General features: G+C 49.9%; 16 protein-coding genes and 1 pseudogene across 26 annotated transcripts; 10 read left to right on the top strand and 7 right to left on the bottom strand.

Annotated features, from left to right (window-relative positions):
- Positions 1 to 128,247: 128,247 nt before the first annotated feature.
- On the bottom strand, positions 128,248 to 147,649 carry LOC126050559 (potassium channel subfamily K member 16-like). Of its 6 annotated transcripts, none has more exons than XR_007509587.1 (6): positions 147,304 to 147,649; positions 144,400 to 144,520; positions 142,151 to 142,317; positions 140,402 to 140,570; positions 135,744 to 136,602; positions 128,248 to 129,824 (listed from the first exon to the last, which is right to left on the bottom strand). XR_007509587.1 is itself a non-coding variant. In XM_049828563.1 (6 exons), exons 1-6 carry the CDS (start codon positions 147,496 to 147,498, stop codon positions 129,810 to 129,812), a joined length of 828 nt encoding a protein of 275 aa, XP_049684520.1. In that variant the 5' UTR covers positions 147,499 to 147,649; the 3' UTR covers positions 128,248 to 129,809. The 6 variants fall into 6 exon arrangements, 3 of the variants coding, with proteins under 3 accessions (XP_049684520.1, XP_049684519.1, XP_049684518.1); XR_007509589.1 differs by having other exon boundaries at positions 136,112 to 136,602; XM_049828563.1 differs by having other exon boundaries at positions 136,442 to 136,602.
- A 5,659-nt stretch (positions 147,650 to 153,308) lies between these two features.
- On the top strand, positions 153,309 to 222,854 carry LOC126050458 (inositol 1,4,5-trisphosphate receptor-interacting protein-like 1). Of its 2 annotated transcripts, none has more exons than XR_007509558.1 (2): positions 153,309 to 153,363; positions 172,742 to 173,267. XR_007509558.1 is itself a non-coding variant. In XM_049828328.1 (2 exons), the coding sequence occupies exon 2, from the start codon at positions 220,974 to 220,976 to the stop codon at positions 222,852 to 222,854; it is 1,881 nt and encodes a 626-aa protein (XP_049684285.1). In that variant the 5' UTR covers positions 153,309 to 153,363; positions 220,526 to 220,973. The 2 variants fall into 2 exon arrangements, 1 of the variants encoding a protein (XP_049684285.1); XM_049828328.1 differs by lacking the exon at positions 172,742 to 173,267 and adding an exon at positions 220,526 to 222,854.
- Positions 159,092 to 221,058, bottom strand: LOC126050456 (inositol 1,4,5-trisphosphate receptor-interacting protein-like 1). 4 transcript variants are annotated; one of them, XM_049828325.1, is made up of 2 exons: positions 220,995 to 221,058; positions 159,092 to 161,267 (listed from the first exon to the last, which is right to left on the bottom strand). In XM_049828325.1, exon 2 carries the CDS (start codon positions 161,229 to 161,231, stop codon positions 159,318 to 159,320), a length of 1,914 nt encoding a protein of 637 aa, XP_049684282.1. In that variant the 5' UTR covers positions 161,232 to 161,267; positions 220,995 to 221,058; the 3' UTR covers positions 159,092 to 159,317. The 4 variants fall into 4 exon arrangements, with proteins under 4 accessions (XP_049684282.1, XP_049684280.1, XP_049684281.1 ...); XM_049828323.1 differs by lacking the exon at positions 220,995 to 221,058 and adding an exon at positions 197,110 to 197,173; XM_049828324.1 differs by lacking the exon at positions 220,995 to 221,058 and adding an exon at positions 173,211 to 173,274.
- On the bottom strand, positions 161,440 to 162,681 carry LOC126050465 (uncharacterized). The gene has a single exon (XM_049828339.1). It carries the CDS (start codon positions 162,679 to 162,681, stop codon positions 161,440 to 161,442), a length of 1,242 nt encoding a protein of 413 aa, XP_049684296.1.
- LOC126050457 (inositol 1,4,5-trisphosphate receptor-interacting protein-like 1) lies at positions 162,727 to 236,579 on the bottom strand. 2 transcript variants are annotated; one of them, XM_049828326.1, is made up of 3 exons: positions 218,434 to 218,746; positions 213,978 to 215,410; positions 162,727 to 164,866 (listed from the first exon to the last, which is right to left on the bottom strand). In XM_049828326.1, the coding sequence occupies exon 3, from the start codon at positions 164,614 to 164,616 to the stop codon at positions 162,727 to 162,729; it is 1,890 nt and encodes a 629-aa protein (XP_049684283.1). In that variant the 5' UTR covers positions 164,617 to 164,866; positions 213,978 to 215,410; positions 218,434 to 218,746. The 2 variants fall into 2 exon arrangements, with proteins under 2 accessions (XP_049684283.1, XP_049684284.1); XM_049828327.1 differs by lacking the exons at positions 213,978 to 215,410; positions 218,434 to 218,746 and adding an exon at positions 236,063 to 236,579.
- LOC126050464 (inositol 1,4,5-trisphosphate receptor-interacting protein-like 1) lies at positions 173,557 to 175,015 on the top strand. Its single transcript, XM_049828337.1, has one exon. The coding sequence runs from the start codon at positions 173,559 to 173,561 to the stop codon at positions 175,005 to 175,007; it is 1,449 nt and encodes a 482-aa protein (XP_049684294.1). The 5' UTR covers positions 173,557 to 173,558; the 3' UTR covers positions 175,008 to 175,015.
- LOC126050459 (inositol 1,4,5-trisphosphate receptor-interacting protein-like 1) lies at positions 186,403 to 188,145 on the bottom strand. Its single transcript, XM_049828332.1, has one exon. The coding sequence runs from the start codon at positions 188,143 to 188,145 to the stop codon at positions 186,595 to 186,597; it is 1,551 nt and encodes a 516-aa protein (XP_049684289.1). The 3' UTR covers positions 186,403 to 186,594.
- Positions 197,456 to 199,455, top strand: LOC126050463 (inositol 1,4,5-trisphosphate receptor-interacting protein-like 1). Its single transcript, XM_049828336.1, has one exon. It carries the CDS (start codon positions 197,458 to 197,460, stop codon positions 198,904 to 198,906), a length of 1,449 nt encoding a protein of 482 aa, XP_049684293.1. The 5' UTR covers positions 197,456 to 197,457; the 3' UTR covers positions 198,907 to 199,455.
- Positions 210,147 to 212,039, bottom strand: LOC126050460 (inositol 1,4,5-trisphosphate receptor-interacting protein-like 1). The gene has a single exon (XM_049828333.1). It carries the CDS (start codon positions 212,037 to 212,039, stop codon positions 210,495 to 210,497), a length of 1,545 nt encoding a protein of 514 aa, XP_049684290.1. The 3' UTR covers positions 210,147 to 210,494.
- LOC126050462 (inositol 1,4,5-trisphosphate receptor-interacting protein-like 1) lies at positions 232,600 to 234,124 on the bottom strand. The gene has a single exon (XM_049828335.1). It carries the CDS (start codon positions 234,112 to 234,114, stop codon positions 232,600 to 232,602), a length of 1,515 nt encoding a protein of 504 aa, XP_049684292.1. The 5' UTR covers positions 234,115 to 234,124.
- Positions 236,580 to 241,844: 5,265 nt separating the features above from the next.
- Positions 241,845 to 243,365, top strand: LOC126050461 (inositol 1,4,5-trisphosphate receptor-interacting protein-like 1). Its single transcript, XM_049828334.1, has one exon. The coding sequence runs from the start codon at positions 241,845 to 241,847 to the stop codon at positions 243,363 to 243,365; it is 1,521 nt and encodes a 506-aa protein (XP_049684291.1).
- Positions 243,366 to 243,713: 348 nt separating this feature from the next.
- LOC126050454 (inositol 1,4,5-trisphosphate receptor-interacting protein-like 1) lies at positions 243,714 to 244,652 on the top strand. The gene has a single exon (XM_049828319.1). It carries the CDS (start codon positions 243,714 to 243,716, stop codon positions 244,650 to 244,652), a length of 939 nt encoding a protein of 312 aa, XP_049684276.1.
- A 264-nt stretch (positions 244,653 to 244,916) lies between these two features.
- Positions 244,917 to 246,243, top strand: LOC126050453 (inositol 1,4,5-trisphosphate receptor-interacting protein-like 1). Its single transcript, XM_049828318.1, has one exon. It carries the CDS (start codon positions 245,230 to 245,232, stop codon positions 246,241 to 246,243), a length of 1,014 nt encoding a protein of 337 aa, XP_049684275.1. The 5' UTR covers positions 244,917 to 245,229.
- Positions 246,244 to 246,480: 237 nt separating this feature from the next.
- Positions 246,481 to 247,816, top strand: LOC126050452 (inositol 1,4,5-trisphosphate receptor-interacting protein-like 1). Its single transcript, XM_049828317.1, has 3 exons — positions 246,481 to 246,542; positions 246,612 to 246,666; positions 246,806 to 247,816. The coding sequence occupies exons 1-3, from the start codon at positions 246,481 to 246,483 to the stop codon at positions 247,814 to 247,816; spliced, it is 1,128 nt and encodes a 375-aa protein (XP_049684274.1).
- Positions 247,817 to 248,086: 270 nt separating this feature from the next.
- On the top strand, positions 248,087 to 249,407 carry LOC126050451 (inositol 1,4,5-trisphosphate receptor-interacting protein-like 1). The gene has a single exon (XM_049828316.1). The coding sequence runs from the start codon at positions 248,394 to 248,396 to the stop codon at positions 249,405 to 249,407; it is 1,014 nt and encodes a 337-aa protein (XP_049684273.1). The 5' UTR covers positions 248,087 to 248,393.
- Positions 249,408 to 249,644: 237 nt separating this feature from the next.
- LOC126050450 (inositol 1,4,5-trisphosphate receptor-interacting protein-like 1) lies at positions 249,645 to 250,980 on the top strand. Its single transcript, XM_049828315.1, has 3 exons — positions 249,645 to 249,706; positions 249,776 to 249,830; positions 249,970 to 250,980. Exons 1-3 carry the CDS (start codon positions 249,645 to 249,647, stop codon positions 250,978 to 250,980), a joined length of 1,128 nt encoding a protein of 375 aa, XP_049684272.1.
- A 268-nt stretch (positions 250,981 to 251,248) lies between these two features.
- On the top strand, positions 251,249 to 252,808 carry LOC126050449 (inositol 1,4,5-trisphosphate receptor-interacting protein-like 1; annotated as a pseudogene).
- Positions 252,809 to 280,928: the final 28,120 nt, after the last annotated feature.

Raw genomic sequence — 280,928 nt, 5'->3', positions numbered from 1 at the left:
GACCAGTGGGACCCCTCTGAGAGCTGATATAACTCCCAAGGATGGGAGAACGCCAACCCAGCAAGGGCCCAGGCACCCGTCCTGAGTTAATGAGCTGAGGTGGCTTGGGAAAGAATCTGGTGAGCATCAGACCTGGGGGAGGGAGGAATGGGGTGGCCAGCTGGAAACCGGGGGAGATGTAGGAGGGTCCCTAAGGCTTTCCTTGGCAAAAGTCAGCGGCAAAAATTACTTGCCCAAGACCACAGAAACCTGTGATGTGACAGAGCTTTTACCTCTGCTTTTTCTTCTCTGAGCTGCATTCATTTTAGGAGGAATTAATGTCAGAAAACAGCATTGTCTGTCATCTTTGTCTATTCCTACACCAGTAGGTCTGTTGCGGTTATGCTGTGCAGTTATTCGGATAGTTTGGGTGAGCGGCCCGGGCGGGCTGTGCTCCTCTGTGAAGCTGTACAGCTCATCCCAGCAGTGCCTGCTGCCAGCTCTGCGCAGAGGTGCTGGCAGAGCTCTTGTGAAGCACTTCGGGATGGAAATCACAATCTATAATTGTAACACATCAGCCTTCTTAAACACAGAGAACAAAAAAAGAAAAGCAAAAAGAGAAATCTTTTCTTCCTCCTGGGAGGAGCTCTTATCTGATTCCTGAAGATTGTTTTAGTGTCTGTGCTATTTTTGTAGCTCAAGTGCAGTCTGCAAAAGAGCAAGCAATGCTGAGAACCTCCGAGAAATTCATTACGAAAGTAGGAGGCCAAAAGTTGAGCAGGATGTGGAAAGCAAACAACCGCATGCTTTGCTGCCTCCGAATTTGATCTCCCTCTCTGAAGTCCTACCAGCTGTACGGCTCCTGAGCTCAGAGACAGCTGGGCTGGAGCAAACAGCCTTGACACAGGGGTCTGCTAGGCAAGATAAAGTTACCTGAGCATCTTTGCCCCATTGCTGTCTAACGTGTCACATTTGGAGTTCGCTATCGATTTCTAGGGCTTGGGATCCTTATGGCCACCAACCTGTTAGTCAGAATTAACTCCTGAGCTTTCGGGAAGTGATGGTGCTGAGCTGCAGAGTTCAACTCGTCACCGCTTTGCTGCTCTTGCTCTCCAGGTTGGCCATCTGTATGCAGCTGCCCACCGCTCCGCTGAAATGTCAGCGGGAAATAACTCACAGAAAAGGACCCCTCTTTGCTGCTTTTCCAAAATGGTGAGGGATGCTGCAATAAATGGGGGATACTGGGCTGTTTCACTCCTCCTTACTCAGAAAAAAGGGCGAGAGCTGCCAATTTGTTTTTTCACACAGCATCTGAGAATCTTGTGTTTGAAAATCTTGCAGAAGGTGGGGTTTTTTTCTTTTTTTCTTCTTCTTCTTTTTTTTTTTTTTTTGTAATATGCAATCCAACGCACTGATCTCTTGATGTATGGCTGCTGACAGGTGCCCATCTGGTCCCCTGGAAGCCCGTCTTTCATGCCTCTTCTCCTCTAGCGTGTGAGATGGGGTGAAGCAGCGTCAGGCTGGCGTGTGTGCTCGTGGCACAGCAGAGCAGCTCTGCCGGGTGTCTGCAGTTGAATGGGACATGGGATGCAAGATTGCATCTCTCCACAGACGGTTGTCATGCAACCGAGTCTGCTCATCCTTGCCGGTGTCAAAAATGTTGCTGCCTGCATTGCCTGTGCACGCAGGGAAGGGGGACAAGAAAAATGACACTGCCACAAAGGCAATCGTGTTCATTGTACACGTGGATGCTGTGACCCTGTCTTTGTTGGGAACGGGAGATCCGTGGGCTGCCAGCCGGGAAGAGGTTAAATTTTGATAGCGTTTCTATTAAGCCAGGAAAAGTTTGACCTCTGCCTGTTCCTTACTTCTAACTGAATTTGGGAGATTACTACAAAGACTGTGTAGGCGTGTTCCCAGTAATTAGTTTCCAAAAGATGGAAATATCATCTTCTTCAACCTTCAGTGGTTTTAGCAGCAGGAGCTGGAGCTCCGTGTTCTTGGCGCAGGGGCCACGGTTCAGCCTGAAAGCCCCCAGCTCCTGCACCCTGGTTTTCTCCTCTCGCCGGCTCCGCAGCCTCCTCGCCGATGGCAGGGCAGCGTTTGCGCTTATTACGGCAGCGTGGAAGCCGGGGGCAGGAGGCAAGTCTTGCTGCATCTTGCTTTCCCGCTGAAAGTGATTTATGGCATTTTGGGGGTCACGGAAAAGCCAAAGGGTGCGCACGCACTTTCCCTCCCTCTTTCTCTCTGTGTATATATAAATATATCCGAATGCTGCTACTGCTGGCTTCTGAGTGTATTAATATTTGTTTAGCCCTGGATTCATCCCACCCTAAATTTGCCTGAGGTGCCTGACGCTGAAGCACAGGCATCCTCGGGCTCCCTCTGTTGTCGCTGGAACGAAGCACCTGCAGAAGGTGACCCAGCTCTCAGGTGAGCTCTTCGGTTAATTTGCTTCTGGCTTATTCCGTGCCCATAAAACTCCCGCAGGCAGCTGGGAAAGGTCTGTACCCACGTGTCCTGCGTGGCTGGGACCCTTGGCCGGGCTCCGCTGTGCCCGGCGCTGCACAGACATGGGGCAAGAAAGTGGCCCTGCCCGAGGGAGCTTGGGATCTGGTGGTGCATCTACCCAGACAGGTACAAAACCAGTAGCATCAGGTCAGGTTAGGGTAGAAGCAGAGGACCTCATGCTCGTCCGGACCATCCGGAGAAGACCGAGCTCCTGAAAGGACCTGCCCCATACCCCCAAGCCCTGTGAGACCCCCTTGCCCGTTGCTTCACAGTAAAGGAGAGTTGGAGGAAGGGTAGGGAGATGCCTTTGCAGAAGGCTTTGGGGTGATACCTCTGCAATGGGAAGCTGTCAGCCCAAGTCCAGTGAGCTGGTGGTGGGCCCATCTTGCAGCTGCTCAGGGAGGGGAGCTGGCATCTCAAGAGTGAGGAGAAATGAAAGAGCGAGGAGAGATGAGAGATAGGGCAGGGCACACCTTGAGATGAAAGACGTGTGGTTTGTGTTTGAGGAGTAGTGACGTTCTGCGGAGAGGAGGATTTATTTCTTCATTAACTTGGTGCCTGAACAAGTTTATCTTGAAGCACTGAACAAGTGTCATTAATGCTTCCTTTGAGCAAACAAGGCTCTTTGATAATGCCTACCCTCTTTTGACCTTTATTTTAATTTTGAATGCTAGTAATTAACACCGATCATTCATTCAAAAATTAAACTGGTTGTTCCTGCTAAATGCAAAGCAAATGCTTTGTGGTCAGGAGCAAAATGGGGGCAGGGTTTTGCAGGGAAACTCCAAGGTTGCACGACACCCTACGCAAACCAGGGACTGTTGTTTTCAAACAGGGGAATTTCCCCTCTGGTCCTTGGGGAGTAGCTGAGAATAACACTTCCCATAGGAAAGGAGGGAGAGCTCTCAGCCGCTGGCCTGTGGAGGCAACGCCAGGAGTCAGGACCATCTAACCCCCGTTTTTTAAGTTTTCTTCTGAAGTGTCTGGTTTTCACCTCCCTTGGCAAGTGCGTTTGGTGGCTGCTGAAGAGCACGGTTTTGCTCTGCTACCAACCTCCTCCCCTTCATTGCTTGGAGTGCTGACTAAGGATGCGCTGCCTCTTGTCAAGGGGAATGATCCTCCATGCTCAGAGGAAGGTAGCAAGGTTCATCTGCCCTGTGCACCGATCTCAGCCGGCTCTCCAGAGCAAACCTGCCCACCATCCCCACTGAAAATCTTCAGACTTGTGCTGGGAGGTTGCCTTCACCCAATCTGAAATACAAGCAGAGAGGGGGGGCTCAGTTGGTGCCAGAGGGTCTCTGTGGCCAGAAGACCTGGGCTGGGTTTTGGGGAGGAAGAAGGAGTTTTAGCGAGGGGAGACCAGGGGCCAGGGTTTCCTTTCTCTGCACAAGTCCTACCCTGGTGTTTTATTACTTGGAGAACTAATGGAGAGTGAGGGCTCTTCATGTGAGAAGAGCTCCCTGGTGCACCTGTAATGGGGCTGCTGGCGGTGTGAAGGAGGAACTGGGCTTTTGCCCACATTTCCTACACAGGCTTAGGGGACAAAACAGGATTCTGGGCTCCAGCTTGAAACCCTCCCTGTTTCATATGAGTGTGAGTAACCACTGTGGCTAGGCAGACTGCGGCAAGGAGACAGAGGCTGGGGATTTGGAGGTCCAATTCTGCTCTTGGGTGTAGCAGCGCAATCCTTGGTGCGTTACAGCTGGTGGGTCAGTTGGGTGGTATCTGCAGACAGGGCTGAAGCCCCAGTGTAAGCCTCTTAGGGGACTGGAAACAACTCTACCAGGGCTTTATTTTCCCTTCTGAGGAATGGGGCTACTGGACTTTCCTGCAGAGAGTGCTGGACCTCCACCACCAAAGTGCTTTTTATCTCAGGTCTGAGAGGGCTGTGTGGGCTCATCCCAGCCCTCCATGAAGCATGTGTGCCCACAGCTCTCTCCCAAAATGCTTAGCAATTTTACCAGCTTTGGCCTATTTCCTGGAAAAAAAGAAGCAAATGCAGCTGAAAGCTTAGCAGCATCGGCGGCACTATTGAATGACAGGACCCGTCTATTTTGGTCTAATAATGACTGCACTATCTAGCAGCCTGCCATCATTGTGGTCCCATGATATTTCTAGCACAAGCAAGGAAAGATAAAGCATCCACTGGCAATGAATGTTGAGCCTGTAACAGCTTCCAGAGCAGGCCAGCAGATATAAATATGACTTCCTAGTTTCCACACACCAGCAGCTCGGCACAGCTAAAGAAAACCTCTTTTCTAGCCCCCATGAGAGTTTTTAGCACCCATGGAGCAAAATGTTTCGCACAACTCCATGTCTGCTAGAAAATCAGCCTGCCTTTTGCCACACCACCTCAGCCTGTAAGTCCTGTGAGTCTGATTTCAAGCAGCATAGTAAAGGAAGATAGTTTAAACATTTCATTCAAGAGCTCGACCACATCAGAGGGCAGTGAATGAATCACGTACATTCTTTTATCTGATGGTGTGTTTGTGTAAAAGGAGCGACATGCAGTGAGGAACTTGCTGTTGCAGGGAATTTGTGTTTACATAAATCTCCAGCCCACAGAATTTTTTTTTTTGCTCAGCCATTCCCTGTATGTAAAATCCTCATTGGGAGCTATTTAAAAACCATCGGCATTCAAATAGTTTACAAACTGAAGCTGGGAAGGGGGAGGAAATGCATGACTGCAAAGGGATGCAGTGTTCACGGAGCTGATCTTATAGCTCTGCAAGAGGTTTTCCATAAGTGTTTTGGTTTTATATTTTTTTTACTGCAGAAAGGAGGGTGTATGTTAAAAGTCCATGAAGATACCCATACCTAAGGACATCAATAATATATTATCTCTACTCTTGGCAAGAATTAATCAATTTATTATGGATCAAGAAAATGCTTCTGGCCTTGAACTGTGCAAGGGTTCTGAAGCAGAGAGGGCCCCAGATCTGCAATGACACTTAAGTACCCCCAAAGTCCTTGAGATCAGGCTCTGAAATCCCATTGATCTATGTAATTTGGCTGACTCCTGATCCCCCCCCTGGTGTCTTGCTCCAAACATCTCCCATTAAAAGAACTCCTGTACACTCCATTTTGGAGGTTCTTAGGCACCGGATGACACTCTTGCCAAGCCAAGCACTGCAAAGTTGGGGAATACCAGAAGCAACTTTGCTCAGGCAGCCCTAATTTCCTTTCCCTGCTCATGCTTTTCCCCTAGGTCTGCCTGGGGCAACCTGTCTCCAGCTCAGGTCCTGCCATTGCATCCTACCCAAATCCAGGTTTTCCTTTCCTCCATATGCTTATGCTTTCCTAAGCAAAGTTAAAAAGGGAAAAAAGACCTCATCAAATTTGGCAGAAGGCTCATTCCTGCTACAGAGACTCACTCATTTCCCACCCCTTGCTTCCTGCAGCAGGGAAGTCCAACGAAAAGGCCATCAGGGTGCTTTAAGGTGGGTTAAATCAGGCAGTTTTGCCAACCCTGTGTATGAAGCAGGTGAATCATTGTCTGCAATAACCAACAGTTTTCACCCCCGCCTCAAGGAGATGCCACGTGCAGGGAGCACCATCCAGGGCACATGATAACAGGGTTTGTGACTTGGAGGTGTCCGGCAGCCTTACGGACCAGCAGCCTAATGCCACGGCTCTATGCTTTGCATGGATGAAATCGGCGATGCTAAATCTGTGCCCTGGCACACTCACATGTCCTGGTTCTCCTGCCGTGGCACAGATGCAATGGGCACAGCAATACACTCGTCTCCCTAATTACCCTCATTTCCCTCATGTATGTTTTGTATCTCATTCCCATTAAATGCAGGAGTGGCAGAGCACGTGCCGTATCTGCAGCAGGAGGCCAACAGTAACATCTAGGATGGGCATGGGAGTCTCCTCTGCCTCTGTTGCCCCTGAGAACCAGCAGATTGCTCCCAGGGTTTTTTCCTTCCTCACCTATGCTGCAACCAGGGGCAGAAGCCATGTGCAAAGTTTGTGGCTATGAATGTTCTTGGTGAGCACCGTGGTCTAGTATCTGACCACAAAGGGTGTGCGAAGTGGCAATGGCAGGAATCCAGAGCCCCCAGTGTGGCTGCAACCCTGCGTCACGGGAAAGCTTTTCTCTGGGCAGCCCCTTGCCTCCCAGCTGATCACTAACCACCACTTAACAACACTTTTCCTCCTAACGAACACAACAGCAGTGGGAAGCCTCCGGTCCTGGGGCCTGCCTCCTTCGCGGCTGAGGCTGACAGCGTGGCTACAACAGTTGGTCTAGAAAATCCCCTTTGGTGGAGCAACTCTCCTCCCCACAACTTGCTTGGATGCTTTTGCAGCAGGGAGCCTCTGCTCCTGCATTACCAAAGGGGGACAACGCCAGTCCCATGCCCCTTTTCCGGTGGTGTCCCATGCACTTCACTTGGAGGGTAGTCCTGCCACAAGGAGCAGTTCCTTTCCCAAGCCTTATGCCAGGTTCAGCCTAGTTCTGGGAAAACCCTTTGGCTCACACATCCCTAAGTGCTGGCCCGGAGCCTTTGTTTGCAGGATGCTGAATACATCTGGTGCTGCGTGCGTGGGTTTCGATTATGGTGGTGATATTTTATCATCAGCTACTTAACCCTACTTTAGACTAGCATGTTGTACTGCCCCGGGTTACTCTGTTCACTGGGATTGCTGCAGGGAATAACAGCTTGTGCACGCAGACATCATTAAAGGCAAGCTCGTGTGTGCAGCAATATGCAATAGCTGCGTTGCACTAATAGATTGTATCTATTACTCACATTACAGTGGTGCTTGAGCTTCCAGCTGGGTTTGGTGTGCCTGGTGCCATACAGGTACTTGGGAAAGAAATTTTGACGTGACGTAAGCAGTAGGTAGTTTGGAATGGGGTTTTGTGAGGGGTTTGTGGCGTGGGTGTCCGTGAGCTAATCACTGCCCTACAGAGGTTTGGTTTGAGGTTTTTCTGTGCCTGGAAGGAGGTTACTCAAATGCCGATGAATGCTTGAGCTGGCAGCAGGATGGAGTCTCTGTCTGCTCCCGTTGCAGGGGTCCTGACTCTCCTCGACGGGCTGGGAAGGAGGGAGAGAGCAGAGATGCAAAGGGGACTTGCTGTGCTGGGAAGAGGTCTTTTTGGTGGTGAGGCAGTATGGTGACTTGTTAGGCAGAACAGCTCAGTCAGTGCATCTCAAGCTTCACCCCTTTGAGGCTGGGCTGTAGGTTTGAAAGGAAATTAGGTAGAAGGAGGTAGCAGGGAACTCCCCCAGCAGTGGTGCAAAGGAGGTGGCGACAAGAGCAGGAGCAGTGAGGAGAAAAGAGGGAAGTAGTGAAAACGAAAAGGTTAAGCTAGGTTATTCCTGTGGATAGTTTTGGGGCGCTTGTTTTCATGAGGATCCAACCAGAGACGTGCCTCGGCAGATGCTCTGCGCTGTGCTCTCTGGCCTCTCTGCTGGCTGCAGCCGTCTCAGCAGTATCTCCTGCAAGCTGTAGAGAAAAGAATCCATTTCATCCCGAGTAACAGGTGATTCATCTCTCAACCAGGCTCCTTGCGTCTCCCAGACACCCCACCGGGACTGTGGATTCAGCAAGACCGGGGGTCAGCCCAGCCTCCTCCGAAGTCAAATCTTTGGGTCGCCGCATCCAGCCGGGAACACAAGAAGTGTTGCAACAGCCTGAGAGCAATTAAGGGTGAGGACGCCAAGGAATGTGCTCAACACTGGATTGCTCTATGCTGGGGCAGGGGAGGCGTTTATAAAAAAAAACCAGCTTGGATGAGAGCCCTTTGCTTGAAACAGGAGGGGAAGGAAGCCTTGGAATATTGAAGAATGTAGATTTTCTACTTGCCTCGCAAAACAAAACAGCCCTCTCCCACAGTGTTTCCACAGCTACGCAGATATAAACATACAAATTCCAAGGTTACTTCTGATGGATTTCTTTAGTGCTCAGAACAGGCTCTTTCTGGAGTCAAAGCACTACCAGGAAAGGCTGGTTCCAGCAGGAGTGCCCTAACAGTGCTATTTATTGAGGCAAGGCCTTTATTTTGCGATGAGCTGTACTGAGCTGGAAAACATGGGGGCTTGTGATTTCAGGGACTAATCTGCTTGTTCAAATTATGGCGGGGAAAGCAGATATTCAGGGTGATTTTAATGGCTGGAGCAGCTGGGTCGTAAATAACCCATGTAGAACTGAGTCTAATTTTTCCCTGAACAGGATGCTCCTGCAGTTGTGACAATTAATCACAGTGATCAGTGTTTCTGTACAAGCATTTCCAGAGAAATTGAAACGATGGGTTCTTGCTCTTTCAAGGGGTTGAATCAAAAATTCAGTCTGGAGGCTTAACACTTAGTCAATACTTCTCCAGAAACAGAGGATACTGAAAGAGAGAAATTACAATGTGGGAAATGTCTCCTCCTCCTCCTCCTCCGAAGGCCGCAGCTGGGATTTCTTGGAAATACCTTTGCAGTTGCTATGGCATTTTTAGTGCCTATAAAGGATCTTCCAGGTGATGTTCTTTGGCATTAGAAGTACTAAGTACAAAGGGAAGCAGGTTAATTGGATTTCTTTGAAAGACGAAACACAAGAGGACCCGGGCTGATAAGGAATTGTAATATTTCCACAAAGGTTGCCAGGTGAGCATCTCAAGACTCACTTACACCAGGGATGCTATTGTGCACTGCTGCCTGAGCACTGAGTTCTCAATTTGCTGTTGGCAGGTAGACAGAGAAGAAGAAAATGCTGCAGAAGTGGCTGTTTTTCTCTGCCTAACTCCATGAAAACTATCTCAGAAGGGGCTGGTGGACCATCCCAAGGATGGCTGCATAGCAGGCCTGAGGCCGAGCATGAGCAGACAGGGATGCCACGCACTAGGTGTAAGGGGTTGGCTGTAGGGACAGATTCACACCTTTATGTGCTCATCATTGTAACGAGCTGGTCAGTGCTGCTGGACTATGTGCTGCTTGGCAGACAGCAATCCAGGTCAATGCTGCCTGGATTAACACTGTCCGCTTGGTGTTTCAACGTCCTGGACCACCAGACCAGACTGCTCAAGCTGTGCTGCTCCAGTCCTCGACCTTGCACAGACACGTGCCCTGGGCTCTGCACTGAGCCCTAGGATCTTCTGTGCCGCCACCAGTGTGGGGTTTGCATAGGTCTGTTGGGATCTGGGGTGGTCTGGAGTGGAACTGACTGTGGGGTGTCTTGTTCTGCTGGCTGTTTTTGGGATACTCCTTCTCCTGAGTGCATTGAGGCTGTGTGGCTTTCAGGTGTGAGCTGCCTTGGCACAGTGGTCTGGCTATCAGCAGGGACTGGTGATACTGGGGAGGAAAGCAGTGCAGAGGCATCATTGCTGCAAGTGCTATCTTGGGATCTGGGAAAAATTCTACTGCTTTTGTCCATGCTTCTCTTATCTGAACCATCCTGTGTGATCGTGGAGCAGTTCCTGGAGTCCTGACTTTTCTGATGAGGGGAGGCTGCAGATCCAGGCTATGAGGGAGCAAAGATGCCACCCTTGGTCTTGGGATCAATCCTGAAGTCTGCTCCTGGCTGGAGAAGAGGCTGCTTTGCTTTGGGTGAGTTGGTTGCAGTCTTTGCTGTGGCCTCCTCCTCTGTCAAACACTGGCCTGCTCGGGGAGCACCACTGCATGTCAAGGGGCTGGGCTGGAGGAAGGCTTGGACCTTTACGTGGGAGTTTTCCCATCCTGCCCACCCACTGCGGTCTGTCAGTTTAATTTTGTCAGGCAGTGATCGCCTCCCTCCAGGACTGATCATATCACACAACCATGTGTCACCCAGGCAGGTTAGCTTAGGATTTATTATCGTGCTGGTCTCTCCAAGAGGCCGTATTTTACAAGCCTGAGTCAGGGGAGGGGGGGGGGGGGGGAGAAATTTCTCTTCTCCCTACTTGTGAGCCCACCCACAGGAGCCCGCAGCAAGGCAGGGGTAGGGAAACTGGATCCCATGCTGAAGGCACCTCCTCGGCTGGGTTCCCATCCTCAGATCTGGCATGGGAATCTGAGGAAAGGAAATTTGTGCCTGAGGTGCCTGCACTGTCCCGAACCTCGGGGCCACATCGGCACCCTCACCTGCCGTCAGACCCTGCTTTTGAAGGGAATAGGTGTGCAGTCCTTGTGGGCATCTACTGAGGTTGCAGATGTGGGATTTTGGCCTGTCAACTTCTGAGAAGCAGAAGAAATGTTGTTAATGGCACAAGAAACAGGGAGCTCCCAATACCATTTACCCCGTGCTATGTCCCTCCTGCTGCTCTGGGATGCAGCAGATGAAGTAATGTGTGCCTGGATAATCCTGGGTATGAAGCAGACCAATGTGGGTGAATTAGCATGTGGAGTGAAGAAAGCAGTAAATAATCCCTATACAAAAAATGTGTTTGGCTTTTTTTTCTTTACATGCCAAAGTTTTTCTTTAGAAGCCCAATAATCATGTCCACGCTTGGGATTTTCCATCCTGTCGAGAGCTATCAGGTTTGATTAGCACATTAAGTGCCTGCTGAAATTAAAATTATCTACAGTTAAAAGGTGACCTGAATGATGGCATAAGATACAAACATTCTAAGCAAAATCATCTTTGTGAATGAAATGAGATGGAGAAAGGTCTTGTTTTTCTCCCAGGAGCATGTGCAGGACTCTGCTCATATTTCTTGCTTCTTTCGCCTGCTGTCGTTTGTCTTCCTGTGGTGACCCTCACATCGCTTGGTTGCCGCCGGACTCCTGATGGACATTTTCACAGCCATTAATTGAATATTGACATGTGACAAATGCTCCACAGTGAAGCTGTCCTGCCTTGACCCTCCACCTGACTTAAAGGAGAGAAGCACAAGACATGAAATATCTCATTACCAGAGCAAAGGTAATCCTTCACGCTGGCCGAGAGGACTCTTGTGAGCAGCCTGCCGGGCTCCCACGTGAGGGCCAGGTCCTCCACCACCGCTGGAGATGTGGGAGGCCCTTTTGTGGCTTCTCTGGAGGTGAAAACATCAAGAAGGGACAATTATGTCCAATTGCTCCAGCCCGCGTTGGGCCCGTGGGCAACATTGCTGAGCTGGCAGTGAGCAGCAGGTCGTGTCACTGCTTGCTCTTTGCTGGCCTCAGTTTTAACTTGTTCAATCCTCATGGCCGCAAGCAAGATGAGAGGGTTTTGCGGGCACGGTGCACGCCAGAGCTGCACCGCCTCTGCCCAGCCCCACCGAGGCCGGTCCACTTCTTCATGATTGCCACCGTTCAATTTCTGTAGCTCCAGATTTCCAGTTTGAATGTCTTCAGCCCAAACCTGCAGCCGTGTGACATCATTCTGCCTCTGCCGGTTGGGAGAGGCTCCAATACTGCAAAATGTATCTTCTTGCAATACTCAGGGGCCTCAATATTGGCAGCTTTGAACTTTCTGTCGCATTAGCCGAGCAGATTGACTTTCTAACCTCTCACTGAAGACCAGCTTTCCCCCTTTATCAGAGCTCTTCCCTGAAGCATTTGTAGCTTTTCAACTTTCTTTCTGAAGTGAGAACCCCAGGCATGGATGTGTTTTTCCAGCGGCAAGTAGAGAAGGGGCTGTTCTCCCTCTTGGCACCCCACGTGTATCCACGCTCCAGGACTCTCTTTGCTCTCTGGACTTCAGCAACAGGAGCTCAGGGGACACCACCAGTCACCAGCCAGGCCCATGTCTAGTGGTTCAGTAGAAATTAAACACTATTGTATTAGGTCTTGCTGGGCGTTAAGGCAACCCACCAGAACTATTTAGTTTTGATGGGTCTGGGGCTATGTTTTTTTCTGGTGATGATGTTCAAAGAAACAGTCCTCCAATCTGTAGATATTGCCTCTATTCCTTAGTTGTTGATCCTGACTTTGAGCTGAGCCACATTAAAATAAAAACCTCCTACTGACTTCAGTAGGAGGAGAGCCCAGCTGACACGTTTGTATCCGACAATGCTGTGGTAGGCTTGGCCATGCTGCGTTACATTACTGACCTTAAAGTGTCTGTCTTGGCTTATGGGCAATGATATAGACTGAGTCTAGTCTGAAACTTGATTAATGAGAACATACACTACAGGAAAATGGCTTCAGCATTTGCAAGAAGACAGACAGCCTCAGGCATTTTGTGGCTTTTGACAGCTGGGAGCCATGAATGTCTGTTGTCTTTTTAAAAAAAAAATAAAAAAATCCGTAGAATGAACACATTCAGCAAATGGAAAAAAAAAAAAAAAAAGGAAAGAAAACATTACTCCCAGCTGGGGTGAGAAAAATCAAGTCTATCAGCGAGATTCTCTCAGGGGCTAAAAGGCAGCTTCCTGGGTTTTGATGTTGGTGGGTTCATTCCCTGCATTCCTCCTTTCTTTCTTTAGATAGGTGGTTAAGTTCTTCTTTTTTGGGGGTCTTTGTTCAGGAAAGACAATTGAGCTATGCTGCGGATGGAGAATTTGCAGCCAAATTCCCCTGTGAGCACAGTGCATGGATGGGGGTGCTTGCAGTGAGCAGAACACTCTCTGGCAAGGTGTGAGATTCCCCTTTGAGATCCAGAGGAACCATGGTGGGACAAAGCAGGAATTTGCAAGTACTGGCTCAGATTCACTGTGTGGGATGGGAGGATGACTTCTGACTTCCATCAGAAGGAGGGATCCATGGTATTTGTCCCTCAGCATCGTTGCTAGTGGCTGCCAACACAGCCAGACAGATGTTGCTGCGCCGGTTGCATCAGTTTCCTGGTCTTTGCAGTCAGGAATGCAAGGAAAATAATTTATGGAATGAAAATATAGTTCTGGAGAATATGACACAGCCCATGGTGAAGGGATTGTGCAGGTTGGAGCTGGCCAACAGATCGTGTATTTGGCGTGTCTGCTTTAAAATTAATCATGTGTTTGAGTGATATTCTGATTGGGGATCCTTTCCTGAGTTTGGGACGTAAAATGCAACTTTAGGGAAGACTTCCTTAATCCAACAAATAAATCTGTTGCAGACGTATGAGTGTTTTCTGTTGTTTTTCATGGAGCTCTTTATAGCTTTCAGATGGGACACTCCCAGCTTCCTCCAGAAATTTCACTTGCAGTGAGTTCAACTTTTGGTCAGCACTGAAAATCCATGAAGAATATCAAGATGTTCAGGGCCCCAGGTACAAAAGCCAAGAAGGACTAGCGATACTTAGTAGTGATTACATTTGTTTCCTTTCCATAGGAAAGGATTGATTTCTGTGTTAAAAGGAGTGCATTTCTTACAGAGCAGGCAGCATGACGGATGACCGTATTAATAATATGGGATTTCTTCTCTAAGATGTGGGAATGGCCTAGAGACTCTCCCCCTCCTCTTCCCTTACAAAAGGGGAAACGGAGGCTGATTTATAAAGATAGACTGCAGTGTGTGATGGCTGGCAGAACACAAGACTGATCACTCCATGCATGGATATTATATTATTAGGTCTCAATAATGAGTCCCCGAGGTCCCTTATGTCCCAGCGTGGGGACAGGTCCCTCTGCTGCTGTGATTTGCTGTGTCTCCCACAGCCACCGGTTCTGCTGTCAGCCGGACACCCCTCCTGAAGATCTTTCTAGTGCCTCCCATTGACTTTGAAGAGCAGATGCCTGTTTTCTCCAAGGTCTGTGGGACGTGCGTGTGGGTTTGAGGGGAGCGATCCCTTGACTGTGACAGCATTTGTAGCAGCGAAGCCTTTGCCGACTGCCCAGCTGTAGTGCAAGAAAAGTGGGGCCAGAGGCTTTGCACTGTGAGCAGGAGGCAGAGGAGAGCTGGCAGGGCTGCGAGTGGGAGGCTGAGACCGTAATTTTCTTCCTCTGATCTGCCTTGGCTTGTAAATAGGTAATTCCAGCATGCGAGAGTGGTCTGCACATAGGATACATCAGCTGTATGCTGGTTCCCCCAGGAGCGGGTTCAAAGTAAAGGCAATGCTTCATCAGAAAGCTAATTGAGGAACTGGGTCTGAAGTCTGGTTGCAGAACAACCTGTGTTCTTCATCCTATTTGATTTCAATTCGGCTTGCCTGGGAAACTCAGATCTGTGCATCTGCATGCCAGCTATGTTTGCTTCCCTGTGGCACCGCACAGCTTACTGCAAATTATCGAGATGATGCTCAAGGCTGCACTTTCTTGTTATCCTTTGGTTGCTCATATTTAATATTTGTAATAACCTGTGTCGTGTTTCCTGCAGTTGTAGCTGTGCGTTTCACCAGCAAAAGCCAATGTTGTTTAAAGGTGAATTTTTTTTCCATTCTGGGAGGGAGATTTTGCTGCTTATATATCAATATGATGGCTTGCAGTGTTCTGGCAAGCTGGAGAAAGGAGATAAGAATGAAAGAAATGCTACATTTCATGACCCAGTGGCTTATGCTCTGTGTGCTTCACTGTGGACATTTAACAATCACGAGAGAAGGTCTTCTATGCCCCTTAAAATATCCACATCTTTAACGTAAATGAATCAGAACCATTTTTTCATGGTTGGGTCATGCGACTCCAGAGTCAGAGGGGATAACAGTGGGTATATTGTATGTATTGATGAAAAGAGAGAGCCCCGACACTGGAGCAGACACTTAGTACAGAGAGATATAATAAGGAGACGGCTAACTAGCCTCATGTGTTTTATTTCTGTGTTACACTTGGTTTCTTTTCTGAATGCCCCTGAAATGAGAGGTGACATGTGCAGGTCAGTAGGGTGCTGAGCCCAGGGGTGGGAGCTGGATCCCTTCTCAGCGCTGCAGCTACCTTGCTGGGTGCTTTTAGGTACATCTCTTCCCCTCTTTTTTCCATCCAAGCTTTTCTCTCTCACCCAGCCATATCGTAAGTGCTCTGGGGCAGGGATCGTCTGTCCCTCTGCAGTTACTCAGTGCCTGGGATCGTGGGGTTTTACTCTCCTCTCTGTTATTTCTGTAATATAATCGTTATGGGAGTCCTGACTCATGCAAGCACATGAATCAGGGGGGTGGAGGGGGTTCTGACTGGTGTATCTGCCTAAGGAGAGAGAGGACGGGGCTCGCAGGTGTCCTTCCTTACAAACCCGAGGCTGCCTCCCCTCCCCAGGCCAGGTTCACTGCTTGCTTGGCACGAATGGGCAGGTTGGGTTAGATTTTGATAGCTTCTCCGTGTGGTCAGGATCTACCCCTCTGACAGGCTCTGGCAGACATCAGCTTGCCATGTGCACCAGAGACGCCGTCTCAGTACTCAGTGCTACGGAGCAAACCCCGAATTGCAGCAGAGGGAAGGAGCCCACGAGCCCCATTGCTCCTGGGTGGAGGTGACACTTGCAGGACTTCTGCCCCAACCACAGCACCGCCCTTTTGCCTGACCGGGGAGATGCCATAAGGAATGGAAATAACAGTAATAAAAATAGGAAATTCGGACAAATGCCATTCTTGGAGGAGCGAGTAGTGGACCCCACTGGTTTAGACAAGGAGGCTGCTGCCTTGCTTTGTATCCCATCCCACACCCTAAAGGGCTGCTGATCTCTTGCAGTTCCCTGTGTGGCTTTCTGGGCTTTCAGGAGCTTGCTACGTCCCTTAAAAAGAGCAAAGCATTTTTGCTCAAGGTCATGCTTTCAGTGCGACAGCAGGAGAAGCTGTGTAAATGAAAGGTTTGCATAAAAAAATGGGAAAGGTAGAGCCAGCCTGGAAAGGACTTTTTTGTCCTGGGCAGCTCACTTGCATATCACAAAGGAGACTTGTCTGTGTCTGTGGTGATGAGTGTGGCAGGGCCAAATCCATGGGACATCTGGGGCCAGCTCTTTATGCCAGTGATAGGTAAGAGTCTCTGAAGTATGCTGATGATATTATGAAGCTGCGTGTGAATTTTCATTATGCCCTCCATGGATTTCATGCTATCAGTGTGCATGGCTGAGATGCACGTGCAGCCCTCCAGCATACTGATGAGCCCATGACATTAGTATTCAGCGCCAAAAGCCGGAGCTGTTAGACGAGGAATAATAGTGTGAAGGGGAGAACTGATAAATGATTAGGCTGTATTACAATATTGGCAGTGCTGACCCAGCTCCCTCGCAAAGGAGATTTACCAAGTACCAATTTAGAGCCTTAGCACTGTAAATAAGTGACTGTGGAAGATACGTGTGTTTTGGGTGCGGGGTTTGTCACCGGGGAATTTGCAGAGAGGGGAACAAATGATTGACAAGGGGCTAGAAAAATCACCAAGTCACAGGTTCCTCTGTGTGTCTGCATGCACGTGGTTTCTATTAGCAGGGCATGCAAGCACCCACCCCTACTCAGCACAGTACTTGGCACAAAATTAACTTAAAATTAGGCTCAGGTTTAGGTGCTTTTGTTGAACTGGGTCCTAACTACATGATCGCATGTAGCACTTTGGGCTAAGAGTGCAAGGGGACTGCTGGCAGCTTGATGCATTCCAGATGTTTCAACTGGAGGTGAAATTGCCCCTTTGCCCTCTGAATTTGGGTTAAATCACTGGGGTCGGGATTGCCCAAGGTGTTTGATATAGGGGCAGGTGCAGCATACAGACTGAAGGTTACTGTGCAGGAGTGCCCTGCAGCTGTGGGAGCCACAGACAGAATTCATGGGTAAATTAATTTAAACAGGTGAATGACTTTGCTCTGGCGTGTTTTGTTTAACCTTCGCTGCAGTCAATGGTTTATCTAGACCTGTGGATAAACAAAAGAAAAGCCCAGAGCCTAAACCAATGTGATGATTTTTGTCTAGTTTTCAAACAGAGCTGATTTATAGTGGGCACAAAAATATGAGTGAGTGGTTATGCTTTTTAAAAGTAAATTAAAGACAACATTTGGAATGAATGGTGCACATGACCTAGCCAACTTTTTCTAAGCACTTGTTATGAGAACAATAGTGAGGAACAGCCTCTGTTTTTATGATTAGCTGAAAATGGTTGTGAATGTTTCCTTGACACCAGAGGCAAACGTGAAGCATCATGAATTAATATTTGCAAGGTGGCATTTTGAGGTCTCTGAGCTCAGCAGACCCGTAATAAAACAAGAGGCAGTGATCATTACTTTTGTTTGCAAAGCTCAGGGTAGGTAGTGGCTGGGGAGCAATCTCTAAAATTATCTAGTTGCAATAGATGTAATTGGGGAGCCGGCAGGGGGTTTCCAATAGACTGGATTCACACCCTCTTGGTGAAGCAGGAGATAGAGAGAGGCTCACCAGTGATATCTATCACATGCAGCAGACATCTTTGACAGTGATCTGCACTGCGGCAATTTTCCCTTGGCCAGGCGATTATTTCTTGTCAGCTCCAGCTGTTACCTGGAGGACCCCAGTTATCAATTACTTGAGGGCGTTCTCCCCAGCATCGAGTATTTTATTTAGCTCCCTGACAAATCATTCATGTAGACCATCTGAGCCTCGGAGACCAACCTCTAGTGGGTGTTACTGAGCCATGGCCAACACCAAGTCGTCTACCATGGCTTCCCAAGAGGCAGGAGATTCCCTTGGATCACCTTCCCCTTTGCGAGGGTTCTGGAAGGAGCCCTCACACCCCTGCCCGCTGCAGGATGCTCCCGGCTGCCTCGTCTGTCTCTGTTTTCAGAGCCTCCGTGCGAGTGCCAGGCGGGAGGAGGAGAATGTGACTGTCCCACCGCCCCAAACAGATGGTGTGGCAGAGCTCTGCCCCGGCCTCCGACAGCAAACACCAAGCCCCATTGTTTCCAGGGCCCCGAGAAAATAGATGGGTGACACACAGGCAGCTGCAGAAAATGTTCTCCAGACTGTGCTTGTGCAATGGATTAAAAAAAGAAAGAAAGAAAGGAAAAAAAAGAAAAAAAGAAAAAAAAGACCAGTTATTCATTTCTGTTTAATGATGAACAGTTCCTGCGGGGAGCACTGAGCCACCAGAGGAGACAGTCTGGAAGCAGTAGATGCCCATTGCAGCAAGATCTCTTGGTTTGCCTTATTTTTAACCCACGGTCCGCAGGAGCTCAGCGCCTCCCTGTTCAGAGCTGCCTGCTCCTAATCAGTGTTCTTGGGCATAAAGGCAGAAAAAAGGACCAATGCCACCAGGTGAACCCATTCCCACCTCATCCTTGCAGAGGAGGTGCGAGCAAGAAGCTTGTTGATCTGTAAGCCTGAAAGACGATGACTTTTTGAGCAATGCCACCACCCACAGCCCTTGTGTGCAGCTTCAGTTGAAGCAGTTGGAGGAGACACGAGGCTGGTGCTGAGCACAGCCGCTTGGTACCCACCTCCTCTTGGATTAGGCCATCAGGGTGGCAAACACCAGATCTTCAAACTATTTAAACCATCCTGCCTTGTTGTGGATGCAGTGGTTTTGGGGATGATGGTACAAATTGCTCTGCCCACATGATGGATGCAGAACAAGTCAGTGCCTGGGACCAGGTCCGAGGAGCAGACACCTGAAAGCGGCAAGTCTAGATGGGAGGATTTCCAGTTTGCTTCAGATACTGCAGTCAGCTCGTGTGCATTTGGCTCTTTCTCAGTCCAATACAGCCCTTGAGAGCAGAGCGAAAAGATCCAACAGAGTGAAAATCTTTGAAATAGGGGGTAAAGAGCAAAAACACAGCCTAGGGAGCCTGCATGAAAAAAAACCAAACAGAAGGCAGAGAGGAAATGGGAAGCAGTGGACAGTATGTTACACAACATACAAGCCAACAAGCAATATCTGCAGGTCATCCATTCCTCTGAGCCTCAGAGAGGACGTAGGTCCTTGGGTTAAATTACAGCAGTGCCTCTCCCCCAGCCTCTATTATTTTGCTTCCAAATGCCCAGCAACAACAGTGACAAAAGTAGTTTGCAAAGTCTGACAAAAATTTTGATTTCCCAAAGTTTTGCCAAACCTTGTTTCAAGTGTAAAGTGCTCTGGCTGTTCCTCCTCAACTCAGCACTACTTTCCAGCTGCTCCATCCCTCCCTGCTCCGACGGAGAGGTAGAAATGTTCGGTATTAACCAGCACGCCGCCAGCCCTTCAAAGCCGTCTTCCTAGCTGTGCCCCTCGATTATTATTTTTATTCCTTTTCCTCAATGTGTTGCCTTTAAAGTGAGATTTTCTTTGGTTTGTAATATTTCACACTTAATATTTCCTTTGGGGCTGGAGGGCTGTGGAAAGGGAGCCGTGGGGGAGTGCTGACAGCAGTCTCTGAAGGGATGTTGTCAGCCTTTTTGGGCAGCCATGCAGCATGCAGTGAGTGCATCGGGCTCCCACCCTGGCACAGGGATGTCGCATGGAACAGATTCAGCTCCTTTGGTCATTCTTCATTTTGCAGATGACAGACTAAATTGTCTACAGTGAAGCAATTATCTTAATAAAGATAATTTCAGCTTCGCTGGGGTGATTGAAAAGAACTCACAGAAAACAAGAATGCTTAGCGGTGACTAATCTTTGCAGTTCGTATTTATTTACTCACTGAGCATCGAGATGGGAGTTGCAAAGCAGAAAGCTCTGAGGTGCTGTGGGTAAATCAGGGGAATAAACAGATATCTTCCCTGCTTTGAATTGCAGCTGATTATCCAGCTTGTTGCTATGTCTGCTCCCCCTGCACATTTTTTCTTATTTTCTTTTTTTTTTTTTTTTTCCTTGGGATTTTGCTGACAGAGGAAACTACTGTCAGGCCACCTTGGATTTCATACAGCCACGCTGGCTTGTGCAGCAGTAATACAGATGGAGAGGACAGTTTTGCTGCTGCGCCGAGTGGGCTGGCCGGGTTTGGCAGCGCTGGAGATCTAATGAGACACTCTCAGCATAATCCCAGACCTAATGAAAGGCAGATGATCTGCCTCAGAGTGTGTAGTCTTTGATGCTAACGAGGCCAGGTATTAGAAGCTGTTGTACGGCGTGAGGCACCGCTGCAGCGATCGCCTGGTTTGCTGCCATCGCTGTGTTTTGGGTTCATTTCTGCCAAGGACACCTCTGTGTGTCCTGCAGAGGATGAATAGCTTCATGAAAGCTTCTTGTCAGCTTTCCCCATGACTTGCTTGGATTTAGCCCAATTCCTTCTCCTGAGAAGGACATGAGGTGGAGAGAGAAGTATCTCCCGCATTCTTGCTGCAGCAGACATGAAGAACAGGAGACAGGTCTAGAGGCAGGGTCCTGCCTGCTCCCAGCCAAGCCTGAAATTCCTCAGATGCATACAGAGAAGTGAAGATGTGACTTAAAAGGGAGTGACAAATGTACAACCCTGAGGTCTTCATTGGCATCTGCCAGGCTTGTTCTTTCTTTCCTCTTCTTGGTATCACGGTAGTGTTCAAAGTCCAGACCTGGGAGATGATGTGTCCTGCATTGCTCAGACAAATTAAACCAACAGCTCTGCCCCAAAGAGCCTACATCTTGGCTCGGATAGAGGAGCTGTGCTTGTATGCAAGGTTTTTTGGACGTGGGACACCAAAGGGGAAGAAACTTCTTCAAATTATGCAGGCAGCTATGTGAGTAATGAACCTAAAGTCTGCTCAACAGCCTGGCATCCTTTACTGTAACAGCCTGCAAATCATTACTGATATTTTTAGGTCCCTGATGAATCTAACAACCTGGCTGGGGTGCCTAAGTCACTACTGAAAATGGGAATTTGTTTTTTTTTAGTCACACCAACAAGATTCATTTTACCTAACGTACTCAGGTAATGGCCAAGCATTTAGCTGAAGCAACTGCTCAGAGCTGACTGTGTGGCTGGTGGAGAGGGACATATAGCTAGAAGGTGATTTTCCTCTTTCCAGGATGGGTGCCCAGGTTAGGATAGTCACATTACCTGCTAGAGAGGCTTGTCTCTGCCCTTTGATTACCTAGGAGCCTCGAAGACTTCGGTCATCTCTCAGTTGGGTGTCTAGCGTAAGCATGCAGCTTGTAGGTGGATAAAATTAGATAAAATGAATCTTCCACATAGACACTGCTACAAGTTTTACCCTGTGTTTTTAAATAGTTTTGTATAAATAACACTGGGGAATGACACAACCCAGGTCTGCAAGGCATTAGCGCTCTCCGGCATGCTGTACATTTCACACTGAATGCTGTTAGCAGCAGAGAAAAGGCCAAGCCAGACCTTCAGATCCAAGCATGCTCAAGGTTTGGAAAAATCTGGAACTGGAGGAGGATCTGAAGTTTTCTTCTGGCCCCTATCTTTACAAGGAGCCAAACCACCCTGTCCAGCGTTGCTGAGCCTTCCAATAGTTCCCTAATTATTTCAATCCAGCTGCTGCAGCCCTGGTTCCACCTCGGCTCCGGACAAGCTCCAGATGAGTCATTCTGATCTCTTGCTGCTCTGTGAACATGCAACACACAGCAGTTGTCCAGGGCTTTCCTAGACCTTAGCTTCTGTAGGCTCTGTAGAGCCACCTTGGATTAAACAGAGAACTATGTGGCCTCAGGTATAGATCTGGATTGCGTTTACAAAATGGACATCGTGCAAAATGTCCATAGAAAGATACAAGCCAGCAGAATGGCTCTAGCAACGTTAGCATCTTCTGTGGGAGACACTGCATGTAGGGAATGGCCACCTGATCAGATGCTGCTGTCTTGCTATGCCTTCACTAGTCACCACCCTTCAGGGCATGCTTCACCTGTCCCACGCACAAGTAAAACACTTACATTTAATCTGCTGTCATGAATTCGGTTTTTTTTGCAGGCGCTTGGCCGCAGGGCAGTATCTTCTGTGGCTGCTTCTGCTGAGCCAGCAGAGCTGACCTTAACTATGCCCTTGGAGGATCCAAGTGCTGCCCACTTTATCCCCAACTGTTTGTATGTACCATGAACCCTGGGGACAGTGCATGGAAATTTTCACCTGGAAATCCACATGCCAAACCTGGTAAGCAGTATCTCTCATGCAGGTTGTTCTGCTGGTGTCGCCACTCTTTCCGTGGGCACGGTTTTGCATCACTATGAAAATCTTTCTTTCCCCATTTTTCCCGGTGTTACGTTCAGCTTCTCGGTTTGCTTAGCTGCTGCGAGGGGTCTTGCCCCACAAACCATGAGAGATTGCAGAAGCCCTGAGTGTTGCTTGTGGCTGAGCCATCCCATGTGGCAAGACAACAATGCAAAAGTGCAGGTGGTTTTGCATTTTGTATTGGTATTAGTAAATCCTGGCTGGGGAATCTCATATTTTTTCCAAGTACTACAGGCTGACAGGAGGTGGGAAAGGCCTGGAGGGGAGGAAAAAATGTGAGTGCCTCCTTGTGAAAGGTCTGCAAGGATTGAGGGGGGAATAGCCGGGGAAGGCGAGTGGCTGTGGTGCAGCTGGAGTCTGCCCGGGTGAGGAGACAGGACAGGTTTGCTAATTTATTGGGGTCTGAGTGCAAGGTTTGCAACACTGGTGCTGTGCCATAGGCAAGAAACCTCACAGCCCTGGGCTGCTGTGCTGGCAGGTGTGTAGGATAACACCTACACACATAAACGCACGCTCACCCACACATACATACACTTCTTCAGCAAGGCTGTACAGCTCATTTGAGCTCTAGTGTAGGAGCACAGAGGATTTCCCTTTTTAGAGTCATGGGGTAAAGGACTTTATGGCGTAACATGACTGTCCCAGGAAGTAGAGGAGATAACATAAGAGTGAATTTGCCATCTGTCCCTGGAATTATGAAACACAACCCTAACTGTGCCTGTAACTTTAGACAGCTCAAATAGACCAAGGAAATTACAATGTGCTTTAAATCTAGGGCTGGTGCTGTGTTTCTCTGTGTATAACCAGGCTCGAATCCTTCTTGTTGCTGTTTTCCTTTAATATTTCTTGCAATAGGACTGTTCCTCTTAATGTGCCTAATGTAAAACACGCTTGTTTGCTGACTGTGGCACAAGTCTCTGGCTCAGGCTACCCTGCACGTCGCCGTGGAGTCTGATGCTGGGGAGGGTAATGACTCTGGGAAGTTTGACACTGAAACGACATACTGGGAGTATTTACTGGGCAGGGTAAGGGAGATGAATTATTTTGTTGTAAGTGATTAGATCTGAGCTGGCTCAAAATGCAGAATAATGCTTGCTATTAGACTGGATGCTGGAGGATGCTAATTTTTAGGGAACAAAAGTGGATCCTTTCCTAGATGGCTGCATTTGCAGACCATATTTGTGTTCCCTTTCAAAAAAGTCAAAGCAAGTCTGCCCTGTGCTGAAAGCCCAGGCCAGTGACTCTCCCAAACATAGGCTCGCAACCCCAAGCGGGATTTGTAGAATGTACAAGGGAGCACAACAGGATCCCACTGGCAGGAGGGGGCTCCCCCCTGGAAGCGGGATGCAAGCTGGAGGCCGGGTCCCCAGGGCAGAGGTTGGCCCTGGGAAGGGCGAGCAGCCGTTTCCAGACGGGGTGGAATGAACTCATCCATCATTGTCATTTTTTTAATTGTTTTCCGTGTTGTACTGCTGATTTTTTAATAGGGCATGATCTGAAACATGCTGCTTTGCTGTGGGTGGCATGTGTCCCTGGTCCCCAAGTGTCTCCGTGCAGACTGATGGGGGGGACAGTGTGGGGACAGGCTGCCTTGTAAGGCCATGTCAGAAATCTCCACCCCTCACTAGTGCTGAGAGAGAGAAATGTCCCCTGTTCCTGATGGGCAATGAATTGCAATGAAGGGACACGTCCCCTTAGGCTGTGGTTTCACAACTACATTAACACTCTCGTAAAGGTGTTCACTTCTGACCCTTTTGTCATGCGTTGTGGAGATCATCCAGGTGACAAAACCCTCTTAATTTTTTTTTTTTTTTTTCCTCCTAAGTGAAGCTTTCCCCCCATACCACATCCATTCCCTGAGCAGAACTGCATGACCAGATGCCCTGCAGTGGGCAGAGCTGGTGGGCAGGGGATGGGGCACTCAGCTGAAGCAACCCTGTCACCGCATGTGAGACCACAGCTTCAATGCCCTTCTTTCCTTCCAATCTACAGCAGAGCTGGGTGATTCTTAGCCATCCCTGTACAGAGCTTGGAGGTCTCCAGGGCTTGGATTTGCAATCAGTGGAGCTGGATGCAGCCACGATCTGAATGACGAGAGTTCTGCATGACTGTGTGGACACCTGCAGCATCCCACCAAAACGAAGGTGAGCTTAGGACACCTGCAGCATCCCACCAAAACGAAGGTAAGCTTGAGATTCACACAAGACTTTCGGTTAACACGGCACCTTTTTACTTCCCTTTGTTTTCAGACTTCTGAGGTTCAGGTTTTCTGATTTTCTTTCCAACAATGTGCTTCTCTTGACAACTCATGTAACTCCAGGATTCAGAGATTTAGGATACACACTGAATCCCTCTCCCTGCCCAAACTGGGTCTGACGAGGCAAGACAGCGACTGGCAAGGACAGGACACAAGCAGAAATCCCCAGCCTCAGAGATACCGCTGAGGCTAATTCACTTTGCAGCCAGGGTAGGAGACGGTAAGAGCTCATTTGCCCAGTGGGTCCCCTTCTTTACGCTTTATCAGAGCGGCTGCCATCAGCCAAAACACACACAGGGATTTCCAGGGACTAATCAACGCTTCGCAATCCCCTCAGCTCCGTAGCCAGCACGACGTGTGCCGCTGGCAGGCTGCGATGCGCAGCGGGTGTATTTGTGTGTGTCCCAGCCCCAGCAGGCAGCTGACTTCAAAGAACCCACGAAGCTTATGCAGGTCAGCAAGGAGCCAACGTGCTGCTATCCCAGCACGCTCTTATTAGGGGAACTGATACCCTGTTAATTATATCCTCGTCTTGTCAGCCTGTCTCTGCTCCCACACCCTTCCCCTCCTGCCAGGCATTTCCGATCGGCAAGGAGACTCGGTCCTTTGCTCCTTGCTCATCAAATCTTCACCTCCTTGTTAACCGCCCGACAGCTTGTCTCTTTGCTCCCTAGCTCCTTGTCCCTTTCCTGTCTGTCTGTCTGTCTGTCTCTGGTGGCCTCGGAGGTCTCCTCTCCCCTCTGAGAGGCACCCAGTGGGTGTCGGGGTGCCGCTGCCCTGCGTGCAGACCTGGTGTGCAGCGTGCGGCCGCTCTCTCCTGCTTAATCCCGCTTTGCTCCTACTTCTGAAGGTTGTGATTGAAGAAAGATTGGCCAGAGGAGCTCTTATTTTGCTCAGATCATATAACTGTAGGGCGGAGGGGGGAGGCGGCAGGGAAGTTTTTGAGCACGTAAGCCTTTCCTTAGGTCTAAACCAGAAACACTGACCTCTAAGCTGTGTAGCGGGTTGTGGAGGCCACTGGATTTCACTTCACGCGATGGGAAAAGATTGGGGCTGGGAGCTGTGCGGGGAGCAGGTCCTGGAGCAATTGCACACCAACACGGTCTTCCACCCGCACAGCTGGGAGCGGCAGAGCGGGTGTCCTCGTGTCCCTTTTCTCCAGCAGTATCTGCAAGCCAGAGAGCACCCGGCACCCCCCGAGCAGTCGCAAGAAATACCAACACAGATGCACAGGGGCCAACGTGCTCTGATGGGAAGATCTGCCTGACCTGAGACGTTTGAGGCTCGTCGGGAGAGCCCTGGAAGCTGTGCTGCTGGCTTTGGTGGGTTGTTGGATGGTGCTCCAGCCCCAGGGATCTAAATGTCCCCCAAATGTGCCCTTATCTGGTGCAGCAGGAGTAAAGAGAAAGCAAGCTGCTATCTTTCTGATCCCTGCTGGGATGACTCCCCTCGTTTTTTGCTTTGATATTCTCGTGCTGGAACAGCGCTGGCTTCTCTGGGCCTGCTTTTTGCACAGCCTGGCTGAGACTTAAGCCCTGTGTTTCCCAGAAAGGGTTGGGGAATCTTATCAATCCGCTATTATTATTTTCTTTTTCCTTCCCCTTTGAATTCCAGTCAGCTGCTGACTGTGAAAACACAACAAGAGGCTCAAATCAGTCAGCCCTCGGCATATTCAAATTGGCACCAGTTTGTTTGTTTTGGGGCTAAAGCCAGAGTGAGAAAGCCGCGGCTTTGAGATGCTATTGGAATCACCTGGGAAAATACAAACGCCTTTCATCTCGCCTCGGTCTCCCGTGGTCAGGAGGGCTCTCTGCCCCCAGCTGAGCTCCCAGCCCCCTTCTCCTTTTTATCAGCAGCGGGACCCTCGCTGTGGCTGGGGACAGGCACTTAGCGGTGGCCATACGACATGGAGTGAAAGTCCCGAGGGAACAGATGTTTCTCTTTCAAGGAGCGTGGGGGCGTTGGACAAGGTATCAAATACCTTTCAGGCTTTCAAAATCGATGCTGGAAGCTGCTTCTCTTGATCATGGTGGCGAGCTGCCGGTAACACCTAACCCCTGGCAATGGTCCAAAAGAGGGACCTGAATGCTGCAATGCAGGGTCTTTTTGTTAATTTTTTTTTTTTTTTCCCCCCCTGCAGAAATGACATGTCCACAGACACAGAGGTGCTGGGTAGACCTCCTCAGGCACTTCTATTTTAGGCTCGTGAAAATTTGCATGCATCTTTCTGAGCCCAGAAAAACAATGATTCTCTCCCCCTCGTAAGAGCTGAGAGCTGAACCCCCCACAGTGGAAATAGCTCCACTGTGTCTGCACACCAGCCCCAGTGTCACCATTGTTTGATTTTCTTCCACCCCCCCAGGTCCCTTGCTAGAAGATGGTGGGAACAATTATTTGCATGAAGCTTAGGGGATCACATCAGCCATTTCTCGCTCAATGCTGTCCTTTCTGCATACAGCAACAAATGCTTCTCCTGCTCCCCCAAGTCCTCAGCTTTGTCAGATTCCTTCACCTTCTTTCACCTTTTTCCTCTTTGTCCTTTGTTTCATTCAGGATTGTATCAGTTTTCAGGACACAGATCTGCTGCAGACCAGGGATTTGCCCTCACTGGATCCTTATAGTCTGCATATACCGCCGTTACCAAGTGATTGCTATAAATTCAGTCCAGCAGCCCCAGATTTGAAAAAGGAGGTTTCAGCTGGAGAGCAACATCCCAGATTCTCCCTCTACACATTTATCAAATTGAGGGATGAAATGGCCCCTCTGAAGAGGGCACCGAATGTTTATACAAACCCCGCTGCCCAGCTGCAAGCTCGGCTCTTTCATCTGCAGCTCTGGTGTTGCAGCCTGGAAGGTGCGATCCCACAGGATGCTGGGCAGCTCCCGGCAGCGATGCTCCGGCAGTGCTGTCAGCAATCCGCGGCTCCTTACCTTCAAAGGCACCATCACTTGAGCTGTGAAATGGGGAGCTGGATCTGACCATGGGTTTGAACACCTCGGAAATGAGGGTGTTTGTCAGCAGGTTCTGGGCTGCGTTTCCAGTTAAGGAGATTGGTCCCCAGGTTCTGCTTCTCCCACTTAGCCAAAACCTGGTTACAGGTAACTTGTTTTCTTGCCACTTTTTTCATCATTCCTGATCCTGTTCCCTACAGGCCTTAAATGCCTGGTACAAGTGTCTCATAAGTTACACTTATGACTGAGACCAAAATGTGTTTAATCTGTTTGCTGGCAACTGGATTTAGGATTGCTTTGCTTTGCTTTGCTTTTTATCTTCCTTCTGCATTAACTCCAGTGGAAGTGTTTGCAAACCCCATTGCATAGACAGTCAGATTTTGCTGTGTGAGTGACTCACAGTTTAAGGACTGGTATTTACCCAGCAGCAGATAGCAGCACTGCCAGCGCTTCCCACCCAGCCATGGAGCACACTGACCGGTGCTGGTGCTCTGGGCTGGCTTTAGAAGAACGAAGCTGTGGGCTAACCCAGCAGGTCTGGATGGGAAGGTGCAGGATTTGGCCGTGGTGTTTAGCAGTCGTCTGTAGAGCAGTACAGCTTTTAGCTGGAGATCCATTTGGTTTCAAAACACTTGTCTGAGGAAGAAGGCTAAGAGGACAGAGGTACCGAAAGAATCAGCCTCAGAGATGCATTTGGAGTCATCTTCATCTGGTTGAAAACTATGTTTCACAGTAATTTAGCCCACATGGGTCAGCACCTTGGTGGAGGCGTTCGGATCTCTTGCAGGTACATACCGAGCCCTGGTGGCAGTGGAAGCAGTCCCTTGTGCCATGCTGTGGGATAGGGCCCCCGACCCAGGTGCTGCGACACTGCAGGGCTGCAGACAGAACCAGCAAAGCTCTTTTCTGGATGCAGGTGGTTGTGAGAGCAGTAGTCCACCCCAGAGAGGGGCCGGGGTGCCCTTGGGCTCCCCATCCCAGCAGCTCCCTCCTTTTCCCATTGTGACCCTGCATCTCCCATCCCAGCTGCTCTGGTTGGGAGCGTCGGATGGGCTCCTGCTTGGAGCACGCTGCCTTTTTATTCAGGTGAATCTACAGAGGAAATCCAGCAGTCTTGAATTTCCTCACCCTGCTCAGGGATGCTTTTCCCTTCCCCACTGCCTTTAGCCCAAACCAGTGCTTGAAGTGCTTGTTTTGGGAAAGCACAGGGCATAAAGCATACAAGCAACTACCTGCAGCTGCAGGGAAGGTCATAAAAATGGGGATTACACCCTTTCCACACAGCAGCCTGCTTCCTCCCTCTACGGGCTGCAAAGCCCTCCGAGGAGGCTGCAAAGACACATATGTATTCCTGGGAAAGTGAAGGCATGTTAAATTAACATGGAAACTCAAAAGCAAGGCTGGCTCTTGCTGGTGGAGCCAGGCTGGGAAGCAAATGCCGAGTTATGTCCTTCTGCCGGACTGGCTGAGCAGGGTCGAGATGAGCTGGCAGGGGCAGGTTGTTTGCTTGGATACAAAGCTCTGCAGAGGATCTCAGAATACTGACCTGATCATGGTCTGGGTGTAAAAAGGTCATGAATGGAGCCACATCTAGCTCGTACAATTGCTATAAAAGCTCAACGTTTTAAAAGTATTGAGCTATGCATTTTAGATTCCCTTTATTTTACCATCTTTGGGTTTTCAGGCTTTGGTTCCCAATTTTATAGGTACGGAGCAAGCTGAGGTACAAAGCAGAATGATTTAAAGGTAAAAACCCAAGCAAGTGGATTACATTTTGGCGCTGTTTAATTGGTCTGTAATGCAATAAATGCTGTCTTTTAAGCAACATTTGCTTTCGGTTGCCACAAGAAAAACCTAGCTCAGGGGGTGAAGACCAATTTGGAGATGATCTGGGATCTCTCTATCTTATGCACTATCATCACAGCCCTTGTAGCAGAGGTGAAATGCCTCCCAAGGACTCCCAGTGCATGGCAAGGCTGCTGTCCCCAGGAAAGGGTGAGGAACTGGGCACTGACAGGGGGACTTGCCCCAGACCACCAAATAAATGCGTAAACAAATCTGATGGGACCTTTCCTTGGGGAGCAGAAACCCCATGTTTGCAATATAACCCAGTGCCACCCAGTTGGGAAAATGGCCTGTCGGGAGAAAACAGCCCAGAGTTTCTGCTCATGTCCAGCCTTTGGTGGTGGATTATTTTGCTGTGCAGGAGAAATGATTGACTGTGAGCTTTTTGAGAGCAAGGACCTGTCAGGATCTCCAGACTCCAAGGTGGGAGTGTGGCCCAGGGTGCTGGGCTCTCTTTGAGATCTGCAACATGCACTCTGTAGCAAAGCTTAAAATGCCTTTTCACCATCACCTGCAGCTTTTTCTTCTATCAGATTTTGCTCCTTGTCTGAGAGACAGTCTCTGAACCACACCAAGGCACCATGATGATGTAGTGGTAGCTACATGGTTGTGTTAAATCTGTTTTTTATAATGGTATTTGTTCCTCCAGCAGTTCATCCCTGAATTCAAACCAGGCAAGGCTTTCTCTGCATAATAACTACACGACTGGCGGCCTCTGTTCAACAATTTATTTGCTCCTGGTGGGGCAATGGGGCACGTGGCTGGTACAAGAAATGCTACCTTTGGGCAATACTTTGAAGTAGAGCTGTAGGAACGATTTTACAGCAAATTCCCTATTTTGCAGTCAGTTTCCTGGATTTTTTTGCCTTCCCTGGTAATTACCAGATCCCTGTGTCATCATATCTGTTTCAGTGGTTTTCGAAGCAGTCGTGCCTTCTTCTCCAGTTAATGGCAGAGCAGTGTTCTCTTAGACATGGCCAATTCTAGAGGAAGAGCTCATTTTTTTTTTTGCCAAGGAGCTGTGCCTCCTCGTCCACATGTCAAAGGCACTCAGTGGCTTGCAGACCAAACACCATTACACAGGCATTACTGCCCTTTGTGCCACTGAGGGACTTTGCAGGGGGCTTATCCCAGCCACTCTGCCTGGTGTGCAATTGACCCCGCTAATGCAGGGCAAGATTAAGGGTCTCAAAGCCTGCCTCAAGTCCTTGAAGAGCTCTCTGAATTCCCATCCTGTCCGCAGGGCACTGCTGGCTCCCTACGAAATGCCCAGTCCCGCGTAGCTTTTTGTTGTCCTCAAGCCCCACTGACAGCATCCTAACCATGCCCTGTGCATGTGAGTTTGCTGCTGGTGAGCTTGCTTGGAGGGAAAAAGCCCTTCAGGATAAGACTTGTGTTTCCCACCAGCCTCTTCCGGAAATCAGTACGAAGCAAAAAAGACAGCGGGATGATCCAGCCGGTCTTTCATCCCTAACGAGAGGCTCCTAATGAGAGCCTCCTCCTTCTGCCATGGAGCTGTGCCATTGTCCCTCTCTATATTGTTGCAGTAAAGCAATGGAGGAGGGGGGAAAGGATCATTTAGCACGTGAAAGGCACCTCTTGTATGGGGCTACATGCATGGCACAGTTCAGCTGGGGTGAGCAACCGGCTCCTGCCAAGCCGTGATGTATGAGGCAGAAAGGTCAAAAGTTCTCCTTTACAATTGGCAAGAAAGGAGAAGGCAGGCGATGGTCACTTAATTTGTGGGTTTTTCCCTCTACTTGTCAAGAGGAGTTTGGGCTGCTGTGATGGATGAGTCATCAATTAAAGTCGGACGCTTGGTCTTTTGTCTTGGTTCCTAAAGGGCCCAATTGAAGCCCCGGCCAAGTCGATGGGAGTCCATCCACTGATGCCAGTGGGTCCTGGATTGGGACTACGAAGGCTGTGGAGCAACTGGGTTGAACAGCCTGCCTTTCTCCGTGCTCAGTGTTGTGCTTCTCGGTTCCCCAGTTGCTGCTGTTATCAGGCAGAACATTTCCAGAACTGAGTCTGGCTAACATTTGCCACCGATTCCTTACATTTCCTTTCCTGGTCCCTCTCCACGCAGCTGCTCTGATGTGCAGCAGGAGCAAGCAGCAAGCTGTGTAATGCAGCAGCTCCTTGCTCACGCCTTCCTGCTTCTCCGACCACATATACTGTTAATATTTCCTCTAAGGCACTCGACTCCCCTGATAACACTGCTATATCAACAAAAAGCCTTTAAACATTTTCCCGGGGAAAGGAACATTTCCACAGTTTTATTGCAGTATATATGGCCCCTAATGGCTTGATCCTGTGGGACCTGCTTTGCAACCGGCTCGCACAGTCCTACACAAGCACAGGCTGTCTGGCACCCCCCTTCACTGGGACGTATTGTCCCGTGGTGTTCATTGCACACACTGGCCTAGGAAAAACTAAGTCAGATGGTCATGAAGACTCAGTTTGGACATGAAGTCAGTGCTGACAGCGAGGGATGGCTCAGCGTCTCTGCTTATGCCTGGCAGGGAGTCCTTGCTCTTAGATGCTTCTAACGGTTTCTTTCCATGTGGGAATGAGACCTCAGTGTGTGCACCAGACAATTCCTCCTCCTGTGGCCCAGTGCCCAGGTATGCAAGCTGGAGAGATGCTCCAATGTGCTCTGCCCTCTGATCAGATCTGTGCAATGTGGGACCTGGAACCACAAATGTGTGGAGGTCACCACCTCCACAGCCTGGACTTATCTTCACTCGAGGCCTGGGCCAGGCACAGACTTTCTGCGTTTAGTATAGAGGAAAGAGGAGATAACATGAACGTTCTCCATTGTTCTCCTGTGTCAGCCCCAGCTGGGGTGAACGTGCTTCCAGCCACATAACATGGGCATGGCCAAGTGGTTCCCTCCATGGAAGGGTATAATTAGGAAACGGAACACATTTTCCACCATCACAGGTCTTCGTTGGCCTGAGTAAAAAAATCTCCCTTTAAAATAGTTGTACAGGCTGTTTTCTTTATGTCGCTCAGGCTGTGTGAAGTTTGCCTCTCCTCAGTCTGGATGGAGAGGTTGAGGACTATGGGATCTTCCCACAGCACTGCCTGGAAAACCTTCATTGTCTAGTCAAAGTCTGCAGACACTGTCACAGGCCTGAGTGCTCACAGACTGGATGGTTTTTATTGGCCTGGGATGAACAGACACTAATCTTGTCTCTGCTACATGTCTTCTTGGAGAGTTACTCCACTCTTTGGTCTTTGCTGTCCCTCATCAGGAGCTGGCATAAAGTGCTATGAAAACCTGTTTCTTATGGGAATGGAATAGAAGCTGGTTTTGTATTTTTCAGTCAGCCCTTTTTCTTACAGTGACACTCATGGGGAGGACACAGCTGTGACTTCCATTGAGCAGGTAGTGTGGCATTTTGATTTGCAGTGAGTGAAAGCATTTTGGAACTCACCAATTAAAATGGTTTAGATAATAAGTAAATACATATAATAAATATTAAAAAGAATTGGAAAGTCCGTGGAGACATGTTGCTTCTAAGGCCAAGCTGACATTTGTAGTCCTCATGTCTATGCCATGGTTGTTTCTGGAATACTGCAGCTCCATAAGAATATTCTAATACCAGTAAATGTATGTGCATGTGTATTTTATGTAAGGGCCTGGATGGAGTCCCAGAGCTATATTTTCCAGGGTCCTGTTTCTTAACGCCTGGGACCATGTTCAAGAGGTCAGAGGAGCCCAGATCTCCTGATCAGAACATGGCCAGAAGAGTCCTGGAAGACTCTCTAGCCTTAGGGACTGTTCAAGTTATGAGTGTTGTTTTTGGATGATGGCAAAGGTTTAATAAATGCTGCAGCTGTAGAAAGCACCCTCACTGGAGAGTATAACTCTCCCTGTCAATATATGATTTACATTTCCAGCCTTCATGTATCCAGCCTGCATGACTCAGTCAATGGGGTGGGCAGATCCAGCGCTTACTTTGGCAGAATAGTTCCTCAAGTCTTGTTTAATTAGAACTCAGACCAGCTTCCTGGAGATTGTGGGAACCTCATTAGCAGCACAAATAGAAACTCGAAGAGGCCAACTCAGTGGGAAAAGATTGCTTGCTAAGAACTTTACTTACCAAAAACTTAACCTCTTCAAGAGTCCTGCCTTTTAGGTACAGCAGAAAGATTTATAGCTGAAATACAAGGCCTCTTACAATCCACCAAATTGGAGGTTTTTTTTCAATGTGAATTAAAACCTCTCAAAATAGTAGACAAAATCTGTTTGGCTCAGCAGTCTACAGTTGTTCTTAATGTGTCCTCTCTTGGATAGGTTTTAATTCTTGCTGTCTATCTTGATGCTCTTCCACCATTTGGAGATACTGAATGCTGATTTGCTGTCCTCATCCTTGTCTCACTTGGCAATGTTACCGTATATTTTAATATGTCAGTCTATAACAAGTCCAGTTTTTTTAATATTTAAGATGTAATAACAGGATTTTAGACACCTAGCTCACATAAAGACACCTAAATTTAGTTCACTCAATCTCAGATGACATCCCACCTATTGTGTCTTGAGAAGGTTTTAGAGAGGTCTCCCTATGAATGCTAAGGTGACATGCACTGTCTGCCTGTCTGCTTCAGGATGGGCATGGAAGAGAGCTGTAAAATACAATTAGAGTGCTTGAATTGTTCAGTAAATACATGAACTTGCGTGTGTTTGTGAGAACTGGATGGATTCTCAGGGCTATGTTTTGCAGTCATTCTGTTCTCTTTAATTTTGGAACTACGCCGAAGAGGCTAAAGGGACCCAGATCTGCTGATCAGAACAAGCCCAGAAAAGTCCTGGAAGAACTGCTGATTGTTCATTTCCTATCCCCATCCTAGCCTCATGCTGGCAACGTTGCCATATATTTCAGAAGAGAAATATGTGTCGGTCTATTAAAAAAGTCCTTTTTTTTTCTACCCTAAAGACATGATTATCCTCCTGCTTCTTTGGCCTCATCAGATATGGAGGGGGAAAAACAGGATGCCTGTATCTACCTACCACTACAGCGTTGTTTACAAAGTCATGAGGATGAATGAGGTCGGTGGGTTTTTTTTGGTGGTGTTTTTTTTTGTTTTTTTTTGTTGTTGTTAATTAAATGCATCCCACCAAATCAGGAAAGAAATCAAATCTCCAGTTAAAATAAAGGAAGATCAAATAAACATACTGTATGTTTTGAAAGACAACATTGTCAGTGAGAGGGGGACAGATCAGGGAAGGAAGACTAAGCAGTCTTTCTAGAGGAAAAACCTTTTCATAGGCAATACTTGCAAGACATGAAAAAGGCTTTCTGCTGCAATTTTCTCTTCTGGAATTATCCCAGGCTGAAAGACCTTTGGTCTCATGTTGATGAAAGACAAAACACAGGGGCAAGATTTCTCAATTCCCTGTCATTATTGTGCTGGAGAAATAATCCCGGTTTGCTGAGTTGTTTTGAATCTTTCCTACTGCTGCCAATAAATGTAACTTATTGCAATGATTACAAAAAAATTTCCCCAGACCAAATATCCACTACAAAGAAAGTGGTTTGCAAAAATAAAAGAGAGAGAGACTTGCTGCCTTGATTACAGCAAACCACTAAATGCTTAGAAGAAAGATGGAGCACATTGTACTTTTTGGTGCTTCCCACAGTCTCTGCTGCCTTCAGGTAGGGACAGATCTTGCCTTCTCTGTAACGAGATGACCAAACAAACTGCTTCTGTTTTCCTGTGCTTATACTCTTGGATTTTCCCCCAAAATCTACAGGATGCCTTTTGGGCATCTGCACCAATGCCAATGGACTGATGCACGTCCCAGTCCGCCTATCCCACTGGTGTCACTGGACCGTGTTTGCTGCTTTGTAATTGCTGTGGTCTTACTCTAGCTCCCATGGTCTTACTCTAGCTCCCGCTGGCTTGGATTTTGCTTAAGCTTGATCTGCCAAATGGAATCGGTGGTGCAGCTTCACCAGCTGGGTAAGTTCCTCCATCTCAGTGGCGTCAAGGCCGTGCCAGGGATGTGTTTCTAAGTGCCCCTTACCCTGATGCTTCTGTGTGTGGTTTCATTCCTGTAAGGGTGCATTTGCAGGTGTGACGCACTTGTTCTTTACCCTGCCTATCTCCTCATGGTAAGGGAGCATTGCCTCCTCCCAGCTCCTCCAAGTCCCTCCTTTGGTGTCTTCTATGGACCCAAACTAGTCTAGGCCTTCAGCACTCTACCTAGAAGGCAGTTTTCAGGAATGCTACCCAAAAACGGAGCTTCTCCCTAGGTTTTAGCCACACACACCCCCCCCCCCCCCGGGGGCAGCTTGTGGCTGGGGGACAAAACAGAAGGGAAAACCCAGAAAGATTTGAGAGAAGTAGATGTGCTGCTTTGCTGCTGTGCATGGGGGATGCTGTGCAGATGTGAGCTGCCTGAGGTCACGGGTTAACAGAGAGAAATGCTGCCTGTGGAGGTGTCAGACCGGCTGAAAACTCACCCTGGGAGCTTGATGTTGGGGAGGCAAGGAGGAGCTGGGGAGGGCTATTGCTGGCTTTTCTGATGTTTTGAGTGGGAGCCCTGATGCTCACTGGATACAACTAGGACCTTTATTTATATTAATAAACATTCAGCATTGATTTGTGTGTTTGTGTACACACACCTCAATATTTAACTAGCCAGGCGTGTGCTTCAGAGCTGAGTGTTCACACTTCTTTTATTTGATTTTTATCACTATCTTGAGCATAGAATTTTCCGCACAATTAATTGAAGTGACATATGCTTGCCAGCAGCCAAGTCTTAATCCCATCCTTCCCTTTCACCATGTTTCTGATTATGCTGATGGCAAATCCTCCTCGTTTGACTCAGCTTTGCACTCATAGTGGATGTAACAGGAGCCAAATCTTCTCTTAGAAGCACAGAGATATTTGCCGAATGTCCTGCGGGGTCTCAAGTTTTTGCAGTAATAAACAAGTGCTTTGTTGGCTTCTGAGACTGATGCGAGCAGTTATCAAAAACTGCAAGCAGTAACCAGCTCCTAAATCACATGTCTGGTAATCCAGAGCCATTATTAGTGATAAGCACACTTTGGTAGGGTCTAATGTTCTTGAAAGTCGCCCTGCCTCATGCTACAGCAATTTGACAAAAGACAGTCTTGCCTGACATCGCCTGTGGGGGTATAAGGCCAGGGACAATCCCCCCACAGCACTCACATCCATTCTGAGCTACAAGTTGTGCAGGAGACCCAAATCCCAAGCAATGACACGATTAATAGAGGAAATCCAAATCCAGAACCCGCCCTGCATTGCTGCAGAGAGCACAGAAATGTGATTTCAAATCCCTGGAAAGGGACTGAATGCAAATGCTGTCAATGCCCCTGCATCAGGATGTACAGACAGGTGCAGCCCGCTGTGAGCATCCTTTGTGAGTCATGGCAGAAAGTGATTTATGCGAAGCACAAAACACTTTGCTGATCTTCCCAACCAAAGTCCCCAGAGCTCTAATCATTGCACTGATGGTGGAGGTGAAAAGACAGCACTTTTTACTGTGTGAGAAGCTTTGATTTCCTGTGAATCACTTCCTACTATAAATCAGCTATAGGCAGCTGCATCCACTTGCTCCTCAGGATAGAAAAATATACCCTGCTGCTAGACAGCAACACAGGCGCCAAAAACATCACGGGATCAAAGGGCACTGCGATTTATCCCAAGCAGAATCTAAACAAGCCTGTCAGCTTGCCTGGACCATTTGTTTATTTTAGCTGTGGACATCCATGTTCACCCAGCACTGAGGGATGGATTTATCATTAGCATCATTTGTCCCATGTCTGAGCTCGCTCTAAATGTCCCTTTCATTCAGCATCCTGATGGCTGGTACCAAATCTGCATAAGGAGCATTTTCCAAGGGCTCAGGACTGCAAGAGGAAATGCAGGACTCATCTGTGCTGGGGACTGTCTGGACTTCTTAGAGAGGGAAGTGTTAATGTTTCAGCTGCTCTTCCATCTTTTCCTGACAAAGCCCAAGCAAGAGTGGTTGCCCAAAAAAGTTATTGTCCAGAAACATCAATAGCTGGGGTTGGTCTCGGTGTGGGAAAAATATTTTGTTTCTTTTCTCCCCATTCAGGCTGCTCTGGAGGGAACTGTTTTGCAGTCTGTCCTCCTGTTTCCTGGTCAAGAGAGCTCTGTGCCTTCTCTGAATCCCTCCCTGAACTTCCCAGAACTACAGAGGTTTTCTCTGGAAGCACAGGACGATTGCTGTACTTGTCTGGAGAACGTAAAACATCCTTCTGGGTTCCCAGGAGCAGACCTGCCAAGTCAAGTGATGTTTTGGGTTTCTTTCCCCCCCCTACTATGTAAACTCTACAGAGGGCACGGGAGGTTTGGCCTGTTTCTCTGGGAGATTCAAGTGACAGCTGTTTTTTCTGATGTTATCTCTTTGGCACTGAGAGCAAGGATGTTTCAAAGGACAGAGGAATGGGGTTGGGCTGTGAGAAAAAAATAGGTTTAGCATCACAGTGTCTCCTTGTCTCCTGCAGTCACCACTGCTCTCTTGCACAGTGTTGCTCTTTCATCACCAGGACTGTGTGAAGAAAACAGCCTGGAGCTTCTGGGCATGGATAACACAACAACCAGCAAATTAGGCGACCCTAATTACACCAACCCTTCTTTCTTGCAGGGTGGTGGTATATGCAGAGTAGAGCAAAACGAGTGTTTGTCAAAACCTGGGGCTAGCTGGCGTTCAGTGCTGCTGTGTGGGTCCAGGTATTCACAGAGCCTGGCTCTGTGATTGCAGGCAGCGTTTCAAAGCTCTCTGGTATCTGGGGGCTTCTGAAAATACCACCAAAAGTGCCTACGTTAATTGACCTCTGTATGAATGGGAAGCCTGTTTAAAAATCCCCGTGGCAGTCTTGCAGAAAAACATCCCTCCACTTTGAAGCAGAAGGGCTGAAAGGACACTCTCTCTCGCACCTCCAACAGAGCGTGCCTGTGCGCACGGAGGAGCGCGGCAGGACCGCGGCGGTGGCACGGGTGCAGGCCATGGTCACACCGAACTACTGGCTCCTGGCGCCCGGGCTGAGTGTGGCGACGTGGTGTCCCATGTCTTTCTGTGTGACTGTGTGTAAATGTCATCTGCATCTGTCAGGGACACCTGTCATGGGTGGCTGGGAGGAGGAATGGACATCCATTGTGGATGGATGGAGAGGAGGACATCCGTCGGACATGGAGGGATGCTGATCCGTCATGGAGGGATGGATACCCAAAGGAGCTGATTCCAAAGGCTCCATTGACCAGCCATCATCTACCTTCTACCTTGCTACATAGACCTAATTTCTATTGGAGTTAGGTGTTGTGAGACACCTGTTGCCTTTAAAATTCTAGATCCTATAGCTAGCGGAAGGGACATACCTGGATCTCAGGAGATCTACCACACAGGTGGATGATGTGTTTCCCAACCGTTTCTCATCCAGCCCTCCTTCACTTCTTTCTTATTCTCTTCTCTCAGGAAAGATGTGAGGCTGTGAGAGTAAGAGAGCTGATGAATGGCACTGGCAAGGGGAGATAGAGGAAAGAAATGAATGGCATGGGAATCTCTTCTGGACATGTTTTTAAAGCTGTAACCCCGATGCCTTAATCCATCTGGTCTGTGACATTCAACGCATCTTTTTTAGTTTGATAAAGGAATGTGGGACTAGGCAAGAGGTAGTTAGTTAAGATAATAACAATCACCCGGGTTCCTTGGCAAACCAGGCCTGTTCACACAGTGTGCATTTGACCACCCTCATTCCAGATCCAGAGAGAAGCAGAAGTCACTCATTCTAAATAGGTCGTCACCTCCTGGAGGCACCGTGGTCATGCTCCAGGACTTGGGGATGGTGACAGAGATTGCCCTGCAGCACAGAAGGGCTTGACCAGGCTGTGGAGTAGAAACCACAGCTCCTTTTTCACTGCCCTGCAGAGCCAGCTTGGGCTTTTGGTCCTTGGAGAAAGGAGGCACAAAAGTGACTTGGGGACTGGAGAAGATGCTTTGCACCATGAGGCTTAGAGAGCTCTGTTTTCTTCACAGAAAGGACGTGGTGAGGTGACCTTATTATTCCTGGAGCATCTCCCTGGAGAGAAATCTCTGGGTACCTTGCAGGAAGGATAGAGCAAGGACCTGTGGCTGACGGCAGACAGACACAAGCCAAAATTAAGCAGCCCATTTATCACAGTAGAGTGATTAGCCACTGGAACAACCAATGAAGGAAATGATCGACTCTTTTTCTCTTGAAGCCTGATTTCCTGGCAAACACAAGGGATTGGACTCACAGTGAGAGCAGGAGGAAATGTAAGAGTCAGATGCTGCCAGGTGATCCGATGGTATCCTGGCCTTAGGCTCTCGGAATGGGTGATGTGAATAGAATTTCATCACCTTCATATGCTTGGATGAACAGTGTTTATGCTTTTAACCTGGTGTGCTCAAAATTTTAAATAACGATGCAGTAATAGTGGCACATTGGCATCTTTCCATGTAATACTCATATTGTTAAGCCAGCTCTTTGAAAATTCAGCAAACGCATCTATTTCTAATAGGCGTGCGATGTATGACATTTGCAAATGTTCTCACAGCTGGGCCATCAAAGAAAGCTTGCTGTAGTGCTAACAGAATATTTTATCAATAGCTTCTATCTGAGCTTCTGGTGTTGGTGTGAAATAGCCACTATGACCAACAGTAAACAATTTCCAATTCCTAAAGCACAGACCTGGAAGAGTGGGGCTGGGCTTGCTTTTAACTTGCTCTGATTGCATCCACTGCAGGCTGCAAGGGTGCATAATGCTTCTCTGCATCCGAGCATGGGCAACATTTAGAGAAACAGAGGTGTAAAATTCAATCTCGCGCTGTTGAGGCAGAACAATAACATTACAAATTCCTACTGTGGGGTGGGCTTAGAGTTAGGCATTGAATACAAATAAAACCCTGTGTGCTGATGCAGTGCACCAGTATTTTTCGGCGAGATGGTATTGAAGAGTGGTTATACTGAACAGCACTTTGCTGATTCCCACCTGAAATCCCAGGACCTCTAGTCTTTTCACTGAGCACAACAGAGAAGAAAACAGCAATGTTGGGACCCTACTGGGAGGTGGGATCACTTGTTCCTGCTCTCCATCAGACATGGCTGCACCCTAGGGCTCAGAGAAGATCTCCTCTCCACCGAAGGACCTGTTCTGCTCAGCAGGTTGCATGGTGAGCTCTTGGGTGGTGGTGGTGAAGAGGCAATGACTGTGTTGGACTCACTGGTCTGCAGAAGTGCTATGGCCTCTCCCTGGAGCCACCACCTTGCCTGGGGCTGGTACCAGTGGGAGGAATCAAGGTCCCTAACTGCCATCCACAAATGATATCTAAGAAGGGGAGCAGAGCCCTTGGCTTGCTCTCAGGGAGGACAGTTCTTAATTTTTGTCTGAGGCTGTATTTTGTCTGCCGTACTGCAATCCCCATTACTGCCTCTGCCTCTGCTTGCCCTTCAGGGTAGTAGGATCTGCCCTGATTGACAGTCAAACCCTTTGCAATGGGGCACTGGGATCAATCAGTGAGCCACAGTGCAGGAATTAAGATACTTGCACATCTGGGCACCGCATTTTCTTTCTTCTGCAATGCCAATATATGGGGTTCCCTGCACACTGTAGCCTGCTGTCAAGGTGTTTGTATGGCAGAGTGGTGGAAACTTCGCAGTGGAGAGTGTGTGAACTGGTATGTGTGTGTTAATGTCCTGGTTATGGCTGGGATAGAGTAAATTTTCTTTCTAGAACCTGGTATAGTGTTATGTCTTGGATTTAGCGTGAGAATAATGTTGATAACACACTGATGTTTTCAGTTGTTGCTAAGTAGCGTTTAGACTAAGTCAAGGATTTTTCAGCTTCTCATGCCCAGCCAGCAAGAAGGCTGGAGGGGCACAAGGAGTTGGGAGGGGACACAGCCAGGGCAGCTGACCCAAACTGGCCAAAGGGGTATTCCATACTGTGTGATGTCATGCCCAGTATATAAACTGGGGGGAGTTGGCCACGGGTGGGTGGATCGCTGCTCGGGGACTAACTGGGCATTGGTTGGCAAGTGGTGAGCAATTGCATTGTGCATCACTTGTTTTGTATATTCCAATCCTTTTATTATTATTATTGTTATTGTTGTTGTTGTTATTGTTATTATCATCTCCCTTTCTGTCCCGTTAAACTGTCTTTATCTCAACCCACATGTTTTACTATCTTTTCCAATGCTCTCCCCCATCCCACTGGGTCTGGGGAGTGAGCAAGCATCTGCATGGTGCTTAGTTGCTGGCTGGGTTAAACCATAGCATTATAACGTGGCATAATGCCAGTAGGCAGCACTTGAGGGGCCCCTGAGAGGTCACTGGGGCTGAAAAAGGACAGCAATTATCATTCTGTAGAAAACTGCCACATTTTTCTCAAGGTGAGGACCTCTGAAGGAACCCTACCCACATCACTTGCTGGTTTCCTAAGCTATCTGTTTCAGATGCCTCAGAAGGGGTTCACAGATTCCCCCCAAAGTCTCAGAACTTTTTTCCTCCAAAACCTACTTTCTTGCCTGTGTCTCCAGCACCTGATAAGTAACGTGTTGGTGAGGCAACACTTAAACCTGTGTAACTGGGGTTGTCCTCTCCTTAACTTAGTCCGAGATAACATGATTTTAAAAACAGGAGAAAATCCATTAAAAACAAAACTGGAAAGAGGATAACAAAGAGGCAGAACAAACTTTTACTGAAATTTTAGTGGAGTTCATGCACATTGACCATTTCCAATTTTTTTTTCAGATGGACTCCCAGGTCTTAGCTCTCTGTTTGTGTATATGTAGAACATAAAAACAAACCAAGCCCCATTCCTACACGGGGAGACTGGTATGAGCAGGGACCTCTCCCCCATTTCTGGGAAAAAGAATGAGGTCCCGTGGGGTAGGCGTGGGGCTGTAATTAGCTCTCCAGCTGCTAGCAGGATGCATTTGATGGTTCATCAAGCAATGGGAGGCTGACCCCTCTCCCTACCATAAAATGTTAAATATTTTTCAATGTGTACTGATTTGGTCTTGCTCTGATCCTGACTCTGATAAGTTTTGTGCATGGTGGTTCAGCTGTTTAAGGCAAGAGGGTCTATTCTGCGTCCTCTGTAGATGGCCACAGGGCAGGGAAAACAAATGCCAAATGTGCTATCACTGGGGAGAGGAACAGTTGATGCATCTCGATCTTTATTTCTGTATTTGATTCTTCTAATCAAGTTTCATTGCTCCACATCCATAAAAATTACTGCTGAATCCAGTGACGAATCAAAATTTTCCTTTGTAATAGCAGCCAAGAGCTTCTTAACAGGTTGATGGATACTTGGAGGGCCATGGACAGTGCTGTTGGAACGAGCCTGAGAAAGTAAATCCCACCAGTCATGTCTATGGTGCTAAGATAACACAGAACATTTTTTAAAATGCTGGTGATATTCACAGTCTGAATGCACCTTTATGTACCATGGGCTTGTTCATTAATTGTGTCCCTGCAGTGATCACAAGGGTGAGGTGTATTGTGCGCTATTTATCTACAATTTTTCTCATGCTGAAGAGACCCCGTCACGGGCTGCTCCAAATGAAAGGATATTTGTGTGCCAGAAAACAGTCCCATCATAGCTCAAGACAAGAGCCCTCAGATGATGACAGAGTGAGGAGTGCAATGAAATAATGAGAAAGTATTGAACGGCCAGAGGTCTTAGCACATGACTAGCCTTATTCATGCCTTTTTGTAGGCATCTTGGTAAGGGACAGTCTCAGAAGGGAGCTGACACTGCTCACAGTGTAATTCTGGGGAGCACAAGGAGTGACTAAAAAGTTGGGGAAAAAGAGAGTGTGATCTGAGTCATAAGGCCAAGGGAGGAAAAACTTGAAAATGAAGAGCACAGTGGGCTGTTTCAAAGTGACTGAGAGGACACAGCTGGAAAACTGGTCCTGTGAAATGGCACGGCAGGGAATCAGCCCTGGAGATGGAGACTGCAGGGTGAGAGCTGGACTGGAGTGAATCTAGGGTGGAAACTGGAGGACAGGGACTCTGGCAGTGATTGTGGCTGAAGATCAAGTGAGAGATGAAAGAGAGATGGCAACTGAAGAGGCAAGAAGAGATGCAAGGTGGAGCACAAAGGGAAGGAGATAAAGAGCCTGGCACCCACACCTTAGTGAGGTCTGAGAAGAAATGGGTATAGAGGCAGTGTCAGAGCTCTGGGATCAAGGACTGGGAGAGAGCAAGATAGGAAGAAATCTTAAGCAGCTGCACAGGGCTTGATGCATCTGACTTTCTCTGAACTTGAAGCCACACAGTCCCTAGGAATTAAACAGGAGGATGCTTGGACAACTGGGTGCTGCAGGTCTACATCGGGGCTCCCATAGGTCATTGCTAGCCCATAGAAACATGCTGAGCTGGAAGGTCCCATCTGGCCCTTTTGCTGCCGATAGACTGGGTGGGAAAGAGGATGGCACGTCTTTTCAGGTGCCAGGAGAGAGGTGATGTTGTAACAGGCTCTAGCTGTCCCCACAAATTTGCCACAGAAATCAGCCAAAGCCCTGCTCCTGCTTTTACAGCTGCCACCTGTACCAGAATGAGAGGTGACAGAAAAGTGCCCCAGCCAGTCACTCCACTGCAGAGGGGCAAGTGCTTGGCTCCATCAGTGGGACCTACCATGAGGAGTCCCCAGGCCAAAAGCACATGGGCTAATGCTGCAGAGATCCTGCATCTGTGTGTCTGTGGGTGTCCCCATGTCAGCGTGCAAATATTTTTGGCACAAGCGATCCTTCCCTTCCCCTCTGTCTTCTCCCCTGCGTGCTCCAGTCTCCCACCCAGTGCAGAAGTGAGGAAGAGGAGCCAACACTGAGTCAGAGTTGGGAAGGGAAGAGGAAACCTGGGGATCGAGCTGTTGGCCTCAGAGCCATGGGGAGGATTCCTACAGTTCAGCTGATCTGTGCATCCATCCTCCCTCTTCCCTTTTCTAAGCCCTGAACGCTGCAGCTGGCAGGGACTGGCGTGCAAACTCAGAACCACGTGTGTCATCCGTGCCCCCGTCCCTGTCCGGGCCATCTGTGGTCCGTGCCTCGTGCCAGCAGCTCGAGCACCCCATGGAGGGGATGGAGCCAGGGCTGCGGAGGGGCACGCGTAAGGCAGAGCCGTGCCTTGCCTTCTCCCTGCTCGCCGCTTCCGTCCCCCACGTGCCGTTGGGATGCTGCTGAATGCTGCTGAGGCAATGACTGGCTCCTCTCCAATCTGTCACATTTTGGAGGAGGGTTTGCTGAGGAGGGACATGGCAGTAGGGAGAGGAGGATTGTTTCTTTCTGGTCCGGAGGACCCATGGGCATTTTTATTCTAAGAAGTCTGGGCCTGACCTGCCCCTGTCTCTCTTGTCATGAGATGAGTTCCTTTTCCCCTGTGTCTGTTGTCCTTTGCTCCCACTCTGTTCTTCTGGGGGTGGGGGATGAGGGGAGGATTTATCTCACCAAAATCAGAGAAAAATAAATTCTAGGGGGGAAAAAACCTAAGAAAACCAAACCACAAAACTTTCTTTCTCTTTCTGGATCCTCCACAAATTCTCCTTCTTCCCAGCCAATACAAAGAAAACACCCTCTAAGCTTCCTCTCGGCAAGCAGAGCTATACGCCCCCATTAAACAAACAAGCACTCGACGGCTGTGCAGCTTGGTGGGTCCGCGGGGTTATTTCTCTGAGGCCAACTTCTGAGTTGCTCAGTCTCACCTCATCCCCTGCTCTGAGCATTTTCTGTCGCATGCATGACCTTGGCTGTGGTTGATCCTGCTGGCTTGCTCAACCCATCACGCTGACAGGCAGACACCGGTGCCGCTGTGAGCACCGTGCCACTGTACGTGATCCCGGTCCACCAGCCACATGCTGATGTTGTGGGACTTGCAATAGGGAGTGAAGGGCATTAGGTCATGAAGGGGCTCTGGGGCAGGCTGTGCTGATACGAGCAAGGGGCAATACCAGAAATGCACGCTCCTCGCTCTTCCCATTGCTTGCATGAGTCCTCTCAGCATTGCCCTGCCTTTCTCCCTGTTCCCACATCACCCTGGAGTCAGGCTTCCAATGCAGAAATGCATCCAGGCTTTTGTCTAGTATCTTAAAACCTGATCCAGCTGGCAATGAGATTTGTTGAACAAATAGTGGTATGGAAACTGTGAAAGATGAGCTCCCCTCAAAAAATCTCTCTCAGCCCAACCAGAAAACCCAGTTCTTGAACCCCTTTCAACTTCCAGAAACCTCTTTGTAGCAGGAGAGGCAACAGCTATTCTGCTCCTCAGTTATCCAGAAAATACAGCAAAATGTGACTCCTAAGAAGGCAGGTTCAGTAACCTTGCAGGTTACTTGCAGCTGTCACCTTGCTCTGTCCCCTGCAAGAGCCCCAGCTACCACCCAGACCCAGAGTGGGGTGCCTGGGTACCACCTTCTCGAGGCCGCTGCAGCTTTCTCTGACTCCCATTGCAGTTTTGTGTCTGTCTAATCCACTCCCTCGTGTTTCCAAAGCTCTGAGGCAGACAGCAGTAGTGCACAGGTCAAACCATGATCTTAACGCCCTTCCCTGGCGTCTCTTCAAGTGACAGGAACATCTTCTTCTTTCCCCCTCCTTTTCTTTTTTTTTTTTTTTTTGCCCGGGACTGCAAGTGCAACTCTCCTGACACAAACTGCATTCCTGCTTAATCAGCTAAAGGAGCGATATTGTGCGAGAGCCCCCCGACAGGCTGCTCTGCAACAGGAATCAATCAGATCCCATCTCTTGAGCCCTGTAGCCTGGTAACACTCTGACTCTTGTGACCAGCCGCCCTTGCTCAGCAATGATGGGAATTTCCTCGAGTCTTTTATGGACTCGTTCCTGCAACGCAGCTCTTCAGCTGGCGAGGAGATCTTGCAGCAATGTGCCGAGCGGTGAGGAGGGGGACGGGCGGTTTCATCACTTTTTCCATTATAAAATACCTTTCCCTCTTCCCCTGCTCTTCCCTTTTCCCCAAAGGATCACCGCAAATTGACATGGAGTTGCAATGGGCTATTCGGAGGCTTGATCTCATCCCTGTTTGAAGAGAAACCCAGCGGGTTATTTTTAACATTTATACACGTCTGAAAAATGTGAATGTGGTCTGTTGTGCTGTGAGCCATGAGCACTCCAGAGACCCAGGGCTGAAAAGAGAAACAGCTTTTAAATATTAAGTGGGAGGCACTTGACTGACCCCTTCTAGATAGATATGTGCTTGCTACATCATGTCTTCAGCTGGGACCAGGGCCAAGCTGGGGCCTCTGTGTCCTCCAGCATTGCTGGTTTTGGTCCTTGCTGGCCCCCAAGGAAGAAGAGATGAGGATGTCCTCTGCCTCCAGGACACCCTCAACACCTTCCCTGGCATGGCCAGGTCGCAGCCTGAAACGCCAGCGGTGGTGCAGGAGGGGCTGCACACCTCGGGAGCTGGTGGGCTGCTGGCTGGGACACAGCCCTGGCGTGAAGGGGTGCTGATGCCTGTGGGAGCTTTGCAAGGTTGGGGGGATCGGTGGCTAGAGCAGAAGTGGTGGCTGCGATGTAACTACTTGTGTGCATGTTTCCAGAGGGGACTGTAGGATTTGCAGAAGCAAATGAGTGATTATTTGTTTGCTTCTTTTGATTAGACTCGCTTGTGATTGCAAGCCAAAATTAATAACTCGGTGGAGACAAACAAGCACTTTGGACCTAGCAGGGCTGTGTGGATTACCCTGTTCTTCCCTCCCTCTTCTCCCCTTGGTATAAACCCTAATCTGGAGCTTTGGGGAACAGTGTCTGGTTCATCCCCACGATCTCTTGCTAGTGCTGCCCCGTCCCTAACCCATAGTGGTGGGGGGGTCCTTTCTCCTCCTGCAAGTAGCACAAGGTCCCTCAAGAAGAGGGCATGGGAGCAGCCAGGGTCTATTGATGTGGGTGGGCAAAGCTCTCTGCTTTCTCCACTACAGCTTGCAGAGTCCCATCGGGTCTCTGTGGTGTCAAAAGCCCAGGTGAGCCCAAAGTCACAATGGCAGCATTTGCACTGCACTGAGATGTGTGCCACAGCTGGAATCTGGCCAGCCAGAGGGCTGATGAATCAGTTATGCAACTTGCTGTCTAGGCTCTTCTGGTGTTTAGTTATGTGGACTAGAAAGGTACTCTTAAAAAATAAGATTCTGCTCTTATCACATGGGAGTCCTTTGCATGAGCCTTTAGTATCTGAGGTAGTGGTTTATACAGCCAAAAAGTGATCGACTAATCCAACATAGTTTCTAACGTCTTGTATGACATCCAGTCTTGGTTTAAATAACGCCGCTGATGGAAAATCCCTTGCAGCCCTGGGGATGCAGTCCCACCATTGAAAACAAAACTGTGCCTCATTTCTAGTTGCAAATCATTGTCAGCTGAACACAGCCTTGGCTGAAATCCAGCCCTGATTGTATTTACAGCTATTCAGTTGGAACACTGTGGCATGAATTTACCTTATCTCACTGGAGGATACTCATTACAGACTGGCTCCATCATTGCCGTGACCGCAATCAGCGCAGCCGTGTGTGCTGGGGCAGGCACAGCGGAGGACTCCTGCTTGCTTACATACCTCTCCTGTTGCCAGAGAAAATACTTCACCTTTTCCCAGTATTGTGTGCTACATCCTATTGGGTGAGAATGACCCTTTTTGGGGAAGGCACAATACCCCCAGATGAGGAGAAGCTCTTCTTCTCCCAGGGTGATGGTTGCTGTTCCCATAAGAGGCAGATGGCTCGGAGGAGTGAAGGGGTTTTGGGCTTCGTGGGGTGCGTTTGGGATGTGGTCAGCAGACGTCTTGCTGGTCCCAGTCCTTGGCAGTGACAGGGCTGCCTGCATGGGGTCTGCAGTTGAAGTCTGCGGTCTGCAGCAAAGAGCCCGTGCGTGCCTCTTGCACTTGGAAAGAGGATTCTGTTAGTGGAAGTGTTAGAGGTCTGGGACTGCAAGTGCCCAGAAATGCTGATGGAGAGAGTCACATTTGGTAATGTCAGGGAAACGGCTGCTTGCGGGGGAGCCTGGCTAGGGATTGAGGTTTTCTTGCGGCTAGAAAGTGGGGGAGCCGTGGTGGGGTCAGAAGAACAGCGGGAGAGCGGAGCTGGTGGAGAAGGACCGTAGGTTGCTCGCGGTGATGTGTGTCTGCTGCGTGGTGTGCAGCCCTCCTGGCCTCACACAATGATCCCATCCTTGCCTCAGAGAGCTTGGCAACGCTGCAGATGTAAGGGAATATCTGTCGTGCCAGGTGCTATCATGGAGGCCAACGCTAAGAGTGGTTAAAATAGAAATGGTAATATGCAAGAGAAAGGACTTATCTGACTTAGTGACACACAAGCTATAAATCACCAAGCTTTTTGGAGGTAAGATAACAGCTATTAAGTGAGGAAGGATCTTCTTTATTAGGTGAACTATTTTTTAATTATTTATTACCCAGCTAATCTTTAATTACTAATCTTTTCTCTGCAATGGCTGTTTGGGTCAGATGGAGGACACTGGTGACAGCTTCTGCTGGATCAAGGCTGTTTCCTCTGGTTTTGCACAGACCTTCTGAATTGTGACTGCATTTGAAAACTGCATGCCTATGAGTGGCTGATGGAGAAAAAATGTAATTTTCTAAGCCATAGCTGAGCTGCAGCAGTTGCCCATGCACATTCCCCTGGTGTGTGGTAAGCATAAGCTGTGATGACCTGAGATTTATGTCAATGTAAAGGGATGCATCTTTCCTGGTATCGCTGCCAGCTAAAGGGATGCTCTGCTCCACTGCTGTGCAGTGATTTGTGAAGCTGAGGCTTAAGAATGGGGCTGGATACATCTGGGAAAAGAAAATGTCCGTTGTTCACTTGTTGCCTGCCTAGAGGAAGTCTTCTGCAGATAAAATGGGTCTGCTGCAATTGATTTTGGATGCCTGTGTTTCTGGGGACTTCACCTTTCCTTGATCTAAGTGTCACTCTTTCATTTTCCAGCTACATCACTTTGCAGTGCAGTCAGCGCTATAAGCTGCAGTTACAATGGAAGAGCTGGCTTTTGAAGGGTTGAGATGCCCCAATGTGCTTTCTGATATGAAAGAAAATTCCTGCAGAGGTCAGGTCTCCAGTGTGGATAAATTAGGAGGAACTGAAATGGAGAAAAAAGCTCTAAAACCTTCAAACTAGAGAAATGTCACTGTGGCTAGATAGGGGCAATAGAACACTGTGGCAGGACATCTTCCTCTGGAAAACAACACTCCAGTCTCCAGTATATACAGCTGTGATGTGAGGGACACGCAGACAGTGCAATAGAATCTGTAGCCTGCTCTCAGGACAAAATACCACTTTCTGTATTGTGGGTTGGAACTGCTCTTTCCTGGAGCTTCTCCCTCTTTGGAAAGCCTGCAGTAGTTCTCAGCAGCTGCACCTTCAAACAGAAAATACTCCAGTATCCAAGGAGAGGTTGCATAAAGGTGTGGACACTTGCAGGTGTTTTTGTGGACAATTGCGGGTGTTTTCTCACTGTTGGTCCCACACTCACGTCAAGCTCTGAGTGAGGTCCTCTGTGCGGATGTAGGCTCCCTTAAGTGGTGAGATGAAAGGGGGTTGACTGACATACTTCAAATGTTTATAATGAATGCCTATGTCAGCATATAAGATTTTTTTTCCCTCTACTGCAGGATGCTGCACACCAAAATAGAACATATGGTAAATGGACTGGAAGAATTAACTTTTGTCTTCTGACTGCTAGAGATCTGTGCTATTTTGGGGCTTGACTTGAACTCAACCTGCCATAGACATGGGGGACATCTGTTACGGTCTGGCAAAAGCCAGTGGAGTTATGCTAATGTAAACCCCAAACTTCTGCATGTGTGGCCCAATTTGGCTGAAGCTGCAAGCAAAGCAAATTACTTCTTTCCTCGTACAAGAATGAAAAGCCCTTGTTCCCGTTGCAGGAAGCCCATATGATGGAGCTCTGCTTGACACATCTGGAAGCCTGGGCTGGGTGCATCTGTAGGAAAAAGGAGTTGTTTTGGGTCGGAGGGATGTCTGTGCCCTCACGCTGCTCGCAAGGAAGGGGCCTGGGCTCCAGCAGAGTTTGATTTCAGCAAACTGAACCTGCTGGTGGACTGGCCGGTTGGCAGGAGCAGCGTTAGCAGAGCTGAGATACATAAAGCGTGAGGTTGGCTTGTTTAGGATGGGATCAGTCTTGTGGAAATTGTTAGTGCTGTTACCTTTATTTATCTCTCAGCTGTATTCAAGCTGGCTTGTCTTCAGCATTCAACAGCAGCTCTCAGAAATCTGCCTTTTGTGAAGGTTGGTACTGAGCTATTGAAGCAGCTGTATGTATGCACATCTGTCTAGTTTGGGGAGGGAATGTGGAAAGGACTCCCGTGGTACCCATTCAGAGAAAATATTTACTCACTTCTGAAGACAGCATCCTTTTCTCGATCCAGCTTTGGGACACAATGCGCACAGCTTCCCAATAAAGATCCCTGCAAGCTAATTTTCAAAGAAATGCAGGAGCAGGGCTGTTATGGTGGAACCAAGTACAGTTAAAAATAAATAAAATATTTTTAATCTCACTTTAAGAAGGAGTATCTCAATGGGACCAAACCCAGCTTGCATGTCCTTACACCAAATGTAAAAGCACAAAGGCAGATCAAATGCAAAATAGCATCCCCTTCCCTTCCACTCCTGCACACATCTGCCAGTGGTTTCTGACGTGTTCTGGTGTGAGGACAGACTTTGGAAAATCTGGGCGAGCTCCCCAAAGGGCAGGGTGTTAGCACATGTCTGTATATGTTAGTATGAAAATGGAAAGTACAAGCGGGGAGGGCAAGAGGTGCCGTGGTGATGCCTTAACTCCTTGCTTCATAGTGGAGGGGGTGGGTTGGTGAAAACTCCCCCAGGGGAGTTCATGGATAAAGTACTGAGCCCTAAAAAAAGAACATCTGAAACAAGTCTGCCAGGGTGCCCTTCCCCTGCCCGTCCCTGCAGCATGCATAGTGCTTTGCGAACCCTCTCACTGCCGCTATCAACACATTAGTGCCCACAGCTTCTGTGGCCGACCACAGCACATGCCTGCTGCCTGCCAGCAAGCGGCAGCCCCACAGCTTTGACAAGTCTCGGTGTAATTCCATGAAATTTTCTTTTTAGGTGTTTTTTTTTCTCAGGGTGAGGCTGGGAGTTGTACCAAGGGAAAAAGAAACAGCAAATATTCTCCAGGAGTTCTGGCCACAGCACAACGGCCAGCGCGTTGCAGCGGCTCTGTGCAGTCCTCCGGCAGCGTCAGTGGATAAGCTGCACGGGGAGTATTTTAAATGCATGTAGGAGCTCAAATTCCTTTTCACACTGGCTAGTTAATTTGAAATCTGGCATATACTTGGGTTAAGGTTTAACCCTTCAGTCTCTGACCCTGGCTGAACGGTTCACAGCACTGGAGATGTGCAGCTCCCTTATAAAAGGAAAGAGTTGATGCCCATGGTAGCTAGTGCTGTGTGCAGGAATGCGTCTCCCATCCCTCCGTTGGAGTGCTCCATAGGATGGATCATCTCAGCTGCAGGGAAATGTTGGGCTGAGAGGGACTGGTGAGTGCCCTCACCTCTTTGACAGTGGCCCAATTATTGGCTTGGCACGCAAGTAGACAGCTGAACTTGGGCTTCCCCACCCAGTGCAGCAGAGATCAAATCCATAGCTCTGAAGGCTCGGTCTCTGCCCTGTGTCTTCATTCACACCAAATGGTTTAGCTAAGATGTCCTGAACAATTTTGCATGCTCAGCAGGAAAAGTGAGGGGGTGAACATGGAGAATTTCAGCTCAAATGGGGTTTTGTTGCTGCCTCTTGGCTTGTGTTGACTTCAGCTCCCACCATTTCCCTGTCTCCTCCTGAATTATAACTTGTCATGGCATTGCATGGAACTAACTCAATTACTCATGATGATTTTTCCATGATGTTAAAGCCTGGATCATAGTCACAGACCCTCATTTTTTCTGTAAAATCCATGACCTGGGGGCGTCATAAAATGGGATACAGGATTCATACATGTGAGACAGGTAAAGCGTGTCTCCTGGAGGGGCCACTCAACCCCCACATAACTTGCGTTAAGTTCTGCATCCAGGCAGTGCAGTGGGAAGAGTAACGTTGAAGTCGGTGCAGATCTTGCTGCTCACATATGATGTCTACCAGCTGTTTGCAATCATTGTTTTTCTAAGTCTTGCTGGTCTCTATACTTTGATTTCAAAGCTCAAAAGGTGCTTCTCAGACTTTACCATATCTGTAATGTCATATGTCAATACTGAGCCTACAGAGGACAGATTTTTATTTTTTTTTTGGTAACAAAATACTCCTTTAACAGTGAACATTGGCTTTCTGAACACCAATTCAAACCGTGTATGAATGGTGTCCCAATTTAGACACAATTCTGCGTCTCCAAAGCCTTCTGGGATGATGTTGCTGGAAAAATATTCCTGTGGCCACTGTTGTGCCAATGTTTTAATCCATCTTTTAATAAACTGTAACTGAAGAACAGAGTGTGGAATTCATCAAATGGTGTGTTGTACCTCACTGGGGAGCAGGGTGTTAGAGCCAAAACTGAAGGCAGCTGTTGCAACTGCTGCCTGTAATTCAGCCTCACCAAAATATTGACTATTGTTACTTGTGCCCCAACATGGAAAGCATTTAGTTTAATACCGGTATTGGCAACACTGTCATTGTTGAAGTTAGGACTCCAGAGTCAGTTGAGCGAGCTCAGCCCCCGCGGATCTGGGGGGAGGTGGGAGAAGATGGCTGGAAAGCACTCCCTCGATATACACAGCAGCTTTTGAAACGCCATGCAATCCGTGTTGATCATCTGTTCCTCATAGAAAAAGGGGAAGAGTTATTATGAGAGAATAATTAAACCAGCTGAAAAGTGTTGGCAGACTGCAACCTCCCTGCACAGACCACACAACAGCTTGCTGCGATCAGCAGAAAGGGCCGAGAAGCCCTGGGGGAGAAGCAGGAGGGATGCTGGCATGATCCTGCAAGACCCTTCTCTCACCCCGCACCAAAGCACAAACCCAACTGGGGCTGTGCCGATGCTCGTCACCACTGAGGTGATGTCCAGCAATAGTGATGTTTAATTCAGGCTTCCAAGTTGCTTCCTCTGGACACTAGGTCCAATGAGGAAAATTCTGATTTGGTATTAGGGAACATTTTTCACCATGAGGGTGATCAAGCATCAAAACAGGCATCAATTTCAGTCCTTGGAGATATGAAAAACTCAACTAGAAAAATGCCCTGAGCAACCTGCTCTAAGCTGGCTTTGCCCTGAACAGGGTCTTGGAACAGACACCTCCAGAAGTCCCCTCCAACCTCAATTATTCTACCATTCCTGTGCTTCCACCAGCTGGACGGGACACAAAATGGCCACAGACACTTCCAGAAAAGGTCTGGCCAAGTGTCTCATCTTTATTTTGTGTAAGAGACAGAGGGATCCTCTTGTTTAAATATCGGCCTGGTGGGGACTGTGGAAGTTACCCACTGGTCACTGGGCTTGTGTTGAGAACTAGTGTTTGGCCATTGCCCACCTCCAGAAAAGACCTTTTCTCCACTTGAAGACTCCCAAGAGATTCACGTCTTTCCTTGGTGGCCGACTCAAATGGTTAATTGCCTTCATTCTTTGAAACAACTCTCTTTTTTTTTTAAAATCAGAATTGCATCTGAATTCTAGCTGTTGTTTCAGGTTTTTCGCTTTACCTGACAATTTATTATAGGATAGGCTACTAAAAAACCCTCTTCTCCTTCTCAGAAAGGTGAACTCCATTAAGTCTCAGTGTGATATCTTTAGCTTGTGACAGAAGAGTAATTCGTTTCACTTCTCTTTTATCGGTGGGGGACCAGAAGTATATGAACTGCTGTTGCATGGTAATGTCTCTCCCAGCAGCCCCTTGATTTGCTCTTAGCTCTTAATCTCTGCAATGAAATTGTGTCTGAAATCTGTTTGTGTGTTTATTGGTGTTTGCTTCCTCCTCTGTGCTGAAGCAGCCTAAGGCTGTGATCCCAGGTCTTCTGCCTGTGCCTGTGCTCCAGGCACCAACATGTGAAGGGCTGAGATGGAAAAGAAAGGGATGCTCCAAGGAGATTGTTGTTCTTGGGAGTGAAACCAGCCTTGTGGCATCTCTCATTGTGGTGTGTCCCAGGGTCAAGTTCTGCCACGTGTGGTCTGGGCAGGGATTGTCTCACCTGGGTCTTCCCCAGATGTCTCAGGGACCAGCAGTTTGGCCATGGCAGGGTTCACTGCAGCCCCACTGCTCATCTCACTTCAGGGTCAAGGCTTGACATCCCCTGGGCTGTGGTGGTGGTGTAAATGCACTCTGGATAAATCCTAGCTTACAGCAGGGAACACAGCAAAAAAATCAGCTGTCTTCCTGTCCCACAAATGAGGGCCCCAGAAGTACTCTTGGGAGCTGGTAGTCAAAGAACAGCTTGATGGTAGGGTTGCAAGCTGGTCTGTGAACCAGTTGCAAGGCAAGACTGTAGGAAATGACTGGTACCTCTGTTCTGACTAAAATGCATGCAGAGACATCACGGTCTCCATTTTGCAGCTAGAGAAACACAGGCTCAGCTTACCCAGTTGTCTTACCTACAACTGACAGGATGAAATGTTGACCAAGGCAGAATTTTGCTCGTCTTTCCACACCTTGTGGTCTGTGTGGTCTGGGAAGGAAGCCGAGGTTGCTAGGGTGAAAAACCATAGTCGTTATTTCACAGTTGTCCAAATGCCCCTTACCCTGGTGCTAATCAGTGGTCCTGACAGTGTCTGTGCCTGGAAAATGCAGATGAGAGCCCTTGCTGTGCACCCTCTGGTGTCAGAGCAGGTCTCCTCACCATGCATCACTGTGTGACCTCGGAGGATAGATTTGACTTTAAATGTGTCCCTGTAGATATATGAAGATGAAAGTGGTGGCTGAAGGAGGTGAGTCTTGCAGGGGAAGCAATCCTCCCTCCTTCTGTGATAAAAGGAAATATTGAGCCTCTTTCACTTACATATGAAGTGTTTTGTAAGTGCCATGGCACAGCTGGAATTTGTTCCCACAGTGGTATTTCCTGTCCTATAGCCTTGTTGGTAAAGAAAATGTTCATACCAGCATTCGTGGTGCTGGTGTAACTGAGACAAGGATCAGGCTGCAGCCACTGACCCCAGTGCTGCCTTCCCCTCCCCTCTGCAAAGCCCTCGGACTGATGCAGCAGAACTCAGAGACCAAATACTTCTCCAATCACAGGTGGGAAAATAGGAGACCAGGACACGGTCAGGCTCTTTAAGAAGATTTTTCAGCTGTTGAAGTGTTTGTATCTACTAGAAGACCTGTCTTCCATTCCCCTCATTCCCCAAAAGATTTTGATAATAGCGTAAGAGCCTCTTATCCTCATTTTATACTGAGCTGTACACTGACGATAGCTTGGGCTTAGAACTGTGAAATCAGAAGTAAATGTTTCCTGGAAAGCTGGCAAAAGAGATGAACTCTAAGGTTTAGTTCTTGCTGGCTTCCAGGTATGTTTCCAGGCTCTGGACAGCCAATATGAGACAAAAAAACCAACATACTGTGGTCATGCCCTAAATATTTGAACAGGAGTCTTGTGTCTATACTGGCCTGAGTTTCAGCTCTTGGACTCCCCTTTTCAAGTTCAGCCTGCTTGGAAGCAGTGGTGATATCTGCTTTGGTGGGCTTGCTCCATGCACGGTGGCTGGTGATTTCCTTCTGCTCCTCTCCCTCTCCTGCCAGGCTAATGAATGTTTTATACCTTCCACTGCTGTACTATTTCCAGCCAACAAAGACTGTCTATCAAGAGAATGCAGAGAGCAGTCTCTGCAGAAATATAAATGACATATCTCTTTTTCTTGATCATCTCACACTGAGCTATTTCCAGCCATTGTTTTAAGGATTCTGATTAAATTCTTCATGAAACTCCTTATTATATGGCCTATGTGCAAATAGCTGTTTGTGCTGTGTTGCCAGCGTACCACTGATGTATGGACCTCAGAGCTGGCAATGCCTCCAGCAAACTCCAGCTCTGGGAAGTCTGGGAGCATCACCTCCAGTTTCGTTTCTCATTTTTGCTGGTAAGTAGTAAATGACCTATTTCACCTTCCCAGACCTCCTGTGTTCCTTCATGAAATTGTGAGCTTTGGAAACAAATAACTTCAGCACTTAGTTCACACAGAAGAGGTGGGCAAAGGGAAGGTAGCCAAGAGCATCTCCCTTGGGACCTGCAGTCAAAGGAGAGAGTTGAGGGAGCTGCCCAGAAAGCAGAAGGGAGGACTAGCGTATTACAGAGATTTTATTTCAGGACTGACTTTTGTGTAAATATGCATGACAGGGACCGTTGGGTCCTAGGTACTTCCTCTGCCCATGGATCATGATGATGAGTGCCAGCACATTGCCCTTAAGCACTTGGCCAGCAGTTCCAAAATGAGAGCAATGACATTTGTGAAGCTTGTGACTTGGAGAAAGGCTGTCTGTGGTAATGGAAAGTGGGTTGAGCACTACTTGGTATTAGAAGAAAAACATAGTATTAGATACTGAGTTTAAAGGAGACCAATGGTAGAGCTCTGCAGTTGGAGAAGCTTCTGTGCAGTCAGAAAGTTTATAAAATGAAGAGCTCTTTCACCTAGTTGAGTGCCTTTTGCATCCCCCAGATCTCCCAGCTTTATAAAAATTCTCTGGATATCAAACAAGAGAGAAGATATTTAAGTCAACTAGCATTTCAGAAGTCCCTAAATTTCCTGGATTGAATCTTTTCTTGTTTGCTGTACGATGTTAGGCCCAAGCATTTTCCAGTTTCCTAGAAAAAGTCATCATCTCACCTGCTATACTGTTAAACCAGCACTTTTTACTCAGCAACTTAAACCATCTTACTTTTTCTCACTGGAATGAGCTTCCAGTAAACATATCTTGCTCTCCTGCTCCTAAATGTCTCTTCCAAATCCTCTCTGCTGTCACGCTTAAGCAGCTTGTTGATAATTTTGTGACTTCCCATGGAGAAAGGGACGGGTGTCTGAATGCTGTGCAACAAAAGCTCTAATTTTATCTGGCAGGTATGGAGCATGCTGCGGTTTTCATTTAACCTTGCAAGAGAATGACCTGCATGAATAATGGATTCAAGGGAAAGTTTTGAAAATGGAAAGAACAGAGGTTGCCATGCTCTGGCTTCATGTTGGGGCCATCTGGTTTCTGTGGCTAATATGAGATGCTATTGCTGGTAACAAAAGCACAGAGCGGGGGTGGGACTGCAAAACCTCATGAGTGCCTGCCTTGTGTCAGCGAGTTTGTCTGGCAGCCGGTGTTGGGCAGGTAGCAAAAATGAGGACGATGTCTCACATAGGCAGGTAACCCTTTCACTCTATGCTCAGCGTCAGCCCAGCCAGCTGGGGAAGGTGCACTCATACACCCACCTCCTTTGGTTGCTCTGGCAGTATGAAAAGGCCATACAACTCATGGACGTGACCACGAGACGTGGCCATGCTGTGGGCTGGTTTTTCCCTGTGTTGCAGAGCAGACACCAGAAAGAGCCTCCTTTTTGAGGCTAAAACAGATGTGCTGGGCTACCAGAGCTGACACCGCAGACTTTGTACAGATCAGCAGACTTTGCTGGTTCTCAAGCCACAGCTGAGCTCAGTTGCCCATGCTTGTGCCATGACATACCTGTATTTGCATCTGCTTGCCTCTTGCTCTTTAATGCAGTGCTGGCCATCTGCTTGCTACTCCTTGGATCGAGTCCAGCAGCCCTGGATGCTGCCTCCTTCCCTCCCCTCAGAGCAAGAAGAGAAATCCCTGTGTTCAGGTAGTAATTGTGGTGGGCATTTGTGAATGCCCATTCCCCATTGCAGATTTTTCTTGATGCGGAATTGAGAGGAAGAATTTAGTCTCTTCTCATTGCTGCCTAGAGAAAGCTCACCATAAAAAAAAAAAAAAAAGAAAAAGAAAAAGAAAGAAAGAAAGAAAAAGAGAGAGAGAAAAAAAATGGCACTCTGTGGCTGCCTCTTTGCTTCTTTTACTTATTTTTTATTTTGAAGATTTAGTTGGAAACAGGAGGTTCTTTTAATACACTTAGCACTTAACTGGTGCCTGCCAGTTACAACTCTCCAAAGCCGGCAGTCATTTTCCAAAACAAAAGCTCTTACCTTTTCCCTTATGGCTCTTCCCTGTTACGGTCAATAAAAAATGAAATTGTAGGAAAGCTTTCTCATCTTCCACACTGTGTTTGTTTTACATTTATATATAAGCTTATACAAACACATGCACTCAGAAACCCCCTAACGAAGCTATTACCTGCATCTCTGGACTTTTAATCTTACAGCTACTGTGTAATTTGTAGCTGAGTATTATTTTATAAGCCCCAAATCCCAGTGTATTGACTCTAATGTCATAAACCTACCTATATTTCAGGTCATCGAGTGAAAAGCTACCAGCTTGTTACCCAACGACAACATTTTTATTCTGTGCTGCTTCCCATCTGTTAATATCTGTTGTGAACTGACTGCCATAATAAACAAACTGTGCATTTTCTTAGGCCTGGTTTTATCTGCACCTCCCAGGGGATTTGAAGGAAGGATCGTGTACTGTAGGCACTCATGGGCGATGGAGAGAAGTGCTCCCTGGGCTGGGATCCCCAAGGTGGATAGCAACTGGAAAATTCCTCAAGTCTCCGGTAGTTTCCAAAGGGGTGGCTGCTGCCCAGAGCTGACATACCACAGCTGAGAAAACGCTGCTCCAAAAAGCTTGCCAGGATCCACTTAATTTTGGGGCACTGTTGGATGCAAACACATCTCTGATTTATGCTTGGTGAAAAATATTTGACTCCCAATGGGATGCAAGAGGATGAGCCATGCGTGACCCTGCTTCTCACGGGACACGGGCACCCAGCACTCAACCCAGCCCTGCATTCGAGGCGCAGCACTCGCCCAGTGCAATTCTTATTGCATAAATGATACTCATTGCATATGGTCAGGCAGACAGCATGGCTCCAGACTGCAAATCTCTTCCAGGAGTCAAGCTCCCAGCCTTGTAAACATGGAATCCGTCAAGCCGGAGGATCTAAGACCTCCAGGCCATTATTAGCCAATATGAAGCTTATAAAAGACTCTATAAACCAACCCATGATAAATAATTTCACAAGTAAGGCTGTGGCGGTGTAGAGCTTGTTTGGAGTTTGAAAGCTGCTGTAATGTGCTGCCAGGAGGATTAAATGCTATCACTGTGTTTCAGGCGTTTTACAGTGTGCCGGGTGGTTACATGCGGTTTTTGTTCATCTGTTTGGTGAGGAGTTAGTGTAAGAAGCGGGGAGAGCAGAGGAGGTCCCACAAGTGCACAGCGTAAGGGGGAGCAGACTCTGGGGGCCAGGGGCTCACCAGTGCTGTGGGACAACCTTGCAGAAAGTGACCCGGGCATGTTGTAATATCTATTTTATACATTATCTTTTGGCCAAAGCTCTTTGGAGACCTTTGTCATTGCATCAGGCGAAGGATTACCTGTGGGATAAACTGTCATGGTGAGCTGGGGGAAACTTGCAGCTGAGACCCGGAGAAGTGCTGGCTGGTGGGTGGCTCCATCCTCCTCCTCCTTTCCCCAGTATGTGCAGAGTGATGCAGACCTTCATGCAAGGTTTTAACCCGCAGCCTGCGGCTTCTAGTGATCGGGGGAGACTGAATACAGCTTGATGAGAAGGAGCTTAGCCCCAGCACTGGCAGCACACCTACATGCGCACAGGTTAGCTGCAAAGATGGCAGTGGCTTGAGTGGCATGCCCTGAGGTTTCACTGCAACAGGCTTCTGGCAGCTGGAGTGTGAGTTGGGTCCTAGGGGGAATAAGGACAAGTTGTACTCCTTCTCTGACCCATCTCTCTTGGCTTTCTGGTTGCAGTGTTTTGCTGTGCTGCCTCCAAGGCAGTAAGTTATTGCCTTCCAGAAGAATCCTCAAAACAGTGTGAATCATTTTCGTACGATGTATGTTTTGTTTCCATGGTTATTAGAGCCAGGTTCGCTTACATTCATCCTTCCTTGGCTCAAAATGTTTCAGTTGTCTTTTCAACTTGTGTATTTGTCTGGGCTCCTGCTACTGCTCCAAGATAAGAAACGTTTTTAAAGGAAAATGTAACCAAGAGGTATGAAGCTCCCGGTTTAGAAGCCGAGGGGTATAAAATCAACATGACATTCTTCAGAAAATGAGTGGATATTTGAGTCAGCCATAGTCCAGCTTATCATCTGAAGCTGTTGCCCTGGGCAATTGGATAAATCTTTTTACCCATTGAAAATGCCACTTTGGTTGGTTGGTTTGTTTCAAACACCCAACTCCGTGGGAGAAGACTCCACTTGAAAAGCAGGAGTGGCAGATTCTGACCTACAGCTGGTGCAGAAGAGTAGGAGGTAATCAGGGAGAAGGCTATTTCTCTTGTTGAATAAAACCATTGCTTATTTTACAGCTCTGCTTGGGCCTGTTCCAGATCCATTAAAATAAATGGAAAATCTTCACTTGCAAAAATGGGAGCTGGCCCCAGCTCCAGGGATTAAATAGCATACAGGGTCTCAGGTGGATCTTCACATAGGAACAAATCATGTTCCTGTTGAGCCAGTCCCCGCTGAATTTATTTTACATTCTTGTCATCTGTTGACCTTGTGGGTTTTATGTGTTGCCTTGTGCTGCATTGCTCGTGATCAGCTACAGTGGTCACAGTGGATCTCATCCAGCCATTAGCAACTGAGCTGTAGCTGCACCCCCAAGTAGGTGCTGAGCTCTTGGAGCACCAGCTGCAACACCCATGGGGATGTGTGTGAGCCCTGCTCCAGAAATGGGGAGGGTGACCTCGTAGTTCAGACTAGCATAAAATGCCAACGTCTTGATGGGGTGATGCCTTTTTGTGTGTTGCAGAAGATCCTGGTTGGTTACAACCGCTTCTCTGCGAGCAGCTCGCTGTGACCCACTGAGAGCTGGCACCAGAGAGGGATCCAGGTTTTTGCCTTTGGTTTTCTGCCTTTGCTGGGCCTTGCGCTCTCCTGGTGTAACACCTGGGAGGCTTTACATAAACAGCAAATATCAAAGAGAGACGTCAGAGATACAGGAGAATATAGCTGGGAAGTGGCTTCTGTCGAGTGGAGCTGTAAAAGCAGCAGCTCAGATTAGAGAAAATAGATTTAAGTGCTTCTTGCTTTTCCCAAGGGAAGTCCTTTCTGCAGGTTCTTCTTCCTTCCTGCTTCCCCATGTTTTCTTGCCCTTTATAGTCTTTTTCTTTTTTCCTTCAGTTGGGAAGGGTTTCTTCCCCTTGACCCACTACAACCAGCAGAGCCAAGATGAATTTTTCATTGTTCATCTTTCACTACTGCAGGGCTGAGGCTGGGGGCCAAGCATGCTCCGGAGATCAGGAGAGCCTTCCCAAAGGCTCTGCCTCAAAGCACATAGTGACTTCAGTGCCACAGGAGGCATTTCCCCTTAGTCCCAAATATCTCTCATTTCCAGCCTCTTGGGAGGAGCCCAGAAGAGCCCCAGGTCATCCTTCTGGCCGTAGCAATCTTCATGACCTGCTACGCCACACAGTGAGCAATCAACAGCTCTGCACACATGGTTGGTGCACAGGAGGAAGGTCCTTGGAGAGATGTAAATACTGGTGACATCGGTTAGAAAACAGCTGTGTGGCAAGCGTGGGTAGTTAAGGAGGTTTTCCATAAAGCAAACCTCACAGCGCCCATAGAAGAGCATCAGCAGAAGATGCAAAGGAGCTGCTTCAAGTCAGGGAAATCTCTGGTGGTTGGTGCTCCAGGGAGAATTCCCAGAGCATCTGGTGGCACGAGGAAGGGTGAGCACCCTTGCCTGGACAGCAAGGGGTCATGAGAAGAGAAGAAAAACATCAGGATGTTATATTAAAAGCACATCTGTGCACAGTCTGGAATGGTAAATACATTTTCAGACTCCCCTCATAAAGCTGCAGTGTTTAAAAGTGCTGATAAAGTGCATTCCAATGTCCTTAAAGTATTGCAGCGCGCCACACACACTACGCAGTGTTTATATGAGAGACGGCCAGCGCTGCGAAGAACAGCGAGATGAATGGGCTTGTATGTGTGAAGGGGAAGGATTTGTGGATCGTCACCAGAAAACGGGGTCCAGCTGGCTAGTGCTGTCCTGGCCCTCAAAATCTTGGGGGTCTCAGTCACACTGTGCCCAATCCGGCTGTGAAGCTGCTGGCACAGCAGGGAGGGATGGAGCAGCACTCAGCATCCTTCCCTGCTGCCTCATTTTGTATGGGACACTGCGGTCCGTAACAGCAACCTCTCTTTTTAAGAGAGGTGTTCACAAATTTTTGTGGCTGGTGCTGCTCTCCCTCCTGTGCTAGGTTTTTTCTGTGGGTTTATTAACCCTCTTTGTGCCACTGAATTTCTGTCAGGCTCCCCTTCCTATTTCTCCAGGCTGCCTCTCCTTGTGCAGTCATGAGCCTTGGATGGAGGGGTGTTGCTGTCGGAGGAGCTATTTTCTCTCCCTTGGCCCGCAGAGGAGCATCCATTCTTCCCACCATATAAGAAAAGTTCCCTATTAAGACTGTTCCTCAGAATAAGAGAGTCCTTTTACAGCAGTTTGAAAAAGTGGTTTGAAAACCCTATTTGCAGCACAAAGAGTGAGGTGAAGATGGATGCTTTGGAAAGCAGCTGTGGAGTTGGTCCAACACCTCTCTGAGGCTGGGCCACGCTCTGGCTTTAGCAGAAGCTGTGATTTATTACAAACCTCAACAATTTGCAATACGAGGGCTGGGAAAGGGCTGCTGAGGAGTTTATCACTTTAGAAAATATTTCAGATTTGAAATGCCTTGGACCACGCAGTGTTGCAAAGCATTTCTTGTTGCTGTTGTGCTGTGATGCCTAGTTAAGCATCTTTACATTGAATTGATTAAAAATGACTGGAGCTGGAGGGACAGAAAGCAATAGAGCTGGGGAAGGAGCTGAATTCAAGAAGGTGATCATGTTGGCAAGAGGGAGAGGAGAAAGTGCCAGGCGTGAGGGCAGCACGAGGGATGGCCAAGGCTGGAGAGGGGGAAGGCTGCAGAGGAAATGGTGTAATGTCTTGGTGCTGCCTGAGCGGTGGTGTGGCAAGGAGTGAGAGAGGTGGTGAAGGCAGAGTTGAGAGGCAAATAGAAGCCAAGAAGGGAGAAGTTTCAGACACAGAAGACAGCGGGGACACAGCAGTTTCTTGTGACACAAGCTGCAAAAATGGCAGGCAAAACATTAAATGTCAGCGTGCTTATGATGCCCAATTTCCCAGGTCTGATGTAAGTGAATATAACTCCCCAGGGGCTTGTAACTCTTCATGTCTTGTACCTCTGGAGCATACTTTCCTGGCTGCTGACATCTGTCATGCCACCTCACGCTCATGGTGCCACCCCACCACCTGCCCAAATTCACTAACACTTCTGCTCCTATGAAATGTATGAATCATAACTTCCACGCCACGGCTTTCTGCAAGATGGTGTTTCCAGAAATAGCATCCTGCAAGCCAAGAGACGTGATATTGCCCTTATGGTGGTGGAGGCCCAAAGAGAGGGAGCACGGAGAGAGTGTAAAGAAAACAATCCACCCAATGGCTTGGTGGGAGGAAAGAAAGTACCATGCAGGATCCAGCCCTTCATTGGGATTTTTCTGAGTTCGTAAATTGAAACTATCAGAATTTCAGTGCATGATGAGATTTGGAAATGGATCCTCTATTGGTGGAATAATCATTGCACTACAAAAACATATCCACTGACACTTTAACCTAAGCTAATGAGGAAGTGTTGTACCTGAAACACTGTTTGATATTTTAATGTAACTTGCAGTGTTTCCTAGTACAGAGCTTTCCTCCTGGTGTAGATTTCCCCTTAGACTTTCCAATAAGTACAGTGTTCTTTTAATCAACTCTAACTCAATCACATATTTTATAGATGCATTTGTTATTTGAAATTATGTGAGGAGCAACTTCTGAGGTGTGGAAGAGCCGTCACAACTGTGCAGCTAGTGGCATTTTTGTAATCTATTCTTGGTGCTCTCACTTCTTTCTTATCCACATGCTGTTGTTTATACTCCCTGGCCAGGTCCTCTAACACTTTGCAAGCTATTTCCCTGTGAAATGAACTTAGCTGAGTCCTAATGCACACTCTCATTTTTCGTTAATCAGTCTCACAGGTACCCATTAGAAGCAGAGCTATGTTTATATGAATATTGTCACGTATTAAAAAGGTCAGGGCCTTAGAGTAAAATTTGAGCTGAGGTGAAATCAAAATAGTATACATGTCTAATCAGCTGCAATGGATGTTTTGCATAAAATTGGTTCTGAAGGTACTGTTTCCGTGCTGCTTTATCGTGAAAAAGATGCTTTTTCACTGCATGCAAAAAGTGTTATTTAGAGAAGTTTTTCTGATTTCCATAGGGTAAATACTTATTTAGGGTCTCTCATTTCACTAATTATATCCACTTTTCTAAGCAAGTCTTCACCTGATATATTGCAGCAACACAGAAAAATACGTAACATCATTGTGGCCTCCGACTAGGATTTTGCTGTCGAAACTTGCTCTTCTCCTGACATATAAATGCTGGTTTGGTATAGTACCATCAGGGATGGATTTAGCACATCAAATTCACCTGCCAAAACAATGAGGGGAAAAAAAAGAGGTAGGAAAAAATGGAAAAGAGGTATGAAAGGCAAGATTATTTTTATTTTAATAGCTGCTATTTAACTCTCCTCACTCCCCTCTACTTTGTGTTCTGCTAGCTTAAAAGCTGTATTATGCGAAATTAGCCAGTAAAAGTTCCACATTTGCCAGATGTTCAGCTGAGTAAAACTTGCAGTAAAGATTTTTGGAGGGTCACTCATTTACCCTCTCATGTCTCCTTCAGCCTTTCCCCTGCCATCTAAATTAAAGTCTTGGCTTGGTGCGTCTTCTGATCAAATGCTAGCCACAATTTCTGTAACTTAATTTTGACTGATGCATAGAGGAATGAAAGAACTGACCAGCCAGGGCGGCAGCAGCATTAGAAGTCACTCTCATTTAATTCCTGCCAGATATTAATTAGTAGACTACCATCACATTCATTTCATAAAATGGACTCATAATAAACTGTGAGAGCATCTCTTTCGTGAAGGTTTGTGGACAGATTGAAATGCTGGGAATTTCTGCAACCATTGCAAGTCTTTAGGAGCAATGGGGAAACAGGGAAAGAGGCTGATAAAAACTCTTCTGGCTGTCGCTACCAGGGATGTTTTGGCTGGCAGGGAAGCAGGGGGGATCTGAAGAAGCTGGGTAGGAGGCTCTGCTGGGAGTTTCTTTCCTGCATGAAGCACAGAGGTCTGGCTTTTGCGGTTTCGGTGTGAAATTAATTCACTTTTTCACAGCACATAGGTGACTTCAGAAGCCAGAGATGTAGCTTTGCCTTTTCCTCTGATGATTTCCGTGCTGTGCAGTGTCATTTCCAATGAGGCTGACCAAAGTTAGGATTACAGGTCCCCACTTAAACGCTTCCTGTATGGATTCAGAAATGCTGCTGCTTTGATTTTGACTTTTGCAAGAGAAATAATTTCCCATGTCCAGGAAGGGGTTCAGATGCCTAAGGTAGGGGGAATTGGCTCACATGAAGGTGAGAGGGTGGACTAAGCACGGAGTCACTTAAGAACCCAAGTCCAGCTTCCTAAAGTTGGTCTCTCTCCTGTGAGCACCCAAATAATTGCACAGCTCTGATCCTTAGGCTTCCAGATGACTACCTCCCATTGACCTCAGCAAGGCAGAGACATGCAGGTGACTGTGGGGTGCGAGCAGTGCAAGTCATGTACCTTTACACTCTTATTTTGTAATGAAATCTCAAATGACAACCAAAGTCACTGCAGACTTCCCAGATGCAATCAGAGCCCCAGATAGTACATACGGGTGCTACTGGGGATAACGTCAGAGCTGCCTTATTTGGAGAAGCCTTCCTTGTTTTCTTGCTTAAGCCTAATGATTTTGTGGGGGAGTGAGTATTCGTTCCATCTGAAGCTCCATCGCAGTGTGCTGTCAGACACAGCTTTGACCATCTGACTTAAAAGGGCCTGGAAGACAGACTGAAAATGCCCAGGAGGAAATAACTGTTCCCCAGCATTACAGATGCCAAAGCAAAGTGTTAGCTCTACATGTGATAAAACCTGCTGCTTCCATGCCATAATCTGCTGCTAATAGAATTGGGGAGAATATGCAAATTGTGTTCTCATCAAACGTTTAGAAATAAAAATATAATAACTCTGAAACCGGAGGAGACTTTCCAGATTATTCATCTTGTAGTGTTTGGTTCCTAAAAACTGCGAATGCCCATACTTTCTTGAGTACTAGGCAGTGGGCCATATTCCTAACTGGTATCAATCAGCAACAGCTCCATTCATTCGGATGGACCAGATTTAGCCCATCTGGACATTAATTTGTCTTTCTGACAAGATTTGAACGCTCATTTTGACATGTTCAGGAGTTGAGCCTGCCAGCAGTTGTTTCTTTCCTTGGCAAACCTCTCCAGTGCTAGCAGAAGCACATTTTTTCCCTTTACGGCATGCACAGGCACTGCAAGAAGGGCTTAGCTGCTGGTTGTAATGATCTCATATATTTTGGAAGCTCACCCTTTTACAAGGGTTGAGCCTGGGGTGCGGACAGATGGGGTCTGCCCACCTCTCCTTTGGATGCTTGAGGGATCTCCCAGGTCTTTCCCTACAGTGTCATTTTGAGCCACGTCTCTTTTATTTGTCTTTTTCACTCCTCCTTATTACCTGCTCTTCACCCTGGGGCTCCTCAGGGCTTTCTTTCTATAAATTCGATTTGGAAGCAGAAATTGGAAATAGAAATCAGTGGTTCTGCAATTACAAGGAAGGAATGTGTCCCAAAGGCTAGGTGGATGTGGTTTGACTCAAGCTCTTGATACAGAATTGGAAATTAAAACCATTCTCCCCTGATGTCCCTTTGCAGGAGATGTCTACAAGGAAAAGACTACCTGGCCCTCTTCCTGGAGGTAAGGCTCATCAGCAAAGCAGCACACGTGCTGATGGTCTGGAAAAAATAAGCAGGCATTGCTTGCAAGGTGATAGTGTATTTTCATCGAGAAAATTTAAACAAATATAGTTCTGTTCAATAGCCATATTTTAAATGGAAGGGAGTGAAGTTTTCTGTGTAATGAGATTGAGGCCGATATTAAAGATAACCTTAAATGTGGCCTGAAAGCAAATCAAATCCCTTGCCCCAGTTGTGAGTAAGGCAGCAAAGTGAATGTTAAGGCAAAACCAGGTGGGAGAGTGATAATGAGGCTGTGGGTGCAGAAATTACCGCATTCATGAGAGGAGCCAATTTCAGACTTGAGTGCACTCAGGCTGATGGTGAGGGGATAGAAACAAGGTAGAAAATCTCCAGACCAGAGCACGGAAAATGCTGCGTTGCACATCCAGTAGCGACGGTGGCTCTTGAGTGTATCAAACTGGGGGAAGCAGGTGACGACTGAAGGTAATAGGAAAGACAGATCTATATGCAAGAAGGAGAGAGGGAAGGGCTGGAGCTCATCAGTCTGACCCCAATTATATGGATATAAATGAACATTCAGGGAGAAAAATAAAGCATGGAGGTAAATAGGAAATTGAAGAGAATGCAGCCTGGATCTAGGAAAGGCAGATTGTGTTGTATAAATCTGATATCTTTGATAAAATAATGGATTTTTCTAGACAGAGATTAGATCTATGGCATTTCCTAGCTGGATTCAGTGAAGCAATTGATATAGTGCCTTGTGAAAAATGACTAGGTGAGCTGACAGGGGGAGAATAATACAAGAATTGGAGACGAAGGCATATTAAAATGTCTAAAAGAGAGAACTAGTGGATTTTGCTAAAAGGAGAATTTGGCAGGGGGGGTAGGAAGAAATTGATGGGAAAGTTGCTCAAGAGTTGGCCTTGAAACGAGCTCTAATTAGTTGTCAGTGAGCTTGTGACACTTTGGGCAGCATGAGCTGGGGAAATGACCCTGACACAACAGCCTGGAGTATCTGCTGAGAAGAAGTGGGTGTCCTTGGAGAGGGAAGGAAGAGTGCTGGGGTGTGACAGCATGGGTGCAGAGCCATGGCAGTTCACATGGTCAGGGACCAGCTCGCTAGTTAGGATAGACAAGGGGAAAAGAGATGCCTGTGGGTACTGGTAGTTAATACAGTCCTGAAATATTAGGAAGTCTGGTGTGAAAACCAGGTGGCTGGAGCTCTAGGGATCATAAGGGCAGAGAAAAATGGAAGAGCTGGGTTTGCTTGGCTTGGAGCAGAGTTCAGACTGAGCGCATGGTGGGAAACAAAACCAGGGGCATGAAAGGGATGACAGTGTTAATGAAGGGCAAGGGTGCCTACCTGGTCCACAGTACCTTGACTCTTGCTATTTCGAATGGGACAATTGCACTTGGGGCAATGCAAAAAGCAATGAAGCAAACCAGCTGGGGAACCTGTGGTCCAGAGAAGACTGAAATGTCCAGGTTGTCTTCAAGTATCAAAAGTTGTTGCAAAAAGGAAGGAAAAAAACTAGGCCTAACCTGCAGCAATGGAAATCTAGACTAAATGCTAGTCACAACTTTTAATGTAAGGGTCACAAAATGGTGTGGTAGAACAGCGAGGAGGCTGTGGGATGTCCATCACTCGGGATTCTTGGGACCTGTTTACACCATGTCAGAGAAGGCCTTAAGGCAGTTCGGTGTTGCCAAAAAGGGGCTGGGGAGATGTGTACTCACTCCACAAGCATATCTAGGCTTGAACACCAGCATGAGGGGGGAATATTAAAACTAATGGACATAACAAACAAGCAGACACAAATAGGCCACCAGTAAGTTAGGCTGACCATTAGGAGATGATTTTTAACCTTTGGAGAACTGAAACTATTGTCTATCAGAACAGAATACCTGGGCTGGTTTTAGGTGGACCTTTTCCATGGGGTTATGTTGTGTGACTTGCTACAGCAACAGACAGTGAATGCGGTGGCTTGGCGGGAGCTGGTGCACCCTGCTTGCACCATTGCCTCCAGCAGCCCTATTGTCAGGGCTAGATGTAGATGCCAATAAGACTATCTGAATAGTCTTGAGTTTTGTGCCACCTCTTGGAAGGCTTGAGCTGTAAGAAGTCAACCTTGTCCTTTGGAAACAGTGCCCTGAGGGCTTTCCCCATGATCCAAGCGTGGAAGGCAATGAATTCAGCTGCCAGCCCCGGTTCTGTTGTAGAGATTTCCTTACATCAAAGATGTTTCTTCCAGTAGTTCTGCCTTTCCTGAGATGAATAGAATAAATTAAAAGAGAATTTTTAAACAGCCCTTTAAAAAAACTTTGTGTTTTTTGGTTTGTTGTTTTGGAGTTTTTAAATTTTTTTTTCCAAGTCCTTGATGTAGCACAAAAGTAATGTATGATGTTGGGCACATTGGGGAAAACTACTCCCATGGTTCTCATTGCCTCTCAGGAAGTCTGGATTGATGATTCCTGCCGTTGCAGAGAATGCTTCCAGGCTATGAGTGCATATTTTCCTCTCAGATTTAACAGTATTATTTTACACTTACATGACACTTTTCATCCTGGAGGATGCTGGAACACTTCACCAACTACGTACAGAACTTCTGAAGAGGTAAAAACCAGTAGGCACTCTTGAGAGCTCATCTTGATTGTGTGCTGGTCCCACAGATCCTGACTGAGATCCCTCCGGTGCAGTGCGCTCTCTGGATGTAGTGTCACTTGCTAAGGACTGAACCCTGGTGCAGTAAATGCTGTGTTATAATAAAAGGGAAGCTTTAAAATATTGCAGGTGATCACTAGTGATCATTATCATTATCAAATGAGATTTTCAAAATTATGATGATCATTATAACTACCAGAGAAGATTTATGGTGATGATGTTCCCTCTAGCCTGTGAGAGGTGAGTGTCTCAGTTTAAGGCTTGTGGGCTCTGAGCTCCTTGAAGTATCCTTCTTTCTTAATGCTTATAGTTAAATCCACACCTAAGCATGTGCTGTAATCTATTGCAGTAGCCTCTTCTCTCCCCCTTGGGTATTCCCATGCTCAGTTATACCTCTGCCACCAAAGACAGAACTTCCTTAATCTTTCTTCCTTCTTCATTAAATTCACAGCTTTGGTAATTTGCAGATGTTGTGGAATCTGGCCCTGTTTTCCACCCTGCAGACTTGCAAGGCAGCAACATCATTTAAGCGCCATATGGTTCTCGACAAAGTCAGGTTTCACATCCAACCTAAACAGTTTAATATTATCAAAAGCCCAAGCTCACTGCAGCAATAACAACCCCTGCTTCCTCCCCCTGCATTGTATAACAAGAAGAAGAAAGCTCTCAAACTGAGCAAGCTGCTGTGATCTTGAACAGGGGCTGCAGGGCTGGGGAAAAGACTTTGTAGCACCCTCGTTATGTTCATAGGACAACGAGCGTCCACCTGGACCACAAAGGAAGTGCAAACCCAGGTCTGTTTTCAATTAGGATGCCTTAAAAACACAGACCAGGTTTAGTTCCTATTGTTGCCATATATAATTAATTTATTTGATGTTTAAGTTTTAATGAGGGAATGCTACATGCCTCCAAGCTGCAGAACACTCAGTTGTCTCTATTGTTTAATGTATATTTGGCTTTTTCTCTTTTAGGGGCTTGGATTCCAGTCCCCACCAAATTTGATGCACGCAAATATTTTCTGGCAGAGTTTAATGTATTCAGCATGAGGAGGGGAGGACGGGCTGGGTGGGGACAGGGGAGCTGAGCTCAGTATTCATTCCTCAAGTCGCACTGGTGGTACAGGGATGAGAAAAGACTAAGTCTTCAACTTCCTCACTTAATAGACTGAGAGGTCTCTGTAGATGATGAGTAATGCTGCACGGAGCAGATGCCAAAATGGAACAGGAGCTCTGAGACAGGTTTTGTTGCAGTACCTTGTAGCAATCAGAAATGATTATCCTCGTTGTGCTATGATGCTATCAGTTGGCTGAGGACTTTACACTGAGTCACAGCAATCAGTATCCCAAATGGTTACAGACATCTGCGTTGCATCACAATAACAGCAATTACATTGCTATGCTTGCATCCCATGGGACCTCCATCGAAATCCATACCATGAGTGCTCTCACTATCCCCTCAGCCTTTGGTGCAGACAATGACAGGGCTTGCCCAGCCCAGGAGCTGAGTGTCCGAGTGATGTGCCAGCTTTTTGGTACAAAATACAGCCTGGAGAAGGGATGGGAGAGAGACATGTAGGCCTGTAAGGTAGCATGCTTAGGAAGGCTTTTCCATTTACCTGTTGGGAATATAGCTTTCTCCTATTTATAGCAGAATAAGATAAAGGAATAATGGTGGTTTGATGTAAAAAAAAAGTCATTTACAGATTAATTAGCATTTTAAAGAGCCACGGGGGCTTTTCAGGAGAAAGGTCGATGGCGCTACCAAATGAGGACATTTAGACACAAGTGATGATCTACAAGTCTTTTCTTGGTAACTTACTGGAGGGTGAACATGTTGTTAGAGTTGTTAGCAGTGGGGTGTCTGTTATCTGGGACTAAATAAATCATCTCTGCAAGCTGATGCTTCTAGTGAAGTGACAAAAGCACCCAGATGTAGCATTTCCTACCAAGCTGCAACATAGGATTTGCTGGGGAGAGGCAGTGCTGGGATGAGATACAGCTCCCTAGCAAGAAAAGGATTATCCCTGCAGATTACAAGCAGGTCAATTAAAAAAATAGTCCTTCCCTACAAGGGGTTTAACCCTGATGTAGCAGGACAGGTACCAAGAGGTAAGATGCAGGGGATGCTTTCCTTTCATATTCTCTTTGTTGGAGTACGTGGATTGAATACAGGGCTTGTGATCTCAGAATTTGCATGTTGACATTGGAAAGAGCTCCCTGAGGAAATGGTGGAGAACTTCTGCATGGAGAGCTTTCGGGGAAGATGTGAAGTCAAAAAGGATTGCTACTGCCTGTGAAAAGTCAACTCATTCATAACAAAAGGCAAAACCCAGCCTCCGGGATGCAGAAGTCAATCAAGGAAAAAAAAATCTCAATTCTGCTTGCTCGGCATGCAGATTTGTTTATTTTCTGCTGTGGAAAAAGGGCTAATGAATGTTACTTTAAATGCAGCTAATTAGGTGTGGGCTTTTGAAAAAATCATATTACGCCTTGCTGAAATCTTCATACTGCCGACAATAAATCTGGTTGGATTATATCAGGAATATGTTGCTAACACATGGGTTACCAGCAATGTTTTTGTTAGTTGTAGCTATTTGTCTGGAAAGCAGAAGGGCCCCTGTACCCTGAAAACAACCACCTTCCTGTAACCCCAGCTGAACAGATCTGCTACTGATGTGTACCAGCACCCCTGAAGCCCTAGAAAATGCAGTATCAGATGATTAAAAGGAGTTGCTTGCCACACTGGATCTTGCCTCCCCCTCTGACTGTGGCAGCTAGAAAGAGGCAAGCACAGGTTAACGGTGTTTTTGTGCTCGGGTGTGTTTGTGATAAAAGTGGAAACCTGCGAAGTCCAGTTGAGCTGGAGGATAGTCCTGCTAAATGCTTTGGTTCAAAATCACCAGGCGTGAGTGCACGGAGGGCCACATACTGCATCTTCTCAGCTGGGCAAAAAAAGTCCATTAAAGGGAATAGGAGCAGCGACCATAATGGGGGATTCAGGATCTGGCCTGCAGGGCTGAAGGCTGAAAAAAGTGCTCTACCCAGTGTGGTTCATGGCCACGGCAGCAGCTGCCAGAGGGGCAGAGAGGATGACGTCTGTCACTAGACGCCCTATGTGTGGCCTCGTTGGGAGAGGGATGAACATTTTATGCTTCCCAGCTCTTGCAAGGAGACCTGCGGTCATGCAGGGGGCTGTATGCAGAAGTATTTTTAGGAATAGCTGTGAAGGTCACAGTACCATGGGTCCATGGGTCCATGGGACCAGGACACCATTCCCATTTTCCTGCTAATTCAAGTAATGTTTGCACTTTGACATTGCTGATATGTCTTTGGATTCATCCTCCTGCAAAATACAAGGATTCTTCTCAATTTTTAAGGGCTTTTTGTTTTTCAGCAGAAGTGAGTTCTCTGGGTCTGGCTTGGGAATCTGAGCTCCAGAAAAACAACCACCAATAAAAGCTGCTGCTCTTGTATGAGTTGTCTGAGTTGTCTGGGCTTCTTTGCCCTTGGAGCTTCTGGTCCTTCTTTCTTGGGGGAGATAGGGCTGGGTGGTTACTAGATATCTGAGCGACTCTTGAAGTCATACCTCATCCATCCAAGTCCTGTGCCTATTGTATCTGTAATAGTGAGCAAGACAGAGATTGCAGTTTCTCCAGATGCTTGGAAGTTAGGGAATGACAGCTGAGGTTTCCATTTTAACCTTTCTACTCCTCTGCGGAAGTGTGCAATTTTACTGATTTCTATCATGGGCTAAATAAGGTGGTTTGGCCCCCAGCTTATGCACAGACTTGACTAAATCAGCTTCATTCAGATTTTTCTCCCTAAACCCGCCATTGCCTAAATAAAGCCAATGACCTTCACCAGGACCTGCAGCTCCAAAAGTTAAAATACAGAAAATCTGCATGTCTGGAAAGACTTATTTATGGGGAACTGCGGCTCTCCCACCCCAATAAAAGCTTTTCAACTGTCTGGCATAGCTGTAACAAGATTAAAGCTTGTGAACACGGCGTTGTCTCGCTAACCTTCCTGACGTTTTGCTGGCTCTGCCAGTGTTCGCAGCGTGGTGCACATTTTGTCGGTGCTCTGGTCTGACGGTGGTGGTAGCAGATGGTATTTGTTTAATTCTGCTTGTTCCCAGGGTGCGTGTGGGCGGCTCTTTGCTGCCCAGGTGGAGGGAGGCACGGCGGGAGCTGGGACACCCTGCAAGGATGTGACATGATGGGGAGGGAGACCTGCAGACCCCCGTGTTTTAACCTCTCTTCTGCCTAGTCTTCTCTACTTTAAAAGTGTAGTTCAAGCTTTGCTCTGATAAAGCAATGAGGCTTAGAAATACAAAGCTTTTTGGAAGGCAAAGGCTGGTCCAACAGAGGAACGGGGTGAAGGGGGTGCAGCAGGGGCTCGCAGAAGGCAGTGGCGATGCTCAGGGGAACAGTAGCTTGCAGAACTGGCTGCCAATGTGAAGGACCTGTTCTCACCTGGATTTTAACCTTTAAATATGTTATAAAATGCTCAGCCCTAGCTTATTTTTAGAAGCCCTGGCAATCCCAAGCCAACTGAACCGTTTTGCTTCACTGGCCCCGGCACTGTTGTGGTGCAGTGGGTCGCAACTCGGAGAGGACATCCCACCTATAAATGCGCAGGGGAGCATGCCAGGAGGGGAGAGGTTGTGTGTTTGTGTATGTATGAGTGTGTATGGTGCATGAGGGTGGGTGTGAGAGAGAGGGACGGTGCTGGAGGGGGAAAGGTGACTCTCTGCTTCATCCTTCCTGATTGCATCTATGATTTCCATTAATGGGAATGTAAGTCATTTCATTACATGGTTTGTTTAATCTAAACTTCACATTTAGCCCCCCTGGAGACAGGGTGAGTGCATGGTTTGTTTTCCCTGTTTCATCCCACTGTGATGCCGGAGCCCTTCTCAGAGATAATGGAGGGGCTGCTCGCCTGCCGGAGTGGCTTGCCGGCTCTTCCCAGTGGAGCGGAGCCAGGAGATGTGACTGGGGGCAGCAGTCCTCTTCCAGCTTCTAAAATCCTTCTAGCACATGCTGCACCTCCTGCATCAGCCCTCAGCTGCTACCAGCAATGCCACACATGCCCAGCTTGGCTGTCCCTTCCCTGGACATAGGGGAAAGCCAGGAGGGTGGGAGGCCAGGTTCCTAAATGATAAGGAGGTGAAGGAATGATATGGGAAGGCATGAAATGCAGCCTAAACACACTAAAATGCATCCCATGGGAGCCAAAGCTGAACTGGGACTGGCCCTTCTCTGCACTGGTGACAGAAACACTGGCTGGGATGAGGCTTCCCACATTGCCCAAAAACTATGCAGAAAGTGATTTTGTCCCAGCGGAAAATCTGCTGGGGCTTGTAAAATGAGGAAAACTCCTTTGGGTAAGCATAGCTTGATCTAAATCTCAGCTTCAGACATGCCAGCTTCTTTCTAAACATGGAGCGATGTGGCTTTTTTACTTTTAGATTTCTCTTTCCCGGTTTGGATTGGGATCACATGTTGCAGTACCCAAAATTAGAGCTAGAATGGGGACCCTTGCATATTCACTTCTTGCTGAAATCAGGCCCCGTTGAGGGTCTTTAGCATTTTACTGATAATGCTCCTTTGCCAGCAGAACTAGGCACAGGGCCTAAACATGCCCTTATTAAACTCACTGGAAGTTTTGATGTGGATTTCAATGGCACCAGCGTTTTTTCCCAAAGGGACCCTGATTTTGGGTTTTTTTTCCTCTACGGCTCAATCTTACAACTGGTTTCTGCTGACTTTTGCTGATTTCCTTTGCAGGACCAGTAGCCCTAGCAATGGGCAAATAAACAGAAATGGTCCCCAAACCTTGCTGCCAATAGGGACAGTTAAAGAATCAGTTTAGTGCCTACATCTGGAATTTCTTTTACAGTAAATTGACTGGGATGAGGAAGATTTAGATACCAGCAAATTCCAGTTTGATTGTTAACAGGTGCAAATGCAAATAAGGAAAGCATCGCACCTGGACTTTGGCTCTGATTTTGCCTTCCCAAATCTTCCAACAGAAATTCCTCATTAGAGTTTTTTGTCCCATAGAAGAAAATTAGAAAATTACTGACTTTCAAGTTGGTTTTCTTGCTTGCTTTCAAAATGAAAGCATCGGTTGGAAACATGTGTGCATGCAAGTCTGCTTGGAAGCAGGGCTGCCCCCCTCTAACCCAGCTCTTTTTTTTTAATTCCTTGAAGGTGCCGAAAGACCCCCCAAGAGCTTTTGATCTTTGAAGCTGTTTTATTACAACACAAAAATTATAAGCACAAGAAAAAAATATTTATTTAAAGAAGGGAAAACACTGAACTCCTGGGTGAGATGGATAAATTAAAAGCTGGAAAATTAATCTCCAACCTGCCCTGTGAGTTCTGGCAGGATGAATGTTCTCGTCCTGCTGGTCACTGTGTGTATCCAGACAAACCCACCCTGGACCAAAGTGTCTTTTTTACCTAACCTTCCCTAGGTTTGGACCTGGGTAAGCAAGGAGGCTCTGAATGCTTTTGGTGGATTCAGTCTCACTGATTAAAAGCATAAGACCTGTTACAAACTGCCACACAGTGAAAGCTTGGGAAAAGGGTGGGATGGAGATCTGTGAAGCCATGCAGGGTGTGGAGCACAGCCCTTGCCTATGCACCGTCCCTCCTACAGGACAGCCCAGCAGATGTCCAGGAGGATGTCAGTGAGGTGGAAAACCACAAGGAAGTATTTCTTTACAGGGTGCATCAGGAGGCGCACCCTAAAACTGTAGAAGCCAAAGATTATAAGTGGGTTTAAAGTGGATAGACTCATTTATGGGAGACAGAACCACCTGTGGTCATCATCGGGTCCAGGTACAAACAGGAGTTTGGGAGATGGCCACCTGCTCAGCAGCAGACAGCTCCTCGAGATGCACTGAGATATCCTGGGGAAGGGCCCTTTGCCTGTCCCTCATTTCTTATATGCTTCCCCACACGTCCTCACTTCCCTTGGGATCCCTTATCCTCCCTCCATGGGGACAAATAGGCATCTCTGTGAGTTCATCGTCCTCCTCCCCTAATTTGATGTCCCTCTTTGAAGTATCACCACTGACAGAACTGGTTGTTCCTATGTTCTCTATGTCATTGCAGAAAAAAATCCCTCTTTGCCAAGGACGGCCCCTGGTATTTCGTCTTGCTCGGGGCAACAGATGAGAGAATTTCCTCTTTCATGGGTTAGCTCAGATGCAGAGCCCACGGTGTTCTCTGGCAGATTATTAGAGCATTAACCATGCTCATTTAATGGTATTGAGATGCAGATAAGATGTAATGTATTATGTATTGTATTCCCTTCTCAGTGTGGCTGAACATGTTTTTTAATGTCAAGGGCAGGTGTTTTTGTGTGATACCTGCTTAGTGGTATTTATGGTGATATTTATTCCAGGGCAGCAGTTAATGTCATTGTCCTATGTTTCGTTATACTCTGAGATTAAACTGCATGTCTGGCGCATCATTTATTCAATTATTAAAACATCTTAATGAAGGTTAACAACACAGTGCAGCACGGTTTTGCAGAACCGGCACCCATAAATCCGTCAGGCATTACGTTGGGAAAGGCGACTGAACTACATCTCCCGAAGTGCAGATGGGGCAGATTAGAAGTGCACACAAAATAGTGCCAGAAACACAGCTCTGAACACAATCCTTCTGGGAACCAGAGCTGGAAAAATGGAGAAAAGGGCTATAATGGGTCTTCCCAGTTTCAGCTGCCAGGAAGCACTGAGCAGTATCATTGCGTTTTGGGTTTCTCTATTGCTGATCCTGGGTGAACTCTTCTGTGCTTTGAAAGACCATTTCCAGAGCAGATCTTTCTCTGAACATGGCTGGTTAGGCTCTCCAGGGCTTTACGGGGACACCGGGGCTTTGCATAGCTATGGGGAACCCTTTTTGTGGCCCTGTAGACAGAGGAGGAGTCCTGCCTCTGCGGGGTCTTGGAGGTGGTGAAGGTGGTGTGGGCTGGGCACTGGGGCTGTTGCTAACGACCGGTACAGCTATCCTGCAGCCACCATGGAGGGGCTCAGGGCTGCATAAACGATGTTTGAATCTCTTATTCAACTTGGGAAAAGGCTCCCAGCGCCGCAGAAAAGCCCCGGGAAGCACCATTGCCACAGCAAATACTGGGATAGCGTTCAAGTTTTTTTTGTTCCCTTGGCAAATATGAGTGAAACCTGGAAAAATGCTAGAGGACTTCATTGTCATTTTATATGATATTGTTAAGGAATGAGTTAAACTTCCAAATGAGTCTGGAGTCAGGGAAATTCTATAGCTGCCTGTGAGTTATCTACAGCTGACCTGCCACCTAACGCCTTGATCACAGGCTAAAGGGCTTGCTGGTTCAGTTTTACTTCATCAAAACAAGGATGATAGTTGTGTTTCGCACCAAATATCCATGGCCATTACAAAATGCTTAAAAGATACTTTTTCCCTCCAGCCTTGGGTGAGAGCCATTGGATTCACGTGTTGTGCAGGAAGTAAACAGAAGTCCTTCTTGCTCAGCAGTCTTGATATGCTTGCCAATTGCAGCTACATTTATTGCCCAATGGTACAATACTTAACTGAATTGTTACCTTGTTAATTTTTTAATCAAGTCATTATGATCTATTAATGACTTTGGAGCAGTAAAGGTTTTCCAGCCCAGGATATGCCAATATCCTGGGGAATGACTGCTGTATGAGCCGGTCTGAATGATCCTCAGTAAATCAAGTAATGCTACTGTACACTGTAGTTTGCACAGAGAGGGTTATTTAAGATTATACAGATGTCTAAGACATGGAAGCCAAAGTCAGCAGCAAAGGTATTTCCTGTCTTCTTCCAGAGGTATTCCTGTGCCCTGTGCTCGTTCCGTTAGATTTAATTGTTTCATTCATTTCTCTTGAGATGAAATGATTTGTCCCAAAGCTCAAGTGTTCATAATGTCCTTATGCAGTTCAATAGCCATTCATTGATCCACTTCATAGTCCTGCAAGCATTACCGTTACCTGCTAGTTCAGTGGTGGCCCTGCTGACATCAAGACTCCCCTCCCCAGAGGTAATTAATCACTCATTGCCTCATTCTCTCCAGTTCATTTACACACTGCAGCGGCAGAGCCCAAAAAAGGGTCATGCAAAGAGAAAACACTCCTGAGTATAATGTTGGTACGGTTGTGAGGACACTGTTGCACTTATTTCTTCACTGCACATCTGCAGATTGCTGGCTTTCCAATGACGCTGTCCCAGCTCAGATTGATGGAGAGGAAGACAGAGTCCTTCACCAGAAACTCACTCATCTTTCACTGTGTTCAGTCAGGTTTGGAAACCCATAAAATAGACCTTCCAAGCATATAAAGATCACCAGGGTAGAACGTTTACCCGGATTTAATGGGGAGGTAACATGAGTGTCGTTGATGCAAAGGAAAGCTCTCCATCATCCCAGTTTAAGTCCCAAAGGCAATGCTCCATGACACTTCAAAAATATAAAGAGTGTAGTAAGAATAAATATAATATATGAGCTTTGCCAATGCAAATGAAAAGCAATTATCCCAAATCGCAGTCTTAATTTATAAGCAGTCAGTATAATTTGAGAAACTGAAATCTGATGTTGCTAAATCAAATTCCTGTAATTCCACTGGGCATTAAGCACATAATAAGATTACACTGTGCACTGAGCATGTCCTTGTTAAATCTGCTGGCTACTGCATTTTTATTGCTCTCCTGGGGGTTTATTGAGTTTACACTTCCAGTAAAAGGTAATGTTTTCACAGTGTCTTTGGTACACTGGCCACACAAGGCTGTCTGCAGCAGGCAAAATTGTTAAGCCATATAATTTGCTTACATCCCTTGGCGGCTCAATTGGAAAAAAAGGCAATTAAAAGACACCATGCAGTTGTATATAACCAAATTAAAAATAATAATAATGAATCTACTGTACTGTAATCAGTAGGGAAAGGAAGCCATGCATAATGGTGAGGTTTAGCTGTGAGACAGCTAAATTGATGAGCTCTCCTGTTTAGATTTGTTTTTTAATGCCTGAATAGTGGTGCTAATATGATGATATCTGAGATTATATACAAAAGTGACCTTGAGACTAGCTGCTCTCCAAACAAGGAAGAATAGGATTTCCTTGCAACAGGCTGGCTGTAGTCTTGGAAAATGGATGAGAAGGCAGGGGATAAAGAGAGGACAACAGGTAACTTGGATATTGGCCAGTGAAAGTCCCTGGGAGAAGCACAGTGTTTCCTAAGAAAGACCCAGAGATGAAATATGCCATTTTAGAAGGAGGCAGAAAGCTAAGAAGCAGCAAATTCCCTCCCAACAAACCAAAGCAAGACAAAATGAATACAGCAGACATCAAAGAGCTGCTGTTGGCGGTGCATCCTGATGTGCACACCTATGAGCACTTAGCATGGGCATCCTCGCAGGACCATCTCAGCCTCCACCTACAGATGTGCTCTCCTAGTCTTTGATTCCCTCCTACTTGTTAACAGTGTTTGGTTTAAACTTTTGGGAGTAAAAGTCTCCTTGAAAATGCTTATCACTAATCAGGGTAATGCCGGATAAGCTTGATAGACATCTTAATTTACGTTTTAAATCTTTGCCATTGTGGCTGGGACAATTCCTGTGGCTGTGAATAGGCAGTGTAAAATTGTGGGCTTGGATCTGTCCTAAGAAGTAACATCATTTTATTCACTGGGAGCTTATAGCGTTGCGGAATGATCCTGTAATATTTAAATCTCAGTGATTTTGTAGGGTCATCTTTTTTCCCGCTAGTAAGTTCACTTTCCAGAACACTTTTACAGCCAAGGTTTCAAGAACACCTCCAAGTCTGCATCTGGATACCTTCCACTTATAGCTGAATTTTGTCAGAAAAGAACAGGCCAAGTACGCATTCATCTCTGAGAATCAAGATAATTCTGCTAAGCAGGGTTTGTGATAGCACCATGAGAACAGTGGACCCTGCAGCCACTTACAGAGCCCCAAACTCTTGCTTAAGACCAGATCTGAATTAGAAAGAGAGGCTTTCTCTGGCATGCTCTTGCAGTTTCCAGCAGCTGACTCTTAGAAGATTTCTTGCCTTGCTTGGGAAAAAAAGAACTATATATTTATATATGATTTCTGATGTGTATAGAAAGATTCCTGGACCGACCTTTTCCTGCATCACTTTTTGTGTTCTACACCCGCAGATACAGCGTTACAGAGCCAAACACATGTGAGGTCAAAGTCTTACTTGTGGGGCGTTCTGCAGCTCACGCCAACTTGTGTGGAAAAAGTGGTGGAGGGTCACTTATCATGCACTGAATGCTGCAGCTCTCTGCAGGGACTCACTTTGCTCTGGATTTAATGCTTTGCAACCTGGAGGGTTTTAATGTGTCTAAAACCACAGGTCCTCTAGCCAGTCGCCAGCTATTCCTGATATTTGAGTGTCAAGGCCACAGTCTGCTTCAAAACTGCCTGGGCAATTCCAGAGGTTTCTGCTTGAAATGGTTGCAAACAGCCTGGTTTCTCAGGGCTACACCCCGAGAAAGATGCACCAAGACTTTGACTGAATTATTCCATTATTTGAGATTTATTGCTGGCAGTGGACAAGTTCCTTTAGGAAGGCCTTAACATGAGCTGACAGCAATTCACCATAAGTTTGGTATGTTTTTACCTCAGGGAACTCTAAACCAGCCAGCCTTCCCATGACGAAATATCACAGAGGTCACGGAACAATTAGGATTAGGGTTACAAATGTGTTTAGCAGTGTCAGGAGAATTATGTCTTCTAGCCCTGTCAGATGGGCATCTTAAGACATCTACTTTGGAAGACTTACTGGGAGAAGGAAGAGCTTGAACCATAAACCTCATGAATGCTGTGTGTGCCATGCAGGCTGCCCCTTAAGTGTTGATAAAATACTGGCATTGCCAGGATGGAGTAGAACTAGCTTTTCACTCTCTTTTCCACTACAAAGACTGCGAGGTATCTGAGGAAGCTAGGAGAAACTCAGAGCAAGCAAAAGGAGTTGCACCTTCCCATGATAGGCTGTTGCCTGTGGAACAACCACAGCCCCTTGACCAAGTGTGGATACAGATGCTAAAAAATTGACAGGGGCTCCAGGGAACGCTAAACAAGTTCATGCAAGAGAGATCCACCCAGGGTTGCTAACTGCAGAGGAACCACATCTGTCTCGGGAAACTCTTGTGCTGAAAATGGCTCGAAGCTGGGGAAAAACCAGTAACTGCTTCCCTGAGCTTAGACTCTTTCCTAGCCATCCCCTCTTGGGCTAGGCTGATCTGTGTTCTGATGGCTATGGCCCCTTTGATGGTTTGTTGTGCTCCAACCTCCCTCCCACATTTGGGCTTCGGGGACAGAAAACAGCCCCCATAGTGCCCTCCTTTTCTTCCCCCACCTCCCACCCCGACATGCTGCATTTGACGTGTGGGATCAGAAGTACGCAACCCTGTTGCATGACCTTGTGCATGGCACTTGTCTCATCAGGAAAGAAGGTGCAAGGTGTGTGCTCAGATAACACTGCCAGAAATTATCCCAGAGGGAAGGTAGTTTTTATTGATGACCCCAGTTCATCACACTAGCCATAACTCTGTTAACTCCTGCTCAGGGGCAGTGCTTTTCCTTTGAAAGAAAGAGATGTAGCCTTTCATGAGGACAACACTTGTGTCTGTTCCGTTGAAGAAAGACGAGGGTCTTGCATGTCTTTCTGTGCTGTAATCAATTTATTGCTTTAGGGGATCCAGAGCTCTCCAGGAAAGTGTCATGGATTGTGTCATGGTGCACGCTACTTGCATGGAGACCTTTGATTCAGCTGGCAGACATAAAAAGAAGACAAAATGTGTTTAGCCAAAATGCTCTGTAATGACTGCATGTGTGCAGCTGCAAAAAGAGCAAAAGCAATTGAGCCAAGAGTGGAAATTATTAGCAGCAGGGTCTGCATTCATGTGTGCTTCATATTTTATTCCCGATTTATAATTTCTTTACCAGCTGTACAATGTAGCTTGTTATGTTCCCACCTAACTGTTGTCCACCCTGCTGCCTTCCCAGGGTTCTCCTGAGACCATGGCTGATGACCTGCTCTTGACATTGACCTCCACTGCCCGAGAGTCGGGGAGGTGCTCTTGAGTATGCTCCAGGCATAAACATTTGGGGTGATGTAGTGGAGTAAGAACTTCCCCTGTATACCTTACCCTGGGTCTGGAGAACCTGGAAACAGACTGGGAGCTCAGGAACAGGGGCTGAGGCCAGAAAACCAAAGCCATCAAGGGAAAGCTGTTTCAAGCTGCAAACCAACATGTACAATCCAGCCAGTAAATCCGCCCTCAAGGCTTGACAAAATTGTCCTGACAAGATAGATGTTCTCGGTCTATGTTTTTCTCCTCCTCTCATCATCAGGGGAGCTGAGAGCTTACTGACAGTGCTAATGTCCACCATTTGCTGGTTTATTACCTCTTTCACCCTCTCCTGCCTGAGAAGGGCTGGATGTGGGGTACAGGGTTTGGGTTTTGGCTGCTTGCTGTGCACTGCACGTGTTGGGGAAAGACAGGCAGTGCTCAGGGCAGCTGGCATGGAAATGGTTAAAGCTGCTGAGGACACAGACGCTTCTTTGCAGCTCAAGTAAGTTTTACAGAAACCCCAAGAGCCGACTGGCCTGCAGAGGGACGAGGCAATACTCGCATAAATACGTCCCTAGATTAAGTGGTTCTGCAGTCTGCTCTCCACTTGCTGCAGATAGCGTGACATTACTCCAGAAGGAGAGTGAGCCGAAGAAGCAGATCCTTGCTGCTTCCTAGTCTTCAGTAGGTTTTTGCTGTATTTGTATAAGCAGCTTTAATGACTGAGCTAATGTTCAGATCCTGCTAGGCCAGTCTGGCCACGCTTGGTCCCAGGTTTTGGGTCTCCAGTGGGTACACTGGTCAGAAATACTGGCCTAAGACGGAGGCAGAGCTGCTCCTGTTGGCTTGCAGAGTCTCTGTAGGATAAAAGGGGGAAAGAAGGATGTCTTTTCTGGCTGCTTAAATCACAGGCTTTCTGGTGGGCAAAGGACATGTCAAAACTCCTAGCTTTACAGCAGTGAGGAGGCCAATGGATTGCAACAAACTGGAAGTTTGAGACCAAGTGCTGTCTTGTAATGAACTGTTTTTCCAGAAAGTTGCTCTGCAGACCGGCTGGAGTCTGCACACAAACCTGCCTACATCTCTGCCTGGGCTGCTTTAGCTCAGAGTTCAGAAGTTAAACAGAATCGTTTCCTCGGAGGGGATGAAATCCTGGTCCTGCTCACCCTGAAGCCAAAGCTCTTTTTACTGTTACCAGTGAGCCCCTGCTGGAGCTCTGCACATTTATCACAGCATTTTGCAGCATCCCTCCTGCTCCTGGCCAGGCTCTGCTCCCTCCTCCCAGGGTACGGGGACAAAAACCAGTGCCCAGAGCTAAACTGGTACAATCTCCTGGTGGCAACTGCTGAGAAGGTGGGACCCCCACCTCAGATGTGTGATTTGGGGAGCTTGTCCCAGCCAGGCACTGCCACTGGAAAGTGTGGCTTTTCCCTTAAAGGCAGCACCTCAGCAGGAACCTTCAGGGCTCCCCTATATATATAACTGAAGCCCTGGGGTAATTTGTGAGTTTTGCACCCAGACGAGCAGGCACTGCTGACCCGGCAGCTATGAGCACAGTCGCAGCTGGATTCAGGCTGTGCTTTGCTGGGGGCCAGCAGGGCAGAAGACACAGGGTGTTTTCAGTGTTTTCACTGTTTTCTGCTTCTGTCTCTGCTCCTGCAAACTGTGGAGCTGCTGCCTTTCACACTGAGCTCTAGTGTTTAGGATGGTGTGATTTCTTTGGAAGTTGTGAGTTTTTGTTGTAAGTCTTTCCTCTCTGCCTCCCTTGTGATGGCAGAGGGATGCTTGCAAATATAGCACAGGTTCATTTTAAAGGTTGGAGCGGCAAAGTGCAGGAGTACGTTGTATAAAGAATGAGAAACAGATCCCCGCCGTACTATTCATTTGCCTCATAAGACATGAGGCTTTTTACATTATTTTTAAAAATTCTTGGGGGGATGCTTATGCCTTACAAGTTATAAAATCCTGAGCCTGCCGTTGCTAGATTAGCTCTCCGAGTTAGACAAGAGAGGGGATGCTGCTTTTACAGGCGTCCCAGGAGTCTTACGCACCTACCTTCAACACCAGGAGCACGTGGGAGTGAAATCCCCCACAGATGAATGTATCTCCTGAAAACCTCTGCTTCTGTCTCGCGTTTCGCACATGATTCTTCCTGGATACTTACCTTGCCCTTTGCGGAGGTGTTGGTTTGATTTCCTCCCACAGAGAAATTCCACCCCCCCCAGCCATTGATGCAGCCTGTCAGGCCATTGCCTTTCAACCTGGGTGGATGGTTTTCAGGCCAATAGATCCTGCTTGAATTTGAGGCTTTGTCCAGGCTCTCCTATGTTTCACTGCTAGTAAATGTGAGGAGGAGAAGGAGGGTAATGTCTGGTATACCAATTACTAGTGCTCTAAATAACTGCTAGGGGAAGGATGTGCCTTCAGCATCAGGTGTCTGTGGGCTGTGTCTCTCCTGCTTGAGCCCAGCTGTACGCCAGTGCTTCTCTTCAATAACAAGGGAAATTTTTCCCTTTGGCTGTTTGCAGATCTCTTGAATTTGCACATATGAACCCTCGTGGGCCCAACATTTGCAGCTTTGGTTCCTGCCCTGAGGGTAGGACCTGGCAGAGAGTCCTGGAGCTGCCCCATTTCCTTCCAGTCCTATAACTCAGAGCAGGACACATAAAGATTTCCGTACGCAGGAGACGGGGAACACGTGCAGCCTCCTTCAGAGGGAAGGATGCAGTTTAGGAGCCATGGGCTACCTTGTCTATCAATAATCCTCTGTGTTATAGAGGAGTTATTTGGATTCGGATACAATTTAATGCAATCTCAGGTCTTCTGTGCTTTCTGTTCTCCATTTTCTCCTGCATTTCTCCATGCTAGGTTTGGGGCAGAGCCTTTGCATGGTCCCAGGGGTCTGGGCTGGTGTAAAGGCTCCTGCCTGCAGCTGAGCATGGGGTGCTTCCAGTCGCTCTCACACACTCTCCGTTTTTCCAGCTCTACAGCTCTTTCACTGGGGCCTGCCCAGGTTTGGTCCCCTTCCAGTCCGTTTGCACCACTAAGCATCAACGAACACCACGAACTGCCGACTCCTGGGGGCGAGTCCTCAGCAGCTGGGGGTGAGGTGTGAAAATGGGGAAAACCTGGCAGCTGCTAGAAGTCACGCTACTTCCACTGTGTTTTCAGAGCAACCTGATGGTGCTTAGCAATAAATGCAATTGACAGAGGAGCTGCCAGGTTTCAGCAAGCTGCTCCCTGTCTAAGCTGGGCTGTGCTCATTCCTGCTGAATCCTAAGGCTGGTGCCACAGACAGGGAGGCAAAACAGCACCCAGGGAGATAAAACTGGTGGAAATGGGGCAAAGTGCAGCTGCAAAGAGTGGCTGGTTTTGGTTTGGGCCTCCTTAATGGTCCCATGGCCTCCTTTGAGTTTTGCTGTGATTAATTTTATCCTCATGCTTGGCACTGACTGTAGCTCCTGAGTCATTTGGGGGTCTCTCGGGACTGTTGCTGCGAGCTCCTGTCCCACAGGGGACTCAGGCTGTGTGTCCCTTAGGTACACTGAGACTGTGGCTCTGCTGGTGTCCTGTCTCCCTGGAAGGAGATGATAAATGAGTGGGCAATGTCCACGTGGCCAAGGTGGTAGAACCCAATGAGCTTCCATTTGGTTTCTGCTGAGAGCCATGTTCTCCCTTTCTACACACTGTAACGTGGAAAGGATGTGGACTGTAGCAGGAAGATGGATCTTGGAGCATATGTAAGTCCAACAGCCTACTTCTGGGCATGCTTGCAGCTTGCTCAGCCTTTGGGCACAGACTCAAGCACCTCTGCCAGGAGGATGTACACATGTGCTTCACTGTATACGGGAAAACAGCGTAGACATCTCAAAGCTGCCATGCAGAGGTGAACACTGCTGCATAACCCCATGCAAATACCTTACCAGTACAAATTACCTTAAACACTTTGGGCAGTCAATCTCCATGGACAATTAACTGGTCTGCACTCAATTTCTCTATAAATACACTACCAAAGGAGTAGAGGTGAAGCTGGTGGGGAGCAGATTGACCTAAAATTTAAATGCATGGAAAGACAACACCTTGCCTTTTTCCAGAAGATGATGAGTTGGGTACTGCATTGGAGACCCCAGAGGTGCTGAATACCTTCTCCAGATGTCTCTTAAGAATAGGAGACAAATTTATCTTCTGCTCTCTCTCAGTCTTTGCAAGACATGCACTCCAATTATCATTGCTTTTAAAGACTTAGGATCACTCTTTCCAGGTAGTATACTTTTTTTTTTTTTGAACCAAGTGACAGCATAAATACTTCTGCAAATTTGAACTGGAATTTCATGCAGACTTAGCCATGTATCTCAAGATCCAGCCTCCCCGTGCCACAGGAGACTGATCCACAGGATCTAACACTGTCTCACTCCAAACCCTGGAGCTGAGGAAGAACTTGTAAGGGGGACAGTGAAGCACTTCTGTTTTGCCTGTAGAAATCCCTGTTGCTGGCAGTTTGGAAGAACAGATCTCTGCTGGGAAGGGATGAACCAGAGGTGCATTGGGGCGAAGGCACAGTCAGGACCAGCCTGCTGTGATGCTCCTTGCAGCCTCCCAGGTGTGTGACTGTCCCGAAACATCAGTTGCTCCCCTCTCCCCACACATCCAGCCCCCAAAATGTCCTGGTCTGCAGAAGAGTGAGCTGGAATAAACCACCAAGCACGCACAAAATGGTCCTGTTTTCTCAGCAGGATCGTCCACAGGTTCCTGGCTGGGATCTAACACCAGAGCTGCTGCCGTGCTGTTCTATCGGCAGGACAGCTGCTATTGATTTTTATTTCATGCCCATTGATAGAGATGGTGCAGGTGGGAAACTCTGAAAGGAGACATAAATAATAAACTAAGAAAAGCTGTAGTGGTGGAGTGAACAAAAAGCAGTCTGGCATTTACTGGAAAGCATAGTTTAGCGGGTAATTTTTCAACTCAAAGACAGTTTTGCTACAGAAAATGCTGGACCTGCTTTTGCTGTTAGTTATGCAAGTGGAATTTGGAAGCAGTCCTGGGCCAGTGGAGAAAGTGGGGTCAGCCCTGCTGCTTTTCTTGTGCCTTTTTTCATGCCACAGCAACAGTGCATGTCAGGCAGGAATGGTCTGCTGTCACTCAAATACCTGGGTTAACGATGGCTCTGCTGATCAATTAGCAACCTCAACCAACTGTTTAGCAATTAGTTTTTTTAAAATCAAGATTATTATTTTGGGGGGGGGAGGGGATGAACTAAGTTTTCTTTCTTGTTCACTGTTCAGGTAGATTTATTGAGTGCAGGATGGTTTGAAGGGGAGGGAGGCCCGAGTGAGGGTTCTTTTAACACAATATGAGTTCATCATATAAGGCAAAAGGCTTGCCAGCTGTCCCGGACCAAAATTATATGCTCCTTCTCTCCTGTCCAGCACCTTTTATTTGGGAAATACTGTAAAATGCTGTGCAAGATCAAGGTCACGTGCCAGGGGATGGGCAGGAAAAAGGGACATGTTTCCGAGACAGATGAATCCAGCATGTCCATCTGCGCGTGCTCTGGGTCATGTTGCTGGTGTTCACCAAAGCTGCAGGTCCTGTCCTGGGCCCCACCAGAAAAGCCACAAACTGTAGGTGAGACCTTTGGTTTCCTCAAGAGGATCCATTTGGGATCAACACAGCGTTCCCCACGTGTGCTCACAGCTGCACCACGCTGGGAACCGCTCACCCGCAGTTTCCACAGTTACCCATTGATAGCCTTTCTCTTTGGTGGAGAACAAAAAAGGAAGTTATGTCTAGAGCTAAGCTGTGGACAGAGTGAGGACAGGACCTGAAAACCTCTTGGGCAAGAGTGGTAGAAAACCAGGAGTGAATGGGAGGGAGAACTGGAACTGGGAAACCCGCAGCGTCTCCCTGCCAGTGTGCTGGACTTTGGATCAGGTCGTGTTTACACATCAAACAGAGTTCAGTCTCACCCAGCGCCCTGTGCTGAAACCAGGACAGGATCCAATGGTCTCTCCCCACCGGCACAGACGATGTGGCTTGGGGAGAGGCTGCCCAGACCTCCTGCCCTCGCAAAGCTGCCTGCGGCATCAGGAATCCCCTGTCCCTGCCGGTTCGCTTTCCCGACAAGGAACATTTATCAGTCAATTTGCCCGTGGTGCAGATGCCTGTCTGGAACCGTAATGACATTTACCAAAAGGGGCTAGAAATTGTCACTGGGGGACTGCAAATAATGAAGCCAATGCCTTTTATTGACACACGTGGAAGCTGTTTAATTTGGGATGTTGGCGGTCAGAAAATAGAGCTCTTTTGTGGCGGTTTTCTCAGTGAAGCAATATTGTACTTAATTTCAAGGTTCGTGCTTGCATTTAAAAGTGAGATATTTTCAGCTTTTAGGTTTGGAGTTTCTTCATAGCAATAACCTATCAATTCAACATGCATCTAAGGGTCTGATCTGTCTCTGTTTGCAAACTACAATGTTTTCTGCCAAGGATTTCTTGCTAAGAAAGAACACGAGCATTTTAATTTTTTTTCCCCCTTCTTAATGCAGTTCTAAGCCAAGCACTCGAGCCTGGACCTTTAGGTGCCTTTCAGCCCCCAACTTCTGATTTAGGCATTTTGCTTCCCATTTAGGATATGAAACTTGGTCTACCCGCGATTTCTTATGTGCTTAAAAGCAGGCATGCTCTTTGCCACCTTGTTGTGCAGTCAGCCAAGAGGACCAAGATCCCCCAGAGAGGGTGATACCTAAAGCTGACCATCACAGGTTTAAAGACCAGGAAAACAGCTTCTCTTAGGAGAGGATGCAGGCGCAGACCTCCTTGTACTGCTGAGCTATGCTGGCTGTGTTTAACTCACACAAGAGCCAAGGGAGTCCCCAGCACCCCCAAAACTGGGTGATAAAACTGGATGGTGCGCAGCAGAGGTTTGCACAGGTCAGCTTTGCTCCCAGCTCTGGCTCCCACCAGGGCTGAGAGGTGTCACTTTGCATCCACATCTTCCCATTGAGAAATGAAAAAAAAAAAAAAAAAAAGATTATTTTTGCATGTGTAATATGGAGGGGAGGGAGAACAGGGGGATACTGATATTTTTGGAAGGGGGATCTTGCCCAAACTTCTCTGCTGCTGGGCAAAGCAGCCTACCCGGGCTGGCCTGGCAGCGGCTCTGCACAGCGGAGCAGCTCACAGCCCCGGCAGAGCCACCTCTGGGATTAAAGCCCTCGCAAAAGGCTTTAATAGCAATCTCCTCTCCCAAAGATATGTATGCATTAGGGCTTATCTCACTGCTTCATTAAGGAATAGGACCAGGGGCAACCTTGGGGGTCACCAAATCCTGTCTCCTGCCGTTGCAGGTAGACGTGCCGTCTAATCCCTTTATTATTGTATAAGGGCAGAGGCGAACATCAGCAGGGACCTGAGCTCGTGCAGCCTGTCAGCCCTGGAAATGTCGCTGGGAAAGGCCCACAGTCCTTTTACTTGACATCTGCCGGGGTTACATCCATCTCAGGGCACGTCTGCTGGGATGGGGCAGCCCGGGAGGAGGCAGCCTGGCTTATTAATTTTAAGTGTGCTTGAGATGCTTTAGTATGAAAAAGCTATCATCATGAAAGCGCTCAGCACCATGTAATCAGTACTCGGCTATACAAAGAGAGCTCTGTTGTGCTCAGGCTTCTCCAAAGGCCAGTTACAATCTACATTATTTATGTGGAAAAGTGTTATTAGCTGAGTTTCCTTTATTTTCTTTTTTTTTTCATGGAAGGATTTTAAGGGAGTTCTTTGTAAGGAGTGCTCAGAGGCTCTGGGACTTTCTCTCTCTCTCTGTTTCCTGGTGGGACCAGATTTTTTATTTATTTAATTTTTTTTTACTGAATATTTCAAATACCAGGAAGCGATATAATGTTAAAGCCAAGCCAGTCAATGCATAATTGTGGCACCAGTCTAGCCGGTGTGAAGAACTATATTTTCTGTGTAATTACGAGAGCCTGGGAACTTTAAGAGTTTACCTTTAACAGCCTCCATAAGAACATGGGCACACTTTAATGCTTGGAATAGGCAATTAAAATAAAAAATGGCTGACACCCTCGATGGCACAGGATGGGGTTTATAATGAATTATACCTAGAAATAGATATTGGCAAAAAGGACCTCCGTAATTATTTAAAAAGAAAGAGGAAGAGCTTGTGGCTAGATAGTGCATTGCGAAAATTGGTGTGGGTTTTCTCAGCCACTGCAGTAGCTGTGCCTGTGCCCTGGGTTTGTGGAGCGGAGAGGTTTCAGTGAGTTTCCCCTGCTCGTGCCAGCCTGGGCAGGAGTGCTCCTGCCTGGCAGCTGGTTGTCCTGGCAGCAAGTTATTGCAGACGAAAGGTGGAGAATGGGCCAACCTGCCAGTTTTGGGGTAATCCAGAGCAAGTCCAGGGCTGATCCGCTCAGACTCAGCAACCCCTTAAAGCATGTTTTTGCACTGGCACTGAATTACCTGCAAACCGTGTTTTATGGAAGTGGGCCATGAGGAACCATGGGTGCTCCCACAGAAGCCATGACAGAAAGAAAGTACCTGCTTAGGTCTGCTCTGGACAGCACGGGACTTAATGCATAAGTGCATTAACTCATTAGCGCCTTGATTCATCAGACAATTGGAATAAATGATGGTAAGAATTGGCATTGGATTTACCAGGGGACTAGTGCAGCCCTGTCACGGCAGAATGGTGGTGCTTTGCATCTCAAGGTGCAACCCAGCATCCTGCTGAACAGGACCCCGCACCAGGTCCAGGCTGGCTCTGGCCCGTTCTGGCTCTGGCCCATTCTCTGCAACCCTGGCATACAGCAGGATTTTTTTTCTGCTGTGATTTTTACCCCTCGTTTTCTGCAAATATTTACAGCATTAATTCCAAATTAGCCTTTCTGTCTTTTGTCATGCATAGAATGAGCTGCTCATTGAATATTCAGAATTTTAAGCAAAAAGCTGTGTCCAGTATTTGCTGTAAATATGTATAAATGCTTATTGGATCTTTCCCAGTAGCACCTGTTTCTTCTGATGAGGCCTATGATATGGAAGAAAAATGCAAACAGGAGCCTTCTAAATGAAATGGCAAATTTAGCCCGTGTAACGTACAGAATACTAATGAGCAATCTGACAGAGCCGCTGTGCGTTCATGCATTACCGGCACTGAACAATGACCTTGCTCAAATGTGCGAGAGAAGGGAGTCCTTGCACTCAAGAACAAATAGATGACTCTGATTAAACTACAGCCACCTCACCTCTCCAGGGACCTTCATAGCCAAGCACGGCAAGATTAAAGAGCTTACGCTTCCAGCAAACACCTGAATTCAGCTCACGCTCTGCAGTAATTTTGCACCAAGCCCTCCCTTTCCCCGCAACCCCCTTTGAACCCCACCATTGCCTTCATTGTCATAGTACTCTGGGTGAGCTCTCGTATTAATAAAAATACCAGATTGGCACTCTGTTCCCTCCTGCAGCCTCAAGCTGGTCAATTATTCTGCTTTAATTACCCCCTTAAACATGCTTCTTATAGGCGTGGGCCTTTGCTGTGTTTACGGCTAATAAAGTAATGAAATGATGCAGTGATAAATTACTTTTCTGTTTAAGGTGGGGATGGGACATGACAAGTGCAGGTGGGGATTCAGAGAAGTTTAGTGCATAGCTGCGCTTCTGAGAAACATTTTTTTCCCCCTGGAATGTCTTTGTCTCTCCTTTGGTTTTGCAGCAATTTTGATGTTTTAGCATAAGTTTGTCTTTTATTATGCGACAGAATATGAAAATGCTGAAAGTGTCTTTGTTCAGCAGGTTAATTTTCTCGCTGATGATTAAAAGGAGACAATCATTTAAGACAGCAGAATAAAATCGCACTTGGGAATTTCACTAGACCAAGAAATAGAGTGGAGAATTTTTAATAAGGGGCTGTCTAATCTGGATTTCTTTCTTTTTAACTAGAACATGGAAACTACTTTCCATTATGTAAGATCAATAATAGCATTTAAAAAAATCTCATTTTCATATTTAATAATTTGCTTAATATTGGTGCTGGATCTTTCTGCAATTCCACTATGACCCCAAAATCCAATGCAGGGACGTTTTCTGCAGTGGCTTCCTACGGAAAACCAGCAATTACGTCTTCTAGCAATGATCGCCGTTGCTCTGTACTGGGGAGAACAAAAAAGATGAAAAGCAGAGGAGATGCTGGCATGATGGAGGGTGGGGTATGCAATGGGGTCTGAGTCTTACGTGGACTTTGAGCATCTGCAAAGTGACAGGTACCTCAGGGCCAGGGAGGGGATTTCTCTCCACATGCCACCAGCAAACCACTTTGTGCAATGTCCGCAGTCCAGGGCTCACCGCTGGAGCTGGCACAGCTCGAGGGACTCCTGCTCTTACCCTGAGGTCCCTCCACCTTGTTGCCGGTCACCTTTTAATTCAAGCCAATATTCAGACTAGCAATCTTGCTGCATGTGAAAAATAACTCCCAAAACATGGTTTGCTGGGGCCAAATGATCAAAAGCTTTATGTAATATATTACAGAAGTGTTTTTTTTATTATTTCTGACCTCCTTCTCTACATTCTTGGGTGCAGCCAGACCCTGTTTCTACGAGTTTAGTTTTTAGTGGTTTTATGGATCTTTTCTCCACAGTGCCAAGGGCCAGAAGCATTTCTCCCCTGGAAAAAAACAACATTCACTGTGCTCCGGTGGCTGCGACTCCTGCCCGTGCTCGTGAACATCCATAAGACCTGAGATAAAACAGGTAGGGAGCCTCTTGGATGGTTTTATGGGGAGGACTGAGGAAATTCAGGGGCAGAACCCTGTGGAGGCCTTTCTCCTCTGAGTCTCCAGGTGCTGTTCTGGTCCTGCAGCCCATACTTTGCTGGGTGATGTCCTCAGCTCCTGATGGCAGCCTGAAGCCCTCCAGCCCCGATCAGCCCCCAGTGTCCCGTGGCTGGAGCTTGTCATGCTTTACTGGGTTTGGTATGGGATGGATGGATGGACGTCATCAGTGCTGGTGGTGTGTGCCAGCCATTGGAGGAATTAACCCCTCGCAGCCACGCTCTGCAGCTCCCTCCATGCACAGTTGGAAACCCGCTTAGAAAACTTGTTAAAAGTAAGTGAAAGCCAGGCTACCCTGGAGCAAAGAGAGCTCGCTCAGAACCAACATTTGATTTGCAACCCCTCCCTCCCCCGAGCATTGCTCAAAGTAGCCCTGTGTTATAGGTAAGGATGTGGCTGAGCAGCTATTGAAAATATGTAAAGCTGTAGAAAATAAATGAGCTAGATCTGCAATAACTCTCAGTGCTGCTGCTGGCCTCTTGAAACAGCCATTTCATCACTACACACCGCCGCACGTCTCCTTACATTTACATACACAGTACACAGCTTTTCATGGTGCGCAGGGAGCGGTTGAGGTGAAAAAGAAGCCCTGGGCGGCCAGAATGTGAAGTGCACATGGCTTGCAGCGAAGGTGAGGTATGTGAAATGGGGGGGGAAATCGTTTCTGAAAACCTCGCCTTGAAAGCATGGGCAGGGCATCTAAGCAGATTATGGCAGCAGGGAGAGGTAGTCCCGTGCCCACCGCGGTCCCATCCCCTTTCACGTGGGCCTCTGTGGGATCCCCCTGCACACGGCTGCGTGCAATGCCTAAGTCCATCCCTATGATCGTGCGATGCGTAAATGCATTCCTATACTTCGATCACTTTGTGCTCACTTAGCTTGCTGGTCTTGCCAGACAGATGGACAAACAACTGGGCAACAAGAAGGAGAGAGGAAAGACACGTCTTCACGGCATTTCAGCAAGTACCTGTGCACAGCCCCGCGCCATGTCTCTGCGGTCCTACCATAATTAACTGAAACGAATGTCTTTCAGCACTGTTGCCCTGGTGCCGTCAACCACTGCTCCAGGAGAGCGCTTTGAAGCTGAGCAACCTCTCTGTGTGCCCAGGAGCTCACAGATGCCTCTTCATGGGATGGCCGTTAGAAGGAGCCTTCAAGAAAGGGGAAATGTCTTTACTGAACACACTTTTGCTTTCTCTCTACCAGGCTTTTCCTACTCTGTGGTGGTTTGGGGTGGGTTTTTTCTCCTCTTACTGGTAGCCCACTTCATAGAATCATAGAATACCTCAAGCTGGAAGGGTCCCCTAAGGATCACCAAGTCCAACTGCCTGCTCCTCACAGGACTACCTAAAACTAAACCATATGACTAAGAGTGTCGTCCAGACACTCCCTGATTTCTGACAGGCTTGGTGCTATGACCACTTCCCTGGGCAGCCTGTTCCAGTGATCGACCATCCTCTCAGTGAAGAACCTTTTCCTAATGTCCACTCTGTCCACTTGTCCCCTTCTCTCCGCACTGACTTCGGATGGTGGTGTTTTCTCTCCTTCCAGCTCTATGCAGTTTGAGCCCTGGTAACTTTTCTCTACCTGGCCCCACAACAGCACCTCAAACCTTTTTCTTTCCCCATTAGGAGTTAGGAAATTCAGGTTTTTTCCTGCCTGCTTCCCTCCTCACCTCCCTTTTGCACTCTGCAGGGTTTCCATATGTTCAGCTCCAGGGTCTCAGCTCAGCTTGGCCCATAGGCACAAGAGCTTCCCATCATGTGAGTTGCAGATATGCACGGTGACCTTCAGACAAAGGTGTGATGAATCCTCCAGCCTGCATCCTCCGTGCTTGGGAGGCTTTGAAGGGGGCAGACGCTGAACAGGCACTGGGCTGCCAGCCAGCCTGCACTTGACCATGTTAAACGTTGCAAGGCAAAGGTCGTGACGGATCACAATTCTGACTGTGAGAAGACGCCACTTTTCCCACAATAATAATGTCTCCTGCTGGATAGTGCAAAATAATCTTGTCTGACAGTATGTGTTGTCCTGGGTCCACCCCATGAGATCGGCCCATGGTGGTTATTGATCCTACAGTGCAAGGGCAATCAAGAGGGAGGCAAGAGAGCTGAAGAGTCATTGCCTGGAAAACTAGAGAAGGCCACATGGTGGGGCATGAGCAGGGAACTGGGGAATAGTCATTTGCCTCCACTCTTCCCCAGATTCCAAAGAAATGTCCTAAACTTTCGGAGGGTGGACAGAGGCAGGAGTATGAGGTGGGCAGATCGGCCCTTCTGGCCCTGTCTGGTTCAGGACACAAGGTCCAGGTCTGAAGGCACCTCGATGCCCTTTCCTTGGAGGAGGAACTCTCTTAACCAAGGCCACACATAACTCCTCATGACTTCATAAGGATTTTTGGCATCTCCTGAAATGGCAATGCAAAGCCCATTGCCTGTCCCTGCTGCTGTACTCTGTCACACACATCATTGTCTCTGTTCAGTCCCCCAGCACGCCCCAGGATTCCCTCTCCTCTCAGTGACACATCACCAGTCTTGTCTGCAAGCATCTGCATCAGTTCAAACGCTCATTTCGCGTCAGTCATGCCTAAATCCTCTGAGATCTCTCCCTGCCTTTCTCAAACATGACAAATGTACAAGTGGCAAAGCCACCTCCAGCTTCCTGTGCCACTTCCTTGCAGAAAATCCTTGCTCAGACAAGAAGGCAAACCTGCATGGTAAAGCTCTTTCCAGCTCATTGGTGATGTTCTGCAGGACAGGAGAAACTTCTCCATCAGCGGAAAAGGTAAAAGCTATCAAGCCCAGTGGGTGCAGAAATGATCTCTTATCTGGGGAGGTATGGACCCCAGTTGCAGGCTGTAACTGCAGCTGTTACACAGCTGTATCGGGTTGGATGAAAAGAACACAGAGCTGTAGAAAAAATACACCTTGATTTACCTTCAGCCATAGCCAGCAGCAGATGTCTGGTGAAAAGTAGCAGGACAAAACTTGCATATAGTGATAACTCTCCAATAGACTCTTCCACTGCTCTGCAATGCAGAGAGTTCACAGGTCAAAGTTGGTATCTTTGTCTTCAACAGACCTTGAGGGGCTTTTCTCCTATGAATATGGCTCAAATGTTGCTTAAGCAAAGGAAACTCGCAGCCATCGCTCTGCCCCAGGGTAAGGAGCACCACGGTTAAACACAAAATGCATGACAAAGCAACTCTTTTTTTGTGGGGCTATTTGTTGCTGCTGTTTTTATCTGCCACTGATAATTTCACGAGTTGACCCTCAGCTTTTGCAATATGTGGGGTAGTGAGTAAAACCTACCCATTCACCTCCCTTGGGTCATTCATGAGCTTCGGTTTCTCCCTTTTCTCCTTTTCTGGGGTTAACGGGCTGTGTCTGTCTCCTGGTACTGAGCAGCTTCTGTACCCCTGAACCTGTTGATCACCCTCCTCTCTTCCGTATCTGGTTCACTATCACCTTGCTGAGGTGGCGAAAGGCAAACAAATACAATATTCAAGGTGGGGGCTTGTCATAGTCTTATGTAGCTGTCTAGAGAGGATTTCTGGCTTATTCTCTATTCCTGATCAAATATTTCTCAGTTGTCCTTGCCAGGGGTTTTCTGACAGTTACCAACCTCGGTGCTGATGTTTCCATCACGCTGCCTGCTGCAGTTGCCCATTTCCTTTTGCGGTGTCTCTGACACACTAGTTGAATGCTTTATCTTTTCAGCAGAGCTTTCCCCCACAGTCAGTTCCCTGAAATCAGCTGCTGAGTAGTAGCTCTTAGCTGGAGTAGGCAACTGGATCAGTTTAGGTGATGCGCCCATCTCCAAGCATCACTGGCAAAGACTCTAGGAGATGCGTGGGCAAAGTCTTGGTAGTGTCAGTGTGAAGTGCCTAGAGCACTGGGCTAACTGCCTGAAAAGTCAACTGCGTGTATTGTCCAAAGGCTTTGCAGAAAATTAGTTGAAGATGTAGACAAATGGACAATACCATAACTAATACGAGGTTATGTTGGCTCCTGTAGAACTAACTGAAAATGTTGCCAGCTGGATACAAGAAAGGAAAAGTAATACTGAATAATTTATTTTTAAATAAAACACACATATGTTGCAAAGTGACTGGATTAAAGCTTTTGGGACTTGGGGAATTTTGTGGAATGCGTGTGAAATTCAAAATGTGTAGTGTGCTGAGTTGAAGATTAGGCTGTTTCCAACTTTGATATTTCCTAGCTCTCCCTCACCTGCCTTCCAATGGCCCTGGGCAGTTTAAGCTGTGTTATCAGATGTGCGCTGGACATGTCTGATGAATGCCAAGATCCCACAGTATGAGCAGACAGATACTGCTCTGATCTGAATTGCTGCAGACTTTGAACAGGCTGTGTCTAAGCTGAAAGTGGGTGGTCTGAGTTGTCTGCAGACAGTCTAACTTGAGAGGGATCTTATTCCTGGAGCATATCTAACACCATATATCAAAAGTTACTTTGATTCTTATCAATATTCTGGAGGCAAAACTTCAAAATATGCCATTAAAACAAAGAGGCATGACTGATCTTTGTAAGAACTCTTGGGAATTTATTGTTCTCCTCAAGTCAAACAACCTAGGAACAGAAAATATATTTTCTGAGTAGATATCCAGTTAAAGCAACTTCCTCTGTAAAAAAATCCTTTGGAAAGTCTATTTCTTCAGACCTTCCTGACGTTGCTCTGGTTGCACTAAGCAGTGTCCTTAAAGCAGATCTCACAGTACAGTTGAAAATTACCTCCAGCAAGAGACAATTTCTTCAGTAAACATTCAGCAAACACCCTATTAAAGAAAGGATCCTCATTCCTCAAATGACACGCAAGCTAAAAAAAAGGGCTTGTGCCGTCTTTGTTTCTTGATGATGTACATTCTGAGCCCAAGGGGATTTTCCAGAAAGAGTGGAGGGCACGGATGGTCAGAGGGAAGACATGCAGCTATGTAAACCCACAAAGATTGCTGTTATTTTATGCTCATTTATATTAGCTGAATATAGTATGACTTCCTGCTCCACCTACATTAGAGATTCATGTTATGTTTGTAGTACTCTGTTGCTTGAATATCTCTGTTAAAAAGGATAGTTTTACTACACAAGAAAGGGCAAGGAAAGGGAAAACTTCACTGGGAGTTCTGTGCTCTCCTTAACTCTTACTTCTTTTGCTTAGGTCAAATTAATACATTATTTGGAGTTGGAAATCTCTTGATGAAAATGCAAGAGCCAGTAGGTTAAAGACACTATTATTTAAACTTTTTGTTTGTTTGTTTCATTGGAAGGAGAGGTGTAATTGATGGTGGTAAAGAAAACCCCTACAACCTCTTCCAGAACTCACCACTTGTGTTTCAAAAAACCAGGGCACAGACTGGACATCCACATCCCTTTCTGGGTCAGTCTTAAAATATCGGTTGGCCAAAGTCTCCACAACTGCTTTGGAAAGCAACCAACAACTCCTTGATTTCAGCTGTATCAGTTGGTATTTACTCGTGTGTGGCAGAGGGCAAAATGTTATTCAGTTCACTTTTTAACCCTGTGTGTGCTTTTAAGATACAATGCTTAAATGATTTTAAGCAGTCTTGTGTTGGAGACAGGCTTCTTAAAAAAAAGTCTCTCCTTGTGTAATTACGCATAACAAAGCATAATGTAACTTTGCAAACAGCAAGCTCTTTGTTTTTTTCCAATTTCACATTAATTTTATTGGCCCTAAATCCAGGGCTGTGTTTTTGTATTTGGGCTTTTACCAGGAGTAGAATATCTCCTGTAAAAATGTTGTTATACTTGCTGGCATTATAAGTGTTTCCTCCTCCATAGTTTTGCTGTGAAAGAGCTGGTGGATTTATATGAGCTGAACACACTTTCCTAGTGATACATTTTTTCTGGTGATAGTATTTCCTAGAGGGTGCAGGCTTGTCTCTTTGGTTTACACTGTTTTCTGCCAGTGGGGAAAAGCATATACATCTGTGTCGGTCGACTTATACAAAGAACAGCTGTTTTAGCCCCTGTAGAGATATTTTCCCCTTGAAGAGGATTGTTTGGTCTTGCCTTTACTGCTAAATTTTTTAAATCTTTTTTTTCAACCCCAGGGGAATCAGTGCTCATCCAATATCCTGAGGTAAAAACACAAATGAGACAGTAAAACTAAAGCACCCCGTGAGATAAATTTGCAGAGGTCAACTTCAAGCGGGAACACAGGATTGACCTTGGTGAGTTTACCCACAGTAAAACTCAAGTCCTCCGTCTTGGCTGTGTTGTTTACCTCAAGAGAGCTGCTGGCCGTTAGTTACCTTCCAGTAAAAAGAAATATAACTGTTTTTCAGTAGTGAAGACAAGTCTTTGGAAATCTGACAAAACCTCAGCCTTCGGGTGTATTGTCAGAATTTAAAATAAAGTGGAGATTCTGCTGCCTTTAACTCCTAAGAGCAGCTTCAACAGAAATGTATTTGGGAGAGCATGTGCTGGCTGAGCAAGCCCTCCCTGGCCAAAACTGCTGCTTCCCTGCCCCACTTTGCCGCGCTGCCTTGTGCAAGTTCCCAGGCGGACCTGAACCTGGAGCTAGAGGTCTTTAAGTCCACTGCCAGACTATTGAATCCTCATGCATCCAGAAGGACGTACCTGCTAAAATGAGTCAGTCTGGAGGGTGTTATTCTGGTAGTAGGATGAGAGTTAGAGAGGAGCTAGATAAGGCATTTAGAGACCCAAAGGTGATGGTCCTTTGGGTTTGGGAAAAGAGCTGCAGGACTTAGCCAGGCTTCACCTGGGTGAAACTTAGACCAGTTATTCTGCAAACAAAGTAGAGAATGGTCGCCTTTTTTTTTTTTTTTTCCTGGCTCTGGAGTTGCTAAAAGTGGCACTGCTGATGGTTTTGCATTATTCTGAGCGGCTTCATTTTAAAGCATGTGTACATGGCGTTTTTCTGCTTTCCTTTGAATTCAGTGGGGTGGGACGGGTCGGTGGGACCAGTGCTGAGTCGCTGACGGGGCTGTTAGCACATCTGCGAGTGCTGGCTGTGGTGCACGGAGGGAGGATGGAAAGCAAGTGCAGATGGAGATTACTTTAAACAAAAAAAGCAGAGTGGAGACAGGCCAGAAACCACACTGCAAGGGTCCTTGGGGAGCGGTAATAATTCCTCTCACTGGCCAAAGGCTACTTCCTCCTGGTCTGTGCAAACAACCCCACTGCATTAACGGGGTCCTCAGGCATCTGAGGAGAAGTGGGATTTGGCACTGGTCATGCTGAGCTAGAGAGCAGGTCTAGAAAGGAGACCTGTCCTCTGCAAACAGGGGTTTACGCAAGCCCCGGCTGCTTTTTTTTGCAAATCCCCGGTGGGGCTGCAGCTCTCGGCACCACGTCCAGGAGTTAGAAACTGGGCTGAACCCTGAGGTATTTGACTCTGACATTAAGCATGATAGGAAGGCAGGCTCTTAGCCATGGAAGAGCTCCCTCCTTCCCAGCTGGTCGCCCTGCCAGTGTGAAAATTAAGAACTGCTCAGCTATTGTGGTTTGCAATGCTAATACGTCAAGCCTGAGGAAGGGTTTGTTCCTGAAAAAAATGAACTTTTCGAAAGTGAACTTTTGAAAGAATGGGCTTTTTCAAATTGTATCAGTTGCTTCCTATAAACCTTGCCTGGAAAGAGTAACTGTTCCCCAAGGGAGCTGAGGATTTGAGATGGTCCTGACCTCTCCCCACGTGTAATGTGCATGTAAGAAGGGCTTTCACCTGGTGTTGTTTGTTTAAATTGATTTCTGGTGACGGCACAGTTACGTATGACCTTTGGGTACAGGGTTGATAAGGAAGAAGCAATTAAAACAAAACCCTGAAAGGAGATACGGAGACCCATCAGGAAGCCAGGGATGCAGATGAAAGAGCATTGGTCCCACAGCTCTGAAAAAAACCCAGGGGAGAGAGTCCTGTGGGCTGCAAGATGGCTGGAAGAGGCTAGTACTTCTGGGCAGAGATGTGTGAGTCAGTCCAGTGATTACAACTGCATTTTTTTGGTAAAAGTGCAATTGTATCAATATATCTACCTGCATTGCCAGTTTTGTTTTCTTAACAGAAACAACCCAGGGACCTCAAATATGATCAGATGAGAATGGCCTGTAGTGATTTATTGATGATTTTGAGGTGGGGAGTTTCAACAGATGGGAAGCTGGCAGAAGGCAGGCAACATGCCCAAGGCCAACTAGGAAATCTGTGGCAGAGAGGCTGCTCATGGATATCTTAAGCTCCAAGTGAATGTCCTAACTGCTAAAACATCCTTTTGCTTTGACAAGAAGTCTTGAGTTCCCGTTCCTTCTGTACTAGGGCTGCTGCAAGAGCCAAACAGTTCAGCTTCATCCATTCCTTATTACAGTTTTGTAATTTATTTTACATAGTTTGCTATCTCATTGTGGTGTGAACCATCCTTGAGGTCTCTCTTTAAGTGCTGTCCCCTGGGATTTCAGTTCAGACCTTTCCCCTCCCAGGTGCCATTCCTCACCTAGTCACAAGCCCAGGGTACTAACCCCCTTCTGTTACCCCTGCTGTGAATTTGGTGGGTTTTGAGCTTGTCAAAAGGTTTTTAATTGAAGCCTAGGGCATCAACTGATGAAAAGTGACTCAGAAAACACTATGGCTCATAATTCTTCTACGTTCTGTGTCCTGGCCAGGTGAGAGATAAGGGTGAGCTGATCTGCCAGCCAGCCACGGGCTAACAGGAACAAATAGAGACATTCCTCCTCTCTTTCCCTCTTCAGAGGTGTTTGGTTGGGTTTCCCTTCTTTTTGTGCGGGCGATGAATTTTGCTTTGTCTGTTCAGTGAGAAACAAATCAGTAGGAGCGTTATCTCGGAGGCATCTACCCCTCTTTTGAATATGATTAAAATTGGCAAGCTCGTTCAAAAGCTTGAGGGTGGAGAGGAACCAGCAGGCTGTATCCTCATGTAAACCTTGCTTCCTGAGGTAAAAATGGGTCCTACACATTCTGCACAAACTTAACCTTCTCTTGCAGTGTATCAGGCAGCTAGCTGCTTGCAGCCAGTAACGAAATCATCTGTTCATGACCTGCCCTGACTATGTTGAAGGGAATCCTCCTTCACTCTCCATCTCTTTTTGCCACCACCCACCACCCTCACCACCACCCAGCCAAACCTGCTCTGCCTTCCAGGGTCTTGGAGGTTTGAGGACTCCTTTGATCCAAGGCTTAGCTCTGCGAAGAATAACTTGCTCCACCTGGGATGTGTCCAGCCATTGTTATCTTCATACCTTTGAAGCTGCCTCTCTGCAGCGCACGTCTCTGTACCGTTGTTTTTAATCCTCCAAGTCCTCTTAACAGCCCCTTCACAGCTGCCTTTGCCTTCACCCCAGGCACTTGGCAGCGCAAACCAAACAGGGAAGTGGAGCTGCCCATAATGTTAATAAGATATTCCCCCTCCATCCCATGGACTGGAGACACTGGCTCTGGGAGGAGGACTTGGTGGCTGTGATGAGGGCTGCTTTCGTTTGCCCAGCATCCCACCAGCGAATTGCAGCAGTCTGCCGTGACCCCAAGGCTAAGAGCAGCACGGTGGTACGAAACCAGTACGGCTATCACGCTGATTGGAGATGAGCCTAGGTGAAAACCCCTGCTTCAAATAGCTGAGCTTTGGAGAGAAGTTTTAACTCCACACCAAGAACTGATTAGTAAGAGGGGTTTTTTTTTTCCTGAATTCATTTATCCTCTGCTCATCGCCAGGGTACCTGGGCCTCTAGCAGCGATAAAAAAAAGCAATACCTGCCAAATGTTGAGGTAGTCAAAAGCTGATCAGGATGTTGTGAATGTTGAACCTGAGTATTTCATTATCCACCCAACATCAGTACTGGGACAGTCTTTGCAGGAGGACAATCATTATAGAGGATTACAGTTAATTTTGAGGGCTAGGTGAAATCTCAAAGTGCATGGTGTTTAGCTGGGAATAAGTAAATGAATTTTTCATTCAGTTTGGCCTTTGCTCAGGACAAGTGGTTGAGTCTCCCCTCCCTGACCTCACTTATTGAAAACGTATCTTTGTTTAAAGCCGTAGGGAGTTCATTAGAGTTGTCTGTCTCTGAGCGACTAAAGATTAAGGTGTGCATACATTAGCCGAAGCAAAATACATCAGGCCAAAGAAAGAAAATAAAATAGGCTGTATTTACTACAGCTGAGTACAATTGTGTGCTGCCACACACCAGTGAATATGGCCCTGGATATCTCGCATCTGATTCTGCACAGAAATAATTCAGGAATGAATATGGGATCTATTTGTATGTCAGCCTGTAGGACTCTAAGTGTGACTCCCGGCGGAGGTTACTTGGAATGGAGCCCACGAAGCCCCACTGAGATTCCCATTGAGATACATATAGACCATTGTGTATTGCACATTAATGCAGAGTAATTATGTCGTACTGGAAACCTTTCAAGTCAGCATTCATCATTCAGAAATCGTCTTAAACCAGTTTGTGCTGCTCTTGTGCTTGAAAGTGAATTGTGCGAAATTGGCAGCCATAACCACCACTGCAACAGAGCGTATAAAAGCCCTTTCATTGTGGACTTAGTGGTTTTACTGTAACTTCCCTGTCTCTTCAATGAGCACCATAATTCACTGCAAAAATCTATAAATCCTGGAACATCCTGAGCCTTTGGCTTGCTAAGCATGAGTGACTCCAGCCTGAGCTGTGGTGGGATCGTTGCTCCACGTCCCAAGGATACCATCAGCAGGCAGAGAGCGAGCCTTGACAGAGAGTCCCATGAAAGCTGGTCCAGGTTGCACTTTCCAGGTGGTACGGCTGTGTTTGCTGGGTGGGAGTAGGGTGGTAGGAGGAACATTATCCTCAGCAGCAGTTCTCTAGTTGAGCTAATATAGAGTCGAGCAGGCATTTGCAAATATCATGCTGGGCAAAATCTCCAGGGCCTCTGTCACAGCTGCAACATGAGAGAAATGATAATGAATATCTTGTCTGTTCTGTGGCCATTTGGGCAGTTCTTGATTTTGTGGCAGGATTACAGTATGCAAAGAGCAAGCCTCCAGCCTCATGCACTGAATTAGGTGGTAAAAATAATTGTGAAGCAATTTGTGGCTCAGTTTCATTACGCTGTTTTTTTCTTTCTTTAGGAGCTGCAGTGTGCTGCAGACATGTGAGAATAGGCTCAAGACTCCTTTGGAAAAAGGCTATAAATAAAGAACATTGAAGATTTTGGTTGGTGAAGATCTTCCAGCAAAATCAGTTTTGAAATCCAGCTCTGTAACGTTTCAACGTCCAGCATGCCAAGGAAGAAATATGCATCCATGTTGCTAGTGGTGGGAAGGAATAAAACAAAGGTAAACCCCTTTGAAACTTACCGATAAAGCACTGTCCCCACTAAATTCAATGCTAAAACCTTCATGGATCTCATTACAGCCAGATTTTCACTAGGCTCCAATTTTAGTGGCGCTGCTCACATGCTTACAGCAAGTGTCTTAATAAGCTTTCGCAAACTTGGAGCCTTAACTCATGGTCCTAGCTGCTGGAGGTGGGAAAGATATATTAGTCCAGCTTTTTGCCATGTGGAAGACTGCTCTCTACATGACATTAATTGCTCTCTGCCTAGCTTAATAAGAGTCTGCTTTCAGCAGCTGAATATAACCATGTAATCGGAAGAATTTCTGTTTATTGTTAAAATGTTTTCATGCCTAGAAAATGAGGACTTCTGGAATGTGTCTGATGGCAACATGACATGGGCGTTAGGAGTGAGCGCAAATGTCTGGAGTGCTGAACTGTGATTTGCTCCGCAGCCACCCCATGCCCTGCTCTACGATCAGCTGCAGCCAATGTAGAATTTAATTTCAGATTAAGGAGCCTAAGGCAGCAAGGACTTTTCATTGTAAGTGAGGAAATAGCGTGCCAGTTATGCTGCCTGCTTGCATGTGCTTTGTGTGCGTGAGCACACAAGCATAACCGGCGATCCACCACGATCGGAAATGATGAGCAGCTGGGACGTGTCCTGAGCACATGCACGACTCCTGGAGTGAGGGTGAGCTGTCAGACATGTTACTGCTTTCCCACAGCAGAGATGGCACGGAAACAGCATCGGTAACATCCTTCTTCCCAGGATAATCCCATGCCAGCCGTCCACACCACCCCCCGCAGCTACTGCCACGGCATGCCGTGCAAGGAAGGAGAGGACAGGCCAGCCTTTGGGGTGCCAGCTTGCACTTTAGGATGCTGTCACCTTTGCCCATGTCTCTGGCAATCAGCATCCCCTCTGGTCCTCTTCACCCCAGGAGGTTGTCCCATGCGTTTTGCATGGGGAGAGGGCTTCAGGGCAGGGGGAAGTCCTTCTAGAGAGGGACTTTCTCCAGGAACCATCTCCCAGGTGCCCTCACCTCTTGCAAGAGCTGTGCTGGAGAAAGCTGGGCTTAACAAAAGACACCCTCCCTCCAAAAAAAATCTCAAACTACTGCTGATGGTTTTCAATTGGGCAGCACCTTCTCAGCTAAATTAATTGGTACTTGGCTCGTTCATGCTGTCTGAACACTCCACCACCCCGAGCCTCTAACGAGGGTCCACCAGGTCTCACCTGGATCTAATTAGTGCTGGAAGAAAATGAAGAAAATACATTTGAGAAGCTGTGTCAGAAACAGGCATTTTTCAAAGGCTCTTTTGCCTACGGGTGTTCAATGAAGACAGCCACCGCGCTGGAAGAGCAGGCTGTGTGTCAGGGGACACATCTGCAGCGTGTCCCCGCTCTATGCGTCGTGGCGAATGGTTCCTATAGCACTCAGAGGTCGAGCCGTGGCGGTGGCAGGGACATGCGTACCACAGGCATCCCGTGTGCCGGCTGGCCTTGACTTTACCTATTTATTTTTCAGTAAGTGCATCTGAGCCAGGAAAGTTACTGTTTTGGCTGCTTCTCCCTTCACCCGTGAGTGTTTTTTTCATCTCCAGGCAGCCACCTGTGTACGGAGCACAAGGGACTCAGTAAGGAGCGAAAAGCACTGATTTTTTTTTTTTTTCCATTGCATCCTGCACGTTTCCAAAGGGAGACCTCTCCCCTCTGCCAAGGTTCAATGCAGCTCTTATGCACTGGATCCACAAAAAAGCAGTAAATACAGCACAGAAGCATGCTTTGTGTGCTCTCCTGCCCAAGAAAACTGTTGTAGAGCAACTAGAGTTTCAAAGCTTCCTCCGATAGGACGTTTCATTCCCCGCGGGATTTTGGGCACCGTGAAGCCTAGCTAACTCAGCAAATGTGTTTACTTTTGTGAACCGGAGAGCCACAAGGCAGGAATTCACAGCAACCCGAACTTCTTAGCACAGAACCAATAACATTATGAGCACCTCAGGGCAGCTGTGAACAAGGGCTTCTTTTATAGGTGGGAAAGTGTAATACAAAGTGATGCTCGGCCACAGGAAAAGGGAAAATCGCCCAGGTAAATGTGCAGTGGGAACTGCAAACTGGATTCTTTCTGAAAAGTTTAATAATTCTGTGTTATTCCGTGAAAGCTTTACGGTATTTTGAGTAATACCCCCCTCCCCCATCCCTCCATGTTAAAGTAATTAGATTGCAAAATGCAATGGCTGTAGAATGTATCTATGGCTTTTGTAATTTAATAGAGTTTTTTTGGTTTGTTTCTCTACCCCCATGATGAGTCTAATCGAAATCCAAATGAAATCAGAGGATAAAATAAATGGTGACAAGCTGGGTGCTCCCTCTGGGTCTGCGGCCCCACTGACACACATATTTTGTTCAAAAACTTCTAGGAAACGTGAAGCCAAATTAGAAAAGTCTTAATATGCCAAGATGCTGCAGGAGATATTTGGCTTTTCCTCAGGAACTGGTTCTCCAGATCAGTTCTTTAAGTGTAAGTATTTTCCCTTCTAGCCAGCCTAGCACAGTGGCATTGCTAAATGAAATTACACAGGATCACCAGCGCAAGGAAAAGAAAAAGAAAACCTACCATTCCCCAAATAAAGGCCTGTAGTGTATCGCCTTGTCAGACTGGAAGGAAATTCCAGTTTATCAGGGAAATAGCAGTGTTAGGCTATTTTCTCAGGATTAAGCAACACCAGTGCTACCTTGAATTTAATTAAAGATACATGTAATTGCTTTATATTTTTTTCTAGCTGTTCGACCAGAGAGGAATTTGGATGTAAAGTCAGGTGCTTCCAAGAATGCTGAGAGACACGGGCAAAAGTCCTGGTACTACTTCCATCCCCGCAGAAAGGCTAAAAGTGGAGGTCACATCCCGAAGGGCCGGTGCTGAGTTATCAGGAGGGGGAGCTCTGCCCACGCAACTCAGCTGCAAGCCTTCTCCGCTTGCTCCCAGATTTCTGCCCACAACTTCAGTTCAGATTTCTGCCCACATCTTCAGTTCCCCTCAGGTCTGTATCGGCTTGTGCATTAGCATCCATCCCCATCTCACTCTGCTCTATGTACCTGCAGTAAAGATCTCTGCATCGCTACCGTCTGGTCAGGGAAATGAGATCCCCCCCCTCTCTATGGGACTTGGTGCCTGGGAGGGGGTCCCGTTCCCTGTCACAGCACAAACCATCAGTCCCTGTGGCCCTCTCTGTGTTTATGGTGTACTGGGGAAGCTTTTCATAAGCACTTGCATCTGTAATGCTGAATGAGATGTGTCTTGCAGAACGCTTTTGACTAAATAAATGAAATCCAGTTATTTAAATTAATGTAAAAAGACTGCAATGCACGTAAGAGTATTTTTTAAATGCACATCATAAAGAGATACTACAGAAAAAGCAGATACTGAGGACTAGCTATCAGCTGCTGAGACCCAGCTGATCAATAGATATCAAACCTCATGACAGAGCAGAACAGGGCAGAAACTCATGAATAGGGATTTTCACCATCATACCAATTCCTGCAGTACCTGACGGCTTCCCAGTCTCCTAATTAATTTAGCCTCATGACCTCCTGAGGTCTCAGGTGCTCTGAAGTGGACCAAAGGCACAGCCTAACATGCCAGTTTGGTTTTAGGCTTGAAGCTTCTTCCTTTGCTTAGATCCCTTTAAATCTGACCCCCAGTGTTTGAGGAGGACACTGTAGCACCAAGACATTGTTTGTCTCTGTCTGCATCTGTGTTAGGGGAAAATGAGGCACTTTGGGGATTTTGTTGACATTCCTTTGCAGCAGGAGATTTGAGAAACCTCAACAGCCCAATATGTGTAGGTGACTGTGCTTCATTTCTTCTGCCAGTGCTTCTTGTTTTCAGGGCCGCACTGATTGGGCACTTTCTTGATGGAAAAACCATACCAAAATTTGTCCCAACCTGAAACGGTGACACCTTCCCAAAGTGGGCTCCTCTAGGACCCGTCCCTGCTGCTGTACAATTACCTGCCTGAGAAAATGAATACAAAAGGGAACCGTGCCAGGATTAGTTTGAGCCCATCCTCCTTACGAATATACATATGTATCTCAGAGTGTATATTGTAAAGAGAAAATATCACAAGGTTCAAACCCTCAAAGGCTGGGTTGCAGGGAGGATGCCAGGGGAGGATGGATCCAGCCCTGTCCCAGACAATCCCAGTCCTGTCTGAGACCGCTGTGCCCAGATGTGCTTCACTCCTCATGCAAGCTGATGTGTGAATTAAACGGAGAGGGATGAGATAGATTCATCTCATAAAACCACTGGCTCTGAAATGAAGCCCAGCAGGTGAGGTGATTGTGAAAAGGAGTTTAAAATATGTTGCCTGTCCCTGCTCTAAAATATACTTTCAGTTGCAAAGTGTTTAGTTTACTCAATCCCTTTCTAGACCACAACCTGGCTCGCGTTTCCCTGTGCCGGGTTTTTCCTTTCCAAGTGATTCGGTCATTGTTTCCACTCCAGAAGTTTCTCTGATGGGGAGAACTTTCCCTTTCTGAAGCATTTTTGCTCTCTGCAGATTAAGCGCGGTCCCAGCCCCTTGTAAATTGGAGGTCTGTGCATTGAACAATGAACACTCCTAACCAAGATTTAATAAAAATTGAAAGAGGTCACAGTTGTAAGCAAAAGCAGCTGGAACCAGAAGGCTTCCCTGCATCTCTAAATGCTCTCTTAATGCTGAGGAGTGTTGCAAAAGACGAGGCTCTTTTTTGGAAATCAGCACCAGCATTTCTCTACTTCTGGTTGCTGTCAAGAATATTCCTCTAAGCACAGGAGTGAGGCCAATCCCAGCCCTTAGTTGCTGCTGCAAGTGCTGAGCTTGGTGTAAGAGCCTGTGACCACTGCTGGGGCTTACCTGGCCATCCAGTAGCGGTGATAGATGTTCACAGGGTTGCAGCATCCCCTGGGAAGCTTTTAAAAATCCAGTGTAAAATATTGTCAAAATACAAAGCAAAGAGGCTTATTTGGCATGGAGCATCAATTTCCCTCCCCACAGCTGGTTTCATGTGGTAGTCTGAAATATTACTTGTAATATTATGAGATCCAAAGTGATCTTCAAATTGTTGATGCCCCTTTAAAATGACTTTCAAAAATCCTTTTAAAGTAGATGTCAGAATTTTAATACCGCCCGCAGAGTTCAGCATGTATCAATGTCACTGTTCCCGCACAGCTGTAAAAAACCCTCTCCATCTGGACTTTAAAAGATTTGACTTTAAAAAGGCAAAACAGCAAACCCCCGATCATTAACCAGGAACTGTTTGCAATAGAGATCTATGAAATTAAAGAGCCCTCATGTTAAATTACTTCCATCCAATATGTACAACACATTAGATTTGTTACACTTTGGGAAATCGTGATATTACTTCTGCTATTACTAGGCAGAAATATAAAAATTCCTAATAAAAGAACACACACGCATGAAAAATCAGCTTCTTGTGGCATTTCTCTTTGAAGTTACTCTGGCTCCACACCAGTGAGCAGTCACAGACCGATCTGCAGCCGCCGTACATGCTCGATGTGTTGCTGGACCCTGTCTGCTAACAGAGACGGCTGGACTTGTTGCCAAAATTTGAATCCATTCCTCCTCTCTCTTGTGCTACTATGATCAGTATGGAATTTTGCAGGCCAAAAAGGACTTTTTAATTTATTTTTTTTTTAAAAATTCTATTTCTTGCTTTTCAGGAAATGCAAATTTTTGCTGTCTTAAGTGCAACAGGTGACTGCATCGGGATAGCTGCTGTTCAGGACCAAGGGATACTGTGTGTCTGTGAGGGGAAAGTCACCCTCTGGCACCTTTTCCAGCAGCAGTCCTACATCCTGACCTCCAAGCCTGATCTCTCTAGCTAATAGTTTGTCCTGGTTTTGATAGCCATCTGCCTCTTGTTTTCTGAGGGTTATCCAAGGATACGAAGCAGGAGGACTTATCCTAAGTGCTGATAGTATCAAAGACGTGTGGGTTCTCTGAGGCATGAGTTGTGAGCATGAGAAACAGTCGATTTAAATCAGACGTGCAAAACTGTTGAGAAAAGTGGTAAGCCCCAGTGAAACCTTGTCTCCTCCTTGTCCTCCCACATCCCAGCACGTGCGGGCTCTGCCCCTGTTGGAAAATTGTACAAATAGCCAGGAACCCAGCCGGTGTGAAGGAGGGGAGAGGGTAAGTCTGCAGGATCACGAAGAAGAAAATGAGGCGGAGCTGATTTTTTTTGATGTCTTCCACAGGCTGACCTTTGTATTTGTCTTCAGTGGAGACATAATCTCATTTATCAGCTTCTTGCAAATTCCTTGTGAGATGTACGCAGAGAGGATGCCCAAGACTCCGATGGATGGAGGGAGAGAAGGAGGGAGGGATGGATGGACACAAGTAGACGCACAACACATCCTCTCCTCTCTATTCTCCTGCTTCTCCAATTTTTCTATACAAAGATGCATGCCCCATCATTTATCACTTCCTTCAATCCTGACAGCTGATGAGAAAGTGTTGTTTAGGACTCAAGGTCTTTAGTTTTCTAATCAAATAATTTAAATGTATGAGTTGACACAATAGACAAAGAGCCATAAGTCCCACTGCTTTCTATTATGTGTGATTCTCCTTCGAGCAAATATATAATCACAGCCCTAAGTTATAATAATTATGTAATATTTCTTGATAGGAGCAATTGGAATCTATTGTGTAGAGAAGTAATTACAGCCTACTTTAGTTCCTTTGTTTCTGAGTGGGTGGCATTTATGGGCAAAAAATTATGCATGCTCAAAAATCTTCATAAAATATTGGGTTCTCAGAAAGTCTTCGACCTCCTCAAATGTATGGGATTTTTAAGGGATAATAACTTCTCTTTATTTTCTGCAATGCAAAAATGTTTATTCAATTAACCAAGAAACATTTAGTTCCAAGGATGATAGAACATCAAGGCAAATGTTTTCCTTACAAAAAAAGGAGAGTTTATAAATTTACACATTCAAATAGGCTTGATGGGTGTGTGCACATGTTCCCCCTCACACACACAGAAGATATGAGCTGCTTTTAAGCTGACACTTTAAATATTGATTTTTATCCTGTAGCAATTTCATGTTGGGGGGTTCTTTTTTGTAATTAAATTGTTGAGAAAACCTTCACAGTAGTGACAGTGCAAAAATTGGCTTAAAGGAATAAATTAACATTAATAGCACAAAAGAAGGAGTGTTAAGCAGACTGCTACAACACTATCTAATTTGCTTTTCCGATCACATCAGTTAAGGTCTGGAAATAACCAGACGCATTAACATTTATCTAGAAATGATAAAAGTTACCATCCTGTCAGATATTCAGTCGGTTTATTAATTACCAGTAGAAACTTGAGATGGGATGTGTGTTGGTTCAACTACTTAACTGCTCACTGGAGAATGTTTTTAAAGGGATTTCCTGTAGAGGAATAAGAGAAGTTTGGGAAATATTTTTGAAGCTTGAAAACAAAAATGTTAAGTTTCAGTTCCTGCCATGATCTTTAGAAGTCTTTCATCAAGTGTTTAGGGGACTGGTAAAGGATGCAGGAAGTGGCCTGAAGAGGAGAAAAGATCATAAAAACACAAATATTTATCCTGGAGGCATGGGGTGGCTTTTTATATGTAGCAAGCTAAGGAGGTCCTCTTATAGCATGGTGTACTCAATCAATCCTGCACCCGTTACGGTCATGCTGGGTGCCAAAATTAGTGTTGAGGAAGCTGGAACTGGTGTTTTCCATGTCAAAGGTGGCACTTGCATCATCTTCAACCCTGGCAATGTCTTTTCTCACTAAAACTTAGTGTTGACTCTGGAGATCAGATGAGACATCTCCCAGCCCGGGCCATGTGGTGACAGGGATTTCTTTGGGTCTGTGCTTTCTGCTTGGATTTCGTTTGCTCAAATAAAACATCCCATCTTTGGTGTTTTCCTAAATGTTACCTTGCTTCTTCTTCTGTGATATTACTCTTCTAAAGGATGATTTTCCCTAGAACTGCCCCAGTATACATTTCTGAAGCAAATTGCATTTCTTGGGGTTTGGGGCATGCAAGAGGATGGATTTGGGATATCACCATGGCAGCTCCTCCATCTCTGTGCCCATTGTTGGGATCAAAGCGAGAAGGGGCTAGTGGGACACAAATGGTCAGTTCTCGGGTACCTCTCTCTGCCATCCTGTGGTCTGCACCAAGGGCAGTCTTGCTGAAAACATTTTCCAGGGGTTTGTGGGGGCATCACCTCAGAAAAGGGATTATTTGGTGCTAATCTTCAATTCCTACCCTTAATTTCAGTGAGAGTAAAGCACAAGAACCCAGCTGGGACTCCCTGTTATTACTAATATTTAGTCATCAGCACTGGCTGAGAAACTGGCCCATGGCTTCATTTTCTCCTGAATGACCCAGAGGCTTAAAAACACCAGCTGCAAAGACACCTTCAGAGCCATCACTTGGCTAATAGCTCTTCCACACAGGTCTGCATATTTCATCTGTCTGCTTGCCATGGAAAGCTTTGCAAGTGGCTTCTAAGATTAAAAAAATAGTGTTATTTTCCTCCCGTTGCACATAGACCCAGATACTTTTGTTCCTTTTGACCTGATTCCCTGCCTCCTGATCAACAAGACAACATTTTAGCCAGTGACCCTTATCAAAATGTTTTCCCAGCCACTAGAGATTCTCTAATTTACTCTAACAATTACCCTGGTAAGTGCAGAAATAGGCAGCGTGGTCCCAGCCCTGTGTAGTGCAGATGCACGGGCCGTAACTCCATGCTTCCATCTGGGTCAAGCTTTGCTGGATATAGACCTATCTGCGGGCCTCCAAAGTGGAAGCCTTTTCTCTGTGGCTAAGTTGCACTGAAGACTTTGTCAACATGTAAATTTTATTCTGGATGCCTGCTGCTTAAAAAAGCGATGGCACAGTAGCAAAGCCCACCCTCTTTCACATATTTTGACTAATTGCCTCAAAACATCCTGTGTTAGATTCAGGCTGTGTTTTACACCCACATCATCACCATATTCTTGTACATTTTATTTCACTGGCTTTCTGAAGCAAAGCTGTGAGGTGCCAAACTCCTCGGGGATAAATTAGAGGTCAGAGTCTGCATTGCTGCTCCCAAGTGGCATGGACAAGGAGAAAGCCCTAACTGTTCCCTGTCCTACAGGACAGCTCCTGTGTAGCTGTGAAAAACTTCATTTGCCAAGAGGATAAAGAAACTTCACACTCAATTTGATGGGAAACATAACTGATAGGTGCGGGAGGTGGTTGAAAATCCCCCCTAAAGCTCTTTGTGCAGTGTTTGGAGGTTGGGTGCTGTCCTGCACATGCCTGGCCATGAAGCCTAGTTTTTCCCCAGACTTGATTCTCACCTGAAGGGAGACTTTCAGGAACAGACACTTTAGGGAAGTGCCAACTACATAGCTGCTGCTTACCTTATTGATGCTTCGTATTGAGATTCAAATTCTTTTTGAAAGATTGCAATTTAAGCATCAGTTTTATTGTAGCTGCAAAGATTTCTTAATAACTTCCTGTCAAGTACAAAATGCAAGCTAATTTCTGATCCTAAAGAAGTGCTGTGACAAAGGCAGTTTTAATGACAACGTTTGATACAGCCAAGCCCCAAACCAGTCTGCTCCTGGAGGTCAGTATGTACAGCTCATGCTCCCATAACTGCTGCCCTGATGTCCTTCACTCCCTAAAAGTAGCACTGTAATTCCCACTCGATGGGATAAATTCAAGCCAAGTTAAGAAAGAATTTCTTTCTCCCTGAATCTTAGAGTGATAGATTTGGCCTATTTGTTTCAGAAAGTGAAAATGTGATCCCATCCCAGGTGACAGCTTTTAGGAATATGCCTGATAGCTCCATGATGTGACTTGCTTCAACAATTCCCGTTTCTCCACGTGCACACTTGCCTCTCCCTGCTGCAGTATTAACCAATAACACCTTCATTTCCATAGCGCATACGCCAAGATGGCAAGACGCTGTCCGAGAAGCCAAACATCTCTTATGATTCATAAAAGAGTTAACAGGCAATCCTGCACCTCGCAGGGAGACCTTTGTTACACATTTTTAATGGCCTGGGCTCTTGGTAGGTGAAAGGAAAGTTCCAAGCAATAATTCAGGTTTAAAATACTGTCTCAGTGCCAAGTAATCAAACTAGTTTTAAGTGAAGCAATTAGCAAGCATTAGAAAGGCAGCTATTTCCTGCTTGAAGGTGGTAAACTCTGTGTCTCTTATTATGATTTCTCTGGGGATGTGAGTAATGGGCTATGGGTTTTTTTTGGGGGAGGGGGTCGCATGTGTGGAAATACTGGCAATGTCCTAACTCCTTGCCAATTTACTAGATACGAATGACGATGAGGGTGGAACAAAGTCCTTACTCTTTTCTGGTAGCTTGAGCAATAGCTGTGCCAAAGTCAAAGAGGTGGTTTTCTCATTAGCTGCTTAAATACAGCTTTTTCGTTGTCGGTTCAGGCTCATTGCCTCACCAGATCACCATCTTTGGGACCAGGCTAGCGCTGGTGGCTGGAATGAGCAGATTGGGTAAAACCTGGTCATTCTGCTGTATTTGCTAGATTTTGTTGCGGGGTTGATGAAACAGGCGGGGACCACATCTCCCTGAAGGAAAGGTTTCTCTTTGAAACCTCCTTGATTTTCTGTGCAAGGGAGCTCTCAGAGCCTGAATTTCCAAGGTCTGCAGAAGTGGGGTGGCTCCTGGTGGGTACAGCTGTGTCAGCAGTCTGTTATAACCTAAGTGGGTGCTTTTGGAGCCAATCTGCCACTCGTCCTAATTTCTTGCACTTTACTTTGTACCGGAGAGCCACCCTAGAGAGCTGGACCAGGTCTCTCCTCCATCTCCATTAGTGCCTTTCCTCCACCACAGCTTTTTAAACTGGCATCTACATTTAAGGCTCCTCAAAATAATAAGAAATTGCCCTGTTTGCCCTGCTGGGCTTTGAAAAAGGCCTTGGGGGCTCCAACCGAATGGACATACAGGCAAATAAAGGTGAGAAGTGAAGCTGACACCTTGCAAAAAAGCCTGAGGTGCAGGAATGTATCCCCAAAGGCTCAGCTTTGCACGGGAGCAAACTTCTGCCCCAAAGGGAAACAAACCTCTGTGGGAAACGTGAGGTCCAGAAACAGATACTCTGTGGCTGTTTCATTGCAATTTGTTCTTCTTGTTTCAACTTCGGGGGAAAACCCCACCTTTTCTAAGTGAAAAGTGTGAATCTTAGGAAATATTAGAACTGGTTTGCTTCCTATGGTTTATGTTCCTTCCCCACCAAATTCAGGCAGGATGGCAACAGGCTGGAAAGCCTGAAAACAAAATTCTCCAACAGCATTTCAGATTTGTGCAAGCATGTGCCCTTATCTAGTACCGAGCCTGATGAGACTAGTTTTATTTTAACAAACCTGGATCATAAATTTGATCAGATGGCAGTTTGTGCTAGCACCAGCTGAAACCTGTACTGGTAGAATTATTGCTGAGTATAAGCAAAAAAGGAAAGCGCACAAAAACCCTGGAATCTTACCTCAGCTTAAAGAAACGATGGGAAGTTTAACAGAAAATGTGGAATTATATCCTTAAAAGTCTTAGATTTTCAGGACCACAGGAAGCAGAGGGGGAAGGTGTCCCCTCCATGCCCCAGATTCTCAATTTGTTCTTAATTCTTTCACTGAAAATATAGGACAACTCAGGCTTTTCTGACAGGGCGTCTATATACTGAAGGTAACCACAACTGTGCTTAAACTAATGGATTTTCTGTCTGAGTGCTGGCATGAAGAGCAGAGAAGAGGAAAAAACAGTGTCCCCAACATGTAGGACCTCAACCCAGATAGGTATTGGCAAAAGAAACTCCTGTTTTGGATAAGAGGGAAGCTGTCTCCTTTCCAGCTGACAACTCAGCTGATGAGTCTATCGGCTCATCAAAAAGCCTCTTGCCTGCTCTTTAGTTATGATTATCACGGCATCTGTGCAAAATTTGGTGTTTTTCACAGCTTTGATTTTCACACTCCAGTTTTTCTGGTGGAGGCATGAATGCCTTTACAGCAATGTAAGCACCTTCCCAGTAGGCTTGAATTCATAGACAAACAGGCCACAGGTTGAAAACTGTTAGACGGCAGCTGATAGCTAGATGCAATATTTTCCATCAGAAGACCCAGCATTTGCTTTTTTTTAGAGCTTTTCCAGCTCAGCCTGCTTCAGATGGGAATTTTGCTGTGTGTCTCTGGACAGGTCAGACTCCTCAGAGATGGGCACTAATTACGTGCTGCTGGTCGCTTCGGTCCCCAGCTTGCAACCTGCTTCTGTCAGACACAAGGGTGAAGCTCTCATGATTGCAGATGCAGTCAAAGGGGACCCGTACTGTGACCAAGTAAAGTGCTATGAAATAACTACTCTGAAAAATCAAGCCTTTTGCTTTCTCAAATTAGCAGATGCTTTTAACAATGTTGACCTTTCTATCTCTGCAATTCCATTCCCCGTCTCCGAAAATCGGAATAATAGTGTAATTTTGTGGCACAGGGCTCTGCTGAAGATACATCCATTAGTGCTGGTGAGGTTTTCAGTCTCCAAGAGAGAGCACTTCATGGCAAAGCTCAGTCCAGGATTTGAAAGATATGCAAGTGAATGAGGACGAGAGGCTGTGTGATGAACAGGGAGAGAAATATGCAGCAACTGCCTCATTTAGGGATGTGGATCATTATGTACGGAGTAAAGCAGGGTCTGGTGGAGGGCAGAGGAATAGGTCTATGGTCGTGTCTTTCTAGACCACATTATAATATATGCAGAGGAGACTGAATCAAAGTGGATGGCGCTCTGTGTGTCTGTGTGCACACATGCACGCATATACATGTATAGGATCTAATCTTAAATTAACAGCTAGGGTGAGGCAGTCATTTTTAACGGTGAGATTCACGGGAATGAGCGTGAAGTTGAGGATGACTGTGAAATGTATATTTATAAAAAAAAAATAAATAATAAGGGAATTTTCTAATCCTGCTATGGAAAGTTCCTCTGCTGCTATGAAAGCCCTCAGAAGAACAAAAAAATAACCCATGGTAGCAATGAAATCTTCGGGCATCACATTGTGGTGCAGGGCAGGCTCCCAGGCATTTCAGGATGATGATAACCAGGATTGCTAAGGCAGACCTCAAAGGCTCAGGACTTTACCAGGCACCAAGATCCTTCCAGGGTATCCACCCGCTTGTCTGGACCAGGAGACCCTCTTGTGCTGGCTGTGCACTGCTGTCTGCCTGTGTCTGGGGTCTCCACGGGTTCCTGTTCACCTCTGCCCCTGCCTGATCAGTGGTGTCCTGGCTGCCCTTTAGCTGGGACCTGCTCAATGTTAAGGTGATATTTGTTGTTTCTGCAGCCAGATCTCTTCAGGGCTGGGATTTGAAAGGCAGAGAAATGGCTGTGCGGCGCAGCTGGTGGGGTGGTAACCTCTGGCCAGCTGGATGGGGCAGCTGGGGCTGAGAGAGGGTTATAAACCTCTGATTGGGGTGGGGGGAATGGTCACTGCAGGAGTTGGGATGTGTAACGTGGCCGCTCCTGCAATATGTAATTGCTTCTGCATCAGACTTTGGAGGTGAAACAGCAAGATTTGCTTCTCACAGCTTACGTCTTGCTAGCAACGCTCTCCAAACTCTCCTCCCTGCCTCCCTCCGCAAACAAATGTCTCTTTATATGTTATTGTTTCCAATCTGAGCATCTAAACTTATTTGAATAGCCTGCTCAAGTTTCCTCATTTGAAGATTGAATCCTCTATATGAATCCTCTATATCCTCTGTTTACTCCATTTTCTTTCAGGCAGGCCTGATCACTGCTTGAAATATTCCCATTACATCCAACGGATCAAGATTTTTCACAGTGGAAGACGGTACCTTCACCCAGAGTGTATCCACCTGACTTCAGCCGTGCTGCATTATTAGCTTGGGAAGCTATGACTTTGAAGGCTTTATATTTAATTTATTTCAACATTCCAGCCATAGAGATGTTTGCTCTGATTAGACCCAGTAAATTACCCTCCACAGATGAATTATCAGAGGATTTTCTTCTATTTTTTTCTGCCCATTCTCAAACTACTCAGAATGAGCCTGGGTACGTAGCTCTGTGTGTCTGGAGAGCTTAAATGACTCTTTTTCCATACCACAGGTCTCTAAACAGTTTACAGTGAGTTTTCCTGAATGACTGCTCCTCATGTATGTGCCATTTATGGTGTCACCCAGTGGCTAATTTGATTATCAAAACATTTCAATAATTAACTAAATCACAAATTATTTGCAGTTTTGGCCAGTGATTAGCAAATAGGTAGCAGATCCATGGGTATTTCTATACCTGCACCCCAAATAAGGCATAAGCAGCCAGTCTTTTGGCATTCTGGGAAGGGGAGGATCTTTCTTACTAATTTAGGAAAGGAGACATGCAAATAATGAAAGAACAGAAAGTGTGAATGAAAGTCCACAAATGCTGCCTTTCTAGAATTAAGTATCTTGATTTATATAGTCTGCTATTGCAGTGACCATGGCTTCTCTAGGTGAATAACTGCTTGTAGAAATGTTTGGTATTCTGATAATAGAAAAATGGGAATTTGGTCTTGGTGTGTGAACTTCAGACACACTGACCAGCCAGGAGAAGAGCTGAACCAAATCTTTAACATTTTCTGGTTCCATATGAGCAAGAGGTGTGCTTTGTCTGCAACATTTTTCCACCAGAGATATAGCAAGTACTTGCAAGCAATTGAGTTACAGGAGCTTAACTCTTTATCACTTTTGCCCCAGCAAGAAGCCTTGTGCAACTCTGAGCCAAATGCAAATGTAAAGTAAAGCATATTAGCTCCAGTCACCCTGCAGGGACATTTTGTTTTGCATTTGCAGGAGGCTAAAAGTCTGCACATGGGTAGTCACCATAGCTTACTTTGTTAGCAGTAACTTTTGCTGAGCTTCCCTAATTTGGTCACCTGCAGCTACATGAATATATCCCTAGGGAAGAGATGGTTATATCAGCATTTAGAAGAGGGCTTTTTCCAGAATGACTCATCCTAAAGACTAAAAATAAGGATAGATGCTCGCTTCTGAAGGTTTTTTTTTCTTCCTGGGGAACATCTTTTCTCTGAGCAGGAGCTGTAGCATGTGCAGAGGCCAGGTTTACGCCAGTGTGCTCATGATTCCCAGCAGAGAGTCAAAAAGCCTGTTAGGACAAGCGTTCAGCCTGCAAGATCCAGGGCTGTGCGACCTTACCTATCACCTGCTGAGCTTCCTGCAGGCTCTTCAACTTCACCTCACATCTGGAACAGTGATGAATATTGCCTGCTCCCCTGCACCTCTGTCCTGGCGTGCTTCCAGCACTGGGCTTGGGGACTCCATCGGGAGCTTATTGCATTCACAGAATAAGCTTTCATTACAAAAAGCATTATTTGCTAGTATCTCTGCAGCTACATGAGAAGGTTTTCCTCCACAAACTCATTTTCTAGTTTGGATGAGGCTGGAAATGATGGGAGTTGGTGGCTCTGGGTACCGTGACATTTGTTTCCTTGCAGTGATTGGGATAACGCTTCCCAACTCTGGGGGAAGGAGGGCTGGATTTTTTTGGTTTTATACTGAGGACTGGAAATGGTGATTTAATCCTTGAACTGTGTAAATAAAAACCTAAATGCAGAATTACTGGAAAAGGCATGGGGGCTACTTTAGTCAGGAAATAGCTTCATCAAATGTTTTTTGGATCAAAACTGCTCAAAGTGTATTTTACACTTGCCATATTAAAAAAAAAAAAAAAAAAGTGTTGCAATAAATGAGGATACATAGTTATTTGAACTCTAGCATAAAATGCTAACATAACATTCTCTTGCACCATTAGCTCTGTTTCTTTGGGGTATGTATAGCTACAGGCAATTCAGAGCTTTGGCAGGTCAGGGTAACATTTGCTTAAAACATGTTTAAGCCTGGGCTCCAGTGACCTCACTAACCAAATAGATGAAGCTAAAAATAAACGTGAGATGTTGTAGACACACAGGAGCCCCTGTTCCCCCAACTGTTTGCAAAAGGAAGAGACTGATTCTCCTGGTTTCAGCTTGTCATTGGAGATAAGAGCTCGCATCAGACAGTTTGGGTGGGGGGTCCTTTGGTCTCATTTTCTCAGACAGCAAATACTGCATAAAGATCCTCCAGAAATCCCTCCTGCTCTCTGCATTCCCATTCCTCAAATATTTCAGGCCCTTACATTTTTATGGCTAGATAATGAGGCCAGACCAAATCTGTCATTTGATCTCTCTGCTAATGTAGCAGACACAGTTTTCCAATCCCAGCTTAAGCCAATTTTACTTAATTGTGACCTCTGCCGCTGATGAGAACTGAAACAAAACTTCTTTAGTTCAGGTCCTAGGCTTTGGACAATATGTAACTGCTACTCTCTACAAGTCCATTTGAAAATCCATATAACTAGCCAGTCAAGATGCTGAATTCAGAGTAACAATAAATTATCTTAAATAAATAATTAGCCTCGATCGCAGAAGTGGAATTTCATATTCACAAACAATTTGAGAATCAGATGAAGCTGGTACAGAAAGATTACAATAGACAACAGGCAGTTGTCAGTTTTCCTCTGTAACATGGACACAAAATGGTTTCAACAAAGGTTTGGATGTGCTGTGCTATGGGATATGACAATGCTCCTCCACAGGTCTGGATGAACCTGATTCTGCTGAAGCTACAGGAAGCAGAAGTGGGTGATGGCAGCTGGTTGTGAAGGTGAGAAGCCTTCGTCTTGACATTGCTCTGATTGCCAGAGCTGACTGCTTTTGTCTTCACCCCAAAATGAGACTGTGAGGCACGTTTCTGTAGGCTAGCGGAGCGCTGGGAGACTTTATACTGGCTGCTGCAGGCAGACTCAGGCCACCCGCAGCACCAAAGGTGCAACTGGGGCACCTAAAGAGACTGAATTTCCCCTAAGAAAGTCTCATATGCAACCAGCCGCACCGTAACAGTTAATGTTGGCGTGGGTGTCCACAGACGTGGTGATCTCTGCAACGTGCCATGTTGCGGGAACAGGATGTACCCTTTGTTCCTTCCCCTCTTAATTAGATGTGGTCTTTTAATAACGAGGCTGTCAGATGAAAAGGAATCTCAGGTCCCGTGGGCTGGGCAGGGAGATTGGCCATCCCCACTGCAGCACTGTTCCCCAGACTGAGGCGATTTCCTCTTTTTCATATTTGGAAGGGGCTTGGGGGGGGGCAGAGTTCTTTAGGGGATATTTTAAATGATTTTTCCTGCTGGCAGAAGGGGACGAAAGGCTTCCAGAATGAGACCTGACCTTCTGCATCCCGCAGCACCGGCTCCCAAAGAGGCCCATCGAATTCCTCCCTAATGAGGAAGAACTTTGTTTTTGCACTGTGGCCGAGTTCACCGAGAATAGCCCCATTTTCCTGCTGATCAGCTGGAAAACTTCCTCTCTCAGGGTTTGCATGGGCTTCTCTGGCCGACAGCTCATCCTGTCCCCCGTGTGTGGGGAGCCCACCACACGCTGGCCTTCGGGAGTTTCTGCCCAGGAGCCACTCGGTCTCTTCAGCACTTCTTCCTCAGGTGACCCCAAGGTCCTCCACAGCCAGCAGTCAATTCGGGGAGGTCCAGGAGCTCTGACTAAACCCCAAAGCCCCTGGGTAAATCCGATCTGCCTCTAATATTTCTTAAAAGAGCCTCACAGCACCAGCCGGTCCCGGTAGTGGGAGAGTTTGGGATGTGCAGACAGCTCTTTTCCTCCAGGAAAGGCAGAGATGTGTCCTCCACTGCTTGTTCCCTGTCCTGTGCCCCAGTCCCCCCTTTATACAGACAATTCCCTTTGCTCTCCACTGTACCCAACCTCCCCTCATCCCTCCATCCCTCTTTCCTTGCCCCGGAGCTAGTAGCTGTTGAGGAAGATGAAGGAAAGCTGCACGTTGCAGCAGGAGGGATAAACACAATTTCCCTTCCTTGCTCCATGCTGAAATGCAATTTTGTTCATTTTCACCCTCTGCTCTCCTATGATCATCTCTGATGAACTTTACAGGCTGACCCCCATGTCAGCTCAGCAATGTGCAAATTTGTAATACAGGTATGTAAAGAAAACCCCCAAACATGTCCCTTTTTGTAAAAAAAAAAAAAAAGACTAGCAGGAATGTGCCAGCTGCAACAGCTGCATCAAGGGGAAGGGGAGCTGGGGTGTGAAGGATGAAGAGAATTTCCACCAGGGATACTCTGGGATGCAGGGAAGGTGAAAAGGGAGAAGAAAGGGTGGAGGACACTTGACAAAAGGGAGATGGGAGAGGGGTTCGGTCTCCCATTTGCTCCCTACCGGTGGGGCTTGGCGAGGACAGGCTGGAGTTTGACATTTGCACTTCAACTTTGCTTCCTTGGCCTCGAGTCCCATTTCTCCTTTTGGCCAAATCACTGAGTCCGGCTGCATCTCATCTGCAAGAGAGTATTCACTGCGTGGACTGTCCACAAACAACTGCATTCACAGCCCTGAAGGGCTTGAGCACAGCAGCACCAGGGACTGTGTGCACAGCCGAGATCCACCATACACCCTTTTCTTTGCCCTGCCCACGAATAACCGTGTTTGCTATATCGCAACACCTCTGAGGGGGCTGACACGTTTCACCAAGCAGGTACAAATAATTGCTTTACGCTGCACAAAGGCAGCCGAGGGCCAGAGACTGGCTGTTAAAATGTTTGCGGTGACACTGTGCCGGGCTCTGTGACAGGAATTCACCTTTGTGTAATTAATTCTGAGGCTCTGTCACTGAATCTAGTTCTCCTCAGATAAAGCTGGTGTTAAATAGGCTCAAAAACTTGCCGTGTCAGTCCGCTTTGTACTTGAGAGGAGACATGTACCTCGGGGTAGGGGGAAGGGAGGGAAGGCAAATATGCTGATGACTGAGAGACACTAAGATATGCTGGTAATGGGGCCAGCCAAGAGCCACAGAGAGAATAAATAAACATAATTTGGTAGTGACAGTCTGTCTGGCATTGTACTGTGGTCTGCTAAGATTTCTTTTTTAAAGGATGCAGTAATTTAGTGAAAGCAATATGGTGAAAGGGCACTGGTATTATCGATTAGCTTTGATCCATAAATTGCTGCTGAGCTCCCTGAAAATGCCTGAGATAAGGACAACCATGCAGGATAGACTGGGGCCAGATCCGGACTGATGCACAGGTCTCGATGGTGCTAGCACCACAAAATGTGACATCAAAGCCAACGTGAGTGGGAATGAAGGGGCTTTTACTAGTCTGTGGTGGGTCTTGGCTGGGTATAAAGCTAATGAAACCGGACCTACGCAAGACCTTCAGGTCCTTGTACAGTTTAGGGAGACTGCGTTGGGCCACAGTGACGGGGAAGCCTGTTTGAAGGTGTCTCTCAGGATGTGTGTGAATTAAGCCCTGTGGAGATGGCTTGCCGAGCTGGGAGATGGAGGGGAAGCAGAGACAACCCAAACCAGTGACTAGCAGGGCTTGATACAGTATGTCCCATCATGAACCATCATGAGTTCTGGATTCCTCCAGTCTCCCAATGCACCCTTTCTATCACACATTTTCTCTTGGTTTTAGGTGAGTTACCACACCCATAAGTGGGTTGCAGCCCCTTAGGCTATAGGAAATACCCTTATCCCTTGAGATGCTCCCTCTATGGGAGGTTTCTTTGCAAGCTTATGTTGGGCAGTGTTATCAGAAATGCTTATTCCCACGGACAAATTTGAGCATTTGAGCCCTGTTTGGAGGAAATTTGAACAGATTGCTTTCTGAGCAGTGAAACAGCTACATTTCATAGGGACCTAGCCCTTAAGTGACGTAAAATATTCATTGCCTCTGTGCAATGCTTGCTGGCCTGACTTCCCAAAACATTGTCATGTCTCAGCATTGCAAGGATTATTGCATATATCTGAGTGCACAGCTCAGATCCCTCAGACACAGATTTCCTATAGCTGTTACGTTACTGGCACCATGAGCAGGGCTGGTAGCAAAGAGTAGACTCATGCAAGGATCTTTTTATGCAGGGTCAGGCTTCCACAGAGCCTGGAACTGGCAAATGCATTGCAAGTTGCCAGCAAATCTTTGCTGCCTTTGTCTGATGATCCTCCAGACAAGCACATTCTCAGCCTCTGGTGATTCAAGGCCAACATTTTATTGCATCGGGGATCAGCTGTGGTCAGATTTGGCAAAGCCAATGACATCTTGCCAGCTGTAAGATGCATACTCCAAGGCTGGAGCTTCTTCAAAGAAGCTCTGTAAGGAAGAGTATCCCCTTCTGATGGTTTGATTGTAGAAGGAAAGCAGCTTATTTTAAGCATCTTGTCTTGCAATGACCTCCAGAATGCTCCAAGGCTGATCAGAGAAGTCATAGGCTTTTCTTTGGATCATCACTGCTTCCTCATGGGTCTTTATGGATAGCACACTTGCTAAGCTCTTTCTCACAGCACCAGGTCCTTTTGCAGATGGAGCTGAAGCTCTCTTGACTCATCCTCCCACTGAAGTCTGTACCCACCCGGCTCCAAGTCAGTGACACGTTGCCCATCCAAACTGCCGCTGTTTCTTCAGGATCAGGCCATGCGTGCTGGTCTTCAAGGGCCTGGATCCAAACCCTAGAAGTGTCCATGGAGAAATTCCTGTTTGTTTCAGCTTTGGACCTGGTGCCAAGTTCTCAGCACTGTGCTGAGTATGAGCCAGGATCCTGCTGGAGGCAATATCTGATGCAGCACCATGTCACTGCTTTGGATTCCCTGTCTTCAGGTTTTAAAACCCAGAATAAGTGTTTCACTGATCTCCCTATGGTTATTCAAGAACACAAGATGGGAATACACTTCCTTGAATCATCAAGGCTAATCCCCTCCTCCTTCTGGCAACCATGCCACTCAAATCTTTGCATAAACCTAAGTTTTGGTGGTAATTAAACTGTTTGGCCCTTTAAACCATGGCTAGTCTCTCATATATGTTGCATCCTTTTTCTGCCCAATATGCAAGTGTGTTGTAGAGTCTTTTCTAGCAGAGCTTGGCTGCTGTCATTATCAGCTCACACCTTCTACTCCCACCCCATCTGTGCCTGGCGCTATTTTCATGCATAATACATCGATCATCTGCAGCCTGGTGGGGGGGAAATCATCACTTCAAGTCACTTGTCTGAATTCAAGCCACATCTGAGCTGTATCCTTTGCTGAATCCCATATCTATAGTCTGATATGGGGGGTGGGGAACCAGCCAGAAGATCTCAGGCTCCTCCTGTCTGCAAGGACTCCAAAGCAAATACTGCTTGCATTTAAAAGCCTTTGAGAGATTTATGGGCCACAGTCAAAGCTGGTGGAAATCCATGCAGGTCTGCAGCACCCTTGCAGCAATGCCAGCTGACACTAGGCAAAGGATAAGGGCTGTGTGTGTTTGGATATCTTGGCTTTCTGCAATGCAAAGGATCAGGCTCTCCTCTTTTGCAGATTGTCTGCGACCCCATGAATGTTTATTGATTTTCAAGCATGCTACTCTTAATTTGCGCCAGTGTTGCTGGGAAGAGCACTGGTGCTTCATTTTGGAATACAGATCTTCAAAGAGTAATGTACACTTAACAAACTTGATTTTGAAGTCTCTCAGGAAGGCTTTGAAAACAAAGGCTCAAATTCCAGAGTGAGTAGAAAGTCCTTGGTTCCTAGCGGTGAAAGCTTCCTACCAGAATTATTCCCAGAGGCAGTATAGACTTTGCATTTTGCCTCATCTAAATGCATTAGGAGGAGTATTAAATTTCACATGTGCTGCATGTTGATGTAATTCTCCTGACATGTCTGTTTGCACCATTATGAAATAAGGGATTTCCTTTCCTTTTCTTTCCACATTTGCCCTGCTCTCTAGGGATCTCAAGGATATGATCCATTGGCATACGAGGATTATGCCTTTTACACAGAGGACTTAAAAAAAGCTTCGTCATTGTGCTAACAGAGGTCTCAGGACAACATCCCACATTAGCAGTGCTTGACTTAACTGACAGCCTATGGCTGGAAGAGATCCATTAATCTTCTGTGTCATGATCCCTCCAGGCACTCCCAGCCCTGCTCAGACTATGTGCAGCTCTGTTCTTAGGATGAACACTTAGGTGCAGGAGGATCTTGAGGGTCTTTTTATGTAAAAACGACACCTCTGTGCCCTACAAGAGTTGGGGAATCTGGCATCTCCTTCATTAATTTTTCTTTGATCTGGTGTTAAGGGGGAGTACGTGTTTAAATAAACAGCCCCTGGATCTTCCCCCAGTTATCTGCAGGTGCAAGGTTAGGCTGGAGGATGCTCTCTGCCCCCCTGCGTACCTCTCTGCAGCCTGCAGAAGGGTGGTCAGCAGTCTCCGTTGGGTCTCGCACCTCTGCTGGCCCAATGCTTGGCGTCAGGGGCCGTGCTGCTGTACGTGTGCCTTTATTCTGCACCACACTGTAACAGGGACAATGCCAATGCCTGCTTTGAGCAGAATTTGGGGCCTTCCCAATAAATTTTCAATGCATTTAATTCTTGTGGGCTGTAAGGAGAGGGCAGAGTTAAGGGGAAGAAAAGGTAGAGATGGGATTTTTTTTAAGCCTTTTTTTTTTTCCTAATAGGCAAATTTATGTTGCTAAAAGAGTGGCATAAAATGAACTTAACAGGCCAAGGGTAATAGAGGAGAGAACCAATTTCTTCATCACTTAACATCAACCTTACTACATAAACTTGAAGGCATGCTGCCTTACATCACTGGGGGATCCGACCGATGTTTATGTTCTCAGATCCCTTATCCAGGGCTGATTGCTGTGTTTCTCAGCTCATCAGCTGCGTGGCACACAGGAATGTGTACTGGAAGAGATGAATATGCATATGGTTAGAAAAAAGTACTGGAGGACATGCCTTGCTTTTACCTTCATGTAAAGTTGTCAGCAAAGAGACTGTTATTCTTAAGAACAAAAGTTATTTATACTTGTGTGTGTGTATATATATATATATATATATATATCTGATGAGCACCTACATGCACGGAGGCACACGTGGTCTACATCAGTACAACGTGCATGTAAAACGCTTGCATGCACAGCTACAAACCGCATCCCTTGGTTTTGTCTGTGAACCGAGCACTTTTTCCAGGTGAAATGGAAACCCTCCTGTCTGTCTGTCTGTCCCAGGCAGGAGAGCAGGACTGCAGGAGAGTGTTTCTGGAAGTCAAAGCCTGCAAGTGGGGTTTTTCTGCACCGTTTGCGCTGTGTGTCTCTCTTGCTTGGGTTGGTGCTGACATCTGGAGGCTGTGCCGTGGCAGTGTGTGTGCACAGTTATTTCTACATGGCTTTTTGCTCATCTTCATGGTTGCATTTTGTAAGAAGCACCTTTTGGCTATCCTGCTATGCCGGGGTGATTTGACCCTGGGGCATGCTTAATTGTCTGGATATATTTGCTGAAATCCTGTTGGTGATTTGGGTAGCATTTAGCATGTTCACTCTGGTTCCCTCTGTTAGTGACATCTGCTCATGACGTGGTCAGTAGACATGAACCCAAACTCAAATAAGACAGGTCTGGATACAAGACAAGCCGTGATCTGACCAAGTTTAAAAGTCAGGGAAAACTGAATTAGGTTTTCAGATGATGGCAAATAGAGTTACTGTCTCAGCTGATGGACATCTGGAGCATCGCTGCTGTTCATGAGGTCTGGGTTAACCTACGGTGCAGGCTGTCTTACACTGCTGACCCCAAAAATAAGCCCCATCCATAATTCCATGGGAAAGAGTGGTCTGCCTGTCCTTCTCCGTGCCACCTCTCCTCACCATGCTGTCACCACGTATGACGGATGGCCCTGGTGCTGGAGTGACTACATTTTCGTAACTCACTTCTCTGCTTTTTGGCATCTGTGAGGCAAGTAAAGGCTTTGGGGTTTTTAGCATGAGGTTGCCATTCTCTGCTTTTGTCTATGAGCCATATTAACTGAGAAAACTGTGTGCCAAAGCAAGGCTCTTTATATGGAAATTTCTAGTCCTGCTTTTAACTTCCCAGAAGTGTAGCTGAAAGGCACCCTGGCTGCTGCACCAAAGCCCTACCCACTTTGGTATGACTTATTACTGTTTATTACTACAAATACCAGCATGCAAATTGTCATGCACCAGCAATCATGCTTCTCCCTTAACATTTGCATCCTAAGAGGATGTTTTCCACCTTCGCTAGTCGGTTTGCCAAGGCAGGCTGAGCCCCTGCAGAAGGCTGCAAGATGATGACTGGGAAGTGTTGTTACCAAACCCCAACCCTACAAATGAACCACATTTGAGCAAAGAACCTGGGCAGCTTGTATTCAGGCTTTTGCTCAGAGACCTATTGCAAGCAAGGAATAGAGTTTTACAGTCACTGCTGAGAAATCCACTTTTTGGTTTTCTCCTGGCAATTCATGGCTATTTGGCATCACCAAATTGTGCTACCACTGCTGATATTACACGTAACCTTTAAGCACTTTGTAGACCTTGCTTCTGGACTATGTTTCTCTAGAAGCTGCCCAAGCATTTCTGGGACTGTAGTGAGCTCTGCTGCACCCATTCTTCATCCCATCACCGACTTGAGGGCTGTAAGGAAGAAAGAAATAAGGAAGGAAAGGAAGAAAGGGGGAAAAAAATCTATTAAGAAAACATTTATGTATTGGAATTTTATACTGGCAATTGGGAAACTGGCCAAGGTTCTGCAGTGATGGGCCTTTAATCTTTAGTTGATATATATATACTTTTGGGCAATATACATGCCCTGACCCCAGCATTTCTGTTGCAACAGACTTGCACAATAGAAATGCTGTATAGCTTCTGCACGTTTTGTGAAGAGGCAGACTGCTTGAATAGGGAGAATTGGCATCTAGCAATTGGAAGATGCCTATACTGGGCTTCTTGCATCTTTCTTGTTCTGAGCCAGTGTGTATTGTATTTTGAGATGAATGCCTGGACTTTTGAAGCTGAGAATAGACAGATCTCTGCTTGGGTTTCATCCCTGGTTTCTAGCAAATGTCTAAAGCCATTTTAAATTTAAGGCCTTAACCTTGTTTTTAAAGCACTCAGTGAGTCATTTAAATGAATGGAACTGTGAATTCTGGGGGATTTGCAGCAAAAATTCTGACTTATGTTTCTTTCTGGTTGTAATGCATGATTTTCTCCATGCCTTGCTATGATGAACAAACATCTTTTACTTTGAGAAGCTGGATTCACCTCAAGCCACATTTGTTCTTTGAGAATATTAGCATCCTTCTGGCTAATCCCTCTCAAGGAAGCCATTAACTTAAATTGTAAGTTGTACCTCTCTTCATTTTTCAATGACGCATGCTTGTTACTATTATTGTTCTGCTTATCAGTTTATCTCTCTTTCTGGGGATGTATTATTTCATGCTTCGGCATCTCACCACAGAAGTACAGCTATGGTTTCCAACCACATATGTGAGAATAATTGAAAGAGAAATTTGGAAAGTCTTTATTCAGATACATGTCTCCTAAATCATGTTGAACCAGTAATTAAATGGATTCAATAATTGCCCTAACTTTAACTCAGCAAAATGAGCCTTTCCAAACCTCTGGTAGAGAATTATCCTAATCAAGTCCAGAACCCCTCATGATAGAAAATGCTGAATTTTCTAAGCAGATTTGGAGCTGTTTGAGTTCATGTCCTGAGGTGGAGTTGGGGCTGGCTACGGGGATGCAAAAGCATGGACAAGGCTCTCTGGAGGGCAGCGTTTTTTCTTTCCCCCAGCTTTTTAGCCCCAGAAGAACAAAATATTGACTTTTCTAGCATGGAACCAACAATATTGCCCCATGCTGGTCTTCAGCCACAAGTGCCAGGGATCCCAGGGATCCCCTTTCCTTACAGTGTGAGAGCTGGTATAAAACCTCACAGGAAATCTTCAAGACCACTTTGAATCCTGCTGGAAGGGTACAGGGGGACTTGGCTGACACCAAAATCTGATTTTTTTGTTTCTTCGGGTGCGATTGTGAGGGATGGAGAAAGGGCCTTTGGAGAGCAATTAGTTATGTTTGTTAAACCAGTTCTGAGCTGGGTCCAGTGCCTTTTGGTCACAAGTCAGGCAAGAAAGCACATGTCCAAGTGTGACAGAGTGGAAAACAGCATGTGTGTGGCCCACGTTTAGTAATTTCTGTAAAAAAATTATCCCCCTGGCTATATGATGTTACTTTAGCCAAGCTGTTCCATTGCTTTGACTAGTCTCTCCGCTTCCAGAAGAAAACTAATCTCTCCAAATGAACTGGCTATTAATTGAAGGAGACCTCGAAAGATCCCTAAACAATCCCATACATTAATTAAAGACAGATCAAAGTGCAGTTTCTCCTATTCTCTCTGGAGGCAATTGAATTTCTGAGGGGCTTCTTTCTGAGGGAAAGATAATTCCTCATGGCATTTCCTCGGTTTCAAGTGCAGAAATGCACACTGTTTGCTAGCTGGCAGCAAAGACGTGGGTGATGTATGAGGAGCAGCCCAGACTGAATGCAGGAACATGCTGCTGCCATTTAATCCAAGATAATATGTTTCATGATCATACTCCTGGAGTTCTTCAGCAACTGGTTTAACGTATGGGAAAGTATTTGGCTTGCTTTGGAAATGTTTCCCATTTGAAAACAAGCTGTAGTGGGAGAGCTGGCAGTTGCACACGAGGCTGCTCTGTGAAAATTGGATTTCCCTGAGTGGCACAGCGGGGCTGGGTCACAGTCAGGGTTTTTAAACAGCTCGCGGGAAAGGCTCCAGACTGTGCAGATCTGCTGACGGAGAACCCCTCCGCCTGGTCTCCGGAGGATTGCTGCTGCCTCGTCACTTGGCAGAAAAGGGATTTCAGAATGGATTTTACTCCTGTTTTCTGTCCCTTGGGCAAGGGGAACGTGCAGAAGAAGAGCCGGAGCCTGGCTTACACTCATGAATTAAAAGTCTTGGGACCATTTTAATCTCCAGCTGTGGAGGAGAAGCTCTGTTCTAACTTTGCTCTCAATTCAAGATTATTTTTCTTAACCTCAACAACTACAGAACCACTAGCTAATGTATTAGTAAGCAATACCAGGGCACCTGGTCCTGGTTGAGAGAGCACCAGACTAGGTGTTTGCCTAAGGTCTCATGCATGAGCTCAGGTGATACACTTAATTTTCTCTGGGGCCCCTACTATCTGCAGAGAAAGCAACAGCTTCCCCTTTCAGGGGTGAAGCGAGGACAAGATCTGCTGCAGTTGTGCGGTGCTCAGAGGACGATAATGTTGGGAGAGGCTGCTTGCTCCAACCCCAGAGAGATTTGTTACTGTGCCGAAGCCCTTCAGCTTTATTGTTCAGTGTAAGCATGAGGAACAATATGGCATCCAAAAAAGTTCCTCTCCCACCCTGGCTTGCAGCTTTCCTGGGCTTTTCCCTTGCCTTTCCCAGCAGAGAGGACCACACACCCTTTGGTGCTGGCTCTTTCTTCCACATATCTGCAGCCTCTATCTCCACCCCTCCTGCTGCCTGAGGCACCGCCTGCCCTCGAGGCCGCTGCAGAGTGGGCCAGCTCATCCTGGCCCCAAAGCCTGCACCCAAACCTGCCGTTTTGCAGATTATTTTTTTTCTGGAACAATCCCTTTCCCTGTGTGACAGAGGGTGTGAATGTGTGCCTCGGTCCCGCAGCAGACGTTGTGCAGGGGAAGCTGGTGCACGGGACACGATAGGAGCATACCCCGTCGTCAGCACTGTGCGCGCTGCCAGCGAGGGTCCTTCGCTTGATGGTTTGCTGACAGAAAGCTGTCGCATCCCCAGCTGACCTCCACAAAGCTGTTTCAGTGTGGGTACAAAGCAGGATCCCTGGCTGGACTAGTTCAGGGTGCCCATTCCCGTCTCTTTCTTGAGAATGAGGCATGTTTTAGCCCTTAGCTAGCTCGTAGGAACTGCATAAAAATCCAGGATGGCTTCCTCTGGTTCACACTGACAAATCTGTTGCCCTGGGACTTGCACTGGCCAGGGTTGTACCAGCTACATCAGCTGAACCGCACAGTGGGAGGCAGAGTAAAACTGCCTGAACTTGGCAGAAATGCAAAGGGTGTCTGCTGCACACAGCCACGAGAGGGCACGAGAAGCAAAGCTGAGACCCTTCTTCAAAAGTCCTCCCTGCAGGTATGAGGATTTATGAATGGCTAGTCTTCTTTCTTAGGGCAGTTATCTGAATTTCTCCTGAGAGCTTTTATGTTCTTTATGCTTGTGGATGTGTTTTCTCTGTTCCCAGGCTGGCATCTACAGCTGGAGGGACACCTCAATTCTTGGTGCCTGAAGGAGGACAACCCCATGACGGCTGTTCCTGGCTCCCGTTTCCCACATACCCGGGCCCTGGGTGAGTTGTTCAGTACCTCTGTGCCTTGTCTGGAGCAAGCACAGCCTTACAAGGGGAGTGTGGCAAGAGGGGATGAGTTAAAAGGTGAATTGCCTGCACCCTATGACAATAGCAGCACAGGGCAGACTGATTTTTGGCCACGGGCCGTGTTTGGTTTTCATGGCTCATTGTTAAACACCCACCAGTGTGAAGGATACAGAATTTCTCCTATTCTGTTCAAAGAGCCGATGCCTGGCTCTGTGCTTGTGATTACAGTCAGAGTCCATGGGCCATCTCTCTTGCTCTTCCTGAAATGTCTAAACAAGCATCCTCGATTGCTCTGTGTTGGAATAAGACATTACCAGCTTGTTTCAGGGCTGCGTTGCGTTATTTGTCGTGACAGGGAGCAAGCAGGACAGTGGGAACAAGTTAAAGAAAACCCTTCAGCAGTGTGTTGACTTCAAGATGTTCCTTGGAGGCTCTTCTTCAATAGAGACAGCAAATAGACGTGGGTTGTGCTGGCCCAGAAGCCCTGCCTACCACCTTGGGGCTGGGGGGCATCAAACACCAGGAACTGACCTGGAAGGAACTATGACAGACTGTGCAAAATGGCCTTCGCACCCCAAGGCAGGACCATCTCTCCCTAAACCAGCCCTGACAGTACCTCTATTAGGCTGCGGATGGGGTTAATTGTCCTTGTAGGAAGGGATGGGAAAAAAACAGAAAAGAAAAAATCATGCCTGGAAAATAATAATGTGAGTCAATGCTTGGTGAGAGGGGAACACAGAGAGGTGAAGAGATCCCTGCCCAGGAGCATCCAGCTGCTTTCTCTGCATAGCTATGGTGTCACCTTGTGATAGCAACAGGGTCGTGGCTTGCACAAGGACTGCTGTGTCCTACGATACCCCTGCCACCTTGCCCCAGTTTTGGTCAGTTCTTGTTCCTGCTGCCTCAGAAAGGTTTACTGGGAGTGAGACATATTAGGTGAGAAGTCAGCCTTGAGGGCAACACTGGAAAATAATTTGGGGAGAGAAAGAAAGGACATATTTGGTCAGGTCTACATGCCAGGTCTTGAACCAGCAGAGCTGTTTTGGCAAGAAGTGTGGTTTTGTTTGACTGAAATAGTTATGAATTCAAGGCTGATTGCATCTTTATGGCCTAGATTTGCTTTATAGCTGTAATCTATTTTCCCTTTCATACAGGAATAGCTCTGGCAAGGGCTGGTCTTGCTGTAACTAACACCCAGAGGGTGAGCCGAGAACAATTATTCACTGTCTGACAAAATAGGACCTTGAGGATATCATGAAAACCTGTCAAGTGACACGTTCAGCACCATCGAAGGGAGATACTTTGGTTACTGGACCTATGGACTACCTTGGGTGGGTCCTGGGGGTGCTGATGTGGGTTCAGCATTTGGGCAAGTTCACGGACTTTGAAGTACAGAGACACCACCTCTTGTTTGGGCAGCCTTTGAGCCACCAGCTACTGGAAGAGGGATTGCACCCCGTCACAGGGGCATGGCAGAGCTGCCTCATTCTTATGCTCTTTGGAGGCATACGCTAGTAGGCATGGTCTGAGACAGGATGTTGGACTGGACTGACTTTTAACGTAACCATATACACCCTTGGGACTTTTCACCTCTATGACTGTGTCTACAACAGCTGCTTTGCCAGCACTTCAGGGTAGGATTTTCATGTACTCTTGACACACACAAGGCACCTGATGAATGGATTGAGCCTTTAAAGGCCAGGATCTTCTCCCAGGGATGGCCTGCATGCCAGGCAGTACATCTGAAACACCATGCCCAAATTTGACATCCTTTTTTTACCTGGTTGAAGGTAAGGCTGCACTGTTTAGACAACACTTGCTCTTGGAAAGCTACCTTAGCACAACACAATAAAATCCTTTTAAAATGACTTTATAGCTCTTATGGAATACAAACATAGCAGCAAGGCTCTGATGCAGTGAGGGCTGCTCCATTCAAACCAGTCTCTGTTCTTATAAAGTGCTGACAGAATAAAATTATTATAAAATTTGAATTAAAGACATGGGTTTATATGTTCTTTATAAACACCATCAGAAAGGTTGTTCAAAGCCACAGGGAAAAAAGGTGAAATTGCCTTTATTCATCTTAGTATAAAACAGGAAGAGGTAGAATTAATCATTTCTAACACACTAACCTTTTTCTAACCTTGTCCATTAGATGTTTCTAGTGTCTGAACTGAGCCCAGGTCTTGTCCTTCAAACATGTCTTTCAGATCATAATAGCTTATCCAATATGATGGCTCAAATCAGGCATCTGTTAAGTTATATACCCTTATTTCTTCTTCCAAAGGTGCTATGCAATGCCTCATAAAAGCTTGTGCATGTCAGTTCCTGGAAGAGACATGATTTCTTGCAAGCAGCAAAATCCAAATAGAACCAGCAAGCTCTACCGGTCCCCTCCTCTGCATTTTTTCAGAAGCACTTTAAAAATGCCTTGCAAAACAAGTGCACTTTTCAGGTTGTTAGCACAACCTAGCTGCAAATTGAGGAGCAAATTTCTTACCATTAAGTTTGGGTTTTGTGTAACTGTGAGTCCTGAGTTCTGAAAGGTCATATCTCAGCAAAAGGTAGGAGAAATTTTATTTCCATGGGAATTTCTTCAGAATAATTCACTAGCAACTCTCCAATGAAGAATTCAATTCTCATATGTTATGGCAATAGTCTTGCTGTAAGAAAAATCATTTTTTTCATTTTTTGTGTGTTCAGAATCTGCTTCTAATGACTCAATTTTCTCTGCATCCCCTCCAGCACGTGGTGGCAGTAGCTCTTCTTCTGGAATAAATTGAGCAGGCCAGTATCTTCTTTGTTGGCTTGCTTCATTGCCCTTACTCACCTTTCCAATTTGATGGAGATCCTTGACAATTATTTTTTCAGTATCTTCTAGTACTGTTGTCAATAAATTAAATAGGAGAGCAATCCAGGCAAGGCCGAAAAGAATCCAAATGGCCACCAGCGTTCGGTAGTAGGAAAAGTAAATCCTGTCAGGCTGTTTACCTGCAGACAAGGGGAGAGAAAGAAAAAAATTAACAAGTTAAAATTGCTTTGCCTGTGTAAAGTGGGCCAGCCTAATGGATTCATCAATGTATTTTACATTGAGTACTTTAAGGTGACTTTTCCATTGTAGTGGAGTCTCTCACCTCCCCAGCATTAGGTTAAGGTTGGGCAAGTGTCTTGTTGCAATAAACTGATAGAGGCTAGCACAACCGTCAAAAAGATATGGCCTGTCAAAAAGATATACCGGGATTGAGATGTACTAGTAGCAGAGTGGGATATTTTTTTACCCTTACAACATACCAATTCCAATTCAACCTCTGCATCTACAGGTAAATGCAATGATGTGGGAAGTAGTGTAAAATTGTGTTGTATTACCTTGAAAATATTCCCAAACTCGCAGAGCACAGTGGGCCACTATAACCACACAACTATTACTACCTAGATTATTGTAATTCTGTGTACTGCTATCAAGTGTGATTATAAACTAATAAATATTTGCTTTAAATTATAGGTACCCTTGATCATACAAAGAGAGTAGCTGCAATTCCTACTTTACTTTTGAATGGCTTCGGGAGCTTCCTCCATTAAAAAACTAGGTGACTGATGAGAACTCACTGACACATGCCAAGAACACAACTTACTGTGTTGGCAAGCAGTGGACCAAAGCTTATTTCATGCAGTCCAAACCTCTTAGCAACAGCCAGTATCGCACACCTGCTTTTCTGCATGGGTCATTTCATTTGTTTCTTCAGACGTCAGCAATCCACCACCAACATACAGAAAGCATTTTCTCCTGCCGCACTTAGTCCCACACAATGTTGTCATCATGATACAGCTGATATGGCCCTGGCATCTGCAGGAAAACTTGGTGATGCTGCTTATTGAGTGCTATAAGTCACTGTCAAGGGTGACTCCACATAGTAGATAAGACAGCAATGTGCCCGGACAGGGAGACCACAAACCTGGTGGATCATTTCCCCTTGTGAAGCTGCCCAGAAGGAGCCATGATGCTGGCAACTCTTTTCAAGTCCTGCAGTGCTCTGTACTTCACAGATCGATGTGCAGGATTTTTGTACTTTGTCATGCAAGAGCTCTGGAAATGGGGCAGGATTGGGCTGGTTTGTCCTCATGGATAGATATCCAACAGCTGTTTCTTTTTCTTCTGCTGGAGTTCACTTGGCAGAGGGGATTCCAGCCTTGCTAGAAAGCATCTCCTTTTGTGCTCTTATCTGCAGTTCATGATGTGGGGTTAGCAAAGCAACTAGTAATATCTTTGTATTGTTAACTCAAAACTGGACTTCAGCAGGGCATAAATTCAGTTTACAGCCCAAGGGGAGTTTCACCCTAGAAGTATCACCCATGGGTATGTGTACTACAAGCAGTTAAATCCAGACTCTGCCATCTTCCTACGATGTCTCCCTACCCAAAACAGGCTTTATCTCATGCTTGAAGTGCAACAGCTATAAACTAGTTTTGAATTACTAAAATGCAAATAAAGTCACACCTGTTCTGTTGCACTTGGCTAGCACAAATCCATTTGTCATCTGTACTCAATTCTAAATGCATAATACTCAGAGCAGTCATTGATTCCGCTTGTTTCATTGTGATGGTGTGAGGGATTAAACATGGTCACTTTATCACCTTTGTTTAAGGCCAATTGAGATAAATCATAGAACCACAGAATGGTTTGGGTTGGAAGGGACCTTAAAGAGTTCCAACCCCCTTGCCATGGGCAGGGACACCTTCCACTAGCCCAGGTTGCTCAAAGCCCCATCCAGCCTGGCCTTGAACACTCCCAGGGATGGGGCATCCACAACTTCTCCGGGCAGAACCTCTGTTCCAGTGCCTCACCACCCTCACAGTGAAGAACTTCTTCCTTACATCTAATCTAAATCTACCCTCTTTCAGTTTAAAGCCATTATTCCTTGTCCTATCAATAAACACTGCAGGGAGAAATACTTCAGCTCCAGTTAAGTCATCCTAAAGAAGATGAAATCACAAAGCCAGAAGGGCTATCTAGTTGTTATTTTTTACTGTATTTGTAAAATAATATGGCTGCAGAGGAGGAAGGTGCTATGGAGGTAGTAGTTTTAAGGCTGTGACTTGCTGTCATTATTGTAAAACACACTTGTAATTTGGACAAGGGAAGAGAATACACCAGTTTGATGTTCACTTTTTCTCCTGCATGACAACACCCACTTTGCACCTTCCTGTATTCCACATCACTGAAGTTTGAGGTGCTCAGTATCACACAGGCCAGGGTTATCAGTCCTGCAGATGGTTAGGAAAGAAATGCTTGTGCCCTGTTGTCCTCCACTGCAGTGACAAAGATTGGCCCTGGCTGGAGTGAGCAAAGAGGCCACTGTTGTGTAATAGATTCCTTGCTGATGCCCGAGTTCTGTGTTGTGTTCACAGCAATACTGCCTAACCACTGTTGGAGACAAAGAATCTTTCTCTTGACTATGTGAAAAGGGGAATTTCAGGGGACACTAGTTTCCTGTGCTTTGTAGCAAGAGGGAACAGTTAGCTGGCTGGGATCACCTGGGGAAATGTGGTCTCATCAACTCATTGCCATTGCATGAATTAACCATCAGCTAGGCTACAAGATCATTGCAATCACTAAACTCATGCAAGCAAGCAAGAAGTCAACTGGATCATCAAAGCACTACCCAGCCTCTTTAGCTGACTCAGAGAAATTAAGGTCAGCAGGGAACATCAGTGTCTGGAAAAGTCTGTGGGCTCCCTCTGCCAAAGTCCTGAGCCTGATGTAAGAAATCTTTCAAACACGCAGCAAGGCTGCCAGCCAGTCTCCAAGGCCCCTCTTGCATCTCTGCAAGGCTTGAGAGCCTAGGGTTTGACGTGTGGTGGATGTCTGTCCATCAGAAAGGGACATGAGGCTTCCAGATTCTCTGTAGGGACAGCACTGGTGCTCAAGTATTAGCTTCAGAGCTTCATTCTCATATCCCCACTGAAGAGAAGTTCAGGCTGGCAAGATGCTGGCCATCTTGCTGTAGAGAAATCTTTGATTTTCCATGGAGTCCAGGTGTTTGATTGCTTCTTCTGTGAACACTGATTTGGCTCCTGGTCATCATTTTGGAGCTTCTGCAGAAGCTTATTCTATGGAGAGTGTATTTTGGTCAGCAGAACCACAGAAGTGCTTTGGGAAGCACACTAGCATGCTGGAGTGTAGCTTAAACAGTCTCTTCAGGGGAAATCCTAAGCTCTGGCTTGTGAAGACAGAGAGCCCCCAGTGATGCATAGCAGACTAAAGAAGGCCACTTTTGCAGTGATTTATATGTTTAAGCCCCACTTCTCACAGAGTGATTAGATTTCCCCACCTTCCCATGACTGGGATTTCCACCTTTCAGTCTGTTGTGTAAAATCATGGCTTCTGCAATATGAGCACTTATTTCTTTACGCTTTGAAACATAAGTCTTAGATGGCTAAAGCAGGGATACCTGTCTTACTTTGTATGACTGTTGCAAACTGTTCCCTTTTGGTATATGCAAATTCCTAGGCTCCTTGAATTCTCCCCCCACACTTCCTCTTCCCTCCCCCAAATACTTGGCTTCTCTGCAACCCGAAGCACCACATTTCATTATATTTAGACAACTTTGTCAGCACGCGCAATCCCAGAGAAATGCATATTTCCTCCAGAACTGTACAGGGCAAAGACTAGCCAACGACTCAGACAGAAGATTTGTCTCTGCAGTACATTGGTGGCCTATGCAGTCAACCCATGGTAATTACAGTCATAACCCTGGTGCTTTGCTGCGTCTCCTCTCTGAAATAACCTTACCTACTACATAATCTCCAAAGCCAATGGTGCTGAGGGTGATAAATGCAAAGTAAATTCCTTCGCTGTAGGACCAGCCCTCTGTTATCTGGAAGAAGAGTGATGGCAAGCACAGAAAAACTAGGATCCCCGTTGCCAGGAAGAATAAAAGGGTCAGAAATTTGATCTTCTTCTGGAAAAGGAAGAAACCAATTAAATTATAATCATGATTTGACACACTAGCAGGCCATATATAGCGGTGGCTGTTCAAAATGCGTGGCTATCTAGGAATACCTACTAGGACTACAGGAACTGAAGCATTTGTATTTGAGTGCTCTTTCTCTAAAAGTACCGTAGCCTTGCTCTGAAGCAGAAGAAAGCCATGTATTATGAGTGTTGTATGGCCCTGGGAGAGGTAGTCTTTTATCTGATTGTATCATCCTCCAATGACCATGAGTATAGGAGGAATTCCTATCCAATGACTTTTACTGGAGTCAGACTATTTCCACTTTTCAGCAGACTTCAATTTTAGTTTTTAGGTATTCAGGTGTGGCACCTAAAGAACATTCAAATTTGCCTGGGAAAATAGACCTAAAAAAAAAAAAAAGACACCATTTCTGACAGTACTATCTCCAAGAGTCTTGACTGCTGACTTTATTACTCATTGCATCAGTGCCAGAAATTGGCTCCTATCCAGTGGATATCTTACTACAAGAAGACCTTTAACAAATGAGCTCCTGATGAAGAAGTGCCTGGACAGTGACTTTTGAACCATCCTACTTCTCAGCAGTCATGAAGAAGCCTTGACTGGAAAAAAAGGCTTGTTATATATTAAGATTTATCAGCCAGACACACATATAGTTTATGTATAGAATTTTATAAGTCCAGATTGTCTAGAAATTAATGGCAACTGTTGGATAATTTTTCACGCCTTCACACATTGTGCATGTGCTTGAGTCTATATCTGATCAAGCCTTAGGTTCTATTTAAGTTCCCCAGACATGGGGACAGATTTAGCAATTTGAAAAGGGTTATCTGTAGCGTTCATACCTTGTCCTGAAAGAGAATTACGGTAGGAGACACAGAAAAGCTATTCTCACTTCCTCACTAGTGGTGAGAGAAGGGGAGGAGCTGCAAATAACTTGGGGTATAACCAGGCAAGACACATCTTTCTCTAGCCCTTTACAGGGGCTTCCTCACCTTTCAGCAACTGGGATCAAATGGACAACTTCAGCCTGATGTTTCTTTTCTGTCAAATTCAAGGGAGGAGAGGGATGGAAGGACTGCATAATGAATAAGGAAGGGTGACACACTAGGCATTGAGTCAATATCCATTGAAACCCCTACAGCTCACCTGCTTTTTACAGCTTTTTACAGCTCACCTGCTTTTTCCTGCCTCAAGATGAGATGCTTAATCATCTCTCTCTTTACTGGTTATAAAGGGAGACAGACACTTCCCTAGAGTGTTAGCTCCTGAGATAAGTGTCTAGAGAAGCAGGATGAGGCACCCACTCTCTCCATTGATTGCTGAAGGGGGCTGGATGTCTGCCATTTAGATGGGTAGACAAAATGCTTCCCTTTCTCTGAATATATCCTCTATGGTTGCCTTGTTTGTTTAGCTCTGCAAGTGAAGAATGTCTCTTTCCCTCTCCCAGCACAATGTTTAACACAGCATGAGAACGAATATAATAGAGGATAATGCCAGCATATATCTTGAGAAAAAAAACTTAGAATTGAGCGTATAAATGTGCCTGAGTAAGTAAAACTAATTACCTTTCTCATTCCTTTTTCGTACAGGAATTTCCCCAGCTTTTTACACAGCAGTGAGAGCATCTTACCAACACGGTGCAGAAAAACAATATTCAGAGGGATTCCAAACAGAGCAAAAAAGACACAGAAGATCTGGCCCCCAGCAGTTTTAGGATGTAGCGTGCCATAACCTATGAAAAAACTGGGTCAGAGGAGATATTCCAGAGAACTGGAGCAGTCCACAGTCACATGCACATCTACCCCAGCCTGGCCTGCCTTTGACCCCAAAAGATGTGGCTAGGACTTCTCAGTTCACATGCACACTTTTTTCTCTGAAAAAGGCAGTAAGCAAAGTGATCTACCCTCCATGTTTTGGGAGATGCAGAGAGCGCTGTGTGCTCCCAATCCAGCCTTAGTGGGAATGGAAGCACAATCTAAAAGCAGTTATGGAAAACATGCTCTGTCCTGTGACAAATACATGGGAAGACAGAAACCAGAAGTCTGGGGACCTGGAAGACATCAAGGCTAGAGTCCCAGGCTGTTTGTCATGTCAGAATCACATATAGCCATCTTCTCTTGTTGATCTGCCTGTGTGTTAATGACCTCCCTGGCTAACTGCCAGTAAGTTGGTATGTCCAGATACTGGCTCCAATCCTGGAGGTAGTGCAGTGTGCATTGGAATAGATGGTGCTAATTACTCCAGACCTTACTGGTGGCTGATTTATTCAAGCCAGAGAGATATTTGTCTTAAAGTCCTACTAAAAGAGTATTTATCTAAGTAGTGGAACAACGGCTGCAGAAATCCAAACATGTCCTTTAATGGACTGGAGAATGTTCCTTTTAGATCCCATGAGTTACACCCCTGAGTGCAAGAGTCCTGTACTTTGTGTATGTCCTTACTCTATCAGTGACCTTGAGAAAAGGCACTTTCCCAAGCACTGTTCATCTCAAGGCATTCATTACTTGGAAAATGCAATGTTTTCTTTGGGGGGAAAGACAAATAAAACAACTGTTGAGTGATTTATTGGCTACTAGGCCCCCAAATGCTTGGGCTGTCTTGTGCTCCCTGTTGCAGAAATATTCCATTTTCAAACAAATGGACAGACAAAACCTGGTGAAGATGGGTGGAAGTACCTGGTATGCCTTCACAACAGACCTCTGCAGCTTCGCTGCAGAGAAACAGGCAAAGCTGTGCTTTTCCTGGGACAGCCTGTCTGCCTCGCTAGGGAAAGAAATTTGATGGGAAGCGACTGATTTGTTTGGCATAGAAATGCTGTAATTAAAACAATACAGCAATACAGGTGGTGGCAAGGAATGGATTGGCTAGTATCAGGGTGCTGACGAACCAGGGAAGCTTTATCGATATGTGAATGTTGTTGTAACCATGGAACATTTGTCATTGATGTGATGGGTCAGAAGCCTTTCTTTCTTCTACAGTGGGAGGTCTCCACATGGGTTCATGCAACACCTACACACCTGCCATGATGCTGGGACACCACTGCGTCCCTTGTGGCCTGTCACACTCATGGATCAGTGGAATAGTTGTGTCTAGGGTGTAGTGGGAGTAAGGCCTCAGCTTCACTCTGCAAAAACATAGATTTGACTTTCACTGCATGAAAGCAAATCATGAAAGCAGGAGCCAACAGTGTGGATTTTATGCTTAAATTTGGGAGGCCTGCACTTTTTTGAAGGCATATTTGAGAGCAAGGAAGAGGCAGGTAGCGGCAGGCAGCCCCCGAAAAGGTCAGAACAGCTTGAAGCAGCAGCGTAAAAGTCTCAGCATTTACCTTACCCCCTTCCCATTTTTTCCTCCTGGCATATTACTAATTCAGTATGTGCACTAATGGCTCAGCACAGGTTATTGAGACAGTGTCCATGCCCCAGCAGAGTTAATTTCTTTCCTACCATTCTTTTATGCTTTACAGCAGTCTCAGATTTAAAGCCTGTTTGACCCTAGAATAAAGACCAGGAAAGTGAAATTTATCTCCTACCCACAACTGGCAGCAGAGTGAACATTTTAACAGATGGCTCAAAAAGAAGAAACAAGTCAGAAATAATATGAAAGGCCACTGGTATTTCACAAGCCAAAATAATGCACAAAGAGCTGTGCGGTGGTGAAGTCTCAGGACCAAGACCATTGCTGCTTACCATCCATGATGATAAAGGGCTGGAGTTTTTATCCTTGGAAGTATTATCCATTCAGGTCCTAATAATCAGATATAATAAGCATCACACACACACAAACACACATACATGGAAAGCATTAGACCTACCTATTGTGGAGACAACTGTGCCTGCAAAGAAGAAGGAGTTACTGAAATCCCAGTTGCTGTCTTCAGTCTGCGATTCATTTCCAACAGGGTATACTCCATTCTGAATGGCTTCAGTCAGGTTCTGGGAGGGAAAGCAAAGTTTGATATCAACATGGCTGGTTTTCTCAAGTGCTTGCTGCAAGAGTACTACAGATTTGGCCAACTACTGCTCCTTTCCTGTGAATACCACTCACCTGTCCTCAGCAATACTCTGACACTATTCACACCTTTACCTCCAAGGTTGGGTAGCAGCCAGCTCATGTTTTTGAGTGTTAGACCTTTGCCCTGTTTATGCTGACTGCTCTAGTGAGTGTTAGAACATGTTTCTTTTAGCATGATCAAGGACTTTCTTTTAGGCTAAGTACTTTGGAAATAATGGTCCTATAGATGACTAGGACATGGCAGAGCAAGATAGCCCACCGGCTTAAGTGATGAAGTGGCTGGTTGCTGGTTTTGAGTTCGCCCTTGAGACAGCAGTGGTGGATCCAGGATCTGATCAATCACCTGTATTCAGGCACACTGAGCAGTGACGCTGATCCCTCCCAGAAGGGCACCAGTGAGTTATAGCAGGGTACGTGTGACTACACAGAGAATTTCATTTTAAGGCTGTATTCTGATTAGTGTCACAGATTTAAATTCAGAGAAAGTCCATTGATTTGCAAAGCATTACACTTGGTGCGACCATGTGAGAGACTGAAACAGTTAATGTCTCAAGCATTGTGGTGGAGCAAGCTCTGCATAACAATGAACAGTGAACCACAGGTGCACCAGGTATGGCCAAAGATCAAACAATGGTTATGCCTGCAGGGAAGGAGAAGTTACTCCCCAAAGGACCCCCAAGCCCACCGACCCACTTCCCAAAGGTTCTGAAAGCACAAACTGCACATGACACCTAATTAGCCTAATGAGTTCGAGTGCCCGCCCGAAAGAGGGGCAAGGAGATGGTAAAAGGACACAAACTGAAGCCCCATGCACGCACTCTCTGGAACTGGACCTCTAGGCTGGACCCAGGACCAGTGAAATCTTGCTTTTCTTTTCCTCTTTCTCTCTCTGTCTGTCTTTCTCTCTCCTTTTCCATAGTCCCTACATCTCATTGCTTTACACATAAACCCATTCATCAAGTCTGGGACTAGGAGCTGATCCAGCCACCCCCAGGCTCTTCTCTGAGAAGGAGTCTAGAAAGCAAGAGGGTCCGCTCTGAACCTTGTGACTCAACAGGAGGGCTCTCCTTCTTCCCCGAATTCATGTATGTGGTTACTACGGGTTACACGGTTTACTGAGGTAGTTTCATGCCAACGCCTGTTGAGAGAAACCCCACCACCATTATGCATGCCAACTTCAGGCTGCTTCTGCCATGAATAAAATGTTTAACTGATCGTTTGGTGTCATCTCACCTTAATTTAGCCTGAGGGAATTCCAAACTCACCACAACCCCTCCCTGGTCTGTCCAGCTCAGGCCATGACAGACCACAATCAGAATTCAGCCTGACTTACACACTCTTCTCCAAACTGCATGCGTGAACACACATGCACATATTTATATTGAGGCCTTTGAGATGAGGTTAGATGAACATCTGTCAGAGATGGTTTGCCTTGAGTTGAGACTGCCACAGGGGTTTGATGAGATGTTTCTCCTAAGCCCCTCCAACCTTATCATCTATCATCTCATGCATTTTCAGACTATTCCCTTCTTCCTTGGTTTTAACTCTAAGTGCGTGCCTTGTTGGTTTTTTTTTAAGTTAAAAAAAAAATAAAAATTAAAAAACCCAAACAGTATCCAGCTGTCCCTGCCTTTAGCAAACAGAGAACATTGGACTGGACATCTGGAAGGCAGGCTGGTTTGTACGGAAACAGCCTAGATAAAATCCAGGGCTCAGCCCTGCCAGAGGCAAGACACAAGCTGGAATAAACTGCACCAGAAAAGTCTTCCCCCTACTCCTTCCTCCCTCACTATATTTTTTGCTGCTGTCCCAGAAAATCAAAGCTAACAGAAATCATTCCACAGCCCTTGCACAAAGATTTCATTTTCTTGAAAAGTTCCTCTTTTTTTCCTCCTTCCCAAAAAAATTCAAGATGATGAGGGTGCGTGCATATGTGAACTGAGGGCTGGATTGCTGGTTGTTTATCAGAAATACCAGCTGTTCCCCTCCTTTCCTCATCATGTGAACTGGCCTGTTAAGAGCTTCGTTAGTTTCCCATGTGGAGATGCTTACAGCAAGGCTATTTGCCCTCCCCATTTTCTTCTGCACTGTAGCAGATAGACCTAGGAAATATCGCAGATGAAGAGACAACCATACTCATTCTCAGCTTCCTGTGCTGTGACCAGAAACACCTTTCCCTTGGCCAGGCTACCTGTTTCACTTCTACAGCATCTTCAAAAAGTAAACCTCGACTATGCCACCCTCCTTGTAGTGATCTGAGCTTCTTTTTTTTTCACCCAACAGATTACTTCAGACGTTGCTGTATTGTTGCTCTGTGCTATCTATGATGCTGTTGTAAGTGGCAACCACACCCATTCATTTCAGACAACCTCATTTTTACTACCATGCTATCCATTGTAGATGAGCACAGCCCCACTGAAAGTCCAATTAGCAGGAGGCAAGACCCCACAAACTCCAGACATGGTGGAATGGGGACTGTTAATAGTTAGCACACAAGGTTTTGTCAAGTTACACAAGCTGTATTTACCATCAGTGTGACCTGCCTGCTCAGACCAGAGAGTGAGCTTGGGGTTTGCTAAAATCATCCAAATGATCAAATCAGTAGGAAAGCAGTGAAAGCTCTCTCTGTAGCAAGGCTGAGTAGGAAACAACATCTCACAGGGAAACAGGAGAGAGAAAGGGCTTCTGCAGGACTGGGACTTACCTTCATAAACTGCTCCATCTCCGCCACGGTGAGGTGGGTGAAGCTCTGCAGAAAAGCTTCCTTCATCTGGGCAGCTGCTATTTTCTCCTGCTTCTCAGCAGTCCTCTCCAGTGCCTGGAACACAGCTGCACCCACCAGCAGGTAGACAAAGTAGCCGGCCACCAGCAAACCCGTCTGCAGCTTGCCACTGCACATGGCCTTCAGTGGGACACAGCAAGGGATAGGGAAATGAAAGGTGGTGACTGGTAAATCCCTCGCACTCCTGGGAAGCCTCCCGCAGGCAGGAAGAGCCCTCCCAGCTCCAGTTTCCACTGAGATCCTGTGCTGACAGGGACAGCGAGCTGTCAAATACGTTCATGGGGAAGTTGGGAAAAACCCAAAACACCAACGCCCCTCCCACCCCCAAACTTTCCACTCTCTGGGTTGCATGCTGTTTAGGGATTTCCTCTTGTCTGTGAAACTCTGCCTTGCTGAGTTCTCAGGAAAAGTGGGTCAGGATGTGAAGAGCTGGCAGGTGGCCATCTCTGCTCAAGAGGCTCTGGGGACAGGTGAGGATAGCCTGCAAAGGGCCCACGGGGGAGTTTGCTTGGAAAAACATTATTTTCCCTCCTCTGCCTCCTGCAAACTCTGAGAACTGGACTCCAGAGCAAGCCCTGATGACCCCAGAAGACCCTTCTTGCCCTGTGCTCAGGCACAGCTTCAGGAAAACACAGTGGGGCTGCTCTAATGGGCTTTGCTTGTCTGCTTGCAGTGCAGGGCAGGGTCATGCAGCCCGGCACGGCTACAACAGCTTGTAGAAAAACCTTGGACGTAGAGGCAAATGGCTGCAGGTTGCGTATGTACCAGGCCTGGACATGTTCTTCTGCCAACGTTTCCTATGCAGTGCATACGACAGAGGACATTACAGTGTTGCTGGGTGCACAATTAGATGGATTAAAAAATGGTTATGCCATCAGATTCATAGAATCATTTAGGTTGGAAGAGACCCTTAAGGTCATCGAGTCCAACCACAAACCTCATACTGCCAACTCCACCACTAAACCACGTCCCTAAGCACCACGTCTACACATTTTTTAAATACCTCAAGGCATGGTGACACAACCACTTCCCTGGGCAGCCTGTTCCAGTGCTTGATAACCTTTTCAATAAAGAAATTTTTCCTAATATTCAATCTAAACCTCCCTAGAACAACTTGAGGCCATTTCCTCTCATCCTATCGCGTGGTACTTGAGAAAAGAGAGTGACCCCCACCTCACTACAGCCTCCTTTCTGGTAGTTGTAGAGAGTGATAAGGTCTCCCCTCCTCAGCCCCCTGTTCTCCAGACTAACCAACCCCAGTTCCCTCAGGTGCTCCTCATAAGACTTGTTCTCTAGACCCTTCACCAGCTTCACTGCTCTTCTTTGGACGTACTGCAGCTCCTCAATGTCTTTCCTCTGGTGAGGGGCCAAAGTAAATAGAGCCTAGGAATTCATTAAGACATGCAGACCCTTGGGGTCATCCACTGCTCCTGCCAGTGACAGACAGGCAGGGCATGTGTTGTGGGTTAACTTTGGCGGGCAGATAAGCACCACACAGTTGCTCACTCACTTCTCACCCCACCCGCATGGGACAGGGGAAGAGGAAAGGAAGAATAAAACCAAGGAAACTTGGGGGTCAAGATAACCCCCCAACAACGGAGACTGTTTAATAAGTGAAGGATAAGTGGGAGAGGGAAGAAAACAAAACAAAACAAGTGATGCAAAAGCAATCACTCACCACTTTCTGTGGATAGACAAGTGCTCAGCCAGCTCCCAAGCAAAAGAGGCCAATTCCCCTAAAGCCCCCTCTTTTCCCTTTTATTGCTGAGCATGACATTATATGGTATGGAATATCTCTTTGGTTATTTCAGATAATCTGCCTGGTTCTGTCCACTCCCAGCATATTACATACCCCCCAATCTATTCACTAGGGTGGCAGAGTGAGAAACAGAGAAAGCCTTGATGCTGTGCAAACACTGCTCAGCAAAAGCTAGAACATTAATGTGTTACCAGTACTGTTTTCATCAAAAATCTAAAACACAGCAGCATATGAGCTGCTATGAAGAAAATTAACTCTATCCTAGCCAGGCCCAGTACAGCATGTCTGATGAAAACACTGTGCCAACCTCTTGGTATGCCCTAAAAATCTGAAAAGAACCTCAAAACCTACAGGTTTGATCCTAAAGGGTGTACAGGCTGACAGACCTCTAACATTCCTAGGGATTTCGCCTGGATCATATCTCTGGACCCCAGCAAACAAAGCATCTGTGTATTGATTCCAATGGGACTTCTCTATAATGAAGGCTTTTATGACAACACAGGATCACAGGATAACTCAGGTGGGAAGAGACTTCAGGAGGTTTCTAATCCAAATTCTTGCTCAAAGCAAGATCAGCTCTGAGGTCAAACCAGGTTGCTCAGGGGTTTATCCAGCTAGGTTTTAGAAAACCTCCAAGGATGCAATTGCGCAGCATCTCAAACCCTCAGGTTCTTTTCCACAGAGATGATCCCCAGTTAGTCTTCAAACTGTATCCTTGCAAGGCATTCTGCTTTCCTAGGGGCATGACTCTGCATTGGTCCTTGTTGAATTTCATAAAGTTACTGTTGGCGCATTCCTCCAGTCGTAGCAGGTGACAAGCCCTGCCCGCAAGCACATTGCGTGGTCCTCTCAATTTGCTGCTACCTGCAATTTTGATGAGAGTGAATTCCATCACCTCCTCCAGGTCACTGATAAAGATGATTAACAGGACAGACCTCAGGATAGACCCCAGGACAGACCCCTGTAGTACTCTCCTACACCAGACAAAGTATAACCAATTAACCAGTAATCTCTGAATATCTTTAATATTTTTATCAATGATCTGGATGATGGGTTCAAGTGTCTGCTCAGTAAGTTTGCACATGATACCAAGTTGGGCGGGAGTGTTGATCTGCCTGAGGGTAGAAAACCTCGACAGAGGGATCTGGACAGGCTGGATCGATGGGCTGAGGCCAACTGTATGGGATTCAACAAGTCTAAGTGCCGGGTCCTGCGCTTGGTTTTTAACAGCCCCACACAATGCTATAGGCTTGGGGAAGAGTGGCTGGAAAGCTGCCTGGCGGAAAAGGACCTGGGGGTGTCGGTCGACGGCCGGCAGGTGGCCCAGGTGGCCAAGAGGGCCAGGAGCATCCTGGCTTGTATCAGAAATAGTGTGGCCGGCAGGACTAGGGAAGTGATTCCCCACCCCCGGACTCGGCACTGGTGAGACCGCACCACAAATAGCGTCCTTGTTTTGGGCCCCTCACCAGAGGAAAGATGTTGAGGTGCTGGAGCATGTCCAAAGAAGAGACATGTAAAAGTTTCACGTAAACATGGTGCTTCGGGACATGGTTTAGTGGTGGAGTTGGAATGTTAGGTTAACAGTTGGACTCGATGATCTTAAACGTTTTTTCCAACCTAAATGATTCTATAATTCTGTGTTACCTACAGTAATGTAGGCTCTACTGATTTCAGAAGAATGCTTCCCGTGCGTGGGGTACTCACTTATGTAAGTGTCAGAGCTTGTTCCCATGAGCTTCAATGAGAATTTGGCTGCCATTGAGAAGAATTTGTAGGGTGGGAGAGCAAAGTCGTCGAATGAAGGTATTGACTTTGGAACAGAGACCGGACAGATTGGAGCTTGGCTGTACCACGGACATTCTTAAGACTCAGAATAACTTGCTTGACCTTAGATTTTCCAGCATTTTCATTTGCTTTGTGCACAATTTCTTTGTTATTTCAGCAGATGCACTGCTTTAATCGTGAGAAAACAGTGAAGCAAATCAGCCTTTGAAGAAGCATTTAAAATGTGCCACCTATTCTGCTCTTCAAGCTTTTAGGTTTGTATTGAGTTTGATCATACAAGAAAAGGCAGAGACTCTGGAATTAGCTTTGCAGAACTGGTGTAAACAAGAAGTGGCAAACGGCTTCACTCTGTCAAGTGCAGGTTGTCCTTTCACACATAAATCTGTTTGACCTCAGAGGAAAACAGGAAAACTATGAATGAAGGTAAGTAGCTTTGCATACGCTTAAAGTTTAAAGATTTTCTTTAGAGTTACTGGAAAAGGGGTTGTAGAAACAGGATGTGTCATGCTTCCTCTCACTTCTTTTGAAGCTACAGGGTGTCGAAGGTGTGTTTCCTCCTCACATTTAAACTATTTCTATACAAATAATGGCACCTATGGCTTCACTGTTTTGTGTCTCTCAGACTCCCAGCCCTGTAAGACAAGAGAAATCCCTTTACACGTACAAATATAGCATTTCCTTGTCTGCACAGCAGACATTGAAGACAATACGGGTGGATTCTTTCCTCAATGCATCTGAGGGGAAAATAGATGGAAAACCCACGAAACCCAGGGAGGATGGTGACAATTTTGATATTGACTTCAGTTGCAGTGTTTTGATCAGGGTGGGTAAGGTGCCAGGAAACCTCATCTTTCTGTATTGGTTTTGTCTGGCAAGGTTTTGGTAGTGGGGGGGGGGTTACAGGGGTGGCTTCTGTAAGAAGCTGCTGGAAGCTTCCCCTGTGTTCGAGAGAGAGCGAGCCTATACCAGCCGGCTCTGAGATGCACCCGCCGCTGGCCAAAGCCGAGCCTATCAGTGATAGTGGTAACGCCTCTGTGATAACATCTTTAAGAAGGAAAAAAAAGTTGGGACGCGAGAAAACAGCCGCCGGAGTGAGGAGTGAGAACATGTAAGAGAAACAAGCCTGCGGACACCAAGGTCAGTGCAGAAGGAGGGGGAGGAGATGCTCCAGGCACCGGAGCGAAGATTCCCCTGCAGCCCGTGGTGAAGACCCTGGTGAGGCAGGCTGTCCCCCTGCAGCCCAGGGAGGTCCACGGTGGAGCAGATCTCCACCTGTAGCCCGTGGAGGACCCCACGCCGGAGCAGGTGGGTTCCCGAAGGAGGCTGTGACCCCGTGGGAACCCTGCGCTGGAGCAGGTTCCTGGCAGGACCTGCGGATCTGTGGAGAGAGGAGCCCATGGAGCAGGTTTTCTGGCAGGACTTGTGACCCCGTGGGGGACCCGCGCTGGAGCAGTGTGCTCCTGAAGGACTGCACACCGTGGAATGGACCCATGCTGGAGCAGTTCGTGAAGAACTGCAGCCCGTGGGAATGGCCCACGTTGGAGGAGTTCGTGGAGGACTGTCTCCCGTGGGTGGGACCCCACGCTGGAGCAGGGGAAGAGTGTGATCAGCCCTCGCCCTGAGGAGGTGAAGCGCCAGAAAATAATGTGTGATGACCATAAACCCCATCCCTGTCCCCCTTTGCCGCTGGGGGGGCTTGGTGGTGAAATCCGGGAGTGAAGTTGTGCCCGGGAAGAGGGGAGGGGTGGTGGGAAGGTGTTCTGTGATTTTGTTTTATTTCTCATTACCTTACTCTGGTGATTTGTAATAAATTGAGTTAATTTTCCCAAATTGAGTCTGTTTTGCCCGTGACGGTAATAGTGAATGATCTCTCCTGTCCTTATCTCGACCCGCAAGCCTTTTGTTATATTTTCTCTCCCCTGTCTAGCTGAGGATGGGGGAGTGATAAAACGGCTTTCGTGGGCACCTGGTGTTCAGCCAGGGTCAACCCATCACACTTTCTCACGATGTCTCCTCTGAAGCGTGTCTATACGAAGCTGGGTTTCCCTCTAGCCCCATCTCCAAGGTGGCAGGTTTAATGTTTGCGCATGCATGTCCAGAAGCCCTTGACTGCAAGGAAGCATTCAGAAGATTGGTGACCTTTGTTTTCCTCTGGCGCTGGAAGAGGGAATACACACCATCTTTTCACAATCTGTTTCTTTATACCTGCCTGCGAGTCTTTAATAACCACTACAGATTCTTCCGACATGAGAGGAGCGTCCCATCACACAGCATCTTGTTCTTACTCGGGTTGACACTTGCAGAGGGAAAGAGGAAGAGAAAGCACAGTATCTGTTCACTACCGGGATCTTCACAAATAAGTTGCTTTGGGGAAGAAGAGAAGGAGGAGCCCATATTCACGCAGTGGAGTGCTCTACTTGAAGCCATTCCTCATAAAGGTAAGAATAATTTCTGTTAGCCGTGACTGTGCTCTTCTCCTTATTTTGCCTAGATTAAAAGCTGCAGACCATGCTCTTAGTGGAGGCTGCTGGAGCTGTGCACTTGTTGTAGCTACTGAATGAGAGTCACTGAGGGAAGGGGGATCTGGGCTGAGCCAAAGCACTGTCATTGACTCCTTCCCACCCAGGGGTCTGGACGCTGGGCTAGCCTGCCACCACTCACCCCAGTCATGAAAACTGAGCACTTCCTAAGTGCTGGGAGCTTCTGTAGGTACAACATCCTTATCTGAGGGCTGATGCTGACACCTCACACCTGCTTCATAACCACAGGGATAACCTGTCTAGACTGCTGGGAAGGTAAATTCAGATAGTGTCTCTGATGAACCAGCCACCATTATCCCTGGGCACTGGGTGATCATGAATACATCCCGCCTAGATGCAAGTTAATACAACCCGCCTAGATGCTAGCTAATCAAAACAAATTGCTGGTGAGGGCAGCTCTTCTTTCATGTTCCTCAAGACCTTGGGCCATCTGGACTGGCAGACCTATTCAATGCTGCTCATTCCTCAAGAAGGAGCTGAAGAAGCAAACATAAGGTCTCGCCACTGCAGTTGTCAGTTGTGGGAAACCAACAGAGCCAGCTATCAGGCAGTAACACTTCTCCATAACTCATAAATTGACAGGAGGACTTCTGTTGGCCCAGTTCAACCTCCCCTTGGGACTGCCCCACTGCCACCTAATCTGTAGGTGGCAGTTACAGCAACAACAGGATCTATAAGGGTGCAGGAGGCTGTGAGTGGGCTGGGGTATAGTTTTCTGGCAAGGACTGGCAGCAGAACCTAGGAATCATGGCACTGCGGACACTTGTGCCAGGGTGCTGGGAGGACTGGGACCTCCCTCAGGGCCTGGGAGTCGGGAGTTGAGTGTGCTAACAGCATCCCTCCGTCTCTGACACTCCAGTGTCCCGTCCCCCTCTCCCCCCATGCACTCCCCCAACAGGAGGGGAAGTGGGACAACATCCATGAACACCCCAAAACTCAGGAGAAATGGGGAATCCTCCTGAGCACCCCGAATTGGGTGGGAAAGTGGTAACCTGCTCTGGGCCCCCCAAATTAGGAGAGGGAAATGACCACCCCACCCCCCCCACCCCCAGCACCCAATATGGGAGGAACGGGAACACAAATTCCCACAGACTGTGGGGAAAATTAGGACACCCCTTGAGTGGAAATGGGGGACCCTCCAATTTTTGGGGGGCAGAAATAGAGAACCTCACTGGAGCCCCTAAAAGGGGGGCAGAATTAGGATGCCCCCAAACCCCCTCCAGGGCTGGCCAGTGACCCCCAAAAGCCCCTCCCAGGGACCCTCCAGTCTGGGTCAGAGGTATAACAAGAACCCCCAAACCCCCTCAGAAACACCCCTAAGCAGCTCAGAGGTATAATGAGAATGCCCAAATGTCCCCAGGGACCTCCCCTGCCCATACAGCCCAGGGGTATAACGGGGAGCCCCAACACCACCCACCCCCGGACCTCCACCATGCAGCCCAAGGCTTATCACAGGGACCTCCAACCCCCCCCAGGGAACTGGCATGCAGGCCAGGGGTATGACAGGGACAGCCCACCCCCAGAACACTCACTCCACTGTGGGCCTGGGGTACAATGGGGACGCCGTCTCCTGGGGACCCTCCCCTGTGTCTGGGGGGTGCAATGGAGACTCCTGCTGCCCACCCCCCCCACCTGTGGCCAGGCCCTCGGTGATTGCGAGCTGGAGGACAGTGTCATCACGGATGGGCCACTTGGGGGGCTTGAGGGTGATGGCCGCCAACCCCCCCAGCTCAGCCAGCTCAGCGTGGATCCGGAGTCCTGAGGTGCAGTACTCCCAGCGGCCCCCCCCAGTACCCAAGCGCATCCCCCACCCCACTCAGCACCATGGCTGCTTCGTAGGCTTCCACCGAGGGCACCCTGGGACAAACAGTGGGGTTTCAGGGGGTGCCAGCAGTGGGGGGGATGGCGATGGGGATGAGTGATGAGGGACTCCAGGGCCTCTCTTCCTAGGGGGTAGCAGGGAGGCGAAAGGGGCACCCTGAGAGGACTGGGGGACACCCACGAGGGAGACAGGGGACACCCAAAGAGACCTGAGGGGTGCCGCAAAGGGGCATGGAGGCACGTGGGAGGCATCCAAAGGGGCACACAGGCACATGGGAGGCACCCAAAAGGTCGGGGGGGAACCCAAAGGGGACACCCAGGGGGGACAAAGGCCTCTGAAGGATTTGGGGCACAGAGGGATGGGTTTTAGCAAGCCCCAGGGGAAGGCAGTGACAGGGAGAAAAGGAGCATCTCCAAGGAAAAATGTTTCTGCCAAATATTTTCCCATATTTATCTCACTGGCTTGGGGCAAAAAACGTGGCCCCAAGCCATCGTTTGGGGTGAAATCCCCCAAAACTGCTATTGCCTGGGTCCCGCCAGGATGGGGCAGTGATAAGCAGCCCTGCTTTGACAGCTGGGGTCAGCTCTGACCTAAAACTGCTGGGTTTTGCTATTCAAAAATAGTAAAATGAATGTTTGGTGGTGGGCAGCAAGCGGTTAAAAGATCATCCTTAAATTTCAGAGCTTTAGTTACGAGTCAAGCAGCAAAGCCTCAGCACAGGCCCCGTGCCGGTCCCAGAGAGGTGCAACTCTCGGCTCCCCAGCACCAGGTTTTCATCTTTCTTTTTGGCCCAAATTATGCCAAACAAAAAGTAACAATTTTTCGGACGTATTTTTGCTTGGACATACAGAAATTGAGGTTTCATCCTGCCACGCTCCAAAGATGTGTTCAGGCCCTAAACGGGAAGCTATGGACCGTGTGGTCCAGGGCCAGGAAAGGGGCAGGGTCCCCCCAGACCCTGTGGGTCAGGTCTAGGACAGGGGCAGGACATCTGCAAGCCCTGGAGGTCATGGACCAGACAGGGACAGGCACCCCAAACCCCATGGGTCAGGGCCAGGACCACTGCAAGCCTTGAGGCTGGGTAGCTGAAAGGGCAGGATCAGGCCCCTTGCTTGTTAAAATTCTGGTGATGTCACGTGTAGCTGAGTGACCCTGGCCTGTGCAGGTGCTTGGGATGTCCTGTGTGGCTGAGTAGCTGTTTCTGGCAGGGTCAGGCCCCTGACTTCTGCAGGTGCTTTTGATGTTTGTGACTGTTCCTTCAGCTCCTGCTTCAGTTTTGGCTAACGCAGCTCATGCTGAGGCCTCGCGGATGCTGGCAGCAGCAACACTAGGTCAGAGCAAGAGCACCCTGTAGGCAGGACAGGTTGCCAGAAAGAGCTAAAAAGGTGTGCTGGCTTTACGTGGCAAGGGTTTGGTAGCAGGAGGGTTACAGGGGTGGCTTTTGTGAGAAGCTGCTTCCCCCATGTCCAACGGAGCCAACGCCAGCCGGCTCCAAGATGGACCCGCTGCTGGCCAAGGCCAAGCCCATCAGCGATAGTGGTAGCGTCTCTGGGACAACATATTTAAGAAGGGGGGGAAAACTGCTGTGCAACAGCAGGTGGCAGAGAGGAGTAAGAATATGTGAGGGAAACAACCCTGCAGACACCAAGGCCAGAGGAGAAGGAGGGGGAGGAGGTGCTCCAGGCGCTGGAGCAGAGATCCCTCTGCAGCCCGTGGTGGTCCACGGTGGAGAGGATATCCACCTGCAGCCCATGGACGACCCCACGCCGGAGCAGGTGGGTGCCCGAAGGAGGCTGTGACCCCGCGGGGGACCCACACTGGAGCAGCCTGTGCCTGAAGGACTGCACCCTGTGGAAGGAACCCACGCTGCAGCAGTTCGTGGGGAACTGCAGCCCATGGGAAGGACCCACGCTGGACACATTCATGGAGGACTGTCTCCCGTAGAAGGGACCCCACGCTGGAGCAGGGGAAGAGTGATGACTGCTGCCCCTGAGAAGGAAGGAGCGCCATAGGCAACGTGCGATGAACTGCACCCAACCACGATTCCCCGTCACCCTGCGCCGCTGGGAGGGAAGGAGGGAGAGAATTTGGGAGTGAAACTGTGACTGGGAAGAAGGGAGGGGCAGGAGGACGGTGTTTTAAAATTTGGTTTTATTTCTCATTACCCTAATCAGTTAGCAATCAATTACATTAATTTACCCAGGTCAAGTCTGTTTTGCCCGTGATGGTAATTGCTGAGTAAATTCCCATCAACCAAGACCCCCCGGATCCCTTTCCAGAGCCCATACCTTCCCGTCGGCCGCCTAAGTTCCCAAAGGAGACTCCTGGTCAGCCGAGCCACCCTTCTGCCCCTCTTGCTTGACTTGCGACGCATTGCAATTGCCCGCTCCTGTGCCCTTAAGAAGCGGCTCTTAAAAAGTGACCGGCATGTACGGGCAACGATACCCTCGAAAGCAGATTCCCAGGGGACCTTGCTAACGAGCTCCTTGAGCAGCCTAAAGTCTGCTCTCCCAGAAGCCAGGGGAGTAGCTCTGCGGACAGGGTTTCCCACATCGCCAACGATTTTAAACTCGACCGTTTTCTGATCGCTATGGCCAAGACAGCCACCAATCATCACTTCACCCACAAGACCCTCTCTATGTACGAACAACAGGCCTAGGAGGGCACCCTTCCTAGTCGGCTCCCGTAGTACCCGTATCAAAGAGTTGTCTTCAACGTGGGCTTCAGGAATTTCCCGGGCCTCTTCATGTCTGCTCTGTGACAGCCCCAGTTCGCAGCTGGGCAGCTGAAGCCGCCCATAAGGACGACACAGGGCGACTGATCCAGAGATTTCCCGTGATTCCTTATAGATTCATACGTTGGCGTCCTCATCCTGGCTGGGTGATCCATAGCAGACTCCTGCAAGGACGTCCGCTTTCTTAGCTTTTCCCCGAATCTTTACGCAGAGGCTCTCAGCCATGTCGTCCCCAGCCGCAAGCGCTGTACAGTCCGACCCCTCCTTTACATACAGTGCTGCCCCTCCGCCTTGCCTGCCCTGCCTCTCTCTCCCGAAGAGCCTGGAAGGGTCCGTCACTGCACTCCAGTCACAGGACTCTTCCCAGCAAGTGTCCCTTAGGCCAGCGATGTCGTTGCTCTGGGACCGAGCCGAGGCCTCTAGCTCCTCCTGCCTCTTCCTCGCACCGCGCGCTTAAGCCTACAAACGTTTCCAATGCGCTCCCGTGTCCTCGGCACATCGTGGAGCAGAGCGAAAGCTCTGCGCACTGTTCCTCCAACATTGTCGCGCCATCCCCAGCTTATCACTAGCAGGACTGATTTTACCCCTTCCCCCCTCCAAACCTAGTTTAAAGCTCTTTCAGTCAGCCCCGCACACGAAAAAGCAACACCGGCTAACAGTGAGGGCCGTACGAGGCTCAGGAGTTTCCTGGTAACGCCTTCAACCCGAGCCGCAGGGAGGCAGAAGGCTTCCCCAAAAGGCAGGTCTGCTCGGCAGACCAGGGCAGGAGTGAATGAATTCTTTACGTTGCTTTGCCTGGGCGTGTACCTTGTGCTTTACCTACTGCACTGTCCTCTCTCAAGCCGCAAGCTTTCCCACTTTTACCCTTCCGATTCTCTCCACCGTGCCCCTGCGGGCAAGGCACTGAGTAGCTGCGTGATGATGCCAAGCTGCCTGCTGGCATTAACCCGCAGCACCCGGGAAGCCAAAGCCCAGTGACTCGCTGAGACCGGAGCCCACTGCACCAGCTCTTCTGCAAGATGCTCCCCGACACCGTGGCAGCTGAGCTGCCAGCACCCTGTGCCCGCACTCCCCGACCCAGAGACGCACGGACACTCACGGACACAGCCTTTGTCCAAACAAGAGATTTATTGACACCTTTGCGCACGGTGGATCTCCCGGAGGGAATGGACTCTCTCAGAGGGGGAAGCCCTATTTTCCCTGCGGTATGAGGTGGTAGTCTGGTATGAGGTGGTAGTCTGCCATCAGCCATGAGTCCAGCAAACACAGCTCCGTGCGTGAAGATCTCTTTCAGTGTTAGTAGAACAGCAGCCTTATGAGCTGATGTTGCAGCTCATCGAACTGACGCATTGCCTCGTTGTGGGCGGCCGGATCCTGCACCAGGTGCTGGAAGAGATTGAGTGGTTCGGCCCTTTGGAAGTCTCGGGGCAAGATTATCTCCTCAGGCACCCTCTCGTTGCCGAAGAAGAAGTGGTCGAGGCGTTCCTCCTCCAGGCAGCAGCCCAGGTATCGCATGATATCCTCCATCCGCCAAAGGAAATGCCTCCTGCGCCAGCCTGACAGGGGTATGATGGTCAGGAGGTGCATCACAACTGTCTTCAAGGTATAGGTGGAAAAGCCTGTGCCCACCAGGATGTGGGCACAGGCCTGCAGGCATCTGAGGTGGAAGCTGTCATGCGGGACCTGCCTGGCCATATGCCTGAAGAACTTCGCCTCTGCCACAGCGTAGCTCTCTGGCCACGTCGTGCTAGGGTTGAAGATGGCCTCCGTATTCTGGCTGCTCACAAAGATGTCCGAATTGCCTTGCTGCACCCCAAATACTATCTCAATGAAGAGCGTTCTTCTGGAGGTGTTTTTCAGCTGCAGCTTGCAGGAGCGGCTGGAGGGCAGCACCGTCATATTGTAGTGATGTGGCAGAGCCAGCAGCGCCCAGGATGACCTCATGAAATTCTGGAACCAGCAGGCAGTTTTCTGCACATCTAGGTAGGAGCCAGTGCAGAGGGTGTGTAGGAGGCTGGGATCCTGATCCCTCCTAAGCTCCTCCTCGGGGTGGTGGAGGAAGCACAGCATCTCTCCTGCCAGCTGCTCCCTCCTGCAGGTGCACTCCAGCTCCACGCGGACATGGAAGTTCCTCGCTGGTGACTCCCCCCTGTTGCCCAACTCCAGGTGGAAGGCGTGCCCACGGGGGGGCTTCAGGGGCACGAGCAGGCAGTAGACAGCATCATCCTCCTGGGGACTCCAGCCTTCGAAGGTGCTGCCCACTTTGATGGCTGGTTGCAGCACTGGAAAGAAACTATTTGTCAAGTGCTCTTGGAAGACATGGAGGAGGTTGCCCGCCAGATGCTCCACTATTTGGCTCCTGTAGGCTAGGTTCTGCACTGGCCACTGTATGCGCTTTGCTAAAATCCTGCCCAGATTGCTCTCGTAATCAGAATCTTCTTCTTCTCTGTCTTCCTCCTCCTGCTCCTCTTCGTGCTCCTGCTCTTCCTGATCGTCCTGCTCACCGTTGCTGCTGGAGCTCTCCTCATCACTGCTGCCGTCCACCTCATGGCTCCTTTTCCTCAGCCACCAGCAGAGCCCGAAGAGCAGGAGCAGGACTCCAGCAACGGCCCAGAACTGCCACTGCTGCAAGGCACCAAAGAGCAGGGCTCCCCAGGCAAAGCCGCTCTGCTCCTGGGTTCCCTGCTCAAGCTGCTGCAGCATCTGAGTCATCTTCCAGCTCAGGTACTCCTCACGCTGCCGCATGTGCTCGCGTGTCTCTTCATCCAGCTCATCACCGACCACATGAGCATTCCAGAGGATGCTTTCAACAACCAGAGTGAAGAATTGTATCACAGCCATGGCCTGCAGGAGGAGGGAGAGAAGGGGTTCAGTGGGGCTGGGAGGGAGGGAGCTGGCGCCGGGGGGAGCAGGGCCGGGAGCCGCAGGGAGCTGGGGGCAGGTAGGAGAGGGGGCGAGGCAGCTGGGAGGCAGCAAGGCCTGCGCCCAGCCCCGGTGGCGGCGGCACCGTGCCCTGCCCGAGGTGCTCCCGCCAGCAGCTGGGCCCTCGATGCAGGCTGAGAACCCGGCCCTCGTCCAGCCCAGCCTCCCCCCGCCTGCGCACTCACCGCTCGCCCAGGCTGTACTGGCGCAGCGCTGCCGGCTGGTGCCTTTTATACCCCCCCGCCATTGTGACGCGTCCCCTCTGATGTCACAGGTGCCGGAGCGCATCACAGGCACGCCCGCCGGCCAGCCCCGGCCTTCGGCCTCACCCCGGCTCAGCGACTGTGCCCGCACTCCCCGACCCAGAGACGCACGGACACTCACGGACACAGCCTTTGTCCAAACAAGAGATTTATTGACACCTTTGCGCATGGTGGATCTCCCGGAAAGAATGGACTCTCTGGACACGTCCTGTGCTGGTAACACTGGTCTCCGCCTACTCGATGCTCAGGAAGGTGTCCAAGCCATCTTGCTGCACCATAAATGTCATCACAATCAGCAGGGGACTATTGGAAGTGTTCGTCAGCCGGAGCTTGCAGGAGTGCCTGGAGGGCAGCACGGTTAAGCGGTGGTGTCTCGACTGAGGCAAAAGCTGCCAGGATGCTTTTACCAAGATTTGGAACCAGCGGGTGGTTTTCTCCATGTCTAGGTAGGGGCCAGTGCAGAGTGTGTCTAGGAGGCTGGCACTCTGATTTTTCCTCAGCTCCTCCTTGGGGTGTTGCAGGAAGCAGAGCATGTCCTCCACCAGCTGTTCCCTTGTGCAGATGCACTCCAGCTGCACGCGGACCCTGGAGTTCCTCGCTGGCCTCTCCCCCCTATTGCCCAACTCCAGGTGGAAGGCGTGCCCACGGGGGGGCTTCAGGGGCACGAGCAGGTTGTAGGCAGCATCATCCTTAGAGAGACTCCAACCTTCTAAGGTGCTTCTGAAAACGACAGCTGGCTTCACTTGTGGCATAAAACTATTCCTGGAAAGTGTTCGGCACATACGGAGAAGTTCATCCATCATCTTATCCACCATCATGAATGATTCTGCCAGGTCCAGGAGGCGCTTGACCGAAATTCTGCCCGCATCTACTGCAACACTGGAATTTACTTTTTGCTTCTTCTTAGCCGCCTTCTTCCTGCAGCTGGCCTTCTTGCTACTGCTGGCTGGCTGACGGCTCCTTTTCCTGAGCCACCAGCAGAGCCCGAAGAGCAGGAGCAGGACTCCAGCAACGGCCCAGAACTGCCACTGCTGCAAGGCACCAAAGAGCAGGGCTCCCCAGGCAAAGCCGCTCTGCTCCTGGGTTCCCTGCTCCAGCTCCTGCAGCATCTGAGTCATCTTCCAGCTAAGATACTCATTATGCTGCTGTGATGCCAAGCTGCCTGCTGGCATTAACCTGCAGCAGCCGGGAAGCCAAAGCCCAGTGACTCGCTGAGACCGGAGCCCACTGCACCAGCTCTTCTGCAAGATGCTCCCCGACGCCGTGTCAGCTGAGCTGTCAGCACCCTGTGCCCGCACTCCCCGACCCAGAGACGCACGGACACTCACGGACACAGCCTTTGTCCAAACAAGAGATTTATTGACACCTTTGCGCACGGTGGATCTCCCGGGGGGAATGGACTCTCTCAGAGGGGGAAGGCCTCTTTTTCCCTGCGGTATGAGGTGGTAGTCTGGTATGAGGTGGTAGTCTGCCATCAGCCATGAGTCCAGCAAACACAGCTCCGTGCTTGAAGATCTCTTTCAGTGTCCGTGGAACAGAAGACTTATGAACCGTTCTCGCAGATCCCTATACTCACGCATTGCCTCGTTGTGGGTGGCCGGATCCTGCACCAGGTGCTGGAAGAGGTTGAGTGGTTCGGCCCTTTGGAAGTCTCGGGGCAAGATTATCTCCTCAGGCACCCTCTCGTTGCCGAAGAAGAAGTGGTCGAGGCGTTTCTCCTCCAGGCAGCGGCGCAGGTATCGCATGATATCCTCCATCCGCCGCACGAAATGCCTCCTGCGCCAGCCTGACAGGGGTATGGTGGTCAGGAGGTGCATCACAACTGTCTTCAAGGTATAGGTGGAAAAGCCTATGCCCTCCAGCATGCGGGCGTAGGCCTGCAGGCATCTGAGGTGGAAGCTGTCATGCGGGACCTGCCTGGCCATATGCCTGAAAAACTTCGCCTCTGCCACAGCGTAGCTCTCTGGCCACGTCATGCTAGGGTTGAAGATGGCCTCCGTATTCTGGCTGCTCACAAAGATGTCCGAATTGCCTTGCTGCACCCCAAACATCATCTCAATAATGTGGGTTTTGTTGTTGTGTTCTGTCACCTGGAATTTGCAGGAGTGACTAGAGGGCAGCATGGTTAGAATGCATGTGGATGACTGAGGCAAAACCTCCCAGTGTGCTTGCACCAGTTGATAGAACCAGTGTGCAGTTTTCTGCACATCTAGGTAGGAGCCAGTGCAGAGGGTGTGTAGGAGGCTGCGGTCCTGATTCCTCCTTAGCTCCTCCTCGGGGCGGTGGAGAAAGCACAGCATCTCTCCTGCCAGCTGCTCCCTCCTGCAGGTGCACTCCAGGTCCACGCGGACGCAGAAGTTCCTCGCTGGCGTCTCCCCCCTGTTGCCCAACTCCAGGAGGAAGACGTGCCCACGGGGGGGCTTCAGGGGCACAAGCAGGCGGTAGATGATGTAGTCCTCACGGGGACTCCAACCTTCGAAGGCACTGCCCACTCCGATGGCAGGTTGCAGCACTGGGAAGAAACTGTTTGACAAGATTGTTCTGAAGATAAGGAAGAAGTTGTCAATGATGTCCTTTACCACCTGACAGTCCCTGGCTAGGTTCTGAACTGGCCACTGTATGTGCTCCTCGAAAAAACTTCCCAGGTCATTCTCACTGTCACTGTCGTCTTCTTCCGCCTCCTCTTCCACCTGCTCCCTGTCACTGCTGGAGCCCTCCTCGTCACTGCTGCCGTCCACCTCATGGCTCCTTTTCCTGAGCCACCAGCAGAGCCTGAAGAGCAGAAGCAGGACTCCAGCAACGGCCCAGAACTGCCACTGCTGCAAGGCACCAAAGAGCAGGGCTCCCCAGGCAAAGCCGCTCTGCTCCTGCGTCCTCTGCTCCAGCTCCTGCAGCATCTGAGTCATATTCCAGCTCAGGTACTCCTCATGCTGCCACATGTGCTCGCGTGTATCCTCATCCAGCTCATCACCGACCACACGAACGTTCCAGAGGATGCTTAGCACAGCCAGAAGAATTTTGAAGAATTGTATCACAGCCATGGCCTGCAGGAGGAGGGAGAGAAGGGGTTCAGTGGGGCTGGGAGGGAGGGAGCTGGCGCCGGGGGGAGCAGGGCCGGGAGCCGCAGGGAGCTGGGGGCAGGTAGGAGAGGGGGCGAGGCAGCTGGGAGGCAGCAAGGCCTGCGCCCAGCCCCGGTGGCGGCGGCACCGTGCCCTGCCCGAGGTGCTCCCGCCAGCAGCTGGGCCCTCGATGCAGGCTGAGAACCCGGCCCTCGTCCAGCCCAGCCTCCCCCCGCCTGCGCACTCACCGCTCGCCCAGGCTGTACTGGCGCAGCGCTGCCGGCTGGTGCCTTTTATACCCCCCCGCCATTGTGACGCGTCCCCTCTGATGTCACAGGTGCCGGAGCGCATCACAGGCACGCCCGCCGGCCAGCCGCGGCCTTCGGCCTCACCCCGGATCAGCGACTCACGGCTGCCCTGGCGGCCTGGTGAAGGCTGGGCTCGAGTTCGTTTTCTTCACGGCAGCTTGCGTGCTGCTTTATTTCGGATCGCTTGCCGCCTGCCTGCCGACGGCAATCTGACAATCACTCACGGAACGTCCCGAGTTGGAAGGGACCCCCGAGGGTCATCGGGTCCAACCCCTGGCTCCACTCCGGGCAACCTTATAGAGAAATCACAGAATCATCGAATCACTGAGGTCGGAAAAGACCGTTAAGACCATCGAGTCCAACCGCAAACCTCACCCTGCCAACTCCACCAGTAAACCATGTCCCCGAGCGCCACGGCTACACATCTTTTAAATACCTGCAGGCATGCTGCCTCAACCACTTCCCTCGTCAGCCTGTTCCCATGCTTGATAACCCTTGCCATAAAGATATTTTTCTTAATATTCAATCAGTTGTGCCGACTAAACAACCCTAGCTCCCTCAGCTGCTCCTCAAAGGACTTGTTCTCTAGGCCCTTCACCAGCTTTGCTGCTCTTCTTTGGATGCGCTCCGGCACCTCAGTGCCATTCCTGTACTGAGTGGCCGAAAATTGAGCAGACTAATTGAGGTGAAGTCTCACCGGTGTTGTGTCCAGCAGGGGATGATGACTTCCATAGTCCTGCTGCCTAGGTCACCGAGGCTCACACAATCAAATTAAACGTGTTAAAATCAACAAGTGTATTCTTCAATCAAAATCGTTTTGAACTCCAACAACAGTCGTAAACCACAGGTTCAATGATGTAAGGGGAAATTTATACTACAGGACCTTGTTGAGAATTCTTAAGCTGTAGGGATAGTAACCCAAAACGCGCATATAACTCACTCTAATGAATGAGGGCTCTCGACCCTGAGGTGGTACTTCCAGTGCTGTGCCGACCAAGGGGATGGTCCCCAACTGTGGACCCGCTGCTCCAGGGAGGACCAGCTTGATTTGCCCTCTGGTAGGGCACCATTTATACCACCGTCGAGTCTGGCTTGTGGTTGTATATGGTCATATTGGTCCTCATTGGTCGAGGGTCAACACTTTGTTGTTCCTGCACGTGTACCTGGTGGTTGTAACTCGACCATGCGGGTGGGGTGGCTTGACCCCCTGACTGTGGCTTCTGGGGTTTTTTTCTCTTTTTCATGGCTGAGAAGTTTCAGTCTCTATCAGGGCGAGTGTACCTGCCACACAATCCACCCCGTGACCACAGTCACAATTCAACTGGTTTCCTTGGAGTGGTGCTACAGTGACCTCTTGCCTCCAAAGTTAAAAGGGATCACAGTTTTGGTGAGTTTTGACGCTCATTGTGGATTGTCATTTCCTTCTTAGTCTGAAATCATATTGGGGTATCTAATACCTTAAAAGGTTTTAAGGGAGTATACTTAACCATTAATACAGATTTCACTACCACGCATTTCATAAAGTTTATTGAAATACAGATTACAATAATCGTAACGACAATCATTGTTAAAGATTGGAAGAGGCTGGTTATCCACCTCGACAAAGAAAATCCAAACATACCAAAAACCCTTCCCAGCCAATTAGTCCCTAGTGCAGCAACATTTGCCTCTGAGTCTCTTGCCACTTTCTTCATTTTGCTGATTTGGTCCTGAAGCAGCACCGATACATTTGGAATGTGGACACAGCAGTCATCCACTGACATGTTCAAAACTCTTCATACGCCTTTCTCCTTCAGTAGCATCAAATCCAGTATGGCTCGGTTTTGGATGGTCATTTTACTCGTATGTTGTAACTGATCGTTCAAGAGCCCCAAACTGTCAGACATAGCACTGGCTAAGGCTGATAGTTGTAGACCCAGTTCTAGAATGCTCTGTCAGTTTCATACTGGAGCAATTCCTAGCCCCAATACTGATTCCATCCACCATCCAACTTGTGTTGAGGCTTCCTGCCATCCCTTCTGAAAATCCCTTGGCCTATGATCCCACCACTTGTACGGCATAGGTCCTTCCCAATTAATAGGGCAGAGAGAAAGCACAGCTAATGTGCAGGCTAGTCCCAGGGTGGCTGGATATAGTCGGGAACCTAGGTGGCCATCAGAACATGCCCACACTAAGTTAGGGTGTGCTGAGACGCTGGATGTTTGACATGAACCTGGTGTGGTAGTAAGGGGACGACAGTAGTCTCTCTTGCTCCAGTTCAGGACAGAAGGTTGTGAGTAGCTAGTATTGCTACACAGACAGCCTTCTATTAGAGCTTCTTGGACGGGAGGTTATAGCCACAGTAATGGCATTTTATCCTTGCACCCAATTTCCACCTGACAGCTCCAGAGCAGAGATTTCCCCGCCAGTATTAGTTTTGCTTTTTCTCCATATCAGTTAGGTCCACAGGTGTGTCTAGCCCACGTGCAATTGAGGGGGCAGTCAAATGAGTTTCCGTTACATGTACCGGGACATTCACCGTTATCCTGTTCAGGGTGTTTGATACACCATGAGGTGTTTAATGGCTTTGTGTATTGTAGAGAATGTTCATTAGTGTTCCATCGAGTACTATATTCGGTAGTCCCCCATGGAATTTTGGGGCATGGTGTAGTACCGTTCCAGCTCCACCCCGTGGCCTCATGGGTAAGTTGGAGAATATAATTACATCTGCTGTTCTATAGCGAACTAGCATTTACCGCACCTGGTGACCAACTGTAGACAATATAAGTATAGCCTCCCACCCTGCCCTCTTTGAACCTCCAGCTATAACCGTTCAATTGCTCCCATGTGAGCTCAAGGGCTAGCGATACATTGATGTCCTGCACAAAAATCAGTAGAGTGTCTTCAGCTGACTTGGGGGTAGGTAGGCAAACCGTTACAGAAGTTAGGTTCATCATCTGGGCAAATCCCACCATCATTTTTGCTACTACGTTGTCATCCAGATCTTCACCATCCACGCTGGCCACCATCATCACTGCCAGTAGGAGCACCAGGATGGCTTGTTTCTCCATTGTCCTGTAAGAAAACACAAAGCTAGGCCTCAGTCCTTTGAGACCAGGTCTCGGGGATTATCCACCGGGCACTGATATGGGGAGTCTTTCCACTCCTGTCTAGGGCTTCCCAGGCATATAAGCCTCTGGGTTTAGGCAGGGTCATAGGAACAATACCAATGGAGGGCAGCTGCAGCGTGACAGGTTGGCCCACATACATCCTTAGTGGGAACGGGTGTCCGCGATCGTCCGGTATAGAGTCATCCCGAGTTAATGGTCCCGTAGGACAAAATGCTTGAATTTTTGGACTTCAATAATTTCCCCATTGGTTATTAATAGTAAAAACTCCTAGTGGTAATCGTATGTCCCAGTTATGGCATGAAACATCAGCATGCCTTTTGATCGAACCATTGGTTCGTTCAACTATACCGTTAGCTTGGGGATAATACGGTGTGTGAACCACCCGTCTGATGCCTTCCCCTCGTGCCCAGTCTTGTACCACTGTGGCCATGAAATGTGACCCATTGTCACTTTGTATACATTCAAGGATAGGTAAAATAATAAACCATTCTCACAGAGCTTGGACTGTCTGATCTCCGGTGGCTGTGTTAATGGCGGTGGCCATAGACAATCCCGGTACCACCTCTACTCCTACCAAAATACATTTCCTCCCATGGGGTGGTTTCAAAGGGCCAACCTAATCAATCTGCCACGTGCTCCCAAGAGCCTCGCCTTGTCTGATATGCTGGGCCAGGGCTTGATTTGGGTGATCAGCCTTGAGCCTTATTCGGCATTGTGGGCAAGCTGTGAGGATTGCTTCACAGGTTTTCATAGGCACTGGCCAACCCCGGGATCAGCACTCATAATAGAGATCTGCTTTCCCTGAGTGGCTTCGCTTGATATGCAACCATTCAGCTAATGCGTCCCAATCTTCCTTCTCACTGGTGACCGTCCTGATTTGGGCCAGGTGGTCCACCCGCTGGTTCCATTTTGCAGGGGGGGTTCCATCCCGTGCGTGGCCCTTTACCCATCCCACCTTTAAAGGCCGGGACCTCCCTATTGGCAGGAGACATTGCCAGTCCTCTGTCCTCCATGCCTTTGTACGACCTCTTTCCCATTTACTAGATTCCCACTGACATATCCATTCTGTAACGCCCTGAATGGTTGCATAGGAGTCGGTATAAACGACAGTAGCACCATTCTCTGTGGCCAGTAATAGAGCCCGTAATTCTCCTACTTGTGCACTACCTTCGCCCTCTTCTTTGACTGTCTTCCCAGTACAATTTCTAATGCTACTGCTTTATATTGCCATCTTGATCCCACTGGATGGGCAGATGCATCCGTGAACCACACTCCCTGCATATCGGAGCCTGCCACAAATTCAGGTGCCTCTTCAATCGGAGAAGGTTTGTAGGGTCGACCCAACGAGGTCAGATTGGGGTTTACAGGCTGGAGGCCTTAAGCGGACCCTCTTCTAGTGGAGGCAACTGGCTAATCCCTTCTAAGTAGGCATACCCTTTCCTGACTGTGGCCTTTTGGGCTACTCCCCTGGGAGAAGGTGATCCATTAAGGATTGAGTTTAGGAAAGGAAAAGGGCCCTGTACTGTAACACCTTGTAACGTGCACAGCTTTTTGGCGTCCTTAACCACTCTAGTGATGGAAAGGACCCCCTTTTCCCAAGCCAAGTACCATTGCTCAGTCTCCTTAAATGAAGCAGAAGAGAACCACAAAGGTCTCGCCGGTGTTGGCGGTCCCTTCTGAAACATGCCACAGTGCGAAGCATGTGCAGCAAATCCCCAGTCCACCCTTAAAGGATCTCGCGGCTGCAACGGGCCTGGCCTCTGGTAGGCCTTGAGCTCATCTTTCAGGATACTGAGAGCTTCTGTATGTTGCGGAGTCCAACCCCATTTCCTTTTCTTTCAAAGCAAGTCATACAGAGGGCGGGCAATCACTGAGAGCCCGGGTATGTGTTTTCCCCAGTAGCCCAAGGTGCCTAGCAGCTGCTGTAATTCCATCTTCTTGCCTGGAGTCTGTCCCTTCTCAATCGCTGACAGAGCGTCATCAGGTACCGTGACTGCTCCAGCTACCCACCAGGCTCCTAGGAATTTAATTTCTTGTCCGGGACCTCGACATTTAGAAAGCGGAACGTCTAGCCCATTCTTGGTCAACAGACTGCAGATGGCTTCAGCCACTTGCCCTACCTGTTCCTTGTTATCTCCACCAACTACGATATCGTCTATATATTGATATATATGGATGCCTTACGGCACTTCCACAGCATTGAGAAGCTTGGCTAAGGCACCGTGGGCAACGGTAGGAGAGTGCCTGTATCCTCGGGGAAGTTGTGCCCCCTCCCAAGTAAATGCGAACTGAGGTTTGCTCTCTTGCCTTAGGGGAATCATAAAAAACATCTCCTTGACATCTAAAGCAGCGTCCAGGGGTGGGCAGCTGCCTGTATTGCCGTTACGATTTAGGTTATGCTTGGGATGGCAGCAGTTAATGGGGGGGTATTAGCTGTTTCATTTCCTACAATCAATCGTTAGTTGCCACCTCCCACCCGGTTTACGGACTGGCCAAGCTGGAGAATTACAAGGGGAACGCGTGCCACTTATGATCTGTCTTTTCTCGAGGTCGTTAATTCCTTCCGAAATCCCCCATTTGGTAGCGGGTATCGAGAGACATGGGTTACCTTAGAGGGCGGGAGCGCAGGAGCAACCCACAAAGTTTTCACGTGGGTAGCCTCTGCCCCTCTGCCTCCACAGCTCCGCACCCTGCCATCGCGTAGATACCACCGTTTGCCTGCCAGCACATCGAATCCTCGCGCATTCCCCTCGGAAGAGCTCGCAGCCACTTCCACAGCCCTCCCTCTCTCGTCGTCCCCAGGCAGCCTGAGCTCAGTTGGAGCTAGGGGACACTTTTCTGCCGCCCCTGGCACTCCTCTTATGCTGGTAGTCTTTCTGGAGGGTTTGGCTCCTAGCTCATCAGCTAGCTGTTTGTATTTAAAACACTAATTCGGGCCCCTGGATCAGTCAGGAACTCCGAGCTCACCCGTCCTGGACCCGCAGGAACGTGGAGAAGGCTCCTCAGCAGCAGACCCCGGGGAAGAACTCGCCGCGCGGCCTGGGCCCGGGCGGCCCGAACCCCGAACCGCAGCTCCCAGCTTCTTGCCTCTTCCCGTTCCCCTCGCAGTGCCGCGCGAGCGGGGGGGCGGCTGCCGGCGTCTCCCTTCGGTCTCCGATTCTCCCCTCTGGCGATTCCACCGGCTGCCGGCTTTCCTCCGCCGCTCATCATCCCCTCCGGGATCGGGCTCATCCCCTCCGGGATCGGCCCGCCGACCCGGCCCGCCCCGGGGACGGGGGTCAGGCCCGCGCCAGGGGCGGGGCGGCGTTCGGGGCGGGGCTTGCGACTGCCTTGCCGGACCTGCCCGCCGCCCGCCGCGCCGCCCTCCGGCCCCGCCCGCCCTCCGGCCCCGCCCCCCCCCGCCCGCCCAACCCTCGCGCCGCCCTCCGGCCCCGCCCCCCCTCCGGCCCCGCCCCCCCCGCCCGCCCAACCCTCGCGCCGCCCTCCGGCCCCGCCCCGCCCTCGCGCCCGAGAGCCGCGGCGCCTACGCGGGCCGGGCGGTGAGGGGCGGTTTTTGCGGGGTGCGCTCAGCCCTTTCTCTGAGGGGCGGCCTCGGAGGCTTTCTGAAGCGTCCGTAGCCCTCTGAGAAGAGGTCTGAGGTGGCGGGGGCCCACCTCGGTGGGCGTCGCCATCCCTCGCTGCCTGCCCCCTGTCAGAGAGTCTTGGGATCGTCTGGGTTGGAAAAGACCGTCAGGATCGTCGAGTCCAACCACCGACCGTGCCCACTAAACCGTGTCCTGACGTGTTTTTTGAATACCTCCAGGGACGGTGACGCAGCCACTTCCCAGGGCAGCCACCCTTTGACAGCCCCCTCAGCCAAAAACCTCAATCTCCCTTGCCGCAGCTTGAGGCCATCTCCTCCCGCCCTACCTGCAGCCACCTGACAGAAGAGACCAGCACCCACAGACATACGTCTCCTGAACACAGGGGGCCTTTTGCACCCCCTCCGTTGACCCCGACAGTGCCTTGACCCGAACAGGAACGGAGTCTCCTCTCTCCTTGGGCTCCGCACCCCCAGCCCGATGGGCTACTCGGGACGTTGTCGATTGACCGTCCCCAGGTCCGTCAGCCAGAAACGCTCCCCATCCCAAGAAACCCCCAGCTGCATCACCACTGAAGAGCATCGAATGTACCCCCACGAAAGAAACTCCCCCACGCTCTTGAGGAGGGCGGGTGTCACCGCAGCAGCAGCCAAGATGTCAGTAAACCGCTTCTCTGAGCAAAAGCCGCGTCCATGAGGGTCCGTGATATGAGCATGCTGGGTTACTCTTTCTAAAGCTTAAGCGTTCTAATTGTGAAAGGATTTTCAGCCATGGGTTTCTCTACGTTTGCTTTATTAACAGCTCCGAGCTGGGCCACCACCGCAGTGAATGGCGCACTCCCAAAAGTTTCCAAACCTTACGTACCCTTTTGCCACCCATTCTCCCAGTCCAAAGCCTCTGTAATTTTCCAGCCCATTTTCTGTTCTCATATCGTTATCGCTCATCATCTTACCTCATCCATGCTCCATTCTCATGTCTCGGTTCTTCTGAGATTGGTAGTCGTAGGCAGAAGGTCTCCGGTCACCATCATCTTCTTACACTTCAAAGGGGCCTATGAATTTCTAAAGAAACCGCTCAGGTTATTTCATTAATTTATCTTGCTCTAAAGTCCATCACTGACTCCCACCTCTTAGGTCTAAGAGGTATGATCCTTCCTCTCTTGGTACAGCTTGGCTGGATTTTAAGCCAGCCATGAAGAGGGAGTCTCAGAGAACAATTAAGCAGCTCATAGATATTGTTTTATAAGCACCTGCATTCTATTAATCATATCTAAAACAATTTCTAATCATTAGTTATACGTCTAATATGAATAGTCTTAAAACAATGAGGCTTAAGGCCTAGTTCCTTTCACACCAATGTTGCTTGTGTAGTATTCGTTTCCCCTGACGTCACTGAACCGCTGGTTTACTAATGTTCTTGGAGTTCTAGACAATTTTCATTGAAGAACAGACATGTTGATTTTAAAATGTTTCCTTAGATTGTCTGAGCCTCAGCGGCGCAAGACGTGAAGGAACGGCTTAAAGCTGCGTCACGGGCAGTTCCGATGGGATATAAGGAACAACTTCTTCAGCGAGAGGGTGGTCAAGCAGCGGAACAAGCCCCTGCCCGGAAAGGGTCACGGCCCCAAGCCTGATGCTATTCAAGAAGCCTTTGCACATAGTCTCATCCTACGATACATACTGGAGGTTGCCTCGTGCGGAGCCAGGGGTTGGACCCGATGACCCTCGGGGGTCCCTTCCAACTCGGGACGTTCTGTCAGATTGCCGTCGGCAGGCAGGCGGCAAGCGATCCGAAATAAAGCAGCACGCAAGCTGCCGTGAAGAAAACGAACTCGAGCCCAGCCTTCACCAGGCCGCCAGGGCAGCCGTGAGTCGCTGATCCGGGGTGAGGCCGAAGGCCGCGGCTGGCCGGCGGGCGTGCCTGTGATGCGCTCCGGCACCTGTGACATCAGAGGGGACGCGTCACAATGGCGGGGGGGTATAAAAGGCACCAGCCGGCAGCGCTGCGCCAGTACAGCCTGGGCGAGCGGTGTGTGCGCAGGCGGGGGGAGGCTGGGCTGGACGAGGGCCGGGTTCTCAGCCTGCATCGAGGGCCCAGCTGCTGGCGGGAGCACCTCGGGCAGGGCACGGTGCCGCCGCCACCGGGGCTGGGCGCAGGCCTTGCTGCCTCCCAGCTGCCTCGCCCCCTCTCCTACCTGCCCCCAGCTCCCTGCGGCTCCCGGCCCTGCTCCCCCCGGCGCCAGCTCCCTCCCTCCCAGCCCCACTGAACCCCTTCTCTCCCTCATCCTGCAGGCCATGGCTGTGATACAATTCTTCACCCTGGTTGTTGAAAGCATCCTCTGGAATGCTCTGCAGGAGCTGGCGCAGAGCGGCTTTGCCTGGGGAGCCCTGCTCTTTGGTGCCCTGCAGCAGTGGCAGTTCTGGGCCGTTGCTGGAGTCCTGCTCCTGCTCTTCGGGCTCTGCTGGTGGCTGTGGAAAAGGAGCCAAGAGGTGGACGGCAGCAGTGATGAGGAGAGCTCCAGCAGCAACGGTGAGCAGGACGATCAGGAAGAGCAGGAGCACGAAGAGGAGCAGGAGGAGGAAGACAGAGAAGAAGAAGATTCTGATTACGAGAGCAATCTGGGCAGGATTTTAGCAAAGCGCATACAGTGGCCAGTGCAGAACCTAGCCTACAGGAGCCAAATAGTGGAGCAGCTGGCGGGCAATATTCTCCATGTCTTCCAAGAGCACTTGACAAATAGTTTCTTTCCAGTGCTGCAACCAGCCATCAAAGTGGGCAGCACCTTCGAAGGCTGGAGTCCCCAGGAGGATGATGCTGTCTACTGCCTGCTCGTGCCCCTGAAGCCCCCCCGTGGGCACGTCTTCCACCTGGAGTTGGGCAACAGGGGGGAGACGCCAGCGAGGAACTTCTGCGTCCGCGTGGACCTGGAGTGCACTTGCAGGAGGGAGCAGCTGGCAGGAGAGATGCTGTGCTTCATCCACCACCCCGAGGAGGGGCCAAGAAGGAATCAGAACCGCAGCTTCCTACACACCCTCTGCACTGGCTCCTACCTAGATGTGCAGAAAACTGCCCGCTGGTTCCAGAATTTCGTGAGGTCAGCCTCGGCGCTGCTGGCTCTGCCACGTTGCTACAATATGACGGTGCTGCCCTCCAGCCGCTCCTGCAAGCTGCAGCTGACAAACACCTCCAGAAGAACGCTCTTCATTGAGATAGTATTTGGGGTGCAGCAAGGCAATTCGGACATCTTTGTGAGCAGCCAGAATACGGAGGCCATCTTCACCCCAAGCACGACGTGGCCAGAGAGCTACGCTGTGGCAGAGGCGAAGTTCTTCAGGCATATGGCCAGGCAGGTCCCGCATAACAGCTTCCACCTCAGATGCCTGCAGGCCTACGCCCGCATCCTGGTGGGCACTGGCTTTTCCACCTATACCTTGAAGACAGTTGTGATGCACCTCCTGACCACCATACCCCTGTCAGGCTGGCGCAGGAGGCATTTCGTGCGGCGGATGGAAGATATCATGCAATACCTGCGCCGCTGCCTGGAGGAGAAACGCCTCGACCACTTCTTCTTCGGCAACGAGAGGGTGCCTGAGGAGATAATCTTGCCCCGAGACTTCCAAAGGGCCGAACCACTCAATCTCTTCCAGCACCTGGTGCAGGATCCGGCCGCCCACAACGAGGCAATGCGTCAGTTCGATGAGCTGCAACATCAGCTCATAAGGCTGCTGTTCCACAGACACTGAAAGAGATCTTCAAGCACGGAGCTGTGTTTGCTGGACTCATGGCTGATGGCAGACTACCACCTCATACCAGACTACCACCTCATACCGCAGGGAAAATAGGGCTTCCCCCTCTGAGAGAGTCCATTCCCCCCGGGAGATCCACCGTGCGCAAAGGTGTCAATAAATCTCTTGTTTGGACAAAGGCTGTGTCCGTGAGTGTCCGTGCGTCTCTGGGTCGGGGAGTGCGGGCACAGGGTGCTGACAGCTCAGCTGCCACGGCATCAGGGAGCATCTTGCAGAAGAGCTGGTGCAGTGGGCTCCGGTCTCAGCGAGTCACTGGGCTTTGGCTTCCCGGGTGCTGCGGGTTAATGCCAGCAGGCAGCTTGGCATCATCACGCAGCTACTCAGTGCCTTGCCCGCAGGGGCACGGTGGAGAGAATCGGAAGGGTAAAAGTGGGAAAGCTTGCGGCTTGAGAGAGGACAGTGCAGTAGGTAAAGCATGAGCTACACGCCCAGGCAAAGCAACGTAAAGAATTCATTCACTCCTGCCCTGGTCTGCCGAGCAGACCTGCCTTTTGGGGAAGCCTTCTGCCTCCCTGCGGCTCGGGTTGAAGGCGTTACCAGGAAACTCCTGAGCCTCGTACGGCCCTCACTGTTAGCCGCTGTTGCTTTTTCGTGTGCGGGGCTGACTGAAAGAGCTTTAAACTAGGTTTGGAGGGGGGAAGGGGTAAAATCAGTCCTGCTAGTGATAAGCTGGGGATGGCGCGACAATGTTGGAGGAACAGTGCGCAGAGCTTTCGCTCTGCTCCACGATGTGCCGAGGACACGGGAGCGCGTTGGAAACGTTTGTAGGCTCAAGCGCGCGGTGCGAGGAAGAGGCAGGAGGAGCTAGAGGCCTCGGCTCGGTCCCAGAGCAACGACATCGCTGGCCTAAGGGACACTTGCTGGGAAGAGTCCTGTGACTGGAGTGCAGTGACGGACCCTTCCAGGCTCTTCGGGAGAGAGAGGCAGGGCAGGCGAGGTGGAGGGGCAGCGCTGTATGTAAAGGAGGGGTCGGACTGTACAGCGCTTGCGGCTGGGGACGACATGGCTGAGAGCCTCTGCGTAAAGATTCGGGGAAAAGCTAAGAAAGCGGACGTCCTTGCAGGAGTCTGCTATGGATCACCCAGCCAGGATGAGGACGCCAACGTATGAATCTATAAGGAATCACGGGAAATCTCTGGATCAGTCGCCCTGTGTCGTCCTTATGGGCGGCTTCAGCTGCCCAGCTGCGAACTGGGGCTGTCACAGAGCAGACATGAAGAGGCCCGGGAAATTCCTGAAGCCCACGTTGAAGACAACTCTTTGATACGGGTACTACGGGAGCCGACTAGGAAGGGTGCCCTCCTAGGCCTGTTGTTCGTACATAGAGAGGGTCTTGTGGGTGAAGTGATGATTGGTGGCTGTCTTGGCCATAGCGATCAGAAAACGGTCGAGTTTAAAATCGTTGGCGATGTGGGAAACCCTGTCCGCAGAGCTACTCCCCTGGCTTCTGGGAGAGCAGACTTTAGGCTGCTCAAGGAGCTCGTTAGCAAGGTCCCCTGGGAATCTGCTTTCGAGGGTATCGTTGCCCGTACATGCCGGTCACTTTTTAAGAGCCGCTTCTTAAGGGCACAGGAGCGGGCAATTGCAATGCGTCGCAAGTCAAGCAAGAGGGGCAGAAGGGTGGCTCGGCTGACCAGGAGTCTCCTTTGGGAACTTAGGCGGCCGACGGGAAGGTATGGGCTCTGGAAAGGGATCCGGGGGGTCTTGGTTGATGGGAATTTACTCAGCAATTACCATCACGGGCAAAACAGACTTGACCTGGGTAAATTAATGTAATTGATTGCTAACTGATTAGGGTAATGAGAAATAAAACCAAATTTTAAAACACCGTCCTCCTGCCCCTCCCTTCTTCCCAGTCACAGTTTCACTCCCAAATTCTCTCCCTCCTTCCCTCCCAGCGGCGCAGGGTGACGGGGAATCGTGGTTGGGTGCAGTTCATCGCACGTTGCCTATGGCGCTCCTTCCTTCTCAGGGGCAGCAGTCATCACTCTTCCCCTGCTCCAGCGTGGGGTCCCTTCTACGGGAGACAGTCCTCCATGAATGTGTCCAGCGTGGGTCCTTCCCATGGGCTGCAGTTCCCCACGAACTGCTGCAGCGTGGGTTCCTTCCACAGGGTGCAGTCCTTCAGGCACAGGCTGCTCCAGTGTGGGTCCCCCGCGGGGTCACAGCCTCCTTCGGGCACCCACCTGCTCCGGCGTGGGGTCGTCCATGGGCTGCAGGTGGATATCCTCTCCACCGTGGACCACCACGGGCTGCAGAGGGATCTCTGCTCCAGCGCCTGGAGCACCTCCTCCCCCTCCTTCTCCTCTGGCCTTGGTGTCTGCAGGGTTGTTTCCCTCACATATTCTTACTCCTCTCTGCCACCTGCTGTTGCACAGCAGTTTTCCCCCCCTTCTTAAATATGTTGTCCCAGAGACGCTACCACTATCGCTGATGGGCTTGGCCTTGGCCAGCAGCGGGTCCATCTTGGAGCCGGCTGGCGTTGGCTCCGTTGGACATGGGGGAAGCAGCTTCTCACAAAAGCCACCCCTGTAACCCTCCTGCTACCAAACCCTTGCCACGTAAAGCCAGCACACCTTTTTAGCTCTTTCTGGCAACCTGTCCTGCCTACAGGGTGCTCTTGCTCTGACCTAGTGTTGCTGCTGCCAGCATCCGTGAGGCCTCAGCATGAGCTGCGTTAGCCAAAACTGAAGCAGGAGCTGAAGGAACAGTCACAAACATCAAAAGCACCTGCAGAAGTCAGGGGCCTGACCCTGCCAGAAACAGCTACTCAGCCACACAGGACATCCCAAGCACCTGCACAGGCCAGGGTCACTCAGCTACACGTGACATCACCAGAATTTTAACAAGCAAGGGGCCTGATCCTGCCCTTTCAGCTACCCAGCCTCAAGGCTTGCAGTGGTCCTGGCCCTGACCCATGGGGTTTGGGGTGCCTGTCCCTGTCTGGTCCATGACCTCCAGGGCTTGCAGATGTCCTGCCCCTGTCCTAGACCTGACCCACAGGGTTTGGGGGGACCCTGCCCCTTTCCTGGCCCTGGACCACACGGTCCATAGCTTCCCGTTTAGGGCCTGAACACATCTTTGGAGCGTGGCAGGATGAAACCTCAATTTCTGTATGTCCAAGCAAAAATACGTCCGAAAAATTGTTACTTTTTGTTTGGCATAATTTGGGCCAAAAAGAAAGATGAAAACCTGGTGCTGGGGAGCCGAGAGTTGCACCTCTCTGGGACCGGCACGGGGCCTGTGCTGAGGCTTTGCTGCTTGACTCGTAACTAAAGCTCTGAAATTTAAGGATGATCTTTTAACCGCTTGCTGCCCACCACCAAACATTCATTTTACTATTTTTGAATAGCAAAACCCAGCAGTTTTAGGTCAGAGCTGACCCCAGCTGTCAAAGCAGGGCTGCTTATCACTGCCCCATCCTGGCGGGACCCAGGCAATAGCAGTTTTGGGGGATTTCACCCCAAACGATGGCTTGGGGCCACGTTTTTTGCCCCAAGCCAGTGAGATAAATATGGGAAAATATTTGGCAGAAACATTTTTCCTTGGAGATGCTCCTTTTCTCCCTGTCACTGCCTTCCCCTGGGGCTTGCTAAAACCCATCCCTCTGTGCCCCAAATCCTTCAGAGGCCTTTGTCCCCCCTGGGTGTCCCCTTTGGGTTCCCCCCCGACCTTTTGGGTGCCTCCCATGTGCCTGTGTGCCCCTTTGGATGCCTCCCACGTGCCTCCATGCCCCTTTGCGGCACCCCTCAGGTCTCTTTGGGTGTCCCCTGTCTCCCTCGTGGGTGTCCCCCAGTCCTCTCAGGGTGCCCCTTTCGCCTCCCTGCTACCCCCTAGGAAGAGAGGCCCTGGAGTCCCTCATCACTCATCCCCATCGCCATCCCCCCCACTGCTGGCACCCCCTGAAACCCCACTGTTTGTCCCAGGGTGCCCTCGGTGGAAGCCTACGAAGCAGCCATGGTGCTGAGTGGGGTGGGGGATGCGCTTGGGTACTGGGGGGGGCCGCTGGGAGTACTGCACCTCAGGACTCCGGATCCACGCTGAGCTGGCTGAGCTGGGGGGGTTGGCGGCCATCACCCTCAAGCCCCCCAAGTGGCCCATCCGTGATGACACTGTCCTCCAGCTCGCAATCACCGAGGGCCTGGCCACAGGTGGGGGGGGTGGGCAGCAGGAGTCTCCATTGCACCCCCCAGACACAGGGGAGGGTCCCCAGGAGACGGCGTCCCCATTGTACCCCAGGCCCACAGTGGAGTGAGTGTTCTGGGGGTGGGCTGTCCCTGTCATACCCCTGGCCTGCATGCCAGTTCCCTGGGGGGGGTTGGAGGTCCCTGTGATAAGCCTTGGGCTGCATGGTGGAGGTCCGGGGGTGGGTGGTGTTGGGGCTCCCCGTTATACCCCTGGGCTGTATGGGCAGGGGAGGTCCCTGGGGACATTTGGGCATTCTCATTATACCTCTGAGCTGCTTAGGGGTGTTTCTGAGGGGGTTTGGGGGTTCTTGTTATACCTCTGACCCAGACTGGAGGGTCCCTGGGAGGGGCTTTTGGGGGTCACTGGCCAGCCCTGGAGGGGGTTTGGGGGCATCCTAATTCTGCCCCCCTTTTAGGGGCTCCAGTGAGGTTCTCTGTTTCTGCCCCCCAAAAATTGGAGGGTCCCCCATTTCCACTCAAGGGGTGTCCTAATTTTCCCCACAGTCTGTGGGAATTTGTGTTCCCGTTCCTCCCATATTGGGCGCTGGGGGTGGGGGGGGTGGGGTGGTCATTTCCCTCTCCTAATTTGGGGGGCCCAGAGCAGGTTACCACTTTCCCACCCAATTCGGGGTGCTCAGGAGGATTCCCCATTTCTCCTGAGTTTTGGGGTGTTTGTGGATGTTGTCCCACTTCCCCTCCTGTTGGGGGAGTGCATGGGGGGAGAGGGGGACGGGACACTGGAGTGTCAGAGACGGAGGGATGCTGTTAGCACACTCAACTCCCGACTCCCAGGCCCTGAGGGAGCTCCCAGTCCTCCCAGCACCCTGGCACAAGTGTCCGCAGTGCCATGATTCCTAGGTTCTGCTGCCAGTCCTTGCCAGAAAACTATACCCCAGCCCACTCACAGCCTCCTGCACCCTAATAGATCCTGTTGTTGCTGTAACTGCCACCTACAGATTAGGTGGCAGTGGGGCAGTCCCAAGGGGAGGTTGAACTGGGCCAACAGAAGTCCTCCTGTCAATTTATGAGTTATGGAGAAGTGTTACTGCCTGATAGCTGGCTCTGTTGGTTTCCCACAACTGACAACTGCAGTGGCGAGACCTTATGTTTGCTTCTTCAGCTCCTTCTTGAGGAATGAGCAGCATTGAATAGGTCTGCCAGTCCAGATGGCCCAAGGTCTTGAGGAACATGAAAGAAGAGCTGCCCTCACCAGCAATTTGTTTTGATTAGCTAGCATCTAGGCGGGTTGTATTAACTTGCATCTAGGCGGGATGTATTCATGATCACCCAGTGCCCAGGGATAATGGTGGCTGGTTCATCAGAGACACTATCTGAATTTACCTTCCCAGCAGTCTAGACAGGTTATCCCTGTGGTTATGAAGCAGGTGTGAGGTGTCAGCATCAGCCCTCAGATAAGGATGTTGTACCTACAGAAGCTCCCAGCACTTAGGAAGTGCTCAGTTTTCATGACTGGGGTGAGTGGTGGCAGGCTAGCCCAGCGTCCAGACCCCTGGGTGGGAAGGAGTCAATGACAGTGCTTTGGCTCAGCCCAGATCCCCCTTCCCTCAGTGACTCTCATTCAGTAGCTACAACAAGTGCACAGCTCCAGCAGCCTCCACTAAGAGCATGGTCTGCAGCTTTTAATCTAGGCAAAATAAGGAGAAGAGCACAGTCACGGCTAACAGAAATTATTCTTACCTTTATGAGGAATGGCTTCAAGTAGAGCACTCCACTGCGTGAATATGGGCTCCTCCTTCTCTTCTTCCCCAAAGCAACTTATTTGTGAAGATCCCGGTAGTGAACAGATACTGTGCTTTCTCTTCCTCTTTCCCTCTGCAAGTGTCAACCCGAGTAAGAACAAGATGCTGTGTGATGGGACGCTCCTCTCATGTCGGAAGAATCTGTAGTGGTTATTAAAGACTCGCAGGCAGGTATAAAGAAACAGATTGTGAAAAGATGGTGTGTATTCCCTCTTCCAGCGCCAGAGGAAAACAAAGGTCACCAATCTTCTGAATGCTTCCTTGCAGTCAAGGGCTTCTGGACATGCATGCGCAAACATTAAACCTGCCACCTTGGAGATGGGGCTAGAGGGAAACCCAGCTTCGTATAGACACGCTTCAGAGGAGACATCGTGAGAAAGTGTGATGGGTTGACCCTGGCTGAACACCAGGTGCCCACGAAAGCCGTTTTATCACTCCCCCATCCTCAGCTAGACAGGGGAGAGAAAATATAACAAAAGGCTTGCGGGTCGAGATAAGGACAGGAGAGATCATTCACTATTACCGTCACGGGCAAAACAGACTCAATTTGGGAAAATTAACTCAATTTATTACAAATCACCAGAGTAAGGTAATGAGAAATAAAACAAAATCACAGAACACCTTCCCACCACCCCTCCCTTCTTCCCGGGCACAACTTCACTCCCGGATTTCACCACCAAGCCCCCCCAGCGGCAAAGGGGGACAGGGATGGGGTTTATGGTCATCACACATTATTTTCTGGCGCTTCACCTCCTCAGGGCGAGGGCTGATCACACTCTTCCCCTGCTCCAGCGAGGGGTCCCACCCACGGGAGACAGTCCTCCACGAACTCCTCCAACGTGGGCCATTCCCACGGGCTGCAGTTCTTCACGAACTGCTCCAGCATGGGTCCATTCCACGGTGTGCAGTCCTTCAGGAGCACACTGCTCCAGCGTGGGTCCCCCACGGGGTCACAAGTCCTGCCAGAAAACCTGCTCCGTGGGCTCCTCTCTCCACAGATCCGCAGGTCCTGCCAGGAACCTGCTCCAGTGCAGGGTTCCCACGGGGTCACATCCTCCTTCGGGAACCCACCTGCTCCGGCGTGGGGTCCTCCACGGGCTACAGGTGGAGATCTGCTCCACCGTGGACCTCCCTGGACTGCAGGGGGACAGCCTGCCTCACCAGGGTCTTCACCACGGGCTGCAGGGGAATCTTCGCTCCGGCGCCTGGAGCATCTCCTCCCCCTCCTTCTGCACTGACCTTGGTGTCCGCAGGCTTGTTTCTCTTACATGTTCTCACTCCTCACTCCGGCGGCTGTTTTCTCGCGTCCCAACTTTTTTTTCCTTCTTAAAGATGTTATCACAGAGGCGTTACCACTATCACTGATAGGCTCGGCCTTGGCCAGCGGCGGGTGCATCTCAGAGCCGGCTGGTATAGGCTCGCTCTCTCTCGAACACAGGGGAAGCTTCCAGCAGCTTCTTACAGAAGCCACCCCTGTAACCCCCCCCCCCACTACCAAAACCTTGCCAGACAAAACCAATACAGAAAGATGAGGTTTCCTGGCACCTTACCCACCCTGATCAAAACACTGCAACTGAAGTCAATATCAAAATTGTCACCATCCTCCCTGGGTTTCGTGGGTTTTCCATCTATTTTCCCCTCAGATGCATTGAGGAAAGAATCCACCCGTATTGTCTTCAATGTCTGCTGTGCAGACAAGGAAATGCTATATTTGTACGTGTAAAGGGATTTCTCTTGTCTTACAGGGCTGGGAGTCTGAGAGACACAAAACAGTGAAGCCATAGGTGCCATTATTTGTATAGAAATAGTTTAAATGTGAGGAAGAAACACACCTTCGACACCCTGTAGCTTCAAAAGAAGTGAGAGGAAGCATGACACATCCTGTTTCTACAACCCCTTTTCCAGTAACTCTAAAGAAAATCTTTAAACTTTAAGCGTATGCAAAGCTACTTACCTTCATTCATAGTTTTCCTGTTTTCCTCTGAGGTCAAACAGATTTATGTGTGAAAGGACAACCTGCACTTGACAGAGTGAAGCCGTTTGCCACTTCTTGTTTACACCAGTTCTGCAAAGCTAATTCCGGAGTCTCTGCCTTTTCTTGTATGATCAAACTCAATACAAACCTAAAAGCTTGAAGAGCAGAATAGGTGGCACATTTTAAATGCTTCTTCAAAGGCTGATTTGCTTCACTGTTTTCTCACGATTAAAGCAGTGCATCTGCTGAAATAACAAAGAAATTGTGCACAAAGCAAATGAAAATGCTGGAAAATCTAAGGTCAAGCAAGTTATTCTGAGTCTTAAGAATGTCCGTGGTACAGCCAAGCTCCAATCTGTCCGGTCTCTGTTCCAAAGTCAATACCTTCATTCGACGACTTTGCTCTCCCACCCTACAAATTCTTCTCAATGGCAGCCAAATTCTCATTGAAGCTCATGGGAACAAGCTCTGACACTTACATAAGTGAGTACCCCACGCACGGGAAGCATTCTTCTGAAATCAGTAGAGCCTACATTACTGTAGGTAACACAGAATTATAGAATCATTTAGGTTGGAAAAAACATTTAAGATCATCGAGTCCAACTGTTAACCTAACATTCCAACTCCACCACTAAACCATGTCCCGAAGCACCATGTTTACGTGAAACTTTTACATGTCTCTTCTTTGGACATGCTCCAGCACCTCAACATCTTTCCTCTGGTGAGGGGCCCAAAACAAGGACGCTATTTGTGGTGCGGTCTCACCAGTGCCGAGTCCGGGGGTGGGGAATCACTTCCCTAGTCCTGCTGGCCACACTATTTCTGATACAAGCCAGGATGCTCCTGGCCCTCTTGGCCACCTGGGCCACCTGCCGGCCGTCGACCGACACCCCCAGGTCCTTTTCCGCCAGGCAGCTTTCCAGCCACTCTTCCCCAAGCCTATAGCATTGTGTGGGGCTGTTAAAACCCAAGCGCAGGACCCGGCACTTAGACTTGTTGAATCCCATACAGTTGGCCTCAGCCCATCGATCCAGCCTGTCCAGATCCCTCTGTCGAGGTTTTCTACCCTCAGGCAGATCAACACTCCCTCCCAACTTGGCATCATCTGCAAACTGACTGAGCGTGCGCCCGATGCCCTCATCCAGATCATTGGTAAAGATATTGAACAGAACTCACCCCAATACTGAGCCCTGGTGAACTCCACTTGTGACCGGCCGCCAGCTAGATGTAACTCCCTTCACCGCAACTCTCTCTCATATCTCTGAGAGCATTGTCCAACTGCTTCTTGAATACCAGCAGGCTTGTGGCCGTGACCCTTTCCGGGGAGGGGCTTGTTCCACTGCTTGACCACCCTCTCGCTGAAGAACTTTTTGCTGCTATCCGGTCAGAACTTCCCTTGACGCAGCTTTAAGCCATTGCTTCGTGTCCAGTCACCGGACCCCAGGGAGAAGAGATCGGCACCTCCCTCTCCGCTCCCCGTCCTGAGGAAGTTGTAGGCAGCAATGAGGCCAGGCCTCGGTCTCCTCTCCTCTAGGCTGAACAAACCCAGTGTCCCCACCTGCGCCTCATCAGGACATGTCCGCTAGTCCTTTCACTGTCTTCGCTGCCCTCCTTTGGACACGTTCTAATATCTTTACATCCTGCTTAAATTGTGGAGCCCAAAGTTGCACATGGTACGTGAGGTGAGGCCGCAACCCTCCTGAGCGTGGTGGGTCAATCCCTTCTTGCCCCCGGCTAGCTCTACTGTGCCTAAGGTGCCCCAGGAGATGACTGGCCCGTTAGGCTGCCGGGGCACGTTGTTGACTCCTACCGAGCTTACCACCAACCAAGACCCCCCGGATCCCTTTCCAGAGCCCATACCTTCCCGTCGGCCGCCTAAGTTCCCAAGGGAGACTCCTGGTCAGCCAATCCACCCTTCTGCCCCTCTTGCTTGACTTGCGACGCATTGCAATTGCCCGCTCCTGTGCCCTTAAGAAGCGGCTCTTAAAAAGTGACCGGCATGTACGGGCAACGATACCCTCGAAAGCAGATTCCCAGGGGACCTTGCTAACGAGCTCCTTGAGCAGCCTAAAGTCTGCTCTCCCAGAAGCCAGGGGAGTAGCTCTGCGGACAGGGTTTCCCACATCGCCAACGATTTTAAACTCGACCGTTTTCTGATCGCTATGGCCAAGACAGCCACCAATCATCACTTCACCCACAAGACCCTCTCTATGTACGAACAACAGGCCTAGGAGGGCACCCTTCCTAGTCGGCTCCCGTAGTACCCGTATCAAAGAGTTGTCTTCAACGTGGGCTTCAGGAATTTCCCGGGCCTCTTCATGTCTGCTCTGTGACAGCCCCAGTTCGCAGCTGGGCAGCTGAAGCCGCCCATAAGGACGACACAGGGCGGCTGATCCAGAGATTTCCCGTGATTCCTTATAGATTCATACGTTGGCGTCCTCATCCTGGCTGGGTGATCCATAGCAGACTCCTGCAAGGACGTCCGCTTTCTTAGCTTTTCCCCGAATCTTTACGCAGAGGCTCTCAGCCATGTCGTCCCCAGCCGCAAGCGCTGTACAGTCCGACCCCTCCTTTACATACAGCGCTGCCCCTCCACCTCGCCTGCCCTGCCTCTCTCTCCCGAAGAGCCTGGAAGGGTCCGTCACTGCACTCCAGTCACAGGACTCTTCCCAGCAAGTGTCCCTTAGGCCAGCGATGTCGTTGCTCTGGGACCGAGCCGAGGCCTCTAGCTCCTCCTGCCTCTTCCTCGCACCGCGCGCTTGAGCCTACAAACGTTTCCAACGCGCTCCCGTGTCCTCGGCACATCGTGGAGCAGAGCGAAAGCTCTGCGCACTGTTCCTCCAACATTGTCGCGCCATCCCCAGCTTATCACTAGCAGGACTGATTTTACCCCTTCCCCCCTCCAAACCTAGTTTAAAGCTCTTTCAGTCAGCCCCGCACACGAAAAAGCAACAGCGGCTAACAGTGAGGGCCGTACGAGGCTCAGGAGTTTCCTGGTAACGCCTTCAACCCGAGCCGCAGGGAGGCAGAAGGCTTCCCCAAAAGGCAGGTCTGCTCGGCAGACCAGGGCAGGAGTGAATGAATTCTTTACGTTGCTTTGCCTGGGCGTGTAGCTCGTGCTTTACCTACTGCACTGTCCTCTCTCAAGCCGCAAGCTTTCCCACTTTTACCCTTCCGATTCTCTCCACCGTGCCCCTGCGGGCAAGGCACTGAGTAGCTGCGTGATGATGCCAAGCTGCCTGCTGGCATTAACCCGCAGCACCCGGGAAGCCAAAGCCCAGTGACTCGCTGAGACCGGAGCCCACTGCACCAGCTCTTCTGCAAGATGCTCCCTGACACCGTGGCAGCTGAGCTGTCAGCACCCTGTGCCCACACTCCCCGACCCAGAGACGCACGGACACTCACGGACACAGCCTTTGTCCAAACAAGAGATTTATTGACACCTTTGCGCACGGTGGATCTCCCGGAGGGAATGGACTCTCTCAGAGGGGGAAGCCCTATTTTCCCTGCGGTATGAGGTGGTAGTCTGGTATGAGGTGGTAGTCTGCCATCAGCCATGAGTCCAGCAAACACAGCTCCGTGCTTGAAGATCTCTTTCAGTGTTAGTAGAACAGCAGCCTTATGAGCTGATGTTGCAGCTCATCGAACTGACGCATTGCCTCGTTGTGGGCGGCCGGATCCTGCACCAGGTGCTGGAAGAGATTGAGTGGTTCGGCCCTTTGGAAGTCTCGGGGCAAGATTATCTCCTCAGGCACCCTCTCGTTGCCGAAGAAGAAGTGGTCGAGGCGTTCCTCCTCCAGGCAGCAGCCCAGGTATCGCATAATATCCTCCATCCGCCAAAGGAAATGCCTCCTGCGCCAGCCTGACAGGGGTATGATGGTCAGGAGGTGCATCACAACTGTCTTCAAGGTATAGGTGGAAAAGCCTGTGCCCACCAGGATGCGGGCACAGGCCTGCAGGCATCTGAGGTGGAAGCTGTCATGCGGGACCTGCCTGGCCATATGCCTGAAGAACTTTGCCTCTGCCACAGCGTAGCTCTCTGGCCACGTCGTGCTAGGGGTGAAGATGGTCTCCGTATTCTGGCTGCTCACAAAGATGTCCGAATTGCCTTGCTGCACCCCAAATACTATCTCAATGAAGAGCGTTCTTCTGGAGGTGTTTGTCAGCTGCAGCTTGCAGGAGCGGCTGGAGGGCAGCACCGTCATATTGTAGTGATGTGGCAGAGCCAGCAGCGCCCAGGATGACCTCATGAAATTCTGGAACCAGCGGGCAGTTTTCTGCACATCTAGGTAGGAGCCAGTGCAGAGGGTGTGTAGGAGGCTGGGATCCTGATCCCTCCTAAGCTCCTCCTCGGGGTGGTGGAGGAAGCACAGCATCTCTCCTGCCAGCTGCTCCCTCCTGCAGGTGCACTCCAGCACCACGCGGACATGGAAGTTCCTCGCTGGTGACTCCCCCCTGTTGCCCAACTCCAGGTGGAAGGCGTGCCCACGGGGGGGCTTCAGGGGCACGAGCAGGCAGTAGACAGCATCATCCTCCTGGGGACTCCAGCCTTCGAAGGTGCTGCCCACTTTGATGGCAGGTTGCAGCACTGGGAAGAACCTATTTGTGAAGACCTGTTGGAAGACATAGAGGAGGTCGTCCGCCAGCTCCTCCACCACTCGGCTCCTGTAGGCTAGGTTCTGCACTGGCCACTGTATGCGCTTTGCTAAAATCCTGCCCAGATTGCTCTCGTAATCAGAATCTTCTTCTTCTCTGTCTTCCTCCTCCTGCTCCTCTTCATGCTCCTGCTCTTCCTGATCGTCCTGCTCACCGTTGCTGCTGGAGCTCTCCTCATCACTGCTGCCGTCCACCTCATGGCTCCTTTTCCTCAGCCACCAGCAGAGCCCGAAGAGCAGGAGCAGGACTCCAGCAACAGCCCAGAACTGCCACTGCTGCAGGGCACCAAAGAGCAGGGCTCCCCAGGCAAAGCCGCTCTGCTCCTGCGTCCTCTGCTCCAGCTCCTGCAGCATCTGAGTCATATTCCAGCTCAGGTACTCCTCATGCTGCCACATGTGCTCGCGTGTATCCTCATCCAGCTCATCACCGACCACACGAACGTTCCAGAGGATGCTTAGCACAGCCAGAAGAATTTTGAAGAATTGTATCACAGCCATGGCCTGCAGGAGGAGGGAGAGATGGGGTTCAGTGGGGCGGGGTGGGTGGGAGCTGGCGCCGGGGGGAGCAGGGCCGGGAGCCGCAGGGAGCTGGGGGCAGGTAGGAGAGGGGGCGAGGCAGCTGGGAGGCAGCAAGGCCTGCGCCCAGCCCCGGTGGCGGCGGCACCGTGCCCTGCCCGAGGTGCTCCCGCCAGCAGCTGGGCCCTCGATGCAGGCTGAGAACCCGGCCCTCGTCCAGCCCAGCCTCCCCCCGCCTGCGCACTCACCGCTCGCCCAGGCTGTACTGGCGCAGCGCTGCCGGCTGGTGCCTTTTATACCCCCCCGCCATTGTGACGCGTCCCCTCTGATGTCACAGGTGCCGGAGCGCATCACAGGCACGCCCGCCGGCCAGCCGCGGCCTTCGGCCTCACCCCGGATCAGCGACACACGGCTGCCCTGGCGGCCTGGTGAAGGCTGGGCTCGAGTTCGTTTTCTTCACGGCAGCTTGCGTGCTGCTTTATTTCGGATCGCTTGCCGCCTGCCTGCCGACGGCAATCTGACAATCACTCACGGAACGTGCCGAGTTGGAAGGGACCCCCGAGGGTCATCGGGTCCAACCCCTGGCTCCACTCCGGGCAACCTTATAGAGAAATCACAGAATCATCGAATCACTGAGGTCGGAAAAGACCGTTAAGACCATCGAGTCCAACCGCAAACCTCACCCTGCCAACTCCACCAGTAAACCATGTCCCCGAGCGCCACGGCTACACATCTTTTAAATACCTGCAGGCATGCTGCCTCAACCACTTCCCTCGTCAGCCTGTTCCCATGCTTGATAACCCTTGCCATAAAGATATTTTTCTTAATATTCAATCAGTTGTGCAGACTAAACAACCCTAGCTCCCTCAGCTGCTCCTCAAAGGACTTGTTCTCTAGGCCCTTCACCAGCTTTGCTGCTCTTCTTTGGATGCGCTCCGGCACCTCAGTGCCATTCCTGTACTGAGTGGCCGAAAATTGAGCAGACTAATTGAGGTGAAGTCTCACCGGTGTTGTGTCCAGCAGGGGATGATGACTTCCATAGTCCTGCTGCCTAGGTCACCGAGGCTCACACAATCAAATTAAACGTGTTAAAATCAACAAGTGTATTCTTCAATCAAAATCGTTTTGAACTCCAACAACAGTCGTAAACCACAGGTTCAATGATGTAAGGGGAAATTTATACTACAGGACCTTGTTGAGAATTCTTAAGCTGTAGGGATAGTAACCCAAAACGCGCATATAACTCACTCTAATGAATGAGGGCTCTCGACCCTGAGGTGGTACTTCCAGTGCTGTGCCGACCAAGGGGGATGGTCCCCAACTGTGGACCCGCTGCTCCAGGGAGGACCAGCTTGATTTGCCCTCTGGTAGGGCACCATTTATACCACCGTCGAGTCTGGCTTGTGGTTGTATATGGTCATATTGGTCCTCATTGGTCGAGGGTCAACACTTTGTTGTTCCTGCACGTGTACCTGGTGGTTGTAACTCGACCATGCGGGTGGGGTGGCTTGACCCCCTGACTGTGGCTTCTGGGTTTTTTTTCTCTTTTTCATGGCTGAGAAGTTTCAGTCTCTATCAGGGCGAGTGTACCTGCCACACAATCCACCCCGTGACCACAGTCACAATTCAACTGGTTTCCTTGGAGTGGTGCTACAGTGACCTCTTGCCTCCAAAGTTAAAAGGGATCACAGTTTTGGTGAGTTTTGACGCTCATTGTGGATTGTCATTTCCTTCTTAGTCTGAAATCATATTGGGGTATCTAATACCTTAAAAGGTTTTAAGGGAGTATACTTAACCATTAATACAGATTTCACTACCACGCATTTCATAAAGTTTATTGAAATACAGATTACAATAATCGTAACGACAATCATTGTTAAAGATTGGAAGAGGCTGGTTATCCACCTCGACAAAGAAAATCCAAACATACCAAAAACCCTTCCCAGCCAATTAGTCCCTAGTGCAGCAACATTTGCCTCTGAGTCTCTTGCCACTTTCTTCATTTTGCTGATTTGGTCCTGAAGCAGCACCGATACATTTGGAATGTGGACACAGCAGTCATCCACTGACATGTTCAAAACTCTTCATACGCCTTTCTCCTTCAGTAGCATCAAATCCAGTATGGCTCGGTTTTGGATGGTCATTTTACTCGTATGTTGTAACTGATCGTTCAAGAGCCCCAAACTGTCAGACATAGCACTGGCTAAGGCTGATAGTTGTAGACCCAGTTCTAGAATGCTCTGTCAGTTTCATACTGGAGCAATTCCTAGCCCCAATACTGATTCCATCCACCATCCAACTTGTGTTGAGGCTTCCTGCCATCCCTTCTGAAAATCCCTTGGCCTATGATCCCACCACTTGTACGGCATAGGTCCTTCCCAATTAATAGGGCAGAGAGAAAGCACAGCTAATGTGCAGGCTAGTCCCAGGGTGGCTGGATATAGTCGGGAACCTAGGTGGCCATCAGAACATGCCCACACTAAGTTAGGGTGTGCTGAGACGCTGGATGTTTGACATGAACCTGGTGTGGTAGTAAGGGGACGACAGTAGTCTCTCTTGCTCCAGTTCAGGACAGAAGGTTGTGAGTAGCTAGTATTGCTACACAGACAGCCTTCTATTAGAGCTTCTTGGACGGGAGGTTATAGCCACAGTAATGGCATTTTATCCTTGCACCCAATTTCCACCTGACAGCTCCAGAGCAGAGATTTCCCCGCCAGTATTAGTTTTGCTTTTTCTCCATATCAGTTAGGTCCACAGGTGTGTCTAGCCCACGTGCAATTGAGGGGGCAGTCAAATGAGTTTCCGTTACATGTACCGGGACATTCACCGTTATCCTGTTCAGGGTGTTTGATACACCATGAGGTGTTTAATGGCTTTGTGTATTGTAGAGAATGTTCATTAGTGTTCCATCGAGTACTATATTCGGTAGTCCCCCATGGAATTTTGGGGCATGGTGTAGTACCGTTCCAGCTCCACCCCGTGGCCTCATGGGTAAGTTGGAGAATATAATTACATCTGCTGTTCTATAGCGAACTAGCATTTACCGCACCTGGTGACCAACTGTAGACAATATAAGTATAGCCTCCCCCCCTGCCCTCTTTGAACCTCCAGCTATAACCGTTCAATTGCTCCCATGTGAGCTCAAGGGCTAGCGATACATTGATGTCCTGCACAAAAATCAGCAGAGTGTCTTCAGCTGACTTGGGGGTAGGTAGGCAAACCGTTACAGAAGTTAGGTTCATCATCTGGGCAAATCCCACCATCATTTTTGCTACTACGTTGTCATCCAGATCTTCACCATCCACGCTGGCCACCATCATCACTGCCAGTAGGAGCACCAGGATGGCTTGTTTCTCCATTGTCCTGTAAGAAAACACAAAGCTAGGCCTCAGTCCTTTGAGACCAGGTCTCGGGGATTATCCACCGGGCACTGATATGGGGAGTCTTTCCACTCCTGTCTAGGGCTTCCCAGGCATATAAGCCTCTGGGTTTAGGCAGGGTCATAGGAACAATACCAATGGAGGGCAGCTGCAGCGTGACAGGTTGGCCCACATACATCCTTAGTGGGAACGGGTGTCCGCGATCGTCCGGTATAGAGTCATCCCGAGTTAATGGTCCCGTAGGACAAAATGCTTGAATTTTTGGACTTCAATAATTTCCCCATTGGTTATTAATAGTAAAAACTCCTAGTGGTAATCGTATGTCCCAGTTATGGCATGAAACATCAGCATGCCTTTTGATCGAACCATTGGTTCGTTCAACTATACCGTTAGCTTGGGGATAATACGGTGTGTGAACCACCCGTCTGATGCCTTCCCCTCGTGCCCAGTCTTGTACCACTGTGGCCATGAAATGTGACCCATTGTCACTTTGTATACATTCAAGGATAGGTAAAATAATAAACCATTCTCACAGAGCTTGGACTGTCTGATCTCCGGTGGCTGTGTTAATGGCGGTGGCCATAGACAATCCCGGTACCACCTCTACTCCTACCAAAATACATTTCCTCCCATGGGGTGGTTTCAAAGGGCCAACCTAATCAATCTGCCACGTGCTCCCAAGAGCCTCGCCTTGTCTGATATGCTGGGCCAGGGCTTGATTTGGGTGATCAGCCTTGAGCCTTATTCGGCATTGTGGGCAAGCTGTGAGGATTGCTTCACAGGTTTTCATAGGCACTGGCCAACCCCGGGATCAGCACTCATAATAGAGATCTGCTTTCCCTGAGTGGCTTCGCTTGATATGCAACCATTCAGCTAATGCGTCCCAATCTTCCTTCTCACTGGTGACCGTCCTGATTTGGGCCAGGTGGTCCACCCGCTGGTTCCATTTTGCAGGGGGGGTTCCATCCCGTGCGTGGCCCTTTACCCATCCCACCTTTAAAGGCCGGGACCTCCCTATTGGCAGGAGACATTGCCAGTCCTCTGTCCTCCATGCCTTTGTACGACCTCTTTCCCATTTACTAGATTCCCACTGACATATCCATTCTGTAACGCCCTGAATGGTTGCATAGGAGTCGGTATAAACGACAGTAGCACCATTCTCTGTGGCCAGTAATAGAGCCCGTAATTCTCCTACTTGTGCACTACCTTCGCCCTCTTCTTTGACTGTCTTCCCAGTACAATTTCTAATGCTACTGCTTTATATTGCCATCTTGATCCCACTGGATGGGCAGATGCATCCGTGAACCACACTCCCTGCATATCGGAGCCTGCCACAAATTCAGGTGCCTCTTCAATCGGAGAAGGTTTGTAGGGTCGACCCAACGAGGTCAGATTGGGGTTTACAGGCTGGAGGCCTTAAGCGGACCCTCTTCTAGTGGAGGCAACTGGCTAATCCCTTCTAAGTAGGCATACCCTTTCCTGACTGTGGCCTTTTGGGCTACTCCCCTGGGAGAAGGTGATCCATTAAGGATTGAGTTTAGGAAAGGAAAAGGGCCCTGTACTGTAACACCTTGTAACGTGCACAGCTTTTTGGCGTCCTTAACCACTCTAGTGATGGAAAGGACCCCCTTTTCCCAAGCCAAGTACCATTGCTCAGTCTCCTTAAATGAAGCAGAAGAGAACCACAAAGGTCTCGCCGGTGTTGGCGGTCCCTTCTGAAACATGCCACAGTGCGAAGCATGTGCAGCAAATCCCCAGTCCACCCTTAAAGGATCTCGCGGCTGCAACGGGCCTGGCCTCTGGTAGGCCTTGAGCTCATCTTTCAGGATACTGAGAGCTTCTGTATGTTGCGGAGTCCAACCCCATTTCCTTTTCTTTCAAAGCAAGTCATACAGAGGGTGGGCAATCACTGAGAGCCCGGGTATGTGTTTTCCCCAGTAGCCCAAGGTGCCTAGCAGCTGCTGTAATTCCATCTTCTTGCCTGGAGTCTGTCCCTTCTCAATCGCTGACAGAGCGTCATCAGGTACCGTGACTGCTCCAGCTACCCACCAGGCTCCTAGGAATTTAATTTCTTGTCCGGGACCTCGACATTTAGAAAGCGGAACGTCTAGCCCATTCTTGGTCAACAGACTGCAGATGGCTTCAGCCACTTGCCCTACCTGTTCCTTGTTATCTCCACCAACTACGATATCGTCTATATATTGATATATATGGATGCCTTACGGCACTTCCACAGCATTGAGAAGCTTGGCTAAGGCACCGTGGGCAACGGTAGGAGAGTGCCTGTATCCTCGGGGAAGTTGTGCCCCCTCCCAAGTAAATGCGAACTGAGGTTTGCTCTCTTGCCTTAGGGGAATCATAAAAAACATCTCCTTGACATCTAAAGCAGCGTCCAGGGGTGGGCAGCTGCCTGTATTGCCGTTACGATTTAGGTTATGCTTGGGATGGCAGCAGTTAATGGGGGGGTATTAGCTGTTTCATTTCCTACAATCAATCGTTAGTTGCCACCTCCCACCCGGTTTACGGACTGGCCAAGCTGGAGAATTACAAGGGGAACGCGTGCCACTTATGATCTGTCTTTTCTCGAGGTCGTTAATTCCTTCCGAAATCCCCCATTTGGTAGCGGGTATCGAGAGACATGGGTTACCTTAGAGGGCGGGAGCGCAGGAGCAACCCACAAAGTTTTCACGTGGGTAGCCTCTGCCCCTCTGCCTCCACAGCTCCGCACCCTGCCATCGCGTAGATACCACCGTTTGCCTGCCAGCACATCGAATCCTCGCGCATTCCCCTCGGAAGAGCTCGCAGCCACTTCCACAGCCCTCCCTCTCTCGTCGTCCCCAGGCAGCCTGAGCTCAGTTGGAGCTAGGGGACACTTTTCTGCCGCCCCTGGCACTCCTCTTATGCTGGTAGTCTTTCTGGAGGGTTTGGCTCCTAGCTCATCAGCTAGCTGTTTGTATTTAAAACACTAATTCGGGCCCCTGGATCAGTCAGGAACTCCGAGCTCACCCGTCCTGGACCCGCAGGAACGTGGAGAAGGCTCCTCAGCAGCAGACCCCGGGGAAGAACTCGCCGCGCGGCCTGGGCCCGGGCGGCCCGAACCCCGAACCGCAGCTCCCAGCTTCTTGCCTCTTCCCGTTCCCCTCGCAGTGCCGCGCGAGCGGGGGGGCGGCTGCCGGCGTCTCCCTTCGGTCTCCGATTCTCCCCTCTGGCGATTCCACCGGCTGCCGGCTTTCCTCCGCCGCTCATCATCCCCTCCGGGATCGGGCTCATCCCCTCCGGGATCGGCCCGCCGACCCGGCCCGCCCCGGGGACGGGGGTCAGGCCCGCGCCAGGGGCGGGGCGGCGTTCGGGGCGGGGCTTGCGACTGCCTTGCCGGACCTGCCCGCCGCCCGCCGCGCCGCCCTCCGGCCCCGCCCGCCCTCCGGCCCCGCCCCCCCCCGCCCGCCCAACCCTCGCGCCGCCCTCCGGCCCCGCCCCCCCTCCGGCCCCGCCCCCCCCGCCCGCCCAACCCTCGCGCCGCCCTCCGGCCCCGCCCCGCCCTCGCGCCCGAGAGCCGCGGCGCCTACGCGGGCCGGGCGGTGAGGGGCGGTTTTTGCGGGGTGCGCTCAGCCCTTTCTCTGAGGGGCGGCCTCGGAGGCTTTCTGAAGCGTCCGTAGCCCTCTGAGAAGAGGTCTGAGGTGGCGGGGGCCCACCTCGGTGGGCGTCGCCATCCCTCGCTGCCTGCCCCCTGTCAGAGAGTCTTGGGATCGTCTGGGTTGGAAAAGACCGTCAGGATCGTCGAGTCCAACCACCGACCGTGCCCACTAAACCGTGTCCTGACGTGTTTTTTGAATACCTCCAGGGACGGTGACGCAGCCACTTCCCAGGGCAGCCACCCTTTGACAGCCCCCTCAGCCAAAAACCTCAATCTCCCTTGCCGCAGCTTGAGGCCATCTCCTCCCGCCCTACCTGCAGCCACCTGACAGAAGAGACCAGCACCCACAGACATACGTCTCCTGAACACAGGGGGCCTTTTGCACCCCCTCCGTTGACCCCGACAGTGCCTTGACCCGAACAGGAACGGAGTCTCCTCTCTCCTTGGGCTCCGCACCCCCAGCCCGATGGGCTACTCGGGACGTTGTCGATTGACCGTCCCCAGGTCCGTCAGCCAGAAACGCTCCCCATCCCAAGAAACCCCCAGCTGCATCACCACTGAAGAGCATCGAATGTACCCCCACGAAAGAAACTCCCCCACGCTCTTGAGGAGGGCGGGTGTCACCGCAGCAGCAGCCAAGATGTCAGTAAACCGCTTCTCTGAGCAAAAGCCGCGTCCATGAGGGTCCGTGATATGAGCATGCTGGGTTACTCTTTCTAAAGCTTAAGCGTTCTAATTGTGAAAGGATTTTCAGCCATGGGTTTCTCTACGTTTGCTTTATTAACAGCTCCGAGCTGGGCCACCACCGCAGTGAATGGCGCACTCCCAAAAGTTTCCAAACCTTACGTACCCTTTTGCCACCCATTCTCCCAGTCCAAAGCCTCTGTAATTTTCCAGCCCATTTTCTGTTCTCATATCGTTATCGCTCATCATCTTACCTCATCCATGCTCCATTCTCATGTCTCGGTTCTTCTGAGATTGGTAGTCGTAGGCAGAAGGTCTCCGGTCACCATCATCTTCTTACACTTCAAAGGGGCCTATGAATTTCTAAAGAAACCGCTCAGGTTATTTCATTAATTTATCTTGCTCTAAAGTCCATCACTGACTCCCACCTCTTAGGTCTAAGAGGTATGATCCTTCCTCTCTTGGTACAGCTTGGCTGGATTTTAAGCCAGCCATGAAGAGGGAGTCTCAGAGAACAATTAAGCAGCTCATAGATATTGTTTTATAAGCACCTGCATTCTATTAATCATATCTAAAACAATTTCTAATCATTAGTTATACGTCTAATATGAATAGTCTTAAAACAATGAGGCTTAAGGCCTAGTTCCTTTCACACCAATGTTGCTTGTGTAGTATTCGTTTCCCCTGACGTCACTGAACCGCTGGTTTACTAATGTTCTTGGAGTTCTAGACAATTTTCATTGAAGAACAGACATGTTGATTTTAAAATGTTTCCTTAGATTGTCTGAGCCTCAGCGGCGCAAGACGTGAAGGAACGGCTTAAAGCTGCGTCACGGGCAGTTCCGATGGGATATAAGGAACAACTTCTTCAGCGAGAGGGTGGTCAAGCAGCGGAACAAGCCCCTGCCCGGAAAGGGTCACGGCCCCAAGCCTGATGCTATTCAAGAAGCCTTTGCACATAGTCTCATCCTACGATACATACTGGAGGTTGCCTCGTGCGGAGCCAGGGGTTGGACCCGATGACCCTCGGGGGTCCCTTCCAACTCGGGACGTTCTGTCAGATTGCCGTCGGCAGGCAGGCGGCAAGCGATCCGAAATAAAGCAGCACGCAAGCTGCCGTGAAGAAAACGAACTCGAGCCCAGCCTTCACCAGGCCGCCAGGGCAGCCGTGAGTCGCTGATCCGGGGTGAGGCCGAAGGCCGCGGCTGGCCGGCGGGCGTGCCTGTGATGCGCTCCGGCACCTGTGACATCAGAGGGGACGCGTCACAATGGCGGGGGGGTATAAAAGGCACCAGCCGGCAGCGCTGCGCCAGTACAGCCTGGGCGAGCGGTGAGTGCGCAGGCGGGGGGAGGCTGGGCTGGACGAGGGCCGGGTTCTCAGCCTGCATCGAGGGCCCAGCTGCTGGCGGGAGCACCTCGGGCAGGGCACGGTGCCGCCGCCACCGGGGCTGGGCGCAGGCCTTGCTGCCTCCCAGCTGCCTCGCCCCCTCTCCTACCTGCCCCCAGCTCCCTGCGGCTCCCGGCCCTGCTCCCCCCGGCGCCAGCTCCCTCCCTCCCAGCCCCACTGAACCCCTTCTCTCCCTCATCCTGCAGGCCATGGCTGTGATACAATTCTTCACCCTGGTTGTTGAAAGCATCCTCTGGAATGCTCTGCAGGAGCTGGCGCAGAGCGGCTTTGCCTGGGGAGCCCTGCTCTTTGGTGCCCTGCAGCAGTGGCAGTTCTGGGCCGTTGCTGGAGTCCTGCTCCTGCTCTTCGGGCTCTGCTGGTGGCTGTGGAAAAGGAGCCAAGAGGTGGACGGCAGCAGTGATGAGGAGAGCTCCAGCAGCAACGGTGAGCAGGACGATCAGGAAGAGCAGGAGCACGAAGAGGAGCAGGAGGAGGAAGACAGAGAAGAAGAAGATTCTGATTACGAGAGCAATCTGGGCAGGATTTTAGCAAAGCGCATACAGTGGCCAGTGCAGAACCTAGCCTACAGGAGCCAAATAGTGGAGCAGCTGGCGGGCAATATTCTCCATGTCTTCCAAGAGCACTTGACAAATAGTTTCTTTCCAGTGCTGCAACCAGCCATCAAAGTGGGCAGCACCTTCGAAGGCTGGAGTCCCCAGGAGGATGATGCTGTCTACTGCCTGCTCGTGCCCCTGAAGCCCCCCCGTGGGCACGTCTTCCACCTGGAGTTGGGCAACAGGGGGGAGACGCCAGCGAGGAACTTCTGCGTCCGCGTGGACCTGGAGTGCACTTGCAGGAGGGAGCAGCTGGCAGGAGAGATGCTGTGCTTCATCCACCACCCCGAGGAGGGGCCAAGAAGGAATCAGAACCGCAGCTTCCTACACACCCTCTGCACTGGCTCCTACCTAGATGTGCAGAAAACTGCCCGCTGGTTCCAGAATTTCGTGAGGTCAGCCTCGGCGCTGCTGGCTCTGCCACGTTGCTACAATATGACGGTGCTGCCCTCCAGCCGCTCCTGCAAGCTGCAGCTGACAAACACCTCCAGAAGAACGCTCTTCATTGAGATAGTATTTGGGGTGCAGCAAGGCAATTCGGACATCTTTGTGAGCAGCCAGAATACGGAGGCCATCTTCACCCCAAGCACGACGTGGCCAGAGAGCTACGCTGTGGCAGAGGCGAAGTTCTTCAGGCATATGGCCAGGCAGGTCCCGCATGACAGCTTCCACCTCAGATGCCTGCAGGCCTACGCCCGCATCCTGGTGGGCACTGGCTTTTCCACCTATACCTTGAAGACAGTTGTGATGCACCTCCTGACCACCATACCCCTGTCAGGCTGGCGCAGGAGGCATTTCGTGCGGCGGATGGAAGATATCATGCAATACCTGCGCCGCTGCCTGGAGGAGAAACGCCTCGACCACTTCTTCTTCGGCAACGAGAGGGTGCCTGAGGAGATAATCTTGCCCCGAGACTTCCAAAGGGCCGAACCACTCAATCTCTTCCAGCACCTGGTGCAGGATCCGGCCGCCCACAACGAGGCAATGCGTCAGTTCGATGAGCTGCAACATCAGCTCATAAGGCTGCTGTTCCACAGACACTGAAAGAGATCTTCACGCACGGAGCTGTGTTTGCTGGACTCACGGCTGATGGCAGACTACCACCTCATACCAGACTACCACCTCATACCGCAGGGAAAAAGAGGCCTTCCCCCTCTGAGAGAGTCCATTCCCCCCGGGAGATCCACCGTGCGCAAAGGTGTCAATAAATCTCTTGTTTGGACAAAGGCTGTGTCCGTGAGTGTCCGTGCGTCTCTGGGTCGGGGAGTGCGGGCACAGGGTGCTGACAGCTCAGCTGCCACGGCGTCGGGGAGCATCTTGCAGAAGAGCTGGTGCAGTGGGCTCCGGTCTCAGCGAGTCACTGGGCTTTGGCTTCCCGGGTGCTGCGGGTTAATGCCAGCAGGCAGCTTGGCATCATCACGCAGCTACTCAGTGCCTTGCCCGCAGGGGCACGGTGGAGAGAATCGGAAGGGTAAAAGTGGGAAAGCTTGCGGCTTGAGAGAGGACAGTGCAGTAGGTAAAGCACGAGCTACACGCCCAGGCAAAGCAACGTAAAGAATTCATTCACTCCTGCCCTGGTCTGCCGAGCAGACCTGCCTTTTGGGGAAGCCTTCTGCCTCCCTGCGGCTCGGGTTGAAGGCGTTACCAGGAAACTCCTGAGCCTCGTACGGCCCTCACTGTTAGCCGCTGTTGCTTTTTCGTGTGCGGGGCTGACTGAAAGAGCTTTAAACTAGGTTTGGAGGGGGGAAGGGGTAAAATCAGTCCTGCTAGTGATAAGCTGGGGATGGCGCGACAATGTTGGAGGAACAGTGCGCAGAGCTTTCGCTCTGCTCCACGATGTGCCGAGGACACGGGAGCGCGTTGGAAACGTTTGTAGGCTCAAGCGCGCGGTGCGAGGAAGAGGCAGGAGGAGCTAGAGGCCTCGGCTCGGTCCCAGAGCAACGACATCGCTGGCCTAAGGGACACTTGCTGGGAAGAGTCCTGTGACTGGAGTGCAGTGACGGACCCTTCCAGGCTCTTCGGGAGAGAGAGGCAGGGCAGGCGAGGTGGAGGGGCAGCGCTGTATGTAAAGGAGGGGTCGGACTGTACAGCGCTTGCGGCTGGGGACGACATGGCTGAGAGCCTCTGCGTAAAGATTCGGGGAAAAGCTAAGAAAGCGGACGTCCTTGCAGGAGTCTGCTATGGATCACCCAGCCAGGATGAGGACGCCAACGTATGAATCTATAAGGAATCACGGGAAATCTCTGGATCAGTCGCCCTGTGTCGTCCTTATGGGCGGCTTCAGCTACCCAGCTGCGAACTGGGGCTGTCACAGAGCAGACATGAAGAGGCCCGGGAAATTCCTGAAGCCCACGTTGAAGACAACTCTTTGATACGGGTACTACGGGAGCCGACTAGGAAGGGTGCCCTCCTAGGCCTGTTGTTCGTACATAGAGAGGGTCTTGTGGGTGAAGTGATGATTGGTGGCTGTCTTGGCCATAGCGATCAGAAAACGGTCGAGTTTAAAATCGTTGGCGATGTGGGAAACCCTGTCCGCAGAGCTACTCCCCTGGCTTCTGGGAGAGCAGACTTTAGGCTGCTCAAGGAGCTCGTTAGCAAGGTCCCCTGGGAATCTGCTTTCGAGGGTATCGTTGCCCGTACATGCCGGTCACTTTTTAAGAGCCGCTTCTTAAGGGCACAGGAGCGGGCAATTGCAATGCGTCGCAAGTCAAGCAAGAGGGGCAGAAGGGTGGCTCGGCTGACCAGGAGTCTCCTTTGGGAACTTAGGCGGCCGACGGGAAGGTATGGGCTCTGGAAAGGGATCCGGGGGGTCTTGGTTGATGGGAATTTACTCAGCAATTACCATCACGGGCAAAACAGACTTGACCTGGGTAAATTAATGTAATTGATTGCTAACTGATTAGGGTAATGAGAAATAAAACCAAATTTTAAAACACCGTCCTCCTGCCCCTCCCTTCTTCCCAGTCACAGTTTCACTCCCAAATTCTCTCCCTCCTTCCCTCCCAGCGGCGCAGGGTGACGGGGAATCGTGGTTGGGTGCAGTTCATCGCACGTTGCCTATGGCGCTCCTTCCTTCTCAGGGGCAGCAGTCATCACTCTTCCCCTGCTCCAGCGTGGGGTCCCTTCTACGGGAGACAGTCCTCCATGAATGTGTCCAGCGTGGGTCCTTCCCATGGGCTGCAGTTCCCCACGAACTGCTGCAGCGTGGGTTCCTTCCACAGGGTGCAGTCCTTCAGGCACAGGCTGCTCCAGTGTGGGTCCCCCGCGGGGTCACAGCCTCCTTCGGGCACCCACCTGCTCCGGCGTGGGGTCGTCCATGGGCTGCAGGTGGATATCCTCTCCACCGTGGACCACCACGGGCTGCAGAGGGATCTCTGCTCCAGCGCCTGGAGCACCTCCTCCCCCTCCTTCTCCTCTGGCCTTGGTGTCTGCAGGGTTGTTTCCCTCACATATTCTTACTCCTCTCTGCCACCTGCTGTTGCACAGCAGTTTTCCCCCCCTTCTTAAATATGTTGTCCCAGAGACGCTACCACTATCGCTGATGGGCTTGGCCTTGGCCAGCAGCGGGTCCATCTTGGAGCCGGCTGGCGTTGGCTCCGTTGGACATGGGGGAAGCAGCTTCTCACAAAAGCCACCCCTGTAACCCTCCTGCTACCAAACCCTTGCCACGTAAAGCCAGCACACCTTTTTAGCTCTTTCTGGCAACCTGTCCTGCCTACAGGGTGCTCTTGCTCTGACCTAGTGTTGCTGCTGCCAGCATCCGTGAGGCCTCAGCATGAGCTGCGTTAGCCAAAACGGAAGCAGGAGCTGAAGGAACAGTCACAAACATCAAAAGCACCTGCAGAAGTCAGGGGCCTGACCCTGCCAGAAACAGCTACTCAGCCACACAGGACATCCCAAGCACCTGCACAGGCCAGGGTCACTCAGCTACACGTGACATCACCAGAATTTTAACAAGCAAGGGGCCTGATCCTGCCCTTTCAGCTACCCAGCCTCAAGGCTTGCAGTGGTCCTGGCCCTGACCCATGGGGTTTGGGGTGCCTGTCCCTGTCTGGTCCATGACCTCCAGGGCTTGCAGATGTCCTGCCCCTGTCCTAGACCTGACCCACAGGGTTTGGGGGGACCCTGCCCCTTTCCTGGCCCTGGACCACACGGTCCATAGCTTCCCGTTTAGGGCCTGAACACATCTTTGGAGCGTGGCAGGATGAAACCTCAATTTCTGTATGTCCAAGCAAAAATACGTCCGAAAAATTGTTACTTTTTGTTTGGCATAATTTGGGCCAAAAAGAAAGATGAAAACCTGGTGCTGGGGAGCCGAGAGTTGCACCTCTCTGGGACCGGCACGGGGCCTGTGCTGAGGCTTTGCTGCTTGACTCGTAACTAAAGCTCTGAAATTTAAGGATGATCTTTTAACCGCTTGCTGCCCACCACCAAACATTCATTTTACTATTTTTGAATAGCAAAACCCAGCAGTTTTAGGTCAGAGCTGACCCCAGCTGTCAAAGCAGGGCTGCTTATCACTGCCCCATCCTGGCGGGACCCAGGCAATAGCAGTTTTGGGGGATTTCACCCCAAACGATGGCTTGGGGCCACGTTTTTTGCCCCAAGCCAGTGAGATAAATATGGGAAAATATTTGGCAGAAACATTTTTCCTTGGAGATGCTCCTTTTCTCCCTGTCACTGCCTTCCCCTGGGGCTTGCTAAAACCCATCCCTCTGTGCCCCAAATCCTTCAGAGGCCTTTGTCCCCCCTGGGTGTCCCCTTTGGGTTCCCCCCCGACCTTTTGGGTGCCTCCCATGTGCCTGTGTGCCCCTTTGGATGCCTCCCACGTGCCTCCATGCCCCTTTGCGGCACCCCTCAGGTCTCTTTGGGTGTCCCCTGTCTCCCTCGTGGGTGTCCCCCAGTCCTCTCAGGGTGCCCCTTTCGCCTCCCTGCTACCCCCTAGGAAGAGAGGCCCTGGAGTCCCTCATCACTCATCCCCATCGCCATCCCCCCCACTGCTGGCACCCCCTGAAACCCCACTGTTTGTCCCAGGGTGCCCTCGGTGGAAGCCTACGAAGCAGCCATGGTGCTGAGTGGGGTGGGGGATGCGCTTGGGTACTGGGGGGGGCCGCTGGGAGTACTGCACCTCAGGACTCCGGATCCACGCTGAGCTGGCTGAGCTGGGGGGGTTGGCGGCCATCACCCTCAAGCCCCCCAAGTGGCCCATCCGTGATGACACTGTCCTCCAGCTCGCAATCACCGAGGGCCTGGCCACAGGTGGGGGGGGTGGGCAGCAGGAGTCTCCATTGCACCCCCCAGACACAGGGGAGGGTCCCCAGGAGACGGCGTCCCCATTGTACCCCAGGCCCACAGTGGAGTGAGTGTTCTGGGGGTGGGCTGTCCCTGTCATACCCCTGGCCTGCATGCCAGTTCCCTGGGGGGGGTTGGAGGTCCCTGTGATAAGCCTTGGGCTGCATGGTGGAGGTCCGGGGGTGGGTGGTGTTGGGGCTCCCCGTTATACCCCTGGGCTGTATGGGCAGGGGAGGTCCCTGGGGACATTTGGGCATTCTCATTATACCTCTGAGCTGCTTAGGGGTGTTTCTGAGGGGGTTTGGGGGTTCTTGTTATACCTCTGACCCAGACTGGAGGGTCCCTGGGAGGGGCTTTTGGGGGTCACTGGCCAGCCCTGGAGGGGGTTTGGGGGCATCCTAATTCTGCCCCCCTTTTAGGGGCTCCAGTGAGGTTCTCTATTTCTGCCCCCCAAAAATTGGAGGGTCCCCCATTTCCACTCAAGGGGTGTCCTAATTTTCCCCACAGTCTGTGGGAATTTGTGTTCCCGTTCCTCCCATATTGGGTGCTGGGGGTGGGGGGGGTGGGGTGGTCATTTCCCTCTCCTAATTTGGGGGGCCCAGAGCAGGTTACCACTTTCCCACCCAATTCGGGGTGCTCAGGAGGATTCCCCATTTCTCCTGAGTTTTGGGGTGTTCATGGATGTTGTCCCACTTCCCCTCCTGTTGGGGGAGTGCATGGGGGGAGAGGGGGACGGGACACTGGAGTGTCAGAGACGGAGGGATGCTGTTAGCACACTCAACTCCCGACTCCCAGGCCCTGAGGGAGGTCCCAGTCCTCCCAGCACCCTGGCACAAGTGTCCGCAGTGCCATGATTCCTAGGTTCTGCTGCCAGTCCTTGCCAGAAAACTATACCCCAGCCCACTCACAGCCTCCTGCACCCTAATAGATCCTGTTGTTGCTGTAACTGCCACCTACAGATTAGGTGGCAGTGGGGCAGTCCCAAGGGGAGGTTGAACTGGGCCAACAGAAGTCCTCCTGTCAATTTATGAGTTATGGAGAAGTGTTACTGCCTGATAGCTGGCTCTGTTGGTTTCCCACAACTGACAACTGCAGTGGCGAGACCTTATGTTTGCTTCTTCAGCTCCTTCTTGAGGAATGAGCAGCATTGAATAGGTCTGCCAGTCCAGATGGCCCAAGGTCTTGAGGAACATGAAAGAAGAGCTGCCCTCACCAGCAATTTGTTTTGATTAGCTAGCATCTAGGCGGGTTGTATTAACTTGCATCTAGGCGGGATGTATTCATGATCACCCAGTGCCCAGGGATAATGGTGGCTGGTTCATCAGAGACACTATCTGAATTTACCTTCCCAGCAGTCTAGACAGGTTATCCCTGTGGTTATGAAGCAGGTGTGAGGTGTCAGCATCAGCCCTCAGATAAGGATGTTGTACCTACAGAAGCTCCCAGCACTTAGGAAGTGCTCAGTTTTCATGACTGGGGTGAGTGGTGGCAGGCTAGCCCAGCGTCCAGACCCCTGGGTGGGAAGGAGTCAATGACAGTGCTTTGGCTCAGCCCAGATCCCCCTTCCCTCAGTGACTCTCATTCAGTAGCTACAACAAGTGCACAGCTCCAGCAGCCTCCACTAAGAGCATGGTCTGCAGCTTTTAATCTAGGCAAAATAAGGAGAAGAGCACAGTCATGGCTAACAGAAATTATTCTTACCTTTATGAGGAATGGCTTCAAGTAGAGCACTCCACTGCGTGAATATGGGCTCCTCCTTCTCTTCTTCCCCAAAGCAACTTATTTGTGAAGATCCCGGTAGTGAACAGATACTGTGCTTTCTCTTCCTCTTTCCCTCTGCAAGTGTCAACCCGAGTAAGAACAAGATGCTGTGTGATGGGACGCTCCTCTCATGTCGGAAGAATCTGTAGTGGTTATTAAAGACTCGCAGGCAGGTATAAAGAAACAGATTGTGAAAAGATGGTGTGTATTCCCTCTTCCAGCGCCAGAGGAAAACAAAGGTCACCAATCTTCTGAATGCTTCCTTGCAGTCAAGGGCTTCTGGACATGCATGCGCAAACATTAAACCTGCCACCTTGGAGATGGGGCTAGAGGGAAACCCAGCTTCGTATAGACACGCTTCAGAGGAGACATCGTGAGAAAGTGTGATGGGTTGACCCTGGCTGAACACCAGGTGCCCACGAAAGCCGTTTTATCACTCCCCCATCCTCAGCTAGACAGGGGAGAGAAAATATAACAAAAGGCTTGCGGGTCGAGATAAGGACAGGAGAGATCATTCACTATTACCGTCACGGGCAAAACAGACTCAATTTGGGAAAATTAACTCAATTTATTACAAATCACCAGAGTAAGGTAATGAGAAATAAAACAAAATCACAGAACACCTTCCCACCACCCCTCCCTTCTTCCCGGGCACAACTTCACTCCCGGATTTCACCACCAAGCCCCCCCAGCGGCAAAGGGGGACAGGGATGGGGTTTATGGTCATCACACATTATTTTCTGGCGCTTCACCTCCTCAGGGCGAGGGCTGATCACACTCTTCCCCTGCTCCAGCGAGGGGTCCCACCCACGGGAGACAGTCCTCCACGAACTCCTCCAACGTGGGCCATTCCCACGGGCTGCAGTTCTTCACGAACTGCTCCAGCATGGGTCCATTCCACGGTGTGCAGTCCTTCAGGAGCACACTGCTCCAGCGTGGGTCCCCCACGGGGTCACAAGTCCTGCCAGAAAACCTGCTCCGTGGGCTCCTCTCTCCACAGATCCGCAGGTCCTGCCAGGAACCTGCTCCAGTGCAGGGTTCCCACGGGGTCACATCCTCCTTCGGGAACCCACCTGCTCCGGCGTGGGGTCCTCCACGGGCTACAGGTGGAGATCTGCTCCACCGTGGACCTCCCTGGACTGCAGGGGGACAGCCTGCCTCACCAGGGTCTTCACCACGGGCTGCAGGGGAATCTTCGCTCCGGCGCCTGGAGCATCTCCTCCCCCTCCTTCTGCACTGACCTTGGTGTCCGCAGGCTTGTTTCTCTTACATGTTCTCACTCCTCACTCCGGCGGCTGTTTTCTCGCGTCCCAACTTTTTTTTCCTTCTTAAAGATGTTATCACAGAGGCGTTACCACTATCACTGATAGGCTCGGCCTTGGCCAGCGGCGGGTGCATCTCAGAGCCGGCTGGTATAGGCTCGCTCTCTCTCGAACACAGGGGAAGCTTCCAGCAGCTTCTTACAGAAGCCACCCCTGTAACCCCCCCCCCCACTACCAAAACCTTGCCAGACAAAACCAATACAGAAAGATGAGGTTTCCTGGCACCTTACCCACCCTGATCAAAACACTGCAACTGAAGTCAATATCAAAATTGTCACCATCCTCCCTGGGTTTCGTGGGTTTTCCATCTATTTTCCCCTCAGATGCATTGAGGAAAGAATCCACCCGTATTGTCTTCAATGTCTGCTGTGCAGACAAGGAAATGCTATATTTGTACGTGTAAAGGGATTTCTCTTGTCTTACAGGGCTGGGAGTCTGAGAGACACAAAACAGTGAAGCCATAGGTGCCATTATTTGTATAGAAATAGTTTAAATGTGAGGAAGAAACACACCTTCGACACCCTGTAGCTTCAAAAGAAGTGAGAGGAAGCATGACACATCCTGTTTCTACAACCCCTTTTCCAGTAACTCTAAAGAAAATCTTTAAACTTTAAGCGTATGCAAAGCTACTTACCTTCATTCATAGTTTTCCTGTTTTCCTCTGAGGTCAAACAGATTTATGTGTGAAAGGACAACCTGCACTTGACAGAGTGAAGCCGTTTGCCACTTCTTGTTTACACCAGTTCTGCAAAGCTAATTCCGGAGTCTCTGCCTTTTCTTGTATGATCAAACTCAATACAAACCTAAAAGCTTGAAGAGCAGAATAGGTGGCACATTTTAAATGCTTCTTCAAAGGCTGATTTGCTTCACTGTTTTCTCACGATTAAAGCAGTGCATCTGCTGAAATAACAAAGAAATTGTGCACAAAGCAAATGAAAATGCTGGAAAATCTAAGGTCAAGCAAGTTATTCTGAGTCTTAAGAATGTCCGTGGTACAGCCAAGCTCCAATCTGTCCGGTCTCTGTTCCAAAGTCAATACCTTCATTCGACGACTTTGCTCTCCCACCCTACAAATTCTTCTCAATGGCAGCCAAATTCTCATTGAAGCTCATGGGAACAAGCTCTGACACTTACATAAGTGAGTACCCCACGCACGGGAAGCATTCTTCTGAAATCAGTAGAGCCTACATTACTGTAGGTAACACAGAATTATAGAATCATTTAGGTTGGAAAAAACATTTAAGATCATCGAGTCCAACTGTTAACCTAACATTCCAACTCCACCACTAAACCATGTCCCGAAGCACCATGTTTACGTGAAACTTTTACATGTCTCTTCTTTGGACATGCTCCAGCACCTCAACATCTTTCCTCTGGTGAGGGGCCCAAAACAAGGACGCTATTTGTGGTGCGGTCTCACCAGTGCCGAGTCCGGGGGTGGGGAATCACTTCCCTAGTCCTGCTGGCCACACTATTTCTGATACAAGCCAGGATGCTCCTGGCCCTCTTGGCCACCTGGGCCACCTGCCGGCCGTCGACCGACACCCCCAGGTCCTTTTCCGCCAGGCAGCTTTCCAGCCACTCTTCCCCAAGCCTATAGCATTGTGTGGGGCTGTTAAAACCCAAGCGCAGGACCCGGCACTTAGACTTGTTGAATCCCATACAGTTGGCCTCAGCCCATCGATCCAGCCTGTCCAGATCCCTCTGTCGAGGTTTTCTACCCTCAGGCAGATCAACACTCCCTCCCAACTTGGCATCATCTGCAAACTGACTGAGCGTGCGCCCGATGCCCTCATCCAGATCATTGGTAAAGATATTGAACAGAACTCACCCCAATACTGAGCCCTGGTGAACTCCACTTGTGACCGGCCGCCAGCTAGATGTAACTCCCTTCACCGCAACTCTCTCTCATATCTCTGAGAGCATTGTCCAACTGCTTCTTGAATACCAGCAGGCTTGTGGCCGTGACCCTTTCCGGGGAGGGGCTTGTTCCACTGCTTGACCACCCTCTCGCTGAAGAACTTTTTGCTGCTATCCGGTCAGAACTTCCCTTGACGCAGCTTTAAGCCATTGCTTCGTGTCCAGTCACCGGACCCCAGGGAGAAGAGATCGGCACCTCCCTCTCCGCTCCCCGTCCTGAGGAAGTTGTAGGCAGCAATGAGGCCAGGCCTCGGTCTCCTCTCCTCTAGGCTGAACAAACCCAGTGTCCCCACCTGCGCCTCATCAGGACATGTCCGCTAGTCCTTTCACTGTCTTCGCTGCCCTCCTTTGGACACGTTCTAATATCTTTACATCCTGCTTAAATTGTGGAGCCCAAAGTTGCACATGGTACGTGAGGTGAGGCCGCAACCCTCCTGAGCGTGGTGGGTCAATCCCTTCTTGCCCCCGGCTAGCTCTACTGTGCCTAAGGTGCCCCAGGAGATGACTGGCCCGTTAGGCTGCCGGGGCACGTTGTTGACTCCTACCGAGCTTACCACCAACCAAGACCCCCCGGATCCCTTTCCAGAGCCCATACCTTCCCGTCGGCCGCCTAAGTTCCCAAGGGAGACTCCTGGTCAGCCAATCCACCCTTCTGCCCCTCTTGCTTGACTTGCGACGCATTGCAATTGCCCGCTCCTGTGCCCTTAAGAAGCGGCTCTTAAAAAGTGACCGGCATGTACGGGCAACGATACCCTCGAAAGCAGATTCCCAGGGGACCTTGCTAACGAGCTCCTTGAGCAGCCTAAAGTCTGCTCTCCCAGAAGCCAGGGGAGTAGCTCTGCGGACAGGGTTTCCCACATCGCCAACGATTTTAAACTCGACCGTTTTCTGATCGCTATGGCCAAGACAGCCACCAATCATCACTTCACCCACAAGACCCTCTCTATGTACGAACAACAGGCCTAGGAGGGCACCCTTCCTAGTCGGCTCCCGTAGTACCCGTATCAAAGAGTTGTCTTCAACGTGGGCTTCAGGAATTTCCCGGGCCTCTTCATGTCTGCTCTGTGACAGCCCCAGTTCGCAGCTGGGCAGCTGAAGCCGCCCATAAGGACGACACAGGGCGGCTGATCCAGAGATTTCCCGTGATTCCTTATAGATTCATACGTTGGCGTCCTCATCCTGGCTGGGTGATCCATAGCAGACTCCTGCAAGGACGTCCGCTTTCTTAGCTTTTCCCCGAATCTTTACGCAGAGGCTCTCAGCCATGTCGTCCCCAGCCGCAAGCGCTGTACAGTCCGACCCCTCCTTTACATACAGCGCTGCCCCTCCGCCTCGCCTGCCCTGCCTCTCTCTCCCGAAGAGCCTGGAAGGGTCCGTCACTGCACTCCAGTCACAGGACTCTTCCCAGCAAGTGTCCCTTAGGCCAGCGATGTCGTTGCTCTGGGACCGAGCCGAGGCCTCTAGCTCCTCCTGCCTCTTCCTCGCACCGCGCGCTTGAGCCTACAAACGTTTCCAATGCGCTCCTGTGTCCTCGGCACATCGTGGAGCAGAGCGAAAGCTCTGCGCACTGTTCCTCCAACATTGTCGCGCCATCCCCAGCTTATCACTAGCAGGACTGATTTTACCCCTTCCCCCCTCCAAACCTAGTTTAAAGCTCTTTCAGTCAGCCCCGCACACGAAAAAGCAACAGCGGCTAACAGTGAGGGCCGTACGAGGCTCAGGAGTTTCCTGGTAACGCCTTCAACCCGAGCCGCAGGGAGGCAGAAGGCTTCCCCAAAAGGCAGGTCTGCTCGGCAGACCAGGGCAGGAGTGAATGAATTCTTTACGTTGCTTTGCCTGGGCGTGTACCTTGTGCTTTACCTACTGCACTGTCCTCTCTCAAGCCGCAAGCTTTCCCACTTTTACCCTTCCGATTCTCTCCACCGTGCCCCTGCGGGCAAGGCACTGAGTAGCTGCGTGATGATGCCAAGCTGCCTGCTGGCATTAACCCGCAGCACCCGGGAAGCCAAAGCCCAGTGACTCGCTGAGACCGGAGCCCACTGCACCAGCTCTTCTGCAAGATGCTCCCCGACGCCGTGGCAGCTGAGCTGCCAGCACCCTGTGCCCGCACTCCCCGACCCAGAGACGCACGGACACTCACGGACACAGCCTTTGTCCAAACAAGAGATTTATTGACACCTTTGCGCACGGTGGATCTCCCGGAGGGAATGGACTCTCTCAGAGGGGGAAGCCCTATTTTCCCTGCGGTATGAGGTGGTAGTCTGGTATGAGGTGGTAGTCTGCCATCAGCCATGAGTCCAGCAAACACAGCTCCGTGCGTGAAGATCTCTTTCAGTGTTAGTAGAACAGCAGCCTTATGAGCTGATGTTGCAGCTCATCGAACTGACGCATTGCCTCGTTGTGGGCGGCCGGATCCTGCACCAGGTGCTGGAAGAGATTGAGTGGTTCGGCCCTTTGGAAGTCTCGGGGCAAGATTATCTCCTCAGGCACCCTCTCGTTGCCGAAGAAGAAGTGGTCGAGGCGTTCCTCCTCCAGGCAGCAGCCCAGGTATCGCATGATATCCTCCATCCGCCAAAGGAAATGCCTCCTGCGCCAGCCTGACAGGGGTATGATGGTCAGGAGGTGCATCACAACTGTCTTCAAGGTATAGGTGGAAAAGCCTGTGCCCACCAGGATGTGGGCACAGGCCTGCAGGCATCTGAGGTGGAAGCTGTCATGCGGGACCTGCCTGGCCATATGCCTGAAGAACTTCGCCTCTGCCACAGCGTAGCTCTCTGGCCACGTCGTGCTAGGGTTGAAGATGGCCTCCGTATTCTGGCTGCTCACAAAGATGTCCGAATTGCCTTGCTGCACCCCAAATACTATCTCAATGAAGAGCGTTCTTCTGGAGGTGTTTTTCAGCTGCAGCTTGCAGGAGCGGCTGGAGGGCAGCACCGTCATATTGTAGTGATGTGGCAGAGCCAGCAGCGCCCAGGATGACCTCATGAAATTCTGGAACCAGCAGGCAGTTTTCTGCACATCTAGGTAGGAGCCAGTGCAGAGGGTGTGTAGGAGGCTGGGATCCTGATCCCTCCTAAGCTCCTCCTCGGGGTGGTGGAGGAAGCACAGCATCTCTCCTGCCAGCTGCTCCCTCCTGCAGGTGCACTCCAGCTCCACGCGGACATGGAAGTTCCTCGCTGGTGACTCCCCCCTGTTGCCCAACTCCAGGTGGAAGGCGTGCCCACGGGGGGGCTTCAGGGGCACGAGCAGGCAGTAGACAGCATCATCCTCCTGGGGACTCCAGCCTTCGAAGGTGCTGCCCACTTTGATGGCTGGTTGCAGCACTGGAAAGAAACTATTTGTCAAGTGCTCTTGGAAGACATGGAGGAGGTTGCCCGCCAGATGCTCCACTATTTGGCTCCTGTAGGCTAGGTTCTGCACTGGCCACTGTATGCGCTTTGCTAAAATCCTGCCCAGATTGCTCTCGTAATCAGAATCTTCTTCTTCTCTGTCTTCCTCCTCCTGCTCCACTTCGTGCTCCTGCTCTTCCTGATCGTCCTGCTCACCGTTGCTGCTGGAGCTCTCCTCATCACTGCTGCCGTCCACCTCATGGCTCCTTTTCCTCAGCCACCAGCAGAGCCCGAAGAGCAGGAGCAGGACTCCAGCAACGGCCCAGAACTGCCACTGCTGCAAGGCACCAAAGAGCAGGGCTCCCCAGGCAAAGCCGCTCTGCTCCTGGGTTCCCTGCTCAAGCTGCTGCAGCATCTGAGTCATCTTCCAGCTCAGGTACTCCTCACGCTGCCGCATGTGCTCGCGTGTCTCTTCATCCAGCTCATCACCGACCACATGAGCATTCCAGAGGATGCTTTCAACAACCAGGGTGAAGAATTGTATCACAGCCATGGCCTGCAGGATGAGGGAGAGAAGGGGTTCAGTGGGGCTGGGAGGGAGGGAGCTGGCGCCGGGGGGAGCAGGGCCGGGAGCCGCAGGGAGCTGGGGGCAGGTAGGAGAGGGGGCGAGGCAGCTGGGAGGCAGCAAGGCCTGCGCCCAGCCCCGGTGGCGGCGGCACCGTGCCCTGCCCGAGGTGCTCCCGCCAGCAGCTGGGCCCTCGATGCAGGCTGAGAACCCGGCCCTCGTCCAGCCCAGCCTCCCCCCGCCTGCGCACTCACCGCTCGCCCAGGCTGTACTGGCGCAGCGCTGCCGGCTGGTGCCTTTTATACCCCCCCGCCATTGTGACGCGTCCCCTCTGATGTCACAGGTGCCGGAGCGCATCACAGGCACGCCCGCCGGCCAGCCGCAGCCTTCGGCCTCACCCCGGATCAGCGACTCACGGCTGCCCTGGCGGCCTGGTGAAGGCTGGGCTCGAGTTCGTTTTCTTCACGGCAGCTTGCGTGCTGCTTTATTTCGGATCGCTTGCCGCCTGCCTGCCGACGGCAATCTGACAGAACGTCCCGAGTTGGAAGGGACCCCCGAGGGTCATCGGGTCCAACCCCTGGCTCCACTCCGGGCAACCTTATAGAGAAATCACAGAATCATCGAATCACTGAGGTCGGAAAAGACCGTTAAGACCATCGAGTCCAACCGCAAACCTCACCCTGCCAACTCCACCAGTAAACCATGTCCCCGAGCGCCACGGCTACACATCTTTTAAATACCTGCAGGCATGCTGCCTCAACCACTTCCCTCGTCAGCCTGTTCCCATGCTTGATAACCCTTGCCATAAAGATATTTTTCTTAATATTCAATCAGTTGTGCAGACTAAACAACCCTAGCTCCCTCAGCTGCTCCTCAAAGGACTTGTTCTCTAGGCCCTTCACCAGCTTTGCTGCTCTTCTTTGGATGCGCTCCGGCACCTCAGTGCCATTCCTGTACTGAGTGGCCGAAAATTGAGCAGACTAATTGAGGTGAAGTCTCACCGGTGTTGTGTCCAGCAGGGGATGATGACTTCCATAGTCCTGCTGCCTAGGTCACCGAGGCTCACACAATCAAATTAAACGTGTTAAAATCAACAAGTGTATTCTTCAATCAAAATCGTTTTGAACTCCAACAACAGTCGTAAACCACAGGTTCAATGATGTAAGGGGAAATTTATACTACAGGACCTTGTTGAGAATTCTTAAGCTGTAGGGATAGTAACCCAAAACGCGCATATAACTCACTCTAATGAATGAGGGCTCTCGACCCTGAGGTGGTACTTCCAGTGCTGTGCCGACCAAGGGGGATGGTCCCCAACTGTGGACCCGCTGCTCCAGGGAGGACCAGCTTGATTTGCCCTCTGGTAGGGCACCATTTATACCACCGTCGAGTCTGGCTTGTGGTTGTATATGGTCATATTGGTCCTCATTGGTCGAGGGTCAACACTTTGTTGTTCCTGCACGTGTACCTGGTGGTTGTAACTCGACCATGCGGGTGGGGTGGCTTGACCCCCTGACTGTGGCTTCTGGGGTTTTTTTCTCTTTTTCATGGCTGAGAAGTTTCAGTCTCTATCAGGGCGAGTGTACCTGCCACACAATCCACCCCGTGACCACAGTCACAATTCAACTGGTTTCCTTGGAGTGGTGCTACAGTGACCTCTTGCCTCCAAAGTTAAAAGGGATCACAGTTTTGGTGAGTTTTGACGCTCATTGTGGATTGTCATTTCCTTCTTAGTCTGAAATCATATTGGGGTATCTAATACCTTAAAAGGTTTTAAGGGAGTATACTTAACCATTAATACAGATTTCACTACCACGCATTTCATAAAGTTTATTGAAATACAGATTACAATAATCGTAACGACAATCATTGTTAAAGATTGGAAGAGGCTGGTTATCCACCTCGACAAAGAAAATCCAAACATACCAAAAACCCTTCCCAGCCAATTAGTCCCTAGTGCAGCAACATTTGCCTCTGAGTCTCTTGCCACTTTCTTCATTTTGCTGATTTGGTCCTGAAGCAGCACCGATACATTTGGAATGTGGACACAGCAGTCATCCACTGACATGTTCAAAACTCTTCATACGCCTTTCTCCTTCAGTAGCATCAAATCCAGTATGGCTCGGTTTTGGATGGTCATTTTACTCGTATGTTGTAACTGATCGTTCAAGAGCCCCAAACTGTCAGACATAGCACTGGCTAAGGCTGATAGTTGTAGACCCAGTTCTAGAATGCTCTGTCAGTTTCATACTGGAGCAATTCCTAGCCCCAATACTGATTCCATCCACCATCCAACTTGTGTTGAGGCTTCCTGCCATCCCTTCTGAAAATCCCTTGGCCTATGATCCCACCACTTGTACGGCATAGGTCCTTCCCAATTAATAGGGCAGAGAGAAAGCACAGCTAATGTGCAGGCTAGTCCCAGGGTGGCTGGATATAGTCGGGAACCTAGGTGGCCATCAGAACATGCCCACACTAAGTTAGGGTGTGCTGAGACGCTGGATGTTTGACATGAACCTGGTGTGGTAGTAAGGGGACGACAGTAGTCTCTCTTGCTCCAGTTCAGGACAGAAGGTTGTGAGTAGCTAGTATTGCTACACAGACAGCCTTCTATTAGAGCTTCTTGGACGGGAGGTTATAGCCACAGTAATGGCATTTTATCCTTGCACCCAATTTCCACCTGACAGCTCCAGAGCAGAGATTTCCCCGCCAGTATTAGTTTTGCTTTTTCTCCATATCAGTTAGGTCCACAGGTGTGTCTAGCCCACGTGCAATTGAGGGGGCAGTCAAATGAGTTTCCGTTACATGTACCGGGACATTCACCGTTATCCTGTTCAGGGTGTTTGATACACCATGAGGTGTTTAATGGCTTTGTGTATTGTAGAGAATGTTCATTAGTGTTCCATCGAGTACTATATTCGGTAGTCCCCCATGGAATTTTGGGGCATGGTGTAGTACCGTTCCAGCTCCACCCCGTGGCCTCATGGGTAAGTTGGAGAATATAATTACATCTGCTGTTCTATAGCGAACTAGCATTTACCGCACCTGGTGACCAACTGTAGACAATATAAGTATAGCCTCCCCCCCTGCCCTCTTTGAACCTCCAGCTATAACCGTTCAATTGCTCCCATGTGAGCTCAAGGGCTAGCGATACATTGATGTCCTGCACAAAAATCAGCAGAGTGTCTTCAGCTGACTTGGGGGTAGGTAGGCAAACCGTTACAGAAGTTAGGTTCATCATCTGGGCAAATCCCACCATCATTTTTGCTACTACGTTGTCATCCAGATCTTCACCATCCACGCTGGCCACCATCATCACTGCCAGTAGGAGCACCAGGATGGCTTGTTTCTCCATTGTCCTGTAAGAAAACACAAAGCTAGGCCTCAGTCCTTTGAGACCAGGTCTCGGGGATTATCCACCGGGCACTGATATGGGGAGTCTTTCCACTCCTGTCTAGGGCTTCCCAGGCATATAAGCCTCTGGGTTTAGGCAGGGTCATAGGAACAATACCAATGGAGGGCAGCTGCAGCGTGACAGGTTGGCCCACATACATCCTTAGTGGGAACGGGTGTCCGCGATCGTCCGGTATAGAGTCATCCCGAGTTAATGGTCCCGTAGGACAAAATGCTTGAATTTTTGGACTTCAATAATTTCCCCATTGGTTATTAATAGTAAAAACTCCTAGTGGTAATCGTATGTCCCAGTTATGGCATGAAACATCAGCATGCCTTTTGATCGAACCATTGGTTCGTTCAACTATACCGTTAGCTTGGGGATAATACGGTGTGTGAACCACCCGTCTGATGCCTTCCCCTCGTGCCCAGTCTTGTACCACTGTGGCCATGAAATGTGACCCATTGTCACTTTGTATACATTCAAGGATAGGTAAAATAATAAACCATTCTCACAGAGCTTGGACTGTCTGATCTCCGGTGGCTGTGTTAATGGCGGTGGCCATAGACAATCCCGGTACCACCTCTACTCCTACCAAAATACATTTCCTCCCATGGGGTGGTTTCAAAGGGCCAACCTAATCAATCTGCCACGTGCTCCCAAGAGCCTCGCCTTGTCTGATATGCTGGGCCAGGGCTTGATTTGGGTGATCAGCCTTGAGCCTTATTCGGCATTGTGGGCAAGCTGTGAGGATTGCTTCACAGGTTTTCATAGGCACTGGCCAACCCCGGGATCAGCACTCATAATAGAGATCTGCTTTCCCTGAGTGGCTTCGCTTGATATGCAACCATTCAGCTAATGCGTCCCAATCTTCCTTCTCACTGGTGACCGTCCTGATTTGGGCCAGGTGGTCCACCCGCTGGTTCCATTTTGCAGGGGGGGTTCCATCCCATGCGTGGCCCTTTACCCATCCCACCTTTAAAGGCCGGGACCTCCCTATTGCCAGGAGACATTGCCAGTCCTCTGTCCTCCATGCCTTTGTACGACCTCTTTCCCATTTACTAGATTCCCACTGACATATCCATTCTGTAACGCCCTGAATGGTTGCATAGGAGTCGGTATAAACGACAGTAGCACCATTCTCTGTGGCCAGTAATAGAGCCCGTAATTCTCCTACTTGTGCACTACCTTCGCCCTCTTCTTTGACTGTCTTCCCAGTACAATTTCTAATGCTACTGCTTTATATTGCCATCTTGATCCCACTGGATGGGCAGATGCATCCGTGAACCACACTCCCTGCATATCGGAGCCTGCCACAAATTCAGGTGCCTCTTCAATCGGAGAAGGTTTGTAGGGTCGACCCAACGAGGTCAGATTGGGGTTTACAGGCTGGAGGCCTTAAGCGGACCCTCTTCTAGTGGAGGCAACTGGCTAATCCCTTCTAAGTAGGCATACCCTTTCCTGACTGTGGCCTTTTGGGCTACTCCCCTGGGAGAAGGTGATCCATTAAGGATTGAGTTTAGGAAAGGAAAAGGGCCCTGTACTGTAACACCTTGTAACGTGCACAGCTTTTTGGCGTCCTTAACCACTCTAGTGATGGAAAGGACCCCCTTTTCCCAAGCCAAGTACCATTGCTCAGTCTCCTTAAATGAAGCAGAAGAGAACCACAAAGGTCTCGCCGGTGTTGGCGGTCCCTTCTGAAACATGCCACAGTGCGAAGCATGTGCAGCAAATCCCCAGTCCACCCTTAAAGGATCTCGCGGCTGCAACGGGCCTGGCCTCTGGTAGGCCTTGAGCTCATCTTTCAGGATACTGAGAGCTTCTGTATGTTGCGGAGTCCAACCCCATTTCCTTTTCTTTCAAAGCAAGTCATACAGAGGGTGGGCAATCACTGAGAGCCCGGGTATGTGTTTTCCCCAGTAGCCCAAGGTGCCTAGCAGCTGCTGTAATTCCATCTTCTTGCCTGGAGTCTGTCCCTTCTCAATCGCTGACAGAGCGTCATCAGGTACCGTGACTGCTCCAGCTACCCACCAGGCTCCTAGGAATTTAATTTCTTGTCCGGGACCTCGACATTTAGAAAGCGGAACGTCTAGCCCATTCTTGGTCAACAGACTGCAGATGGCTTCAGCCACTTGCCCTACCTGTTCCTTGTTATCTCCACCAACTACGATATCGTCTATATATTGATATATATGGATGCCTTACGGCACTTCCACAGCATTGAGAAGCTTGGCTAAGGCACCGTGGGCAACGGTAGGAGAGTGCCTGTATCCTCGGGGAAGTTGTGCCCCCTCCCAAGTAAATGCGAACTGAGGTTTGCTCTCTTGCCTTAGGGGAATCATAAAAAACATCTCCTTGACATCTAAAGCAGCGTCCAGGGGTGGGCAGCTGCCTGTATTGCCGTTACGATTTAGGTTATGCTTGGGATGGCAGCAGTTAATGGGGGGGTATTAGCTGTTTCATTTCCTACAATCAATCGTTAGTTGCCACCTCCCACCCGGTTTACGGACTGGCCAAGCTGGAGAATTACAAGGGGAACGCGTGCCACTTATGATCTGTCTTTTCTCGAGGTCGTTAATTCCTTCCGAAATCCCCCATTTGGTAGCGGGTATCGAGAGACATGGGTTACCTTAGAGGGCGGGAGCGCAGGAGCAACCCACAAAGTTTTCACGTGGGTAGCCTCTGCCCCTCTGCCTCCACAGCTCCGCACCCTGCCATCGCGTAGATACCACCGTTTGCCTGCCAGCACATCGAATCCTCGCGCATTCCCCTCGGAAGAGCTCGCAGCCACTTCCACAGCCCTCCCTCTCTCGTCGTCCCCAGGCAGCCTGAGCTCAGTTGGAGCTAGGGGACACTTTTCTGCCGCCCCTGGCACTCCTCTTATGCTGGTAGTCTTTCTGGAGGGTTTGGCTCCTAGCTCATCAGCTAGCTGTTTGTATTTAAAACACTAATTCGGGCCCCTGGATCAGTCAGGAACTCCGAGCTCACCCGTCCTGGACCCGCAGGAACGTGGAGAAGGCTCCTCAGCAGCAGACCCCGGGGAAGAACTCGCCGCGCGGCCTGGGCCCGGGCGGCCCGAACCCCGAACCGCAGCTCCCAGCTTCTTGCCTCTTCCCGTTCCCCTCGCAGTGCCGCGCGAGCGGGGGGGCGGCTGCCGGCGTCTCCCTTCGGTCTCCGATTCTCCCCTCTGGCGATTCCACCGGCTGCCGGCTTTCCTCCGCCGCTCATCATCCCCTCCGGGATCGGGCTCATCCCCTCCGGGATCGGCCCGCCGACCCGGCCCGCCCCGGGGACGGGGGTCAGGCCCGCGCCAGGGGCGGGGCGGCGTTCGGGGCGGGGCTTGCGACTGCCTTGCCGGACCTGCCCGCCGCCCGCCGCGCCGCCCTCCGGCCCCGCCCGCCCTCCGGCCCCGCCCCCCCCCCGCCCGCCCAACCCTCGCGCCGCCCTCCGGCCCCGCCCCCCCTCCGGCCCCGCCCCCCCCGCCCGCCCAACCCTCGCGCCGCCCTCCGGCCCCGCCCCGCCCTCGCGCCCGAGAGCCGCGGCGCCTACGCGGGCCGGGCGGTGAGGGGCGGTTTTTGCGGGGTGCGCTCAGCCCTTTCTCTGAGGGGCGGCCTCGGAGGCTTTCTGAAGCGTCCGTAGCCCTCTGAGAAGAGGTCTGAGGTGGCGGGGGCCCACCTCGGTGGGCGTCGCCATCCCTCGCTGCCTGCCCCCTGTCAGAGAGTCTTGGGATCGTCTGGGTTGGAAAAGACCGTCAGGATCGTCGAGTCCAACCACCGACCGTGCCCACTAAACCGTGTCCTGACGTGTTTTTTGAATACCTCCAGGGACGGTGACGCAGCCACTTCCCAGGGCAGCCACCCTTTGACAGCCCCCTCAGCCAAAAACCTCAATCTCCCTTGCCGCAGCTTGAGGCCATCTCCTCCCGCCCTACCTGCAGCCACCTGACAGAAGAGACCAGCACCCACAGACATACGTCTCCTGAACACAGGGGGCCTTTTGCACCCCCTCCGTTGACCCCGACAGTGCCTTGACCCGAACAGGAACGGAGTCTCCTCTCTCCTTGGGCTCCGCACCCCCAGCCCGATGGGCTACTCGGGACGTTGTCGATTGACCGTCCCCAGGTCCGTCAGCCAGAAACGCTCCCCATCCCAAGAAACCCCCAGCTGCATCACCACTGAAGAGCATCGAATGTACCCCCACGAAAGAAACTCCCCCACGCTCTTGAGGAGGGCGGGTGTCACCGCAGCAGCAGCCAAGATGTCAGTAAACCGCTTCTCTGAGCAAAAGCCGCGTCCATGAGGGTCCGTGATATGAGCATGCTGGGTTACTCTTTCTAAAGCTTAAGCGTTCTAATTGTGAAAGGATTTTCAGCCATGGGTTTCTCTACGTTTGCTTTATTAACAGCTCCGAGCTGGGCCACCACCGCAGTGAATGGCGCACTCCCAAAAGTTTCCAAACCTTACGTACCCTTTTGCCACCCATTCTCCCAGTCCAAAGCCTCTGTAATTTTCCAGCCCATTTTCTGCTCTCATATCGTTATCGCTCATCATCTTACCTCATCCATGCTCCATTCTCATGTCTCGGTTCTTCTGAGATTGGTAGTCGTAGGCAGAAGGTCTCCGGTCACCATCATCTTCTTACACTTCAAAGGGGCCTATGAATTTCTAAAGAAACCGCTCAGGTTATTTCATTAATTTATCTTGCTCTAAAGTCCATCACTGACTCCCACCTCTTAGGTCTAAGAGGTATGATCCTTCCTCTCTTGGTACAGCTTGGCTGGATTTTAAGCCAGCCATGAAGAGGGAGTCTCAGAGAACAATTAAGCAGCTCATAGATATTGTTTTATAAGCACCTACATTCTATTAATCATATCTAAAACAATTTCTAATCATTAGTTATACGTCTAATATGAATAGTCTTAAAACAATGAGGCTTAAGGCCTAGTTCCTTTCACACCAATGTTGCTTGTGTAGTATTCGTTTCCCCTGACGTCACTGAACCGCTGGTTTACTAATGTTCTTGGAGTTCTAGACAATTTTCATTGAAGAACAGACATGTTGATTTTAAAATGTTTCCTTAGATTGTCTGAGCCTCAGCGGCGCAAGACGTGAAGGAACGGCTTAAAGCTGCGTCACGGGCAGTTCCGATGGGATATAAGGAACAACTTCTTCAGCGAGAGGGTGGTCAAGCAGCGGAACAAGCCCCTGCCCGGAAAGGGTCACGGCCCCAAGCCTGATGCTATTCAAGAAGCCTTTGCACATAGTCTCATCCTACGATACATACTGGAGGTTGCCTCGTGCGGAGCCAGGGGTTGGACCCGATGACCCTCGGGGGTCCCTTCCAACTCGGGACGTTCTGTCAGATTGCCGTCGGCAGGCAGGCGGCAAGCGATCCGAAATAAAGCAGCACGCAAGCTGCCGTGAAGAAAACGAACTCGAGCCCAGCCTTCACCAGGCCGCCAGGGCAGCCGTGAGTCGCTGATCCGGGGTGAGGCCGAAGGCCGCGGCTGGCCGGCGGGCGTGCCTGTGATGCGCTCCGGCACCTGTGACATCAGAGGGGACGCGTCACAATGGCGGGGGGGTATAAAAGGCACCAGCCGGCAGCGCTGCGCCAGTACAGCCTGGGCGAGCGGTGAGTGCGCAGGCGGGGGGAGGCTGGGCTGGACGAGGGCCGGGTTCTCAGCCTGCATCGAGGGCCCAGCTGCTGGCGGGAGCACCTCGGGCAGGGCACGGTGCCGCCGCCACCGGGGCTGGGCGCAGGCCTTGCTGCCTCCCAGCTGCCTCGCCCCCTCTCCTACCTGCCCCCAGCTCCCTGCGGCTCCCGGCCCTGCTCCCCCCGGCGCCAGCTCCCTCCCTCCCAGCCCCACTGAACCCCTTCTCTCCCTCCTCCTGCAGGCCATGGCTGTGATACAATTCTTCACCCTGGTTGTTGAAAGCATCCTCTGGAATGCTCATGTGGTCGGTGATGAGCTGGATGAAGAGACACGCGAGCACATGTGGCAGCGTGAGGAGTACCTGAGCTGGAAGATGACTCAGATGCTGCAGCAGCTGGAGCAGGGAACCCAGGAGCAGAGCGGCTTTGCCTGGGGAGCCCTGCTCTTTGGTGCCCTGCAGCAGTGGCAGTTCTGGGCCGTTGCTGGAGTCCTGCTCCTGCTCTTCGGGCTCTGCTGGTGGCTCAGGAAAAGGAGCCAAGAGGTGGACGGCAGCAGTGACGAGGAGGGCTCCAGCAGTGACAGGGAGCAGGTGGAAGAGGAGGCGGAAGACGACAGTGACAGTGAGAATGACCTGGGAAGTTTTTTCGAGGAGCACATACAGTGGCCAGTTCAGAACCTAGCCAGGGACTGTCAGGAGGTAGAGGACATCATTGACAACTTCATCAATATCTTCAGAACAATCTTGTCAAATACTTTCTTCCCAGTGCTGCAACCTGCCATTGGGGTGGGCAGAGTCTTTGAAGGTTGGAGTCCCCGTGAGGAAGACATCATCTACCGCCTGCTTGTGCCCCTGAAGCCCCCCCATGGGCACGCCTTCCACCTGGAGTTGGGCAACACTTGGGAGAGGCCAGCGAGGAACTTCCATGTCCGCGTGCAGCTGGAGTGCACCTGCGGGAGGGAGCAGCTGGCAGGAGAGTTTCTGTGCTTACTCCACCGCCCCGAGGAGGAGCCAAGAAGGAATCAGATCCGCGGCCTCCTACGCACCCTCTGCACTGGCTCCTACCTAGATGTGCAGAAAACTGCCCGCTGGTTCCAGAATTTCGTGAGGTCAGCCTCGGCGCTGCTGGCTCTGCCACTTAGCTATAATATGACGGTGCTGCCCTCCAGCCGCTCCTGCAAGCTGCAGCTGACAAACACCTCCGGAAGAACGCTCTTCATTGAGATAGTATTTGGGGTGCAGCAAGGCAATTCGGACATCTTTGTGAGCAGCCAGAATACGGAGACCATCTTCACCCCTAGCACGACGTGGCCAGAGAGCTACGCTGTGGCAGAGGCAAAGTTCTTCAGGCATATGGCCAGGCAGGTCCCGCATGACAGCTTCCACCTCAGATGCCTGCAGGCCTACGCCCGCATCCTGGTGGGCACAGGCTTTTCCACCTATACCTTGAAGACAGTTGTGATGCACCTCCTGACCACCATACCCCCGTCAGGCTGGCGCAGGAGGCATTTCGTGCGGCGGATGGAAGATATCATGCAATACCTGCACCGCTGCCTGGAGGAGGAACGCCTCGACCACTTCTTCTTCGGCAACGAGAGGGTGCCTGAGGAGATAGTCTTGCCCCCCGCCTTCCAAAGGGCCGAACCACTCAATCTCTTCCAGCACCTGGTGCAGGATCCGGCCGCCCACAACGAGGCAATGCGTCAGTTCGATGAGCTGCAACATCAGCTCATAAGGCTGCTGTTCCACAGACACTGAAAGAGATCTTCAAGCACGGAGCTGTGTTTGCTGGACTCACGGCTGATGGCAGACTACCACCTCATACCAGACTACCACCTCATACCGCAGGGAAAAAGAGGCCTTCCCCCTCTGAGAGAGTCCATTCCCCCCGGGAGATCCACCGTGCGCAAAGGTGTCAATAAATCTCTTGTTTGGACAAAGGCTGTGTCCGTGAGTGTCCGTGCGTCTCTGGGTCGGGGAGTGCGGGCACAGGGTGCTGACAGCTCAGCTGCCACGGTGTCGGGGAGCATCTTGCAGAAGAGCTGGTGCAGTGGGCTCCGGTCTCAGCGAGTCACTGGGCTTTGGCTTCCCGGGTGCTGCGGGTTAATGCCAGCAGGCAGCTTGGCATCATCACGCAGCTACTCAGTGCCTTGCCCGCAGGGGCACGGTGGAGAGAATCGGAAGGGTAAAAGTGGGAAAGCTTGCGGCTTGAGAGAGGACAGTGCAGTAGGTAAAGCACGAGCTACACGCCCAGGCAAAGCAACGTAAAGAATTCATTCACTCCTGCCCTGGTCTGCCGAGCAGACCTGCCTTTTGGGGAAGCCTTCTGCCTCCCTGCGGCTCGGGTTGAAGGCGTTACCAGGAAACTCCTGAGCCTCGTACGGCCCTCACTGTTAGCCGGTGTTGCTTTTTCGTGTGCGGGGCTGACTGAAAGAGCTTTAAACTAGGTTTGGAGGGGGGAAGGGGTAAAATCAGTCCTGCTAGTGATAAGCTGGGGATGGCGCGACAATGTTGGAGGAACAGTGCGCAGAGCTTTCGCTCTGCTCCACGATGTGCCGAGGACACGGGAGCGCATTGGAAACGTTTGTAGGCTCAAGCGCGCGGTGCGAGGAAGAGGCAGGAGGAGCTAGAGGCCTCGGCTCGGTCCCAGAGCAACGACATCGCTGGCCTAAGGGACACTTGCTGGGAAGAGTCCTGTGACTGGAGTGCAGTGACGGACCCTTCCAGGCTCTTCGGGAGAGAGAGGCAGGGCAGGCAAGGCGGAGGGGCAGCACTGTATGTAAAGGAGGGGTCGGACTGTACAGCGCTTGCGGCTGGGGACGACATGGCTGAGAGCCTCTGCGTAAAGATTCGGGGAAAAGCTAAGAAAGCGGACGTCCTTGCAGGAGTCTGCTATGGATCACCCAGCCAGGATGAGGACGCCAACGTATGAATCTATAAGGAATCACGGGAAATCTCTGGATCAGTCGCCCTGTGTCGTCCTTATGGGCGGCTTCAGCTGCCCAGCTGCGAACTGGGGCTGTCACAGAGCAGACATGAAGAGGCCCGGGAAATTCCTGAAGCCCACGTTGAAGACAACTCTTTGATACGGGTACTACGGGAGCCGACTAGGAAGGGTGCCCTCCTAGGCCTGTTGTTCGTACATAGAGAGGGTCTTGTGGGTGAAGTGATGATTGGTGGCTGTCTTGGCCATAGCGATCAGAAAACGGTCGAGTTTAAAATCGTTGGCGATGTGGGAAACCCTGTCCGCAGAGCTACTCCCCTGGCTTCTGGGAGAGCAGACTTTAGGCTGCTCAAGGAGCTCGTTAGCAAGGTCCCCTGGGAATCTGCTTTCGAGGGTATCGTTGCCCGTACATGCCGGTCACTTTTTAAGAGCCGCTTCTTAAGGGCACAGGAGCGGGCAATTGCAATGCGTCGCAAGTCAAGCAAGAGGGGCAGAAGGGTGGCTCGGCTGACCAGGAGTCTCCTTTGGGAACTTAGGCGGCCGACGGGAAGGTATGGGCTCTGGAAAGGGATCCGGGGGGTCTTGGTTGATGGGAATTTACTCAGCAATTACCATCACGGGCAAAACAGACTTGACCTGGGTAAATTAATGTAATTGATTGCTAACTGATTAGGGTAATGAGAAATAAAACCAAATTTTAAAACACCGTCCTCCTGCCCCTCCCTTCTTCCCAGTCACAGTTTCACTCCCAAATTCTCTCCCTCCTTCCCTCCCAGCGGCGCAGGGTGACGGGGAATCGTGGTTGGGTGCAGTTCATCGCACGTTGCCTATGGCGCTCCTTCCTTCTCAGGGGCAGCAGTCATCACTCTTCCCCTGCTCCAGCGTGGGGTCCCTTCTACGGGAGACAGTCCTCCATGAATGTGTCCAGCGTGGGTCCTTCCCATGGGCTGCAGTTCCCCACGAACTGCTGCAGCGTGGGTTCCTTCCACAGGGTGCAGTCCTTCAGGCACAGGCTGCTCCAGTGTGGGTCCCCCGCGGGGTCACAGCCTCCTTCGGGCACCCACCTGCTCCGGCGTGGGGTCGTCCATGGGCTGCAGGTGGATATCCTCTCCACCGTGGACCACCACGGGCTGCAGAGGGATCTCTGCTCCAGCGCCTGGAGCACCTCCTCCCCCTCCTTCTCCTCTGGCCTTGGTGTCTGCAGGGTTGTTTCCCTCACATATTCTTACTCCTCTCTGCCACCTGCTGTTGCACAGCAGTTTTCCCCCCCTTCTTAAATATGTTGTCCCAGAGACGCTACCACTATCGCTGATGGGCTTGGCCTTGGCCAGCAGCGGGTCCATCTTGGAGCCGGCTGGCGTTGGCTCCGTTGGACATGGGGGAAGCAGCTTCTCACAAAAGCCACCCCTGTAACCCTCCTGCTACCAAACCCTTGCCACGTAAAGCCAGCACACCTTTTTAGCTCTTTCTGGCAACCTGTCCTGCCTACAGGGTGCTCTTGCTCTGACCTAGTGTTGCTGCTGCCAGCATCCGTGAGGCCTCAGCATGAGCTGCGTTAGCCAAAACTGAAGCAGGAGCTGAAGGAACAGTCACAAACATCAAAAGCACCTGCAGAAGTCAGGGGCCTGACCCTGCCAGAAACAGCTACTCAGCCACACAGGACATCCCAAGCACCTGCACAGGCCAGGGTCACTCAGCTACACGTGACATCACCAGAATTTTAACAAGCAAGGGGCCTGATCCTGCCCTTTCAGCTACCCAGCCTCAAGGCTTGCAGTGGTCCTGGCCCTGACCCATGGGGTTTGGGGTGCCTGTCCCTGTCTGGTCCATGACCTCCAGGGCTTGCAGATGTCCTGCCCCTGTCCTAGACCTGACCCACAGGGTCTGGGGGGACCCTGCCCCTTTCCTGGTCCTGGACCACACGGTCCATAGCTTCCCGTTTAGGGCCTGAACACATCTTTGGAGCGTGGCAGGATGAAACCTCAATTTCTGTATGTCCAAGCAAAAATACGTCCGAAAAATTGTTACTTTTTGTTTGGCATAATTTGGGCCAAAAAGAAAGATGAAAACCTGGTGCTGGGGAGCCGAGAGTTGCACCTCTCTGGGACCGGCACGGGGCCTGTGCTGAGGCTTTGCTGCTTGACTCGTAACTAAAGCTCTGAAATTTAAGGATGATCTTTTAACCGCTTGCTGCCCACCACCAAACATTCATTTTACTATTTTTGAATAGCAAAACCCAGCAGTTTTAGGTCAGAGCTGACCCCAGCTGTCAAAGCAGGGCTGCTTATCACTGCCCCATCCTGGCGGGACCCAGGCAATAGCAGTTTTGGGGGATTTCACCCCAAACGATGGCTTGGGGCCACGTTTTTTGCCCCAAGCCAGTGAGATAAATATGGGAAAATATTTGGCAGAAACATTTTTCCTTGGAGATGCTCCTTTTCTCCCTGTCACTGCCTTCCCCTGGGGCTTGCTAAAACCCATCCCTCTGTGCCCCAAATCCTTCAGAGGCCTTTGTCCCCCCTGGGTGTCCCCTTTGGGTTCCCCCCCGACCTTTTGGGTGCCTCCCATGTGCCTGTGTGCCCCTTTGGATGCCTCCCACGTGCCTCCATGCCCCTTTGCGGCACCCCTCAGGTCTCTTTGGGTGTCCCCTGTCTCCCTCGTGGGTGTCCCCCAGTCCTCTCAGGGTGCCCCTTTCGCCTCCCTGCTACCCCCTAGGAAGAGAGGCCCTGGAGTCCCTCATCACTCATCCCCATCGCCATCCCCCCCACTGCTGGCACCCCCTGAAACCCCACTGTTTGTCCCAGGGTGCCCTCGGTGGAAGCCTACGAAGCAGCCATGGTGCTGAGTGGGGTGGGGGATGCGCTTGGGTACTGGGGGGGGCCGCTGGGAGTACTGCACCTCAGGACTCCGGATCCACGCTGAGCTGGCTGAGCTGGGGGGGTTGGCGGCCATCACCCTCAAGCCCCCCAAGTGGCCCATCCGTGATGACACTGTCCTCCAGCTCGCAATCACCGAGGGCCTGGCCACAGGTGGGGGGGGGTGGGCAGCAGGAGTCTCCATTGCACCCCCCAGACACAGGGGAGGGTCCCCAGGAGACGGCGTCCCCATTGTACCCCAGGCCCACAGTGGAGTGAGTGTTCTGGGGGTGGGCTGTCCCTGTCATACCCCTGGCCTGCATGCCAGTTCCCTGGGGGGGGTTGGAGGTCCCTGTGATAAGCCTTGGGCTGCATGGTGGAGGTCCGGGGGTGGGTGGTGTTGGGGCTCCCCGTTATACCCCTGGGCTGTATGGGCAGGGGAGGTCCCTGGGGACATTTGGGCATTCTCATTATACCTCTGAGCTGCTTAGGGGTGTTTCTGAGGGGGTTTGGGGGTTCTTGTTATACCTCTGACCCAGACTGGAGGGTCCCTGGGAGGGGCTTTTGGGGGTCACTGGCCAGCCCTGGAGGGGGTTTGGGGGCATCCTAATTCTGCCCCCCTTTTAGGGGCTCCAGTGAGGTTCCCTATTTCTGCCCCCCAAAAATTGGAGGGTCCCCCATTTCCACTCAAGGGGTGTCCTAATTTTCCCCACAGTCTGTGGGAATTTGTGTTCCCGTTCCTCCCATATTGGGTGCTGGGGGTGGGGGGGGTGGGGTGGTCATTTCCCTCTCCTAATTTGGGGGGCCCAGAGCAGGTTACCACTTTCCCACCCAATTCGGGGTGCTCAGGAGGATTCCCCATTTCTCCTGAGTTTTGGGGTGTTCATGGATGTTGTCCCACTTCCCCTCCTGTTGGGGGAGTGCATGGGGGGAGAGGGGGACGGGACACTGGAGTGTCAGAGACGGAGGGATGCTGTTAGCACACTCAACTCCCGACTCCCAGGCCCTGAGGGAGCTCCCAGTCCTCCCAGCACCCTGGCACAAGTGTCCGCAGTGCCATGATTCCTAGGTTCTGCTGCCAGTCCTTGCCAGAAAACTATACCCCAGCCCACTCACAGCCTCCTGCACCCTTATAGATCCTGTTGTTGCTGTAACTGCCACCTACAGATTAGGTGGCAGTGGGGCAGTCCCAAGGGGAGGTTGAACTGGGCCAACAGAAGTCCTCCTGTCAATTTATGAGTTATGGAGAAGTGTTACTGCCTGATAGCTGGCTCTGTTGGTTTCCCACAACTGACAACTGCAGTGGCGAGACCTTATGTTTGCTTCTTCAGCTCCTTCTTGAGGAATGAGCAGCATTGAATAGGTCTGCCAGTCCAGATGGCCCAAGGTCTTGAGGAACATGAAAGAAGAGCTGCCCTCACCAGCAATTTGTTTTGATTAGCTAGCATCTAGGCGGGTTGTATTAACTTGCATCTAGGCGGGATGTATTCATGATCACCCAGTGCCCAGGGATAATGGTGGCTGGTTCATCAGAGACACTATCTGAATTTACCTTCCCAGCAGTCTAGACAGGTTATCCCTGTGGTTATGAAGCAGGTGTGAGGTGTCAGCATCAGCCCTCAGATAAGGATGTTGTACCTACAGAAGCTCCCAGCACTTAGGAAGTGCTCAGTTTTCATGACTGGGGTGAGTGGTGGCAGGCTAGCCCAGCGTCCAGACCCCTGGGTGGGAAGGAGTCAATGACAGTGCTTTGGCTCAGCCCAGATCCCCCTTCCCTCAGTGACTCTCATTCAGTAGCTACAACAAGTGCACAGCTCCAGCAGCCTCCACTAAGAGCATGGTCTGCAGCTTTTAATCTAGGCAAAATAAGGAGAAGAGCACAGTCACGGCTAACAGAAATTATTCTTACCTTTATGAGGAATGGCTTCAAGTAGAGCACTCCACTGCGTGAATATGGGCTCCTCCTTCTCTTCTTCCCCAAAGCAACTTATTTGTGAAGATCCCGGTAGTGAACAGATACTGTGCTTTCTCTTCCTCTTCCCCTCTGCAAGTGTCAACCCGAGTAAGAACAAGATGCTGTGTGATGGGACGCTCCTCTCATGTCGGAAGAATCTGTAGTGGTTATTAAAGACTCGCAGGCAGGTATAAAGAAACAGATTGTGAAAAGATGGTGTGTATTCCCGCTTCCAGCGCCAGAGGAAAACAAAGGTCACCAATCTTCTGAATGCTTCCTTGCAGTCAAGGGCTTCTGGACATGCATGCGCAAACATTAAACCTGCCACCTTGGAGATGGGGCTAGAGGGAAACCCAGCTTCGTATAGACACGCTTCAGAGGAGACATCGTGAGAAAGTGTGATGGGTTGACCCTGGCTGAACACCAGGTGCCCACGAAAGCCGTTTTATCACTCCCCCATCCTCAGCTAGACAGGGGAGAGAAAATATAACAAAAGGCTTGCGGGTCGAGATAAGGACAGGAGAGATCATTCACTATTACCGTCACGGGCAAAACAGACTCAATTTGGGAAAATTAACTCAATTTATTACAAATCACCAGAGTAAGGTAATGAGAAATAAAACAAAATCACAGAACACCTTCCCACCACCCCTCCCTTCTTCCCGGGCACAACTTCACTCCCGGATTTCACCACCAAGCCCCCCCAGCGGCAAAGGGGGACAGGGATGGGGTTTATGGTCATCACACATTATTTTCTGGCGCTTCACCTCCTCAGGGCGAGGGCTGATCACACTCTTCCCCTGCTCCAGCGTGGGGTCCCACCCACGGGAGACAGTTCCTCCACGAACTCCTCCAACGTGGGCCATTCCCACGGGCTGCAGTTCTTCACGAACTGCTCCAGCATGGGTCCATTCCACGGTGTGCAGTCCTTCAGGAGCACACTGCTCCAGCGTGGGTCCCCCACGGGGTCACAAGTCCTGCCAGAAAACCTGCTCCGTGAGCTCCTCTCTCCACAGATCCGCAGGTCCTGCCAGGAACCTGCTCCAGCGCAGGGTTCCCACGGGGTCACAGCCTCCTTCGGGAACCCACCTGCTCCGGGGTGGGGTCCTCCACGGGCTACAGGTGGAGATCTGCTCCACCGTGGACCTCCCTGGACTGCAGAGGAACAGCCTGCCTCACCAGGGTCTTCACCACGGGCTGCAGGGGAATCTTCGCTCCGGCGCCTGGAGCATCTCCTCCCCCTCCTTCTGCACTGACCTTGGTGTCCGCAGGCTTGTTTCTCTTACATGTTCTCACTCCTCACTCCGGCGGCTGTTTTCTCGCGTCCCAACTTTTTTTTCCTTCTTAAAGATGTTATCACAGAGGCGTTACCACTATCACTGATAGGCTCGGCCTTGGCCAGCGGCGGGTGCATCTCAGAGCCGGCTGGTATAGGCTCGCTCTCTCTCGAACACAGGGGAAGCTTCCAGCAGCTTCTTACAGAAGCCACCCCTGTAACCCCCCCCCCACTACCAAAACCTTGCCAGACAAAACCAATACAGAAAGATGAGGTTTCCTGGCACCTTACCCACCCTGATTAAAACACTGCAACTGAAGTCAATATCAAAATTGTCACCATCCTCCCTGGGTTTCGTGGGTTTTCCATCTATTTTCCCCTCAGATGCATTGAGGAAAGAATCCACCCGTATTGTCTTCAATGTCTGCTGTGCAGACAAGGAAATGCTATATTTGTACGTGTAAAGGGATTTCTCTTGTCTTACAGGGCTGGGAGTCTGAGAGACACAAAACAGTGAAGCCATAGGTGCCATTATTTGTATAGAAATAGTTTAAATGTGAGGAGGAAACACACCTTCGACACCCTGTAGCTTCAAAAGAAGTGAGAGGAAGCATGACACATCCTGTTTCTACAACCCCTTTTCCAGTAACTCTGAAGAAAATCTTTAAACTTTAAGCGTATGCAAAGCTACTTACCTTCATTCATAGTTTTCCTGTTTTCCTCTGAGGTCAAACAGATTTATGTGTGAAAGGACAACCTGCACTTGACAGAGTGAAGCCGTTTGCCACTTCTTGTTTACACCAGTTCTGCAAAGCTAATTCCAGAGTCTCTGCCTTTTCTTGTATGATCAAACTCAATACAAACCTAAAAGCTTGAAGAGCAGAATAGGTGGCACATTTTAAATGCTTCTTCAAAGGCTGATTTGCTTCACTGTTTTCTCACGATTAAAGCAGTGCATCTGCTGAAATAACAAAGAAATTGTGCACAAAGCAAATGAAAATGCTGGAAAATCTAAGGTCAAGCAAGTTATTCTGAGTCTTAAGAATGTCCGTGGTACAGCCAAGCTCCAATCTGTCCGGTCTCTGTTCCAAAGTCAATACCTTCATTTGACGACTTTGCTCTCCCACCCTACAAATTCTTCTCAATGGCAGCCAAATTCTCATTGAAGCTCATGGGAACAAGCTCTGACACTTACATAAGTGAGTACCCCACGCACGGGAAGCATTCTTCTGAAATCAGTAGAGCCTACATTACTGTAGGTAACACAGAATTATAGAATCATTTAGGTTGGAAAAAACGTTTAAGATCATCGAGTCCAACATCATTCCAACTCCACCACTAAACCATGTCCCGAAGCACCATGTTTACGTGAAACTTTTACATGTCTCTTCTTTGGACATGCTCCAGCACCTCAACATCTTTCCTCTGGTGAGGGGCCCAAAACAAGGATGCTATTTGTGGTGCGGTCTCACCAGTGCCGAGTCCGGGGGTGGGGAATCACTTCCCTAGTCCTGCTGGCCACACTATTTCTGATACAAGCCAGGATGCTCCTGGCCCTCTTGGCCACCTGGGCCACCGGCCGGCCGTCGACCGACACCCCCAGGTCCTTTTCCGCCAGGCAGCTTTCCAGCCACTCTTCCCCAAGCCTATAGCATTGTGTGGGGCTGTTAAAAACCAAGTGCAGGACCCGGCACTTAGACTTGTTGAATGCCATACAGTTGGCCTCAGCCCATCGATCCAGCTTATCACTAGCAGGACTGATTTTACCCCTTCCCCCCGCAAAACCTAGTTTAAAGCTCTTTCAGTCAGCCCCGCACACGAAAAAGCAACACCGGCTAACAGTGAGGGCCGTACGAGGCTCCGGAGTTTCCTGGTAACGCCTTCAACCCGAGCCGCAGGGAGGCAGAAGGCTTCCCCAAAAGGCAGGTCTGCTCGGCAGACCAGGGCAGGAGTGAATGAATTCTTTACGTTGCTTTGCCTGGGCGTGTAGCTCGTGCTTTACCTACTGCACTGTCCTCTCTCAAGCCGCAAGCTTTCCCACTTTTACCCTTCCGATTCTCTCCACCGTGCCCCTGCGGGCAAGGCACTGAGTAGCTGCGTGATGATGCCAAGCTGCCTGCTGGCATTAACCCGCAGCACCCGGGAAGCCAAAGCCCAGTGACTTGCTGAGACCGGAGCCCACTGCACCAGCTCTTCTGCAAGATGCTCCCCGACGCCGTGGCAGCTGAGCTGTCAGCACCCTGTGCCCGCACTCCCCGACCCAGAGACGCACGGACACTCACGGACACAGCCTTTGTCCAAACAAGAGATTTATTGACACCTTTGCGCACGGTGGATCTCCCGGGGGGAATGGACTCTCTCAGAGGGGGAAGGCCTCTTTTTCCCTGCGGTATGAGGTGGTAGTCTGGTATGAGGTGGTAGTCTGCCATCAGCCATGAGTCCAGCAAACACAGCTCCGTGCGTGAAGATCTCTTTCAGTGTCCGTGGAACAGCAGAGTTATGAACCGTTCTCGCAGATGCCTATACTCAAGCATTGCCTCGTTGTGGGCGGCCGGATCCTGCACCAGGTGCTGGAAGAGATTGAGTGGTTCGGCCCTTTGGAAGGCGGGGGGCAAGACTATCTCCTCAGGCACCCTCTCGTTGCCGAAGAAGAAGTGGTCGAGGCGTTTCTCCTCCAGGCAGTGGTGCAGGTATTGCATGATATCTTCCATCTGCCGCACGAAATGCCTCCTGCGCCAGCCTGACAGGGGTATGGTGGTCAGGAGGTGCATCACAACTGTCTTCAAGGTATAGGTGGAAAAGCCTGTGCCCACCAGGATGCGGGCGTAGACCTGCAGGCATCTGAGGTGGAAGCTGTCATGCGGGACCTGCCTGGCCATATGCCTGAAGAACTTTGCCTCTGCCACAGCGTAGCTCTCTGGCCACGTCGTGCTTGGGGTGAAGATGGCCTCCGTATTCTGGCTGCTCACAAAGATGTCCGAATTGCCTTGCTGCACCCCAAACATCATCTCAATAGTGTGGGTTTTGTTGTTGTGTTCTGTCACCTGGAATTTGCAGGAGCGACTAAAGGGCAGCATGGTTAGACGCCATATGGATGACTGAGGCAAAGCCACCCAGGATGCTTGCACCAGTTGATAGAACCAGCGGGCAGTTTTCTGCACATCTAGGTAGGAGCCAGTGCAGAGGGTGTGTAGGAGGCTGCGGTCCTGATTCCTCCTTAGCTCCTCCTCGGGGCAGTGGAGGAAGCACAGCATCTCTCCTGCTAGCTGCTCCCTCCTGCAGGTGCACTCCAGCTCCACGCGGACGCAGAAGTTCCTCGCTGGCGTCTCCCCCCTGTTGCCCAACTCCAGGTGGAAGACGTGCCCACGGGGGGGCTTCAGGGGCACAAGCAGGCGGTAGATGATGTCTTCCTCACGGGGACTCCAACCTTCGAAGGCACTGCCCACCCCGATGGCAGGTTGCAGCACTGGGAAGAAACTGTTTGACAAGATTGTTCTGAAGATATTGATGAAGTTGTCAATGATGTCCTCTACCACCTGACAGTCCCTGGCTAGGTTCTGAACTGGCGACTGTATGTGCTCCTCGAAAAAACTTCCCAGGTCATTCTCACTGTCACTGTCGTCTTCTTCCGCCTCCTCTTCCACCTGCTCCCTGTCACTGCTGGAGCCCTCCTCGTCACTGCTGCCGTCCACCTCTTGGCTCCTTTTCCTGAGCCACCAGCAGAGCCCGAAGAGCAGGAGCAGGACTCCAGCAACGGCCCAGAACTGCCACTGCTGCAAGGCACCAAAGAGCAGGGCTCCCCAGGCAAAGCCGCTCTGCTCCTGGGTTCCCTGCTCAAGCTGCTGCAGCATCTGAGTCATCTTCCAGCTCAGGTACTCCTCACGCTGCCGCATGTGCTCGCGTGTCTCTTCATCCAGCTCATCACCGACCACATGAGCATTCCAGAGGATGCTTTCAACAACCAGGGTGAAGAATTGTATCACAGCCATGGCCTGCAGGAGGAGGGAGAGACGGGGTTCAGTGGGGCTGGGAGGGAGGGAGCTGGCGCCGGGGGGAGCAGGGCCGGGAGCCGCAGGGAGCTGGGGGCAGGTAGGAGAGGGGGCGAGGCAGCTGGGAGGCAGCAAGGCCTGCGCCCAGCCCCGGTGGCGGCGGCACCGTGCCCTGCCCGAGGTGCTCCCGCCAGCAGCTGGGCCCTCGATGCAGGCTGAGAACCCGGCCCTCGTCCAGCCCAGCCTCCCCCCGCCTGCGCACTCACCGCTCGCCCAGGCTGTACTGGCGCAGCGCTGCCGGCTGGTGCCTTTTATACCCCCCCGCCATTGTGACGCGTCCCCTCTGATGTCACAGGTGCCGGAGCGCATCACAGGCACGCCCGCCGGCCAGCCGCGGCCTTCGGCCTCACCCCGGATCAGCGACTCACGGCTGCCCTGGCGGCCTGGTGAAGGCTGGGCTCGAGTTCGTTTTCTTCACGGCAGCTTGCGTGCTGCTTTATTTCGGATCGCTTGCCGCCTGCCTGCCGACGGCAATCTGACAATCACTCACGGAACGTCCCGAGTTGTAAGGGACCCCCGAGGGTCATCGAGTCCAACCCCTGGCTCCACTCTGGGCAACCTTATAGAGAAATCACAGAATCATCGAATCACTGAGGTCGGAAAAGACCGTTAAGACCATCGAGTCCAACCGCAAACCTCACCCTGCCAACTCCACCAGTAAACCATGTCCCCGAGCGCCACGGCTACACATCTTTTAAATACCTGCAGGCATGCTGCCTCAACCACTTCCCTCGTCAGCCTGTTCCCATGCTTGATAACCCTTGCCATAAAGATATTTTTCTTAATATTCAATCAGTTGTGCAGACTAAACAACCCTAGCTCCCTCAGCTGCTCCTCAAAGGACTTGTTCTCTAGGCCCTTCACCAGCTTTGCTGCTCTTCTTTGGATGCGCTCCGGCACCTCAGTGCCATTCCTGTACTGAGTGGCCGAAAATTGAGCAGACTAATTGAGGTGAAGTCTCACCGGTGTTGTGTCCAGCAGGGGATGATGACTTCCATAGTCCTGCTGCCTAGGTCACCGAGGCTCACACAATCAAATTAAACGTGTTAAAATCAACAAGTGTATTCTTCAATCAAAATCGTTTTGAACTCCAACAACAGTCGTAAACCACAGGTTCAATGATGTAAGGGGAAATTTATACTACAGGACCTTGTTGAGAATTCTTAAGCTGTAGGGATAGTAACCCAAAACGCGCATATAACTCACTCTAATGAATGAGGGCTCTCGACCCTGAGGTGGTACTTCCAGTGCTGTGCCGACCAAGGGGGATGGTCCCCAACTGTGGACCCGCTGCTCCAGGGAGGACCAGCTTGATTTGCCCTCTGGTAGGGCACCATTTATACCACCGTCGAGTCTGGCTTGTGGTTGTATATGGTCATATTGGTCTTCATTGGTCGAGGGTCAACACTTTGTTGTTCCTGCACGTGTACCTGGTGGTTGTAACTCGACCATGCGGGTGGGGTGGCTTGACCCCCTGACTGTGGCTTCTGGGGTTTTTTTCTCTTTTTCATGGCTGAGAAGTTTCAGTCTCTATCAGGGCGAGTGTACCTGCCACACAATCCACCCCGTGACCACAGTCACAATTCAACTGGTTTCCTTGGAGTGGTGCTACAGTGACCTCTTGCCTCCAAAGTTAAAAGGGATCACAGTTTTGGTGAGTTTTGACGCTCATTGTGGATTGTCATTTCCTTCTTAGTCTGAAATCATATTGGGGTATCTAATACCTTAAAAGGTTTTAAGGGAGTATACTTAACCATTAATACAGATTTCACTACCACGCATTTCATAAAGTTTATTGAAATACAGATTACAATAATCGTAACGACAATCATTGTTAAAGATTGGAAGAGGCTGGTTATCCACCTCGACAAAGAAAATCCAAACATACCAAAAACCCTTCCCAGCCAATTAGTCCCTAGTGCAGCAACATTTGCCTCTGAGTCTCTTGCCACTTTCTTCATTTTGCTGATTTGGTCCTGAAGCAGCACCGATACATTTGGAATGTGGACACAGCAGTCATCCACTGACATGTTCAAAACTCTTCATACGCCTTTCTCCTTCAGTAGCATCAAATCCAGTATGGCTCGGTTTTGGATGGTCATTTTACTCGTATGTTGTAACTGATCGTTCAAGAGCCCCAAACTGTCAGACATAGCACTGGCTAAGGCTGATAGTTGTAGACCCAGTTCTAGAATGCTCTGTCAGTTTCATACTGGAGCAATTCCTAGCCCCAATACTGATTCCATCCACCATCCAACTTGTGTTGAGGCTTCCTGCCATCCCTTCTGAAAATCCCTTGGCCTATGATCCCACCACTTGTACGGCATAGGTCCTTCCCAATTAATAGGGCAGAGAGAAAGCACAGCTAATGTGCAGGCTAGTCCCAGGGTGGCTGGATATAGTCGGGAACCCAGGTGGCCATCAGAACATGCCCACACTAAGTTAGGGTGTGCTGAGACGCTGGATGTTTGACATGAACCTGGTGTGGTAGTAAGGGGACGACAGTAGTCTCTCTTGCTCCAGTTCAGGACAGAAGGTTGTGAGTAGCTAGTATTGCTACACAGACAGCCTTCTATTAGAGCTTCTTGGACGGGAGGTTATAGCCACAGTAATGGCATTTTATCCTTGCACCCAATTTCCACCTGACAGCTCCAGAGCAGAGATTTCCCCGCCAGTATTAGTTTTGCTTTTTTTCCATATCAGTTAGGTCCACAGGTGTGTCTAGCCCACGTGCAATTGAGGGGGCAGTCAAATGAGTTTCCGTTACATGTACTGGGACATTCACCGTTATCCTGTTCAGGGTGTTTGATACACCATGAGGTGTTTAATGGCTTTGTGTATTGTAGAGAATGTTCATTAGTGTTCCATCGAGTACTATATTCGGTAGTCCCCCATGGAATTTTGGGGCATGGTGTAGTACCGTTCCAGCTCCACCCCGTGGCCTCATGGGTAAGTTGGAGAATATAATTACATCTGCTGTTCTATAGCGAACTAGCATTTACCGCACCTGGTGACCAACTGTAGACAATATAAGTATAGCCTCCCCCCCTGCCCTCTTTGAACCTCCAGCTATAACCGTTCAATTGCTCCCATGTGAGCTCAAGGGCTAGCGATACATTGATGTCCTGCACAAAAATCAGCAGAGTGTCTTCAGCTGACTTGGGGGTAGGTAGGCAAACCGTTACAGAAGTTAGGTTCATCATCTGGGCAAATCCCACCATCATTTTTGCTACTACGTTGTCATCCAGATCTTCACCATCCATGCTGGCCACCATCATCACTGCCAGTAGGAGCACCAGGATGGCTTGTTTCTCCATTGTCCTGTAAGAAAACACAAAGCTAGGCCTCAGTCCTTTGAGACCAGGTCTCGGGGATTATCCACCGGGCACTGATATGGGGAGTCTTTCCACTCCTGTCTAGGGCTTCCCAGGCATATAAGCCTCTGGGTTTAGGCAGGGTCATAGGAACAATACCAATGGAGGGCAGCTGCAGCGTGACAGGTTGGCCCACATACATCCTTAGTGGGAACGGGTGTCCGCGATCGTCCGGTATAGAGTCATCCCGAGTTAATGGTCCCGTAGGACAAAATGCTTGAATTTTTGGACTTCAATAATTTCCCCATTGGTTATTAATAGTAAAAACTCCTAGTGGTAATCGTATGTCCCAGTTATGGCATGAAACATCAGCATGCCTTTTGATCGAACCATTGGTTCGTTCAACTATACCGTTAGCTTGGGGATAATACGGTGTGTGAACCACCCGTCTGATGCCTTCCCCTCGTGCCCAGTCTTGTACCACTGTGGCCATGAAATGTGACCCATTGTCACTTTGTATACATTCAAGGATAGGTAAAATAATAAACCATTCTCACAGAGCTTGGACTGTCTGATCTCCGGTGGCTGTGTTAATGGCGGTGGCCATAGACAATCCCGGTACCACCTCTACTCCTACCAAAATACATTTCCTCCCATGGGGTGGTTTCAAAGGGCCAACCTAATCAAACTGCCACGTGCTCCCAAGAGCCTCGCCTTGTCTGATATGCTGGGCCAGGGCTTGATTTGGGTGATCAGCCTTGAGCCTTATTCGGCATTGTGGGCAAGCTGTGAGGATTGCTTCACAGGTTTTCATAGGCACTGGCCAACCCCGGGATCAGCACTCATAATAGAGATCTGCTTTCCCTGAGTGGCTTCGCTTGATATGCAACCATTCAGCTAATGCGTCCCAATCTTCCTTCTCACTGGTGACCGTCCTGATTTGGGCCAGGTGGTCCACCCGCTGGTTCCATTTTGCAGGGGGGGTTCCATCCCGTGCGTGGCCCTTTACCCATCCCACCTTTAAAGGCCGGGACCTCCCTATTGCCAGGAGACATTGCCAGTCCTCTGTCCTCCATGCCTTTGTACGACCTCTTTCCCATTTACTAGATTCCCACTGACATATCCATTCTGTAACGCCCTGAATGGTTGCATAGGAGTCGGTATAAACGACAGTAGCACCATTCTCTGTGGCCAGTAATAGAGCCCGTAATTCTCCTACTTGTGCACTACCTTCGCCCTCTTCTTTGACTGTCTTCCCAGTACAATTTCTAATGCTACTGCTTTATATTGCCATCTTGATCCCACTGGATGGGCAGATGCATCCGTGAACCACACTCCCTGCATATCGGAGCCTGCCACAAATTCAGGTGCCTCTTCAATCGGAGGAGGTTTGTAGGGTCGACCCAACGAGGTCAGATTGGGGTTTACAGGCTGGAGGCCTTAAGCGGACCCTCTTCTAGTGGAGGCAACTGGCTAATCCCTTCTAAGTAGGCATACCCTTTCCTGACTGTGGCCTTTTGGGCTACTCCCTTGGGAGAAGGTGATCCATTAAGGATTGAGTTTAGGAAAGGAAAAGGGCCCTGTACTGTAACACCTTGTAACGTGCACAGCTTTTTGGCGTCCTTAACCACTCTAGTGATGGAAAGGACCCCCTTTTCCCAAGCCAAGTACCATTGCTCAGTCTCCTTAAATGAAGCAGAAGAGAACCACAAAGGTCTCGCCGGTGTTGGCGGTCCCTTCTGAAACATGCCACAGTGCGAAGCATGTGCAGCAAATCCCCAGTCCACCCTTAAAGGATCTCGCGGGTGCAACGGGCCTGGCCTCTGGTAGGCCTTGAGCTCATCTTTCAGGATACTGAGAGCTTCTGTATGTTGCGGAGTCCAACCCCATTTCCTTTTCTTTCAAAGCAAGTCATACAGAGGGCGGGCAATCACTGAGAGCCCGGGTATGTGTTTTCCCCAGTAGCCCAAGGTGCCTAGCAGCTGCTGTAATTCCATCTTCTTGCCTGGAGTCTGTCCCTTCTCAATCGCTGACAGAGCGTCATAAGGTACCGTGACTGCTCCAGCTACCCACCAGGCTCCTAGGAATTTAATTTCTTGTCCGGGACCTCGACATTTAGAAAGCGGAACGTCTAGCCCATTCTTGGTCAACCGACTGCAGATGGCTTCAGCCACTTGCCCTACCTGTTCCTTGTTATCTCCACCAACTACGATATCGTCTATATATTGATATATATGGATGCCTTATGGCACTTCCACGGCATTGAGAAGCTTGGCTAAGGCACCGTGGGCAACGGTAGGAGAGTGCCTGTATCCTCGGGGAAGTTGTGCCCCCTCCCAAGTAAATGCGAACTGAGGTTTGCTCTCTTGCCTTAGGGGAATCATAAAAAACATCTCCTTGACATCTAAAGCAGCCGTCCAGGGGTGGGCAGCTGCCGGTATTGCCGTTACGATTTAGGTTATGCTTGGGATGGCAGCATTTAATGGGGGGGTATTAGCTGTTTCATTTCCTACAATCAATCGTTAGTTGCCACCTCCCACCCGGTTTATGGACTGGCCAAGCTGGAGAATTACAAGGGGAACGCGTGCCACTTATGATCTGTCTTTTCTCGAGGTCGTTAATTCCTTCCAAAATCCCCCATTTGGTAGTGGGTATCGAGAGACGTGGGTCTCCCACGCTCTTGAGGAGGGCGGGTGTCACCGCAGCAGCAGCCAAGATGTCAGTAAACCGCTTCTTTGAGCAAAAGCCGCGTCCATGAGGGTCCGTGATATGAGCATGCTGGGTTACTCTTTCTAAAGCTTAAGCGTTCTAATTGTGAAAGGATTTTCAGCCATGGGTTTCTCTACGTTTGCTTTATTAACAGCTCCGAGCTGGGCCACCACCGCAGTGAATGGCGCACTCCCAAAAGTTTCCAAACCTTACGTACCCTTTTGCCACCCATTCTCCCAGTCCAAAGCCTCTGTAATTTTCCAGCCCATTTTCTGTTCTCATATCGTTATCGCTCATCATCTTACCTCATCCATGCTCCATTCTCATGTCTCGGTTCTTCTGAGATTGGTTGTCGTAGGCAGAAGGTCTCCGGTCACCATCATCTTCTTACACTTCAAAGGGGCCTATGAATTTCTAAAGAAACCTCTCAGGTTATTTCATTAATTTATCTTGCTCTAAAGTCCATCACTGACTCCCACCTCTCAGGTCTAAGAGGTATGATCCTTCCTCTCTTGGTACAGCTTGGCTGGATTTTAAGCCAGCCATGAAGAGGGAGTCTCAGAGAACAATTAAGCAGCTCATAGATATTGTTTTATAAGCACCTGCATTCTATTAATCATATCTAAAACAATTTCTAATCATTAGTTATACGTCTAATATGAATAGTCTTAAAACAATGAGGCTTAAGGCCTAGTTCCTTTCACACCAATGTTGCTTGTGTAGTATTCGTTTCCCCTGACGTCACTGAACCGCTGGTTTACTAATGTTCTTGGAGTTCTAGACAATTTTCATTGAAGAACAGACATGTTGATTTTAAAATGTTTTCTTAGATTGTCTGAGCCTCAGCGGCGCAAGACATGAAGGAACGGCTTAAAGCTGCGTCACGGGCAGTTCCGATGGGATATAAGGAACAACTTCTTCAGCGAGAGGGTGGTCAAGCAGTGGAACAAGCCCCTGCCCGGAAAGGGTCACGGCCCCAAGCCTGATGCTATTCAAGAAGCCTTTGCACATAGTCTCATCCTACGATACATACTGGAGGTTGCCTCGTGCGGAGCCAGGGGTTGGACCCGATGACCCTCGGGGGTCCCTTCGAACTCGGGACGTTCTGTCAGATTGCCGTCGGCAGGCAGGCGGCAAGCGATCCGAAATAAAGCAGCACGCAAGCTGCCGTGAAGAAAACGAACTCGAGCCCAGCCTTCACCAGGCCGCCAGGGCAGCCGTGAGTCGCTGATCCGGGGTGAGGCCGAAGGCCGCGGCTGGCCGGCGGGCGTGCCTGTGATGCGCTCCGGCACCTGTGACATCAGAGGGAACGCGTCACAATGGCGGGGGGGTATAAAAGGCACCAGCCGGCAGCGCTGCACCAGTACAGCCTGGGCGAGCGGTGAGTGCGCAGGCGGGGGGAGGCTGGGCTGGACGAGGGCCGGGTTCTCAGCCTGCATCGAGGGCCCAGCTGCTGGCGGGAGCACCTCGGGCAGGGCACGGTGCCGCCGCCACCGGGGCTGGGCGCAGGCCTTGCTGCCTCCCAGCTGCCTCGCCCCCTCTCCTACCTGCCCCCAGCTCCCTGCGGCTCCCGGCCCTGCTCCCCCCGGCGCCAGCTCCCTCCCTCCCAGCCCCACTGAACCCCTTCTCTCCCTCCTCCTGCAGGCCATGGCTGTGATACAATTCTTCAAAATTCTTCTGGCTGTGCTAAGCATCCTCTGGAACGTTCGTGTGGTCGGTGATGAGCTGGATGAGGATACACGCGAGCACATGTGGCAGCATGAGGAGTACCTGAGCTGGAAGATGACTCAGATGCTGCAGGAGCTGGAGCAGAGGACGCAGGAGCAGAGCGGCTTTGCCTGGGGAGCCCTGCTCTTTGGTGCCTTGCAGCAGTGGCAGTTCTGGGCTGTTGCTGGAGTCCTGCTCCTGCTCTTCGGGCTCTGCTGGTGGCTCAGGAAAAGGAGCCATGAGGTGGACGGCAGCAGTGACGAGGAGAGCTCCAGCAGTGACAGGGAGCAGGTGGAAGAGGAGGCGGAAGAAGACGACAGTGACAGTGAGAATGACCTGGGAAGTTTTTTCGAGGAGCACATACAGTGGCCAGTTCAGAACCTAGCCAGGGACTGTCAGGTGGTAAAGGACATCATTGACAACTTCTTCCTTATCTTCAGAACAATCTTGTCAAACAGTTTCTTCCCAGTGCTGCAACCTGCCATCGGGGTGGGCAGTGCCTTCGAAGGTTGGAGTCCCCGTGAGGACTACATCATCTACCGCCTGCTTGTGCCCCTGAAGCCCCCCCGTGGGCACGTCTTCCTCCTGGAGTTGGGCAACAGGGGGGAGACGCCAGCGAGGAACTCCAGGGTCCGCGTGGAGTTGGAGTGCACCTGCAGGATGGAGCAGCTGGCAGGAGAGATGCTGTGCTTTCTCCACCGCCCCGAGGAGGAGCTAAGGAGGAATCAGGACCGCAGCCTCCTACACACCCTCTGCACTGGCTCCTACCTAGATGTGCAGAAAACTGCACACTGGTTCTATCAACTGGTGCAAGCACACTGGGAGGTTTTGCCTCAGTCATCCACATGCATTCTAACCATGCTGCCCTCTAGTCACTCCTGCAAATTCCAGGTGACAGAACACAACAACAAAACCCACATTATTGAGATGATGTTTGGGGTGCAGCAAGGCAATTCGGACATCTTTGTGAGCAGCCAGAATACGGAGGCCATCTTCAACCCTAGCACGACGTGGCCAGAGAGCTACGCTGTGGCAGAGGCAAAGTTTTTCAGGCATATGGCCAGGCAGGTCCCACATGACAGCTTCCACCTCAGATGCCTGCAGGTCTACGCCCGCATGCTGGAGGGCATAGGCTTTTCCACCTATACCTTGAAGACAGTTGTGATGCACCTCCTGACCACCATACCCCTGTCAGGCTGGTGCAGGAGGCATTTCGTGCGGCGGATGGAGGATATCATGCGATACCTGCGCCGCTGCCTGGAGGAGAAACGCCTCGACCACTTCTTCTTCGGCAACGAGAGGGTGCCTGAGGAGATAATCTTGCCCCGAGACTTCCAAACGGCCAAACCACTCAACCTCTTCCAGCACCTGGTGCAGGATCCGGCCACCCACGATGAGGCAATGCGTGAGTATAGGGATCTGCGAGAACGGTTCATAAGTCTGCTGTTCCACGGATACTGAAAGAGATCTTCACGCACGGAGCTCTGGTTGCAGGACTCACGGCTGATGGCAGACTACCACCTCATACCAGACTACCACCTCATACCGCAGGGAAAAAAAGGCCTTCCCCCTCTGAGAGAGTCCATTCCCCCCGGGAGATCCACCGTGCACAAAGGTGTCAATAAATCTCTTGTTTGGACAAAGGCTGTGTCCGTGAGTGTCCGTGCGTCTCTGGGTCGGGGAGTGCGGGCATAGGGTGCTGACAGCTCAGCTGCCACGGCGTCGGGGAGCATCTTGCAGAAGAGCTGGTGCAGTGGGCTCTGGTCTCAGCGAGTCACTGGGCTTTGGCTTCCTGGGTGCTGCGGGTTAATGCCAGCAGGCAGCTTGGCATCACAGCAGCATAATGAGTATCTTAGCTGGAAGATGACTCAGATGCTGCAGGAGCTGGAGCAGGGAACCCAGGAGCAGAGCGGCTTTGCCTGGGGAGCCCTGCTCTTTGGTGCCTTGCAGCAGTGGCAGTTCTGGGCCGTTGCTGGAGTCCTGCTCCTGCTCTTCGGGCTCTGCTGGTGGCTCAGGAAAAGGAGCCGTCAGCCAGCCAGCAGTAGCAAGGAGGCCAGCTGCAGGAAGAAGGCGGCTAAGAAGAAGCAAAAAGTAAATTCCAGTGTTGCAGTAGATGCGGGCAGAATTTCAGTCAAGCGCCTCCTGGACCTGGCAGAATCATTCATGATGGTGGATAAGATGATGGATGAACTTCTCCGTATGTGCCAAACACTTTCCAGGAATAGTTTTATGCCACAAGTGAAGCCAGCTGTCGTTTTCAGAAGCACCTTAGAAGGTTGGAGTCTCTCTAAGGATGATGCTGCCTACAACCTGCTCGTGCCCCTGAAGCCCCCCTGTGGGCACGCCTTCCACCTGGAGTTGGGCAATAGGGGGGAGAGGCCAGCGAGGAACTCCAGGGTCCGCGTGCAGCTGGAGTGCATCTGTACAAGGGAACAGCTGGTGGAGGACATGCTGTGCTTCCTGCACCACCCCAAGGAGAAGCTGAGGAAAAATCAGAGTGCCAGCCTACTAGACACACTCTGCACTGGCCCCTACCTAGACATGGAGAAAACCACCCGCTGGTTCCAAATCTTGGTAAAAGCATCCTGGCAGCTTTTGCCTCAGTCGAGACACCACCGCTTAACCGTGCTGCCCTCCAAGCACTCGTGCAAGCTCCGGCTGACGAACACTTCCAATAGTCCCCTGCTGATTGTGATGACATTTATGGTGCAGCAAGATGGCTTGGACACCTTCCTGAGCATCGAGTAGGCGGAGACCAGTGTTACCAGCACAGGACGTGTCCAGAGAGTCCATTCCCTCCGGGAGATCCACTGTGCGCAAAGGTGTCAATAAATCTCTTGTTTGGACAAAGGCTGTGTCCGTGAGTGTCCGTGCGTCTCTGGGTCGGGGAGTGCGGGCACAGTCGCTGAGCCGGGGTGAGGCCGAAGGCCGCGGCTGGCCGGCGGGTGTGCCTGTGATGCGCTCCGGCACCTGTGACATCAGAGGGGACGCGTCACAATGGCAGGGGGGTATAAAAGGCACCAGCCGGCAGCGCTGCGCCAGTACAGCCTGGGCGAGCGGTGAGTGCGCAGGCGGGGGGAGGCTGGGCTGGACGAGGGCCGGGTTCTCAGCCTGCATCGAGGGCCCAGCTGCTGGCGGGAGCACCTCGGGCAGGGCACGGTGCCGCCGCCACCGGGGCTGGGCGCAGGCCTTGCTGCCTCCCAGCTGCCTCGCCCCCTCTCCTACCTGCCCCCAGCTCCCTGCGGCTCCCGGCCCTGCTCCCCCCGGCGCCAGCTCCCTCCCTCCCAGCCCCACTGAACCCCTTCTCTCCCTCCTCCTGCAGGCCATGGCTGTGATACAATTCTTCACCCTGGTTGTTGAAAGCATCCTCTGGAATGCTCATGTGGTCGGTGATGAGCTGGATGAAGAGACACGCGAGCACATGCGGCAGCGTGAGGAGTACCTGAGCTGGAATATGACTCAGATGCTGCAGCAGCTGGAGCAGGGAACCCAGGAGCAGAGCGGCTTTGCCTGGGGAGCCCTGCTCTTTGGTGCCTTGCAGCAGTGGCAGTTCTGGGCCGTTGCTGGAGTCCTGCTCCTGCTCTTCGGGCTCTGCTGGTGGCTCAGGAAAAGGAGCCGTCAGCCAGCCAGCAGTAGCAAGGAGGCCAGCTGCAGGAAGAAGGCGGCTAAGAAGAAGCAAAAAGTAAATTCCAGTGTTGCAGTAGATGCGGGCAGAATTTCGGTCAAGCGCCTCCTGGACCTGGCAGAATCATTCATGATGGTGGATAAGATGATGGATGAACTTCTCCGTATGTGCCGAATGCTTTCCAGGAATAGTTTTATGCCACAAGTGAAGCCAGCTGTCGTTTTCAGAAGCACCTTAGAAGGTTGGAGTCTCTCTAAGGATGATGCTGCCTACAACCTGCTCGTGCCCCTGAAGCCCCCCCGTGGGCACACCTTCCACCTGGAGTTGGGCAACACTGGGGAGAGGCCACCGAGGAACTCCAGGGTCCGCGTGGAGCTGGAGTGCTCCTGCAGGAGGGAGCAGCTGGTGGAGGACATGCTGTGCTTCCTGCACCACCCCAAGGAGGAGCTGAGGAAAAATCAGAGTGCCAGCCTCCTAGACTCCCTCTGCACTGGCCCCTACCTAGACATGGAGAAAACCACCCGCTGGTTCCAAATCTTGGTAAAAGCATCCTGGCAGCTTTTGCCTCAGTCGAGACACCACCGCTTAACCGTGCTGCCCTCCAGGCACTCCTGCAAGCTCCGGCTGACGAACACTTCCAATAGTCCCCTGCTGATTGTGATGACATTTATGGTGCAGCAAGATGGCTTGAACACCTTCCTGAGCATCGAGTAGGCAGAGACCAGTGTTACCAGCGCAGGACGTGGCCAGAGAGTCCATTCCCTCCGGGAGATCCACCGTGCGCAAAGGTGTCAATAAATCTCTTGTTTGGACAAAGGCTGTGTCCGTGAGTGTCCGTGTGTCTCTGGGTCGGGGAGTGCGGGCACAGTCGCTGAGCCGGGGTGAGTCCGAAGGCCGCGGCTGGCCTGTGATGCGCTCCGGCACCTGTGACATCAGAGGGGACGCGTCACAATGGCGGGGGGGTATAAAAGGCACCAGCCGGCAGCGCTGCGCCAGTACAGCCTGGGCGAGCGGTGAGTGCGCAGGCGGGGGGAGGCTGGGCTGGACGAGGGCCAGGTTCTCAGCCTGCATCGAGGGCCCAGCTGCTGGCGGGAGCACCTCGGGCAGGGCACGGTGCCGCCGCCACCGGGGCTGAGCGCAGGCCTTGCTGCCTCCCAGCTGCCTCGCCCCCTCTCCTACCTGCCCCCAGCTCCCTGCGGCTCCCGGCCCTGCTCCCCCCGGCGCCAGCTCCCTCCCTCCCAGCCCCACTGAACCCCTTCTCTCCCTCCTCCTGCAGGCCTTGGCTGTGATACAATTCTTCAAAATTCTTCTGGCTGTGCTAAGCATCCTCTGGAACGTTCGTTTGGTCGGCGATGAGCTGGATGAGGATACACGTGAGCGCATGCGGCAGCGTGAGGAGTACCTGAGCTGGAAGATGACTCAGATGCTGCAGGAGCTGGAGCAGGGAACCCAGGAGCAGAGCGGCTTTGCCTGGGGAGCCCTGCTCTTTGGTGCCTTGCAGCAGTGGCAGTTCTGGGTCGTTGCTGGAGTCCTGCTCCTGCTCTTCGGGCTCTGCTGGTGGCTCAGGAATAGGAGCTCTCAGCCAGCCAGCAGTAGCAAGAAGGCCAGCTGCAGGAAGAAGGCGGCTAAGAAGAAGCAAAAAGTAAATTCCAGTGTTGCAGTAGATGCGGGCAGAATTTCGGTCAAGCGCCTCCTGGACCTGGCAGAATCATTCATGATGGTGGATGAAATTCTCCTTATGTGCCAAACGCTTTCCAGGAATAGTTTTATGCCACAAGTGAAGCTAGCTGTCGTTTTGAGAAGCATCTCAAAAGGTTGGAGTCTCTCTAAGGATGACGCTGCCTACAACCTGCTCGTGCCCCTGAAGCCCCCCCGTGGGCACGCCTTCCACCTGGAGTTGGGCAACAGTGGGGAGAGGCCAGTGAGGAACTCCAGGGTCCGCGTGGAGCTGGAGTGCTCCTGCAGGAGGGAGCAGCTGGCAGGAGAGATGCTGTGCTTCCTGCACCACCCCGAGGAGGAGCTGAGGAAAAATCAGAGTGCCAGCCTCCTAGACACCCTCTGCACCGGCCCCTACCTAGACATGGAGAAAACCACCCGCTGGTTCCAAATCTTGGTAAAAGCATCCTGGCAGCTTTTGCCTCAGTCGAGACACCACCGCTTAACCGTGCTGCCCTCCAAGCACTCGTGCAAGCTCCGGCTGACGAACACTTCCAATAGTCCCCTGCTGATTGTGATGACATTTATGGTGCAGCAAGATGGCTTGGACACCTTCCTGAGCATCGAGTAGGCGGAGACCAGTGTTACCAGCACAGGACGTGTCCAGAGAGTCCATTCCCTCCGGGAGATCCACTGTGCGCAAAGGTGTCAATAAATCTCTTGTTTGGACAAAGGCTGTGTCCGTGAGTGTCCGTGCGTCTCTGGGTCGGGGAGTGCGGGCACAGTCGCTGAGCCGGGGTGAGGCCGAAGGCCGCGGCTGGCCGGCGGGTGTGCCTGTGATGCGCTCCGGCACCTGTGACATCAGAGGGGACGCGTCACAATGGCAGGGGGGTATAAAAGGCACCAGCCGGCAGCGCTGCGCCAGTACAGCCTGGGCGAGCGGTGAGTGCGCAGGCGGGGGGAGGCTGGGCTGGACGAGGGCCGGGTTCTCAGCCTGCATCGAGGGCCCAGCTGCTGGCGGGAGCACCTCGGGCAGGGCACGGTGCCGCCGCCACCGGGGCTGGGCGCAGGCCTTGCTGCCTCCCAGCTGCCTCGCCCCCTCTCCTACCTGCCCCCAGCTCCCTGCGGCTCCCGGCCCTGCTCCCCCCGGCGCCAGCTCCCTCCCTCCCAGCCCCACTGAACCCCTTCTCTCCCTCCTCCTGCAGGCCATGGCTGTGATACAATTCTTCACCCTGGTTGTTGAAAGCATCCTCTGGAATGCTCATGTGGTCGGTGATGAGCTGGATGAAGAGACACGCGAGCACATGCGGCAGCGTGAGGAGTACCTGAGCTGGAATATGACTCAGATGCTGCAGCAGCTGGAGCAGGGAACCCAGGAGCAGAGCGGCTTTGCCTGGGGAGCCCTGCTCTTTGGTGCCTTGCAGCAGTGGCAGTTCTGGGCCGTTGCTGGAGTCCTGCTCCTGCTCTTCGGGCTCTGCTGGTGGCTCAGGAAAAGGAGCCGTCAGCCAGCCAGCAGTAGCAAGGAGGCCAGCTGCAGGAAGAAGGCGGCTAAGAAGAAGCAAAAAGTAAATTCCAGTGTTGCAGTAGATGCGGGCAGAATTTCGGTCAAGCGCCTCCTGGACCTGGCAGAATCATTCATGATGGTGGATAAGATGATGGATGAACTTCTCCGTATGTGCCGAATGCTTTCCAGGAATAGTTTTATGCCACAAGTGAAGCCAGCTGTCGTTTTCAGAAGCACCTTAGAAGGTTGGAGTCTCTCTAAGGATGATGCTGCCTACAACCTGCTCGTGCCCCTGAAGCCCCCCCGTGGGCACACCTTCCACCTGGAGTTGGGCAACACTGGGGAGAGGCCACCGAGGAACTCCAGGGTCCGCGTGGAGCTGGAGTGCTCCTGCAGGAGGGAGCAGCTGGTGGAGGACATGCTGTGCTTCCTGCACCACCCCAAGGAGGAGCTGAGGAAAAATCAGAGTGCCAGCCTCCTAGACTCCCTCTGCACTGGCCCCTACCTAGACATGGAGAAAACCACCCGCTGGTTCCAAATCTTGGTAAAAGCATCCTGGCAGCTTTTGCCTCAGTCGAGACACCACCGCTTAACCGTGCTGCCCTCCAGGCACTCCTGCAAGCTCCGGCTGACGAACACTTCCAATAGTCCCCTGCTGATTGTGATGACATTTATGGTGCAGCAAGATGGCTTGAACACCTTCCTGAGCATCGAGTAGGCAGAGACCAGTGTTACCAGCGCAGGACGTGGCCAGAGAGTCCATTCCCTCCGGGAGATCCACCGTGCGCAAAGGTGTCAATAAATCTCTTGTTTGGACAAAGGCTGTGTCCGTGAGTGTCCGTGTGTCTCTGGGTCGGGGAGTGCGGGCACAGTCGCTGAGCCGGGGTGAGTCCGAAGGCCGCGGCTGGCCTGTGATGCGCTCCGGCACCTGTGACATCAGAGGGGACGCGTCACAATGGCGGGGGGGTATAAAAGGCACCAGCCGGCAGCGCTGCGCCAGTACAGCCTGGGCGAGCGGTGAGTGCGCAGGCGGGGGGAGGCTGGGCTGGACGAGGGCCAGGTTCTCAGCCTGCATCGAGGGCCCAGCTGCTGGCGGGAGCACCTCGGGCAGGGCACGGTGCCGCCGCCACCGGGGCTGAGCGCAGGCCTTGCTGCCTCCCAGCTGCCTCGCCCCCTCTCCTACCTGCCCCCAGCTCCCTGCGGCTCCCGGCCCTGCTCCCCCCGGCGCCAGCTCCCTCCCTCCCAGCCCCACTGAACCCCTTCTCTCCCTCCTCCTGCAGGCCTTGGCTGTGATACAATTCTTCAAAATTCTTCTGGCTGTGCTAAGCATCCTCTGGAACGTTCGTTTGGTCGGCGATGAGCTGGATGAGGATACACGTGAGCGCATGCGGCAGCGTGAGGAGTACCTGAGCTGGAAGATGACTCAGATGCTGCAGGAGCTGGAGCAGGGAACCCAGGAGCAGAGCGGCTTTGCCTGGGGAGCCCTGCTCTTTGGTGCCTTGCAGCAGTGGCAGTTCTGGGTCGTTGCTGGAGTCCTGCTCCTGCTCTTCGGGCTCTGCTGGTGGCTCAGGAATAGGAGCTCTCAGCCAGCCAGCAGTAGCAAGAAGGCCAGCTGCAGGAAGAAGGCGGCTAAGAAGAAGCAAAAAGTAAATTCCAGTGTTGCAGTAGATGCGGGCAGAATTTCGGTCAAGCGCCTCCTGGACCTGGCAGAATCATTCATGATGGTGGATGAAATTCTCCTTATGTGCCAAACGCTTTCCAGGAATAGTTTTATGCCACAAGTGAAGCTAGCTGTCGTTTTGAGAAGCATCTCAAAAGGTTGGAGTCTCTCTAAGGATGACGCTGCCTACAACCTGCTCGTGCCCCTGAAGCCCCCCCGTGGGCACGCCTTCCACCTGGAGTTGGGCAACAGTGGGGAGAGGCCAGTGAGGAACTCCAGGGTCCGCGTGGAGCTGGAGTGCTCCTGCAGGAGGGAGCAGCTGGCAGGAGAGATGCTGTGCTTCCTGCACCACCCCGAGGAGGAGCTGAGGAAAAATCAGAGTGCCAGCCTCCTAGACACCCTCTGCACCGGCCCCTACCTAGACATGGAGAAAACCACCCGCTGGTTCCAAATCTTGGTAGAAGCATCCTGGCGGCTTTTGCCTCAGTCGAGACACCACCGCTTAACCATGCTGCCCTCCAGGCGCTCCTGCAAGCTCCGGCTGACGAACGTTTCCAATAGTCCCCTGCTGATTGTGATGACATTTGGGGTGCAGTACGATGGCTTGGACACCTTCCTGAGCATCGAGTAGGCAGAGACCAGTGTTACCAGCGCAGGACGTGGCCAGAGAGTCCATTCCCTCCGGGAGATCCACCGTGCGCAAAGGTGTCAATAAATCTCTTGTTTGGACAAAGGCTGTGTCCGTGAGTGTCCGTGCGTCTCTGGGTCGGGGAGTGCGGGCACAGGGTGCTGACAGCTCAGCTGCCACGGCGTCGGGGAGCATCTTGCAGAAGAGCTGGTGCAGTGGGCTCTGGTCTCAGCGAGTCACTGGGCTTTGGCTTCCTGGGTGCTGCGGGTTAATGCCAGCAGGCAGCTTGGCATCACAGCAGCATAATGAGTATCTTAGCTGGAAGATGACTCAGATGCTGCAGGAGCTGGAGCAGGGAACCCAGGAGCAGAGTGGCTTTGCTTGGGGAGCCCTGCTCTTTGGTGCCTTGCAGCAGTGGCAGTCCTGGGCCACCAGTGGAGTCCTGCTCCTGCTCTTCGGGCTCTGCTGGTGGTTCAGGAAAAGGAGCTCTCAGCCAGCAGCAGCAGCAAGGAGGCCAGCTGCAGGGAGAAGACGGATAAGGAGGAGCAAGAAGTGAATTCCAGTGTTGCAGTAGATGCGGGCAGAATTTCGGTCAAGTGCCTCCTGGAGCTGCCAGAATCGCTCATGATGGTGGATGAGATGGCGGATGAAATTCTCCGTATGTGCCGAAAGGTTTCCAGGGATAGTTTTACGCTGCGACTGAAGCCAGCTGTTGGTGTGAGAAGTGCCTTAGAAGGTTGGAGTGTCTGTGAGGATGATGCTGCCTACAACCTGCTCGTGCCTCTGAAGCCCCCCCATGGGCACACCTTCCATCTGCAGCTGCACACCACCGGGGAGATGCCAGTGAGGAACTCCAGGGTCCACGTGTAGCTGGAGTGCACCTGCACGAGGGAGTGGCTGGTGGAGGACGTGCTGGTCTTCCTGCACCACCCCAAGGAGGAGCTTAGGAAAAATCAGGGTCCCATCCTCCTAGGCACCATCTGCACCAGCCCCTACCTAGACATGGAGAAAACCACCCGCTGGTTCCAAATCTTGGTAAAAGCAGCCTGGGTGGTTTTGCCTCAGTCGAGACACTACCATTTAACTGTGCTGCCCTCCAGGCGCTCCTGCAAGCTCTGGCTGATGAACGCTTCCGATAGTCCCCTGCTGATTGAAATATCTGGTGTGCAGCAAGATGGCTTGGACGCCTTGCTGAGCATCAAGTAGGCAGAGGCCAGTGTTACCAGCAGCAGGACGTGGCCAGAGAGCTGGGCTATGGTAGAGGTGCAGTTCTTCAGGCACAGGGCCAGGCCTGAAGTCACTCCCCGGGGAGCTGGTGCTGCAGAACTGAGCACGCTGGACACAGAGAACACGCTCCTCAATTGGCTGTGGCAATCACTGTCCCAGCTTTCCTACACAGCAAAAGCACATGCTGCAGAGTGGGACCCGATGCAGCCAAAGGGGCCATTGCAAGGAGCCTTGCGACAGAGATGCCTGTTACCACTGGGACAGCGACCGCCTTCCCCCTCTGAGAGTCCATTCCCTCCGGGACATCCACCGTGCGCAAAGATGTCCTCATGAGGACAATGCTGTCTACCACCTGCTTGTGCCCCTGCATTCTCTCCTTGGGCATGCCTTCCACCTTGATATAGTCACCATGGAGGAGATGTGGGTGAGAGAATCCTGCATCTGCATGGAGCTGGAGCATACCTGCACGAGGGAGTGGCTGGTGGAGAACATGCTGTGCTTCCTCCACCACCCTGAAGACACACTGAGTAAATACCTGTATCACCCCCCCCCACCAGGTTATGGTGCTGCCCTCCTCACACTACTGCAAACTCTGGCTAGCTGACACCTTCAGGAGGCCTGTTTTCATAATGCTGACATTTGGCAGGGAGAAAGGCAACTCAGACATCTTCCTAACCATTTGGTAGGCTGAGGCTGGCTTTACTGGCTTTTGCTTTCTCTCTGATAGGATTGTGTCTTTCAAGTAGCATTTGGTCATCTCATGATATCATATTCATCCTTCATGAGTCCTTAGGATTTTAAGCTATGTTTTTGGGGGTTAGATTGTCTTTAGCAGGAAACGTACCACTTTTAGCATAGCTAGAGCAAGTATGTGGGAGCCGTCTGCCTCCTTCTGTCTGGATATTTATCACACACCCATTTCGGCGATATTTAGGTGCATCGTATTTATATGGTGTTTCATTTTCCCCCTCTTTATGGCAGAGGCCAATAAACATCACAGCCTCTGCCACCCCTCCTTCCCAAGGCATATGCCAAGGCATCTTGGATACTCCCTCTGTTTTAACTCTTGAAATTAGTTTCTGCCCCCAAAGAGGAAAACTGCACTATGCTGGGTAGGAGACCTTTTTTGAACCTGAGGGCTTGTGAGAGACTGAAGGAATTAACGTCTCAAACATTGTGGTGGGGCAAGTTCTGCGTAAGGACGAACCCTGCCTAACGACGAATCCTGCACAGCAAGGAACCGCAGGTGAAAAGAAGCGATCGGCTCAGGTCAGCAACAGGAGGGGGAGGCCGTGCCGGAGGGTGCACAGCTCCCTGTTCTGATGTGCTGAGCAGGGCAGCGCACCGCACGGCCAAAGACCACACAATGCTCACGCCTGCAGGGAAGACGTTACTCCCCAGAGGACCCCCGAGCCCAACGACCCATTTCCCGAAAGTTCTGAAAGCAGAAACTGCACAGGACACCTAATTAGCCTAATGAGTTCGAGTGCCCGCCCGAAGGAGGGGCAAGGAGATGATAAAACGACAGAAACGGAAGCCCCACGCGCGCCCCTATTGGAACTGGGCCGGCGAAATCGGTCTCTCTCTCCTCTTAAAACCCCTACACCTCGTCCCTTTAAGACATAAAACCGCTGACCAAGTCTGGGGCTAGGAGCGTATCCAGCCGCCCCCGGGCTCTTCTCTGAGGAGGAGTTTAGAAGGCAAGGGGGGCCGCTCCGAGCCGCTGCCTCAGCGGGAGGGCTCTCCTTCTTCCCCGAGCTGGCGTCCGTTACGCGGGTGGCTGAGGTGGCTTCGCGCCAATTCCTTCTGTGAGAAACCCCGCCACCTGCTGTTAACGCCTCCCAAGTTCAGGCTGCTTCTGCCGCGAATAACACGTTTAACTGATCGTTTGGTGTCGTTTCACCTTAATTTAGCCGGAGGGAATTCCGAACTCACCACGACCCACCCCCCCCAGGTCTGTCCAGCCCGTGTCGTGACAGGGCTTTAAAGGTACACTCCAGATGGGTCTGCGTGTGGGAGGAAAGAACTGCTCCGCTGCCAAGTGGCCGTCCATATTACAGACGGAGGCTGTCTCCGGAAAACGCAGCTGCTCTCAGTGGTAGCTCCCACAAATGTTGCCGCAAACCTGCTCACGCTCTTCTTGCAAGAGGGACGATCCCAGTCAGCCGGTAGAGCTCCTCTGGGCTTTCTGGGTTGGTGTAGATTTTTCTTAGCATTTGAGTGGACTGGAAGGAACTGCTGTGTTTTGGGAGGGCGATGTTGATGGATATAAAGGAAAACAATTCATAGAATCCTAGAATACCAGGTCGGGAGGGAGCTCAAGGATCATCCGGTTAAACCTTTCTTGGCAAAAGCAAGGTTTAGACAAGGTGGCCCAGCACTCTGTCCAGCCAAACCTTAAAAGTATCTTAATCTTAAATGTTGGGGAATCCACCACTTCCCTAGGGAGATTATTCCAATGGCTGATCGTTCTCATTGTGAAAAATTTTCCTTTTCTGTCCAATCAAAGTCTCCCCAGGATTAACTTGTACCCATTACCCCTCATCTTTTCCATGTGACTCCTTGGAAAAAGGGAGTCTCCATCTTCTTTTTAGCCACCCCTTAAATACTAGAACATGATGATAAGGTCTCCCCTAAGCCTTCTTTTCTCAAGGCTAGACAAACCCAGTCTTGCCTCATATGGCAGGCTTGTTTCCCCTGGCAGAGTTGCTTTTCCTTTGATTAAGACCCCAGAAGAGATTTGATTTTTCACAGTCCTAATTCTCATGGTAATTCTCACACATCTTGCCTACGCTTGCAGCCTTGGCCACCCATACCTGTCACCAGGTGACTGCATCGTGCTGTCAGGGACGAGGTTCACAGGCACTGCCCTGAGGTCCCAGTCCTCCAAATATGTTGAATCGCCACCCTTGCACTCAAGGAGTTGACTGAGCTCTCAGCACTGACATGGGCAATTTGTTCTTCCTCTGGTCTCTCCACGTGAGCTCTGGGGGAAAAGCAGCCTTCGTCATTCGGTGTCTGAGCGTACTGTACGTATTCCAGCTGGGCTGGCTTCTGGCTGTGGTAGCACCCCACAGGGGTGAGTCTCTGCCCAATGGGCTCCCTGGCACATCCCCTTGTATCGCTACCACTCCCCACAGCGTGACCTTGTGTGCCAGCATCCCTCAGCACATCCCCTTGCCCAGGCACCACTTCACCCACCAGAGGACAGAAAGGGGGCTGAAATGGCTGGCCATCAGCCCTCCTTAAAGATGCTGGTCTTTGGCTGGGGCACCCTGCTCACTACATGCAGTGAGGCTCGAGCAGTATCACAAGTCTTACCCAGGAATCAAGTCCTACCTGATTCCTGCCCAGTTGGGGAAGGCAGGCACTGCACTCGCGGGGCTTCACCTTTAACAAAGCAGCCAGACTTTGTGCGTAACTACCAGGGCAATAGCTCAGTCAAACAGAGGTCTTGTTTCACAATGTCAAGTAGGGTTAATACATTACGAGGCTCATTGGCTTGATAACATAGATGGAGGGAAGGAAACAGCATCTCATCTTGTTGCTTGATAGACAAGGAAGAAAGTCCTGGTGTCTGGGATGGACAGGATGTGTAAGTCTCCCCAGTCTCTGTTCTCATTGTTCTCTTTGGGATATTTGTTATATTATTGCATTATGCACCCTAATACAGCAATACTGATAGCATATTTCCATACATTCTGTATGGTATGTCTAAATATTTTGATGGTTTTAATATTTTGTACCAGCTGTGGAAACTGCTGCTAGGTGACTGTAAAAGTGAGATTTGGTAAATAATTATTAGAAATCTTATACTAACACTATGATTGAAACCATAGACAAAAGTATAGCCAGCAATTAACTAGTAGAGGTAGTTACTTGTAAGTTTTGCAGTTCTTTGCTCTTATGACTAGATGTTCCTGTACGCTAGATGAGAACAATGCTGAAACTGACCACATGTGATTGAAGTTGCCTTAAGCTTTCAAGATCAAAGAACAAGGACAGCCAGCAAGAACTTCAAATGGGTCGGTGGTCGCAAAAGCAGCCCTTCAACTCAAATGGATCCTTCATTGCGCATGATCGGATGTAGGCAGTACTATGAGAATCAGTTGCAATTATTTTTTATGTAAATGTATACTAATCTCATTAATATGCAATTAGTTATTCTATATAACCTGTTAGTGCTAAAGTTGTGATATGCACGCTAGGTGGAACTATCCCCCGTGCATCCAGCGCTTCAATAAAGAATGCCTGCTTTCTAAAACTCCAAAACGAGTCTTAGAGAGTTTCTTCAACCAGCTTTTCGGTATCAATACTTTGTAATGGGAGTTCCTTTCAGGTTAGAACCCTAGCCATGAATGGCCTCTAGCTGGAGCCAGAGATTTATGTATTCCACTATGGTCCGGAAAAAGCATAACAAGCAAATGGCTAAAGACATTCTTGCCCTCTCCAAAACATCAATCTTCCATTGTCTATAGTTGGTTCCTAGTCTTGTTAAAGCAATGAGGGCTGGGCAAGAGAGAGAAACAGCCATTTCCAAATGTTTGCCTATCCCAAATCACACCTACTGTGGAACAAAGGATGGGAATTGCCCATAAAGTACTTGATGAGTTTCTTTCCTCCTCTTTAGCAGCTGTTTCTTTTGTATGGTGGTCCTTTCTCTTGTGTTGGTGATGCAAAATGCAAGAAAACAAGTAGAGCCATCAATCAGAACACAAGTTAGGTCACTGCAAAGATCAGGGGTTAATCCATTAATCCATTGCAAAGGACAGGGTAGAGTGAAACACTGTGTCAAGCGTGGAGCACTTTAGCAGGCCACAGCAGCAGTGTCATGAAAGACCTGGCTGCCCCAGCACAAGGAAGGAGCAAAGAATACACGTGTGCTGCCAGGGGCTTTTGGTCACCACTGAGCCAGTCCCACTGGAGGTGCGGTTGGCAGCTCCCAAGGACAAACTTGAACGAGACTGAGGTCTCCAGAGTTTAGCAGGGCGGTAAAACTGAATCGTGGCCTGAGTGCAACCACTGCGGCTCAAACTCCTCTGTGCAAGCAGGATACAGCAGTACCCCTCATGGTGCTATACAGAGTTGTCCACAGCACCTGCTGCCTGTGGGCACTGGCATCTCCTCAGGGTGAAGTTCTGGCCAAAGCATCACCTCAGAGGAGAGTACGTCTTTGTATTTCTGCGGGAGACTATTGAAACCAGTGGCTGATGACACTGCTGAAGCTTTCCCAATGAGTTTGGCAAGCTGTGGGTGAGAGCTAGAGGCATGATGGGGAGCAGGTTTTCACCAAAATAGTGTTTCGTAGAGTTATTTCATAAAGTCATTAGTAGCAACTTCACTCTGATGCTAGAGCTTACGCAGCTACTTTTCCATGCACTCTCCTCATCTTGATTTCTACCCTCACTCTTGGGACAGGAGAACAGGCTTTGGTGGGGTCAGAGATAGTGGGAAAGCCTCATGCCAGGGGGTGATGGGTTGGTTTATTTCTGCCAGGGCTTGACCTTCCTCCAGAAAAGGCTGTGATCCCTGTAGTCCCTATTCATATGCTTTGACTGCTCTGAGGTGAGTTATGAGCTGCAAGAGATGTTTGGCAAGCTGAAGGCAGATCACAGAAAGCACAGATCTAAAAACAGGGTGAGTGATTAAATGGATAAAGTCTCTTAGCCACATCAATCACAGCCTGTGTTTGCCAAGCAGATTAAAATGACATGTACACAAAATGCTGGTAGAGAGTGGTGGAAAAGTTGCTATTTCCAAACAACATGCTTCCTGGAATCATGCATGTTTCACGTAACAATTAATGGAAACTGGTGTGCAAGTGTTATGACCCTGTATTGTTTCAATATTGTTTATCACACAATACAGTTACTACAATATTACTATTGTGTATAATTATGTATTATTAAAATTATTACAATATTATTTCAATATTTCTTACATGGGGTAAGGCTTTGACAAGCTGGCCATGGGAGCAGAGGAAGACAGAAACATCCCAGGCATAAAGGAGACTTGATTTGCTGAAGTCCCTTTTGATTTCCACCCTGCCATCCTGCTGCAGTCCTCCGAACTGTTGGCAGGATGAATGTGGGGCAGGACATAGCCCAGATGCTGGCAGCTCTAAGTTGACTCAAGCCATACAGATGAGTCTTCCAGATAGGCTAGGACATGATTTTGGGAATGGTGCTGGCAGCTAACCTGCTAGCAATACGCTGCAGCTCAGTTACCCTGTTGCACAACCCTGCCTGCTTTCAGGTTAAAGCTGGGGGGGTCAGCTGCTCTCCCACCTCCTGAGCGCAAGCTGGGGAGAGAGAATGGGTGTTACCCACTAAAACGCTTAAAATCACACACCATAACAGAGGAAAGAGAGGGGCAGAGGCACCTTTTTGAGACTGATCTAGGCAGGACTGAGAGCGGAAATGTCAAATCCAGGCTTCCAACACTGGCAATGCCACAGGTCCTATTGTCAAAAAAAAAAACAAACCCAAAGAAAAAACAAAAGCCAAACCCAACAAATGTTAATAAATGTTTGCAATTTCCGAGATTTATGGCTGTGAGAAGCTGCTGCGCACTGCTAATGGCCTCTTCCCTGCACACTCCTCTCCCTTGCTTGGCTCAGGAGTCTGCAAAGGCAGCGGGAGGAATCCACCTGTGTCTTCCCTGCCAGGCGGGCAGGAGGAAGAAGGAGTGCCGGAGACTGCTTGGGGAAAGGACGTTGGACCTGCAGCAGCACAGGTAATGCTCGTTCCAGCCTTGCTCTGTAATAGAGGACTCAGATTTCTCTGTAATGAGGACCTTTGGCTCCACAGTATATATATTGTCAAGTTGTTCTCCTGTCATTAGCAGCAACTCCTCTTTAGCAGTGGAACAAATGAAATGCTTGGGCCTGGAGGATGGGGATTTTGGCTCAGTCCCTAATAAATAATGTCCCTATCATTTCTCCTGCCTCCTCAGCTATAGGTCTGAGCTGGTCCTGCAGCACACGGTGCACTTTGCTATTGCTCTGATGTGTCTAAATACTCACAGTTGCTAATATGGAGGGGTGTTCACTGCTGAGTGATTTCAGAGCTGTTCACTGGTGCCTGAGTGTAAGATTTGGGTGGGGGTCTCTGATTAGGTCAGCTGTGGGGCTTCTTGGATCACCCAGGTTAGGGCCCATCCCCCAGGCGACCCTCAGCCGGAGAAAATGGACGTGTTGAGAGCAGAAAGAGGACATAGAAGGCACATCTATATAGCAGGGTGGGTGTGACGATCTTATACAGGCACTTCTCACAGGCGCTTTGGTTGATTTTGGCAGCAGTGCTCAGCATCTGCTGTGGTTCATGGCAGCTGCAGCTGGCACTGCTCTGGTCCATGCTCCCACTGCTGCAAATGGGAAAGCTCCTGTGGGTTTATTTAGGCTCTTGTCTGTGCTGAGGCACCAGGTGAGACAAAACACCCTTAGGGTGCCCTGTGCTATTAGCAGGAAAGCTGGTGAAAGTCAGCCTACCCCACGTATGAGCCAACCTTCCCCTATGAGGCTCCTAAGATAGAAAAGCAGAAAGCTGTAGCCTAAGCTGTATTGTTGCATCAGCAGCCTGTTGAGCTTGCCTGTCCTCTGTTGTCCTTCATGCTGGTATAAATCTGACGTGATTTAATAAGGAATTCGGGGTTTGCCCAAACTGGGGTCTTGCTGAATGCAAAGACCAAGGAAGGGCTCTCACTTGTGCTGGCAGTTGGCAGTCCCATGGAAGGTGACAGCGCAAGTGGGGATTTCTTGGGTGCGGGGACCCCATCTGCAAATTCTGGCTTTTCAGGTTAGCAAAATTAATGCTGACATCCCAGAACATTCCAGCACTTAATTTCACCCCAAACCCTGAAATTTTGTGCAAGAAAAATTCAGATTTTTCCTTCTGCTTTTATAGTGATGGATTCCATTGTTTCATGTATTTAGTAGAAAAGTTCTCACATGGAAACACTTTTTGGCAGCCTGAATCTACACACACACACACACACACACACACACACACTTTTGCACAGGGTCATGGGAACTGTAGTCCAAGAACATCACCTCCCCCTTCTCTGTGATGAGCTGGCTTCCCAGCCCAAACCTCCTCTCCCACCATACTCCAAAAGTCAGGCAGTTCCCATACTGCATCACAAAACTTTAGCAGCGGGATATTTTTAGGACATGCAGTCTTCCAAAGTGTCCTGCCCCTAAGAAGGGGCTTGAACTCTGGAAGGTGGCTCTTGCAAGGCAGATGCATCATGGTGAAACACTGTCAGATGATCTTAAGCTCTTTTAAAACTGAAACATGTCACGCTCAGTGGCACGTTCTGGTTTAGAGCTAAGTGACTGAAACAGAACAGCTAAATGTGGCTTTCCCTAATGTAAATGGGAAATATTTTAGAAAAAGGAAGATTTTTTTTAAAAAAACTACACCTTCCAGAGAGAACCCTTTTGATGAGATATGCCTGACTTAATTCCAGCTTGCTTTGATGCAGTGCAGCTGCAGACCTGGGATGGAGGTTGCCGTGCACCGCCTGTTTTGCTGGAGAAACTCTTCCCCGAGAACGGGAGGACCTTTGCACAACTGCAATGGCCCAGAGCATCAGCGCCTGAGTTCAGCATTCCATTCTTACTCTGCCTGTTGTAAAAAATCAAACCCCCGAGTGCCTGAAGCTTGTTCCCAGCCAGCCTGAGCTGGTGGCTTCAGAGGGTGACTGCCCAGCTACGCCAGCCAGCCGGGAATTTGCTCCTCTGATTGCCACATGTTTCTCCATGTCTCAGAGGCGTGAGTCTTTCTAGACACGTCGTTAAAGTAGTTGTGGGTCGGACACAGACCCTACAGTGTATGGCACTAAGCAAATGCTAAGTGCAGGGTTGTAAGGTATTTAACTTTCAGTCAGTCATAAATTAGCTTTATTAAATCTGTGCTGTAAAAACACTAGTGGTTTTCTAACAAAATGTAATGTTCATTCCCCCAGACTCCACCCTCTAAATAAGGAGCTCCAGAGACCCCGTCCTGACTTTCCCATTGCCTCCGCACACAGTGGTTTTGGCTAAACAAATGCAGCACTATTCCCCAGGGTGGTGAGATAGGAGCCCCCCTCCTCATTTCAGCTAAATTCTCACTGCCAGACAGATTTTCAGCTCCCTCCTTTGGCCCAAAGCATCCGCGTGTGTTTATGTTTTGTGACTTTGAAGTAAAAAGGCTTACTTTATTAACAGCCAATAGACACTTCAAAGCAAAAATGTGGTTAAGAAATTAATCATTCTGCACCTCCAAAGTGAGATTTTTTATGGCTCTGAAACTAAGACAGAAATGAACCAAAAGCTAAATGCATGAATCACTCTTTTAAAATAAAGTCAGGGCTTCAATGACTATGGTATGTGTACTGGTAAAATTAAATCTGATTTTCTTCACTAAAAGATAATGTTAAAGTAACGTGTTGGTCCTTAGCATCTCAATGGCCTGGGGAAAGTGTTTCTGTTTAGCAGAAAATGTCTTGTCCAATAATACTTTCCCAGATTACTGAAAAGATTTTGTTTCCCACTCTTCCTATTTATATTTTTTTTTTGTCTAAAAATCCAAATTAACTTCCTCTGAGGAAATGCCTACTTTCTGTGTTTACCAGGGCAAAGGTGGCCATTGTCTGGGGAAAATGGCTCTGATGGCAATGCGAATGCAGGGACAGGGCATTAACATTTGCTGAGTTGGGTTACAAGTGGGAAGGAGTTTCACCTGAGGGATTACATTCATAGATTCTTGGTGGATTTTTTTTCCACAGTTCCTCCCAGTGCACAATTTGCTGGGAGGAAAATGTGGCCAGCTTCAGCTGCAACACCAAGGGTGCATTTTTAAAAAACCACTGCCGCCAGTTGCTGCTCTGGGAGCTGGTTCCCAGCAGCTCCTGGGAAGAGGATGAGGTGCTCTCTGCCTGATCCCATGCCCACAGCCTCTGTAATTATGACCTGCCGGCAAATGGAGCCCATTTCACAGGTGAGACTGTCACCAGAGGAGCCGCCACAATAATACTTCCATGTTTTCTCAGCCCATCTGCTTGCTTTGGGGCCTGTTTGAGCAAAGATGATGCTTTCCCAGCTGCATGGCCATGCAGTCTGCATTGTTTTCAGTCCCCTTCAGCTCCTTCTAGGTTATTGTCACTGTGTTCTAACTGTTTCTACTGATGAGTATGTTCTGGTTTTTCCTCAAACCATAGAGCACCAAAAATCTCAGTAGGCAGACCAGCTTTGTCTTTTTGCTATATTCTTTGTACACAAGATATGCTTTTCCCCAAGAGCTGGAAAGGCTCAGTTTCCCATAATAAACACTTGTCTAATGCACCGAAGTGTCTTGGAATACTTTTATTTTCTGTCCTCCTTGTGCTTTATTTTCAAAAGCACAAAATCTCTGACTAGAAATAAATTACAGCTTCGCAGTGCAGGTATAAAGCGCCTGGACAAAAATGTTGCAGTGATATGAAAGGGAAATTCAAACGTCAACATCAAATCCTTAGACACCTTTGAAAGAGTTTCCTGTTTTTCCAATCCTTTAGGGCCAGGCGGTGAGTTCATGCAGAACTTGCTCAGACCTTACTTACATGAGTAGGCCCCTACTTACATGGGGATGGCATATCTGCTAGCGGCACCTCGCTGCTGCAGACGACCAACAGAATTTACAGCAGAAACCCACCCAAAAGCAGGCCTCTTGCTTCAAATCACGTGCCAAAAATGGGCAAGAGCTTCAAACACGTCAGCTTCCAGAAGATGGGTCTGCCCTTCCTCTCAGCATCATCCTGCCTGTTTCAGGGGACATTTGCAGTGCACAGAGCTGCTCACTCATCACGCTTAGCAAAAGACTTCAGTACAGAGCTTGGTTTCACATGATGCTCCTTCCCTAGTCCACAAAGCACTGTGGTGTGTTTGCATGTGTTGCTGCTTTGCAGCTGAGCTGAGCAAAGATGGTCACGTCAGCCCAAAGAGAGATTAACTGATTGTTGAGGAATTTCTTTATCTCCATGCTGTGTAAACAGAGATTAGAGACAGAACATTTTTCTTACAGCTGCAAGCCACTTCTGCAAACAGGAGGGAATACGGTGCTAGGCAGCATTACACAGCCAGCTTCAGGAGTGTTGTTGCAAAACAGGAGGACATGGACTCATCATAGCATCCAGGTAAAGTAAGAATGGGCAGTGCTGCTCTGCCTGCAGTGCATTCTTCCATTGGCAATGCCCTGTGGACCACCAAGCCCATATAGATGTGTTTGTGTTAGTCCCAGCTGAGCCTCACCCCAGCAGTGACATGCTCCTTGGAGGGCAGTGTTTGTCCCCTAGGTGAAGGTCTCTGCAGGCAGTGGAGTGGCAGGAGCCCTGAGGAGGTCCCTGATATACAAATGAGATCAAAAAGGAGCTCAGGTTGTGCTGGACGTTTAGTATATTTGAAGTGTCAGTTCTGATTGCTTTCTGCAATAAATTGCTTTCATTTGAGGGGATGGCTAATTCTGTGCACCAGGCCTTGAATTCTGATCAGAAGAGGCGAGGTGTGCGTGATACAGGAGAGTATATAGTGTGGCTTCCTATATTTCAGTGGCTGCCTCCTTCCTTGCAAGCAGGCCTTGAAAAGCATACAAAGCAGAGTAAAAATAAAACAGTATTCATCACTGGTAATGAAAAACTACTCCTATTCCAAAAGAGAGAAGAGTAACATTTTCCACAGTTTGAGGTGTGGGCATTTGACAGAGCGGGTCCTGCTACGTGCTTGGATGGCACCCAGCCCATGTCTCATCGCTGTTTACTATGTAAATATTGATTTCCCAATGGAAACAACTGTTGTACAGTACAGCCAGAGTTAAAGAACTGCTCTGAAAAAAAAACCCACACGCATGCCTCACTTCTGCAGCATTCCTGAGACAAGGCTGTATTTTTATCATCTGCAAAACCAGCTACATCTGCTGTGCCGAGCTATAACTGGAATCCCGACTCCCTCATTACGACCTCCGTCAGAGAAGCAAGCCAACTTCTCTGGGGTATAATTTAAATTCTACCCAGTTCTATGGCTTTCCCAAGAAAAAGATAACACCCTGGTGCATGAAGTTGGATGACAGACTAGCCCGGCTCAGCTGCTGCAAGAGGACCTGCTGTATGCATAACTTAATCTTTCCTAAAAGTCACTCTGGGCCACAGGCATCCATTGCTGCTATAGATGAACCCTGTTAAAAAACATCTCCCACATTTTAGCCTCTTCCTGCACACAGCAGCTTTGAAGTAATGAGCTTTCTCCCTCCACCTGCCTCTGCTGGGCTTGAGTTTGCTACTCTCTTGGGTACTGAGCAAAAGCTGCCCTCCTGCAGCGCTCAGGCCACCCAAAGGGAGTGGGATCTCCTGCACAGCTCCCAGCTGTCTGCAAGTCTGCCAGAAATGCTTGGCTTCCTCCACTCCCTCCGCCGGAGCTCTTGTGTTGCAGAGCTGCTCCCAAAACGCCTCACAGGCCAGGGCTGGATGCCCTTGCTGTCACAGTTATCTGGGTTTTTGCTCAACTGGTCTGAAGAGCTTCAAAATCTCCAGAAGGAGGGCAAGGCTCCGAGTCAGACTTAAGCCCAAGTCCTCTGCATGCTCAATAAGGGACGCATCAATCCACGGTGGAAAAACTGCAGCAACTCCCCGAGGGTCCTCTCTTACCACTCATCATGGGAGGCTGCTCTCCTGCCAGGGTGTCCTAACATCAAATACATGAATAATATGCTCCTTTTGTAGCATATTTCATTTAGGAAGATAATTTCTGCACCCTCTGACTTCAAAGGGAAATACCTGAAAACAGGGAAATAAGGCCAACACTGGGCTTTGCTGGTCCAATGAGGCCTGCTAGCAGGAGAAATGTTTCTCAGTTTTGTCGCATCTGTTAACGGGATTCAATTAAGCTGCCAGAAATGATAAGCATTTAGAGGGACATCAGCCATCACTCCTCACTACCAGACAAAATCTTTGTCATGTCAGCGGTCATAAATCACAGTGGTTGTATTTGGGATGTGTTATGCACTGTAACTCATCACCAGGGCTTAATTCAACTTCCCTCAGGGCACCATTGTAACTGGTAGGCCAAGGCAAATATCTTGTGTCGTTGGTACACAGGAAAGGAGTATTTGGGGGTATACTAATTATGTCTGTTTTCACTGAATAAAAACAAAACAACGGTTCCTTCTAAAACAGATTGAAGATTGCAAGTGGGAGATTGGTCAAAAACCAGATTTTCCATTCCTAGGAAAAAGTAAAGTTCTTTAAACAATTAGTTTGAGACCAAATCAGGGCAAGAAAAGGGAAAATATTCCTGGTTTTCACAGAACAGTATTTGTCACAATTCTGGGCACGTTTAAACCTTCCAGCCATGCTTAGTTTGCAGCATACAAGCTGTTCACTGCAATGCTGGTCCAAGGGGCTTTTGCCCCTGTTTTTGCCAAGGCTTAGGCAATCTCTCTCACAATGCACCCAAGTAAAAAAGCAAGTCAGAATGACACAGATTAACATCAAACTCACAGCAGCTAAAAGCAACTGGCCAAACTGAAATGGTGAAGCCTGGAATGACCAAATGGGGAAGAAAAATGTTTTATTTTCAGGTTAAGATAAGGAATGGGAAAATGTCAGCAAAACTAGCATCATCCTGTAGGATGTATCTGTTTGCAGCAACAGGCATTTCCCTTCACAGATGCCTTTCAGCAGGAAGTCCTTGACCAGCTGTAGGAGAAAGCAAGCTCCAGCTAATGCCCAGCACAAATGTGCAAGCCTGGCGCTCCACCATTTCAAGTCATCCTTGAGGTCTGCATTGCACAGAGCCCAACAGGCTCTTCTTGGGACCCAGGAGAGCATCATAAGCAATGATGGATACATAGAGACTAAAGGGGCATCTCCTTCCACCCAGGGTGCCTAGGGATTTAGGAGCAGAGACAAATGGTGGATGGACATGGACAGACAGAAAAGCACAAGGACACAGAAGAGTTTACTCTCCATGAGGGTACAGCCTCAATGCCTTGGGTGCTGCTACTAGCTGTGATCTCTGTAGCCATCACTGCAGGTGATCCATGGGCAGGTCTCAAAGTGGCTGATGAGATGTTAATGGGAAGCATGAGGGGAAGCACAGGAGAAAACAGGAAGGCAGTGTAATGAAAGTGGAGCAAGACGATTACCGTTGACCAAATCCATGCTTGGCCAGGAGACCTTCTGCTGGGCCATGGAGATGAAGCAAGAAGCTATGACGTGCTGGGGAGAGCTGAGCTGGCAGATAGCTGCAGAGAGATGAGGTAGCTGAGTAAAGTGGTAGGGTGGGAAACACCATCTCCCCATGCAGCATTTGGGAAGATGCACTTGTGCTGAGGATGACACAGGTCCAGGTGGGGACTTTTTTGCATGGATGGATTGCAAACAGATGCTGCAAGGAAGGAAGTGGGTGCCTTGGGCTGAGCTGGGGAAGTCTCACCAAGGACTCTGGTGCGGCGAGCCTCAGATTTCCTCAACATCCTCCTGGTGGGGGTTGTTCGCCACCTTTTGAATTTCCCAAATTGCCAGACACTTTTCAAACCTCTCTCTGGGGAGGCCAAGCTATGACCCACTCACAGGTGCCTTTTTTTTTTTTTTTTTTTCCTCCCCTAGCCTCCTAAGGGCTTGGTTGCAAATTGCTTCCTGAAGTCAGGCTCCTTCCTTGCACGCTGGCAAGCCAAAACAGTCACCCCAAGCTGATAGAGGCTCTGGAAAATGTTGGTTCACGCTCGGCTCTTTCAGCGCCCTGCACCAGGCACAGGAGGCGTTTCGGTCCTTGTGCTTCATTTCAACACCGTCAATATTGACCTTTTCTTTCCTTAATGAGAAGGGATTCGGGGAGGTAGGGGGGACAGGAAAGGAGATTTGTTCTTTGCTTTTGCTTTGTGAGCTGAGCAGAGGAAAGAGACACTGGGGGCTCGGCTGGCTGGTGGTTATTTACTGCTTCATCCCTCTGCCAAGGCGTTTCACTCGCCTCCGTGCTCCCATTCCAGCAACCAGTTTGGGGAACACAGCACCGGTTCTTCTTCACCGGCAGGCAACCACATGACAAACTGGGTGGCCAATGTGCAAACTACATTACCTCAGTGGACGGTTCACCTTGACATGGCTTGAAAATAGAAGTGCTGGGTTGGGAGGGTTTTGCTGCTTTCTGCATCACAGGAAGGGGCTTTGCCACAAGGCAGAGGAGAGGCCACATTGAAAATCAGCTGCTCTTTGGGTTTTTTTTCCTCCACAGTCTGTGGATCACATAATGGGTGCCCAGCAATGGCAGTCTCAAAGAGTCCTCTGCTAAAAGCAATGAGGTCAGGTCAGAAAGAGCTTGGCCCCTGGGCACCGAAATGACTACTCCTACCTATACTGCCCATGTCCAAAGGTTTAATTTGGGTCTTTAGGAAGTGGGTGTCTTTCTAAATTCCTGGTTTTGGAGTCAGGCAATTGTGTTACAGGTTTTAACTTTTGCAGAAGGGGTTGTTTCTGCCGCTACATGTGCAGGGAAAAAAGCCAAGACATGTCCTGAAAGCACAGAACCCAATGAAGAGAGCCAACTTCTGTTATTTAATAAAAAACAAACAAACAAACAAAAAAAACCCACACCAACCCCTCATGATTTGGGGAAGCTTAATTAACAATTTATGAAGTCTGAGATTAACAGCGCTGTATATCCATGAGACTTGAACAGCAGCAGGTGATTTTCCCTGCTTAATTCAGTACATAAAAGTAACAAGACCTAAAAAAAAAAAGTTTTCGGCCTCCAGCCCACACAAGCTCAGTCTAAAGAGCAATTCCCAGCAAGGCAGATGGGAAAGCTGAAGCACGCATCCAGCCTTGAGCCAGCGATTTCCAACCTGTCTCACCAGTCGTGAGTGCCACAGCCAGAGTGCTGCAGAGTGCAGGATCAGGGCTTTCAGCTGGTGCTGGCCACTGCCAGCAGCCCCGTGGCAGTGAGCGGCTCTAGTGCATGCACAGCCTTTCTGCGCCATCCTTCAATCCTGCTCCTAATGGAAGTGATGACTCAGGCTTAATGAAGGAGCACACCTTCATCTGTGTGCGAGCAAGCTCCATGTCATCTTTGTTTTACCACCACCAGTGATGCATTGCGCCTCAAGGCCTAACCAATAATCTCATTCTCTTATTTTGTAAACAGAAAATAAAAATAATTTGCTTGGAAGTCACCAACAGATTAACAACCTCCAGCTGTAACTTTGATGACTAATTCAGCCTACTCTAACCCAGCCATGCCAAAGTTCTCATTTGTATAATTTGACATCTTCCTACAGGTTTTCCGTGAGGAGGATTAAGAGAAGATGGGTTTTCAGAGGGAGCTGAGGTTTGTTTGAGGTTTGTTTAGAAACTGCGCACTCAACAGGGTGTAAAGATTACACAGATCACGTTAGGATAAACTGCTGCACACCTGTCCGAAACCAGAAGTGGAAAGGGCTGATCTAGAAATCGGAGAGACTTTTTTGCAAAGCTGGAGGCCTGGTTTTGAAAAGCACTGAGTTCAGTTCCATGGTCACAAAAAAAAAGTCTCTAAGTTAAATAATTTTAAAATCTAAGTTGATTCTAGCCTGTTTTCAGCATGAAGGCATGTAAAAGCTTTTGTATCAGAAGAAGCAGGAAAAAAAATTGAAATGTGGAGCTATATTTCTCATGTACCTCAGATTCTTTGTTTCTCTTCCAAGCTCTTCTCTTATGGTGGATTTATTCAAACAAGAAGGGTCAGCACTTCAGGAGAAACAGAGAGACCAGCCAAAAGGCCCAATCCAATGCCATCTATTTTCAGCATTAGTTCAGAGCAGCTTGCAGTGGGCATGGGTGAGTAGATCCTGGCTGAAGTTAAAGGCAGCTAATCCACTGTGTGAGCTCAGGGTACCTTTCACGATGCTCCCCTCTGGATCACAGAAAGCTGTAATATTCAGGAAAATATGCCCTCTGCCTTTTCCATGGCTGAGCTCATATCTAAGATCAAGCTGTAAAGATACTTTTTGACGACACTGAGTTTGTCTCTTTGCAGGAAGCGAGAGAGGAGGCTGAGGAACAGCCCAGACGAACGAACAAAGGGAACAATAGGAGCCATTCTGCAGGCAGAGGCTGCTGTGTTCTTGGACACATTCACATGGATAAAGGAGAACAAATAAGAGCCTCCAAAGCTGCACAATGATAAGAGAAAAATATTACAATGTTGTTCTGCAGGCTGGATTGTGCAGTGATTATACAGCAGTTTGTCCAACACAGCTCCCCAGGGCCAAAATGCAATCAGTAACCCTTCCCTGAGACTCCTGGCTTTGCTGCAGAGCCACAAGAGCATCTGACAATTCCCTTGCAGCCCCAGACGTGGACAGCCTTGTGCAAAGATGTGGTAAGTTGAATGTCCGGTTTGTGCACGTTTCACATAGAATGAGGCTGGGTCAGAGGCACAGCGCAGGGAGGGATGTCTGCCTCCCTCCTCTGACACTGATCCACTCTTTGGTCTTGGGCAAGTCATCTAGTCGCAGCCTGAGTCCCAGGAGCCATGGCTGCAGCAGGCATAAGGGTGACCAGGACTCTCTTCGTGCTGCCATGCAGCTTCCCTGGACATCTGCACACAGGGAAGGTATGTCCTGATGGCAAAGGGACGGGTATGGGAGAGAGGAGCAGATGGAGCTGGGCTGGGTGGTGGCAGCCAGCTGTTGGGTAGCAGAGTCCAAGGTGGGATACAGGTAGGTGGACAGCAGGTGGGTAGAGGGATGGAGACTCCCCTCCTGTGGTTCAAAAGGAGTTACCAGCCAACTCGTCCCTTCTTGGCTGACTACAGCTTCAATCAGAGGCAGTGCTGGGGCAGTACACTGCTGGCAGCAGCAGAACGCTGGAGCTGGGCTTTTGAAGAGGAACAGTCCAGGAAATATTATCCAGAGCTTGCTTCCAGACAGCTCTAGTTGATACGGAGTACAGACAGCAAGAAAAGACAAACAAGCACGGTCTCTATTGTAGTTCCATTAGAGCTTTGTCCATATGCTCTGGGGCTGGCAGGCTGCCTCTGGGCTGGGTCAGGAACGGAGAGGTGCATCTCCCAGATCCCCTGTTTCTCTGCTGGGGCGTTTGCACGCAGGTACAAATTGCACCACTTCTGACGCAGGACATCTCGCAACTGCGCTCCCTGCCCCGCTCCCTGTGTCACGGCCTCTGAAGCTAAGTGTTTATACGAAACCCCAGAGACGTGGCAGAGCTTTGAGAGGCCTGAAAGATGGATGATGTTAAACATCTCTGAAAGGAGTCCTGGATGCAGAGACAATTTCTGAGCACATCCAAAGGAGCCTCTTCACCTCTGCTTCCCACCAACAGAATCACTCAGGGCATCCACGCTTTAAACGGATGGTAGCCCAATAAAAACAATGGTAGCTTTTATATACAGCCTCCAGTCCAAGCCCTTCCAGGAGAGACTGCTTTGAATAGCAAAGAAATACATACCAAAGCTAGCCCACAGCATCTGCCAGGTTTGTTGGGGGAGCTGCAGCACCTGTGTCATGGGTTCGTTGCAAGGGTTTGCTCTCCAAGTGGGAATCCCTCTTTCAGGAGTGAGCAGGGCAGAACAGGGCCATTTGGGCCTATCAGGAACGTGCATGGAGTGTCTGTCTCCAGCTCTGCTTTTGCAGTTACTGAACTCAGGTGGGTGGTAGGACATTCCTGAAGCTTCCCCCACAGGGAGCGTGTTGAGTGTCATGCAGTGCAGTGCTCAGTGCTAGAAGTAATGGGTACCAAGAGCTGATAGGGAGAGCATGAGCCAAAAAACCAGCCAGCTTCATGTTGGTCCCTTTAATCCAGACTTGGAGCTGTGCTAATAGCATGGTTGGCACCCCTGATTGCAAAGAAAGTCACTTAGAAAAGAATGGAGGGAGTCGAGTACCCTGTGCCAGAAAAAGACCCTTGCATCCCAGAGAGGAGCTGGTTGTCCGGAGGGTCAGATTGTCATCTCCTGGTTTTCATGCCAAGGTTGTCAAGGACAAGGCAAAGGTGAATGGAGACTCATCTGCTGTCATCTCCCACAGTCATCCTCGGCAGTGATGCCAAGTCAGAGGAAAATCTGGGCTGGGTAGTTTCACCAGTGTATACAGCAGGACCTCCTGGGCAGCCCATCCCGAGGCCGACTCAAACCAGCCCTTATACCCAGGACTGGTACACTGAGCTGCCACGGGTTTGCAGTAGCCCAAGTGCCATCTTTGCTGACGGGCAAGGCCAAAGCCAGGAGCCCATGCAATTATCATTAAATCAGTAATTAGTGGAGTCTAATTTCTTTTCCAGGCCTTGCTTCAGGAGAGGTGGGGGAGAGTGAAAGCTTGTCCCAGCCAAAAGAGTGTTGGTGCCAGCCTGTGCCGGAGCAGGATGGATGGATGGAGGCAGACGGGTCATGGGAGCCCAAGAAAGAGCCCCCGGTGAGCTGTGCCATGGGTGTTAGTTGTCCCTTGGCCAGGAGCAGCCCTGGCAGAGCCATCTGCCCAACGCAGCAGGTAAAGGGACACAACAGCCCATTGCCTGTGCTGAAGCCCTAGAAAATGACCTTCCCTCACTATTAGTATTTGGTGGGGCATCCGTAACATGTACAGCTTCCTTGAGCCAAAGAGACCTCATCAGCAAGAGCATGTTTGGCCTGGGATAGCTCCTTCTACATGGGATCTTTGCTAGTGTAAAAACCAGTGTAAAATGTTGTCCACTGAATTGATCTAACTGTCCCAGTGAAAGCTTTGAGTGTTCTGGACTTAATGTAAATAAATAACATAGAAAGAATAATACAGAGCTAATAAAGCTATTATCTGGAAAGATTGCAGCCTAATCTCCAGCACAATGAAGATAATGAGTGTTGAATCATGCCTGGAGCATCCTAAGTAAGTGGCAGTGGTTTTGATAAAGGGTAGGAGTGGATTTTTGGTTTCAGCCTGTTGCCCTCTCTATAGATTTCTGGGGTGAGCTGTGTTGGTCCCTAAGCTGTGAGTCCACGTTTCTCCTGGTTGCAGAGCTGGCTCAGCCTCCTGCGCTCCCATCGCCTTCATCCTGGGCTGGCCTGTGGAACTGGCTGGCTTCGCAACACCAGTGTGACCAAGCGAGTGGCCCGTGGCCAGGGCAAGCACAAGGAAACAGGATGGGGATGGGGAGGAGAAGGGGACGCCACGTAGTTTCAGCCCCCTTTTCAGCCTCTGCTGGACCCACACAGCAATAGCTGTGTGTCACCAAAGGGGATCAGCCTTCCCCATATAATTAATTTCTGTGAGGAAGAAACTTCATCTGTGTCCTGGGGTTGCAAGGGCTGTGACTGCAGCTTGGGAGGGACACTGGCCTTGGCTGCTTAGCAGGAGTGGAGCGCACCTTTCCCTGGGGCTCCTGCGATGGCAAAGGGAGGGTGTTCCCGTGGTCAGAGCAAATTCCTGCTTGCAAAATCCTTTACCCTTGCAGAAAGGCAGGTACAGTGCAAGGGAGTTGCAGGGGCCGGTTTCAGCAGCGTTGTGAGCTTACACCATCACTGGCAGGCGGAAGAATGTGGCAGGAGGGGGCTGCTAAATGCACAGCTTTGCAGCAAACCCCAGAAGCAAGCAGCCGTCCCAAAATAAAACAAAACACCCCCGGACAAGTTGAGGATACACAAAGGAACTGACAGCCTCTGAATCTGGCCTCAGATCAATGAGTCGTAACTTGAAAGCTTTATTTAGACTACTAAGAAAAACAGCTGCAGAAAAATACTGATGACCTGCTTTAATGGGGGATTTCGACAAGGGGCGAAGCGCTGGGCTCCTGCTGGAAGCAGAGCACCTAACAACTCCCCTAAATCCCCTTCAAAAGTCCCAGCCTTAAACTGGAGAGCACTGCAGGAGGGCAGGATTTGTATAATCTGAAGAAAATAAAAATACTTGGGGAAAAAAAAAAATGCCAGCAATTTTAAATTAATAAAAACCTACCTTGAAGAGATGGGGAGAGCTTAGGGGAATTGTGAACAAGGCATAGGAGTCAGGGAGTGGGTACTGTGCTTGCCAAGCTTTTGGTTTGGGCTCCTCCAGGCCAAGATGAGCTTCTCGGTGCTGGGTGGTGGCGATGCTGGCAAGAGCAGCCTGTGCACATGGACCTGTGTAATGTTGGAGAAAAATATTTGCAACCGTCAAACAGACCAAGCTTGCTATGGTACCCAGAAGAGCTCTATCGCTGAATACCTATCTGCACAGCGATAAAAAGCGGGGAGGGGGAGATAACTCCACAGCGAGATTCTTGCGAGCTCATAAATCACTGCAAGCCCCGGTCTCGGGACTGATGAAATCACTGGGAACCCTGGTGGCCTGGTTTCCGCAGCGCTGCCTGCCCTGCCTCCACTAGCGACGGTATCATTGGAAGAAAAATGGAGCCAAGCTGTTGGGAGAGGGGTGGCTTTTTCTGAGCAACAGGGAAGCTGTTACAGCCCAAGGCTTTCTTAGGATGAAATGATTTAAGCACCTCTCCGGCATCCTGCTGATCTTTCAGAGGCAGGGAGCCCGATAGCTGAGACTCCTCGGGATGATAATTGTGGTGTATTTGCAGAATCAAAGGTTTCCCCTTGGAGCGGAGCCAGCAAGCTTTGGGAAGAAGAATGGATCCGATACAAAGGGGTTTTTTAAAAGCCCATTAAGTTGCCTAGGGGCCGAGCTCACGTTCCCACCGCCTCGGCAGTCAGCGCCGGGGGAGCGAGGTTTCATTCCCATCGTCTCAGCCCAAGTGGGAAGGTTCTTCTTCCCCCTTCCTCCCCTTCCCAGGTCTGCACAGGGAGGGGAATTGCCATGGGGTCTGGGGGCAGCTATGTCCCATCTCCTGCACTGCAAATGCCCAGCCAGCTGCGGGAAGGCTGGAGCCTGGAGCCCAGGGCTGCTGCGGATACACATGGCTCTGAGCTACGGGAGACGTGCGAGACTTGGCATGTGTTTGAGCCCTGAAACCTGCAACCTATGCTCAGCATTTGTGTTGTCCCTTCTACATTAGCCAGGCATCTGAGAGGTGTAAAAATGCTCCCAAGACCTCATCTCACCCCGAACTCGCCATGGGTCAAAGTGGGGAGAGCCATGAACAGACCAGGCTTGCTGCAGGAGCTGGGGGATCTTCTCCAACACAAGTCTATGTCCCAAATATAATCTCTGGAGGGACTGAGGTGTTTCACAGATGGTGGAAAAGGCTGAGCTGTGTATGCCCATCCTTTCCTAGTGCCACTGCCTTGGAGGATGCTTGGGGCTGTCCTCTCCATCCCAGCCCCCCTGGGCTGGCTCTGTCCTGTGCCTGAGTCATCATCCCACTCGCAGCACAACCGTTCGGCTCCCCTGATTTGGCCCGAAACTTAAACAGCCTGATAGTCCTGTCAGCTCTTCTCTCCTTAAGGGTTTCTGGAGGCAACAACCAGCCCCAGGAGTCAGCTCTTACTCATGCCGCCCCCATGGAAAATATTAAGAATGGCGTTAGTAATCCAGCTGTGACTAAGGAGGTTGCAACCGGGGAGGTCCCCCTGGCTGTTGATGTGACCGTGATTTCCCTCTCTGCCAGCCTGGCAACACCCTTGTGTCACCAGCGATTCGGGGCAGGGAGGGCACAGCCGGGGTCCATCCAGCTTGCCGGGGCAGGTGGTGCAGGGAGGCTGCTGTCACTGCCGCGTCTCCTACTGTCCCCAGCCCTCCACCGCATGGCAGGGCCACTCAGCCCTGCTCTCCCAGCGGCTCCTTCTGTGCTGGGGAGGTGGTGCTCTCCCAAGGCTGCAATCTGAGTTTAAGACCTCCGAGCAGCACCAGCCATGGACATCTTTTAGATACTAAGGACGTCAGTCCTGCCAGGATATAGGCCAGAGCCTTGTGCATAGACCTAAGATTATTGCAAGGCAAACAGAGGAGGAGGAGAGGTTTGTGTGCTTGGGCAATCAGGAAAAAGGCTGAGCAGAAGAAAAAGAAAAGCTTTCCTGCAGCGTCCAACCCCATGCCCAGCCAGGAAAACTTTCCAGTAGGTCTATTCCTGCGGGTGCAGCCCGGAGCAGCCAGAGATGGCTGCAATACCTCTCCTTCCCCCTCGCAAACAGCGCTCCCAGCCCAGTGGCTCTGATGAGCTGATGAAGCCTCAGCAGCACAGAGACCCTGGGGTGGAGCAGCATCTGGGTACCATGGAAAAGGGCAGGCGAGCCTGTGAAAGTCCTCGCGGCAGAGAAACTGCAACTGGAGAGCAACCAGAAGCCCTCCAGGGAAAACCCATCAGCAAATATACCCAGCCAAGAAAGATGATCTCAGGGCGCTGATGTCACCCCAGGAGTGCCCAGCGATGGAGCAGGGAGGCTGGAGCAGTCCTGTGCTTGCTCCATCCACGCAGGATGCCTGCCCTGCAATCTCGCGAGAGGGATTCAACAAGACCCACTGCTCTGCTGACTGTAACATTGTTGTTCAAGTCTTGTATCAGGTCCGCCCAGAATTCTGCTTATTAGAAAGAAATGCAGTACCAAGACCTGCAAAAGCCACACTGATACTTTGAAAGATACTGGGAGCATGTACGTCCAGTTACACAGCCATCAGGGATGGGAGAAATTTTCCTGCCTGAGCTGGTCGCTGAGTCTTCACATTCCTGCCCTTGTGCTGGGAGGAACAAAACCTCTTAGCTCTGCACTTACTGGAGACAGGAGGCACAAACTTGAAGTCAGGCGCTGTAAAAATTTAATGATGCAGGACAAATCAGGGTGACCAAAATAGCGAGCAAGACAGAGACGGTCTTGTGATTTAATGCACTCGGCCAGGACTCGGGGTATCTGGGAGCAGTTTGCAGGTCAGCCACAAGCTCCATGTGTGACCTTGGCTCAGTCACTAGGGAAAAACACCACCAAGAATTGGCTTAGGCATCTTGCAGAAGTAAGATACATGCTTAGAAGAGTGAATCGTATCAAAAGTCAGGAGGATTAAGATATTTCAAATGTAGCTAGCCTGTTGATGAGGGTTCCTAATTCCCATCGGATAAGCTCCTCTCCCTAACGGATGGTGGAGTTGGGCTGGGACCCACCTGGTGACCTGGGGGGGGTTAACTGTTTTATGCTCCATTAAAAGGACGCAGGCTCAGCATGAGCCTAGGGCGACTTGGCACTTCCTCACTCTGCCTCTGCTACAGCTCTGGAGCAAAGGATACTCTACTGATCAGGCAACAGCCTCACTTGGCTCCCTGGTCATCACGGCAAGGTGGGTTTGTAGCTCGCTCCCCCAAGCAATGGAGCCAGCATCTGGCCAGGCCACTTCCACCTCCCCATTTGCACTTCCTGCAAAGCCTTAATCTGAGGTTTTAAATGGGATTTAAGTGACGCCCTGGCTTTTTGCTGGCCCCTCTGCAAAGGCAATAAATTCAACCCCGGCTAGATGTGAACAAATAAAAGCAGCTCTCCCTGTAGGCCACGTATGCACGCATCCCTGTTAAACCCTTCTCTGACAGCCCAAGCAACAGCTGGTATAAATCTGCAGTGGTCTCTGGGCTTGAGAGAGAGGCACTGATTTACACCCCTCTCCCACCTCTTCTCTGCTCTTCCTCCTGCTTTAGCTCTTCCCTGGCTGCTACCCCTCACCTTACTTCTATCCCTGCTCTTGGGAAATAAATAACCCTGGATGTGAGGAAGATAACGGGCCACTGAACTTTCATCCATTGAGAATTTGCTCTGTCTGCCTTGAAACAGGGTTGGGTCTTTTTGTCTGGTACCTTCGATAGCAATTCAGTGCAAGAAAAGTCATCTCCAGGAATAGGGCACAAAGACACGGGCAAAGTTACATACCCCTAATCAGGAATGGCTTGTCTTCTAGCAGGGTTGAGGACTCTGGGGGGAAGAGAGAGTGCCTTTGACCCACCCTAAGCAGCACATTTCCCCCCCAGGCCCAGCATCTGATGCTGGCACAAGGCTGCACATGAAGCCTGGTGCCGGCAGGAGGATCCAGGGAGGAGGATTCACCCTTGGTTTCATGAGCAGCCAGGAGCTCCGCGGCAGGAGCCTGTCGAAGACAGGCCAGGCACAAGCAAGATGATCCAAACCAGGGCACGGCCACACGCGCAGCATCTCATGGGAGACAGCCCGGAGGATGGATGGCGAGGGAAGTACGAGGCACTTCTGGCGGCTGCAGAAAGCAGATGAGAGGGGAGAAAGGCAAATGCAGGAGTCGCAGAGAGGCGCAGGGTGAAAGACCCTGGCCGAGGCACTGAGATTATTAATGGCTTCCTCTACCCCCAGCATGCCTGCAAGTGCTTTATATCTCGCTGCCACTCGTTGGAGTTATCTGTTCCCTGCAGGGCACGGTGGTTTGTGCAGGGGAATGGGCTGGCAGAGGCTGCGCTCTCCTAGAATCTCCCCGCAGAGAGTGGGCTTGGACAGGGCAAGTCTGGGGAAGACCTCTACTAGAGTCAGTAGCTGTTCACAAGAAGTCTCACAATCTGCTCTTTAATTATTTCTTACATTTTACCCTTCTCTGAACACATTGGAAAAGAAGTCGGTTGCTTGGGCTAAGTATCCCCACCTCCACCAATATACAACTCCCTTGTATGCCATAAAGCATTTATGTGCATGTGATTAAATGCCATTGAAGCAAACGGGTATTTGCTTACAATCAAATTACAAATTCCTTACAAGCTTAAGGACTTTGCAGAATCAGGCCTAAATCCACTGAGTCTCTGCTAACGCTCCCAGCCAACACAGGCACGGCTGAGTCCTGCCTTGGGAATGCATTTATTTTCCCTTTTGAGGCTATGAAACATTACGCCGAAGCTTCGCCTCCCGCTGCCAGCTGCTGGGAGCTGATGTGAATCCTGGGGCGAGATTGGGCTCGGCGCTGTCAGAGATAATGCTGGCTTAGGGTGCGGTTTGTTTTCAAGCAGAACCTCCCAGCTCAGATACAGAGCCGCAAAAGGTCCTCTACGTACTCTAAAAGCCTCATATCAAAGAAAGAGCAAAAAGCATAACGCGGTCTCCTACCTTTGAGCTAAAACCAGCCCTGATTGCGGTCGATGGAAATCTTCCTGTAAGCTCCAGTGGAGCAGGATGGTGGTAGCAGCTCAGAGTGTGGTTTTGTTCATTTGGCGCAAGTCTTTGGCTTAGACCAAAACAACAATTAAATAAAAGCTATGGCCCTTTCTTCTGCTGAAAATCATCTGTGCAACATGAAAGACTATAACCTCAAGAAGAGAGGGCTTTTTTCTTCCAAAATCAATTTTGTTTAATTTTTGTAAGGGGTTGGGTTCCATATTCCATTACTCTCAGCTGAATCAAGAGTGTCCTTTTAAGTTTCACTGGAGCAGACACATAAAAACTCTCCCTCAGGGATAAGACAGTATTGATCTCACACAGATTGAGCTCAGAGAACATTTATAGGGTCTAGTGAGCAGCTAACGATGAACAATACCGAGTATATTCGTACAGATTTAGAGCAAGAAACCCATTTTTTTTTCCCTCAGCTCAGAGAAAGTCCTGATTTAGTTTTGCATCCAATGAACAAACCTTATCAAAAGCCTCCTGTTACAAGGCATTATAGGGATTATTCTCCAGGCAGGCTTGGTACCCATGTTCTCCCCTTCTCAGGGCTGGATGCTCATCTGTTTTACGGGATGACTACTGCATGTGTCCTACTTAGCCAAAAGGCTTTGGGCAGCTGGTTTGTTATTGGGTTTTCCTGTCTGAATATAGGAGCTTAATTTAACAGGCAGCTGTTGGAAAAACAAGCAGGAAAGCAACACAATGGCACTTGATAAGCAGCCTCCAAACAAACTCCGAGGAGGCAATTACAAGAAAATGGCTGAGCCATTTCGATGAGGAAGATGCACTTCCAGGTGCCAACCATTATGCAGCTGCTTGCCCAGGCTGGGACCTTCCAGATCAAACCATCGCTACATGGTTAACAAATGTGCTTGAGGAGGGGAGTGGGAAGGAGAGTCCTGGGATGACATTTAGTGGAGGAACAAAGATGAATGCAAGAACATAAGAAAAGCTGTGCTGGGTCAGACACAGGGAACATGCCACCCAGCCTTCTCTCTCTCCCATAACCAATGGTGCATAGCAAGTCAAGGGTATGAGAAGTGTACAGGGATATTTTCCGGTAAACTCTCCAAGCCTCCAGCAGGCTGCAGCTCCAGCTCCAGGACTTCCTGAGCCCAAGGCTTGTATAGAAATACTGTATTGAATAGTCCTAGCCTAGCCAGTTACCTAGGTGAAAAATGCTCCATATCTTTGATCATTCTTTCTTTGGTGAGAACAGAGACCAGAAGTGCTCACAGTATTCAAGAGGAGAGCAAACCAGGAATTTGTACAGTAGTTTTTTCTCTTTCCTCATTAACTCCTACCTGTCTATTTGCTTTCTTGACTGCTGCTCGGCAATGACTTGACGCTTTCACCAAATTTCTTGTTATAACCCAGGATCCTTTTCCTGTGAGGTGACGGTCAGTTCAGAGCCCATCACTGTGTGCATGATGTTAGGAGTGCTTCCTCTGAGGCTCATCACTAACATTTATCTTTGCTGAATTTCATCTGTCATTTTATCACCGAGTGTCCTGAGGTCCTTCTGCGGTTTGCTGCCATCGGCCTTTCCAAGCAGCTGAGAGTCACTAGCAACCCTCGCCACCTCCCCACTTGCCCCCACTTCCACACCATTGATGAAGATGCTGAGCAGGACAGACCCCTGCAGAGATCTCCACCAAACTCCCCTGGACAACCCTCCACTGTGGAGACTGACCACTCCTGTCCGGACTTTGTGGTTTCTGTCTTTAAACAACTTAATTTTTCATGGCTCCTTACTCACCTCAAGAGCCTTCGATGAAGGATTTTGTCAGAGCCTTTAGGAAATCCGTATCTCTTATATCCATTAGATCTCTGTTGTCCACCAAATCTTTGGCTCCATCCAAAGACTGCGGTAGATTTTGAGAGTTATAATTTCTCTAGCCAAAAGCTGCGCTGGCTCTTCCCCGGTACAGATATGCTTATCCTTGTGTCCCACCAGTTTCACAGCACCATCATTGGGCTTACTGCTCCAGATAATCTGCCCTTGACACCTTTTATCCTCAAACTGCCTCCATGATCGTCACCTCCCATTGCACCAACACCAAGGTAACGTTAAGAGAGCGCCTGCACACTACGATGAGTACGTTGCCATTTGCACCTTGGGTCCCTGCTGTACCCCTGTGCAAAAACCAGTTGGTTGTGGCAACTTGTAATTAGTCCTTTTGCCAGTATGATCTGTGAGCCCTTTTTCTGCCACTTCAGCTTGGGATGCAGCCTCCGACGTGCCCCTCTGCAAAGAAGGGTCCCAGCACTGGGAACCTCCCAAGTCCCACCATGACCCAGATGGGAAACCTCATGCATCATACAGCCATTAGGATGCAAACAGGAGTTACAGGAATGCATCTCTTGCTGTGGGCTGGCACAGATGCAAAGACAGGTTCTGGGGTACCTCTGGCAGTTTGCATCTTCTCATGCTTTTGGGGAATGGTAACCCCTTGGCAAGACAAGTAGGTCTATAGAAAGGTGTTGATGGTTTCAGAAGGGGTTATTTCAGTTTTCAGAGTATTGACTAGTTTCCAGGAAGGTGCAGGATGGATTCCCTGCTGAAGGATTCATTCTCAGGATCACAGCTCAAGGGCTGGTGGTTATTTGCCAAAGACTAGGCTGTGAAGAGCGCTTTTAAAAAGCTCAGAAGTGAACCCAGCCCAGTAACAGGGAACTGGGATGACTTTGAAATTCACAATGAGTG

Source organism: Accipiter gentilis, chromosome 25 (genome assembly GCF_929443795.1).
Source record: "Accipiter gentilis chromosome 25, bAccGen1.1, whole genome shotgun sequence".
NCBI classification, from domain to species: domain Eukaryota; kingdom Metazoa; phylum Chordata; class Aves; order Accipitriformes; family Accipitridae; genus Astur; species Astur gentilis.
Note: the sequence above shows the minus strand (reverse complement) of the source record. Positions and strands in the feature narration are given on the sequence as shown.

Excerpts from the sequence above, each read along its gene's own strand:
- LOC126050559 (XM_049828561.1), bottom strand. The coding sequence starts at position 147,498 with ATGTGCAGTGGCAAGCTGCAGACGGGTTTGCTGGTGGCCGGCTACTTT. Across the intron at positions 144,521-147,303 it reads AGATGGAGCAGTTTATGAAG|AACCTGACTGAAGCCATTCA; the intron begins GTAAGTCCCAGT and ends TTTCCCTCCCAG. Across the intron at positions 142,318-144,399 it reads CACAGTTGTCTCCACAATAG|GTTATGGCACGCTACATCCT; the intron begins GTAGGTCTAATG and ends GTTTTTTCATAG.
- LOC126050456 (XM_049828322.1), bottom strand. The coding sequence starts at position 161,375 with ATGCGCAAAGGTGTCAATAAATCTCTTGTTTGGACAAAGGCTGTGTCC.
- LOC126050465 (XM_049828339.1), bottom strand. The coding sequence starts at position 162,681 with ATGGCAGACTACCACCTCATACCAGACTACCACCTCATACCGCAGGGA.
- LOC126050457 (XM_049828327.1), bottom strand. The coding sequence starts at position 164,616 with ATGCGCTCCGGCACCTGTGACATCAGAGGGGACGCGTCACAATGGCGG.
- LOC126050464 (XM_049828337.1), top strand. The coding sequence starts at position 173,559 with ATGGCTGTGATACAATTCTTCACCCTGGTTGTTGAAAGCATCCTCTGG.
- LOC126050459 (XM_049828332.1), bottom strand. The coding sequence starts at position 188,145 with ATGGCTGTGATACAATTCTTCAAAATTCTTCTGGCTGTGCTAAGCATC.
- LOC126050463 (XM_049828336.1), top strand. The coding sequence starts at position 197,458 with ATGGCTGTGATACAATTCTTCACCCTGGTTGTTGAAAGCATCCTCTGG.
- LOC126050460 (XM_049828333.1), bottom strand. The coding sequence starts at position 212,039 with ATGGCTGTGATACAATTCTTCACCCTGGTTGTTGAAAGCATCCTCTGG.
- LOC126050458 (XM_049828328.1), top strand. The coding sequence starts at position 220,974 with ATGCGCTCCGGCACCTGTGACATCAGAGGGGACGCGTCACAATGGCGG.
- LOC126050462 (XM_049828335.1), bottom strand. The coding sequence starts at position 234,114 with ATGGCTGTGATACAATTCTTCACCCTGGTTGTTGAAAGCATCCTCTGG.
- LOC126050461 (XM_049828334.1), top strand. The coding sequence starts at position 241,845 with ATGGCTGTGATACAATTCTTCAAAATTCTTCTGGCTGTGCTAAGCATC.
- LOC126050454 (XM_049828319.1), top strand. The coding sequence starts at position 243,714 with ATGCCAGCAGGCAGCTTGGCATCACAGCAGCATAATGAGTATCTTAGC.
- LOC126050453 (XM_049828318.1), top strand. The coding sequence starts at position 245,230 with ATGGCTGTGATACAATTCTTCACCCTGGTTGTTGAAAGCATCCTCTGG.
- LOC126050452 (XM_049828317.1), top strand. The coding sequence starts at position 246,481 with ATGGCGGGGGGGTATAAAAGGCACCAGCCGGCAGCGCTGCGCCAGTAC. Across the intron at positions 246,543-246,611 it reads CAGTACAGCCTGGGCGAGCG|CTGCTGGCGGGAGCACCTCG; the intron begins GTGAGTGCGCAG and ends TCGAGGGCCCAG. Across the intron at positions 246,667-246,805 it reads CGCCGCCACCGGGGCTGAGC|GCCTTGGCTGTGATACAATT; the intron begins GCAGGCCTTGCT and ends CTCCTCCTGCAG.
- LOC126050451 (XM_049828316.1), top strand. The coding sequence starts at position 248,394 with ATGGCTGTGATACAATTCTTCACCCTGGTTGTTGAAAGCATCCTCTGG.
- LOC126050450 (XM_049828315.1), top strand. The coding sequence starts at position 249,645 with ATGGCGGGGGGGTATAAAAGGCACCAGCCGGCAGCGCTGCGCCAGTAC. Across the intron at positions 249,707-249,775 it reads CAGTACAGCCTGGGCGAGCG|CTGCTGGCGGGAGCACCTCG; the intron begins GTGAGTGCGCAG and ends TCGAGGGCCCAG. Across the intron at positions 249,831-249,969 it reads CGCCGCCACCGGGGCTGAGC|GCCTTGGCTGTGATACAATT; the intron begins GCAGGCCTTGCT and ends CTCCTCCTGCAG.